At 33.8% G+C, this 288358-nt stretch overlaps 1 protein-coding gene across 1 annotated transcript; it reads left to right on the top strand.

Annotated features, from left to right (window-relative positions):
* Positions 1 to 50132: 50132 nt before the first annotated feature.
* Positions 50133 to 252420, top strand: FSTL5 (follistatin like 5; the record flags this gene model as incomplete). The annotated part of the gene is made up of 9 exons (XM_045088262.1): positions 50133 to 50253; positions 92629 to 92790; positions 97618 to 97752; positions 135710 to 135736; positions 145822 to 145940; positions 167735 to 167884; positions 180136 to 180243; positions 195255 to 195379; positions 249780 to 252420. Coding segments are annotated over 9 exons (1650 nt in total), but the record flags the coding sequence as incomplete, so codon positions are not given.
* Positions 252421 to 288358: the final 35938 nt, after the last annotated feature.

The following is a 288358-nucleotide window of genomic DNA, read 5'->3' as shown; positions in this document are numbered from 1 at the left end:
TATAGAGGGCACGGATTGTATGGAGCACTGGGTGTGGTGAAAAAATAATGATACTGTTATGCTGAAAATAAATAAATGAAAAAAAAAGAGTACAGCAGGCTTGAGATAGCATGGTATAGTTAATGGAGTTACATATAAGAGTTAGCAAAGATAATAGATTAATAAAGGGCTTCAAATTATTAATATATTGATAAAGGATTTAAATATATTAAATAAAATCAGGTTTTTGCATTTGATTATAGAGGTTTACATTTATACTTAACAACATATAACACAGTGATGATGATGGATAGATACTTAATATTTACCAAGTATTAAAATGTATCATTTAAAAATATATAATATATTAACTTCTCAACACAAGAGAAACATATTTATACTCATAACCAAGATGATGTTTAAATTGATTTTTAACTGAAGAATTTCAATGATAATTTTGGTTTTCTTCAGTCACCTTGGTCCATATTTACAGATAGAACCAAAATTTAAACAAATAATACATCTATAAAATTTTAAGCAACTTTTCAGTTTCATATCAAAGGAGACTATCAAGTGCCATTTGAAGGATATATAACTAATGCCAGTTGATCTTACAGATCTCCTAAAATACATACCATTCATTTCGCAGTAGACTTTTCATTGCCTTCTAATTATAGTTAACTTCTTCTTAACCTTTTAAATAATGTCCAGCTTGTAAGAGCTATATATTGCTACCTAGTTTATTTTTAAAAAAAACTGATGGGGAATTCTATGGTAGAATTGCTTCACAGCCACCATCAATCATAAGGTTCAAAATAAAAATCTTCTTATATAATTTAAGGCATAATAGGTGAAGATTGTTTAATATAGAAAGGCAACTCATCACTTTAACATTAATTGTTAATTCTTATTTTATTTTTCTTTCCCCTTTTGTGCAAGAAGCAAAAGTTACAGTTTAATGTAAAGAAATAGTATCATCGATAGTTTGGCTATTGTGGACATTGCTGCTATAAACATTCGGGTGCACGTGCCCCTGGGGATAAAAATATATGTTCATAAAAAATAAAAAATTAAAAAAATAAAAAATAAAATAAAATAAAAAGAAATAGTATCATTGATATCTCTGTCTTGTAACAGTATTCATATATGCTATTGATATTATCATTCTGAGTACTCTACGTTTTAGAGAGGGAAATTTAAGGTTATTAGAAGTAATTAGCCAAAAAGAAAAAAAGTTGTAAAATTCAATTTTGTTGTTCCTTCAAGGATTTGTTATTTCATTTCTATTAGCAGGATTTTGGCAGAAGTTGGGATTTTATCATATATTTTATTTCTAACTGTATACATTATTAAAATAAGACAAAAACACTACTAATAAAGAACACTTAAAAAAAACTTTTGTTCATTGAAGGAACTTGATATAGAGGTATGTGAAATCAGTTATATTAGTGAAGCATGTTAATTGGCAATGCTTCTATATTACTGTTTTCCTACTGAAAATAAATTATATTTATAATAGATAACTCCAGTAAACATTCTTAAATTTATATAACCAATGTTCAAATATATTTATGCTGACATTATTGTGATTTATAAGACCTCCTTTTAAGGGGGAAAATGCATTGTGATTCTATAATTTTTGTCTAAAAATAATTAACTAGCTATTGTCCCAAAGATAAATATTAATTCATCCCTTATTTTATTCATTTCTATTCCACTATGGCATAAGTAAGTCTAACTATTTAGCTGGAATGTGATCCTTTGATAACTTACCAATGAATGTTTACAAAGTTAACAAAGATATATGAATTAATAGCAGGGGACATATTATATGGTCTATGATCCTTGAGTTTATAGATTTAAGAGTTATTTTAATTTATGGTAAGAAAAACTGGCAGCAAAAATAAAGACAATCTTCAGTGTATGAGGTGAACAAGGGCAATATAATTTTTAGAGTGAAACAAACTGGGCTAACCCTGATTGCAAGATGTTATGATGTTGTTTCATATTTTGGGTTAGGGTAAACAAGGGGGGGGGCATCTGCCTGATGGTCTAGAGTCAATTGCTTGGGACTATGTGTGTTACAAAGATATGTAATAATGACATATCTTCCAAGACCATCTTGACATATGGGCTAATACTTCCACCTAAAGATTACTCAATTCTCTAGGGTTGTAATTTGTCCATTAACTACTTATTAGGTCACAGACCCTATGAATATGCATGTGAATGCAAATGATTTCTGTTCTATGGAAAAGATAACTCCAAAATAATAATTAACCACTTTGTGTTAAACTTCACAAACTTACATTAGCATGCCTTAAATGATATAGATATCTTCTGTTCCAATGGACTTTAAGCTGTGTTTACCATCTTTCTTGTTCCCTCATTAATGAGATAAAAAATATCTTTGTTTTCTGTTAATTTTATATGTTTTTTGGAATTGTGTTTTAACTCTTTTAAAGTTATAGTTCAACAGTGTTTTAAGCTCCAAGCATCTACGGTTCCTATAGACTCCAGCATGATATTTTGGTAAAATGTGCTATTCATTTCCAGCAAGTTAGCTGAATAAAAGAAGGAGCTATTATTTATGCTATTCAGTGATAAAATTCTGCATTGGAAACAACATTTATTTTTTCTTCTTTGTGGGGTGGGTGGAAAGAATTTAATTGCCTTTGCTGTGTTGAAACATTAGAAACTTTAACATAATCCTTGCCCCAAAAGAGAGATGCACCCATGAAACACTGAAATTACTGCTCTGTCAGTTCCTTGGTAATTGAATGTTGGCAAGGCATGAAATCTCACTAAGTCACAACTTTTTTATTTGTAAAGAAAATAAAAGATCTTCCAGCAACTTACCTTATAGATTTGTGAAAAATTCTATTAAATGAAACATATATCTTTAAATTAACATAAGATAGGTAGTAAAAATTTAATAAGATTAGTTTTCCTTCCTTCACAGGAACATTTACTCCATTCATTCCTTTTGTCCTCACTAAAATTCCCTTGTTCATTCGCTAATAAAATTTTATCCTATTATATCTGAATATTTTATTAAACAAAGAACCAAAAAATCAACATTTGAATAAATTAGAAGTATATATAACACCAATGAATATTTCATAAGACAATGTAATATTCACCTTCTAAATGAAAAACACAAAATTAATTGTCAAGAAAATGTTCTTTTTATTTCAGTCTCTTAATATTACATGTAATGTGTTTTTCTTGACACAAACATAGTGGAATATGCAAGTTATAATCTGGTGAAGAATACCCAAAAGAATACAATTACATTAACAGAAAGATATAACTGGTCATGTAATTTACTTTGAAAATAAATCTTACTAACCTCTAAATGATACCAGTTTTCAAGATTTTGAAACAGTACACACCTATCTCTGAATATACCATTGCAACTATGTTTCCTTGAATCTACTGTCCTCTAAAAAAAACATATAAAAAAAAAAGTTACCTTTGTGCAGTGGATTGGCAATCAGTTAAAATGCATTGTTTTGTTGCAGTTGAAGTTGACCTTGTCTCACACTAAAATAAATCTTATATGAGCCAACTAAAAATTCAATATATTTCTAAATTGGAAGTAGCTTTAAATGAGAGAAATTAAGATACAATAAATCAAGAATAAATTGAAATTTAAAAGGAAATGCCTAAGTTCCCACTTAAATACTATGCTGAAATCTCTTATACAATTTGCTTTAATTACCAAGTTTATTCAGGTAGAAGTTTGATTTGAAACTATACTTCTTAAATGAATAATTAATATAAACTTTTTTTATTATTGAAGTTGTCTAGTCAAAACACTGTGGTAATTGTGTAATCCTAAAAAGGCTATCAGGTACTTTGAATAATACTCATGTCATTAAATAAATAAAACAACAAAGCACCAAGTATCAAATTATTGTTGTGGGTCACATGTGGGTCATTCTATGATTGATAGAAGAAAAAATTATGAATTGTGGACCAAAATATTGATGGGGAAGTTCACACTTTGGCCTTAAAGAATTAAGAGGAACAGAATAATTCTAAATAGCATGCAGTAACTTCAGTTAGAAGGACATTTTATGAAGGCAGATATGGACAAATAATATACAGGAAATTTAGCATCAACCAGCTCCATTGCCATAGTGATTCTTAGTAGAAGATAATAGTGGGGAATTAAATTTTCTTGACTCTAAATCAATACTGAAAAATGCCTGGATCTATCTGATAATATCAATTTGGCCTGTAAGGAATTCATTTGCTTAAGTTTTGCTTATTTGTGTGTTATTGAGCAAATATGTTACAGAAATGTTTGGGAAAGACAAGATGACATTTTGTGTCAAATTCCTATTAATATAACAGGTACAGATTACAAGTGAAGGTCTGTCTCTTTCACAAATACACAAGAAGCTATGTTCTGTCAACAAATCAGGGAACAAGCAGAAACAAAATAGGACTCAAAAGCTTGGGTCCTAGTAACTATTGTGTAGTACTATTAATACTATATAGTACCTAGTACCATTGGTAAAAATAGAAGACTCTTGTGAGTTGGTTTCTTGTTGGAATTAAAATATGGTATATATATAATGTAATTTACCTTGAAAATAAATCTTATTAACCTCTGAATGATACCAGATTTCAAGATTTTGAAGCAGTACACACCTATCTCTGAATATACCATTGCAACAATGTTTCCTTGAATCTACTGTCCTCTAAAAAAAATTTTAAAAAGAATATACACACACACACACACACACACACTTATGTTGACTTTGAAGTCATCCTCTAGAAGATGTTCTATAGGATGTCCTCTAGAAAACATGTGTAGGGGCGCCTGGGTGGCTCAGTCATTACGTGTCTGCCTTCATTCAGCTCAGGTCATGATCCCAGGATCCTGGAATCGAGCCTTCATCGGCCTCTCTGCTTGACAGGAAGCCTGCCTTCCCCTCTCCCACTCCCCCTGCTTGTGTTCCCTCTCTCACTGTGTCTGTCAAATAAATAAAATCTTAAAAAATAGAAAACATGTAGTTTGAAGACACAAGATTTATTGTTCGTATTTATAAAAATTTAACCAAGTGTAAAATGATTCATACGTTCAATCACTGTTACTTGCTGTCTTGGAGATCCTTCAAGTTTCCAGTTACAGTTATGGTTTCGAGATTGCTTTAATTGAGTTTCAGTTTTATCTTAAGAAATCTACTTATTTCATCTCTCATACTTATAGTGAGAAAGGTATCAATATCCCAGTGTTATGACAAGAAAGGCTCAAAGAAGGTAGATAACTTCAAGGGCTGAGTTGAGCTGGAGCTTCCTCAGCTGCTAGGTGTCATAGAAACTGGTTGACAGAACAAGCAAAAATGACAGTAACATGCAAGTCTTTAGTGGCTTAGGGTAAAAATATAAGCAAGAGCCTAAATTAAATAAAATGCCAAGTGTCTCACTGTTCTATTTTTCTCCATGATGTGACACCAGTCAAGGGTCAAATGGATCAGTGCATACATGGTGAATTGCTAGCCAAAATGAAGTAATTGCCTCACTCCCAAGAGAAGCTGAACAAAATGATCCTGCAGTTTTATGGACTTGGGTAGAGGAGGGGAGGGATAGTTAAGGGCTAGGAGTGACAAAGTACTAAATACTGAATCCAGAGTAGAAAAAATATCTTCCAGTCCCTGCCCCACCCTTTTCCCCAAAAAGAGGTCTCAGCAGAGGTGCCTGTCAGAGGTGCTTCTGAGAGAGGTTCCTGATGCAGGTACCTAATGGAGGTGCTTGGGACTAGTAATATAGATAAGAGCATGGCTGGCCAAGTTTTTGACTGTAATTTTCTATAGAGATGGCAGTGCCCGGGCTGTGCTCCAAGTCTGGTGTGGGAAAGACAGCTTTCCCTTGCAAGGTCTGCCAGGCAGAATCTTTGCTACTGCCTGTGGTCAGACCTGAAAGATCATACATTGATTTCTGACCAGGAAACAGACTCCTCAATAACTTGGGCAACCCAAAACTTATACCTTAGCTTGAAAAAAAAAAAATCGATTTTCTTCTACTTAAGATTGCTCTCCTCATCAAAAACATTTTTTGTAAGTTACCTATATAATGATTTCCTATAATATCTTGTAATTTTACTATTCCTTACTAATAAAATATGTTTGGAAATGCTTGCTACAACTTGAGATAGAAAACGGAGCTGGAGTAGAGATGTAGATGGTAGTCTAATAAGCCACTTGAAAATGATGAAAGGAGGAAGGAATTCCTTGTGTGAGACCTATGTTAGACCTCCATAGGCTTCTGCTACCTGGATGTACCCTAAAGAATTACTGATCTATAGAAATAAAACAAACTTAGATTTTACTAATGATTCATTAATATCATGTCTTTCTACTTTGTCTAACACATATTATATATATGTTGCCTTAGCTCCCTCACTATATTCCAAGGTTTTTGCTTATTGACAGTGCTTCTCAGTTAAAATATTGTGTACCATACAATAACCAAAGTGATACCTTCATTGGAAGTTCCCAATAAATACTATTGAGTTGGATATACTAAGCAATCAATAAGATACAGAGCTTTATTGGTCCTTGAGACCAGTGACTTTTTATTTATTTTTTATTTTTTTATTTTTTGGTACATCCAGGTAGCAGGATAACATGGCTGTCCATTAGTAGTCTGAATCTTGACATCTGAAATGAGTAAGTGACAAATTGTAATCGAGGGCTTAAGATTGGCACAGCTAACCTGATAGGAAGTTCAAAGGAATAAATTACTAATTAGAAATGAAGGTTTCAGATTGAGATGCATTATAAAATTAAAACTTAGATTTCATTGGGATTTAATGTTACCCCTAATGGACTAAAGTGATTTCCAATGTCCTTTTTGGCATCACTTGGCACATTAAAAGTAATATGGCTGTCATTCATCTTTGGTTAATCTGAGGAAGTAAAATGATTATACTTTGAAATTATGTTTTATATAGTAATTTTTCTTTAAGCATAATTTAAAAACTGGAGCTGCCAATTGTGTGTTTCCTTTAAGCAGTTTTTATAATTGTGATCATGTTTCTGATTGGAGTGTGACATTTCCACCGTAAGAAATCCTTTAGACTCATCAGGGCCTATTGATATTTTAAGTTCAATTCGTTGTGTTTTTGCAACAACTTCCTAAAACTAAAATATTCTCCATAATTCAAGACATAGAGATTATAGATTTTCAAATCCAATCAGTAAAATAAAAACACGTTAGGGAAATCAACATTTTTGGAGTGCCTATCACATGATAGACACAGTGCTAAAAAAAATTATAGTAAATTGTTTCATTCAATCAGGATATCCAATCATGATATTCAAATTCAGTAAGGAAAGGTGCTCCCCAATTAATGTATGAGAAACTGAGGCTAAGACACTGATTTAACCAAAATCATACAAAGGGGGCTAGAAGTAAAGCCAGAATTAAGAACCAGATTTGGTGCTTGCTTGACAGTGCATAAAACTACATTGGAATGGCATAGAGATTAGCATGTCCCTGGTGTAAGAATGACACACAAATAGAGGAAGCTTTCCACTTAAAAAAAAAAAAAAAAGCCAAATTTGTTGACTCCTAAGTTATATCATTTTGTCTATATACAAATGTTTTGATTCATGCCTAATCTTCCTTGTGTATTACATTTGAATAAAAAATGAGTTATTTTGTTATATGTTGCCATCATAAAAATATTCCAATCTATATCTGTGTAATAGTATTAGTATAAATTCAGAATTTTTATAATAATTTGTATTTCAGATGTGAAATTATGCTTTGTTATCTATAGAATAAAATACTATTACTTTAGTTAATTCCATTTTTATACTCCAGAAACATATTTGATAATGTCCAGTTATCATTTGAAAAATCATCTGATTATATACTATTTATGCCTTAGGTCCTAAAGTAATAGATATAAAAATATGGTAAATTATGAAAAGTTAATTCAATGTAATTAACCATTAAGTTTTCTGAGGGTCAATATTTTACACAGAGTATCTGATAAAAACACATTTCCTAAAATTATTATAAAATACTGCTATTAAAAACTGATAAATATGGAAAAATGGTTAATTTATTAAGACTATGATTTTCATGTGATTAAAGAGAACTTTTTGAAGGCTATCATTTCCATATGATGGGTATTTTATTGTGTTCTCCCATTAATGAAAAATACCGCATGCTATTGACAATCAGAGAGTTAGGACTGCTGTTCTCTTACTCGACTCCAACTGCAGCTGCTGTGATGCGGGCCAAAGAGGCCCCACACAGCTTACATGTTATTCATCACAACACCTGCTTTTCTGCTTTTTCCAGTCCAGACAGCATCAGGCTTCTGCATAAGATTCCAACTAAAATTTTGTATACAGCAAAAATGTCCATAGAACAGACACTGATACAGATTAGAACTAAGAATACTTATTTTAATCTTGCAATAACATCAGTCTTTCTTGTTCTAGATGCTTAAATTACTGCCGAGTATTAGATGACATTTTTTTTTCACAAGCAGTGCAAAGTTTTCTATTGTGAAAGGGAGTTCTACTATAAGCACTTTAATGAGCACACAGAAATTAATTAGCTTACATTGAAGGATGAAAGTTTTTAATGTGCTGTGGTTAAAAAAACAACAGACACCTTAACTATAAAGAACAAACTGATAGTTGCCAGAGATGGGGGAATGGCTGAAATAGGTGATGGGTAGGATTTAAGCAGTATACTTGTGATGACCACTGGGGGTTGTATGGAAGTGTTCAATCACTATATTGTACACTTGAAACTAATATTACACTGGAATTTAATAAAACTAACTGGAATTTAAATAAAAATGTGGGGAAAAAATAAAAAGTATTTTTAAAAAAGGGGAAAGCAATAGAAACCTATTACTATAAATCTGTAGCTCTATTCATAATATAAAGCAACTTTAGTAAGTATCTATATATAAGAATGAAAAAATACATTATAAAATCATCAAATTGGAAGTGCACATAACTGTGTATCCCCTCTAATTATTCTCTGAATTATTATATCAGAAGATATCCTGAATTTCACTCCTTAAAATGAATTACATTATTATAGCTATGGATATACGAAGAGAAAAAGACATGAAGAGAAAAATTAAAATATCAAAATCAAAGTGCTTCTCTCTGGATTTCAGGAAGTCATTTAGGCTTTTAAAACTTTACAAGTAGTCCTATTAATATAAAAAAGTGGGGAGGATAAAATTTAGTGCAGTCAATTATGGAGTAGAGGTCCACACTTCAATTTGGCAGATAGGGGAAACTCAAAATATGAATGGAGTTACTGCTGTTATCCTTTAGTAATTGCTTCAAATGTATTTTCTTAATTAGTAATAACTACCTTATCTTTTATGAGGAAGCATTTATCTTCTCCACTGTCTTTGCCTTATGTAAAATAGCATGTAATCAGTATTGGAAAATTTCACTTTTGTACATTCATCCTTGTAATATTTCTCATCACTTAAAAATTTCTCTTGCAAATTTGATTGCCTAAGAGCTTATGTGAATTTAATTAAAGAGAAATAATAAATTTGTGATGTATAAGCAAGTCCTTGGGAGTTCTACCATGTCAAATATCTCAAATATATTAAATTAAGGCTCTCCAAGCAAAGGATTCAAGATATTCTGGAAAGTCTCCTCTTAGAGGTTCCACTTAATGAGGAAATAGCCTTCATTAAGAGAGGAAGAGAAGAAATAGCCTTCTTTAAGAGAAGAAATAGCCTTCATTAACAGAAATGAAGAGATATTTATAATTGACTTGAAATATATCATGCCAGAAATCAATCTTTTGAGATATGAAATACATTATCATGACTTTATTATTTTCCTTTTTTAAATTTATTTCTTCTTTTGTGAACCATGTCAGACACACACAAATACATGTACTATTAAAAACTAAAATTAAAACTAGTTTAAAGTAAACTCTTACCAAAAATTATACAGGGGTGTCTGGGTGGCTTAGTCGGTTTCTTGGTAAGGGTCCAACTCTTGGTTTCAGCTCAGGTCATGATCTCATGGGTTGTGGGAATGAGTCCTTGTGGAGCTCACCCTCAGCGGGGAGTTGGCTTAAAGATTCTTTCCCTCTGTCACTCCCCCAGCTCATGCTCCCTCTCAAAATAAATAAATAAGTCTTTTTAAAACATTACATAGGAAATTGTTTCATCGTTAACATAATACTTCACTATATTCTGACAGGCAGAGACTTCATTTAACCAATATAAAAACTATAAATAATCTTGAACAATCATAATATATTTTATAAGGAGTTCAGGTACAATAAAAATTTAAATTTTTTGAATGCATGATCATTTGGTGGTCGTTTATTTAATTTAATTCCACAGGAATGTTGAAAGAAAAATGGAGTAATTTGAATGAATGTATGTCTGTAAATTATGAGGATTTTAAAATTAAAAAACAAAATAAAAATTCTCCTTTTAGTCATGGTTTTGTCATTTTTGTTAGTGCAGTTGAGAATGAGGACAACAGTCTTCATTAATATAATTTCTAATTGGATCCAGTATCTTATAAAATAAAACATGGGCCAAGAAGTTGAGAAAATTCCTACGGTCTAGGTTACATTTCAGCTGTAACTTAAGGTACAACTGTGTTTGTGTGTATTTACTTATAATTTTAACTGCCACCACCCCTTGTGATGCTTGATATTTCTGTGAACATATCAGAAAACTCTAGAAATAAAGCTAGGAATGTAACTGAGGCTTTGTGCCTCAAAAATCTATCCATATGTTTAAAAAAGAGCACTTTAAGCGTTGATCTAAACAATATTTCTCATGCTGAAGACATAAATGTCTGAATTACATGTATTTTCACCTGATACTTGAAACTTCATAATTTGGTCCTAACATCAGTGAATACTGGCATGACTCTTTCTTTCTTATCTCTGCTTTTCTTTCTTTCCTTTGACTTCCTGTACCTTTTAGAAACTCCAGTACAATATTGAATGAAAGTGATGATAATGGGAATTTTTCTCTTCTTACCAGTCTCTAAAGGAAGCTTTAAGGCTTTAACCCTTAAATACGATGCTTACTTGAGGCATTTTGAATATCTTTTGGCAGATAAAGGATGTTTATTTTATTCTGAATGTTCTGAAAATGTTACCATTGATGATTTTAGCAAATGTGTTATTTTTTCAGCAGTTATTAGGATGGTCTTATGAATTTTCTTTTTTAATCTTTCACTGTAAGTTGATTTTTATATCTAACAATCTCAATTTCCTGAATAAAGCATCTTTGGCATGACTTATTGTCATCACCAAGATATCCCTTATCAGATTGAGGTAGTTATCTTCTGCTCCTAGTATTCAGAGCATTTTATCATTAATGAGAGTTGAAAATTGTCCAGAAATTTTTTCTTCATTTATTAAGGTGATAATGCTGTTCTGATAATTTAGGAGATTATGTTGTATTAAGGTTTAACTAACTTTTCATTCCTGGAATAAGTACTTGGTCATACTCTATTATTTTTTATATATTATCATTTATATATGTCGCTGCTTTCAAGTACTAATATTTTTTCCATTTTATTTTATTTTATTTCTTTCCAGCATTCATTGTTTATGCACCACACCCAGTCTCCATGCAATATGTGCCTTCCATAATACCCATTACCCCAAATAGTAATATTTTAATAAAAATTATTATGTCTATATTTATGAAAGTCTATCATTTTTCTATTCTAGTAACATTTTTGTCATGCTGTGATAACAAGGTTTTTCTGAGTTCATAATATATATTGAGGTGTGCCTTCTTCTTCTACTTATGGAAGTCTGTGTAAGATTGGTATGTCACTAGTAAAAATATCTAAACTCTGAACATTCTTTGTGGGGGAAGATTTTGATAATAAATACAATTCTTGAGAGACATAGAGTTATTCATATTTTCTATTTTATCTCCTGTTGATTGACTTAATGAGTGATTTTTTAAGCAATTTGTCAAGTATTCTAAATTCCTATTTTTTTAATTTATGGACATAGAGTGTTGTGGACACCTGGGTGGCTCAGTTGATTAAGTGGCTGCCTTCGGCTCAGATCATGATCCTGGTGACCTGGGATAGAGTCCCACATCGGGCTCCTTGCTCGGCTGGGAGCCTGCTTTGCCCTCTGCTTCTGCCTGCGGCTCTGTCTGCCTGTGTTCGCTCTCTCTCTCTCTCTCTGACTAATAAATAAAATCTTAAAAAAAAAAAAAGAGTGTTATGGAAAACATGACTTTATTATAGGGGCACGTGGGTGTCTCAGCCAGTTAAGTATCTGCCTTCAGCTCAGGTCATGATTGCAAGGTCCTGGGATCAAGCCCCAAGTCAGGCTCCCTGTTCAGTAGGGAGCTGGTTCCCCCTCTTCCTCTACCATCCCCCCTCAATGCTTGCTCTCTCTCTTTCTTTATCTCTCTTTCAAATAAAGCAATAAAATCTTTTAAAATGACTTTATTATAACTTTAATGTCTTTACCATCTGTAATAATAGCATCTATTTAATTTAGATATAAGAGGTGTTGTCTTTGATCAATTTTATGAATCTTTTCAAATACTAAATTTTGCTTTGCTAATTTTTCTGTTTTCATTTTATAGTATTGGTTGCTGCTTTTGTCTTTATTTTCCCTTCTATTTAATATGGATTTAATTTGCTTATATATTCTATCTTCTTAAGGTGTGATCTTAGCTAATTTAAGCTAAATTTTTCTTACTTTCCTATATACCATTTAAATATACATGCACCATATTAGCTGCAACCCACATATTTTGAAATCCTATATTTTAATTATCATTTACCTTGAAACATTTTCTAAGTTGTGTTTTTGGTGATACACACACGCACACACACACACACACATATATGTGTATATGTGTAATATATAATGTGGTATATATACTATAATATCATATATGATTTATATTGTATAGATTTATATTTATATATTATATATGATATTTTATATACTATATAAACTTATATATGATATATTTATTACTTATATATTTATTTTCAGCCTGAAGAAACTCTTTTAGCATTTTTTATACAGTAAATAAACTTGTAATTCTCCATTTTGTTTATCTGAACATGTCTCTACTTTTCATCTAGAAAGGCTATTTTTATCAGATATATAATTCTGTGCTCATAATTTTATTTTCACTTCATTTCATAATACAAAGATTCCATTCTATTGTTTTCTGACCTCTTTTTCTTATTTTGTGTTCTTGCTAATAAGAATGAAGTAGTCAATCCCATTATTGTTTACTATATCTAGTATGTTACCTCCCCACCCCCACACCTGCTTTAAACATTTCTTCTTTATCTTTTAATTTCTCAGTTTGACTGTAATGTGCCTGAGTATCATTATTACTTGCTTTACATTTATCAAGTTTCATTTTGTTTAGTTTCTTGGATTCATAAATTGATATTGTCTTGTAAATTTGGGGCCAGTAAATACTTTTTTCTATTCATATTTCCTCTCTTCTTTCTGTTAGTATTAAAATTGCATATGTATTTTTTAAAAAATATTTACTTATTTATTTGAGAGAGAGAGAGAATGAGAGAGAGAGAGAGCATGAGAGGAAGGAGGTCAGCGGGAGAAGCACACTCACTGCAGAGCAGAGAGCCCAATGTGGGACTTGATCCTGGGATTCCAGGATCATAACCTGAGCTGAAGTCAGTCACTTGAACTAAGCCATCCAGGCATCCTAAAATTGCATATATTTTTACAGTTATTTTTTCCACAGGTCTCCAGGACCCTGTTAAATTTTATTTAATGTTTTTTCTGGGAGCATAATTTCTATTTAAATGCATTCAAGTTACTGGAGCTCCCCTAGGGATTATCAATCTGATACTAATTCTTTTGATAACTATTTAATTCTATATGTTGAGTTTTCAGTTCTTATTTTTGTTTTAATTTGGAGTTTTTGTTACAGATATGTGTGCATACACACACATACACACACATATAAGATTGCAGCTGAAATGATTTTTCTTGTCATTCCTTATTTCCTTTTGACTCTTTGATTGTATTTATGATATCTTATGTTAAGTCCTTATTTACTTACTGCATATTTAGGTCATTTAAGTGTCAGTTTTTATTGACAGATTTTTTTTTCCTTGAGTTTGGTCATCTTTTTCTATTTGCCTATCTGGTTAATTTTTCACTGGATAGTGGACAATAAGAAAAATAAGTTATGGACACTATGGATTCTCTTTTTTTTTTTTCCTCTGAAGAGTCCACTCCCCCCCCCCACTCACACACCACAACCTTATAGGCAGTTATGTGAGCAGTCTCAAATTCCAAACTCTCTTGCCTTAGGCAGTAGTGAGAAGTTCAACTCAGTTTCCCCTGCATAAGCATAGTTGAAAATGGAAGTTAAAAGGGACTTAGACATAGGAAGAAACAATTGGCTTGAGAATGCAACTGAAGTATTGGAGACAGGAGATTAAAATAGATATTGTAGCCTTCCAAGTAAATTTAAAAAGTTAAAACTAAGGTTGTAGTAGAGTAGAAAGTGTTATGTTGTTGTTGTTTTAATTTTGTCTGCTCAACATTTCTTTATCTTTGAAGATATCCATCTCCATGACTCATTGTCCATGCCTTTCGATGAAGTTGACTTCATCCTTAGTTCTAGATGGAGCACACATAACTTAGTCTATTCACCAAAACATGCAGTCATCATCAATCCTAGGTTTTGGATGAAATGATCAATCTGTTGAGCTCTTTCTGTCCTGCCCAGATGTATAAAGACATACTACAGAGGTCATATCTTGAGAAATTCTGTTATGGAAGCTATCGTGTGGATAGATAGAGTCAGCTTAAAAATGAAAATATCATATTAAAAACCAGAACAGAGTTACAGAAACAAGAAAATATCATATCTTGATGACATCCATTGCTATCCAGGACCCATTTGTACCCAGAGGTAATTTCCAGGTGTTAACATTGATATTAACAGAATACCTGAAAAAATGGAGGAAGGATAATGCAGTGAAAATGCATGAAAAATATTGTGATCAAAACAATTGAAAACTAAAGTAGAAATTGTCCCTGATTACACATTGTCTTTACTAGGGGTTGAATGCAACTACAAATAGCAGAAAACTAAAAAACCAGTGCCCTAAATAAATAAGGAGGTGTTTATCTTTCATGCGCAGGCTGGGATTTGGAATGATTGATCAGCTATGGCATCAGGAACCAGGCTTCTCCATTTCTCAATCTGTACCTTCCTTTGTGAGAGTTCATGTAGCCATTTTAGGTGAATACAGAAAGAAAGTGGAGGAGGAAATGATAACAAACTTCCTAATATTTCACTTGGATAATTTAATCTTTTGGCTAATTTTTAATTTTTGCTTCTACATCAGATAATGCCATGATAAAAAAGGGCTTGACCTGAACATTGGCATAAGCCAGTAAATAAGGGCTTTTAAACATGCTGGAGATAAAGGAAGACATTTTATTTTTTTTTTTGTTGTTGTTTTTTATTTTTTTAAGATTTTATCAATTTATTTGAGAGAGAGACCACTGGAGAGAGACAGAGGGAGAGAGAGAGAGAGAGAGAAAAAGTGCAAGTGCAAGTGGAGGGCAGAGGGAGAAGCAGGCTTCCCTCTGTACAAGAAGCCCAACATGGGGCTCTATCCCAGGACTCTGGGATCATGACCTGAGCTGAAGGCAGACACTTAACTGACTGAGCCACCCAGGACTCCAAAGGAGGACATTTTAGAAAAGGAATGACAAAAGGAAATATGAGATAGTATAGATAAGAAAACTATTTCCTTTGTGGAAATAAAGGGGAGTTAGTTTGCTTGTTTTCCATTAAGAAAGGCAAAAACAGGGGTGCCTGGTGGCTCAGTGGGTTAAGCCTCTGCCTTTGGCTTTGGTCATGATCCCAGGGTCCCGGGATAGAGCCCTGCATTGGACCCTGCTCAGCATGGAGTCTGTTTCTCCCTCTCTCTCTACCCACCTCTCTACCTACTTGTGATCTTTCTCTAAAATAAAAAAAAATTAAAAATTAAAAAATAAAGAGAAAAATGCAAAATATATGGAGAGGGTCTTAAAAATAATTATATATTAAAAATCACCTCTGGAAGATTTTAATTATGACGGGCTTTATTCTTTCCAAGATCTAATGAATAGCTGGCCTGGAAAAAGTAATCCATGTTTTTAAACAAGCACTCATTGAGATTCTGATATAAGTGATATGCACATTACATTAAAAAAAAGGATTATATTTTAAATAAGAGAGGAGAAAAGATACAAGAGCACTACATCTTCTCCGTAAAGTGGATAAAATTTTTCTATGCCTATTATGATAGTTTCATGAGTGAGGCTTGAGGCTTGAGAAAAATTAAAAAAAAAAAAATTGTGAACACTGTGTTAGGAAATTCACAAGATGAATATAGCTTTGTTTAGATGAGTAGTGACTTAAATTATTCTGGTCCATGTTTATCCAGCCACATGCTACAGTCTAGTGTCCACAACAACAAAAATCAAAATGATTTAGTCTAAGAGCATTGTTGGGCTAAAATAATGCAAACTTAATTTCTTAAATATCAGGTGACCTGTCTTAAGTAAAAAACAAATAAGATGGTTATAACTTCTAAACTTAAACTTGTTTATGTTCATTCGTAATGCATACTTTGCCTTGCAAACTACATAAATTTTAAATAGTAATGAATATGTTACAATGCTCCCTTACATAAACACATATAGCAAAATTGGAATGATACAGTGAAGATTACCAATATCAAGCAGACTCCACACGGAGTGCAGAGCCTGATGTGGGGCTGAATCTCATTACGCTGAGATCAACACCTGAGCTGAAATCAAGAGTCAGTTTCCCAAATGACTGAGCCACCCTGGTGTCCCAATAACAGTTTGTTCTTAATCATGATTTGTGTACTGAGCTAAGACAGTATAGGTCCTTTTCTGACCTTTACTTGATGCATGATCTAGACTGAGATTTGGAGCTCTTTCTTCTTTGTCAAATGAAGATGATGAACTTTCAACATGAAATTAAGTTTGTAAAGTGTTTAGATTGGTTCTTGCCACATTTTCTAATATAAAGTAATAAAATCTGAAGATACAGTTAGTAAAAAAAATGAAAAAAGTAAAAGAAAGAATAGAGAATTTATTGCTCTTTTAAAAGTCAGATTACCAGATTACCATATAAGAATATATGATTGCTGAGTAGTAAATAGAATCCAAACAATTTTAAAAGTTGGCTTAATAAAATAATTTTTACAAAAGAAAGCTAAGTGTGTTACATTTAAAAAATGTATTGCTATGATAGCCTAGTAAAATGTTTATATATACACGATTATGGAAAATGTTGATGATGCTGGAAGTATACTGATAGTGTAAATATAGGTAGAACTGAAGAATGGAGAATATTTGTACCATTTAGTTATAATGCTTATTTGATCTAAGGAGGGTAATTAATCCCATTGTCACTTCTTCCTTTTTTTTTAAGATTTTTTAAAAAAAATATTTATTTGACAGAGAGAGAGAGATATCACAAGTAGGCAGAGAGGCAGAGAGAAAGGAAGGGAAGCAGGCTCCCTGCTGAGCAGAGAGCCCGATGCGGGGCTCAGTCCCAGACCCTGAGATCATGACCTGTGCTGAAGGCAGAGGCTTAATCCACTGAACTACCCAGGCGCCCCCCATTGTCACTTATTCTTAACATTTCTTACTGTGCTACATGGATTGATATGCTTACAATGAAAAAAATTAATAATATTTTATTAGATAACAGAAGTATTGCCTGATTCTTTAAATGTTTCTCATGTGTAAGATTTTGATATTTAAATGAGGCAAAAAAAAAATCAGAATTTTTTACCCTAAATATAATTACATTCTTAAAAAAAAATTGTATGTAGCTTTTTGTCTAAATCTCAAAGGAATACTTGGGTTACTAATTATTCAGGACATTTCTATCCTTTAATTTCACCTGATTGCTTCATCTTTGTTGATTGACTATAGTTTCTATTATTTCAATAAATCTCTCTAATTGAGGTTCCATAAGAGATAGTAACAGACACCTGATTTCAATCCTATATCTCAGTTGAAGTTCTCTTTTACTCCCATATTTTTGAGATTGTCGACATCAGATGATGAAAAGGTGTTGATGAATATGTAGAGATTATGAATACTTAGTCCCTGGGAATAAACTTAGTTTAAACATAGTTTATTGTATAATGGATGGAATATAGAAATGATTTGCTTTCAGAGTATAGATAAAAGGTTTATTAGTGAGAATAGATTGTTGGAATATAATTATAAAGACAATGATTGTGATTACTTGCAATTTACCAGAAACTACATGTGTATGTATCATAAAACATAACATTTTTATTCTTACTGATCAGTGAAGGTAGTTTAAATTGTGAAATGGAACACAAGGGTACAGAAAGGAAACTAAGTCCTTCCTGGGTTCTGATTGCAAAATTCTTGCTCTTGTCACTCTGCCAAATGCCTTCTTTGCTTCTACTTTAATGAATGCCTATTTTGTTATGGATAGTATGCTAGAAGATTTACTGACCTAAACTTATTTAATCAAAATAAATTCAGTTTTACAGCCTTAGTGTAAAGGTGAGAAAACTAAGATTCAAGGAGTTTAACTTTCTCAGGATCATATAATTATTAAACATCAGATCATTTGGTTCATACTAGAACAAGCCTGGGAAGTTTATCAGAACCAATACAGAATAATTAAGCTTTAATATATATAGTAATTTTATTAATTTTATTTTTTATAATTCTAAGACAATTGTTAAATAAGAATTTCAAAATATCACAGGAAAGATAATGCTTATCTGACATAAAATCTACACTGTGATGTTTCCACTTGGGAGTTTAATAAAATGCAACAAGAGTATTTTAAATTGCAATTATTGAATACAAGCCCATACCATTTTTTAAAAAATTTAAGTACTCAGCTATTGTCTTTCTTTAAACATAAGAAGAATTTGGGGCTGGGAGGAGTCAAGATGGCAGAGATGTAGCAGGCTGAGACTACATCAGGTAGCAGGAGATCAGCTAGATAGCTTATCAAACCATTGCAAACACCTACAAATCCAACAGGAGATTGAAGAGAAGAACAGCAATTCTAGAAACAGAAAATTGACCACTTTCTGGAAGGTAGGACCAGCAGAGAATTGAATCCAAAGCGACGGGAAGATAGACTGTGTGGGGAGTGGCCGGCTCCCGGCAAACGGCGGAGAAACAGAGCACAAAATCAGGACTTTTAAAAGTCTGCTCCACTGAGGGACACAGCTCCAGAGGCTAAAACCGGGGTGAAGCCCATGTGGGGCCAGCAGGGTCACAGAAGGATCGGGGGTGTCTGAGTGTTGCAGAGCTCACTGTATTAGACCAGGGAAGCTGGCTACAGAGACAGAGCCAAGGAATGAGATCTCAGCTAGGGGTTACCTTGAACTGGTCACAGGCTGGGTGAGCTTGGAGCACAACCAGAGGCCAGGGAGATGAGAGTGATTGGGCTCTATTCTCTGAGGGTGCACTTAGGAGTGGGGCCTCGAGCTCTTGGCTCCTCCAGACCAGAGACTGGGGGGCTACCATTTTCATTCCCGTCCTCCAGAACTCTACGGAAAGCGTTCAGGGACAAAAGCTCCAGAAAGCGAACCTGAGCAGATTACTTAGCCTGGCCCCTGGTAAGGGTGGTGCAATTTTGCCTCAGGTAAAGACACTTGAGAATCACTACTACAAGCCCTTCCCCCAGAAGACCAACAAGAAATCCAGCCAAGACAAAGTACACCTACCAAGGAGAGCAGCAGAATTCCAGTGGAGGAGAAAGCAAAGAACGGAACTCATGGCTTTCTCCCCAAGATTCTTTAGTCTTGTGGTTAATTTAATTTTTTTTCTTTGCTAATTTTTTAAAAATTTTTACCCTTTTCTTTTTTAACTTTTTTAAACTATTTTATCTAATATATATAAATATATATTTTTTTCTTTTTTATATTTTTTCTTTACTTGTTTTCTTTTTTTAATTTTTTTTTTCCTGAATTTCTTTTTATCCCCTTTCTCCCTCCCACAATTTGGGGTCTCTTCTGATTTGGTTAAAGTGCAATTTCCTGGGGGTGTTTGCCACCCTTCCAGTATTTTATTTGCTCCTTCATATACTTTTATCTGGACAAAATGACAAGGCAGAAAAACTCACCACAAAAAAAGAACAAGAGGCAGTACCAAAGGCTAGGGACCTAATCAATACAGAAATTTGGTAATATGTCAGATCTAGAGTTCAGAATGGCGATTCTCAAGGTTCTAGGTAGGCTCGAAAAAGGCATGGAAGATACTAGAGAAACCCTCTCTGGAGAGATAAAAGCCCTTTCTGGAGAAATAAAAGAACTAAAATTAACCAAGTTGAAATAAAAAAAAAGCTATTAATGAGGTGCAATAAAAAATGGAAGCTCTCACTGCTAGGATAAATGAGGCAGAAGAAAGAATTAGTGATATAGAAGACCAAATGACAGAGAATAAAGAAGCTGAGCAAAAGAGGGACAAACAGCTACTGGACCACGAGGGGAGAATTCGAGAGATAAAGTGACACCATAAGATGAAACAACATTAGAATAATTGGGATTCCAGAAGAAGAAGAAAGAGAGAGGGGAGCAGAAGGTATATTGGAGAAAATTATTGTAGAGAAATTCCCTAATATGGCAAAGGGAACAAGCATCAAAGTCCAGGTAGTGTAGAGAACCCCCCTCAAAATCGACAAGAATAGGTCCACACCCCATCACCTAATAGTAAAATTTACAATTCTTAGCGACAAAGAGAGAATCCTGAAAGAAGACCGGAAAAAGAAGTCTGTAACATACAATGGTAAAAATATTAGATTGGCTGCGGATATACCCACAGAGACCTGACAGGTCAGAAAGAACTGCCATGATATATTCAGAGCATAAGTGAGAAAAACATGCAGCCAAGAATACTATATTCATCTAGTCTACCATTAAAAATAGAAGGAGAGATAAAAAGATTCCAGGACAACAAAAACTGAAAGAATTTGCAAACACCAAACCAGCTCTACAGGAAATATTGAAAGGGTTCCTCTAAACAAAGAAAGACCCTAAAAGTAGTAAATCAGAAAGAAACAGAGACAATATACAGTAAGAGTCACCTTATAGGCAATACAAAGCACTAAATTCATATCTCTCAATAGTTACCCTGAATGTTAATGGGCTAAATGCCCCAATCAAAAGACACAGGGTATCAGAATGGATAAAAAAACAAAACCCATCTATATGTTGCCTACAAGAAACTCATTTTAGATTTGAAGATACCTCCAGATTTGAAGTGAAGGGGTGGAAAACAATTTACTATGCTAATGGACATCAGAAGAAAGCTGGGTAGCAATCCTTATATCAGATCAATTAGATTTTAAGCCAAAGACTTATTATAATAAGAGATGTGGAAGGACACTATATCAAACCCAAAGGGTCTGTCCAACAAGAAGATCTAAAAATTTTAAATATCTATGCCCCTAACATGAGAGCAGCCAACTATATATACCAAATAATAACAAAATCAAAGAAACACATAGACAAGAATGCAATAATAGTAGGGGACTTTAACACTCCCTTCACTGAAATGGACAGATCATCTAAGCAAAAGATCAACAAGGAAATAAAGGCCTTAAATGACACACTGGACCAGATATATTCAGAACATTTCATTCCAAAGCAACAGAATACACATTCTTCTCTAGTGCATATGGAACATTCTCCAGAATAGATTACATCCTGGGTCATAAATCAGGTCTCAACCAGTATCAAAAGATTGGGATCATCCTCTGCATATTTTCAGACCACAATGCTCTGAAGCTAGAACTCAATCACAAGAGGAAATTTGGAAAGAACCCAAATACATGGAGACAAAACAGCATCCTTCTAAAGAATGAATGGGTCAACCAGGACATTAAAGAAGAATTGAAAAAATTCATGAAAACAAAGGATAATGAAAACACAATGGTTCAAAATATGTGGGACACAGCAGAGGCAGTCCTGAGAGGAAAATATATAGCAGTACAAGCCTTTCTCAAGAAACATGAAATCTCAAATAAACAACCTAACCCTACACCTAAAGGAGCTGGAGAAAGAACAAGAAAGAAACCCTAAACCCAGCAGGAGAAGAGAAATGATAAAGATCAGAGCAGTAATCAATAAAATAGAAATAAACAAAATAAATAAATAAATAATAGAACAAATCAATGAAACTAGGAGCTGGTTCTTTGAAAGAATTAATAATATTGATAAACCCCTGGCCAGACTAATCAAAAAGAAAAGAGTAGGACCAAATAAATAAAATCATGAATGAAAGAGGAGAGATTACAACCAACACCAAAGCAATACAAACAATTATAAGAACATACTATGAACAATTCTAAGCTAACAAATTTGACAATCTGGAAGAAATAGATGCATTCCTAGAGACATAAACTACCACAACTGAACCAGGAAGAAATAGAAAACCTGAACACACGCATAACCAGTAAGGAGATTGAAACAGTCATCAAAAATCTCCAAACAAACAAAAGCCCAGGGCCAGAGGGCTTCCCAGGGGAATTCTACCAAACTTTTAAAGAACAATTAATTCCTATTTTCCTGAAACTGTTCCAAAAAATAGAAATGGAAGGAAAACTCCCAAACTCATTTTATGAGGCCAGCATCACCTTGATCCTAAAACCAGACAAGGATCCAGTCAAAAAAGAGAATTATAGACTAATATCCTTAATGAATACAGATGTGAAAATTCTCACAAAAATACTAGACAATAGGATTCAACAGTACATTAAAAGGATTATTCACCACGACCAAGTGGGACTTATTCCAGGGCTGCAAGGTTGGTTCAACAACTGCAAATCAATCAATGTGATACAACACATTAATAAAAGAAATAACAAGAACCATATGATACCCTCAATAAATGCTGAAAAAACATTTGACAAAGTACAGCATCCCTTCCTGATCAAAACTCTTCAAAGTGTAGAGGGCACATACCTTAATATTATCAAAGCCATCCATGAAAAACCCACCACAAATATCATTCTCAGTGGAGAAAAAATGAAACTTCCTCTAAGGTCAGGATATTCTTTTCCTCTAAGTCAGGATATAAATTTTCCTCTAAGGCAGGGATATCCTTTATCACCACTGCTATTCAACAAAGTACTAGAAGTCCTAACCTCAGCAATCAGACAACAAAAAGGAATTAAAGGCATCCAAATCAGCAAAGAAGAAGTCAAATTATCACTCTTCGCAGATGATATGATACTATATGCGGAAAACCCAAAAGACTCCACTCCAAAACTGCTAGAACTTGTACAGGAATTTAATAACGTGTCAGTATATAAAATCAATGCACAGAAATCAGTTGCACAGAAATCAGTTCTCTACACCAACAAGAAGACAGAAGAAAGTGAAATTAAGGAGTCAATCCCATTTACAATTACTCCCAAAACTATAAGATACCTAGGAATAAACCTAACCAAAGAAGCTAAGAATCCATACTCAGAACACTATGAAGTACACATGAAAGAAACTGAGAAAGACACAAAAAAAAAATGGAAAAATGTTCCATGCTCATGGATTGGAAGAATAAATATTGTGAAAATATCTATGCTACCTAAAGCAATCTACACATTTAATGCAATCCCTATCAAAATCCCATCCATTTTTTTTTCAAAGAAATAGAACAAATCATCCTAAAATTTATATAGAACCAGAAAAGACCTCGAATAGCCAAAGGAATATTGAAAAGGAAAGCCAAAGTTGGTGGCATCACAATTCCGAACTTCAAGCTCTATTACAAAGCTGTCATCATCAAGACAGCATGGTACTGGCACAAAAACAGACACATAGATCAATGGAACAGCATAGAGAGCCCAGAAATAGACCCTCAACTCTAGGGTCCACTAATCTTCGACAAAGCAGGAACGAATGTCTAATGGAAAAAAGACAGCGTCTTCAATAAATGGTGTTGGGAAAACTGGACAGCCACATACAGAAAAATGAAATTGGACCATTTCCTTACACCACACATGAAAATAGAATAAAAATGGATGAAAGACCTCAATGTGTGAAAGGAATCCATCAAAATCCTTGAGGAGAACACAGGCAGCAATCTCTTCGACCTCCGCTGCAGCACTTCTTCCTTGGAATATCACCAAAGGCAAGGGAAGCAAGGGCAAAAGTGAACTATTAGGATTTCATCAAGATCAAAAGCTTTTGCACAGCAAAGGAAACAGTTAACAAAACCAAAAGACAACTGATAGAATGGGAGAAGATATTTGCAAATGACATATCAGATAAAGGGCTAGTGTCCAAATCTATAAAGAACTTAGCAAACTCAACACCCAAAGAACAAATAATCCAATCAAGAAATGGACAGAAGACATGAACAGACATTTCTGCAAAGAAGACATCCAGATGGCCAAGAGACACATGAAAAAGTGCTCCATATCACTCCGCATCAGGGAAATACAAATCAAAACCACAATGAGATACCACCTCACACCAGTCAGAATGGCTAAAATTAACAAGTCAGGAAAGATACAAATGTAGTGATCCGAAGGGGCACGTGCACCCACATATTTATAGCAGCAATGTCTACAATAGCCAAACTATGGAAAGAACCTAGATGTCCATCAGCAGATGAATGGATAAAGAATGATATATATATATATATATATACAATGGAATACTGTGCAGCCATCAAAAGAAATGAAATCTTGCCATTTGCGATGACCTGGATGGAACTAGAGGGTATCATGCTTAGTGAAATAAGTCAAGCAGAGAAAGACAAGTATCATATGATCTCCCTGAATAAGGAAGTGGAGATGCAATGTAGGGTGTTATGGGGGTAGGAGAAGAATAAATGAAACAAGATGGGATCGGGAGGGAGACAAACCAGAAGTGACTCTTAATCTCACAAAACAAAGTGAGGGTTGCTGGGGGGAGGAGAGTCAGGACAGGAGGGTGAGGTTATGGACATTGGGGAGGGTATGTGCTATGGAGAATGCTGTGAAGTGTGTAAACCTGGCGATTCACAGACCTGTACCCCTGGGGATAAAAATACATTATATGTTTATAAAAAGATAAGAAGTAAAAAAAGAAAGTTGAAAAAAAAGAATAATTCGGGGATGTAATATATAAGGATTAAATAATAAACAAAATAATTTGATTAGTCAATGATATATGAAGTATAATTGAGCTACATTAATAGTTCATGTTTTGCATATTTTATGTTTGTTTCAATTCAAAGTCTTCACAGAAAACTAATATTTTAAACATGACCTTCAGACTTAATTGTATTTTTTGCATTCTCTATATTTATATTAGTTATATATCTCTATACTTATATTAGTTCGCTGACCAGATATGTTTCAGAAAAGTTAAATGTGAAACAAAATTTGTAATTTATAACTTAAAAGATACTGAGGGAATATATTCTTTAAAGGAGAGCTCAGATGAGTATTTTTGATATGTAAATAAAACCTTTGGCACATGGGGGCATCTGAGTAGCCCCGTAGGTTAGTATCTTCTTTCAGCTTAGGTCATGGTCCCAGAGACCTGGGATCTAAGTCCTAGTCCAGTGGGTCTCCCTACTCAGTGGGGAGGCTGCTTCTCCTTCTGCCTGCTGCTCCCCCTGCTTGTGCTGTCTTTCTCGCTGTCAAATAAATAAATAAAAATCTTTTAAAAAGACCCCACATCTTTTTGCATATGGGTTTACCTATATGTGTTCTTAGACTGGATACTATTTAAAGAAGCCATGAAATTTGTCTTCTGGTCTCTTTGTTTTTCCACTGTGCTCGGTAGTCCTTCTACCCCTGGGTCTTTGTTTTTTATCATCAGTATCATCATCTAGTGAGCACATATATCACCACATTAAGTGTTGGGAGTATTATACTAGATGCTGCATTAGTGAATCATCACATATTAGCTCTGGTTTCCAAGAAAATTTGTGATTATATTTTGAGTTCAACAGATATAATTTCTATCAGGCTTGGTTAAAAGATTTGTTAATACCTTAATTAGCTCCAAGCTTGTTTGAAATTCAGTACTCAATTTTTAAGGTACAATTCTTAAACCATGTAATATTAAAATAACAAGACCCCAATAATACTTACAGTACAGTTGCAGTGTTGTCGACATACTTGTAAGTATATGTTACAAAAGGAATCAATCTTGTAACATGGTGGTTATACTAAGATTCCCGTTTCATAGATGATAATTCTGAGAAAAGAAGAGGTGTGTGATTTGCCTTCATCACGTAATTCTTGCTTTTATTACAAATTCTACTTCAACACCTTTCCCTTTAGCCCCCAGTCCCTACATACTGTTAACCAGCTTCTCAGTTCAGAAGTAGGAATTTCCTCTGAAGCTTTATAGCTTTATATGCCCTCATTGAAGTAATGCCCTAAAAAGATATTGTGTCTTCCCTACTTCTAATCTGCAAGTGAACTACATGACCTTTTATCTTTGTTAAAAGAATCTAGAAAATCGCATCACAAATTTATGTTAATATGCCAGTGGGTGCACTAATGAATATCACAATGGTAGAACATAGTAGTGTGGATTTCAAGTACCAAATTCATTCATCCTGATCACACACTAGTTCTGATGAAGGGCAAATAGAGAAATCTGACTTGTCTAGCCCTATAAAATGCCACTGATTTTATTTTACTTTAAAATAAATCCTTGTTCTTTTATTACTTTGCCATTGCTATATACCGTTTATTATCCTGAAAACGGTAGGTATAAAATATTTTCTCTTAAAAATATGGATACAATATTTCCATTTATTAACTTAAATTACTTTTATGTATATTTTATTGCTTTTATTTTATTCTAAAGTAACATTCTAAAGTAACATTAAACTTTGTTTTTTGATTTTGTATTTATTTTCTTCTCATATTTCCCAACTAAGTGAAGTTCTGCATTAGAAGTTGTTAATTATCTGAGGCCACACAAGGTGAGGAATCTCTTTATTCTCTTGGCTTCCTACACTTTGCTGGCTTTATTTTTACATTTCTGGCTGATCCTCAGTCTTTTTGTTTGCCAACTTGTCCTCTACTAACAACCTTTAGACTTTGGCAGTGCCAGCTTTAATCCCCTTCTCTTGTCTCTAGAAGAACTCATCCAGCCCAAAGTAAGTGCTGTGACATTCACAAAATTAACTTCAGTGTCCCTGGCCTTTGAGGGATTGGAGTTTTAGCATCTTGCTGTTCTTTTTTTTTTTTTTTTTTAACCTTTCTCAAGTCTGGTTCCTTTTCAAGCTTATAGTTGTATTAGTAAGGTATGCCCTCATAGGGAGGCCTTGCATGACCATTTTGTCCAAAGTAATTTTTCCAGCCTAATTTTTCCCTATAATTTTGTGCTCAGAAATTACCTCTTTCATGTGTTTACTGTTTAATTCTTCTCACTGTAATTATGCTTCCTGATAGCCGGTGATTTTTTGGTGAGTCAGTTCGCTTTTATATACATAAGACCTTGAATACTGTATATTGCCTAGTGGGTATTTTATCAATATTAATAATGGATAGAAAAATCCATTTATAAATAAAAACATACAACATATTGCTAACTCCTAGCTAATTTACAATGGAGGCTAGAGTTACTATAACAGTGTTTGTAGTAAGTTATAAATAACTATTTGTTAGATAAACACATACAAGATTAAAGAAGAAATTTTTTTGTTTTTAAAGAGATACAATCCTTGGGGCACCTGGATGGGTCAGTTGGTTGAGCATCTGACTCTTGGTGTTGACTCAGGTCTTGATCTCCTGGGTTGTAAGATTGAGCTCTGTGTTGGACTCTGTGCTCAGTGGGGAGTCTGCTTAAAGATTCTCTCCCTCTACCCTTTCTCCTACTTATGTACACTCTTTTTCTCAAATAAATAAATAAATCCTTAAAAAACAAACAAACAAAAAAGATATACTCCTACCTCATGTAGTCCACACCTTAATGGAAAGGCATACCATGCTACATATTAACTATTAAGACATGTTCAAATGTCCTCAGACTCACGTGAGAGTTGTGGTCTGTGTGCGGGACTTGTCAGTGCCTTCACCAGCCCACTACCTCCTGTGTTGCTCCCAGGGAGGTGGGTGATCAGGACACCTCAGTGCAGAGGTGTGGTGCTGAGCTGTGGCTGCCTGCCTCTCTGGCCACTGAAGAAAAAGTGCCTTCTCCTCACTTCTCCCCCCCCTTCAAACTTCTCCCTCTCCCCAGCTACTAAACCAGGAATACCACACCAGTGCAGAGCAGAAATGGAAAATCACTTCCCTCTGTTTTTCCTTGATGGTTAGGAAATCCACATGCAAACTGAGAATCTAAGAATCCCTCCACTGCTCCTGCCAATGGTAGCTGAGTAGATAGAGCATCCCACTGCATCTTATATTTGTGTCCATTTTCCCAGTGGTATTAGGAGATCACTTCCTCATTCTCTGCCGGGCCAGAGTCATGGTAAATCCCTTCACAATGTCACTACTGTTCTTTGCTTCTTTTATTGTACCCACTGGGCTTCCAGCAGCAGGCACCTGCCTATAGGTAACACCTTCTGAAAAAGAATCAAGCCTACCAGGAAAGGTTGGCTCAAGCCCTGTGCTCTGCTTCTTCCTAGGAGTAGGAAGTTACCTCTTTGAGCCTCAGTTTTCTCATCTGTTTAATGTCGATCGTCTTGCCCATTGCCCAGGAATTTTGTGAGCTTGTGAAAGGTGATCCACATCAGTCACTCACCACTGCCTGGCATGCAGTCTCCTCTATTTATACTCAAACCTGCTTTGCCTGCACCAGGGTTATGTGCCTATGTCTCATTTTCCAGCAGGCATCCCATCTCGTGAGTTTTAAAGACATCTAGGAAAAAGCATTTACCTTCTAGTTTTTAAATGTCACTTCCCCTACCTTGGCTTTACTGGCATCTCAGAATGGGTGTGGTATCTCCAATTGGGCTAGATACCCTTCCTCCATTCTCTCTGTTCTCTCTATAGACTCTGCACTCATAACTTAGAGATGTTTCTGCAGTTTCTTCATCAATGGCTAAAAGCCTACCAAACCCGACCATCATGGCATCTCTGATCCAATGTCTTGTTCTCAGTCAACACTTTGAGTGGTCCACAGCTCTCACTTGGGACACATTATCCCATTGATGCCACACCTGATGCAAGTGGTCTATATTTTCCTTCTAGTCCAATACAAGGCCCTCACTTACAAGATTAGTTATAATGGCTTCATATGTTCTGTGCCAGCAAGGGCAAAAGATATCTCAATTTTCTTGATAAAGTATTAATGATTAAATTACCAAAAAAACCCTTTAGGTGATAAATTAAATAACTGACTGATAATAGGAAGTTATATTTATATATATATATATATTTTTTTCTCTTGATCTCACTCTATCACCTTGGGCAAATTATTCAAATCTTCTGTGTCCATTTATTTCTTAATAGAATAAATATCTGAATTGAGCTATCTTACAAATAATTTTATATACTTTTTTCATAATGTTAAAACTTAATTATTATGGCTTTATGGTCTTATGAATGAGAAAAGAGCCTATAGAAAATAGAAGACAGGCATAGTCAATCTTTTATTATATCTGCACCTGAAATTATCATGCAGAAAATACAACACATGAAAATCTCTGCAGAGAAAGTTCATCCACAACCAAAGTATAAATGAAACAAATTACAGAAGAAAGTGATTTAAGTTAGTAATTCCATATAAATATGAAAGTAAGCTGCCTTATCATTTTCAGAATGAAATTTGTGGCAGAGTCTTCATCTTCAATTTCAACCCCTTATCATTTGATTTTTAATGTAGATTTCCACGGCACGAGCAATGTACTGTCGTACTGTCCCCACTGATATGATCCTCCCCACTCTCTTGGTTAAAACAGGTTTGCACTAGATTTGGGAGATCTGGATTGCATTTACTGACCTCAGCCATGCAATCACCTCACTTTTCTCACATTTAGAGCAAAATTGGGCTGAAACGGGGATAGAATCAGTTTTCTTCTGAGGTCAATAGCACATGTTGGGAAAGGAAAAGAGATACAAGTGATTTTTGATGTTGTACATAATGTACACCTCTAAATCATCTTTATCACTTCTGCCAGCTTAAGCATTCTGTAATAAACTGTAGTTCTATGATTAGAGCATATGTAAGTCTCACACATCCAACAGAGCACTTGACAAATGTGCAACATGATTAACTCTAGAAATATAATCCAAAAGAAGTAAAACCAACATTCAACATTTTTGAGATCGCATATTGTTATCTCTTTGTTATTAGCAAGAAGAGTTTCAATAAGCCAGTGCATTTTTTAATAGGTGTAATACTTAGTGGGCCCAAGTTTACCTATTGAAATAAAAATGTTCTGACACATGTGTGTATTACTCTGATAACATCAACAAAATGATTATTTCAAAGTATAAACTGCAAGATCTGCATTAATCTGAGAAGAGCACATTAGAAAATAATTTTCCATGAGTCTTTAATATTTTTGCATGTCTTCTGAACAGTGGCACTGATGGTTTTTGTTCTTGGCTGTATCTGTAAGGGTATTGGTTTAGTATACGGTCTTTGAAAACAGAAATAGTGTTTACCTCTAGAGTTCAGGTTTGTTTGCTGTCTGCAGCATTGACCCAGGCTGCTCTACCTTGCTCTGGTAAGGCTGAGAAGGCAAGGGAAACTGATGCAAGTGGGAGGCTCATACTGCTTGCTGTACCACCTATAAGAAGGACCTTTGTCTCTGACCCAGGAATCTCATGTCTTCTACCAGCATTCACAAAATTAGAGCAGGCTTACATATTAGCTTGTAAGGAGGAAATAAAAATAGGCCATTCAAGCTCTTGACAGCTTGAACTAATACAATCCTGCAAACTAACTGCATTACATATCAGAATTGAATTTAATTTTGATAACCATCTTTAAATAAAATATTTGCCATGGAATCCAATGAAATCAATAATTTAAGGTTTAAGAATATTTGTTGGTTGTGAAATAAAATAAATTTAAATGACAACACTTGATGATCTATCACTTAATAAAAAATACAGTCAAAGGTAAAATAAACTTGTTTTCAGCATGACATATTTTTAAATGTTATTTATGATAAATAATTTTCCAAATAAAAGTCTGGGAAATTAAAAAAAAAAACAGAAATTACTTTTTTTTTTAATTAATACATTCAAATGCCCATTGCATACTTCCTATATGCCAGACACTGTGGTACATGCTAAAGAAATGCAGTGAACTATGTGCTATCTGCCTTCATAGTTAAGAGATTGATCGTTAAAAGTAGCCACACAAAATTTAAAAGCTAATAGAAAACACACTAAAATTTAAGAATAAAAGTATAGAGTGCTATGACAGATTATAGAAAGGAGAGCTTTTATGTTATCAAATGAGATTTAATGTACTATCTCAAGGATTATATGAAATATTCTGAAAAGTGTATGCCAAGTAATAGGTATGAGGACTGCAGGGTGGAAAGGATCCTGGACTGCTGGAAAGAAAACAAAGAGACTATGGGTAGAGCCTGATGGCAGAAGACAAGACTGGGGAAGCAATCAGATATTCTTTTTTGATATAAAATCTAAAACACTCACATGACATTTTCTAGTAGTGCACCACATGTCTTTTTTCTCCTACAAATGTTAACATGAGGTGTAAAATGTTTTTCTTTTTTAATTTAATTTCATTTTTAAAAGATTTCATTTATTTTTGAGAGAGAGAGAGAGAGAATGTGCACCCACACAAATGGAGAGAGAGAGAGTCTGAAGCAGACTCTTCTCTGAGAACACAGCCAGAAAAGGGGCTCAATCCCATCACCAGGAGACCAAGACCTGAGCCAATACCAAGAGTCTGATGTTTGACTGAGCCACCCAGGTGCCCCTAGATGTCAAACGTTTTTAAAAGAGACATACTAATTATTTGAGATTCATAGTCTCAAATGACTTTTTCCTTCTAGATAATTTTAGAAATGTGTAAAATTTTCCAAATGAGGGAGTGCAGCTTTATTTCCAGTTACTCTTTTCTTTCCAATTGTTCTCTAAATGTGGAACTATCCTGAACAATGAAGCTATCTGACCCTATGTAGCCCAAAGAAAAGAAAAAGAGAAGCAGTTCCTCTGAACAGAATAAAAAATATACAGCTTCACTTAAAAAAGAACGTCAGAACATCTTAAATTTACCTATTGTGTGAAAAATACACTGATGGTTGACGTTGGAATGAACTGTTAGAAATAATTATAGAGTTTTATTCCTTGTTGCTTTAACAACTTTATCTTCCATTTGGAAACCTGCAATGCATGTAAAGTTAGATGTGTCAATATACCAACTGTGAATTCCTTATCATTAAGAGGATCATGGTCTCACATTTTATTGTCATTTACAAAGTGTTTTCCAAAACAACATTTCATTTTCTTCTTATATCTGCTTGTGAGATAAAGTGAGCAAATGTTTTCATTCCCATTCTGCATATTTGCAAAATGAAGATTGGAGAAAAGAAAAAACTTTCTCAATCTTCTTAGAGTCAGTCTGTGACAAAGATGGTTTTCAAATCTGAGTTTTGATTTTTCAAAAAGTTGATGACTTATGTAAATAATTAGAATTGAAATGTTGTGAACAAAAGTAACAACAAGGCTTCTCTAAGAAGCACATATTTGGTGGGAAAAGTATGCATGTGTGGATATCTAATATCCAACAAAGCTGAAGAAAGCAGAAAGAGTAAGTAGAAAGAAAAATAAACATTTCAAGGTGATAAATCATCAAATCATTTAAATTTTGTAAATATCTTTGTTCTACATGAGCATACACTGAATTAGAGAGTTGAAAACTTTTTTTTTTTTTTTTTAAGGTTAGAAGTAGAATAAAGAACCATCTTTATTCAGGTCCTCAATACCAATTTTATGTTTTCCTTTGTGATTAGTTAAAAGGAAATTATCCCTTCCCATAAGACATCTGAAAGGACAGCTAGGTAGTCTTTGTCAGAGATTCAAGGTCACTGATAAAGAGGAGCTACCCAATAAACATTTCTGGAAAAAGTAAATTGTTTTAGAGAAGGTATTTAATGCTCTTCATTTTTTAAGTCTTCTTTATTCTTATCTCAGAAACAGACAGCATTAATATGAAAAAAAAGTCATTGTTTCAAATAGGATCTATATTTTAGCAGTGGTATGTGCAATTAGCAGAACAATACTTCCCATTTTCTCCTAACTTAGCAGAGACAGTTGTACAGTAAGAAAGTCATCATCTAAATGCACACAGAAGAAAACATCAGTAATTAATGTCTCATATACACAATATTTCTTAACTAATCATGAAACCATAAGTCCTTTCCCCAAGTTTTCAGAATGATTCAGAACGTGAGACTGCCCACTTTTGTGCAGCTCTTAATCATTACTACCTCACTGACAGTCATCAAACTTGGTATGTAACTTAATAACAACCTGGGGTTTAGTTCACACATAGTGAAACAGAAAGTCTACCCGGACTTTCTTGAATTATAACCTTTGTATTGTAAAAGGTTTCCAAATGATTTTAATTTGTTCTTTCTTTTTAGAAAGATTTATTTATTTATTTATTTGAGATACAGAGAGGGAGAAAGAACATAAGCAGGGGGAGTGTCAGAGGGAGATGCAGGTTCCCTGCTGACCAGAGAACCTCTCCCTCCCCATGAGGGACTCAATCCCAGGACCCTGGGTTCATGACCTGAGCCAAAGGCAGACACTTAACCAACCAAACCACCCAGATGTCCTCCAAACGATCTTAAAGACATCTTTTATTCAAACCTTGCAAAATTTCTTAAGAACGTTACTATTGTATATTTAATAAATTAATTTAATTTTTCATCAATTATTTAGCACACTCAACATTCATAGATTTTATATTTAAGTTCTTAACTCATCCTAAGTAATTTTAAAGTTCATGGTATATAATATTCTGCATTTTGATTATAATGCAATTTAGATTTAAAATCTCTCATTGCTGATATGAAGAAAAATGTTTTCTAGCTATCGAGAAACCCAAGTGACCACTTCATATAAAAACTCAGTGTAGCTTTTTGGTTATTATTCAGTTTGCCTGTGCAGTAACTCCAGGGAAGTGCTATGAACATAATTTCTTAAGAAAACAGAACAGAATTCTAATAATTAAAATATAATCAAGAGTAAACTTCAGCCAGGGGTAAGAAATTACACTAAGCAGACATTGCTACATGACACATTATTCCAAAATTTAATGAATTAAAATCACCACCATTCAGTATTCCTTTCAAGATTTTTGGTTGGCTTGGAGGTCCTGCTGATCTAGATTGAACTTCACTGACCTTTCTAAATTATCTCACTCCTAAGACATAAACTTGTGCGTAAGCTAAGAACTGCTTAGTCTTGAATGGCCTCAGTTGGGATGCTTAACTCTACTCCATGTGTTTTCTCGCTTTCTTGCAGGCTAATCTCAGTTTCTGCTCTTGTTGATGGCAAGGATCCAAGAGAGAGCAGGACAGGGCATGGAACAAGGCAAGCAGAAATGTACTTTCCTTTCTTCACTGCCTCTGCTTGCATCACATTTGCTAACATCACTTAGCCAGAGGAAATTACACAGCAAAACTCATAGTCAAAAAGGAGAAGACTAGAAAGCTATAGAGCAAAGGACATTGCTTAGAAATGCAATTAATTATAAATGAAACAAGATGGGATTGGGAGGGAGACAAACCATAAGTGGCTCTTAATCTCACAAAACAAACTGAGGGTTGCTGGGGGGAGAGGGTTTGGGAGAAGGGGGTGGGATTATGGACATTGGGGAGGGTATGTGCTTTGGTGAGTGCTGTGAAGTGTGTAAACCTGGCAATTCACAGACCTGTACCCCTGGGGATAAAAATATATGTTTGTAAAAAGTAAAATATTAAAAAGAAAAAGAACAAAAAGAAATGCAATTAATTGAGACCATCAATGAAATCAGTCTACCACAAAAGGGGAATCTTACGTTAACAACAATGTTAAAATGACCCACTTTCTAAGTCATGGAATGATTTTCCACTGAAGAGCAAAGACAATTCAATTTTCTGTTTTGAGGAAGAGTTGCGTGGGTCTCCAACTAGTAAATTTCACTGAAAGGCAAGAACTTAGTGAATGAAATGGGGTCATTCGGTTTTTTACCATAAAATAATGAATACTGTTCGTAGCAGCTTCGTGATATATAATAGGTTATCTTCATTTAGAGGAAAAATGGGAAATATCCAAGAAATCATAGAAAAGAACCTGCTTTGAATGACTGACAACTCTTTACCTCCAAAATAAACTCATCCTTCAATTCTTTTTCAACAAACCTTTATTTAGGGCCTGGAAAGAAAATTATTCTCAATTCAGAGCATTTCAATTAAATAGACATTTACACAAGAGACACATATACGTCAGTAGGGCTGAGTACATGGATTCTATGGAGTGCTATGTACAGGTACTAATAATCAGAAATTAAACTGCAACATGGATAATGTATTTTAAGCATTTTTATTAAAATATAAAAAAATGTTACAGACAAGTGCATAAACCATAAATTTACAGCTTGATGAGTTTTCACAAATTGAAATTAATAATGTTGCTAGCTCTGGGATACATTTGAATTTATTTTTCTGTATGTTATCTCCTCTCTTTCCTTTACTGATGAATGATTAGGATAGAAAGTGTGTGCAGTGCAAAACGTGGTTTGCAGTAGACCAGACAGCTAACTATTTGTTTGCTTAATTTGGCATTTTTCTTGAAAAATTTGATGTACTATTTATTGATCCATTTTCTCTCCTCTCTAATCACCCTTAAATGACAGTTCTGCACTACTATATGTGTAAACATTTCTCCGATGGCAGATGGCATGCTTTGTTAGAGAAGACTAGAAGAACACTAGAGTAGAAGGTTTCTCTTCCAAGTTCTGGTGTGTATTTCTTGGCAGACTCCTGCACTATGTGCAAATTTCTCAGTGCCTAGTCTTCATGAAACTCCTGGCTTAGTCCCTTGGCTCTAAAAGTTGTGATATATAGCAGCTCATGGTAGTTCTCATGAACAGATTGCGCCAGCAACACCATTAAGTGGCTTTTCAGTAGGAGGTTCAAGCAGGGTACCTCCTATGAACATTTTCTCCTGTACAAGCTTTATAGCCTCAGTGAATTTTTCTACTCTCCTATGAGCCATAGACATTCCCACCCTCTACAAAGAGGTCCAGGTGTCAACAATGCAGGAGAGGAGTCTCTTTCTTAGGCTTACTATCTCATCTCTTCAAACAATGGTTGCTCCTATACCAGTTATTCACATATTGTTTAGAGTTCCCTTTATAGCAGATAATCACCCATTACTCTAATTCACTGTTACAACTAGGAATTACTAATTAACATTTCCATGCTCAAATTATTGTGTGGTTTCTGCCTCTTGGCTGGTTTTTGAATCACGTGCTTGCTTCTTCTGGTTCCCAGAGTTCTTTTGATTCAAGACAGATGATCCATGGAAATAATGCTAAGTGGATTTTTGTATAACATTATTTGGTGATTTGGGGGCACCTGGGTGGCTCAATGGGTTAAGCCTCTGCTGGCACAGGTCATGATCTCAGAGTTCTGGGATTGAGCCCCCATTGGTGTCTCTGCTCAGTGGGGAGCCTGCCTCCCACTCTCTCTCTGCCTACTTGTGATCGCTGTCTTTCAAATAAATAATAAAAAAAATCTTATAAAAAACAAGAATAGTTAATAAAAATTATATAAAAAAAAAAAAAAAAAGAATAGTTAGATGGTGCAATACCATGGTGCAAAAAGAAACTTAGAAACTGGACCCACTTTCCACTGGAGCTCAGATCATGTTCTTAGGGTCCTGGGATCTAGCCCCGCATAGGGCTCTCTGCTCAGCAGGGGGCCTGTTTCCCGCTCCCCCTCTGCCTGCCTCTTTGACTACTTGTGATCTCTCTATGTCAAATAAATAAATAAATAAATAAATAAATAAATAAAATCTTTAAAAATATATATTTGGTGATTTAATCCAAGAAACTTAAAATATCTGTCACTGAATATTAAACATAATTTAACTGAATATTAAAATCAACCTCAAACTATATTGGGAATATCATTATCAAAATTGTATTGAAAATAAGAAGTGAATTCTATTGAAAATAATTAGAAATGAATATTACTTAGGTACAAATACCAAGAGATGATTAGTTTTATGATTTAAATAGCATCATTTCTGTTAAGATTGTATGTGTTTTTATTTATTTATTTATTTTTATTTATTTATTTTTTAAAGATTTTATTTATTTACTTGACAGACAGAGATCACAAGTAGGCAGAGAGGCAGGCAGAGAGAGAGAGGAGGAAGCAGGCTCCCTGCTGAGCAGAGAGTCCAATGTGGGGTTTGATCCCAGGACTCTGGGATCATGACCCGAGCCAAAGGCAGAGTCTTTAACCCACTGAGCCACCCAGGTGCCCCTGTATGTGTTTTTATTTATATATGTTCATACAATCAATTGATTGATTGATATTTGCAATGTTATAGATGACTCAGTCGTCCAATTTTTCTTGGCCGGGCAAAGAGAACTTCTTTCATTTTATGTTGGAGAATCCATATTGTTACCTCACTTCTCTGATTTTTCTTAGCCTCTCTGGTAGATCATTCACTCCTCTCCAATATGTATATATATTTTTTTCACCAGATAGTTGATACTTTTACTCTGGTTATACTTGGTCTCATAAATCACAGATGATTTCCATTTCTTAAAGATTATATATATATATATTTTTTTCCCTCCCCCAACAACTTTAGCATTTCTCCTTATCTTTGGTCTTCAGCAGTATCAATATATTTCCAGGTTTTCTTTTTCTTTTCTTCTTCTTTTTTTTTTAATCTGTCATTTTTGGAAAATTCTTGACTATTCATTTGCAAGTATTTTTTTCTTTCCATTCTCCCTCCTTTTTAATTTTTCCCCTATCTAGGATTCCCATTAAACACATTTTATTTTTTCAGTGTTCCAAAATCATTGTTTATGCACCGTACCCATTACACATATTTTAGATATATTGGCCTATATCTCTTGGATGCTTTGTTTTCTCTCTCCATTTTATTTCACTAATTTCTTGTGTGTGTTTCCACTAGTAAAGTCTATTGATCTATATTCAAGTTCACCGAGTCTTTCTTTGGATGTGTCAGGCATACTGATGAGCCTGTCAAAAACACTTCATCTTTGTTATTATGTGTGTGTTTAAATTTATTTCTAGCATGTCCTTTGACACTTTATTGCTGCTATTTCTCTGCTAAAATTACCCATCTATTCACGAATGTCTTCGACTTTTTCCACTAGAGCTGTGACATATTAATCATAGTTATTTTATCCACTATGTGATTTTCCTAACTATAGATTTATATTTGAGATTAGTTCTATTGATTGTTTTGCCTCTCAACAGAAGATCATTTTTCCTTCCAATTTTAGTGTGCCTCATAATTTTTAGCTGAAATCCACATAGTTCTGTGTGTGGTAGAAGAGACCAAGGTAAATAGTATTTATGCCTGGGAATAGGCATGACTCTTTCTCTGCTAGGCCTCCATTGAGGAGCTGACCCACGTTTCAGTTTTCTTGGTTGCAATCATTATCTTCAAGGCGCTACCAGCTTCAAGTCCCTCAACTGGCACTTTTTGATTAGGGTGGGAACTAGACTGATTATCTGAGATAATCTTGATTGTGTTCTGTCCACCATCAGTTTTAGACTTTTCCTGTGAGCTGGTGACTCAGAGAAGCTGTCTCTCTATGCTCTTGTCCCTCCATTAGTGGTATTAAGTTATTGTGTTACGGCTTATTTCCTGGTTGTTGGTATAGCCTAGGTGGTGAGGAGCAAGAAAGAATTTACATATATATATATATATATATGTATATATATACATATATATATATATATATTTTTTTTTTTTTCCCCTCATTCAACCTTAGCTTTAGGCTGTTCATGTGTCTCTGAGTCTTTCAAGTGGAGTTTTCTCAGTGATCCTGCCTGTCCCCAGTGGGAAGGGATCTTTAATTTTCTGGAAGTAGGAGGATTTCTTTCCTTTCTCACTTTCCCAACTAGTAAGTTTTCACTCACTGAAAATGACAGGATTTGCTGCCTTTCTTCAGCAGTTTAAAATTTTATCCCACTGGGGAGAAGACTCCAGGGAAGAATTGTTGATTTTTTTTTTTCTCCTCAGCAGCAGAACTACATTATGTTACACAACTTAGAACTATACTTTGAGAGATGTTTTCCCTGATCTCTACTGCCCCAGTCTTTTTCATGAACAAATAGTGAGGTCCAGAGAGAAGAGGCTCCAAGTGTTTGTGCTCCCAAGGGTCTATACTCAAAATTGTGTATGTTCAACTTTCAGTAATCCATTAAAAATTACTTTTTTTTTTTAAACACTCATTTGTATGGCAGCCTTGTTTTCTTCCAGTGCTGGGGTCTAGGTGGGTGAATGCTTATGCCTTGTCTCTTTCTGGAGGCTCACTCCAGCTTAATCAGATTTTACCCTAGTCAGTTGCCTTTGAAGTCAGCACTCTGATAAGTTCAAGAACACAGGACGATTTTACAGATTCCCCACTTCTTATTGTTTGGATAGATGTGACATTCTTTCCAGTTCTTTATTCTAAGATGGAGCCAGACCTTTGTAATATACATTATTAATTCACTAATTATATCCAAGTCACCAGGATTCCAGGTACTTTTGGGTATTATGTTATTAATATTTTTGATGAAATCAAATAAAAGTTGGTTCTCTTTCAGAACATGCCAGAATATAGTTTAGCATCTAAGTGTTTATTTTTTCCATTAAAATTTTAAGAAGTAAAATTCCAGTCTATTTAAAAGGAATAAGAAGGAGACTTGGAACTTTCTACATACACTTAGGGAAAGCTATATATTTTGAAGTATGTGATTTAAGGTCTAGTAGAATTTTTTATTGAATTGGTTGTCTTATATTTCAATATTACACATACCCAAGAGTGTATACAACTTAAAGCAAAATGATGCGCTAGTAATTATAGACTTAATAACCATTTAAAAAATACAGCATTCACAAGTTTGAAACCCTCCCTATTATAGGTTCTTTCCTATAATAGGTTCCTCACGATTATAGTTTTCTTTTTCTGTAGATATAACGCTTACCATGAGTTATATATTAAGTAGTTCTTTGCTATTTTTTTAAATTGTTTTACCATAAATGTGTGTGTGTGTGTGTGTATATATATATATATGCAATATTGTTTATATGCTTGAATTTTATATAAATTGAGTCATATTGTCATATTGTATTTCATATATATTTGCCATTGTTTTGTCTGTATCCACAAAACATGAAATTTCCCTTTTTTATGATTTTATTTTTTTATTTGAGAGAGTGTGAGCAGGAGAAAGGAGAGGGACAAGCAGACTCTGCACTGGAGCCTGAAGCAGGGCTCAATTCAGGGCTACATCTCAGGATCCCGAGATCATGACCTAAGCTGAAATCAAGTCAGTGGCTTAACTGACTGAACCACCTAGGCACCCCTTTAAAGCATGGACTTACAGAACTTGGACTCTAGAGCCAAATAGCCTAGTTTTGAATACTGTATCATTAACAAAATAGTCTTCATAGATAAGTCACTTCATCTTTTTGACTTCTGTTTCTTTGTGTGTAAAACATAGTATTGCCAAAATATAAAAGAATCAGGGGTGGTTTAATGTTACATGACCCTGAAGTTTTAAAGCACCTACATTTTGAAGGTGCTGCATTTCAGTTTGAATACAAATTATAAATAGAAATTAAATACAAACTTGGATATTTATTACAATAAGAAATCAAAGACAATCTAATATAGTTGTAAATTTTATAGAAACACATAGTATAAACACATCGTAGGGTTGTTTTCAGATCCTTAGAAAGGGCTTGAACAAATGAGGGGCTCTGAAACTTAATCTTTATTAGCTTCATGGAAAATCTGACTCCATATTATGTTAAATCCTTTGAATAGTAGTTCTATGAGAATGATAGGTCTTTTAAATTTATCTTATTACTTATTATATCTTATTATTATCTATATTATATCTTATTAATTATATCAATGGACAATTTTTGTAGGTCTTTTTTTTATTGAAGAATGATTAATATGCACTGGATGTACAACATAGTGATTCAATATTTATATACATTACCAAATCATGACTACAACAGGGCTAGCTACCAGCTATCACCATATGAAGTTGTTATATTACTGACATTTAGCTTATGTTGTGAATTATGTCCTCTTGTTTTATTTATTTTATATATGTGAGGAATATTCCATTGTATATACATACTACAACTTCTTTATTCTTTTCTCTGTTAATAGACATTTAGGTTACTTTCATATCTTGGCAATCATAAATATGCTACAACAAACACAGGGGTGCTTATATCTTTTCAAATTAGTAAGTGTTATTTTCTTCAGTGAAATAAAGTATGATTAATATAATTATTCACACATACATCAAAATAATACTGTTATACATGGCTTTCATAATTTTGGTTTTGGTTTTCTCACCCAAGAATGTAGTTGCTTGACTTTTTGCTTATCAACTTGAAATAATAATTTCAGTCCACACTAGGTTACTTATTTTCTCGTGTATCTTTTTAAATTAACACATGAAATGACTGACTTTAGGGAAAAAAAAGATTTGAAAAATAATGCATTTAACAAATTAAATTTATATTATCAGATTTCATATTTCACTTTTGTATTTATTATTGATAAATATCCAATAGACTAGTGAGAAACTGCCATAGTTCTTAGAAAAATCACACAAATCATGAGACAATAGTACTTCATCAATTTCAATGTGTAGATGTTTTTTTAAATTACTTTTATTGCTATTTTATGAAAATACATTTTATATGCATAAAAAACTAGGAAAATAGCTTACACGACATTACAAAGTAAAAACACACTAGCATAATCAGCATTACAAATTACTATAATGTTAGTATGTATCAAAGCAATGAATATTACATAGAAAATCTCATTTAAAGTATAGTAACACTGGTACCATGCAATTTAGAACTATGGAGAACATTATATGAAATAGGAAAGTAAGTTTTAAATTTCAAAGTTACCATTTTTTAAAGGATGGGATTTTCTTTCAGATTGGAACCAATGCTTGTGGTTAAATACTGGTCTGAATTTCAGTTGTTATGCTCTGGTATAATTATCCCTGATGTGTGCTGTCCTGCATATTCAGGGTGATCAATGCTTGTCATTTATAGGTTGTTAAATCTTTTAATTTTTACTCTTACATAATTGATTATAGACAACATAGTAGCCATAAAATTTTTTGAAATTTTAGAAATGTGCTACAGATTTTCTTTTAAACTACAACTCTCTTCCTTTTTGCTTTGAAAGGATATAAATAATAAATTCAACAAAATAAATGATTTTGACTTTCCAGACATCAGTGCCTTGAGGCAACTTTTTAATTTTGATTTAATAACTGAAGAAATATTTATAGAATGTCTATTGGCAGCAAAATTATAAAGGTATAATGGGGGTCCAGAGTAAGTGCAAGATTTTGTCCCTGAATTCTAAGACTGTATTTTAATGCCATAATTCTCAACCATGACTGTGTATAAAAATTGCACATTTGATTTAAGATTAGAAAAATGGTGAGAAAATGAGAGATTTAAAGATCAGAAGTGCTGAATCAGGATGAGGTAAAGAGCAGGATATATATATATACATATATATACACACACACACACATATAAAATATACAGTGTATATAATTTATATATATATATTCTCAAAATTTATATTAAAAAGAACTCTAAGGAATTTTGAGAATTGGCTAAAATAATGGAGAATTTGGAAAGAGGAGGATGTGTTAAGAGTAGTTCAATTCTGCAGTAGTTCCATTCTGCACTAGACCCCTCACTTTGGTGGTTTCTTAGCCCAGCCTAATTGTACAGACTGGGTAGCATAAAAAACAGAAATTTATTTCTCACAGTTCTGGGACTGAGAAATTAAAGATCAAAGCACTACCATATTAGTGTACTGGTGAGAGCCCTCTTCCTGGTTCTTAGCCAGTGGCTGCTCCCTGTGTCTCAAAATGGTGGAAAGGGTCAGGGATCTATGTTAGGTCACTTTTAAAAGAACACTTATCCCATTCACAAAGGTTCCACTGTCATGATTTACTCACCTCCCAAAGGCCCAATCTCCTTATACCATACTAGGCATATTAGGATTCCAATGTAAGACCTGAGAAGGGAACACAAATATTCAGACCATAGGAGTTGGTAACCCCAAACTTAAAATCAGGGTGTTTCAGTTTTCTTACATATAAAATGGGACTAACAGTAGTGGTTTTGAAAAAGAGTATATAAAGGATGAAATTTGGTAATTTATATATTATTTAGCATAGCACTTGACATATTTAAGGGTAAATATTTATTGGGCTTGATGTTAGTGTAGTGAAAGATCCATGCCTTACTCGAAGTGATGAGAGAATATTAAAGTCTTGTTTATACAGAAACGCTGTCTGAAAAGGTGATTATAAGTTGTATATTGAAAGAAATTGAGACTAGAAGATTTTGCTTCCATTTAGAAGAAAAGGGAAAAAAAAAACATAAGCAAATGTATATATAAACTAGAGGGGGTCACACATATGCTAATTTAGAAAATATTCTAAGTTAAAGCAATTTCATGTTGCAGAATAACACATAGCAATAAGATGCTTTATTTAAACATTCTTAAAGTTATATTCTCTGGTAATTTTCATACCATTAGGCAACCGACTCTTGATTGTAGCAGACAAGGAAGAGTCATGCTTTCTAGGTACCTATGTAGAACAGCACATGGAAAAGTTTATTTCAGATTTTATGGAGATTTTAAAAAGTATTTTTTTGAAAATATACTTCATGAGATCTAATTACAGTTTAGCATACATGAATATAAAAATAATCACAAATGACAAATATGCTTTGAGTTTTTACAATTCCAGTTATTTTTGTCCAGTGAAGGGATTCATTTCTGTTCTGATTTGGTCTCCAAGATTTGCTCTGCTTGTGATGAATCTTTCTCATATGTGCTTGCCCCCCTGCCTGCTTGTTTACTTTATGCATACTAGATATTTTACTATCATATCTTAGGTTATCAGTTGTTACTTTTGGGTCATAATCTTCTGCAAAGTATTTTGTAACTCTGATCAGTATTATTTGATTTCTATAGAAGTTTGACTTTTCCACATTTTATCCTGCTGCATATCAACTGTCTGCTTCAGTGTTAACTAGAATCACAGCTTCAGGTTTATATTTGGCATTTCCATTCTCTAACCAAAGTGCGCTGCCCTAAGAGTGAGCAGTGCTTTTAGTGGCTGCCCACCGTGACGCAGAGAATTTTATTACCCATGTGTGTCACAGAGTGACTCCCCTGTTGAGGTTCAAGTTCTAAATCCTCTCCTATTGTGCAGGTCATGAGGCTTTCCCTGTAGCTTTGCGAAAGCTCTCCCCGACAGCTTTGAAATGTGGTATGATTAATCTCATGTGTTGTCGAAGAATTTTACCTGACAGTTATTAAAGAAATATTATTCTTCAGCTAAATGACTTGAGTGTCAGAGCATACATTATGTTTCTTCCTTCTTTCCTGCCAGTCCTTTTCTTCACCCTCCAGCTTTCTCTTGCTTCCTGCCCCTCTCCTCTTTATTCTCATTCTTCTCTCTCCCTTTATTCCTTTTTCTGTCTCCTTCCGTCTCTTCCTGTCTTGACTCAGAATGCATTTACCTTATTTTCAGGCCCAGGTTCAATATCTTCATAGTAATTTTCTTGATTGCAATCAATCTATATGAGTATTAGTTAGAGGAAAGTTATTTTTAAAAAAATATGAACATGGTGTGAATATAGCTAACGTCAGAAGCATGCAAGGTATATTTTTTGAGCACTGCCATGTGAATACTGGTAAGTCACTAGGTACTCTGATATTTTAAAGATACACGGATATTTATTTATTTAATTATTTATTAATTATTATGTTCAGTTAGCCAACATACAGCATATCATTAGTTTTTGATGTGGTGTTCAATGATTCATTGCTCATCACAGTTACAAATGAGGAAGGGGGTTTCTTGAACAAATGCTGCTGATACAATTAGTTATAGTTTAGAAAAAAATGTAAAGATGAATGCTCAGTTCTTTAAAAGATAAAAAGGAAATGTTGAGAGATTAAAATGCAATTTTATAAACATAAGGAAATAAGAAAGAAATGTTGGAAAATATGTATATTAAATCAGAATAAAAAGGCCTTTCTAATCATGAAGTTGATATAAGGAAAGAAACAATTTTCAAACCAAATTATTCTACACAAAAGATAAAGAATGCATTAAAAAATTAGGGAATGAATGATAGCAAACTCCAAAGTTAAAAGTTGGAAGAAATAATAAACAAGTAATTCTTTAATTCTTTTTTTTTTTTTTAGGATTATTTATTTATTTTAGAGAGAGAGCACATGAGCAAGAGTTGGGGCAGAGGGAGAGGGAATGAGAGAATCTCAAACAGCCTCCCTGCTGATCATGTGGGGTTTGATCTAAAGACCCTGAGATCATGATCTGAGTCTAAATCAAGAGTTGGCCTCTTAACTGATGGAGCCACCAAGGTGCCCCATCAAACAATTCTTAAAAACTAAATCTTAGCAGTAACCACATACATAAAAACCTTTTTACTAGTATTTGTGGTATAAGATGTTGAAAATATGCCAATTACATCTTGAGAAGAGTGAGTTCAACAGCACCCTTATAGTCATCCTCATTTTCTGCTGTTGAGAAAGGAAAGAGACATAGCTGTTGGTTTATTTTATTTTATTTATTTTTTAAAGATTTTTTAAATTTATTTGAGAGAGAGAGAAAAAAAAATAAAAACATGAGTTGAGGGAGAAGAAGGAGAAGCAGACTCCCCAGTAAGCGGGGAGCCCAATGTGGGACTCAATCCCAGGACCCTCTGACCATGACCCAAGCCAAAGGCAGATACTTAACCAACTGAGCTACCCAGGTGGCCCATGGCCGTTGACTTATTTTAAGTGTTATTGTCTTTTGACTTACGTCTCAGATCTTTCAGCTTTCCTTCTTTCTTTTCCATAGGTGCTTTCATTATATTTCTAGCCTTTTTTTCTTCAGACTTAACAGCATAATTGACCTTCTTTGTTTGGGGCTTTTTATCTTGACTTTCTTCTTTGTTTCTCTTTTCCTGTCCTTATCCCTACTTGAGTCTGTGATTGACAAGGAAGGGATCATAATGTAGGGGTTTAAAGCACAGCCTCCGGAGTAAGCCTACCTTGTTTCAAATCCTAGTTCTACTAATTAGGGGCCAAGAGAAACTAAGGAGATTACTTAACATCTTAGTATCTGCTGCTATAACGTGACAGGAATTTCATAGATTCTTTTCAGTAGATTCATAGGTTTGTTATAGGGATCAAATATGTCAATATTCTTGAATTAATTAGAGCAGTATCTGACATATAATCACTATATAAATGAGGATTAAAATACATTTTAAAATATTTTGCATATATATAGCCTGGAGTTCATTTTCTTTCCTTTAAGGCTTAGGACGTTTTGTAATGCCAAAGTGTTTATTCTTTACATACGCATATTTTAGTCATTCTTTCTTTCTTGATTTCTAAATTTTTATACTAAATTAAGATTCTTTTGGCCAAAGTGATATGCGGTTTTATTTTAACACATATCCATTATATGTTTTATATATAAATATATATATATTTTTATATAAATATATATAATATCTAAATATTCTATATATAACTTATTTTCAGTAACAACTTTATTGAAATATCATCTTCATAAATTAACCCCTTTACAAATGTCTAGTTCAGTGGGTCTTAGTATTTTCTGAAAATTGTGCAGCCATAGTGGCTATCAAAGTTTAGAATATTTTCATCGCTCCTAAAAGGACTCCATATTTACTAGCATTCATTTCCTATCACTCCATCCCCTCAGCTCCTGGTAACCATTAATCTATTTTCTATTTCTATGGATTTAGCCATCCCAGACATTCCATATGAATAGACTCATATAATTTGTGCCTTTTTGAGTTTGGTTTCTTTGATTTAGCATAATGTTTTCAACATTCATTCATTCTGTAGTATATATCAGGACTTTTTTCTTGTTTATTGACAAACAATATTCTATTTTATATAGATATATCACTTTGTGTTTATCCATTAATCAATTGATAGGTATTTGAGTTTTTTCACTACTTGGTTAATATGAGTTATGCTACTATGAACGTTCATGTACAAGATTTTTGTTGTTGTTCCTTTGGGTATATGCCTAGGAACCAAATTACTTTAGACATATGAGACTCTATTTAAGGAAGTTTAACTTTTAATTCTGTTCAAGTTTTTAAGTTTTTGAGGAACTGCCAAAACTGTTATTCCAAGTAGATATCCCATTTAATATTCTCATCAGCAATGTTTGAAGGTTTCAACTTTCCCACATCCTCTTCCACAATTGTTACTGTCTTTTTATTTTAGCCATCTTAGTAAGTGTGAAGTGGTATTTCATAATGGTTTTTATTTGCCTTTCCCTAATGACTAATGATGTTGACTTTCCCTATATGTGCCTATTGCCCATTTGTAATTCATTTTTGATAAATATTTACTTAAATTCTTTGTTTATTGTTTTAACAGAATTGCTTGTCCTTTTATTATTCAGCTATATATATATTTTTTTCTTTTTCCTAGATGCAAGTCCTTATAAGGTAAATGATTTGTAAATGTTTTCTCCCATTTTGTTGGAGATCTTTTTACTTTCTTGATAATATCCCTTGGAAGCACAGATTTTTAATTTTGATGAAGGAGAGTTTATTTTTACTCAGTTTCTTATATTTAGTTACTGAAATCTTCACTCAGTTTAGTGATGAGCTAATCATTAAATTATATTTAATTAAATGTGTTGAATCAATTAATCTTCCAGACTTGGCCAAGGTGCTCTCTTTCTGTTTGTGTTATGCACTCAATACTCCCATAGGCAATTACAAGTCTGCCTTAGCCTTCACTTTCTGTCTACGTAGGACCTCAAAGCCAATCAGAGACAAGAGATTAGGGATTCTCTTCCTAATTCGTATATGTTATACACACACACACACACACACACACACCCCTCTTTTGGGCATGCACACAGTCTTGCACATTTTTTATGGCTTTCTAGATTCCCAGAAATACACAGATCTTTTCATATGCCCCTATTGCTATCTCATTTCCACTTTTTTTTTTTTAAGATTTTATTTATTTATCTGACAGAGAGAAATCACAAGTAGACGGAGAGGCAGGCAGAGAGAGAGGAAGGGAAGCAGGCTCCCTGCTGAGCAGAGAGCCCAATGCGGGACTCGATCCCAGGACACTGAGATCATGACCTGAGCCAAAGGCAGCGGCTTAACCCACTGAGCCACCCAGGCGCCCTCATTTCCACTTTTCTTTAAAATTTTTGTTGGTTGGTTGGTTTGATTTGGTTTGGTTTGGTGCACCTATTGTTATCTCCAATCAGTATCTTCAACATAATAATCTGTAATGTTAAACAATTACTGTTGTTTCTTTTCAATAAAGGCCTTAGGGATAGGACTATGTTTATACAGACTATGTTTATACAGACTGAGCTTAAAGTCTTGCTCAAATAAAAAGGAAGTCACAAAAATGGAACTGTTTAGGGGCCTGCTAGATAGGTCAAATGGTGACAGTTCTCCAGGGATGGGAACTTGGAGGAGCTCCAAGCCCTTTTCCCCCCCTCCAGTGTGTGCTACAATGATGGTTTTCATAGCAGGCAAAATTACAAAGCTGATGGTTAAAGGCATCCATACAGCTGTGGAAAGAGGGATGCTATAAATCTCTTTGTTCTTACTGAGATTCAGCAATTTTTTGGAGTAAATGCTCTATAGATTGGTGCAAGCTCTTCTTATCTATTTCCACTGTTCTGAAAAGTTGGTTTTGACAAGTGCTGTTGTGTATTCATTGACTTTATGGAAGAAAAGATTTTCTAGTGTTTGCTGTTCTAGAGGTGCTTCTTGGTTTAATTTTGATCGAATCAGATTTTTCTCCTTTTTTCCAAAATGGTCATACATTTGTCTCCATAGGTTTGGCTATTTTGTTCTAAAATATTGATTGTCCCTGAGGTTTATCAAAAATCACATTCTATCAATTTGACTATAAATGTTTTCATTTTTTCTGGGTAAATATATAATAAAAGGATATAAAATTAAAAAATTACAAAAGTAAAGAATATAATTAGGAGCTATTTATTTTAGCTACAAACAAGAAAAAAGTCATTTTAAAACTTTATTAATTGAAAAGGTATAGCCATCCCCTTTTGTCCTCAGGAGTTATATTCCAAGACCCCAAGGGATGCCTGAAACTATGTATGGTATCAAATCCTATATATATTCTATGTTTTTACTATACACACATACCTATGATAGAATTCAATTTATAAATTAAGCATAGTAAGGGCTTAACAATAATAATAATAAAATAGAAAAATTACAACAATATACTGTAATAAAAGCTATGTGAATGTGTTCTCTTTCAAGATCTCTTACTGTATTGTATGTCATGCTACTTCTTATAATGTTGTGAGATGATAAATTACCTCCATGATGAGATGAAGCAAGGTAAATGATGTAGACTTTGTGATTTAGCATGAAGCTACTATTGACCTCCTGATGATACATCAGAAGATTAATCATCTACTTCCAAATTGCAGTTGACTATGGGTAACTGAAACTGGGGAAAACAGAACCATGGATAAGGGGAGACTGCTGTAACTAAATTAGAAAAAAATGTGGAAATTGAGTTACCTTATATATAAATTCATAATTCAAATAAATACTAAAAAAGCTGCATGTATGAGTAACGTTATACTTTTTTAAAACAAAACATGTCTTGAGAATATGGTAATTATAGGTCTTCTAATTCTATAAGACTAACAATGATTATTTTGATAATTTACAAAACAGTACTTTAATCTATTTACTTTGCTCCTGAATACACTAAAAAAAAAAAAAAAGGTGAATTGTTAAAATACATTTTAAATACAAAGATCTCATTTGATTTCAATTTATTTTATTTCTATAGGACTTTGGAGATGATGGGTCCTTGTATATTACTAAAGTTACCACAACTCACATGGGCAATTACACCTGCTATGCAGATGGCTATGAACAAGTCTTTCAAACTCACATCTTCCAAGTAAATGGTAAGAAATGTGGTGTTGATATTGTTGCTTTATGCTTCACTATGTATTCAAAGAATATCGCAGTTGATTAGGAAGGCAAGTTTTCAATTTCTTTAGTTTGGTAAAGTCTGAGTTTTTGTTGTTGTTGTTGTTGTTGTTTGTTTTGAAACTTATTGTTAATGTAAAATCTTTTTCAATTAAAAAAAAAAAAACAGGTGGTTGGGGATAAATGCCATAAATTTTACCACTATTCTTATTGTAAAATAGTACAGAGTAACTCATTCTAATTTAAAATTAAAACATAAAAAACTTAAATTACTTTCTGAAATTTAAATATCAACAATTAGGCAACATATTAATTTTAGAAATTAAAAAAATAAGCATCTTGAAATTTTAATCAGATTATCTGGCTGATCGTAATGATATTAAAAGACTGCTATTTATGTACAACAAATGTTATACTCTTAATTGTTAATTTAATGGCTGTGAACATTGGCCACGTAGGCTGATATTCTATTTTCCTTAAGATTTTTAATTTATTTTATTTTATTAATTTAATTTAATTTATTCATTTGAGAGAGAAAGAGAGCATGTGGTTGGGGAAGGTGCCGAGGGAGAGAGAAGGAGAAGCTGATTCCTGGTGAACAGGAAGCTGGACTCAGACTTAATCCCAGGACCTGAAGATCATAACATAAGTTAAAAGCAGTTGCTTAACTGAATAAGGTGCCCCTGATACCATTCTTATAATCAGAGGGGTTTTTTCTTTTCCTGACTTAATTCAAATTTTAACTAATTAGTTCAATTGATCACATAGGATTATATGTATGATACATTAATTCATACTGATTCACTTCCATATTGTGTGTGTGTGTGTGTGTGTGTGTGTGTATAACTTTATGATTTACTAAAGGAAACAGAAACTTACTTGGCTTGTTGTAGGAGCAGCAAGATGGCTTATGTGGTTTGGATGAATTAAAAAGGGACTGACAGATATGAGCTTGGTGAGGTAGCCTGGGGTTAGATCACATAGATCCCTGGGGACCTAATTAAAGATTTGTATTACCACCCTAAGTATAATGTGGGAAGCTATCAAATACTTAGTGTACTAAATGGCATATTCTGATTTGTTTTAAAATGACTGGAAGCATTGAGATCTGTTCAAATATTTAATAGTCTAAGGAAGAGATAACAGTGGCTAAAAATGTAATGTTAATGATGAAGAGTAAAAAGTGGTTAAATTTAGTATATTTACTGAAAGTAGATCTGATGATATAACTGAGGAATGGCATGCAAATATAAGACAGAATTAAAAAAAAAAAAAAACTGGGGTGCCTGGGTGGCTCAGTGGGTTAAGCCGCTGCCTTCAGCTCAGGTCATGATCTCAGGGTCCTGGGATCGAATCCCGCATCGGGCTCTCTGCTCAGTGGGGAGCCTGCTTCCTCCTCTCTCTCTCTCTCTGCCTGCCTCTCTGCCTACTTGTGATCTCTGTCTGTCAAATAAAATAAATAAAATCTTAAATAAATAAATAAATAAATAAACCTATTAAATTTGAAACACTTAGATGTATCTTTGTAACATTAACTGAATATAGAAGAAGCACATTTGGAGACTGAGATTTATTTATATATATATATATATATATATATATGTATGTATTTGGACAAATTAACTTCAATATAATTTCTAGATAGAAATCAAGTTTGCAATTTAGTGTGTAAGTATGGAAATCAAAGGAGAGTGACAGCCTAAAGTTGTATATTTAGATAATATCAATGTGTATAAACTGTATTTAAAGCCATAGGTTTGATCTTGATGAGGTCACCTTAGGAATGAGTATAAATATTCATATTGAGGATTGAGCCTTGGAGCTGAGGTTAACAAGTGGAGTAAAGAAGACTTAGAATGAGTACCTTGTCATGGAAAGTGTGTCCTGAGAAATCAATTAAAATGTATTGGAAAAAAGTTTGAGAAGACTGGAGAGCTGACAGTTTGACTTGACTGTTACGGGCACTCAATAGAAGCAGATCTAGGCCTTGGATTCTAATGCAAACCCAGTTGTAACTTACTGATAGGTTAAGGCTTGGAAGCGAACTTTCAAGGACACCAGTGAAGACAGCATACAAGGTACAAAGGAGGTGATGCATGCTACTCCCAGTGGTCTCAGATGTTTGCAGTTGGACTTTGGATACAGCAATTGTACCTGAGGATGCACAATCTTGGTAGGACAGAACAACCTTGTCTGGGGGATGTTCTCTATCTAGATGTGGCATCCTGGGGAAATGGTTGTTTTTGCAAATCTGGTTCTTACCTCCCTCTTTGTTGTAACTGTTTACAGACTAATGGCCTCTTTGACAAAACTAAAGCTCTGAGCTACTTATTTGTTTGTTTTGTGAGAGATTCTCCAGTTTTGTTTGGTTAACAATTAGTTCTGTCTTTTATATTCACTCCCAGTTCTAGTTCTCTTAGTCTAAGGACCAGCTGGTTGAGTTCTTAGTAGTCTGTAGAGTAGTGCATGGTTCATGTTTTAGCAACATCAGAATCACATGAAAAAATTATCAAAAGCGTAGAACTCTGGATTCCACTAACACTTTCTGGAACTTGATTTGAATACAGCACTTTGGCAAGCTTCCTAGGTAATTGTGATGCTTGGTAAAACATGAGAACCATTTCAAGTAACTGTTCTTTAGGCATTTCTGTTCCCCATTCATGTCTGAAGCAGGCTTCTGGCATACCTTAACTCATTTTTAGGCTTCAGCTGGGAAGCCCAGTAAGAAGGTTTTGAGCCAAACTGCAGGCTTTCATGTTGCAAGATGTGCCCTGAACAGCATTGGAGAAACGCACCTTCCCTATTTTACCGCCACCTTGTGAATGAACTGCTTTCTTTCTGACCACAAGGTTTTCCTGAAGATGGATGTGAGAATGTGGGAACCATGAGGTCTCAGCCACAGAGCTATGACCATCGGTCTCAGCATTATGAATTAATTTAGAGGATTTCAGTATAAGCATTGACTGCTGCTGAGATTTAATGTTTTCTCTCTCTAGAAACAGATCCCTGAACCTGGGAGAAAAACCCTTCTCTTTCAATTACCTCCTACTACATTTAATCTGCTCCAAAGTTCTTTGTATAAATGTTTTTATGAAAGCGCGGGGTTTGCAAAGAGGGAAAATGATGACATTACTGCTGAACATCGGTTGAGACTGAACAGAGAGAGAACTGCTGCAGTAGACAGAGAGTGCCGTGGAGTTAAAGCGGGGGGATTTTATAAAAATTGCGGATATGATACTCTTTTACGCTGATGTGAATAATCTGGTAAAGAGGAAATGCAGATCATTTAAGAGGGAAAAAAGGGAGAATTGCAGTAGTCAAGTTTGTAAAAAGTTGATGTAATTAGTACACACATTGAAGGATTGGTCTTTGGAAGATGAATAGTTAATCTGTTGAAACAGGGAGCAAGACAGACTGGGAACAGATGCTCAGGGTGGAAACATGAGGAAATAATCCTCTTTGCATTGCTTGGATTTCTTCAGTGCAGCCAGGAATACCAACTATTGAAAGTGAGGAGTTTGTAAGAGTTGATTTGAGCAGAGGAAGCGAGATAAAATAATTATCTTGCAGATCAGGAGGGTGATAGAAATAACAGCTGATAGTTGGTATGTCAGGCAGATCATTGGGTGTCCTTGAGGTGATAAATATTAGTATGTTTTCCTTCAGTTGTGGTTGGCTGTGCATTTGCAATCATAGAAAGAAGAGATTTGGGTTAAACCAGCATTTTATTTTGTCAAGTGAGTAAGTGGAAGAGAGACAGGAATGAGGAAAATAAACAAGTTTACAAGGGAATTCTTATAATGATGGACCACAGAAGAAGTGGTAAGGTAAGGAAAGGGGTAGGTGAGGAGGACAGTGAGGCCATAAGAAATGTGAAATGAACTAAAATAGCGACTGGTGTTTCCAAGTTGATCAAGTCCTTCTAAAACGGGGTGCTCGAACCAGCGAAATGCAGTTCCTTCACACAAAGCACTTTCTTAAGGCATCTGGTAATTTCTCTTTATAAGAAACACGTTTAATTAGGTCAAGTTTCTACAAAAGAATACATGAACCACTAAGGTTTGATAGGTGTTCAGGGAGCCAGCTGTTCTAAATCTAACTTGCCAGTTCTATTCTTAGCTGAAAAGGAGAAATGAAGGGAAGAATAACATTAATTAATCATTAGTTCACCACAGTAGATCAAAACTCTCTTCTACGGCATCTTTATCAAGAAGGGAAAATAATAAGTGCATTTCAAGGATCATATTTAATATTTAAACGTATTTGAAGAAACCAGAAAGCAAGTAGAAAATGTATTGTATGTGTATCAGTAAGAGATGACCTTTGGGCATGATAACAGAGACCCCAAATAAGGGGGCTTAAAGAAGATACTGTGCTGTGTTTTCTTACATGTAAAAGAAACCCAGATAAGGCACTTCAAAAGGCAACTCCATCATGTCATCATTATCCCTTGCTTCCCCTACCGTGGTGAGAACGTGGTTTCTATTCTCCGTGTCTTCCCATGTTTTCCAAATGGCAGTGGAAATTCCAATTATCATGTTCATATTTCAACAAGGAAAAAGGAAGAAAGAGGGAGGAAAAATAACACCTGTCACGTGAGAGAGCACTTTTGAAATAACTTTAATGGAAGTAACAACAGTAACTTCCAATGACCCTCTCTAAATGCAGAGATTTAAGTATATTTCTTTGGCCTTATTGTTTTGCCATCCACAACAATTAAGGGTTCAATTACTTAAAAGAAGAAATAAATATTGGAGATGTCAGTGGCCATCTTTTGTCACAAAAATGTCTGGTGTACCAAAACTTTTTGCAAAACAGTAGTAGAACAATGACACTTTATAAAATTGCTTAGAAATGGTAGGATTAGCTGTAAAACAGCAGCTGAACAAATGATTTGCTGAACAAGTGATTTCTTTTTTGTGTGTGTGTTTTCCTTTCCTTTGGTTTTGTGATGTTTTATATTTGCAATAATAACTTTAAATGTATATTTTATGTAGAAATAAGTAGAATAAACTTGAGATCACTCAGAATATTATTATATACCAATAACAGAAGAATAGTTAGGAATGAGCTGTGACACTGGAAAAATAAAATGAAAAATGCAAGAAAATGCAAATCAGATTAGCCAAATGACACATTTATAAACCAAATAAATCTCTAAACTGATTTGACTCATTTTTTATACTTCATCCACTTTTCATAAAGGGTTAAAAAAGCCTTTAGAAAATTAAGTTTTCAGAGAAAACTTAACATATTTATCTGGGCAATTTTTCAATTAGTAATAAAAATAAAATATATCATCGATTACCATAAAAAGCTCTGAAAATACCACAAGTTATTGGAATTTGTGAAAGTGTTTTTGAAGTGCAAAGTCTATTTAAATATCCCAGGGTGCAAGCCAAATAAGTCTATCAATAGTCCTGTTTCTTTTCAAACAATGCAAAATTAGATTATTGAAATATGAGAGTGCTTCTGTGTCCTTGTCAGAAGAAACATTATGTATAAATCAAAGGAGCTTGACTCTGCCAGCGGAATTCATTTCATGCTTTTTCTTTTCTTTTTACATAAAGCAAATCGTCTTCAGATCTTCAGCTTATGAATCAGAATGTTTGAAATTTTAAAAGTCATTCAGTGTTTACACTACCCTCTGGGCAGAAAGCTTGTCCATATTCACAATAGACCTATAATGTATGCTGTAATTTCCCTCTCGTTCATATTGTTTAAGACCTTACACATACTATCAAGTGGATTTTTTTTTTTTCCTGCTCATGGCAGAAATATGTGCACAAAATTGCTGGTTTTATAGGATGTCTATATAGAACATCCCATTTTTCTCCTTCGAAGTTTGAAAACATCTAAAAGAAGACACTCGAGCCAGAAGTATACGTATGGAAACATCACCTCCATTACTGACAGAGTTGTTTGAGAAAGTGGCTTAAGTCTGGGCAACAATGGCCTGCTTTGTCTTGCATCATAGACTTGAACTTCCTTCTCCAGTCACAGGCAGCCTTCCCTGCCAAGGTTTCTGTATAGCCAAAATGCAAATGGGAATAAAACCTTGTTGCAAGCAGTAAAATCCAGAAAGCAGGTGGTGAGAGGCCTACCTCCCCCTTCTCACTCTTCCTCCCTGGATAGCAGAGGAAAGATGAGAAAGAAAATCCTTGAAGGTTACTCTGACTCAGAGATTCTCTGTAGCTCTTCAGCAAACAGCATCAGCAACTCATTTTCAAGGCAAATTCTCAGACTTGCACCCACAACTACCGAATCAGAAACTCTGTGCCTGAAGGAGAGTGATCCATGTTTTAACAAACTCTCCTCATGATTCTGACCATGTTTCAGAATCACTGCTCTAGAAATGTTAATCCTGAAAGACCTGAGAAGTGGGATTATGTGTTCCTTCCTCATACCCTCCAACTTTTTTCTCTTAATTTTGACTTGAAACTAAGCTCACAGTGATCTTGGGAAGTGGCTGTCTCTTAAGGGGTAGGATCAGCCATGTATCAAATCAGTCATCCCTCTCAGGAGGTCTGATTGCAGATGTGTTGATGTTGATGTCTTGCTCAAAAGCCTACCTACGCCTTCTCAACTGTGGTGGACATCCCCTGATGGCTTGATGCTTCAGGAATGTGTCCCAAACCACTCTTCTAAGAATTTTATTTGACACAGGAAGCTTTATCAGCTGAACTTGAGGCAGTCTAAATGGGCCAGGGATTTAATGTCTTACACAGACAGTCCTTAACCAGTGAGGGACACAAGTGAGAAAAAGTAAGAATCGCTGTTTCGCCCTCACTCAGAGAGAAGATTCTAAGATACATTCCATATCATTCTTCCTTCCTCCTTTCTTTCTCTCTCTTTCTTTTCCTATTTCTTTCTCTCTTTCTTTCTTTCTTTCTCTCTCTCTCTCTTCTTCCTTCCTTCCTTTCCTTCTCCTCCTTTCTTCCCTCCCCTCTCCTTCCTTCCCCTTTTTTTTCTTCTTTTCTTTATCTTTTCTTTTACTTTTTATTTTTTTCTTTTCTTTCTTTTCTATTTTTCTTGCATCCATCTTACCTTTCTGGTCTCTAGCTTATGCTTTCTGGAATCACATCCCAAATCATAACATGAACCTAAGTTCTTTTCTCAAAGCTGCTTTTGGGGACAGTCACATTTAAGAATGTCCTTACCTTAATAATAAATGTTGTCCTTTGGTAGCTCACCCTGCAAGCTACTGATAGGCACCATATGTTTGCTTCCAGAAGGCTTTGAAATATGACTGAACATTGTATTAATTCATAGACTCTGGAGTCTGAAAATTCTGTCTCTATTATTCCCCATGTTAAATTATGTCCAGTTATACTGTTCGATAGAGCTCTTCAGAGCCTCTGTAATTATATTAAATCTTGACATCAAGACACTACAATTATGTAATAGCAAGTGCATATACATGCTCAAACTTTAATATGTAATCTAATTATTAAATTCCTACCGAGAAATAAAACTTCAAAGATCAAAGTTCCAAAGAAATAAATCCAAAGTAATTAATATACAAAATAAAAGTATACTGCCCTTGCAACATAAAATCTAGAGAAAGTCCAAATGTTTTAATTACAAGTAAAGTTCAAGAATCAAATTCTTCCTCTAGTTCTTATTTTATTTTCTTTTGGTGAGAGAGGTCCTTGAAAAGTTTATGGTTTTGGTATAAATTCAACATCTTTATCTTGGGCTAATTCTCATTAGATTTAAGTGTACCATGTTGCTATTTATTTTCAAATGGCCACGTCTATACTTTATTATTTCCTTGTATTTTCCTTCTGTTGGATTGCATAACTTTTAGAATTCTATTTTATTTTCAGGATGGACTTGTTAGCTATATCTCTTTGCTTAATTTTTTTTTAAGTGTAGCGGTAAGCTATATTTACAATATGCAACTTTATCCTATTACCATGTATCTTCAAATAATATTTTATTACTTCACATTTAAAATAAAAACCTTAAAACAGAAATCTTAGGTCTCTCCCTTTCCATCCTTTCTGATAATACTGTTAAATATTTTATTTCTATGTATGTTACAAACTCTATAACACATTGTTTTATTTCTGCTTTTAGTAAGTAAATATTCTGGGGCAATCAGGTGACTCAGTTGGTTGAGTGTCTGACTCTGGATTACAGCTCAAGGTCATGATCTCAGAGTTGTGGGTTTGAGTCCTGAGTAGGGCTCTGCACTCAGCAGAAGTCTGCTTGAGATGCTCCCTCTCTTTCTGCCCCTCCCTCCCCCACCCATGCACACATAATAAATATATAAATCGTTAAAAGGGGGCACGTGGGTGGCTCAATGGGTTAAAGCCTATGCCTTTGGCTCAGGTCATGATCCCAGAGTCCTGGGATCAAGCCCTGCATTGGACTCTCTGCTCAGCAGGGAGCCTGCTTCCTCCTCTCTCTCTGCCTGCCTCTCTGCCTACTTGTGATCTCTGCCTGACAGATAAATAAATTAAAAAAAAAATCTTTAAGTCTTTAAATATCCTTCAAAGATATTATTTTTTAAAAAGAAGAGACAAACTTTTACTGTTTCTGATCCTCCTCATTCATTTATGTAAATCCAAATTTCTCCATTTTCTTTTAGCTTAACAAACATTTTTTAACAATTTTATCAGTAATTTATTTGTGGAAAGGTATTTTTTAAGAATATTTCTGCTGGATATTGAAATGTAATAATGCAGTTTCTGTTTTCTGTTTTTCTTTCAATATTTTACTGATGTCACATTATATTCTGGTTTGTAGGCTTCAATGCTTTATAAAAGAAAAGTAAGTTATATCTCTTGTCTTTTTTTTTTTTTTTTTTTAATTTTCCTCTCGAAATTTTTTAAGGTTTTCATTTTTCACTAGGTTTCAGCAATTTAATTGTTAATATGTTTTGGTTCTGTTTTCTCTACTTTTATTTATCCTGTAGGGATTATTCAACTTCTTGGAGTCTGGAATATACATTTTTCAGCAAATTTGGAAAAAAAAATGGCCATCAATTTTAAGTAGATTTCTGCTTTCTCTCTCCACTAGGAATTCAAGTACAGCTATGCATGGCTGCTTGACATTTTTCTATAGGCCACTACAATCAGTTTTATTTGTTTCCCTCTTCATGCTTTGTCCTCAGAATACTTCAATTTAGTTTTTACTGCTCTGACTTCAAGGTCACAAATCTGTTTTGCTGCATGTATAATTTGCCATTAAACCCAACCAATGTATTTTAAAGATATATTTCAGATATCATATTTTTCAATTTCAGATTCTGATTGTTTTTTATGAGCTTCATTTCTCTCCTTGATTGTGTTCATGTTTCCCCTTAAATATTTGAATCTATCTATACCAGATATTTTGAAGTTCATTTCATGGTCTTTGAAATTTTATATCTTTGTCTATTGATCAATATTTTTCTTGCATATAAGCCACATCTTCCTTCTCACATCTGTCTTCTGTTGTTGTTGTTTGTTTTTGTTTTAGATGATGGAAATTTGTGAGATTCCTTTTAGAAGTGTTTCTTTGGCATTAGCATATCTGTTAGACCTTTTTTGATGCTTTCTTTCTAACTCAATTTGAGTATTTCTAGAGTAAACCTTACACTAAGGTTTACTTCACTATTTTCCTAGGATGTTGTGTTTCTGGGATCTCTATGAGGTGTTTAATGAAGTTCCTTTAATCTGTTTTTTGTTTTGTTTTGTTTTGTTTTGTTTTTGTTTTTGTTTTCTATTAGGTCTCTCTAGTTGGGAGTCTGATTAATCTAACTCATATGTCACCTATCCTTGAGTAAGCTCTTGAAGTTTTTAAATTTATAGCTCCCTAGTAGTAGTTTTTTCTATAGTCATTGAACTTTGCATGACTTTGTGGTGTTTCATCCTATGGTTCTAGCTGAAGCCCTACTAGAAACCTGATTCAGATTTGTGTAGCTTTTTCTATCACTACATACTTCTGTCCTTTCTGGCACTCTTCCTACAAATTCCAGGTCTCAAGGTTTCCTGAATTCCAAGAAATGAAATGAATTTCCTTTCAGTTTTCCTGAACTCCAGGAAATACTCTTTTATTTGAGCAAGACCCTTCAATTCCTCTGCCTCATATCAACATAAACTAAATGTCTGTAGGCAGAAAACAGGCAATTATAAGCTCAACCCATTTTCTTCATTTTTCTTTTCTTTTCTTTTCTTTTCTTTTCTTTTCCCCCAGGGATCATGATCTTCTGCTGATGGTTTTGCAACATTTGATAATGGTTGTTTCATATTGGCTCTATTTATCTATAGCAAAGGCTTATCTGTTCTACATTTTCTATCATGACTTTGTATCTCATATGAACCATTTTTTTTTCTTTCTCCAAATTTTTATTTCAATTGCAGTTAGTTAACATACAGTATATTATTACCTTCAGGTATAGAATTTAGTGACTCATCACTTACATACAACAGCCAGTGCCCATCACAACAAGTTCCCTCCTTAATACTCATCACTTATTTAACCCATCCCTCCACCCACCTTCCCGATGGTAGCCATCAGGTTGTTCTCTATTGTTAAAAGTCTGTTTTATGCTTTGCCTCTCTCTGTTTTTTTTTTCTTCCTGTGTTCATTTGTTTTGTTTATTAAACTACACATATGAGTGAAATCATGTGATATTTGTCTTTCTCTGACTGACTTATTTTGCTTAGCATAATATACTCTAGCTCCATCCATGTTGTTGCAAATGGCAAGATTTCATTCTTTTTGATAGTTGAGTAATATTCCACTGTGTGTGTGTGTGTGCCACTTCTGTGTGTGTGTGTGTACCCCTTCTTCATCTCTCATCAGTTGATGGACATGAGCATTTGCACTCTTCCCATACTGTGACTATTGTTGATAATGTTGCTATAAACATCAGGGTGCATGTACCCTTTTGAATCTGTATTTTTTAATGCTTTGGGTAAATACCCAGTAGTGCTATTGCTGTATCATAGGATTGTTCTAGTTTTAACTTTTTGATGATACTCCATACTGTTTTCCAGAGTGGCTGCATGAGTTCACATTCCTGCCAACAAGAGTAAGGGGGTTCACAGGAACCATTTTTTTTTTTTTAAGATTTTGTTTATTTATTTATTTGACAGACAGAGATCACAGTAGGCAGAGAGGCAGGCAGAGAGAGAGGAGGAAGCAGGCTCCCAGCCAAGCAGGGAGCCCGATGTGGGGCTCCATCCCAGGACCCTGAGATCATGACCTGAGCCGAAGGCAGAGGCTTAACCCACTGAGCCACCCAGGAGCCCCAGGAACCATTTTTTAAAAGACTGAGAGGTTTTGTTAAAGTCAAGCTTTCTCATGACCCTTATTTGTAAACCTTCTGAAAGTTGGTAGACATGACTGATGCTGACAGCACCAACACTATGTGAAATAAATTTAGAAATTTTGATTAATGCTTGTTTTGTTCTTGATGTCCAGTACTTAATTCTGCTACAAGTAGAGCAGGCACTCAGTAGTACATGAAGAGAGGAGAATGAACAAAAACAACGATAGAAATGACAAAAACAACGGCAACAACAGCAGCAACAGATTGTGTTTTGTCTGTGGTGGAATATGAGTCTTCAATTTCTTAAGGCTAAAGAAATTATTCTTAATTGATCAAAACAACCAAAATAGGTTAATTTTGTGATTACATGAGAAGAAGAGATTGCTATCTGCCAAATAATTTTCTACAGCTTTCTTCAGTGATAGAGGCCCCGTTTCAGCCAGCTTCATGACTACCCCCCTAAAAGTACCTTTCCCAGATGTCTTTGAAGCTAGGTATTGTCCTGTAACAAGGTTTTTGCTAATGGAGTATGCTAATAACTAATGTGCTTAATGTCTGGAGTTTGTTCATTTATTATTTATTTATTTATGATTTTATTTATTTGAGAGAGAGAGTGTGCAAGCAGGGTGAGTAGCAGACAGAGGGAGAAACAGTCTCCCCACTGAGCAGGGATCCCAATGTGGGACTTGATCACAGGATGCTGGTATCATGACCTGAGTCAAAGGCAGGCACTTAACCAACTGAACCACCAAGGTGCCCTAATGTCTGGATTTTAACATATAAGGGAAGTTATGTGCTTTTCTTTCTCTTTTTCTTTGTTTCTGTTTATTGGAATATGGATCTAATAGTGGTAGCTGAGGAGATATGTTGAATTGAGAGAAAGGAAATTATGTTTTAAAGTTAGCAGAAGAAAAAGATAGAAATTTCCTGGGTCTGGAAGGCTTAATATTATCTTCACAAAAGATATTCATATCCTAATCCCTGGAACTCGTGAATGTTACCTAATAGGGCTTTTGAGGAGAGTTACATATGTGGTTAAGCTAAAGAGCTTGAGTTGCAGATATTATCCAGGTAAGTTCTAAATATAAGCACCCCCACACAAATGAAGCAAAAATGTCAAAGAAGGAAATGGGACCTATGAGAACAGAAGGAAGTGGTTGGAGTGATTTGATAAAGGGGTCATAGTCCAAGAAATGCAGGTGGCTTCAAGAACCCAGAAATAACAATGGGATGGATTTTCCCTAAGACTTGAAAATGCCATGCCAGCCATGGCAGCACCTTGACTTTAGTTCCCTAAAATTGTTTTTGAACTTTTAGCCTGTAGAAGTTTAAAAGAATAAATTTTTGTTGCTTTAAGCCACTAACCCTGTGGTAATTGTTTCAGCAACACTGAGTTTTCTAACAAGATCAAGTTACCAAATTAACCTTTCACCATTTCAAGGACTTACATTTAGTTTAAGTAACTGTCTTTGGGTCTCCTTGTTATAACAACATCCACATTATCAAGGGACCATACCATTTTATGACTACGCTAACAGAAGTTACATCTTATTTAAGCCATGACTGTATTGTGGCTCTGTTACATCATTTCAACCAGTATCTTATCTTTATTTATCAAGTTTATTGTCAGTTCTCCTACAGTCAGCTGCAGACTGGTAAAGAAGCTCTCTTTGATGTATTCAGTGATTCAGGAGCCTTCTTTCTATAGGCCACAGTATTATGTAAGACGATGCTACTGCCATGGCCTTGTTACAGTCTATGAACTATTTCTCTGAACTGTTATCCATCCATGAAAGAAAGTATAGAAATTATTAGTAACTTCAAAAATATTTTATAGTAATTGCATATTTCTACACCGTCTAGGTAAAGGATCCTATTACCTGGTAACTATAGCTTTGAATGAAAAAAAAAAAAAAAAAAAACGATCTCCTGAAGAGTTTAAGAATCACTTCCCTTGGGGTGCCTGGGTGGCTCAGTGGGTTAAAGCCTCTGCCTTCGGCTCAGGTCATGATCCCAGGGTTCTCTGCTCAGCGGGGAGCCTGCTTCCTCCAATATCTCTCTCTGCCTGCCTCTCTGCCTACTTGTGATCTCTGTCAAATAAATAAATAAATAAAAATCTTAAAAAAGAAAAGGAAAGAAAAGAAAATAATCACTTCCCTAAAGCCTTGGGATCCTCTAATAGAGCCTCTGCTTTTTTTGTTCCTTTGTTTGTTTCTTGTTTGTTTTTTGTTTGTTGTTTGTCTGTTTGTTTAGCAGATAACAGAAGAGACAACACTTTAAAGATTTTGTAGGAGGTTATAGGGTGGGCCTTGTAGCAGATAGCCCTTTCGCCTACTTACTAGGGTTCACAATTAGTACATTCTGTTGTAAGGAAGTTTGAGGAAGAGAAACTGGCTCTGGGTTCAGAATGAAATAGTAATACTTACAGTGTGCATCTAGCCTGATTTTGTCCTGAGAACACAATGCTTGTAAGCTTTCTGGGAGAAAGACCAAGTGGTGTAGAGTGCCACCTCTTTAAGAAAACATTTAAGACAATCACATCTTCTCTGGGGAATAGGCGTTTTTGGAACCAGTGCCACATGGAATTATTTGTATTGTGAAACCACAACGATTTTACCAAGGCCCCACATTGCTTCAGCTGACATATAGCCTTTAGCTGATTTTGAAACTAAAATTGAGATTAATGTTTCTGAAAACTATGCCTTCAGGGGACTACTGCTGACCTTAACTTCACCATGAGCTCTACACTGTGTCATTTCCTCAGTTTAGAAGGATTGCAGACCTTGTGTAGTATTTATTTCTATTAGATTTTTCCCTGCTCTATTGCTCTCTTTCTCTTTAGTTGTTCCATTATTTATTTCAGAAGTGTTCACCAACTTCATTATCGTCTTAATTTGGACTCTCCCTTGTCCTTCAGCAGGACGGTATGCTAGAAAAAAGTGTCTTCCGTCTTCTTTATTGCTCTCTGCCTTTGGGCCCAAACATTTTGTTCTTGTGTATTTCTTAATTGTTATGCCCCAATAATGGGTCCATGATTAAAAGAGCGAGACCGATATAAAGCAAAGGTCAAGCAAAGCTTTATTTTGTGCCAAGCATCAAGAATCTAACTGAACATTTGGGGACGCACCTCTTATAAGAGAGGGTGATCCTTCTCTATTTCACAGACTAGTCTTTAAGGGCAAAGGCCATGTGGTCGGGCCTGGCCACACACAGGTGACCAATGAGATTGTAACACACACAGGAAACTCCATAGTGATGCTAGATGACCAACTGAATTACAATTTACCCTAGCAGACATTTGAACCAGCCTATTACACCTTGATTAGGATTGGAGCCAAAAAGGCTCCCAAAGGGTGGGGCCCATACTCCTTGATAACCAGGGAGACAGTATGCAACCCCCCCACTGATCAGAGGTCTCCACCTGGCCTGACCCACTCTTGTATCTGGGCTTTGTTACCTTGAGCTGGTTTCCGGGACTTGTTTTTAAGTTAATCCCCTGGGGGAAGGGGAGCTGGGACAATTTAATTTTAATGAAAGCCTCTTGCTAAATAGGTCCTTACATTTATATGTTGTCCTGTGGGATCTTTCACAGGGAGGGATTTGAAAATATTGCATCTGGATCTGCCAAAAACATTCACAGTCCAGACGCATATTATCCACCTTCTCCTTCTTGATTCAAGTAATCCCAGCCAGAGATTCTTCTTCCATTAGAACAGTAACTAACCTGTGTCTGGACATAATCCACCATTATTTTGCCTAGATTCCTTTTAGCATGTTTCCTCTACGCTCTGTTTTCTCTCAGAATCTTTTTTTCCATAGATTTCCTGGTCATGTGCCCTTAGTTGCGGAGGATAGCTCTCTCCATGGCCACCTGCAGTAACTGTTATTTTGAAATACATCCAGGGATGCTATGAGAATCTGATGCTTCTCTTCTGTCCTTCTAATATATATATATATATTTTTTTTTTTTTTCCACAGTCAGTGTAAACACTTGGTAGATATCTGTGAGATATTATTCTCATTGTTGTGTATTCCTAACTTACTATGATCATTCCAATTTTTGAGTATCCCTAATTTCACCTTTATGGGATCAGCTCATGTCCCTACTGTGCTTAAAATCCTATCGTTGCCCCTAGTGTCACTCAGATTAAAAGCCAATCATGTGAATGCCCATCAAAACACTAAATGTTCTGATTTTTATGGTATCTTCCTATTCTGCTACTCTTCCTTTTGCAAACTTCACTCCAGCTGCATTAAATGCTCTTTTTATCTTTAAGTATAGAAAGCATTTTCAGTTGGCTATTCCCTCTGCCTAAGGATACTTTCCAGATCCTCACCAGGCTCAGTTCCAACCTTCTTCAACTCTTCGGTTAAATGTTCCTTTTTTTAATGAAACCTATGCAAACGACACAATTTAAAATTATACCTAGTCCCACCCGCCCACTTGCAGTCACTCTCAACTTTATTTATCGATAGTGCTATTACCCTCTAATAACTTCACACATCCTAACATATTATTTATGCTGTTTTTTCTGTTATATTTTAATATCCTTGAAATAGGGATACGTTCTACAGTCTAGGGTTATAAGAACCAATGTGTCTATTAAACTGGAAGCAATTTTTTCTTTGTTATTAATATATGTTATAACATCTTAGACTTAAGACAAATTACTTATTTCATATGTTCATAGTTCAGTTTTGGTCTTTCTTTACTGGAGGAGATTATTTTTCTGTCTGCTTTTTGATACCCAGAATGAAGCAATGTGCTGATTAAATACATAGGAATGATAAATAAACGTTCCCTTTTGTTTCCTAGTTCAGGTTCCCTTTGAGGAATCATTCTAGTCTGCTTTCTCAGATTTTTCCACTCTCTTCAGCTGTCAGGTGGCAGGGGGTACTACCTATGGTTTTATTAAACAGACAACAAAAACATCTCCTCGGTTTTTAATGATACCCTTTTTAAGAGCTGGCTGTAGGTGACATGTGCGTGTGCATGTGTTGTCTGTGTGTGTGTACATTGGACTTCAAGATTTAATTTTTTTTATGTCAGTCTGCTCTGTCCTCTAAGATGTCCTCCTAAGTAAATCTCTCTTTTCTAGTTTAATCAGTCTTCTTTTCTTTTGTTTTCATTTGGTTCTATTCATGTCCTGATAGAAAATGACAGGATATTTTTAAATGGCTTCAGTTCCTCCTTGACATCCTAAGCAAACCTAATTCTTAGAGACAATGGGGGTATGGAAGTTTAATTTCCAGTTTAGGTTTTTAGTTGGCAGTATTTTCACCAGCAGTTGCTAGTGTATCCAGCACTTGAGATTTATTTCTCTAAAATAAAGATAAGATACTTTTTTATTTTCCATTTGTCTGTTTAAAAATATATATCATCTTTCTTTGGGTCAAGACACACTATAGATCTCTGAAATCTAAAGCCATGATCAGAGTTTATATAATTAAGGAAACCAGAGTTCTTGTGACCACTAGCAGTGGGCTGGTACTTAAGTCCTTGAGAAAGCTCCCCTTTTTGTAACAAAAAGGTAGTTAATGGAATTTGGGTAGTCAATTTAGTATTGCCTACTTAGGTATGCCACTAATAATATAAAGGAGTAACCTGTACTTAGGGCTTTGTAACACTAATGGAAATTAGCTGCCTGTGCATTAGGGAAAAAAAAATAAAACAAAACAACAAAAACCCTTCCTACAGACATGGTTGAGAAACACAGCAAAAGCCACTTACTGATACATAAAAAGGATTTACCTTTACTTTGGCTTTGATTAAAATATCCAACCAAAGTGCACCTGTGTAATTCAAAATTGAATTATGACAGCCTATATAAATAGGGTGACCTGCTTCTTAAGGTCTGTATTTGTTACACACAGTTCTGCCTACATAAACACAGCTATTCATTTATGGGGAAAAAGTCACCCAATGGGATCAAATCTAATTAGCCAGTATTTATTGTTGCTTAGGCCTAAAGCCGCTTGCTAAGTAAGGCTGCAGCATATAGAAACCTACTTTCCTACTCTCTCTCTCTCTCTCTCTCTCTCTAAAATCACCATCAAAGCATGTATTATCTAAGTTACCCACCAGAGCTAGTTCAAAAGCTGTGATTCCTCCTGGTGTTATTATGTCGACAAAACTTTGCTCTATAAATTTGTCAAAGTTTCCTAAAGCATCAGATGTTGAGCATCTAAGAGATGGTAAATATCACCAATTTCTTCCCCTCCTGATCTGATCTTCAGAAACAATTGAGAGAAAGATAGTGAGTTATATAAATGTCAGCATATCATTGTGGAAAACCTGCTTAGAGAATGTGTTTGAGATCTATGACAATTGTTTAATTTCCATAATTTAATATGCTTAATAACTCATAAACATTACTATAGACCTCAGCACAGGGAAACAAAGCTGAGACCTGATTTTCCGCAGAGCAGAACAACACACATCCTCTTTACTGCCAGACCCCAGATGTGAGAAGGAAGAACTGAACCAGCTCAGTTTTTCTTCAAGTGTGCCAAGACGATACTTCCTCCCTCCTCCTACTTGTGGACTTCTGAACATCTTGGGAGAGATATAATCGTCTCCATGAATCAGAGTTACTTGGAGACTTTTGTTAATAGGAGCAAATCTCTCAGGTAGATGACTCATTCTCAGATACTAATGTTTTGTATTCATTCACAATTGACTCAGACCTAAATTTATTCAGCCAGAACTCTTTTAGGGTATAAGTGAATGTATTCATGGACTTTTATGGGTGAATGAATGGACTAAATCTTATTTTTAAATGCTACAAAATTACATTTCTTCATAAAATTATGATTATATCGACAGGCCCATTTAGATTAGCACAACATAGTTTACTTGGCTGGTTTACACCTGCCCATAGAAGTGCTATTTCATAGATGGTTTCTGTGTATACAAGTACTAGGTAATGTTACAAAACACTCATGAGGTGGCCAGCACTTAAAGAACAGTATAATGACTAATTAATGTAATGACACTTGTATAACAAGAGAGTTGAAAGAAGGTTAATGTGATAATGAGGCTTATTTGATCTTAAAGATTTAGCATGAAGAAACTCTCAAGATAGCTTAATTAGATTTTAAGCACCTTTTGCAATTTACATGTGTACTTGTTAATCCATATGTTCTAAAAATAAATTTTACTTCATTTAAATTAATGAATTTGTTCATTCTCTTCCCTTGTACTGTTTTACTGTTATTGGTGATGGTGTTTCCCTGAATTTTGCAGTTGATATATGTATTATTTACATTATTTCTTCCATATTATGTTTAAATTGAAGTTCAATCCAAAATAGTAAGATGTTTTAAATTATGAAATGATAGCTTAGTATAATGCAAGCAGTTATGACCAGTCATGACTGGACCCATTTAACTCCTTTATGTGTCATTTATATACCATATTACATAGTACAATATATCAATATATCAGTAAATATGATTTCATTATTTGATTGTTATTTGATATCTATATCATTTTTAAACTTACCAAATGGAAAGAACATTCTAGAAATTAATTTAACAATGAAACAGGACTCATTTGTATTTGTAGCAGTAATTCAGTTAATTGTAGACTGTCTGATATCTTGGGAAAGTATAAAATTATATTTTCACATTCTGTATTTAGGCTTTGACGAGTTCTGCAAATTAATACCTCTTTATGCTTTTCTTATGAGTAATGGTTGTAATTCATTTACATGATTTTTACTACCCAGTCCTTTTTTTTTTTTTTCAATGCAGTTTACTCTTGTAGCACATTACTTCTTTAAGCCATCAGGGTCTGAGTACAGGCATGGGTGAGCCTCCCATTTTCTCTGACCTCATTCAGATCCATTTGCTAAGGCTCAGTTTGTGTTCCATGCTCATGTGCAGGTAGCCACAAGCATTGCAGCTCCCAGTAATTTCTTTCATCTTAGACATCCCGCATTGCCCCATATATATATATATATATATATATATGCATATGTATACATATGCATATGTATATGTATATGTATACGTACATGTATGCATATATGTATATATGTATATATATATTTTTTTTCATTAGAAGTAATTAGGTTGATTTACATAGCATCTTTCTTTAGGGTCTTGATATATATGGAGCTTTGCAATTAGATATCCAAAGAATGAGGTCCATGTTTCATAAATTCTTTTTTTCTATATGCTGAATTTTGTACTTTGCAGACAGAATACAGTAGACAGTTACATATTGATCTATTTTGCTTGTTGAACTGGAAACCTTTTTTTTAAAGATTTTATTTATTTATCTGAAAGAGAGTGAGATCACATATAGGCAAAGAGGCAGGCAGAGAGAGAGGAGGAAGCAGGCTCCCTGCCAAGCAGAGAGCCTGATATGGGGCTCAATCCCAGGACCCTGGGATCATGACCTGAGCCAAAGGCAGAGTCTTAACCCACTGAGACACTGACGTACCCTGGAAATTTTTTTGTTTATACTAAAATATAATAAACTAAATGGCTGTGGGCTGATAAAAGTTCGCCACTCTACATGTACCATGGTATTTGTATCTCCATATACAGTTGACTGTTGAACAATGTGAAGGTTAGGGGTGCCAACACTCTTACAGTTGAAAATCTGTGTATAGCTTTTGACTCCCCCCAAATTTAACAACCAATAGATTACCATTGACTGCAAACCTTACTGATAACATAAGCCGTTAGTTACATATTTCGCATGTTATATGTTTATATACTACATTCTTACAATAAAGTAGGCTACAGAAAAGAAAATTTTATTAAGAAAACCATAAGGAAGAGAAAATACATTTATAGTACTGTACTGTATTTACCAGAAAAATTTGCATATAAAGGGACCTGCGCAATTCAAATCTGTGATCTTCAAGGATCAGCTCCATAGTAGTCTCATAATGATGAAAGCAGCGTTTGGATTAAACTCACAGTAGATAAGGTCATTAATTAAATGTGTGGTATAAACAAGGACATAGATCCTACCCATGTAGGCTTTTTGAAATTTGGGTGTCAGACAAATCCAAAAAGTTTGTGTAAGTTGCAAAGAAGAACTTTTCCAAAACAAGCCCATGAACACATCCTAGCTTGAGTACATTTTCTTTTAGTAGCAGGATTGCCACTCACTTAGATTAATAATTTTAGATGAGAGCCAAAGAGAAAGCTGTGGTCATACAATAGCACTTTTTCCTCAGAAATCTGCATATACATTTATGGTATTATATTTATGGAGATTATATTAAGAACAAGGAGGTTTCAATTTAGTTGAGATGATGAAGCAAGCATACTTCTAGAAGTTTAATGCCATAAATAATGACTCTATATTGACCACGTGCTAAAAGATGTTGTTGTTACTTGCTAGTTATGATGAATATGATGTTGGTGATAGACAAGATAAGCCAAAAGAAAATGAAAAGACAATATAGATTTGAAGGCTCTGATTATTTTACTGTTCATAAGGCAGCCTGAGAAGTTCTCTTTTGCTTCTGACTCCACATTTCCAGCTAACACTAATTAGTTTAAGTAGCTTTGCCAGAGGTTAAACAAAGAGAATGCTCTAAACTAACATCTAGAATAGTGACTTGAGAGGTTTCATGACAGAATACCGATTATTTTACCAGTCATATAGTTGCACAAGGGATTAACAATAGAAAATAGATAATTTGTGACTATCAGCAGGGCTCTATCACCATTCATAGGTAATATATGCCATCAGATTTTAAAAGTTTCCTCTAAATCACTTTTTAAGACCACTGATCATTTTAAAATAAAAGCAAATAATAAGCAAAACACCCGGGTGCCTGGTTGGCTCAGCGGTTAGCCGCTGCCTTCGGCTCAGGTCATGGTCTCGGGGTCCTGGGATCGAGTCTTGCATCGGGCTCTCTGCTCAGCAGGGAGCCTGCTTCCCTCTCTCTCTTTGCCTGCCTCTCTGCCTACTTGTGATCTCTGTCTGTCAAATAAACAAATAAAATCTTTAAAAAAACAAAAAATAAGCAAAACACCCAATGATGGTACTACTCCCAACAAATTCAACACTCCCTTTTCTCACAAATGCTAAGTCAGAATGTCTTAAAAATAAAAATAAAAATAAAATATTTCTTAGAAAGTATCTGGGAAATTTTATGGGTGATAACAAGCATTTTACAGTAATTATCACAGTTTCAAAAACTCTATTAGTTTTGAAAGTGAATATTTTAAAGTAACACATCAATTGTGTCAATGTAATAATAATTGTTCAGTGAAAGTAAGTCTCCAAAAGGAATACTTCTAGAAAGAATACCAATAATGTGTTATTTGATCAACTGACAGATTTTAGCAAATATTTTAAGATATAGTGCAGAAAACAAAAAAACAAAAAAACGTGGTAAATAGTAGTGCCATCTATTGATAAAACTGAAAACTACAGTTTCCTTTTAAGAAAAACTAAGAATTTATAGGAATATTTTATAGGAATAAAATAATTTATAGGAATATTTCCAAAAAATATATATTCTTTATTGTTGCGATTATTTTAAATTATTATTGTATCACATGAAGTACTGGACTTGTGTTAAAAATAATACTTGTGTGGATGTGTTTATGTGTTTATGTGTTTATGTGTTTATGTGTGTTTATGTATGTCTTTACGTGTGTGCAATTAATAATGTTATACTTCACATAATAAATATTGATTATTGATTTAAGTTTAGTTAGGCTGTTATCCAATTGAATAATAATAAATTTAATCACTGCAGAAAATTAACTTTAATATTATACACTTTTTTCTGCTAAAAAAATTAAGGAATAAATACCTATATGGTGAATGATGAATCATTGTTTCTTTTTTGTTTATTCTAATTTAATATGCAGAAAATACTTTAACACATAAAAATTTGAATACTTACCTTTTAGCATACTACCATGACCATTTTAATATTTATTTTTCTTTTAAATTTTCATTTGATTATATATAATAACAGATTACTGTTTTAAAAAACTTTTAAATTAGATTAGCTATTCTAAATAATTCTAAATTAAACTTTCAATTTTTCTAATTTGTTACAGTACATCTGGATAGAAGAGTCTATGTCCTTTCTGGCCAAATTATCAAAGATGGCACAGAATGGTTTAGGAGAGCTAGTTTTTAAAAAATCTATACTAATTAAGGGACAATACTACAGATAGGAAAGGAGGAGAAGGCAGTGGTAATATCCATTGACCTCTAGGGTTTGATTGGATTTTATGTTGCAGGTGACACATGCCAGAACATTAACAGGTACAGCAGAGAAAGCAATGCATTGACAAGAGCAGAAACAATAAAAACAAACACAGCTTTAATAGGGAGGAACTAAAATGGAGGCTGAAATGAAACCAGGGCCAACTTTGGTGTGCTATTATGGTGATAGAATATAAAGATGTTATCAAGATCCTGTTCATTCATTTATTCACACATATGTAATCTATCTATATTTAGAACTGTAGATTAGATCTATTATATACTATGTTGGATGCTGAGGGCCCAATAGTGAATTAATGATAATTATATTCTTTGAAGTGCTTTCTGTCATTCTCGATGCTATTTCAACTTCTCGTTAAATACAGCACTCGGGTAGTTCAGTTGATTAAGCGACTGCCTTCAGCTCAGGTCATTATCCCAGGGTCAGAGGATCAAGTACCAAATCAGACTCCCTGCTCAGTGGGGAGTCTGCTACTCTCTCTACCCCTCCCCCAGCCATGCTTACTCCTCTCTCTCTTTCTCTCTCCCCCGCTAGGTCTCACTTTCTCTCAAATAAATAAATAAAACTTTTAAAAAACTAAAAAAAAAAATACAAGCTGCCTTCTCCTCAAGTACTTTGATTTTTAATATATCATTAGTGACATTATAAAAAATAGGGAAATATTGTACAAGCAAAATATGAATAGGACTACCAAGTTACAATAACCAAGATGGTGTTATATTGATATTGAATAGACCTATAGATCAATGAAGCAGAACTGTGGGAATTGAAGAGAGGAAAATAGATGTATATTGGAGAAGAATAAGGAAAAATACAAACCTTTGAATGTGACCTGGAATTCACAAGGTTGGCCTGATACCCATGTCAGTTCTCACTGCCTCCAACCTCAATGAGGTGAGAGTATGAGATACTGATCTCTGTTGAACAGAACCAAATGCACACCAAGCCCAGAATTTATCAAGCTGAAGGAAAGCGGAGCAGTTGCAGGCCTGTCTGCTACCCTTCATCACCAACATCTGAGCCCCAGATAAGCAACACTGTGTGGCTACAAGATCACATAAGGACCCTTTCCCAACTTTCAGAATGGCTTTTGGTTTACTTCTGCCCAACAAACCTCAGACAAAATTAAACTAACTGTTATTTAAACAAACAAACAAACAAACAAACAAAAAAACAAAAACAAAACCAAAAAACAATCTCTTATCCACCTACTTTAACTGGAAAAATACAAGAAAGGGAATTCTTGGATATGTAGTTCAGTCTAGCTGCATTGAGACACTTAAGCCAGTAATATTTTATTTAGTTTAGTTTAGTTTAGTTTACTTTACTTTACTTATTATTTTATTTTTAGTTACTTTATTTATTTTAATTTTTCTTCACACAGATGATAATGTACTATACTTACTGTTCTTTTCATTTTTTCTTTTAAGCTGTAATTTATAAAAGATTTTATTTATTTATTTGAGAGAGTGAGACACAGAGAGAGAGAGCACAGTCAGGGGGAATGGGAGGGGGAGAAGCAGGAAGCAGGCTCCCCACTGAACAGAGAGCCTCATGTGGGGCTCGATTCCTGGACCCCAGGATCACAACGTGAGCCAAAGGCAGACACTTAACTGACTGAGCCACCCAGCCTCCCCTAAACTATAATTCTTATATCATAATTCACTCTTTTAAAGTGCACAATTTAGAGTGTGTGTGCTTTTTTTTTTTTTTTCAAATATATTCCTAGAGCTGTTCAACCATCACCCCTATCTAACTCCAGAGCATTTTTACCATCACAAAAAGTAACCCTGTACCAATTAGTGGCCATTTGGCATTTACCCTCTATCCTCTAGCCCCAGGCAATCACTAATCTAATTTCTATTTCTATAGATTTGCCTATTGTGGTACTTTAAAACTACCTTTCCTCCTTCACTGTCTGTCTTGTGGAATTCAGGATCCAGAATCAGACAGGAAGACAATAGCCTGAGAGGCTGTTTACTCAGTTTACACAATTGAATTGCGTAAGGTCAAACTCCTGTAACAAGATAAATCCATATATATATATATATATATATATAGAGAGAGAGAGAGAGATGTATATAAGTATATGTATGTAAGTAGCTATGCATATATAGTTGGATGTAGGTAGCTATGCATGTATGGTTGGATAATATATTGTCTATCATATATATGACAGCATATAATGTATGTATATTATCATAATAGTATATAAATGCAATATCTCTGTCAAAATGCATGAAAAACTGGTAACTTTTGTTAGCTGCTTCCGGAGAGGAGAAACCTAGATAACTGGGAGGTAAGAGCTGGGAGGGAGACTTTTCACAGTATATTCTTTGTATCTTTTGAATTTTCTATCAAGTGAATGTATTGTCTATTTAAAAAATAATGAGGTGGACATTCTGCCCTGGAGGAAGGGGTAGGGAGACCCATCTAGGGGCAGAGAGAGCCACCCTTACCTGCATGCTGTGACTGGAAGCCTAATAAAAATGGGGAATAGTTCCACTGAGCAATACACCCACCACGTCTTCTGACACAAAGGTGGCCACCAGATGTGTGCCTTAGACATGCCTTTTAACTGACTCAAACCCACATAGCTGAGGATATTCTTTACTTCCCACAGGGGCTGCTTCTCACATTTGGAGAGTGACCCCATGACTGTCTTTTCTGTGGTTTTTATTCAATAAAACATTTGATGAACACCTCAAAAATAATGAAGCTAAGAATGAAAGAATAAGGGATGCCTGGGTGGCTCAGTTGGTTGGGCGGCTGCCTTCGGCTCAGGTCATGATCCCAGCGTCCTGGGATCGAGTCCCACATCGGGCTCCTTGCTTGGCGGGGAGCCTGTTTCTCCCTCTGCCTCTGCTGGCACTCTGCCTGCCTGTGCTCACTTGCTCTCTCTCTCTCTCTCTCTCTGGCAAATAAATAAATAAAATCTTAAAAAAAAAGAATGAAAGAATAAGTTAAATTTTACAACTAAAGCATGGATAGAAAAATGGGGAGGAGACTGAAAAAAGAGAAAAAAGGAAAATAAGGAAAAGAAGATGGAATATAAAAGGGAAGAGAAAGAAAAAGAGGAGAAAGTGGTGAGGCAGAAAGCAGGAGAAAACAGAGAGGAGATACAGAAATAGAAATAGGAAGAGGAATAGAATGGGAGCAGGAAGAGAAAGAACAGCACCTGCTAATTTGGAAACATCAATATAGGTGTTTCAGAAAGGATTGGCAAGATGTAAACTTTGAAAGGCAAGTTCAGACTAGACAGTGAAGGACATTTTGTGTTATGTAGTTTTGATATTATTCTAAAAAATGGGGTTAATGTAACAAAGAATTTTGAGTATATTAGATGCAACATCCTACTTTCAATTTAAACATAATTTTAGCTGTGATGTGGAGAATGGGTTTGCACAGGAATATAGGAAAAAACACTTAATAGATTTTATAGCAACAAAGGCTAGAAATAGCAAAGCTTCTAAGTCGACTTAGGGTAGGAAAAGAGAATGCAATTGAGAGAAAATTAGAAGTAAATATGTTGTGGTAAATAATTAGCGGATTGGTTGGGAAGATTACCAAAAAATTAGAGGGGCAGGTTACAGATGGCTCACATTTTTTAAAAAATTTGGAGATATGTGGTGGCAGCACTATTTGCAAATAAACTTGTAAGAAACATGCCATTTTTGAGTTGAACATGACGTTAGCTTGAGACATAAGAAACATTAGTTGTTGGTGACAGCAGCCACCACTAGGACAATGGAAACCGCCCCTCCGCCCCTGGAGAGCCTGTCAAGCACGGATCAGTAGTGAGATATTTCAAAGTGCAATATGAGGGAACCAAAGCTATGGAAATTCAGAGAGTATGAAGAAACCAGAAACAAAGGCTTTCCTGGGAAAGTTAGAATGGCATTATAATGGTTACAATGGCATGACTAATTTTCTTTGAGTTACTCAGGATGGGCTTTTCTTCACTATTGAAATAAATCATGTTTTATTGAAAATAGGTCAATAACATTTTCATTAAACTTTTTATTTTGAGATAACTGTAGATTCTTACGACTTAAGAAAATGATGCAAAACATCCTTTAATCCCTTTCCCCATGTTCTCTGATTGGTAACGTCTTGCAAAACTTGAGTACAGCATAAGAACTAGGATACTGATATTGATACAGTCAAGATACAACACAACTATATCACCACAAGGATCCCTAATGTTGCCTTTTAATAAAACCACTTACTTTTTTCCTGTCTACACTTCCCCTCCCCATTAACAACTGGCAATCACTAATCTGTTCTTGCTTTTTATAATGAGTTATTCTGAGAATGTTATATAAATGTAATTATACAATATATGTCCTTTTGGGATTGGCTTTTTTTCCCCATTGAGCACAATTTTCTGGAGATTCATCTATATTGTTGTAGGTTTCAATAGTTGTTCTTTTTTTTTTAATAGTATTTCATGATGTGAATATGCTAGAGTTTGTTTATTCATTTACCTGTTGAAAGATATTTAGGCTGATTCCAGTTATTTTCTATCACAAATGATACTGCAAAGAGTGTTCATGAAGAGGTTTTTATATGAACACAAATTTTCATTTCTCTGGGATAAATACTCAGAAATTTAATTGCTAAGTCATACGGTAGTTTCATGATTAGATTTTTTTTCTTTTTTTTAAATAAACTGACAGAGTGCTTGTGCCATTGGACATTATCACTAGCAATCCATGATGGATTACGTTTTATTGTATCTTAGCCAACATTTGGTATTATCACTGTTTTTATTTCAGTCATTCTGATATGTGTGGTGAAATCTTATTGTCATATTAATTTGCATTTATGTAATGGCTAATGAAACCAAACATCTTTTCATGTGATTACTTGCCATCTGTATATCATCTCTGATAAAATGTCCTTGTATATCCTTTAACCATTTTCTAATTGAATTCCTTGTTTGTTTGTTTGTTTTTTACTGTTGACTTTTGATGATTATTTAGATATTCTTTTTTTGTATATCTGTTTTGTAAATACTTTGTCCCAAGCTGTAGCTTGTCTTTTTTTTAATTGTTCTTTAATTTATTTTCAGTGTTCCGAATTCATTGTTCACGCACCACACCCAGTGCTTCATACAATAGGTGCCCTCCATAATACTTACCACCAGGCTCACCCAAACTCCCACCCCACACACCCCAAAACCCTAGATTGTTTTTCATGGTTCTCCTTCCCCTCCAATTTTCCCCAACTCCCTTCTCCTCTCCATCTCTCCATGTCCTCCCTGTTATTCCTTATGCGCCACAAATAAGTGAAACCATATGAAAATTGACTCTCTCTTCTTGACCTATTTCACTCAGCATAATCTCTTCCTGTCCTGTCCATGTTGATACAAAAGTTGGGTATTCATCCTTTCTGATGGAGGCATAATACTCTGACGTATATACGGACCACATCTTCTTTATCCATTCATCTGTTGAAGGACATTGGTCATTGCTGCTATGAACATTGGGGTACAGAATGGCCCTTCTTTTCACTACATCTGTATCTTTGGTGTAAATACCCAGTAGAGCAATTGCAGGGTCATAGGAAGCTCTGTTTTTAATTTCTTTCTTTCTTTTTTTTTTTTTAAAGATTTTATTTATTTATTTGACAGAGAGAGATCATAAGTAGGCAGAGAGACAGGCAGAGAGAGAGAGGAGAAAGCGGCTCCCTGCTGAGCAGAGAGCCCGACGCGGGACTCGATCCCAGGACCCTGAAATCGTGACCTGAGCCAAAGGCAGTGGCTTAACCCACTGAGCCACCCAGTCTCCCCTGTTTTTAATTTCTTAAGGAATCTCCACTCTGCTTTCCAAAGTGGCTGTACTAACTTGCCTTCCCACCAACAGTATAATAGGGTTCTGCTTTCTCCAGATCCTCTCCAACACTTGTTGTTTACTGTCTTGCTAATTTTAGCCATTCTAACTGGTGTAAGGTGCTATCTGAATGTGGTTTTGATTTGAATCTCCCTGATGACTAGTGATGATGAACATTTTTTCATGTGTCTGTTTGTCGCTTGTCTCTTAATCCATTTCATGGGATATTTTTTCTCGAGCAAAAGTTTTAAATTTTGTTGTGGTCAATTCATCTTTTTTTTTTTTTAATGAATAGTTCTTTTATGTCAAATCTAAGAATTCTTTGCTGATTCCTAGGTAGTGAAGAATTTTTGCTATGCATTTTCTTAAAGTTTTACAGTTCCGTATTCTGCAGTTTTAAATACACTTTAAGTTAATTTTTGTATACAGTGTGAGATGTGAATCAGTGATAATGCCATGACAGAAGGATAATACATTAACACTAACAAAAGAGAAAATATTACGGGTATGACCTGATAGGTAGCAGGCAAAGGAAGGGATGACAGCATTCTTTCAAATTGGACCATCTCTGCTATAGTTGCAAACCTGCTTCTTCCCTGGACAACTCATAGATTTCTAAATTCTAATCCCTAAATATGCCAGAAAGATAAAAATATTCCTCTTTCCATGATGTGTTTGAGTTAGTGTTTTTGCTGGTCCTGTTTTACTTTTTGAAGGTTTGAGAGTGGATGTGAGGAACAAAAAAGAAATGAAGAAAAAAGAAATTCTAAAACTCTATTTTAGATAGAGGAGATCTTACATCCTGAGTTAGGAGTAGATGTTACTTAATTCTTAGATATGACTTGACAAATAAGATTTTCATAAGACAGTTAAAGATGGGAATTTCATGAAGAATGGAGGAAGAAGAAATAAAAAGGAACTTTACTGGTATAGTATAGGTAAGAAAAAGTCAGAAAAAATGGGGGAACAGCAACAGTGTATAATGCAATTATAAAATTTGATGAAAAATTAAAACAAATTTCATATGTATTACAATTGATATATGTGGTTTGAACTCCTGCTTCAAATTTAATGTTCAGATTAAAAAAATCAACTATGTGATAGTTGCAAGAAAAACCTAAAAAGAAATGACAAAACCATATTGATGATAAAGTGATTAATCAATACATGTGTAAAATAATAAATTAAATGAAATCAATTGTAGTGTACCTATATTTGCTAAAGTTTTATTTATGCTAAACCCATTGGCTAGAATAAAGAAAAATATTTTCCCTTAGTGAAAACATACAAAGGAACCTGTAAGAGTTAAAAACGTCTATGTGCCAAATATATACATTGAAATTTCAACAAGCAAAACATAAAAATCAAAGAATTATTTGATAAAGCTATAATGCTAGTGAGGATTTTAATATATAGTTAGAAAAAAGTTTGACAGATTAAATGAATAAAATCTAAGTGAAAGTAAACAATATTAAAATAACTCAATGAATATGTCTGAGATATACATGTTGTGTTTAGATTATAGGTAGAAAGATGGATGGCTGGATGGATGTAGCATTAGTGATGTCATATACATACTTTTTTCTCATATATATCTGTATCAAATATATATATATATATATATATATATATATATATATATATAATGCTGAAAAGTAGCTAAAATGTAACTGAAAAAATTAACATACCATGATGTACTTAGATACCAAAGGAATCAGCCTATACCTTACAATGCTTACTTTTAAAATACCAACTAATAAAATGGATATTTCCTTTAACATCTAAACAAGCCAGGGCAATTATGTGTTTTTCCAGGACTATAATTCATTATCCATTTCCACCATTATTCAAATTGTTTTGGAGTTTAAACATATAAATATTATAAGATAGACAATTTTTATATATATCTGCAGATGATATGATGGCTTACTTTTGAAACCCAAGAGATTAAATTCTAAAAGCTTTCTTACTAAAAGAAAATTAGGGCTCATAGACACTTTACTTATGAATATATATAAAGAGATTTTCCATTAACAGCAATAAGCAGATGTTAAAAAAGTTAGTAGAAAAGAATTCAGATTCTACTAAAGGACTTCAAAAATAATATAAACAAATGGAATAATATACTACATTCTTAGATTGGGAGATATTCAATATTAAATTAACTGTGCAGCTTCTTTAATTATAAGTTCAATTCAATTTCAACAGGAATTCCAAAAATCTGTTTTCCTTTCTTTTCTCTGTTTCTTTTCTTTCTTCTTTCCTTCCTCCCTACATCTCTCTCTCTCTCTCTTTTTTTTTCATTCTGCTCCCCCTACTTCTCCCATCCCACTTCTTTTAATAAAAGAAGAAATGAGGGAAAAAAACTGATAAAATGGACACTAGTGTGCATGGATTTGTTCTAAGGGACAGTAAAACAATTTAAATCTACACTAACCAAAGAATATTGTACAGATTCTTTAGGTGGGTAAAATACCAAAAAAGAGATGCAATCAGTAAATATGTTAGATAATTTTAAGTCTGAAAATATATGTGCATATATATTATATGTAAAATAAAAATAAACACTTAAATATATGATGAAAATATATTCTTTGTTGAAAAATTATACACATTGTGGTGAAGAAAGGATATCCAATTATTGAGAATATATTGGTTCATTCTTGAATGATATATAAAAAAAATAAGTCACTTAAAGAAAATTATGTTTCTTCACACATTATGTAAAAATGTTTCCCAGAAACCGGATTGTAAACTAGATTGTAATCTAATTAGAAATATAATTGTGTTAAAAGGAAAAATAAATTTAGTGTGTTCATTGTTAAGGAAAATATTTATTTAATATATTGAGGATGGCAGTGTATGTATATTTTTCTCTAGCAAACAATAAATCCAGTAGTAATAAAAGAGATGTTTTATGGGTTACTGTAAATAAAAAATATTCTGTATTGTAATTACTCAAAATATACTAGATAAAATATTTACAATACAACACAAATAAGGGATAAAGGATTATTATACATTTTACCCAAAAAATTGGGTAAAAGCTATGAACAGACCTTTCATGGAAGGAATCAAAATGACTAATGAGTATAGGAAAACATATTCAAGTAGCAAACAATGAAATTCAATTTATTTAAAATAAAGAACCATTTGCCAAATTTAAATGATTAATAATACCCATTTCAGGTGAATTTGTGGCAAATGGACCCTCTCATACCATGGTTAGATTTGGGAGACAGGATTTCTACAAAATGTTAGCATAGTAATCTAACATTCAATTTTAAATGCATGTACTTTTCAATGTAGCAATTTTTCTTTGACTCAGCTAATCTGAAAAATTAAAAGCAACAGTAGTATGTAGGTACAAGAATGATTTTTATATAAGTTGTGTAAAATAGTATGAAATTTGACCTGAATCATTATTAAAATTGATTAATAAATTATCATATACCCTTATGGCAAAAATTATTAATCTATTGAAACAATAAATTTATTTACATATATTGTCCTCAAATATGTCTAAGATGTCTAAAATGAAAAACATCTGAAGTAAGATACAGAGAAGTTCATATTTGAGAAATAAATATGTGCATGTATGTTGCATAAAGATAGAGGTGAAACTTAAAGTACACTGAAAGATTAAAACTGGTCATTTCAAAAGTCTGTGGTGAGAAAGGCAATTAATATTTTATATTCCTCCTCTGTATAATGTGTTTTTAATAATAAATACACAGTATATTAAGATATCAATAACAAAAGAAATTAAAGAGAAACAAATTAGAGCCAACATGAATGAGTAATTTCTATTTTGCTACATTTTAAATGGCTTTTCTACATACATGATCTCTTTCTCTTTCAAAAATCCTTGAAGCAATTATTTCTAATATGCTAATTTTATGACTGACAAAAACAAGACTGAGAAAGCTTAAGAAGTTTCTAACTACAGGTGCTTTACATGCTGAACATGGGCCTCAAACTCTGATCAGTCTGGCTTCATGTGGTTCATGGATTTAGCAGATGAAACAGGGACAGATTCTGCTAATAGATCCTGTATAAAATGAAATTATTAGGTTTTGACCAGAGAGAAAAAAGCCTTGTCACCGCCCATTAAGTAAGGGGATATTCTAAAAATTATCAAATGCATTAAGTCTAAAATAGCATAGTCCTCCTCTGCGGGAGTTAGCAAGTTTTTATGTATGTCATGAAAGGCTTTCTTTTTTACAAATGAAAAAAAAAAAAACAAAATAAAAATCCTAGTCAATTTAAAAATGAAAAATTTAAGCAATTGTTTTAATAAGACATAATCATATATTTTCTCTTTGTTTAATAAGGATTGCACTTAATGTGATTTTTGCATAACTTTTAAGGCTACAGTTTTGTTTGTAGTTTTGTAGCAAAGATTTTTTTGACAGTTGTTGAGTAAAATACAGGTAAAATAATGTTTGCTTAAAACAAAGCTTACTGCCATTTGCAGTGACATGGATGGTACTAGAGGGTATAATGCTAACTAAGTGAAGTACGTCAGAGAAAGACATATCACTCATATGTGGAAGTTAAGAAACAACTGATGAACATAGGGAAAAGGAAGTAGAAATAAAATAGGATAAAAACAGAGAGGGAGACAAGCCATAAGAGACTCTTAACTCTAGGAAACAAACTGAGAGCTGTGGAAGGGAGGTGGGTGGCGGGATGGGGGTAATTGGGTGATGGCGTTAAGGAGAGGAGGAGCTTATTGGGAATTGTTGGGATGAGCACTGGGTGTCATATCCAACGGGATGAATCACTAAATTCTACCCCCAAATTAGTAATACACTATATGTTAACTAACTTGAATTTAAATAAAAACTAACAAACAAACAACAAAATAAAGCTTGCTGCTGTTTTATTCAAGACTGCCTTTTTCAGATGAACTATCTGTACAATTTTAGTAAATTAATATTGTGGTTTAGAATTACATGACTATCTCTAATTATGGTAGATTGCATTTATAATTCCTATCAAAAAGCTCATTCTGAAATTAGGAAATTATATTTATAATCCCCAGTGTGTTAGCACTGTTATAACTATAGATGAATTTAACCTTTTAAACTTACAGATTTTTTTTTTGCCTTTTACATAAAGTAGTTGCAATAAAAAAAAACTGTGAGAAAAAATACTGAATATTTGTAATTATCATCATCTACTCTATTGAAGAGATTTTCACCATTTGCCTAAACAATATTATCATAAATTCATTTCTCTCCATTTCTATCTGCAAGGCATTTTCTATTTTAAAATGCCATCACAGTATTTCATTATAACATTTATTTTTCAAATGAAGGAACAGGCACTGCAAGAGTTGGAGTAAGTCTCCCCAAATCATTCCGTTCCAAGTTGTGACCTAAGATCTACCTCTTGAGTATAGTAATCCTGCCTGATACAAAGTGTTTTATATTCTATGGTCTTACATGTTTTGAAAGTTCTTCTATTTCTTATACAAATGGTGGAAAAATAGAAGTCTAGCTAGACTAAAGCTTTAAGGAAAGTTATGCTTTTTGCTACAGATTTTAATATCACAAAGACATATTTTTCTGTATCTTTTTAAGTTTTAACTAATGCAATTGTTTTCCTTACTCTCCAGTCACAAAAACTGCCTTTTTAAAGGGTATGTGTGTATTAAATGTCCAATGAGCTACAAATGTGATTGAAGAGTTTAAAAGATTGACTTGACCTGTCTAGAATTCTTTTATTGGCAGCTTTGAATAAATCTAGTTATACATTATATTTAGATAGGGCTTATATTTACATCCATTTTTAAACGATTTTATTTATTCATTTGAGAGAGAGAGAGACAAGTAGGCAGAGACAGAGAGAGAGAGAGAGGAAAGCAGATTCCTGCTGAGCAGAGAGCCCGAAGTGGGGCTCAATCCCAGGACCCTGAGATCAGGACCTGAGCTGAAGACAGAGGCTTAACCCACTGAGCCACCCAAATGCCCCTATATTTACATCTTAAAGCAAGTTTGTAAAATGTGTCTTGCTTCCATTTCCCTTTCTCTAGTCCTGGCAGCTATGGCTTACCAATTACAGCTAGTCTATCCCATTGAATCCATATATGGGTTTAGGCCACTTCCAACTTGGATCTCTAAAAAAGTCCATTTCTACTAATCAATTGGTATTGACTAGTGAAAGTACATACATTTGTCATTTCTCCTATTAGGTCTCAGTCATTCTTCATGTAATAGCAAAAATATGATTTCTGGAAATTAAAGTGTGTGAGCTACAACACCTAATATTTCCACTTGCCATTCATTGTTTCTTTTAACCAATTTAATTCTAGGAAGAGTTTCAAACTTTATAAATGGGGAATCTGAGAACTAAAGAAATTAGATATTTTATCCCTTAGAGCATAGAGTGCTAAAAATACATTCAGATTTTCAGGTGTGTATGTGGAGAGGTTACTATAATGTATTTACTGAACATTCCCTGCCTCAAATAATTAATTTGTTATCTTCTGAAAATTTCTTTAAATTAAATATATATTAAATGTAACATCTAAGGAAAAAAAAACAGTAACCATCATGTGCCAGACATTAAATTATTTATTTCATTAGTTCTTTTTTCATAGATTTAGAAAAACAACATTCTGTATTATTACCTTGAATGCTTTGGCTAGATTTTATTTCAGAGAGCATTTCTATAAATGATGGCCTTTGACATTTTTTAAAAATTAAGGATTAAAAGGGCCACTAACTTTAAGGATTGGTAGATTAGATCTAAGTTCATTAAACTAGGATAGACTGCTCTCCCTTTCAAAATAGCTTAAAAAGTTGCGATCTGTTAAAATATTATAGGATAGATAGGAAGACCCAGTAGAAAAATCACAAAAGTTTATGAGCATAAGTATATTTTTGTTAATTTATATTTTGCCTCCAACATTCGTTGCTTCTTCTACATTTTTATGAAGGCTGCTATAATGTGATCAGAGAGTTTTGTAATATTGACAAGAGGCAGTGTGAAAGTCATGAATATAAAAAGACTGCTTTGGGACAAAGTTAAAGAGAAATTGATGGCTTTAATAATGTCAGAGACAAAAGGCATTGGACAAGCTCAGTAGTGTTTAAAATATTTATTAAACTCTGTCTGTAATTTTTCATAGGAAAGTTGCTTTAATGACAAAGGAAGTCATAATACAAACAGAACAATCCAGATGCCGCTGTGAGTCAGCACTACTTCAGAGGCATTTATATTCTTACCCTCAAGCTTTCTTAGAACCTCCTCTAACAGTTGCAGCTGTGTGAATAATTTGTGGAAGAGCAGTGATAGAATCCTTCAAAAGAATACAAGATAATAGTGTTGAGAAAAAAAAAATACCCAAATGTTCAGTTGTTTACATACCAGTGACCTGACAATTCATCTTAAATTCATTTTTGTTTTCAGTTAGATTACAGTCACTGTATTGGGTCAGTGATCTCTGCTTCCTGATTCAAAAATCAGGTTTCCAAAGTACACAGGTTATGCTGTTTTTATACATTCTGGAACAGTGCAGCAATTTCTAAAGAAAGATCACAGAATGAACGTGAAAGAATGAAAAATCAGGGCTTAGTATTATAGATAGCTATTTTTTCATAAAATCATTTCTAATACTAGATTAGAAAGATGATTAGGTTGTATTAAGTAATTCCTACTATTGAGAAAACACTTATTTTTAATACAATGAAGTTATTATAGACCTTTAAGAAATATATCCACCAACTTTAGTACCAAGTTTTATATGTATTAATATTATTCAATACTTTATGGTTTTGAGCTGATAAATCTTCACAACTGATTCCATAAAGACCCCAAAGTTTCCAGGAAGAAAGACCTAGAAAAATACACTAGTTATATTGTATTTTCTTTAGCTGAATTGCTTTTTGATTCTAAACTTAATATTTACTATCAGAACCCCATTTTTTTAATTTAATTTAATTTAATTTAATTTAATTTTATTTTATTTTATTTCTTTTCAGTGTTCCAGAATTCATTGCTTATGCACCACACCCGGGGTCCATGCAATACAGGTCTTCCATAATACCCACCACCAGGCTCACCCAGCCCCACATCCTCCTCCCTTCCAAAACCCTCAATTTGTTTCTCAGGTCCACAGTTTCTCATGGTTTGTGTACCCCTCCAATTTCTCCCAACTCACTTCTTTCCATCTCCCAGTGTCCTCTGTGTTATTCCTTAAGCTCCACAAATAAGTGAAACCATATGATACCTGGCTTTCTCTGCTTGACTTATTTCACTCAGCATAATCAACTCCAGTCCTGTCCATGTTGATACAAAAGTTGGGTATTAATCCTTTCTGATGGAGGCATAATACTCCATAGTGTATATGGACCACATCTTCCTTATCCATTCGTCTGTTGAAGAGTATCTTGGTTCTTTCCACAATTTGGCCACTGTGGCCATTGCTGCTATGGACATTGGGGTACAGATGGCCCTTATTTTCACTACATCAGTATCTTTAGGGCAAATATCCAGTAGTGCAATTGAAGGGTCATAGGGAAGCTCTATTTTTAATTTCTTAAGGAATCTCCACAGTTTTCCAAAGTGGCTGCACCAACTTACGTTCAAACCAACAGTATAATAGGGTTCCACTTTCTCCACATCCTCTCCAACACTTGCTGTTTACTGTATTGTTGATTTTGGCCATTCTAACCGGTGTAAGGTGATATCTCAGTGTGGTTTTGATTTGAATCTCCCTGATGACTAATGATGAACATTTTTTCATGTGTCTGTTAGCCATTTGTATGTCTTCTTTGGAGAAGTGTCTGCAGAACCCCATTTCATTTTAATTTCTATAACTAGTTAAAAAGTATTAGCCTTAAGTATGTATTTTTAGAGCAACTAGTCCTCTGTACACAGTATCTTATTATTTATACTTTATGCTCTAAGAACTATTAGGTAAATTAAATGCAGATTTATTTTATCAGTTTAATACAGTCATATGATGATATTTATCTTACCTGGCTTATGGAAAGAAACAGTTCAGTTTCCTTGAAAAGTTGTAACCGTTTGAGATGAATTATTAATACCTCTCCAAATTTCTATAAATGCACTGATAATTACTTGACCTTCACATTTTAAAATATAATTTTCAAGGACTCAAATATACCTTATATATAATGGCTAAAACACGTAATTCAGATTTTATATTTGGATTTCAAATCAACAAATTCCAGTAGTTATGTGAATGGGAACGTTTATTTTATGGTTGGTACCATATAATACAATTTAGGGTAAGAATCTATTTTTCCAGGGGCACCTGGGTGGCTCAGTGGATTAAGCCGCTGCCTTTGGCTCAGGTCATGATCTCAGGGTCCTGGGATCAAGTCCCGCATCAGGCTCTCTGCTCAACAGGGAGCCTGCTTTCCTTCCTCTCTCTCTGCCTGCCTCTCTGCTTACTTGTGATCTCTCTCTGTCAAATGAATAAATAAAAAAAAAATCTTTAAAAAAAAAAAAGAATCTATTTTTCCAGTGTTTATTTTGGCTAATTTCAAAACCTGAGCTCAATACCCAATCAACATGTTAGTGTATAAAACAGAGCATGTAAGAGATGGAGAGAGAAAGTCATTTACCACAATATGCTACACACAGAAGTTGCTCAATAAATATTTCTATATTATCCTAAAATTCAGAATAAATAGATCACATTTTATATGTTTCTTAAATTTTATTCATAAATAAAATTCACATATTTAAATCCTTTCATATCTGTTCCATTTTAAGTGACAAAAACTTATTTGGTTATATTTTATGGGATGCTATTGAACAATATGCAATAATCACTACTTACATAGATATCATTTGACTTTATTAGATAATATTATATCAAAAAAACTGCTTCAAGAGTAAATTTGTGAGACATTGGATATCTTAGGAAATTTTAAGTACATAGACACTTACGTTTAAATATTACCTTTTTCCTTGAGATATTGGGAGCCTTATTTAAATATTTTCATGGTAGCACATGCAGATTGGATTCTAAATCCAATGTGAAAACGCTTTGATCCTTTTCATCAGTTTCTTTATTCATGCAATAGCAACAGCAAGGAAAGACAAGTTCATAGAGTGCACCTCCTAACTAAAAATGACTGTAACAAATGGCTTGAAATGTTCTCTGGAGGATTATTGACTTTTTAATTCAGGCTGCCATCAATCCTCATTTATATTTCATAATATGTATCCCGGGAAAAATAACCTATTTTAAAATGTGTAGCTTGTCACGGAGGTTAAATAGTTGTTATGCCAATCACTTATCCTTCAATTTTGTGTAAGTTAAGAGATATTTTTCAGACCATCACTTGATACCAATATACGAAGCATATTATATGAGTATTATTATTATTTTTTTAAATATGATAGTGTCTATTTGGGTATAAAAGTTCAATGTGGCAAAAATTATTATTCATTGTTTTCCTTTCAGTTCACATGCAAATGTTTCAATAAAGTAGAAAACAACTAGGAACACAAGAGGAAAATGAATATCTTATTGGAAAAGTTGTCCTTAGGGAACTATTAGTGACAGTATACGTGACCTATATAATATCTACATTTTTAAATATAAATGATGTAGAATCTATTGTTATCATTGAGTTGATTGATGTGCTTCGTTTCAAACTAATTTCAGTATACTTAGGTCATCTCAATGTTTTGCTATTCCAAAGAATGTTGTAAGAAACCTTGGCCCTTGCTTTAGCTATAAGTTTTATGGCAAGATACATTTTCTTCTATTAAATGTTTATTGAGAGAGTAGTTTTCCATTTTGGCACTCTATGTAAGTCTTTTTAAAAAGCTCATCTCCTAACTCCTGAGTTGTTAAGAGATTAGAGATTAGGTCTGAGTATTTGAAAAAATTCTCTTTACTCCAGATCTTATGGTAATGTGGCTTGGCTGGAAATATATTATTCTATCTCTTTAAAAAGTTATTAACTTGAGCCTCCAATATAATAAAATGATACAAAAAAATACTCTGTCCTTTTAGATGTAAATTAAAAGCCTAAATTTGTGCTCTATGTTACTAAGAAAGTATGTGCCAAAATTTTATGAGGACTATTTTTGAAAATATATTTCAAAATACACCTTTTAAGTAGTCATCAAGGTTAAAAAAAAATTAAAGAGCCTGGTTTTACTCCTCTTATTGTTCTGGATGTTTGTGCATACTGCATTTGTTCTGACTTATATTTAGGAGAGGGTGAAAGAATACAGCAAAAATCTAGTGCTTGGAAATTTGGAAGTTTATTACATTTCTGTTTCAGAAACTATTAAAGGCAATTCACAAAACAAAGACCCAGCTTCAATTTGAAAGGATTACTGGGCATTTCCAAGTACCACTTCCTTCCCTTTGTCTCCATGTAAGAGCTGATATGAGTCCAGTTTAGGACCTCTAGTGTATAGCCAGAATGAAAGTGCCAGTAGGATGATCTGCGTATCTGTAGTCCAGTGGTGGCTTCAACTTGTCTCTTGGATTGAATTGCTTTTATAACTTCAGTAGACCTAGAAGGCTGACGTTTATTCATTAGTCAATCTAACTTGTGTATACAATGGCTAGAAAAAACAGTGCTGAAATTAACTTGGGTCTCAAGTTGAGAGCCTAAAGAGAGTCTCAGTCTGATTTTTGATTTTGCATCTTTGACAGGCATTCCATTGGGTGAAAAATAAAAGAAACCAGGCAGTTCAAAGTATATTAATTAACCAAAGAGCAGGATGGTCCTGATGAACATTCCTGTCTGTTGTCTTTTGCTAAGAGAGCTTCAGCAGAAAATTCTTGCACTGAGAACCAGGATGTTTCTCCACATTTACCAAGTCATATTCTTACTAAGGAAAATGCAGAGTACATATGTTCTCATGGTCATTCTAAATAACAAATGCTAAAGTGTGAGTGTGAATAAAATATATGTGTAATGTGTCTGTAATACGCATTCTGTGGAACACTTCTTGCTCTATAGTGCTTTTGTCACTCAACTATGTAAGGGGATATAAAGATTAAATAAGGCAAAACCTCTTCAACCAAGAAACTTACTATACATATTAGCAAACAATAAATTATCCTAAAACTTAGTGGCTTAAACCAACAAACATTTTTTTTAATCTTATGAGATAATAACAGGAAAATAGAGATATGAGGTGATAAGTAGAGAAATAAGACAACTAAGGAATTTGAGAACAGCTTAGCCAGGTGGTCCCTGTATTAGACCTTTTTGAGGTTGCAGTTTCTTTGGAAAATGCATATTTATGTACTTTGGGCATTTTTAAATTGCTTTTTCTGTTAAAGTGCATGAGTTGTATATTTTAGATATTGACCACTGTCAGACAATCTGGTTTACAAATAGTTTCTCCCATTCTGTAGGTTCCCTTTCCATTATGTTGACAGTTCCCTTTGCTATGGAGAGGGAGTGATTTGCCCTTTGTTTCTGGGTTATAACAGCTTAGTATATATTCTGGATACTACTATGTTATCAGATACAATCTGCAAATATTGTTTTAATCTGTGAGTTGTACATATACTTTCATGATAGTGTGTGTCCTTTGATGCACCCCCCAATTTTAATTTTAATGAGGTTCAATTTATTGATCTTTCTTTTGTTGCTTGGGTTTTGGAGTAATAATATCTAAGAAAACATAGTAAAACACAAATTCAGGAAGATTTACCTTTAAGTTTTCTTCTAAGTGTTTTATTATTTTAGCTCCTACATTTAGGTTTTTTACTAATTTTGAGTTAATTTTTATATAAGTTGTGAGGTAGGAGTTCATGTTCATTCTTTTCTATACGGATGTTGTTTCAGCATCAATTCTTGAAAAGACTATTTCTTGGCATTTATTGTAAAATCAATTAATTATAGATTAATAGTTTTTTTCCTGCATTCCCAACTCAATTCTATTTCATAGACTTGAGAGTTTTTTCCTTACGCCAGTATCATATTGTTTTGATTCCTATATATATACTATACACATACTTTATAGTATATTTGGAAATTGAGAGGTATGAGACCTCCAGTGTTACTATTTTTCAAGGTTGTTTTTCGTTATTTCAGGGGTCCCTTGTGATTCTATAGAAATCTGAGGATTAGCGCTTCCATTTCTGCAAAAAGAAAAAAATGCAGTTGGAATTTCTGTAAGGATTACATTGTATTTATAGATCAATTTTATAGAGTATTCCTACTAATTAATTATTTCAATTCATAAACTCATGACTTTTCATTATTTTTTTTAAATATACTTCAACTCATTTTGCCGTGTTCAGTGTGAAAGTCTTGCACCTCCTTGCTGAAATTTATTTCTAAATATTTTATTTTTTGGATGCTTCTCTAAATGAAATTGTTATCCTGATCTTTTATATATGCTATGGTAAGGAAAAGATTTTCATTGTTCCTCATTTTTATATTTATTTATTTATTTACACAATTGAATTCTTTTTTTTTTAAAGATTTTATTTATTTATTTGACAGAGAGAGAGATCACAAGTAGGCAGAGAGGCAGGCAGAGAGAGAGGGGGAAGCAAGTTCCCTGATGAGCAGAGAGCCCAATGCAGGGCTCGATCACAGGACCCTGAGATCATGACCTGAGCTGAAGGCAGAGGCTTAACCCACTGAGCCACCCAGGTGCCCCTACAATTGAATTCTTTAAGTCTTTTTAAATTTCTTATGTTTTTTATAATTGTTCCTTATTTTAATGCTCAAATTTTCTCATATTTGACAAATAAAAGTCCCTTTAGGTTGGCTTCTGTATTTTTTTTAATGTTTCTATCATATTTTGAAAACTTCTCTTATTACCAACTCAGCTTGTATTTTTCCTGGCACAGTCTCAGAGTAACCTGTATGTACTAAAGGTTACTGGTACAGTTAAAGGTAAGTGGTACATTTTTGCAGATGATGATATTTGGAAACTAAGATTATGGAAATACATATCATTAAAATACATAATTAACAATTTCTCATACTGCAATTTTTAGAAAATCAAAGAATATGGCTTACTGATTCATTTTTTTTTCTCCCATTTCTTTTTTAGTCCCTCCAGTAATCCGGGTGTATCCAGAGAGTCAGGCTCGAGAACCTGGGGTAACTGCAAGTCTCAGGTGCCACGCAGAGGGAATACCAAACCCTCAGCTTGGCTGGCTCAAGAATGGAATTGATATAACACCAAAGCTGTCCAAACAACTCACACTTCAAGGTGCTTTTTATTTGCACTTTTTCCTCTTAAATGACTGTTCAGAAATTTTATACTGAAATTTATAACAGAGTTTACATGACTTGAAAAAAAAAAAAGCTAGTTGATGGCAACCAAATGTCATGTATATGAAAAAATCTATATAGTTGTTCTTAAGACATTTTATTTGAAATAGAGTCCATTAGTATTTTTTGTTTTAAATAATAATGACATAATAATTAGTTATGCTATTATTTCAGCAATAAGTAAAATATTATGCATCTTTTAAGTAATTGTTCTATGAATTATAGCAGAAACGCTGAACAGAATAAATGGATTTCTTCATAGAATGCATTTTGAAGGGATCATTTAAATATTTAAATCATACTTTAAAAATGAATCTTAGAGAGTGTCAATAGTATAGAATGCCTTAGTGAATATTTTGTAGCATAAGTTGCAAATGAAGAAAGAAAAAAGTGATACTAAATATGTTTCACACTTACATTGTTTGAAAGGTATTTAATGTTATTATTGAATTTTAACATATAAATATTCAAAGTTTGAATAGTCTAAGATGAGACAGAATTATTATACAGATTATAATAATAATGAATATGTGGTAAGTAGAAAACAAACAAAAAAAACTTTGTAATTCCAAATACCTAAATAATGCAAAAGCAGTTGCATATATGTTGAGTATACCAGTAAGTTTAAAAATGCATAAATCTTAGTTCTACCATCAAGAGTAGAACATGACGAGTCTTTTTATTGGAGTGTCTGTTGTATGACACTATATTCTTTACTGCATGCTTTAAATTCCTTTGATTCATACTACAAGTGAATATATTTTCGTTTTTGCATTATTTGTATAAGCATAGACTTTACTTCTTATTACACTTTAACAGTGAACGTTTTGATAAATGTTTTTAAATAAATCTTTTTGAAATATTAACTATTTTATTTTTGTAAGTCAGAAATGACATATGAAAGTAATTGTGACCTTTAAAACCTAGATTCTACAAATCTCTATATTAGTAGAAGTAAATTCAAGGAATTTACATGTTTACATCTACTGATTACATTTTTAATGTCTATAATCTTAGAAAAGGATTGATCTGATAAACAGTAATTAAAGTGAAGAAAGTCCTAATTAGTTTCTGCCTTTGTCATCTCTTGCCCATTTAATAGCAGTAAACAGTATTAGATGAGCATATTATATCTTTGTTTCTAGGAATACACATAATAGCACATATGAAGGGCTGATTACACTCCAGATTCAATAGTGAAAGGGTGGGGGCCCTTGTAAGGTAGCTATTATCATTTTTTTTTAATGAGAAAATCACTGAAGTTTTGAGAGAATGAAAAATGAAGAGTGGAGAGCACAACCTAAGAGATAAATCTGGGTGCATAGGCATGTGAAATCCCTGTGGCTTTCTGTATGATTACATGTTACCAAATCCTATAGTTTAATTATCCATTTATTCAACAAATGCTTAGTTAACGATTACATGTAAGGTCTAAGTCTAGGCATGGACTGAATACATCAGTGGATGGGATGATATGTTAATGAGAGGAAGTAAAATCCTAGAAAAGCAGAAATGTTTAATTAGAAGGCAAATCATGATAAATAACACAAGGAGACTAAAAATCAACAAAATGCAAGAGAAAAAGGTGATCCTACATAAAAGAAAGCGAAGTATGGGAAAGAGTTCAACAATATTAAATGCACAGAAAGGTCGAGGAAAGCCACTGAAATGTATTCATGGGTCAGGTGATTAGTTTGACCTTTTGACATTTAGGAAAAACTTTATTCATAGTCATCAATTTTCCTTGGTTTAGAAGAGAGGAAGTAAGAAAGTATAAAAATCTCTTCAGATTTTGAAAGGAGGACAAAAGAAAAGGTAGTTGCTCTTGATGGAAAGGATTAGGACAAATGATATTTTTTTTTCTTAGAACATCGAGTGAAGAAATACTAAGAGAGAAAAAATATGTGCAGATAATGGAGGTGGGGAACGATGACTAAATAACTGTAGAAATCATAAAGAAAAGAAAGGACATTTTCTTTGGAAAGAAACAGAGAGCTTCTTTTGAGAAATAAATACATGTGAAGCTGTAGATGGAAATAGGAAGTTGGCTTTACTTGTTTTCTCAGCTTTGACTGGAATATAATTGATAGCATTGTGTAAGTTTAAGGTATAAAATGTGATGATTTAATAAGGATATATACTGAAAAATGATTTGGGTTTACTTGTTAATTACATGTATGCACTTCATGATTTAAAAACAAGGTCACTTGCTTCGGGTGAGAAGGTAGTATTAGGATGGGAAACATCAAACAGAGTAAAGATTTGAAATAAAAACAGAGCAGGAAATGAAAGGCATATACCTGTCAAGGTCAAGTGAAGTGAATACCAAGCATGGAACATCCTGCAAACTGAAAACTGTGAATTTGTAAATTTGCTTATGCAGTTGTCTCTTAATGTACTCAGAAAACTAGATGCAGAGACACTAAGTGCAGAGATACGTCCACTTTTTCTAGTTTTGGCAGTTGGTAAGGTATATGTGTCAGAATGATAAATGGATGAGGAAATTGCTAGTTCTAGCAATAGAGTTGAAAACATCTAGCAATCGCAGATTATGTAGTGAAGGAGGAAGACAGTTGGAGCATGTAGGTTAGGGGGACATACAACAATATTGAGAAAAGAACATTTGAAAAAGGAATAAATTGATTTTGATATTTTAAAAAAATCTAGAGAATTTAGGTTGCTAAGTGTGCAGTTCTTAAGAGAAAGTGTTTTCTTTGGAGAAAGCTATATATCATGCAAAACAAGAAGCTGACACAGGCTTAAAAATAATGTATATTTGGCCCACAGGCCAAATCTGGGAAACGGCCCATTTTGTAAATAAAGCCACTTGGGGGGCTTTGTTTTTGTTTTTGTCTTTAGAACACAGCCACACTCATGTTTTAAAATATTGTTCATAGCTGCTTTCATGCTGCTATGACAGAGGTGAGTAGCGTTAAAGAAACTTTATTGCCTACAAAGCATATCTACCCAGCCTTTAATGGCAAAACAAAACAGAAAAAGCACCCACAACCCTAAACCAAATGGTCAACCTTCTGTTTTGGAGTAGTGATTCTCACCAGTGGATCAGGGAATGGAGGTGAGCAATACCATCTGTAATGTGAGGAAAAAGGTTCAAGTTATCTGAATCATTATTCCTCCCCCAAACACTAACTGCCTCTCCATATCCCATTCAAATCCCTTGAGAGCCACTGGCATTCCCTAGCTCTTTTTCCCATTGGTTTTCTATGTCCTTTTCCCAAACAGGTTTATGGATTATTTCATCACTTATCTGTCTTAAATAGTCATATTACTCTGTCACACATGATGCGTGGTGTTCTTGTGATTGGATAATATGAAACAAACACACACAGAAACAAAGAATGAATGAAAATAAAGTGAAAGAGAGAGAGAGAGAGAAAGAAACCTAAACAAATGAGCACAACGAACACTGAATTTTAGGGTCTGATAGGTGTCTAGCCCTTATGTTTTGAATTGAGTGATTTCCATAAGATCAATCTATGAGTTTCTGATTCTGTTCTGAAAATTATGAATTATTTAGAACAATTAAGATATAAAATATGTTAAGGTACCTTGTATATTTCCAACATATTTCCAACACAGTTGGTGGTTAATTATGCTCTGATTTCTACATTAGGAAATCAGATTTTAGCTTAAGAAGTTATTTTATTAAGAGTTATATTCATAATAGCATTCTTCATAATAACATTGTCTTAATGAGGGGACTTACTATTTTAAAGGTAAAACTACTAAAGTAGATCCATCTAAATGAATTACTATGTTGCCCTTAAGAATATGTATTTTTTAAATAACGTGTGTGTCTTGAATGAAGAACTAGAAAGTAAAAAAAAAAAAAAAAAGTTACCTTACCAAGATTGAAAAATTGAGCTAATTATTCTCTTAATCCTTTGGTTGTATACTGATTGTATCAATTTATGACTGTATATCAGTATACCAAATATCATTATAATATTGTTTATGGATATTTCTGGCAAAAGACTGAAATCTTGCAGACAAATCACATGTTATTACCTTTCTCTCTCTCTTTTTTTAAGATTTTATTTATTTATTTATTTGACAGACAGAGATCACAAGTAGGCAGAAAGGCAGGCAGAGCGAGAGAAAGGGAAGCAGGTTCCGTGCTGAGCAGAGAGCCCGATGAGGGGCTCCATCCCAGGACCCTGGGATCACGACCTAAGCAGAAGGCAGAGGCTTTAACCCACTGAGCTACCCAGGCGCCCTACCTTTCTGTTCTCCTTACTTAATACCTTCCTTACCTTATAATTCCAGATGTATAATACGGTCTCAATAATGTACCTAATAAGTGGCAATTGTACTATATTTCATGATGTAGCTCACTGAATATCTTTATGAAAAGTCTTTTTATCCATATTCTTCTGTGTATGAACCATATTGCTATTATTTTAAAATTTTGTAAAGTGGATTCTGAATACTAAAAATAAATATATAAGTGGAATTATAGTCATCAATATGACATACACATGAAATGCAGGAAATAGGAAATAAAGGTAAAATATGAAGCTTGTGCATTTGACATAGAGTTTTGGGCTCTCAATAGAATGACAACACAGTTTATGAAACACTTGAATGATTTTGGAATAATTTGGCATGCCTCCAAAGCATGGAAGTAGGAAGGAAAACAGTTTAATTACGACAAGCTAAGAGAACTGCTTGACTGTGTAATCGGAAAGCACTGTACCAAAACTGAAATCGTAATTTACAAGTTGCATTTGCCTTCTGTTTTCAGCAAATGGCAGTGAGGTTCATATAAGCAATGTACGCTATGAAGATACAGGAGCATACACTTGTATTGCCAAGAATGAAGCAGGAGTGGATGAAGACATCTCTTCTCTTTTTGTTGAAGATTCTGCTAGAAAGACCCGTATGTATACACCTGCAGTGCACTTACGCACACACGTTGTACTCTACAATTAAGCTTTTTATTTTCTTCAAAAAGCAAAAGCACCAGAAAATTTGGCAAAATGAAGAATGCATTAAAAAAAATTCAAGCATAAGAAATATAAGAATCTTAAAATATTAAAATCAGATTTACGAATTAAACAAGCTTGTGAAATTTTTAATACAACACTAGAATGATTTAATTTCCTTTGCAAGTAGTACACTGTATTTCAGGTCCTGTCTTCCCATTCACACATAGACGAATTTAACTTGCCACAAAATCCCTCTCCCAAACGACATGGGCATTTCAAGGTTCCAAGATACAGCAAAGAGGGATCCTATAGGTTTAATAAATTCATATCTTTCTTTTTCTCTCAGTTGCCTTGCAGTCAGTGGTTCATGAGCCCTAGAGCAGGGCTTCTCTGCAGTAAGCCCTATGGTTACTGCCACTGTAAGACACTCACCATAAGACATCAATCCCTGGGGTGTTTTCTACATTTAGGGCTAGAAGTCCTTTTCCATTGCTGTACATGTTTTCCAGTTATACCATCTAATAAGACAAAAATGTATCATTCTTAAAAAAAGAATTGTTACCTAGTGAAAGAGGTATGGATAGGGTAGGGATGATATAGATGGATTTTTAGTTACAGCTAAATTTCTTGGGCCTCAAAGTTCTCTTATAGCATGTATCAAATGAACGTTCAATGGACATCCCGCAGACACTTACTTTCCTCAGTCTGCGTATGCCATGGTTTGATTGTTTTAGGAGTGGGTCTGGATGTATTTGGCATGACTATTTTCTTTGCTTCTCAGTCTGATTTGTTATATTCACAAGTCTTATTAATCTAATTCGTTGCAAGGGTCCTGATATTTGGAGGACTCTAGTTTGGCTTGCTTATTTCTCTGAACCAAGTTTTTGAAAAAGGGTAAAGCATTGTCTTGGAATCTTATTTCTCTTTAAATCAGTGAGTACATGAAATATTAGTGGATCCCATAGGGAAGAAGGATCTTATCTAACTCCTGACTACCAATATATTTTTGTCTATATTTGGTCTGTCTAGGACAATGATCATTACAAACAAATATTTAAAAAGAAAATTCTTAAGGTAGAAAAACAGAAAAGAAAGATGGATTTAATAACCTGGGTAAGGTCTACCATAATTTTTCTACTCCTTTTATATATTTCTGTTAAATATCTATTTGCAATTTACTTTCTGTTAAAAAATAACTTTAGGTGACAAGTAATTAGATACTTTGGCTTTCTTTGTCCTTTATGATGACATTTGTGACACATTTTAATTTCAACTTTCTATTCTGAATTTCTTTTACTGTTGGTCAAGTAATTTTTTAATATATTTCCTTAGTTACAGGAATAAAATACTTAGCCAGAATTCCTTTAGTGGGTTAATCACTAAGAATTTACCAGCATGTAAATTTGAGGATAATTTTAAGGAAGATTTAAAATAATTTGATTCATACACTTAGTCATATGAATGTTTGTTTAATTGTAAACAGCTTCTGAAATCATGTTTTTATATTATTTTACTTATTACTTTAAGCTTTTAGGTAAAAATAATACATTTTAAAAATTATTTTCATTAGCACATAATATATTATTTGCCCCAGGGTTACAGGTCTGTGAATCATCAGGCTTACACACTTCACAGCACTCACCATAGCACATCCCCTCCCCAGTGTCCATAAGCCAACCACCCTCTCCCAACCCCCCTCCCCCCAGCAACCCTCAGTTTGTTTTGTGAGATTAAAAGTGTCTTATTGTTTGTCCTTCCCGATCCCATCTTGTTTCATTTTTTCCTTCCCTCCCCTCAAACCCCCTGCCCTACCTCTCAAATTCCTCATATCAGAGAGATCATATGATAACTGTATTTTTCTGTTTGACTTATTTTGCTCAGCATAATACCCTCTAGTTCCATCCACATTGTTGCAAATGGCAAGATTTCATTTCTTTTGATGGTTGCATAGTATTCCATTGTATACATATATATGTGTGTGTGTATATATATATATTACACACACATACACACACACACACACTACATCTTCTTTATCCATTTTTAATAATTTTTGAGATTGCATGGTATTAAAATAAGAGATAACATTTTTTCAATTTTAGTAATTCAGGCCTTACAACATCTATATTTATAGAACTTTCAAAGTCATGTTATAGGAAAACAGAAGTAAAAGATTTGGAGGATTTTGTTCGTCTGGATACAAATTATTTGTAGATGTTCCTTATGTATTTAAATTATGTAACATTTTCAAAGAGAAAGGGAGAAAACTAAAGGGTGCTTGGGTGGTTCAGTCAGTTAAGTATCTGCTTTCAGTTCAGATTATGATCCCAGGGTTCTGGGATCACGCCCTGCATAGGTTTCACAGCTCAGTGGGAGTCTCCTTCTCCTTCCTGCTTCTCCCCTCACCCCTGCTCATTATCTCTCTCTTTCTCTCTCAAATAAATAAAATATTAAAAAAATGAGAGAGCAAACTAACAGATTTCATTTTTTAACTGAATTAACTCATTTATTTTGGTAAGAGCACAGCATAAATTCTATCCTCTTAAGTTTTTAAGTACATGACATTTTTTTGTTAACTATAGACACTGGGTTGTGTAACAGATCTCTAGAGCTTGTTCATCTTGTATAACTTGGACTTTATACCCTCTGAACAACTCTTTATTTTTCCCTCCTCCACATCACCTCACAACCACCATTCTATTTTGTTTTATGATATTGACTCTTTTAGACAGTTCACATAAGTATAGTTTCACAGTCTTGGTATTTCTGTGGCTGTCTTGCTTCAATTAGCATGATGTCTTTCAGATCCATTTATGTTCTCATAAATGTTAGGATTTCCTTCTTTTTAAGGTGAAATGATATTCCATTGTATGTATATACAATGTTTTCTTTATCCATTCATTTGTCAATAGATATTTGAGTTGTTTCCATATGTTGGCCATTGTGAATGCTCTTGCAATGAATGTATGAGTACAGATAGCTCTTTGATCATGATTTCTGTCCTTTTGGTTATATTCCCAGAAATTGGGTTATTGGATCATATGATAGCTCCATTGTTATTTCTTGAGGTATCTCTATACTTTTCATAATGACTATACCATTTTCCATTACCACCAACAAGGTGCAAAAGTTCCAATTTCTCCACATTCTTGCCCATACTTTTATCTTTTGTTATAATAATAACCATCCCAACAAATGTGAGATAATATCTCATTGCAGTTTTGATTTGCATTTCTCATGCTCAGTGAAAATGGTTTCTTGCATTCCATAGGTTGACTTTTCACTCTCTTGGTTTTTGTTGACATGAACACACCCATTTTGGAATTATAAGCACATAATTTAAATCTGAATAATACTAAATGAGCAAACTTAGCAGAATATTAGTAGTTACAGAAAAGAAAAAACTGAAATGTAAGAATGTCTGTGTGGTAGCAGACAAGCTTTTCTTGGGATGTCTACTAGTACTCAATAAACTGTCAGAATCCTGTATAACAAAAACAAAACCAAAATCAAATGGAGATCACTTTAGAAAAAGGTGTTGGCTTTTATAACCTACTTCTTAAGGAATGCTCTGGGTTCTCTTCTAGTAATTCCATGGACAAAGACCAATATTGGCTATACAAAAGGCATTTTGGATAGGTAGATATTTTCAAAAAAGCCAAAGGAAACAGTCACAGAGCCACCAGTGATACTTTCATCTTCTTATTTGCACTTATTAAAAAATTATTGACCATTCTGCTTTCGTGAAAAATAAATTCACAGGTCATTTTTCCCTTTCAGTAGTGATGGGATACAACATGCATCCAAAAAAGCAGATTGCTATCACCTTCTCTTCCCTTCCTCTTCTAGCATGAACTTTGCCATTAGACATGAGTTAGAGTCATTGTCCTACCACATAATAGTTCTATGATTTGCAGCTATTACATAACCTCTATGAGCTCTAATTTCTTTATCTGTCATGATATGGTATGAATATTAACTCACTAAGGGGTATCTGTGTAGATATTATAGAGCACTCTCCATAGTGCTAGACATAAAGTAGCTCTTCCTCCACTTCATGCTTATTTTATGAAAGTAATTATTTATTCCTTGCAAGAAACATTAACAAAAGTTATTCTTTAAAAACTCGAGAATCTATTAATTGTTAAAATTAGAGTTTCTAAAATGAATGATATATAGAGACAAATAGAGATTGATACAGATATTAAGATATATGTAGAGATAAAAGGGAGTGAGAAAGAGAGAGAGATGAGTATATATAGACATCTATGCAATTAAATATCCAAATATAAAAATCATTATTTCATTATACATTAAAACAATTTGACTCAAGTGATTAGAGAATACATTTTTCCTTTAATATAGCTATTAAGATATTTTAAATATCTTGTCACCAGAGTCCACTTTTGTCACAGAATGAAAACAAAAGCTAGGGGCACCTAGGTGGCTCAGTGGGTTAAGCCGCTGCCTTCAGCTCGGGTCGTGGTCTCAGGGTCCTGGGATTGAGTCCCGCATTGGGCTCTCTGCTCAGCAGGGAGCTTGCTTCCCTTCCTCTCTCTCTGCCTGCCTCTCTGTCTACTTGTGATCTTTCTATGTTGGATAAATAAATAAAATCTTTAAAAAAAAAAGAAAACAAAACAAAAGCTACACTTTACTTCTCTTTACACTAGTCAGTTTATATTCTTATTACATTTTTTTAAATTTTATTTTATTATTTTTTTCAGTGTTCCAAAATTCATTGTTGAAGCACCACACCCAATATTCCATGCAATATGTGACCTCCATAATACCCACCATCAGGTTCATCCCCCATCCCCCCCAAACCTTCAGATTTTCTCTCAGAGTCCACAGTCTTTCATGGTTTGTCTCCCCTTCCAATTTTCCCCAACTCACTTCTCCTCTTCATCTCCCAATGTCCTCCATGTAATACCTTATGCTCCACAAGTAAGTGAAACCACATGATAATTGACTCTCTCTACTTGACTTATTTCACATAGCACAATCTCTTCCAGTCCCATCCATGTTGATGCAAAAGTTGGGTATTCATCCTTTCTGATGGAGTCATAATGCTCCATTATATATATGGACCATATCTTCTTTATCCATTCATCTGTCGAAGAGCATCTTGGTTCTTTCCACAGTTTGGCCACTGTGGCCATTGCTGTATGAACACTGGGGTACAAATGACCCTTCTTTTCACTACATCAGTATCTTTGGGGTAAATACCCAGTATTGCAATTGCAGGGTCATAGGGAAGCTCTATTTTTAATTTTTTAATGAATCTCTATACTGTTTTCCAAAGTGGCTGCACCAACTTGCATTCCCACCAACAGTATAATAGGGTTCCCCTTTCTCCACATCCTCTCCAACACTTGTCTTGTTGATTTTGGCCATTCTAACTGGTATAAGGTGGTATCTTAATGTGGTTTTGATTTGAATCTCCCTGATGCCTAATGATGATGAACATTTTTTCATGTGTCTGTTAGCCATTTGTATGTCTTCTTTGGAGAAGTGTCTTTTCATGTCTTCTGCCCATTTTTGATGTGATTACCTGTTTTGTGTGTGTTGAGTTTAAGGACTTCTTTATAGATCTTGGATATCAGCCTTTTGTCTGTAGTGTCATTTGAGAATATCTTCTCCCATTCTGTCAGCTGCCTCTTTCTTTTATTGACTATTTCCTTTGCTGTGCCGAAGCTTTTGATCTTGATGAAGTCCCAAAAGTTCATTTTCATTTTGTTTCCTTTGCCATTGGAGAGATAGCTTGAAAGAAGTTGCTATGGCCAATGTTGAAGAGGTTACTGCCTATGTTCTCTAGGATTTTGATAGATTCCTGCCTCACGTTGAAGTCTTTTATCCATTCCGAGTTTATCTTTGTGTATGGTGTAAGAGAATGGTCAAGTGTCATTCTTCTACACATAGCTGTCCAATTTCCCCAGCACCATTTATTGAAGAGACTGAGTTTTTTCCACTAGATATTTTTTCCTGCTTCATCAAAGATTTTTTGACCATAGAGTTGCAGGTCCATATCTGGGATCCTACTCTGTTCCACTGGTCTATGTGTCTGTTTTTGTGCCAGTATCATGCTATCTTGGTGATCACAGCTTTGTAAAAGCTGTAAAAGCTTGAAATCAGGCAACATGATGCTCCCAGTTTTGTTTCTCTTTTTCAACATTTCCTTAGCAATTTGGGGTGCCTTCTTGTTCCACACAAATTTTAGGATTGTTTGTTCCAGCTCTTTGAAAAATGCCGGTGGAATTTAGATCAGGATGGCATTGAAGGTATAGATTGTTCTAGGCAGTATAGACATTTTGACAATGTTTATTCTTCTAATCCATGCTCATGGAATGCTTTTCCATCTTTTTGTATCTTCTTCAATTTCTTTCATGAGTGTTCTGTAATTCCTCAAGTACAGATTCTTTACCTCTTTGGTTAGGTTTATTCCCAGTTATCTTATGGTTCTTGGTGCTATAGTAAATGGAATAAATTCTCTCATTTCCCTTTCTATTTTTTCATTGTTAGTGTATAAGAAAACAACTGATTTCTGTGCATTGATTTCATATCTTGCGACATTACTGAATTGCTATACAAGTTCTAGTAGTTTGGGGGTAGAGTTTTTTGAGCTTTCCATATAAAGTATCATGTCATCTGTGAAGAGAGAGGGTTTGACTTCTTCTTTGCCAGTTTGAATACCTTTTATTCCTTTTTTTTATCTTACTGCTATTGCTAGGACTTCTAGTACTATGTTGAACAACGATGGTGAGAGTGGACATCCTTTTCATGTTCCTTATCTCAAAGGAAAGGCTGTCAGCTTTTCCCCATTGAGGATGATATTTGCTATGGGTTTTTCAGGAATAGATTTTATGAAGTTGAGGAATGTGCCCTCTATCCCTATACTTTGAATCATTTTAATCAGGAATGGATGCTATATCTTGTCAAAAGCATTATCTGCATCAATTGAGAGGACAATGTGGTTCTTTTCTCTTCTCTTACTGATTTGTTCTATCACATTGATTGATTTGCAAATGTTGGACCATCCTTGAATCCCATGGATAAATCCTACCTGGTCATGGTGGATAAACTTTTTTAATCTACTGTTGGATCCTATTAGCTAGGATCTTGTTGAGAATCTTGGCATCCATACTCATTAAAGATATTGGTCTGAAATTCTCCTTATTGGTGGGGTTTGGGTATCAGGGTAATGCTGGCTTCATAAAAAGAGTCTTCAAGTTTTCCTTCTGTTGCTATCTTCTGAACAGGTTCAGTAGAATAGGTATTATTTCTTCTTTGAATGTTCAGTAGAATTCTCCAGGGAATCCGTCAGGTCCTAGGCTCTTGTTTTCTGGGATGTTTTTGGTCACAGCCTCAATATCATTACTAGATATTGGTGTATTCAGGTTGTCAATGTTTTCCTGATTTAGTTTTGAAAGTTTTTAGGTTTCTAGGAATGCATCCATTTCATCTAGGTTGCTTAACTTATTGGCATATAACTGTTGATAATAATTTCTGATGATTGTTTCTATTTCCTTGGTATTAGATGTGATCTCTCCCCTTTCATTCATAATATTATTAATTTAGGTCCTCTCTCTTTTCTTTTGGATTATCTTGGCCAATGATTTATTGATCTTATTGATTCTTTCAAACAAACAAACAAACAAACAAAAAAAACACCTTCTAGTTTCATTGATGTGCTCTACTATATCCCTAGCTTCCATCTCATTGATCTCTGCTCTAATCTTGATTATTTCCTTTCTTGTGTATGGGGTTGGCTTAATTTGTAGTTGATTCTCCAGTTCTTTCAGGTGTAACAAGAGCTGGTATATTCTGTCTTTTTCAATTTTTTTTTTTTTTTTTTTAAGGGAGGCTTGGATAGCTACGTATCTTCCCCTAGGACCACCTTTGCTGTATCCCATAGGTTTTGGGCTAAAGTATCTTCATTATTTTTGGTTTCCATGAATTCTTTAAGTTCTTCTTTGATTTTCTGGTTGACCGAACATTCTTAAGCAGGGTGGTCTTTAGCTTCCAGGTGTTTGAATTCCTTCCAAACTTTTTCTTGTGGTTGAGTTTCAGTTTCAAAGCATCGTGGTCTGAAAATATGCAGGGAATAATCTCAGTCTTTTGGTATTGGTTGAGCCTTTTTTGTGACCCAAAATGTGTTCTCTTCTGGAGAAAGATCCATGTGCATTCAAAGAGGATAAGTATTCTGTTATTTTAACGTGGAGTGTTTTGTTTATATCTATGAGGTCCATCTGGTCCAATGTGTCATTCAATGCACTTGTTTCTTTTTTGATTTTCTGCCTGCATGATCTGTTTTTTACTGAGAGTGAAGTGTTAAGATCCCCTACTATGAATGCATTCATATTGATATGAATATCTTGATTAACAGTTGTTTTTTGTAGTTGCCTGCTCCCATAGTGGGGGCATAAATATTCATAATTTTTAGATATTCTTGGTGGATAGACCCTTCGAGAATGATCTAGTGTCCTTTTTATCTCTGACTACAGTCTTTAGCTTAAAATCTAATTTATCTGATATGAGAATTACTACCCCACTTTCTTTTGAGGCATTCAAGATGCTTCTCTATCCCTTCACTTTCAGTCTGGATGTAGACTTAGGTTCCAAATAGGTCTCTTGTAGACAACATATGGACAGGTCCTGTCATTCTATCCAATCTACAGCCCTGTGCCATTTTATGGGAGTGTTTAGATCATTCACATGGAGAATGATTATTGAAAATTATGTTTTTATTGACAGCACATTGTCCGTGAAGTCCTTGTTTCTATAGATTGTCTGTGTTAATTTCTGTTCCATGACACTCTTGGGTTCTTTCTTCTTTAATAGAACCACCCTTAATATTTCTTGTAGTGCTGGCGTAGTGGTCACTTACTCATTTAAACTTTGCCAGTCTTAGAAGCTCTTTATTTCTCCATCCATTTTGAGTGTCAGCCTTGCTGGATAAAGTATTCTTGGCTGCATGTTCTTCTCATTTAGTGCCCTGAATATATCTTGCCAGAACTTTCTGGCTTGTCAGGTTTCTATGGACAGATCGGATGTTATTCTGATGGACCTTCCTCTGTATGTAAGGAATCTCTTCCCCCTAGCTACTTTTAAGAGCTCTTGTCTAAAATTATTATTCATCAGTTTCACAATAACATGTTTCGAGGTCTTTCTAGATGCATCTATCTTGGGGGGGTGGTGTTTCTGCCCCCAGGACATGAACACTGGTTCCATTCCCCAGACTGGGAAAATTTTCATGGGGAATTTGTTCAACTATTTCTTCTAGTCTTCTTTCTTTCTCCTCTCCATCAGGGATCTCAATAATTCTGACATTGGAATGTTTCATAGAGACATTTATTTCCCTAATTCTACTTTCATGGCTTCTAAGCTGTTTGTTCCAGGCCTCCTCCTGATCCTTTTTTTTTTTTTTTCTATCAGTTTCTCTTTTAGATCAATAATTCTATCTTCTGCCTTGGTGACCCTACCTGTTAGGGAATTTAGATTAGATTGGGACTCATTGATAGCATTTTTTACCTTCTTCCTAGGTGATTTTCACTTCTGCTTTAATTGATTCAATGTTGTCATCAATGGTTTTCTCCAACCTAGCCATTGCCTGGATAATTATTACCCTAAATTCGCTTTCCAAAATACTGTTTATGTCCATATCCAATAGCTCTGATGGAGAGGGCACAGTCACTTAATTTTTCCTTTGTTGGTTGTTCCTCCTCCTAGTAATTTTGGTGAGAGGTGGTTGAGGGGATGTGTAGCTGAATATGTCAACCACGATCCAGGCAAGGTCCACCCTGGAATGCTTCTGAGAAATCGAAGTCGCCATCAAAAAGAAAGAAAAAGAGAGAGAGAGAGAGAAAAACAGAAGACCCAATTAAAATATGCCCTAGAGATAAGATTTATAAGGTATATAAACAAATTGGACAAAAAGAAAAAGACCAACAAAAGTAAATGACAGGAAAAACAAAACAAAACAAAACAGACATCAAACAAACAAACCAAAAAAAAAAAAAAAAAAAAGCCAACATGAACCCCAAGGATGAGATTTATATAATACCAGAACAAAAACAATTACAGAGGAACACTGACTGAAAAATATGGGAAGGTGGTTATAAATCCTGGATGTGGGCAAGGAAGTTTATTTTGATTCTTCCTAGGTGTATCTTGATATCTTTGTTAAAGGACTCAACTTTCCAGAGATAAAAGGAGATTAAAATTGGTTTATATATAGAGGTAATATTGATTAGGGAAAGAGGATTACCTTTAAGCTTATGTATATGTATATTAAAAAAAAATAGAAAAGAAAAAGAGGGATGCCTGGGTAGCTCAGTGGGTTAAGCCTCTGCCTTCAGTTTGGGTTGTGATCCTGGGGTCCTGAGATCAAGCCCCACATTGGGCTCTCTGCTCAGCAGGGAGATCTCCCTCTCTCTCTCTGTCTGCCTCTCTGCCTACTTGTTATCTCTCTCTCTGTCAAATAAATAAATAAAATCTTTGGAAAAGAAAAATAGAGGTATATGTATGAAAGAAGTTCAAGTTTAAAGATTATTATGGAATATGTTGTATTAAACCTCTAGTTGTAATGGTAAGTAGGTTAAAAAAAATAATGAATGAATTAAAAATAGAAGTTGTATCTATGTAATATACCAGTTTTAGGGCAATAACAGGAGCTTAATATATTGTTTTCACCTGATATTGGGGTTTTACAGTTTTATGGGGACCCTCTGGTGGTTGTCCTCTCATTCTTTCAGCTGCCTTTCTGGGCGAGGGGGCTGCTGTATTGTTCTTCACTCAGTTTTGCTTGGGTTGAGTCTTCCTACTCCTTATCAAGGGACTAGGCTCTGTGGAAACTGGTTTTAAGCTTTTGTTCTCTGGAAGTTTTTGTTCTTTGGTAGATTTTTGCAGCTTTTTGGAGGTTTAGTGGAAAACAAATTGCACCCAGAACTCTGTCTCAGAGAGAAGTCTCAGTCTGTTCCCCTTTGAGTTGTCCAGAACACACAGACTCCCCCTCGGCAATCTCTGCTGAGCCGTGCAACCTCCAATAGGCAGTGCACATCCCCAGCTATCACCTCAGGGGGCACCCAAAGCGCCCATCTGTTCCTGCACCCCTGTGCCAAAACCAGGAGTGATAATGGTCCAGGGAACCCACTTCCAGTGGCTGCCTTTGCCAGGACTGCTGTCTGGGTTTGGCGGTGGCCATCCTGGGTCCGTGGCCTTAGGCCCATGACCACCTGATTCCACCAGTTGCCCTTTCAGATATTTTGTTCTTTTTGAGTGCTCTTAACCAGACTCTAAGTCAATGCGGGTCCCTAATCATAGAGCAGTTTCATATTGGGGTATTACTTTCCAATGGGTTGCTTCCGGTGGCTCCCTCCCCCTTCTATTTATCCTTAGCTATCAGTCCAATCATTCCTAGTATGATTTGCCTGTCCACTGGTGTCTTCTGCCCTCATAGAGATCCAGAAGTGTATAATCCTATGTCTGAGGCTGCTTTCATGGGTGTTCAGAGTTTTCTAGATAGATAATTAGCTCACTTTAGGGGATCAGTTGAAACAGGGTCTCCTACTTCTCTGCCATCTTGCCCCTTCTCATCCTCCTATTACATTTTAAAATTCTCCTGTAAAGTTTTCTGTTTTCTGTTTTGAAAGATGCATAGAAGAGACGTATTAAATTCCATATAGACAGCGATAAACATGGGGGGAGACTTACAACTTTTGGACTAAATGACACAACATTCTTACGTTGTTTAGCTACAGCTTCAGAGCAATCATCCATTATTTTCTACATAATAGAGCAGTCAGAGTAGTATCAATCACATTTTTTCCCCTTATACTACATTTCCCAGCAGGATGATATCGTTGAGTGAACAATTCATGCAAAGCATCATGTGCTCAGGAGTTTATGTTTTGCTTGTAACCTAATCTTTGAATTGGAAAACCTTGAGTTACAGTGCCCAACTTTGTCAACAAACCTCATGAAGTTTTCTCAGATGAAAAATTGAACTACAAAAAAAGTGCTTCAGAGTAATCTCATTTACAGGTACATTAGGGATAGGGTTTGAGAACTAAGATTTAATGGGGTGATATACAGGGAGGATTTAAATGTAAAGAAGAGTAAAAATGGGCCATAGGGGATTGTAACACATGATATGAAATATATGAGGGGGTTTTAGGCAGAGGTAAATGTTATTCATTTGAAAACGGCTTGCAAGTGGCATAAGCACTTGATACATTTCCATTCCCAAGCGGAGTTCAATTCCCAGATGATAATAATTCATCTTCAGGATTAAGGTAAATGAAAAGCAGTGTAAGCGTAGGCTGCTATTGAAAGCTTTTAAGCTACTGGCTGCATTAAGCACTGAGCACAGATTATATCACAACTTGCTAGGATTTTATTAAAGGATATGATTAATCTAATTTAATGTAAATATTAGAACAGAATGTCAGAATATATTGAAATAGTATATACAACTTTACTTTTTATCATTGTCACAGTCAGCATTATATTTGGAAATACAAAGCCTTTACAACCATCCTTATTTTAGAATTAACTTCAGTAAATTAATATTAGTTGACAATTATAAAATTAATTATAAAATTTTCTAAAACAATATTTTAAATGTGTTAAGTTCAATGACAAGATTACTTGAATGTACAAGTTATATATAGAATGCTAATGTAAATTAGTAATATTACAAAAATACAATGACTAATTAATAGTACATGGACTTTAGAAATATGGTAAAATGTAGCCATTCTTACCTAAATATTTCAAAAGATAATGTGAATGTTTAAGATGTGTTTGACTATTTTGGAAGTAGAGGAAAGGGACTTTGAGAACTTCTTTGGAGGCTCTAGCAGGGGAGTACAACTACTCCTATACCCTTGACCAAAACAGCCCACCTTGATAAGGTCGTCCTTTTCCACTGAGAGTGCAGCTTGGGAAGGATGCACATGTAGCAGACAGGGAGGAAAGGGACACATGCTTAGCCAGTCAGATCAGCCGAGTCGACCCTGGCAGTCAATTGGGTGACAGAGAGCCAGATTGCCTACACCTGAAACATAATAGTACACTGTATGTTAACTAAGTAGAATTTAAATAAAAACATGTCAAAAAATAAAAAGAAACTGAAAAGAAGTTGAGTAAAGAATCTTAAAATAGATTAAAACATGGTAGTTTATATATAAACAGTTTGAGTACAGTATTGCAAACTTTGAAAATAGGATATATTCTGATAATATAGAAAAATTAATTAACTCTCTAGACTTCATTTACTTCTTATTTTTATTACTTTATTATTATTATTTTTTTAATTTTAAGTAGGCTCCACACCCAGCATAGGGCTTGAACTCAAGACCCTTTGATTAAGAGTCCATGTTGTACTGACTGAGCCAGCCAAGAACTCCTTTACTTCCTATTTTTAAGAATAGAGAATATCTATTTCCAAAAGGCAGTTGAATAGATTTTTTAAAAATATTTATTTATTTGAGAGAGAAAGTGTGTGTGTGTGAGTGGGAAAGAGGCAAAAGGAGAGGGAGAGAGTGAATCCTCAAGTATACTCCCAGGTGAGCCCAGAGCCAATGTAGACTAGTTCCCACGAAACTGAGATCGTGACTTGAGCCAAAATCAAGAGCTGGGTTAGCTGACTGAGCCACCCAGGTGCTCCAGAACAGTTGTATAGATTTAATAAGAATATTTAAGCAGAATCTTATTGATGTTTTCTGAGGCTAGAAAGATAATGTAAGTAGAGGAGCATAGTCTGTAAACCAGTACAGTGAGATAGGTAGAATAATAAGGAATAATAAAAGTCCATAGTTAAAGATAAGGTGTGCCTATGATAACCAGTGTGAAATTTTAACCCTGATAGTTATAAGCTAAGTGCTTGAATCAAAAAGAATCAAATAAAAACAAATATTTCAGGAAGAATGAAATAAATCTATAAGTGAAAAAAATCATTTTTTAAATTTAACATTCACTGAATATTATTCTGCAGAGAAGCTATACTAAAAACATTTAAAACAGAATGAACAATTCATATACCTTTTGAAAAGTCTCCAAGCCTATTTATTTAATATTTGTCACAGACCTTTACGTATCAGTAAACTTAGTGTGAAATAAAATGCACTTAGGATAATCAGACTCATGTCAAGGTTAACTGTGCTTGATAAGCAGTTATTATTTTATGAGCTTTTATTATTTATCATAAATTCTAATATTCATAGTCTCAATTTGCCCAATGACATTGTCACATCCTGTGATATAACTTGTTCCATAAATCTTTTCATCTGTTGACCCAGAACACACTGAAATTATCTGCCTTGTGATTTCCATATCTGAAGGCTGTATTTTTAAAATAAAATCCTTTTCAATGTCATTAAATAGATCTGTCTAACACATTGCTATTCCATTTTTGCACAACAGTAGAGACTTGTTATGTGATCTGAATGTCATCAGATTGACAGGTTTATAACAATCCTAAGGAATCGGGCATCTTTTTTGCCTAGAAAACAAAGTAAGACTCAAAGCTTGTTTAGTTTGATTTATTGTGCACATTTCATCTGCCAGGCATTATATATCTTCATTGGAATATTCTCATCTCATCTCATATTACACAATGCCAATTTGCCTAATTTATTTGATGATAAATTAGGCATGCAATGGGGACATCTTATTTATATTACTTCAGGCATGTAGACTAAATAAGCTTCTAAACAGTGACAGTGCTGTGCATAAAATCTCTATGACACTCTTAGAAAATCTGCATATTAGTATTTTGTTGGTGGTGGTCAGGTAAGAATGTTAGAACTCACTTTCAAATTCTGTAATTCCAGAGGCTTTAAGCTTTGTGATTCCTTCGCAAAATAATTGTGCACTTAATTTCAAAAAGGGTGTTAGAATTATCATCACTCTGTGATTTTCTTAGAATTCTCTGATGTAGGAATTTGGTTGGAAACAGTGTAAATGTGTGAAACATTACTAAAATAAATGTGCCCTTCAAATGCACAGGCTCTGGGGTGAGGGGCTGCAGTGACTTACCTTCTTCAAGTTTTATAAAATCTAATTTATGCCATACATTTTATCAACTGTCTGCAGAACCAGATTACACATTTGTGTGTCTTGTTGTCCTCTGTTTGTCCAGATCTCTGAATTCTGATTATGAGAAGAATATTCTAGGATGAGTGGGTCTGTTTTATTATTGTTCTGCCTCTTTATTTGTTTTACTTTTCAACTTAGTGCATATTTCCATACCTGTGTTACATATGAAATGTAACACTACATACGAAATGTTATTAAAAATGAAAGTCCTTGGTGCACCTGGTGGCTCAGTGGGTTAAAGCCTCTGCCTTCCGTTCAGGTCATGAGCCCCGGGTCCTGGGATCAAGCCCCGCATCAGGCTCTCTGCTTAGCGGGGAGCCTGCTTCCTCCTCTCTACCTGCTGCCTCTCTGCCTACTTGTGATCTCTGTCTGTCAAATAAATAAATAAAATATTTAAAAAACGTATAAATCTTTTTTAAAAAAATAAAAGTCCTTAAAAAAACATTTTCTATTTCATGCAGCAAACTTGTGTGTCAATATGAATATCATTGCCTTATATTGGTCTATCTAATACATATTTTTATACTAAACTCTGCTGTAAACCATAATATTTTTGGGAAAATTCTAGTAATAGTGAAATTTTAATATAAAATAAATTATTAGTGAATAAAATATTTCTGTTTTTATCTCAAACTTTAAAAAAAAATTTTCAAACGTTTTTCAATAGGAAGTCAAAATATTTCTAGAGACATTTTGGATTCAGATGACTGAGAGTACAATAGAATAAACAAAAATAATATATTTCCAATTTAATTATTATAATGAAATTTAACTAAAGACTGCATATATAGAGAGATATATAAACATACTATATGTATTACAACTAATATTATATAAATTACAATTATACTAATGTTAATATCAGAGTGTAATTTTAGGGGTGTATTTCAAAAGCAGAGTAAACGTTGGAGGAAACAGTATGATGATGTTAAAATTAAGAAGTTGTGATCATAAAATTTACTCCCAAGATATTGTCAATACAAATACCCGATAAGAATTTAGTCTCATAGGCAGAAAGATAGACAGATGTTAATGAAACAACCCAAAAGAAAACTAGAGCATAATTTTCAAAAGAGCTTTCAGAGACAAAAAAAATAAATAAATAAAATGGCAATATATATCATGACAAGATGTTACTCCTCATTAGGTGTCAAGGAAAAATATCTTATAACCAGAGAGAAATGTCTTTTTGCATGCACTAGAATACCAAAAGTTAAAACACTGCATAATAACAAGACTTGGTGAGATTTGAAAAAAAAAGGAATCATTATACATTGTTAGTACCACTGCCATCTTTACACCTTTTGGAAAGCACTTTGGCATCATTATCTATTAGAGTTGATTTCACATATAACTTGGGAGCCAGCAATCGTCATGTATTAAAGAAACATTGAATTGCCATTTGTTCAGAAGTCATTTAAGAAGAACCTGCCATGTACTTAATATTTTTGCGACAGTTTGTAATTTCTTTTTTTATCTGCTTTTCAATTCCATCTGTATTTCTATGGCAACTGAACTAAATTTAATTTAAATACTTTTTACAATGGCTGTAATTTAAATGTGTGTGAAACTGGTTACCCTCCCATCAGCATGAATGTCAGTATTACTTCAAACTTAGCTACTCCTTTCTTAATTATCTATGAGGAAATGGACATTTACAAAATTTATAGTGAATAAAATGTTTCATTGTAAGGAGAACAAAGAAATCTATACAGAACAAACTAGGCATATAACCCAGGTATGATAGGATCACAGGCACAGAAACAACAAATTCCAACCAAGTTGCATAGCATAGCCCTTCCTTATTGAGGTGATGATATTTGAGCTGATATTTGGTGGCTACCAGGATACTTCCATAGTTGGACACTTAAAAGTATGTCAAACTCAGAGAACCATCATAAAATACATGGTATGTTTCATGAATTTTGTGTAATGTATCACCATAAAAATGCTTGTTGGGAATTTACAATATACATAGTGAGAACAAATCTTTGGGTAGAACCAAACTAAAGAAGGCCTTGAACTGAATGAAAAAGTCAAATTAAGAGTGACTTACATGCTATGTTCCTTCAAAGGGAGAATTTGTATTCAATATTCAGAGATCATGATAAGCATTTTTTTGCTAGATTTTATTGTTAACATATAGGAGACATTTGACCTTCTTTTTTTTTATTGGGTAGAATTAACCAAAATTCTAATTCCCAGCTTAGTTTATAAGACAAACAAGTTTGTATTTAATCTCAAGACAGAATGTGTATTGTGAAAACTCATTACAGCATGCTGGTGGAACACAATTAATGTGAGCATTTGATGCGAGGTTATCTCCCTTTATCCATCTTTTCAAGAGTATTTGGCATAATAGCATTTCCCCAAAGTAGTGTTACATGGTTCATCAGCCTATTTGAACTTCTACGAAGAAAACCAGTGCAATCATAAAGTATTATTTTTCATAATAAATAATCACATTAAAATAGTCAAGGACTAAAATTATGCCTTAGGCAACTTATGCCTATTAATTTGTAATCATTAAATTACAGCAAAACTGACACTGGAAAGATTCTATTATGATAATAGATAGAAGATAATCTACCATCAGCTTAATGCTTTTGTAGCCCTCTGAGCAATCTGTACTTCACCCTGATATAAATATGGTTGGTAGGATGCTGGCCAGATAAAGAAGTCTGGATATAGCCCAATATGAAAACATTTTATGGGATACGTTAAAAAGTGGTTGTTCTGTTTCTCAATTTATTTTTTGAATATTATTATTTTACCCCAGACTATGTGATTAGCCTTTTATATTTTTAACAAGTGCTTGCTTTATTTTGCCTTTTTAGAGTAAGCTATTATAGAAATTAACTCAATTGGAGACATTTGCAGATATAACATTTTAATGTATCTAATGCTATAAAATTCTTAGCACAGTGTCTAACATATAATGAGGGCTCAGTAAGTATTTGTTTTGATTACAATTATTAATATTATTTGGGATCAATGATTATTAAGCTTAAATTTTTCTTAAATACTGAACAATGGATAAAAATTATGAAAATGTGTAAAAAAATGGGTAAATGTGCTAATGCCATAAACTAGATTTGGGCCCATTCAAGAAAGAGTTCCAAACTAGACATCTCAGATTTATATTTAGTAGCAAAGTACTTTGAAATTCAGATATATTTAGAAATTTCTTACATTTTCATTAACAACTATTTTTTTACTCTTGTATCTTATATGTTCTATCACTTTTTTGTGAAGCTAAATTATGTTTTTGATTCCCATCCTAACATTTTATCCTTAAGTTTGAAAAAATGCTCCTAGGACATGAAATTTCAGAGTTTCATTCAAGTCTGATAATTATCTTTGCTGCTTCTTCTGGGAGAGTATGGGAAGAAAGATAAGTTTCATAGGGAATAGTAGTAACATATATATTAGTGTATATGTATATAATATATAATATATATAATTAGTATATTAGTATATTAGTATAATTATATATTATATATATTAGTATAATTATATTAGTATAGTTTATTAGTATAATGTAATATAATATAATATATTATATTATATATTAGTATAATATATTAGGGAATATTAGTTATTAGGGAATATTAGGGAATTATATTAGGGAATATTAGTATATTAGGGAATATTAAGTATATATAAATATATAATTATATTATATATAATTAATTATTTTTATTATTAAATTAATAATGAAACGAATTTTTACTATTAAGTTAATTAATTAATGAGTATTATATATTTAATTATTAATTATATAGATGACTATATGTTATATATAATTATATATATTTATATATAACTAATATTCCCTAATATATTAATTATACTAATTAGTATTATATATATATATATATATATATGTATATAGCATCCTACAAGTCATGTCTCACCACATTTTATTTTCAAGAGGGAGCAATAATTAAAGGTTATACGTGTGCAGAGTCACTGTGATATATCAGGAGGTTTCAGCTGAGAATTCTTTCACATTTCGGTGCCAACATTCATTCTTACCACAGCCACGGGTGGCTACACTGCTGCTACTTGGCCTAGTTTTGTGTTTTTTTTTTTTCTCTCTCTGTCATTTCTCTGCTGAACATCTTTGACCTCATTCCCTTTTCTCCATGCCAGTGATTGCAGCTGCTAGAGTGTCACTGCAGTCTGTTGTCTGTTCTGCCCTTCTTCTTCAGTGATGACAATGGAAGGAAGAACAGGCAACTGGCATTGTTCTTATTAATATAGAATCTTCATGGGATAGGGGTGGAGATGGGAAAGAAGAGGAGAGAGGAAAGACAGGACTGAAGGAGAACAGACCACTTTATTCCTTTTATGGTTGTCCAGCATTTGTTTCTGTGTTGTAACAGTTGTTAAGCAGTGATCCTGCTCCCCGAGGTAGGAATGATGTTTCAAGTAGAGAAGACAGTGTGTGTTAGAATTATATGGCTGATAATTACAATTCCTAATCTTTCTTTGCAGTGGCAGGGTACATTCTTGCCTCCTTTACTCAGTCTTCATGCTTTAATTTCCCCTTCTCACATAATGGGAAAGAACTGTGGTTCTCAAGCTTCTTTACAGACATTTAAAACAGTAATGACAGTATTTCCATGGAGAAGATATGAGGCTTCTGGAAAATTAAAGATTTAAATAAAATTATGATCAGGGATTTTAATGGAACAATGTAAGAAGCATATCAGCCAATTCAGGGAAAAAATAACTGGGGATGACTGGAGACATTTTTTGGTTTCATTATATTTTCCTCTTTAAATAAATTATTGAACCGATTCTTAGTTTATCACATTAGAGACACGTTTCACTTAGTTCATCTCAATGATATTTTAAAAACACGTGAGTAAAATCCAAGAGTTAGAAGCGTATATACTGAGAATTTTAGGAAAACATAGACTAGTGACAGTACCATGGAGAGCTGAGAACAAAATCAGGAGTTTATGATGTTGTTTTAGGCAGAAGCTGCCATTCCTTTCCCACTAATGCAAGCAAAATCAAGATGATAATTTTTTGAGCAGATACTACATTCACAATTAAGTTAAAGAGAAAGAAAACTATCCCAGAAAGGAAAAAAAAAAAAAAAAAACTTAGAGGGACCTCAGGCTAAAGTTGAATTGGCCAGTGCAAACCAATCTGATTTGATAGGATCACTCTCAATCAACAAAGTGGACATGCAGTGTCCAGTGAACTCATCTTGGAACCCTCAGGATACTTTCTAATTTAAGAGCACAAATGCTTCCATGATTAAACTGAAATTCTTTTATAAAACATGATTAATTTCTAATTTTCCAGTTAACATTTTTACATCAAAATGCTCACTGCATAGCACAGATATCTGGGTTCTCTATCATGAAACTGTAAAAGAACTAAGATATATTTAAAATGCTTTGAGGAAAATGAATTCAGTTATAGAATTAGTCACCCCTTTAATCCCATTACATGAGAACTTTTAAAAAAGATTTTAGTTATTCATTTTGAGAGAGAGAGGAGAGAGAGAGCAAGCATGAGCAGGGGGGAGGGACAGAAGGAGAGGGAGAAGCAGGGTCCTCAGCTGAATAAAGACCCCATTGTGGGGCTGGATCCCATGACCCCCCACAATCATGAACGGGGAGCCAAAGGTAGATGCTTAACTGATTGAGCCATCCAGGCATCCCTTCATGTAACCTTATTGTTATAGAATGGGAATGCAGCAGATTGAGAATATCCATTTTACATTTTTGTAACAGAGTGAAAAGTCTGGTGCTTATTGTGTTTAAAAGCAAATCAAAAGCAATAGGAAATTCACTTTACTCAACACAATGTAAAAGTTTAAGCAATTATAAGAGACAAATTTGAATTTATTTCAGAACTTGTCATTGGTCTGCTAAGGCTTTTAATACCTGATATTTGGAAAAGAATATTTCAAGGACTGTTGGGGAGGGTCCCTTAGATAAATAGGTTAAATACGTGTTCTGCAACTCTGTGTCCACACAAACATTATTTTATTTTTCTTAATTAAAAAGACAAGATGTATAGGCTAATTTGTGCTGCAACTTACTTCATATTTGAGTCACAATATCAAGTTCTTACCTTTGAAGTTATGCTTAGGAAAAATTTATTTCTGTTTTCCAAAAAGATATGTGTCCACATGCATACAAACATATGTGTTGTGTGTGTGCATACATGAGGCTGTCTGAGTATGTGCTAGTCACTGTTCTAAGCAATTTAAAATTTTCATCTCATGGAATTCTCATAAAAGCCTTATACTGTCTAATTCGTCTGTATATTTCATGTAATTTCTTTAGAAATCTGTTCTAAGAAGAAGTTAACCTCTGTTAACTTATGATCAACTTGTTTTATGTCATTTTCTACATGAACACTTCCCAGACAGTATAATGTCCAATTTCTTTTTCCTTTCATCCTGCGACTGCTAGAAATTTCAGGTGACAAGTTTATAGCTGACTACAGCAGTTATTCGTTTGGATGTCTGATGCCTTTTATTTCACTGCTACTAATCTCTTTTATAATATCTTTAAAGCTGAGCAATTTTAACTGAATTAGAAACTACGTGTTTATCCAAAATTCTTAACTATCAAGAGATTTAATTTAACTTGAGATTTATAATTATAATTTGTAATTTCCCTCATAAAATATTTACCTAGCAACCTTTATCTTATTAATAAATCATTTTTTAAAGTAGTCAATTTCCTTCAAAAACTTTGTATCTCTTATTTTACTCTATATTTAAATATAATTCGATTTATATGTTAACATCATATGTAACATAAATATATTAAGTAGTGATATATTTAAAAATTAAAAAGTAAAAAGTAAGTACTGAGAAATTCAGATAATGAGAGAAGTAATGAAAATTATTAGCGGGGTACCAGAGTAGCTCAGCCGGTTAAGCGTATGACTCTAGGTTTTGACTCAGGTCACAGTCTCATGGGTTTTGAGATCTAGCTTGATGTTCAGTGGGGATTCTGCTTGAAGATTGGCTCCCTCTGTCCCTCCCCCCACTCTAGCCCTTGTTCTCTCTCCCTCTTCATAAAACAAATAAATAAATCTTTAAAAATATTAGAAATAATACCCTTTTATAAAAATTAGGCAGCACTGAAATAGCTTTAAATTCTGTTTTTCATTGTTTTCTTTATACAAAATGCTAATTAATATCTAAGTAGGCTTCTATTTTTCTACTTACTGTGTTCTCTCAAATGATAATAAGGAGAATCCTCTGATAGCCCTAATTATAGGTTAAGATATACTTTTAGTAATGTTTTTGTTTGGCAACATTTCTATTAATTTAATTTCTATAGGTATGATTGATTATCTTGAGTTTTACTTAGGATATATGAATATATAACTACATAGCCAAGACCTATTGAGCAATTAATTATGTGTCATGGACTATTTAAAATATTTAATAATCATTTTATTTTGTAATTCTCTAATCAACCATTTGGTGGATTTTCTAGCTGAGGGAGTTGAAGCTAAAGAGGAAGTAACTTTGCTTGTCACCTACTTAAAACCGTAGTATATATGAGCAAGTTAGAAGGCAAAGATTTTCCCGTGTATCTGCAGCTATTCACTACAATTGTTTAATATTGCCACTGTTTATTGTTAATCATGTAAAAATGGCAATCAATCATTCCTGTGAAGAATAATCAAAATCAAGTCACTTTCTGACAGTGGTGGGCTTAGAATTTCTATTAAGAAAAGCTCAGGTGTTGGTAGTGTGCCTGGGAGGATGTTAGCTAGAAAATTTTTCTTGAAGTTATATTTGCTTAGTAAGCAGTCTGTTACATTAACATTCCCTGGTGTCCAAGATGATCCTAATAATCCTCCTCTTTCTGTGATACACACACCCTTGTATTATTTTCCCATGCTGAAATAGATCAGTTTTCTATCACACGTGGAGTAGTGTAGAGGTGAAGGTATATGACTTCTGAAGTCAGGTCAAAAAGGGCACTATGGCTTCAGCCTTGCTGTCATGGGTCACTCATTTGGGGGAAGCTAACTGTCAGTATGTGAGAACATGTCAGCAGCCTTGGGGAGAATCCCATAGGTAAAGAACTGGGGCTTTCTGCCAATAGCCAGCACTAAATTGACAACCTTTTAAGTGAGCCACCTCAGAAGTGGAGCTTCCAGCCCAAGTTAAGCCCTCAGATAACTAGAGCCTCATGAGATACCCAAGTCAGAATGCTTCTAGCCAAGCCACTACCATAAATACCATAACAATTTTTTGAATTTTTAAGCTGCTAAGTCTTGAGATAATGTTTTATGCATCAGGCAATAACTACTGCAAATATTGGCTTACTTGATTTGCTATTGGAAGGAAAGACAGATATTGTATTTTTTAAGTTCATTCATATTCATGTATTTACTTATTTATTTATTTAAGTAATCACTACACTCATTGTGGTGCTCGAATTTCTTGACCCTGAGATCAAGAGTCGCTTGTTCTTCTGACTGAGCCAGCCAGGTTCCTGGAAAGATGGATATGGTTTTTATTTATTTTTTTTGTATTGTGGCTTTAATTTTTTGACAAGGCAAAAGTTCTTACATTGTCTTGGTTTCACTCAGGCTATTTGGTTTCCAGAAGTAGGTTCTCTATTTGGATAAGTATAGGTTATTTTTAAATTGATGTGATTGTTAAACTGGCAATGTGAAGCAGTCTGAGATGTATCCTCATTCAGAACCCAGAAACTGATGTTCCACAGACAACTTCTGACTCTCTCTCTCTTCGTGGAAGAGTCCCTATTGCAATTCTGAGTTATCTTCGTTTTCACAAACCATTAAGGGCCCTGACTCTACGTCATGGTGCCATTTGCTATGCATTCTTACAATTCTGGTTCTCTGTGCTCTCCATTTTTAAACATGATTTCTTGACTCAAATTATCCCTGAAAAGAATCTGATTATCCCATTTCATCAGTTTGTAGAAATTAGGACCACAGATTCCTGGCCAGTTTCCGAGTCACATTCCCTAATGTTAGCTGGACACTCTAGCCTAATCAGCTAATGTTAGACACTAGGTTGGGAATCTTTGTAGTCAGAGGGGAGAATCATCTTCAATCAGTGCCCAACAAATGACAGTTTTATTTGAAAGTGGCTTTGAATTTGGCACATGGCAGGCAATGTACTTGACATATCTTATATAGCTTTCCATCCTAAAAATAGTCCATTTTAAATGTCTCATTTCATTCTCCATATGCACATTCAAAGAAATTTCAGCTACCATAATACTAACCATACATTTTTTAGATACATTAAATTTTTATTTACATTTTCTTTTAACATTGCCCTTTTCCATTTGCCTTCTGAAGTTAAGTCAACTTCTTAAATCCAAAAGGAGAAGCAGTGAATAAGACATCTAACTAAAATGTTATCCTTACATAAATGCAGTTTATAAAAAAAAAAAGTTTTCCACTAGTGAAAACCTTACACTTTCAAAGACAAGGACAAGAAAAACTTATTTAATTGCAAAGCCAACCAGTTTCCATGTGAGTGAGTAAAATACCTGTTCAGTACTATAGCATGTTGCTAGGTATTTAATCATCTTTTGCTGTTACTTATATAACATTCAACTCTTCACATATATTTTCACATACAGATAGCATATTTAACATGAGATCCATCACTTTGAATGTAATCACAAGTCCCTAATATATAAAATAAGGCACTTTATTTAAAAGGGCATTCATAGAAGATTCTGTTACTAGTATCCAGACATCTGTTTCTTTGAACCACATTTTCATTATAAGGCATATGTTATCTTCAGAAAAATTTTATATTTCAATTAAGTTATGAATAAATATTAAATTATGGGGTATCTGCAATTTTGAGGGGTTTGTTGTCCAATTAAAAATAAAAGATTTCAGAACAGAAATTTCATTTATGCTGTAATAAGGGCATAATAATAGGATTCAATAAGTACAGAAAAAAAAAACAGCTTCTTTAGCTCAGACTAGGTTTTACAGGATAGCTACAGATTTAAAAAAAAAAAAATAATAAGCTGGTTTAAAGGAGGATTAGAGGGGAATTAAGTGAAGACTTCTGGTAAGGGTATTACTGTCAGATTTAACATATGGGTAAACATGAAGAAATTCAAAATGTCTTGATGTTAGGAGTGTGAGTTTAAAATGACACAGGCATGTCATAAAAGACTGTATGTGCTATACTAAGGACTTTGAGAATATATACTCACACACACAAATATGCATTATGTTTTTAAGTAAATAAGTGGTGTGAGTAAGTCAGCATTCATTATAGATAGCAGTTTTTATTATGTGAAATATAGATCAATATTATAAAGTTATTCTAATATAAGTAGTTGTTAAAAAAAAAATAGACCTGGGTGGTTCAGTCAGTTAAATGTCTGCCCTTTGGATCATGTCATGATCCCAGAGTCCTGGGATCAAGCACTTGTATCAGGTTCCCTACTCAAGAGAGAGTCTACTTCTCCCTCTGCCCCTCCTTCCATTCATGCTCTTTTCTCTCTCTCATCCTCTCTCTCAAATAAATAAAATCTTTAAAATGTATATACATATAGAAAAGTAATATCCCAATAGAAATAATGGGTTAAAGGCATTAAAAAACAAGAAAATTTTCTTTCAATATTTGCAAAAATAATATAACATAATCAAACTACCATATATTATATATAACACATATTATAATGTTTATATATTAATGTTTGGTAATATTATGCACATGTGCATGCATACACATACATACAGTTTTAGTCTACCTTGAGCATGGAGGAGTGAATACTTGCACTCAATGTTTGTGGTGCTGATAACAATGTTTGGCAGTTAACTTGAACATGTGCCAGTGGCTTTAACCATTCCTACACCTCCTGTAGGAATATATAGCAATGAAATTACTACACTGAATGATGGTCATCACAGTTAAAACACATCCATGCACACATACACACACATTTGTTTGTCAATGAATATGTATATATCCATACATCATATAGATGTGTATATGACTGAAAAGTCAATGGTGCTTACTGAATCTTATAACTTATACTAGCTTCTGGCAATAGGTATTAAGTTTGGATTGATTAATAATGAACAGTAATATTTTTTGAAGGAAGAAAACCATATGAAGGAATAGTGTATATTGATTTAAACTGTATATTGAAGACCAAAGTAGAGATACAATAAATGAATATGCAGGATTAAAATTATTTTTACATGCTGTATATTCATAGTATCAAAAATACCTCCATTTACATGTACACTTATATAAAAATTAGAAAAATAATAAGACATCTAAGGAAAAGAGGCTTGGTTATTATACCTATGTAATTGAATTCAAACTATTTTTTACACTTAATGTGCATTCCAACTTTATTCTATAAAAATGGAATATGTTCGGGGCGCCTGGGTGGCTCAGTGGGTTAAGCCACTGCCTTCGGCACAGGTCATGATCTCAGGGTCTTGGGATCGAGTCCCACGTCGGGCTCTCTGCTCAGCGGGGAGCCTGCTTCCTCCTCTCTCTCTCTCTGCCTGCCTCTCTGCCTACTTGTGATCTCTCTGTCAAATAAATAAATAAAATCTTAAAAAAAATGGAATATGTTCTAAATATACAATAACAATACATGCTATTTTTAAATTACATAATTGCAGAATAAATTCTCTTTATAACATTCACTCTTTTGATTTAAAAATATAAAGCTTTCCATATAGAATATTTTTAGTGAATGTTACACTAGATTTACTGTATTTTTACATGAATCATTGAAATTTTATTTAAATTCCAGTTAATTAACATACAGTGTAATATTCCAGATATAGAATTTACTCATTCATTGACACATTATGCTTTGGGGTATTGTAAATAAGATTTATTGCATTTTCTAATTATTTTTTTTATGATTTTATTTATTTATTTGACAGACAGAGATCACAAGTAGGCAGAGAGGCAGGCAGAGAGAGAGAGAGAGAGAGGGAAGCAGGCTTCCTGCGGAGCAGGGAGCCAGATGCGGGGCTCGATCCCAGGACCCTGAGATCATGACCCGAGCCGAAGGCAGCAGCCCAAACCACTGAGCCACCCAGGCCAGGCGCCCCAACATTTTCTAATTCTTACATAAGAATAGATTTGAGAGGGGCGTTTGGGTGGCTCAGTGGATTAAGCCGCTGCCTTCGGCTCAGGTCATGATCTCAGAGTCCTGGGATCGAGTCCACATTGGGCTCTCTGCTTGGCGGAGAGCCTGCTTCCCTCTCTCTCTCCCTCTCTGGCTGCCTCTCCGTCTACTTGTGATTTCTCTCTGTCAAATTAATAAATAATAAAAAAAAAATCTTTAAAAAAAAAAAAAAGAATAGATTTGAGAGTATTTATCTTGTGTCTTGTTACCAAATTGAACTATTTAACTAATCTTATGTGTACTTTTTATGTAATCTTTTGACAGATTTTATCTTCAAATTTTGGTTATTTTCTAATTTGGACTACTTATATGATTTATATTTATTTCTTGACTTAGCAAATTGTCTAGTTCATAAAAAATCAATTCCCAATGACAATTTCAATCCACTCTTTTGGCTCTTAATTTATTATTCTAATATTTGTTAAATTTTCATTAATATAAAGTATGCCTCTAGTCTTTTTTTTTAAGTACAGATAATATCAGGTTGGTTTTATTGTATTTACATTCTCCTTTTTATTTTTATTTTATCAAAGTATAACTAATATACAATGTTATATTAGTTTCAGGTGTATAACATGTTGATTTTGTAATTCTATACATTAATAAATGTTCCCTCACCATAAAACATTATTGTAAAATTATTCACTATATTCCCTATGTTGTAGTTTTCATCTCCATGACTTATTTATTTTATAACCATAAGCTTGTACCATTTAATCATATTTGTTTATTCCACCTATCCTCCTCCCCTTCCTTCTAGCAACCACCAGTTTATTTTCTGTATTCATGAGTCTGTTTTGTTTTGTTTGCTTGTTCATTTGCTTTTTAGATTCAATATATAAGTGAAATCATGTGGTATTTGTCTTTCTTTGTCTGATTTGACAGCAAAATATCCCCTACTTATAGTTTGCTCAGTCACTAAGAGTATTTAGATTATACTTAGTAATAGGCAACACATCTTATCATATTACAATTGTTTAGTTAAATTACATTGCTTTTTCTCACTTGATATACCAGTAAAGTGCATTAAGTTAATTAAATTTCTTAACTAAATTCTTACCAATACATTCCTTCATTCCAAAGGGATTCCTGTCTATGATCAACCTTTAATACCCTGATGAATTTTGTTTGCATTTTATCTTTAATTTTTGTCACTAGTAAAATTTTTCTATAATTCCCTTTGATTTGCTACTATGATTAGTTATTGGCGTTGCTTTTGCTGATTTTATAAAATAAATAGAAGTGTTTCCATAGCCTAAACATATTTAACAGAACTGGAACTGTACAAAACTTAAAAGTTAGTAAATATTCATTACAAAATCTCAGACCCTGAGAGGATATTGGAAAAAAAATATTTTTTAAAAATATTTCAATCAGGGATTTTCCAAGATGGTAGAGGAGTAGGAGATTTTAGTTTTGTCGGGTCCCAGGAATTCAGCTGGATAGCTATCAAATCATTCTGAACACCTGTGAACTCAACTGGAGATGGAAGAAAAGAATTGTTGTAATTATATGAATAGAAAAGCAGCCACTTTCTTCAAGAATGACAAGATGGAAAAACTCACCTCAGAAAAGATGAGACTGCCAGGGACTTAGTCAATATGGAAACAAGATTTCAGAACTAGAGCTCAGATCATAATTATAAAGATACTACCTGGCATTGAAAAAAACATAGAAGACACTAAAGAATCCCTTTCTGGATAAATGAAAGAACCCAAATCTAATCAAGTCAAAATTAAAAAGGCTATTAATGAAATACAATAAAAAATGAAGGATCTAATTGTTAGGATAAATGAGGCAGAAGAGAGAATTAGTAATATAGAAGGGAAAATAATGACGAATGAAGAATCTGAGGAAACAAAAAGAGATAAATAAATCCTGGATCATGAGGGGAGAATTTGAGAGATAAGTGATACCATAAAGTGAAACAATATTAGAATAATTGGGGTCCCAGAAGAAAAGGAAAGAGAGAGGCAGAAGGTATACTGGAGCAACATATAGTTGAGAATTTCCCTAATCTGGGGAAGGAAACAGACATTCAAGTCCAGAGGGAGGGAACTCCTGCAAAATTACTAAAAATAAGTCAACACTTCAACACATAATAGGGAAACTTGCAAATTTTGGAGACAAAGGGAAAACTCTGAAAGAAGCTCAGGACAAGAGGTCCATAACTGACAAGGATAGAAACATTAGACTGGCAGAAGGCCTATCTACAGAGACCTGGCAGGGCAGAAAGGACTGGCATGATATTTTCAGGGTGCTACATGACAAAAAATATGCAACCAAGAATACTTTATTCAGCAAAGCTGTTATTTATTCAAAATAGAAAGAGAGATGAAAAGCTTCCAGGAAAAACAGAAACTAAAAGAATTTGTGATCAGATACCTAGCCTGGCAAGAAATAGTAAAGCAAAGAAAGACTCCCCCTCCAAAAAAGACTGGAAAGCAACAGAAATAGTATACAGAAACAGTGACTTTACAGGTAATACAATGGAACTAAATTCATACCTTTCAATAGTTACTCTGAAAGTAAATGAGCTAATTGCCTCAATCAAAAGACACAAGTATCAGAATGGATTAAAAAAGCAAGATCCATGGATATGTTGTCTGCAAGAGACTTGTTTTGGAACCAAAGACACCTCTAGTTTGAGATTGAGGGGGTGAGAAATAATTTATCATGTTAAAAAGCTCCAAAAGAAAGCTGGGGTGGCCATCCTTATATCAGACAAATTAGATTTTAAGACAAAGATTGTAGTATGGGATGAAGAGAGATACTCTATCATATATAAAGGGTTTATCCAACAAGATCTAATAATTATAAATATTTATGCCCCTAATACGGGTGCAATGAATTTTATGAGCCAATTAATAACCAAATAAAAAATAAAAACCAACAATAATAATACATTAATAATAGGGGACTTTAACACCCACTCACTGCAATGGACAGATAATCTAACACTGGACTAGATGGACTTCAGATGTATATAGAGCATTCCATCTTAAAACAACAGAATACACATTTTTCTTGAGATCACATGGAACATTCTCCAGCATAGATCACATACTAGATTCCAAATCATGTCTCAACTGGTATCAAAAGATTGAGATTATTCCCTGTATATTTTCAGACCACTGTGCTTTGAAACAACAACTTAATCAGAAAAGGAAATTTGGAAGAAACTTGAATACTTGGAGATTAAAGAGCATCCTACTGAAGAATGAATGGGTCAACCAGGAAATTAAAGAAGAATTTAAAATTTCATGGAAACAAATGAAAATGAAAACACAACTATTCATAATCTTTGGGATGAAGAAAGAAACTTGAATACTTGGAGGTTAAAGAGCATCCTACTGAAGAATGAATGGGTCAACCAGGAAATTAAAGAAGATTTTAAAATTTCATGGAAACAATTGAAAATGAAAAAACAACTATTCATAATCTTTGGGATGTAGCAAAAGCAGTCCTAAGAGGGAAGTACATAGCAATATAAGCCTTTCTCAAGAAATATAAAAGGTCTCAAATACACAAACTAACTTTATACCTAAATGAACTAGAGAAAGAACAGCAAAGAAAGTCTAAACCAAGCAGGAGAAGAGAAATAATAAATGTTAGAGCAGAAATCAATGAAACAGAAATAAAAAATCAGAAGAACAGAACAATGAAGCTAGAAACTGATTCTTGGAAAGAATTAATAAGATTCTTTATTAGTGTATTAGAATCTTAATAAGATTCTTTATAGTGGCTTATTAAAGCCACTAGCCAGACTTATCAAAAAGAAACAAAACCCAAATTAACAAATTTGTGAATGATAGAGATCTTGACCAACACCAAGGAAATACAAACAATCTTAAGAACATAATATGAGCAAATATATGCCAACAAATTAGGCAATCTTGAAAAAATGGATACATTCCTAGAAACTTATAAACTTATAAACTACCAAAACTCAGAAATAGAAATAGAAAACCTGAACAGACCCATAATCATCAGGGAAATTGAAGCAGTCATCAAAAATCTCCCAACAAACAAGACCCCAGATGGGGCTGGATGGCTTCGTAAGGGAATTCTACCAAACATTTAGAGAACTGATAGCTATTCTTATGAAGGTGTATCAAAAAATAGAAATGCAAGGAAAACTTACAAACTCATTCTATGAGGCCAACATTCCTTTGATCCCCAAACCAGCCAAAGACCAGAACAAAAAGGAAAATTGCAGACCCTTATCCCTGATGAACATAATGCAAAAATGCTCACCAAGATACTACCTAATAGTTACAACGGTACATTAAAAGGATTATTCACCACAACCAGGTGGGATTTGTTCTTGGGTTGCAAGGGTTGTTCAACATCAACAAATCAATGTGATACACTATAGTAATAAAGAACAGTTAAGAACCTTATGATCCTCTCAATAGATGCAGGAAAAACATTTCACAAAGTACAACATCCTTTCTTGATTAAAACTCTTCAGTTTAGGGATAGAGGGAACATATGTCAGTATCATAAAGGTCATCTATGAAAAGCCTACAGCAAATATTATTCTTAATGAGGAAAAACTGAGAGGTTTTTCCCTACGGAGAGGGATGTCCACTCTTACCACTCTTTTTCAACAGTACTAGAAGTCATAGCCTCAATAATCAGACAACAACAAGAAGAAGTCATCCAAATCAACAAAGAAGAAATAAAAATCCACTCTTCAGAGATGACGTGATACTCTATGTGGAAAACCCAAGATACTCCACCTTAAAATTGCAAGAACTCATTCAATAATTCACCAAGGTGGTAGGATATAAAATCAATGCACCGAAATCAGTCGAATTTCTATACACTGATGATGAGGCAGAAGAAAGAAAAATTGAGGAGTTGATCCCATTTATGATCGCACCAAAACCTCTAAGATACTAAGAAATAAACCTAATCAAGGAGGCAAAGGTACTCTACTCACAAAATTATAGAATGCTCCTGAAAGGAATTGTGGAAGACAAAGAGAAATGGAAAAATTTTCCATGCTCATAGATTGGAAGAACAAATATTGTGAAAAGTTCCATGTTACCTAGAGCAATCTATATATTCAAAGCAATCCTTGTCAAAATACCATCAGCTTTTCTCACAGAGCTGGAACAAATAATCCTAAAATTTGTATGGAACCAGAAAAGACCTTGGATAGCTAAAGGAACACTGAAAAAGAAAATCAAAGCTGGTGACATCACAATCCCAGATTTCAAGCTCTATTACAAAGCTGTAATCATCAAGACAGTATGGTACTGGTACAAAAACACATTAATCAATGGAACAGAATAGAGAGCCCAAAGTGGACCCTCAATGCTATGGTCAAGTAATCTTTGACAAAGCAGGAAAGAATATCCAATAGAAAAAAGACAGTCTCTTCAACAGATTGTCCTGGGAAAATTGGACAGCCACTTGCAGAAAAAATGAAACTACACCATTTTCTTACACCATACACAAAATGGACTCAAAATGGATTAAAGAACTAAATGTGAGACAGAAATCCATCAAAACTGTAAAGGAAAAGACAGGCTGCAACCTCTGTGACCTCAGCTTCAACAAATTCTTACTAGGCATGTTTCTAAAGGCAAGGGAAATAAAGGCAAAAATGAACTATTGGAACTTCATCAAGACAAAAACTTTTGCATAGCAAAGGAAACAGTCGACAAAACCAAAAGACATTTGACAGAATGGGAGAAGATATTTGCAAGTGACATATCAAATAAAGGACTGGTATCCATAATCTCTGAAGAACTTATCAAAGTCAACATCCAAAGAACAAATAATCCCATCAAGAATGGGCAGAAGGCCTGAACAGACATTTTTCCAAAGAATACATACAAACGAACAGACACACGAAAAAATGCCATCACTTGGTATCAGGGAAATGCAAACCCAGATTACAATGAGATACCGCCTTACACCAAACAGAATAACCAAAATTAAGAAGACAAGAGGCAACAAGTGTTGGTGAGAATGCAGAGAAAAGGGAACGCTTTTATGCTATTGGTACGAATGCAAGCTGATATAACACTCTGGAAAACATTATGGAGGTTCCTCAAAAAGTTGAAAATAGAGGGACGCCTGGGTGGCTCAGTTGGTTAAGCGGCTGCCTTCAGCTCAGGTCATGATCCCAGTGTCCTGGGATCAAGTCTCACATCGGGCTCCTTGCTCGGCAGGGAACCTGCTTCTCTCTCTCTCTCTCTCTCTCTACCTGCTGCTCTGTCTGCCTGTGCTAGCGCTCTCTCTCTCTCTGACAAATAAATAAATAAAATCTTAAAAAGAAATGTTAAAAATAAAGCTACCCTATGACCTAGCAATTGCGCTACTAGGTATTTATCCCAAAAGATAAAAATGTAGGGATCTGGAAGGACACCTGCACCCCAATGCTTATTGCAGCTATGTTAACAATAGCCATACTGTGGAAAAAAATAGAGATGTCCATCGACAGATGAATGGATAAAGAAGATGTGGTATGTATAGACAATGGGATATTAATCAGCCATCAAAAAAGAAATATTTCTTTTTGCAACAACATGGATGGAACTAGAGGGTATGATGCTAGAGAAAAAAATCAGTCATAGAAAGACAATTATATGATCTCACTCATATGTGGAATTTAAGAGACAAGACAGGGTCATAAGGGAAGGGAGGAAGAAATAAAACAACACACATCAGAGGAAGACGAACCATAAGAGACTCTTAATCATAGGGGAAAAAACTGTTGCTGGAGGGGAGGGCAGTGGAGGGATAGGGTAACTGGTGATGGACATTAAGGACAGCACATAATATAATGAGCACTGGGTATTATATAAGACTGATAAATCACTAAACTCTAGCTCTGAAACTAATAATATACTATATGCTAATTAACTGAATTTATATTAAAAACATGTTTCAATCAGTACCATGGTTATTTTTATTCATTTTTTCTTCATTTCAGTTTGGATATTTATATTTCTTTGAATTTTTTTGAGTGAAATCCAGATTACAAAGTTTATTAGTGAAAATTCCACATTAAAGTGATGAATCACTAAATTCTACTCCAGAAACTAATATTATACTATATGTTAAATAACTATAATTTAATTTTTTAAAATGTTTTATTTATTTATTTGACAAAGATTACAAGTAGGCAGAGAGGCAGGCAGAGAGAGGGGGAAGCAGGCTCCCTTCTGAGCAGAAAGTCTGATTCTGGTCTCAATCCCAGGACCCTGAGATCATGACCTGAGCGGAAGGCAGAGGCTTAATGCAATGAGCCATGCAGGAGCCCTTAAATAACTGTAAATTAAATAAAAACTTAAAAATACAAAAAAGCCTACATTAATTTAAAATCATAGCTATCATCACTCCTTCTATCTTCCTTGTCTCTCCATTTCTTTCCCTTTTTTCTTCCTCCTGGTTTTGGTTCCACTTCTGCTTTCTCTCTATCATTTTTTCCTCTTTCTATTTTGTTCAATAATGCATCAGTCAAGTCTCTTTTTTATCTCTTGGCCAAAACTCTTTAGGTCCACATATTGAATATTCATTTTTGTTGTCTTATATGAATCATAATCATATTTTATTATTTAGTTATTTTTAAAGATTTTATTTATTTATTTTAGGCAGAGAGTGTCAGAGAGAGAGAGAGAGAGAAAGAGATTAGTGAGGAAGTGAAGAGGGAGAGGGAGAGACTCTTAAGCAGACTCTGCACAGAGTGTGGAGCCTAATGTGTGGTTCCATCTCACAACTCCGAGATCAGAGCCAAAACCAAGAATTGGACATTAACGTACTGCACCAACCAGGTACCCCATATTTGATTTAAAAAATTAATTTGTGGAAGAATTTTGTGTGTTTAAACACATTTCATGGATTTTCATATTTACTTTATTGTCTGAAAATGTTTAAAATATACTGATTAGAATATACCTACAAAATAAAGACTTTTCATTTTCTAGTTTACCTTGTGACCACTCTTGAAAATTTTTCCAGAAAATCTGAAAAACACTTATGTTTTTATAGTTCAACATTCTGTTTGTATAGTACAATACTCATTATGAACCTACTAATTCAGTCTTAATAATTATATTATTTAAACTTAGTCTTTTTTCTTTTATTTTTCAAATACTGAGAGTGACAAGGTAACAAAATAAAATATGATTGTGGATTTATCAATTTTGTAACCAGTTCTAATAGTTTTGCTTCATATTTTAATATGATGGTTTTAGTTTATATAATATTAATTTCAATATGAAGTGCTTTGAATTTTACTTTGTTTGATGTCAATATCACAAACTATGTATTTTTTGCTACTTTCCCATAAATGATTGCCTATCTTGAAAATATCTCTGTCCTTAACTCCTTTAAACTAGCAGGGCTTTGGTATACCACTAAGGATTGTGCAGGCTTTTTCTTCTCTCTAGAAACCTATCTTTACAATTCTCACTTGGTTCACTCTAATTCATCTTGCATCCTTCACCTTTGGTACTTCTCTATGTTTAATTCACCTGCTAAAAGCATTCCTAGTACTGTTCCTCTCTTTTATAACCCATTAAATGTGTAATTTAAAAATTTTTCTCTGTCGTGTGGTGAATAATATTTTTTTTCCTCAATTAGAATATAAACTTTATTAACAGAGAGAATGGACCTACATAATCTGTGTATTGTATCACTGAATGCAATGTCTGACACATGGTAGATCACTCAATCAGTACTCCCTAAGCAAATGAATGAAGATATGAGGAAACATATATTTGTTGCATTTCTTTTTTTTTTTTTTTAATAAAACAGAAAACAAAGAAAAAAAAAAAAGAGAGAGAGAGAGAGAGAAAGAAGTCATGACCCAACCTTTCCTGAACCTACAGAGGAAAATTTACTTTCTTCTGCATTGTGTAAAAAAGACTTTCTTAATCTGCTCATGGAAAAATTCTCTGACCCCATCTTCTATCAGTTTTGCTCTCAGACATACTCAATTACTTAAATTTCTCTGAATATAGTAGTTCCCCCTCAGGCGGAGAATATGTTCCAAGACGCCCAGTGGATGCATGAAACTATTTATGTACTACACTCCATATATGCTGTTTTTTTTCTTATACATACATACCTATGATAAATTTTATTTTATAAATTAGGCACCATAAAATATTGACCATAATAACTAATAAAAATAATTATAATAATATGCTATAATAAAAGTTATGTGAATATACTCTCTCTCATTGTACTGTACTTACCTTTATTCTTGTGATGATGTGAGATGATAAAATGCTCCTGTGATGAGATGAAGTGAATGACATAGGCACTTACATTCTGATGAAACTTTAGGAACAGGATCATCTACTTCCAGACTGAGGTTAACTGCTGATAACTGAGGTCTGTGTCCTTTCCTTGCAAATAGGATCTATCATTTTCATATTCATTTCAAGAACACTGTAGACAACAAGAACAGCACCACAAAATGTTTTGAAGGGATGAATGTCACTTTACAAAAAAAAAATTTTTTTAAATGTTTAACAGGTTTTGAAACTGGATACATGGGCCTTCAGCCTCCATCTAGGAACTTTGGACTATAGACTTGGCTCTGCTTCATTCATCAGGGGTTCAGTTAAAAAAAAAATGATTGTGCTTTAATATGGTTAAAATATTCAGGGTATACTTAGATGAGCTTTTGTATCAGTTACACTTTCTTTTTTTTTTTTTTTTTAAAGATTTTACTTATTTATTTGACAGACAGAGATTACAAGTAGGTGGAGAGGCAGGCAGAGAGAGAGAGAGGAGGAAGCCGGCTCCCCATGGAGCAGAGAGCCCGATGCAGGGCTTGATCCCAGGACCCTGGGATCATGACCTGAGCCGAAGGCAGAGGCTTTAAACCACTGAGCCACCCAGGTGCCCCTCAGTTACACTTTCTCTTGATATATTATTTTGCTTTGAAAACAGAATTTGGGTGAATTTGAATTAGTAATGGAGGCAGACACTTCTCTGAGAATATTTCTAATTGGTATTTTTTACTTTATTTCTATCTCAATATTTTAACTCTATTGATTTAATCTCTATGTAGTATTTAATATACCCATTGTCCAGAATCAATTTAATAGGAATCATTATTGTGCATTGAACTACACAAGATATATTTAGATGTTTCATTGTCTGGTTTAAAAAATGAAAACATATATTACTTAAAAATAAGTTATGTCTGTGTTCAAAATCCTTTATTTAAACAAATCTTCTTGCTCAGGAATATTGCATATTGTATAAGAATATTACATATTGTGATTACTGAGAATTTAAAGTTCTTTTTAGTTAACAACTTTTAACTATACTGTCTTAAATAAATAGTTTTAACTACTAGTGTTTGTTCTAAAGATGTATTTTAATAACATAAACTAAATATCCCATTCTTTCCAGTGATGCATAAAATGTTCTTTATTAACAAAAACCTTTATTCCTAATAATTGACAATTTTAAGAAATGAAAAGAGCATTATTAGCTAGTACCAGAATTTTGCTGTTTCAAAGTAGTCTGTTGAATTCACCATCACCACTTTTATGTACATGTTCTATCCTAGAGATTGTGACCTCTTTAATACTTATTTATATTATTATGCAATTGAAGCTCTATTTACTCACTTTTCTTTCTCTCCTTTTCCTTTAACATGCTGCAGTAGCTAACATATTATGGAGAGAAGAAGGTACTAAATTCCATTATTTTTCTATTGTGATTATTTTGCCTAATTTTAGTGGATTTGTTGAATATCAGTTTTAATAATCATCTTATTAATTTTTATGTTGACTCAATATTTTTGTTTGATTGTAAATTGATATTCCTTTTTAAACCTGATACCATTAGATATATTTACTACCTTTTTATCAGTTTGATTTATTATTGATGTATAATCAGTAAAGTACATTATAATATATTGAAATGTTTTTAAGAATTTAAAATTAAGTCAAAGAAATAAAAGCAAACTTAAACATAACTTCCATAATAGACCTTGATTTAGATTAGGGGAAAAAAAAACTTTAAAAATCATTGCCTTATCAAGGGAACTTAATAAATTATTTAAGAAAATGGGTTGTAAACTTGAAGGACTTAGTTTCAAATCTAGTCTCCACCACCATATACTATAACTAAGGCCTCTTTATGTCTCAATTTGGTTATCTTAAAAATAAGGATAGTCGTTAATACTCAGTAGGGCTGCTACCAGTTCCTTAAATATAGACTACATTCTATAAACAGTATCCACTTCCATTTATTATAATTATTATTTTTCTTATTTGTAAAGACAGGGGAGGATGTGTTTCACCAGGCACTCACATACTTTAGATAAATTTTTAGAAGTAAAATGTAATAAGTCACCATTACTGTTCTGGTAAGCAGGGATCAAAATATTGCCTCATAATCCATCCTAGATAAACTTTTTCTTCCCTGATTACAGTTTCCCATATCAACTGGAGTCACTGCCACCTGTGAGGGTCCTGTCTCATAAGCTTCAAGTAATTTGAGAATTGAGGCATCCCAGTTTTGTTCTCAATGATGAGGCACACTACCATTTCTCCCCTTGGTATCGGTTGCTTCTGAAATCCTTTGTATAGGCTTCTTCAAAGTCTGGTTTACTAAAGACGTTCTGATATGACTGTGCTTTCTCATTTTATTATTTTTTTAAAGATTTTATTTATTTATTTTACAGATAGAGATCACTAGTAGGCAGAGAGGCAGGCAGAGAGAGAGGAAGGGAAGCAGTCTCCCTGCAGAGCAGAGAGCCCGATGCGGGGCTCAATCCCAGGACCCTGGGATCATGACCCAAGCCAAAAGGAGAGGCTTTAACCCATTGAGCCACCCCAGTGCTATGCCTTCTCATTTTAGTCCACCTAGATATTTCACATTTGAACGTACAGATGTAGTCATTGCAAAACTAGCATTAATATAGCTGTTAAACAACATTTCTTTACACTCTCTTCCCTCTTCAGATCAAACAAATATATCTCTGTTCATTTTAAAAATTGATTTTTCATGCTATTGTAATGGGAGGAACAAAAACCCAAGTAATCAGAGACCAGGTAGCACAGATCTGGCTTTGCTGGCTAATTGTTGATAAAAATTAGATACGTTGTTTTACTTCTCTGAGCCAGAATTTTCTAATACATTGCTTAAAATGCAGCTGGCACTCTCCTTATAAAATTGTGATATGCAAATGTCCTTAAAGCATGTAAAACAATGCTTTCTTGTAATTTGACTAATAATAACTATGAACATTATTGTACAAGTTTAATATGTAATAATAATATTATATTATTCAGGCTATCTTTAAAAATATGAGATCTCCAGATTAATTAGAATCACCCTGAGATTCATTACATGAAACCATTTTTATCTATTTAATATTTTATTTTGTTAGTTTTTTCAACATGTGTACTCTCGATAATTATTCTTTATCATCTCCATTAATTAATGATTTGCTTACTCTCCATAACTTTGTTTGACAGAGAATATGTCCTTGAGAAATAATCATTATTTAGTATTTTTTGTAGATAAGTTTAAGACATATATAATGAATGTCTTTGGGTAAAGTTTTTAAATCTTTTATTTCATGTGCAATTATCATCAGAGTCCTTTGTTGTTTCTTAGAATAAACAAGATTTAACATAATATACTTGAGAAAACAATATGCCTGATTTAGATTCATAGGCATCTGTAAATTATTTTTTTTACAATGCCACACTTATTGGTGAGGCATTACAATTAGAAATGACTACATATAATAATAGTAATGGTAGCCAGAGATAATAGAGCTGCTTGAGGAATCACTAAATCTTAACAGTGTATACAATTATTTCATAAAAAGTAATTAAACTAATAGCTAACTAGGGTTTCCAAAAATTTTTTACCTTTACTTTTTTTTTTTAAAGACTGAATAATAACAAGGATGAACTGCATAATTCCAAGATCTACTTTTATCTCTGCCATAATAACGTTTTCTGTTTGCATGCTTCACTCTTAACCATGTCCAAGAGAAATTTATCCCAGCATGGCATCCCAATCTCAGACATTCTAAGATAAATCTTGGAAATAGAGTTAAAAATTACAAACCTCTTATAATGCCATTGTATTTATATGCAAGTATTAAAACCATAAAATTCTGTTTAACTGAAAAATTATTTTTTAAACATGAGCATTAGAATCTATCTAGCTTAGCCAGGATTTTGTAATCTAAATTGATGTTACTGAATTTAATATGTATTATCTTAGGAATCATATGGATTTTTAAGCTTGAAACACAGCGTCCTCTACTTCTCTGGGTTCTTCCAGTTCTTTTCTAGTCATCATTGTGGTTTGCAGGCGTGTGGAAAGACATTGTTAAGAAAGGAAACATGTCACTTATTTATTGGCAAATATTTTAAAGAGCTTTTAAATGTAAAGCACTTTGAAAATACTGGAATTATAAAGATAGGAATATCTTCCTTAAAGAAAATTTTGATTTAGTAAGTTAAAATCTTAATCATTCTTACTGATAACTAATTTTACTAAAGAGTTGAAAATACACATTAAAAGATCCACTATTTGATTTCCTTCTACAATATTTTTTTAATCTTGTAATAAAATATAATCTAACAAAATACTCTTAAAGTTTATTTAGTGGACAACAGTTAAGGAATATACTATATGGTCTAACTCAATCACACATGTTTTGATTTAGAAAAACACCAAATTAAAGAACTTTAAGCCATTTTACTCACTGATGAATTAATCTTAACTTTTAAATATGCTAAATTCAGTTCCAAGGAGAGATGTAAGATGGTTCACTATATAGCATAACATTTCCTAAATTTGTTATAACATGGAATTATTTTGATGAATATCTTTAGGATCAATATTGAATAAAGACTATTTTGGGAAAAACTGGATGGTTATGACTAATGATTCGAAAGCCAAAAAAAAAAAATTCTGTGTTTATAAAAATTGAATGCCCCTTCTATTCTTTGTAAATATTTACAAATCTATTCACGTGAAAATATAGAAATGATTGAGGTAAACATTATATTAGTCAGGCTCATTTACACTTACCAATACAAAATGCAAGTAGAAATGGCAGGGAAATCTTAAAACAAGACGTACATATTAAACCATAATCTGATTAACTTCGTGATCTATAATTTCATCAAAGTGGGGGAAAGGGGATATGGCAAGCAGGTCATCTTTTAACTTCTTCATCCTGAAATTATTCACATTTCATTGGCCAGACTATTCTACATTGCAAGGGAGGTTAGGACTAATATATAGCAGCTTTGTGAGTTCCATAAGTTTCTCATAAACTTATTTTTAGAGAAAAATAATGCTGAAGTTCTCGGGACCAGATTACTGTCTCACAGTAATATTGATGAGTTATTTAAAATAAAAAAAGAAATTTTCAGAGCGTAGGCTTCTGAATGCATCAAACTTAGAAAGTTATAGCATTCTGGAGAGGTAGAGACCATGACTTCTAATGGTCAGTGTATGATGCCAATTAAATTGTAATCAAGTTCTCAGTATTTTCATTAGCCGGTCTGCCCTCATTGCTTTAAATAATAACATCAACCTAACATTTTTAGTTTTCTATATCCTTCCATTAAAACAATTTTCAAATCAAAATTGTGATCTGGCAAGAGATACAGATTTGCAGGTATGTGTATATATACATGCACATAAATATGTATATATACATGCTAGATCTATAGATGCATACATACATACACACACATATGAATACATATATAATTTTATATATGATTCCATCTAACATTAATTATATAGCACAAATATTATGTTATAACCTTTGCTAAATTTGTTAAATTTGTTAATTATTTATTTATTTATTAATGGATTTATTTATTAATTTATTTATTTGTTAAATGTGAAATTAACAATGCAGATCTGCATTCAGCTTTTTCAGCATATCTTTGGAAGTTCAGGAAATGGTATATTGACTCAAAAGGACTGGTTTTCGGTAATATCACTCTGACCAGGCAAATAGTACCCAATTTCTGGATTAATAGTGGCTAGTAAAGAGCTTGAGACAACCATTCACTTTCTAGCAAGAATGAAATAGTAAGTTTTATTTTAGTTGAACATAATGTAAAGATCTTATTGAGGTGCAGTGGAATGATGTTACTTTGTGTGTAAAGAAGTTTTTGTTCTAAAGATAAAGATACAAAACATGGGGATATTCACTAACCAACAATATTTCCTCTGCTAAATTATTCAAGATGAGAAACGCAATATGGATTGTTTATCTACTTTTGCCTACAGTTTTCTTTAGCTAGAAAAAGAGATTTTTTTTCCAGATTTCACAAAAAAAGTGAGTTTCGATCCCTTAAAAGTGAAAAGAATAAAATCAACTAATAAAGGACTTTATAAGACTAAAATTTATTGAATTATCTTCAATTGATTACCAAATCACTGCATCATATGATTATACTTTGCTCTTGACCACAACTTAAATCTTAAATCAATAGCAATTTAGATCAGAGGAAGACAAACATCACCACAAAATATATTATTAACTTTCTTTTGTTACTGTTGTCCATCCAGTAATCAGAAATTATCCGACTTTCATCACTAATACAAATTATTTAATATATGTGCTAAATAGAAGATATAACATCATTGTATTATCACAATATGCTGTTATTTATGAACAACTATGCTAAAGGATTGAGACAGACGTGTGCATTACATACATTTTTCTCAGAGCATTTCACATATTTAAAAGTGCAGTATTGATTAGAAAATCCTCTGGGAAATATTTCCCTTTTATAAGACTGCAAGTAATTCTTGCTTGCGTCCTTTCTCTGTAGAGAAAGAAAAACAAAGCAAAAAGAAAGCTTACAAGAAACAAACAAATTATGGATCACTTTCTGGAGCCACTATACTCCATTAGATTAACAATCGACCCAGAAAAGACAAAGTACGTGTGTCTGTCTTCACCGGTGATGAAAAAAGAAACTAGAGGCAGCACATATTGCTGATTCTTACTGTGATGAGAGTGGTGAAGCTTTTAACTGAAGCCAGGAACTTTTTTAATATCCTGGCAATACAATGCATGAATGAGGAGAGAACTGTGATCGAAACCTACATGGTTATTAAACTTTTTGGAACTCAGAACCCCTCTGCATTCTTCAAAATTACTGAGAACTTAAAGATCTTGTTTATTTGTTTGTTTATTTGTTTACGTATATTTACCATAATCAAAATAAAAGTAAAAAAATTACAGATATTTATTAATTTATTGAAAATAACCATAATAAATTAATTTATAAGTACCCATAAATAGCACAGTTTTAAAGCTATATATATATTTTTTTAATTAATTTTTTATTTTTTATAAACATATATTTTTATCCCCAGGGGTACAGGTCTGTGAATCACCAGGTTTACACACTTCACAGCACTCACCAAAGCACATACCCTCCCCAATGTCCATAATCCCACCCCTTTCTCCCAAACCCCCTCCCCCCAGCAACCCTCAGTTTGTTTTGTGAGATTAAGAGTCACTTATGGTTTATATATATTTTTTAAATGAAGAGATTCACATTGTTTTGTATTTTGAAAATATTTTTGATGTCTGATTGAGTAGAAGATGCTGGATGCCTATATATGCTTATTCAATGAATTATTGTGATATCACTCATTACATCATATGTCATGTAGCCTGTCAAAGGTACACTCTACATTTGGAAGAATCTAATTTGTAAGAATGAGAAAGAAAAATGCAAATGACATCTTAATATTATTACAAAAATTGTTTTGATTTTGCAGACTCTCTGAAAGGATCAACTATGAGAATTGCCTACTAGAATATGAAACTGATCTTTTTTTAAATTTTTTTTTATAAACATGAAGTTGATCTTTTAGCAGGCTCATGGATTCATAGAATTTGAAATGTGGCAATAGAAAACTGAATCATAGAAAAAAAAGATCATAGAAAACTGAAATGTAGCAATATATATCACAGTATAGATTTGAGGAAAACGTGGAAACAGAAACCAAAATCTGGTTATATACTATTACACCATTTTTTTCTACTAATGTTTAAAAGAAAAAATAATGTCAGTCATAAAAATAGTGACAGTACCATTTTTTGAAAATTGTACTATGTGCTGGTCACTCTGCTAAATGTTTTACTTTCTCCATCAAATTTGATTCTTACAATAGCTGTATGATATAAGTATAATTATTATCTCCAAACTTTTGATGGGGAAATTATGATATAGACTGAATAACTTTCCCATGGTACAACACAGTTCTAGAGCCATGATTGGCCTCTGAGCTGTACGAACCCAGAGAATGGAGTTTATCTCTCTGTAACATTCTCCCATTAAAAAAAGAAGAAAAAAGTTCAGACATGGGAATGTAACAGTTATAGTGAGCATACACAAAGACATTATTATTTTGTTTGTAAGTAAAGTTAATGAATCCTCCAAATGAAAATCTACATGTGTCTTTAATTTTCAACATTTTCATTATCAGGTAATTTATATTATTCTGTGCCCAGTGTAATTATCTTATATGGCAGTAAATTTAAAAAGAAGCACTTCTGTAGCATATATTCAGATCATAAATGCATGCTCCTAAAACCCACAGAAAACATGATTTAAAAAATCTCTCTAGCCAAGGGGTACCTGTATGGCTCAGTCAGTTAAGTATCTGCCTTTGGTTGATCCCAGGGTTCCAACATCCAGGCCCCCCTATGGGCTCCCTGCTCAGAGGGGAGCCTACTTCTCCCTCTGCCCTTTCCCTTCCCCTGTTCATGCTTGTTTTTTCTCTATTTCTCAAAAGAATAAATAAAATCTTAAAAAAAAAAAACAACTCCCTAGCCCCCCCCCAAAAAAGAAAGTGTAAACATGTGTCTTGTGGTAGAGAGAGGAGGAACTCATGGATGGACATAAAATTTTAATTCATAGCACATTGACTAAAAAATAGTTACTTATTTTAAAATTATTATTTTACCTAATATATTTATACATGGTATTTTGTTGACATTACTATTCATCAACATTGAAAAACTATATTTTCACTGAAAAAAATGAGGTTCAAAAACAAAGTAAACCTTACATAATGAAATCTGTATTTCTTCAATAACCTGTAATCTGGAAAGTAGTTCATGCTTTGTAAAAATGCTGAATGTGTAACTCATATAAAAAGTAAGAAAATAGACCAGATTTGAACAAGTGATTTGGATGAATTAAATGTTTTTTAGAGGAAAATACAGCTCAGAAATTTCATCAGTGAAACCATGCAGTGGAATCCCACTGACTGTAGTTTGTACATATTATGGTAAATAACATAATGAAAGTACCCATTTGAATAAGGGCAGAAATATTTCACCAGACTGCAAACAGTCTGGACTTAGAGTATTTGTCAGGTTCAAACACATTCGAATTCCTAATTGGGGAGCAAAATTTTGCAGCAGCTGAAGGGAGGGAGAGTCATGTTCACTAAAAATTTTAGGAGTGTTGTAATAATCATCAAACATAGCGCATAACTGGCACAGCTGAAAACTAGCACCACATTGAGACCTGGTCATGTTCCCAAATTTCAACAACCAATAATGTTAAATTGAGAGTCATTGACATGTAGCACATGTGAGTCCTATGTTAATGTTGACATGGAAGCTTGGCGATTCTTATCACTTTGAATAAAAACTGACATTTTAAAAGTTTTATCCTTTGGGCATAGAACTTATATTCCTTGATGCATAATTATGATAATTAATAAGAGCTGGCAACTACTAAATTTATTTATTTATTTATTTTTAAACATTTTATTTATTTATTCGACAGAGAGATCACAACTAGGCAGAGAGGCAGGCAGAGAGGGAGGGAGAAGCAGGCTCCCTGCTGATCAGCGAGCCTGATGTGGAGCTCTATCCCAGGACCCTGAGATCATGACCTGAGCCAAAGGCAGAGGCTTCCAGAGCCACCCAGGCACCCCCTAAATTTATTTTTTGAAAAATATGACTTGAATTTGTTTTTGCCACTTCTATTATTCAGGAATATTCCATCATAATGTAGTGTTCCCTGGAACTATAGTATGTAATTAACTGATAAAGATTGCCTATTTTAAGCTATGAGTACTATAGAATATTTATAAAACAATAAGATGTGTCAAAACAATCTGGAGTCACTTAAAATGCATAAGCGTATTAGATGGAAATAATTTCATGTGCTAAAAGAAAATTATAACCACTATGTATAAACATCAACAAAGTCATAATTATGCTTAAATACATTTCCCTCTAAATCATAAATATAGAAGGATATATGACTCAATGGACAAAATTGGAGACTTTTGTATTAAATAGGTACATATTTAATAAGAATAAATATGGTTTAAATTGAATAATCAAATATTTTTATGAATCAGTACACCTCTATCATGGTCCTCAGGGTTGACTTAATAAACCTTGCAGGTATTATCAATCAAAATGAAAATGATAATTGGGGAATCTTTTTTATTTAAGTAAATTCTTTCTTTTTATTGATATTTTCAGAATCTAAACCTTTTAAGCAGCAATGGTTTGGCTCTTCAAACTACCAAGATTCGAATACCATTACTTATCTTTTAAAGAACACATGCCATCATTCAATTGTGTATACTATAGTTAGACTGAACAAATATGATTGTACAAACCAATAGAGCTGGGCAAAGGGTCAAGTGAAGATCAGAAAAGGAAGGCACTGGATGCACTTAGGTCTGGCCATGTTGGAACAAAGCAGAACCAGAAGAGACATAGAAAACAGGTGGAATATATGAAGATACCCATGTGCAGGCATCAGTTAACACCAATTGCATTCCAGGTGTCAAATTTGTACCATCCTGCACCCATTACATGTGGCTTGAAAAAGTAAGTGAGATGAATTTCTAAGATACCATACACCCAAATCTGTAGTGTGAACAAAATTAGAAGTATGATTTAAATAGTTCATTCATATTTTTCTAAGACTGTAAATTAATTCAAGTTTTAAAGTATAGAAATGGATCCTAAACTTTGTTGGTATAAAACTAAAATATAAGACCTCTATGTAGGATTATATTTACAAAAGCTATTTTGGAAAATATATATTCTTCAAAATCTGGAGGACTTGGTCTTTTTGTTTTTAACAGTCTTTTTGTAAACTATATTTATACAAAGAGTGAAATTCTATTTTTCCTAAGGAACTCAAATAAAAATATACAATAAATAAGGGCGCCTGGGTGGCTCAGTGGGTTAATGCCTCTGCCTTCAGCTCAGGTCATGATCCCAGCGTCCTGAGATCGAGCCCCACATTGGGCTGTCTGCTCAGCATAGAGCCTGCTTCCTCCTTTCTCTCTGCCTGCCTCTCTGCCTACTTGTGATCTTTGTCTGTTAAATAAATAAAATCTTTAAAAATATATACAGTAAATATAATTCTTCAAAAATATTTTTATTCCTTAGTCAACACTTAAATTAAGTGGGGGAAGGTCTCAGACATAATTTATGTATCAGAGAGTTTATTATTTTCATTTTTATCTGAAATATTTATTGAATTATATTAAAGAAATCACTGAATTGCAGATTAGGGAGAATAAAGTAGAATATCTGCATAATATCAGAAAGTTGCTTTGGTGTACGGTAAAGGCTTCATATGGTTTGCTTTATTAACATTACACAACTTTACAAATCGATCTCCTGCTGGTATTATGAGGAACACTGAGTTTGGGTTGTAAAGATTTCTGATAATTTTATTTTGAACTTTTGAATGTGTTTTTATTCCTAAGGTCTGGGAATTGGAAACATGTTCTATGTTTTTTATGAAGATGGAATCAAAGTGATACAACCCATAGAATGTGAATTTCAGAGACACATTAAGCCTAGTGAAAAGCTCCTTGGATTTCAGGCAAGTATTTAAAAACTTCCTTTGCAGTTTTATGGGGCAGTTTTTGTTAAGTAGAATTACATTTCAGAAACACAAGGAAATCCATGCATATATGAGATGCTCGGGGAGGAGAATATTAAAACTGGTATAAGGGCTGTTATTCTATGCAAGTTTAATATTTGAGGAAGAAAAGTGGTATGTTGTGGATTCCTAATTACTTGTTCTAATTAAAGTAAAGACAATAGAAGTGAAATATGTAGGATGAACACAGTGTAGTAAGTTTACCTACTCCTTAATTTAGGATGTTTTACATTTTGGTAGGCAATGGTTACTTTAACAAAATGAAAGAAAATAGAATGCAAATAATCTGATGGGAAGTTGGAGGTCTGTTAGTTGCTTTATAAAGATAGATTTCTTTTTATTTTTCATCTCATTTTTATGAGGTATCAATGAAATGAATACTTTAGATTTATATACAAAACATTAGTTTATTTATTTATTTATGTGTATCTTACCGATCCAGAAAGATTTTTTTTTTCTCTAAAATATTGGTACAGGATTCAGAAAATAAAATATTTAACAAAATGGGTATTGATTATATAGATTATATAGAGACTGTATTTTAATAAGATAATAATAAATTATAATTATTTTTATATTATCATAACTGTAAGTATCTCTCCACATAAACATATATACATCAAAATATGTAATATTAAATCATCTGTGTTATTCATGTGTTCCCATACACATTTGGACATGCACCAAACACCCAATATAAGATAAGATATTGGTAGACCTCATCATGGACCCTCTCTTGATACTCATTTTTAAGGTTGGTATGGCCATGAGATATGAATAAAATAAATATTTAATGTCATTATTTAGATTTACTACTTTGAAGTCCTATTTTCAACCTAGCCACTGTTGTTTTATATTGATAGACACAACAATTTATACCTTAAATCTATGCCCTAAAATAAGAAGAAAAAAAGTATATGGGTGAAATAAGATAGTCCAGCTACCCTCCAGATATTTTATAGCAAAAAAACCTCTTACTTGAAATAAAAGAAATAATTTAACTTAATATGTCTATGATTGTTTAAAAGAAATGAAACCATTCTGGGGTGCATGGGTGGCCCAGTCAGCTAAGCATCCAACTCTTGTTTTTTGTAGTCATGATCTCATGGGTCATGAGATGGAGCCCCATGCTGGGCTCTTCACTAAACAGGAAGTCTGCTTGAAGGCCCTCTGCCCCTCCCAACACTGATGTATGCTCATTTGCTCTCTCTCACTGTCTCTTAAATAAATAAACAAATCTTTAAGATAAAATAAAATAAAATAATAAAAACAAATGAAACCATTTTAATTTAAAATATTTGTTATAATATAAATTGCTGAATGGAATTATTGTTATTTTTGCTAAGTTATGGTTTAATAAGTCAGATAATATTTTAAATTGCACATGTAATTTTGTTTTGTCTTATAATCATATAACTGAGACCATCTTGAATAAAGTACCTATGTGTATGTAAATAAATAAATGTATATGAAAATATAAATATTTGCTTGTGATAAAGCAAATCATACAATTTTATACCACATTCCTATTTTCATAAAAGCATTATGGATGAAAAATCTGGGCTAATTCACAAATTTAGGAAATGTAGCATCAAAATGATTTGAATCAAAGTGAAACAATTTTGTAGGAGAATATATCTCTGAGTCTTACAGGACCAGCAGTTTTGTAGCTGACACAGATGTGTTGGTCATATCACAGAGCTTGAAACTTCAGTTACTAACTAATAAGATAATCTGTGAAACCCGTACTTTTCATAACAAAACTTCATGAATTTGATTTGAAATTTTAAAGACAAAGAATTTTCTTCCAGAGTACTGGAATTAAACCATTAACCAGTACTCTGGAATTAAACCATTAACCAGTACTCTGCAATTCCAGAGTTGTTATTTGTAATAACAAATGTAATGTAATTTGATTCAATGCAAATGTTGAAGAATGTCCTTTTTCAGAACATTTCTTGATGGCTTTCATTGAGTTAATTTAACTATTTGGAATCTAAAGCTAAAAAAACAAGAAAAACTCGATGTGACACTGTGATATGTCTAGACAATAGGGATGTCCTGAATTCCTCTTTCTTTAAAGCTTTTGAATATATAGGCTTCTCCTAAAACAACTAAAGTAGAAATTATGTATATCTATCTATTAGTTAGATAGGATTAGGTATATCTATTTATCTCTATATATCTGGCTATATATAGTGAGAAATTACATACATACATATATACATTATATATGATTTTCTGTAAAAATTAAAAATTGAAGAAGTGAAAACCAAACCAACAACAACAGTCTTCACTCATTTCCTTCAACCTGCGAACCCCTTATCAGCAAGCATACATCAACAGTGTATCAAAGCCAGGATAGTTACGAAGAACTAATTTATTGCATCCGATTTTCCAAATCACAGCCTATGGAAATCTTATATTCATGCTACATATGAGTTTATGCTAAGAATGCATAATGCAAAAATGAAAGAGAATATGTTAGCTTACCTATATTATATAAAATAAAAATTTACAAAAAAGTTAATATTCTAATGGAAGAATAAGCAAAAAGAGTAAGAAACATCAGATTTGTACTTTTGAGAACAAATATCAATGTTTTCTTTTTTAATTTTTTTAAAGACTGATTTATTTATTTGAGAGAGAGAGAGACAACATGAATGGTGAGAGGGGCAGAGGTAGAGGGAGAGCATCTTCAAGCAGACTCCCCACTGAGGGCAGAGTTCAACATGAGTCTGAATCTCATGACACTAAGATCATGACCTGAGCCAAAATCAAAAGTTGGCCCCTTAACTGACTGAGCTAACCAGGTGCCGCAAATGTATGTTCTTTAAGTTATGGCCTTTCTGTTGCCTTGGATGTTGAAATTGCAAGATAAATTCATTTCAGCTGACCAATATATATTTTTAAAGCATTAGGAATAATATTGAAAATTGTGACTTAACTAAAAGTATGTTCTGCTTATAACTGTTAAATGCAGACTATAGAGACATTCTATGAATACCAACAAAGAAAGATATTTCCCATGTAACTAACATAGTCCATATATATATGAAATAAAGACTACAGCAAGTAAACTTTTATTTCATGTTGCTCCATTATTTTTTATTCCTAGATAATTATTTCTTATGTGAAGCTATTTTATTTTCTGTTTAAACACAAGAGAGATGTCAATTTCAGAGTGTGTAAGCTATCTGGTGTTATATTTCTAGATTTACATTTCTAATTATAAAATAATGTCCTGAGGAAATTTTTGAGTATTATGTAAAAAGAAAACTTTTCTCCAGAGAAACAGAACCAATAGAATTAATATCTGTATATATATCTGTCACTATCTTTATCCCCATCTCCATCTATCTCTATCTCTGTCTCTATCTCTGTTTGATGTATTACAAGAAATTGTCTCAGGTGATGGTGGGTGGGGTGGCAAGTCTGAAACCCCTAGGGGAGAACAGCCACCAGGAAATTCAGGTAAGAGTGGATGCTATAGTCTGGAGTCTGAAATCCACAGATGAGGCAAATAGACCGGAAATTCAGACACAAACTCATATTGAAGCCTTGAGTTAGCAATCTGTAGGCAGACTGGAAACAAGCAGATTTCTCTGTGGAAATCTTTAGGAAGAATTCCTTTGTCTTTGGGAAAACTCATTCTTAAATATTAAGGCCTTTAATCTATTAGAAGAGGCCCACTCATATTACGGAAGATGATCTGTTTTGTAAAGAACAATTGTGTTAATCACCTCTAAACAACCTCATAGCAACATCTTGACTGTTGCTTGCCCAAACAACAGAACACCGATAGCCTAGCCATAGCCTAGTTAATACATAAAGTTAACTGTCACATCTTACTATGCCTATCGCTTTTGGTCATGGGCCTATTTAATTCATGTTTGTATTCCCAACATGTTGCGTACAGTGCCTTACTCATGGCAGATAGTCAAACGTTTGTTAAATGAATTTAATGAAAATTCCATTGCTTAGAGCCTTCATTCTTCTATGCATTCTCGAAGTTTAAACACATATATGTCTAATTTCTTCCTCACCTTAATATTATTCTTTACTTTACAATTCCATAAAACAGTGTTCTTCTTATGTGTTTGTGAAAATTGTTCCATAGAATAATTTACTAATAAATTGTTCAGGGTAAATATAACCTTATGCGTCTATTTAATTCAGGATCACATAGTCAAAATGTACTGTGCAAATACACTGTATAAGATAGTTGGGAGTTCTATTACAGGAAAAAAAAACTACTTCCTTGTGATTTAGAAAATAAATCTCTTTTACGAGAGTAGCAGAAATGAGTCTATTGAAATTATTTTTCCCATGAAATGATTAAACATGAATATAATATTTTTCAAAGTCATTGTTGATATTAAGAAAATAGCAATGCAATTTCCAATATAATTCATTAGTTAGTAACATTTAGATAAAAACTGAAATACTTAGAATATAGAATTTTCCATCAAACCTCCAGAAGATGCTATTTGCTTGCTTTAAATAAAAATTCAATTTTTGTGCAATGTCAGATTACATCGGGTTTCAGCTTTTGATAGTGAGTTGGCGAGGATTCATGCAACATGATTTAGTTATATTTGAATCAGTTTTTTTTTCTTTTTTGTTATATACCCTTACTAGATAAGACTCTTGCTATATTTATCCTAGTTGTACACATGATTTCATCTTGTCCACTACAGTATGAACTTCAAGCACATAGAATTCTCTCCCACACTTATGAACTCAGAAGGCAAACTGAAAAGGGTTGAAAAAATGTTTAAATTATAGACTCAGGATGACAGGATTTTCCAAGATGACTCTTTTCTGCTCCTCTAGTTTTCACCTATTTCATCATCTTTAACTACTATTCTCTTATTTTTTTAATATATTTTAATTCCATTCCTTCTGTGTTTGCTTATTAGAGCTCTAGCTGTTGTTCTTCACGTATACTACAGTGCTCTTTATTTTTTCATGGGTACTAGAAGAGCTTAAATGACAATCCCATATATCTTATCATGCACAGGTCTTATATTTGGAGACATGAAAGTTTTATTACTAGTTTTAATGGTGATTTCAATGGTGCTGAACAGCAGGGGAATGTACTTTCTATAGGAAGTCTGATGTGAATCACCTCTAAAATGTCTTTTTTCTAGGTTTGGAATTCCCACATATGAAAATTACTTTTATAAATAAATACTACTAGAACTCTATTAGAATGGAATTCGTCCTTAGGAACAGATTATGTACAGTGTTCAGAATACTTAGATATCAAGAAATTGAAGCTGAAATTAGAAATAGGCAAACACAACAATGCATATTTCTTTCTCTCTTGGTGCTCTCCCTTACCTCAAGCACTACAGCTTTCTGGGCATTCAGCCATTCCCTTACTTATCCTTCCACATTTCCCTTTTCAGCATTTCATTCTGTTTCTTATCCAATTACCATTTCTCCAAACTCTGTCCACAAAAATATTGGTTAAAACCCCAGTCCCTTTAGGGGCACCTGGGTGGCTCAGTGGGTTAAGCCTCTGCCTTCAACTCAGGTCATGATCTCAGGGTCCTGGGATTGAGCTCTGCATCAGACTCTGCTCAGCGGGGAGTCAGCTTCTCCCTGCCCCATTGCCTACTTGTGATCTCAGTCTCTCTCTCTCTAATAAATAAATAAAATCTTAAAACAAAACAAAACAAACAAACAAAAACCAGTCCCTTTAAATGACACAGACCATTTCCTCATGAAGCCACTGAACAAGCTTTTGAATTCAATGCCTACCATACGTTTCAGAGAGGAGTGTTTCCCCACTTACTCTTTTCTCAATGGGCCTCTATTCTAGCAAGGCTTATCTTAAAAAGAGTTTAGAATGATAAAGATTTAAGCTTTTGTCCCTTAGTGGTTGCAGTGATGTCCTGCAAAGAACTTCCTAAAGAGTAATGTAAACTACCTTGTTTCTCAGTAGATTAGTCAGTGGGTGTTGAGAGAAATAAAATTTATGACATCGGTCTTTGAAGTCCTAAGCTTGAAGAGGCCTTAAGATTGTGGATTAAAAATCTAGTGTTTTAAAATTCTTACATTATGGGGTGCCTGGATGGCTCAGTGGGTTAAGCCTCTGCCTTCGGCTCAGGTCATGGTCTCAGGGTCCTGGGATAGAGCCCCTGCGTCAGGCTCTCTGCTCAGCAGGGAGCCTTCTTTCCCTTTCTCTCTCTCTGCCAGCCTCTCTGCCTACTTGTGATCTCTCCCTGTCAAATAAATAAATAAAAGCATAAATAAATAAATAAATAAACGAAATTCTTACATTGTGCTTCTTATAGTCTATAAGTATGTAAGGCTGACGTTGGGAGAACAACAATGGGAAACATGTGAATTGTGCAACAGTTGTGTTAATGGATTTAAGTAACAGGGGATTTTATATAAGAAAGTAGATTAAGTCCTCTTCAGGAATTATTAATGAGAACCAGCCAAGTAATTTAGATAATTATTAACAGAATGCTGCATATGTCTTAGGTCATCTTTTGTCATTTTGAAACATTTTTTTTTTTAAATGAGAAATAAGGACTCACTATCACATACAAGTACATTCTATGCACTTCAGAAAGAAGTAAGTTCATAGTAATTTAGAATTTTCAATGTAAATTTCTTCAGGATAAAATTGAAGTTTAATTTATAAAAATTATTCATTCAGACATCCTTACACATGAAAACTTTTTACTTGAAATTTATAAAATCACATCAATTTGTCTTATATAAATCTTAAACTATAGTTCTGGTCTAAGATTTAGTTTTACTCACAACAAACGTACTGGTTCCTTTTTCCAAAGTAATAGATTTGCATGATATAATAATGCAAAAGTGCATAATAAAAAGTACTAGTTTCTCTCTTCGTGTCTCTCTATTCCCAGTCCCACTGTATGCAATTAATTACATTACATTTATTACTTTACATTTATTTACTTTAAAGATTATGCTCAATAGTGATAGCTCTTGAATTATATTTTCCATTGGTGTTTCCTTATGGATGATAATTCTGCTTATGCATTTCCTAACTTTTCCTCTTTCTAAATATTTTGACAATTATGTAATAATTTTAATGGTTTGAGAATTAGATTTATAGTTTTAATGATTTATTTAAATCTTTGTCTTTGTTTTTCTTGAAATTTTCTAAAATTTTTATGTAACTTTAATTTTCCAAGCTGTTGCTTGATTTCTTATTGTTTGTATTTTTTCATATTATTTCTTATTGCTTGTATTTTATATTTCATAGATAGTAGTCAAAACTGCAATTTAACACCAATGGCTGGTCATTTCTTTAATATCATTTTCATATTTCAGATAGTCTTAAATCTCAGTTTGCACAATTTAAGAGGTGGTGTAAAAAGAAAAACAACAGCAAATTAATTCCCTCAAGTGTACCTTATTAACTGTTTGAATTGCTTTAAAAAAAAGTATTGCTGAAAGAACTTAAAATGAACAGTTTTGTATTTTTCCATATACTTCTCATATAATGATCTTATATGTTTCTCAGATGAAAACTGGAGATACAACTATATAACAAGAATAAAAAGATAAGAAAACTTAAACTTCAAAATTATTATCTCTTAACTATTTAAGATAGTAATGCATTACCCAGTAAAACTCCTTTTTTTTGTATTTTAGTAATTTGTCTTTAAAATTTTATGTAAACAGTTTAAGAGGACACACAGTAAATTAGAGACAAAACCTAAAGTTCATCTTGGATTTTCCAAACAACACAGAAATCTTTCCATTCCCTCTTGAAATCTCATCGGTGCAGTGCTAAAGAAAATGAAACAGAAGCCATATCCAGTGGCAGAACTACCAGCAGTCTAAGCTGCCCCAAATCACCACCAAAGTGTTTCTTATTTCAGAAACTGGATCCATTTACTACTCTATCTTCAGTGTTCTTTCTTCCATCTCGAAAAAGACCCTAAGGGCCACTTCTACCTCACCTCGATTTTGAGATGAAAAATTTACTCCCTATGATGAGAGCCGAAGAAAATGAGCTTAACATATTTAAAAAGCTATTATACTAATATCATTTTCATTGAAGAATAGTAACTTTTAATAAGAAAGTTACAGGGATAAAAGGTGAAGCACAGGGAATACAGTCAATGGTATTGGAAGAGTGTTGTAGGTGACGGATGGTAGCTACGCCTGAGGTGAACACAGCATAATGTAGAAAAATGTCAAGTCACTGCACTGTGCACCTGATGCTAGTGTAATATTGTGTATCCACTGGACTTCATTTAAAAAGAACTGTTTAATGTGTAATGTTCAGCATATACTTATCTAGTAATGTAATTTCTTAAAAATATATTTTATTACTGATATCTTACTTATGAAATTATTTGGAAAACTTAAAGGTAGAATAAAATAATAGCAGATCTGCTTAAATAATCCATATACATTTTAGGGGATTTGCATTGAACTAAATTACAGAAGCATTTTTGGTGAATTCTCAATATAGTTTTCATGTTATTACTCAAGAATATTTCTGAAACTGATAGTGTGGCAGAACTCCTATCTAATTCATAGTAAGAAAGAGACAATACAAAATACAATTCTGTGGGTAATATAATAAGTAAAGATTTAGTTTCAAAAAGAAAAGACAAAGAAAATGTACCTTTAGCTTGTATTTTCTTACTTATAATGAAGGTAGTTATTTTTTAACATAAAATTTATTCTAAACATTTGCAAAATATGCTTTAAAATGAGTCTGTTTTCATGGCTTTTATTTAACTGATACAAACATGATAAAATACATAGGTGTATAAATTATTTGGTCAGTATTTTTTCACTGTAGTAAGATATAGACTATAAAGTCATTTTCAATAAAAATTAAACAGTAAATAATATAAATCATATTAAAGTAATTTTAATAGTTTTTTTTAATTTAATTTTTATTTTTTATTTTTTAATTTCTAATTATTTTTAATAATTTTTAAAAGAATACTCACCTAAAAGGTGAAGTGTAATGTTATTCAGTATAGATATTCTGATGTGGAGAAAATTTATATGTGTGTTAGAATAAAGCTTCAAAATAGAAATGCATATAGTTATCCTATGAACAGCTTTATACTTTGAGAAGATAAATCTATCACCCTTCAGAATAATTCGTTTCAGTAAATAGTAATCTTGCAAAAATTATTATGCCTGTCTTCCACATAAGGCACTTATGTGCTGGACAATATGGAAAGATGGAAGAACTCAATCAAAATGACATGTCACCATCTGCATTGTGAGATTATGTACTACAGAAAAAAGCTCAATTCCTAAATGATATTATACAGTGTTTAACCAAATGTAGATACTCCCACAACTGTAAAATTAACTCAATTTATGCTTTTAGGGTCAACCTGCTTAAATAGTTACAAGATAAAATAAGGTATTCACAGGAAGAGATTACATATGCATTTTTTAAAAGGTAATCAATAAAACCTGTGTTGCTCCTCAACTAACATCTCCAAAAAGAAAAATTAGTAAAATGCGCATTATCAAATCTCACACATTGCTACTAAAAAAAAAAAAAAAGAGAGAGAGAGAGAGAGAGATGACCATTTAAAGAAGGAAAAGACATGTTATATTGTTTTTGATATTATCTCATTACAACTGTTCAATCCTTTTCCTTAAAAAAAAAAAGTTTAACTCTTTATACTATGGACTTATAATGATTATAAATGATTTAATTTACTCCATTTTAATATAAGAATTTCAAAGCATCAAAGTAAATTAATCCAAAGAGATTCACTTACAATGTTTTCTAAAAGCAAGCAATTGTATTTGAATAGATTTCATTTCTCTTTGCTCTGATCATATTACTTATAGCAATTGCAGATTTCAAAATAAATAATACCTATGAAGTGGATAATCAGTAAGGCAAAGGAAATGAGCTCCGCAAGTTGGACTGAAGTTAAAAAACTCAAGTTCAGTTTTGGGAGTCGTGTTTTAAAGCCACATTAACAAATTATCATTAACATTTGAAGGACTTTTATGTAAAATTTATGATAAAATGTATTGTTTCAAGAACAAGAACCATATGATACTCTCAAAAGATGCTGAAAAAGCATTTGACAAAGTACAGCATCCTTTTCTGATCAAAACTCTTCAAAATGTAGGGATAGAAGGTACATACCTCAATATCATCAAAGCCACCTATGAAAAACCCACCACTAATATCATTCTCAATGGAGAAAAACCGAGAGCTTTTCTTCTAAGGTCAGGAACAATGCAGGGATGTCCATTATCACAACTGCTATTCAACATAGTACTAGAAGTCCTAGCCTCAGCAATCAGACAACAAAAAGAAATTAAAGGCATCCAAATCGGCAAAGAAGTCAAACTATCACTCTTTGCAGATGATTTGATACTATATGTGAAAAACCCAAAAGACTCCACTCCAAAACTGCTAGAACTTGCACAAGAATTCAGTAAAGTGTCAGGATATAAAATCAATGCACAGAAATCAGTTGCATTTCTTTACACCAACAACAAGACAGAAGAAAGAGAAATTAAGGAGTCAATCCCATTTACAATTGCACCCCAAACCAGCAGATACCTAGGAATAAACCTTACCAAAGAGGCTAAGAATCTATACTCAAAAAACTATAAAGTACTCATGATAGAAATTGAGGAAGACACAAAAAAATGGAAAAATGTTCCATGCTCATGGATTGGAAGAACAGATATCGTGAAAATGTCTAATCTACCTAAAGCAATCTATGCATTTAATGCAATCCCTATCAAAATCCCATCCGTTTTTTCCAAAGAAATGGAACAAATAATCCTACATTTATATGGAGCCAGTAAAAGACCTCAAATAGCCAGAGGAATATTGAAAAAGAAAGCCAAAGTTGGTGGCATCACAACTCCAGACTTCAAGCTCTATTACAAAGCTGTCATCATCCAGACAGTATGGTACTGGCATTAAAAAAAAAAAAAGACACATAGATCAATGGAACAGAATAGAGAGCCCAGAAATAGACCCTCAACTCTATTGTCAACTAATCTTTGACAAAGCACTAAATAATGTCCAGTGGGAAAAAGACAGTCTCTTCCACAAATGTTATTGGGAAAATTGGACAGCCACATGCAGAAAAATGAAACTGGACCATTTCCTTACACCACACACAAAAATGGACTCAAAATGGATGAAGGATCTCAATGTGAGAAAGGAATCCATCCAAATCCTTGAGGAGAACAGAGGCAGCAACCTCTTCAACCTCAGCCGCAGCAACTTCTTCCTAGGAACATCACCAAAAGCAAAGAAAGTAAGGGCAAAAATGAACTATTGGGACTTCATCAAGATCAAAAGCTTTTGTACAGCAAAGAAAACAGTTAACAAAACCAAAAGACAACTGACAGAATGGGAGAAGATATTTGCAAACGACATATCAGATAAAGGACTAGTGTCCAGAATCTATAAAGAACTTAGCAAACCCCCCCACCCAAAGAACAAATAATCCAATCAAGAATTCGGAAGAATACATGAACAGACATTTCTGCAAAGAAGACATTCAGATGGCCAACAGACACATGAAAAATGCTCCACATCACTCAGCATCAGGGAAATACATAATGAGATACCACCTCACACCAGTCAGAATGGCTAAAATTAACAAGTCAGGGAATGACAGATGCTGGCAAGGATGTGGAGAAAGGGGAACCATCCTACACTTTTGGTGGGAATGCAAGCTGATGCAGCCACTCTGGAAAACAGCATGGAGGTTTCTCAAAAAGTTGAAAATCGAGCTACCCTATGACCCAGCAATTGCACTACTTGGTATTTACCCTAAAGTAGTGTTTACTCCATAAACATAGTGATCTGAAGGGGCACGTGCAACCGAGTGTTTATAGCAGCAATGTCCACCATAGCCAAACTATGGAAAGAACCTAAATGTCCATCAACAATGGGTAAAGAAGAGGTGGTATATATATACAATGGAATACTATGCACCATCAAAAGAAATGAAATCTTCCATTTGTGATGATGTGGATGGAACTAGAGGGTATTATGCTTAGCTAAATAAGTCAATCAGAGAAAGACAACTATCATATGATCTCCCTGATATGAGGAAGTGGAGATGCAACGTGGGGGATTTGGGGGCGTAGGGAAAGAATAAATGAAACAAGATGGGATCAGGAGAGAGACAAATCATAAGATACTCTTAATCTCACAAAACAAACCGAGGGTTACCGGGGGAAGGGGGTTAGGGAGAGGGTGGTGGGGTTATGGACATTGGGGAGGGTTGTGCTATGGTGAGTGCTGTGAAGTGTGTAAACCTGGTGATTCACAGACCTTTATCCCTGGGGCTAACAATACATTATATGGTAATAAATTTTAAAAATTTAAAAAATGTGTTGTTTCAAACAGAACCAAATTGAATGATGGGAAGCTATTAGGGAGAGATTTATGCTCTTTAGTCAAAATGAAATAGTCTACCTTACAAAAAAGTCTTCCTCTTCTTGAAGTTAAAACAACAACAACAACAAGACTAGGTATCCAGCCATCCGAAAAATTGTACAAGGGAATGTGTACATTTGGCATTTAAAGAAATGCTTAATTGATCTTTTTATTGACGAGTCTTCTAATCAATAGTTGCAAGGGACCACTTGAACACGTATTTTTTGCTGCTACTTAAAGAAACTAGAGTATAGAACATATTAGAAAGAAAAAAGCCCCATATTCCCATGATATTCATTAGTATTAATAATGATGTCATGCTTATGAATTTTTCATTATTTTAAAGAATTGTTTACATACTATAGCTCAGCTTGTTTGCTCTCATCCATTCTTTCTGTCTCTTTTTCCTTTTCTTTTCTCTCTTTTTTTTTCTTTTCTTTTCTTTTTTCTTTCTGGTCAGTTAACCTCATGTGTTATTTGATAAGGAAAAAAATTTTTAATCTTATTGTTTTTCCCTCTACATAACCACCTTACTAATTGTGTTTTGTAAAACAAAGTCAGGAAAGATGATTATTACTTTTATACAAATCAAATCTTCATTATGTTGGGGATCAAAATTAAACACAACTAATTCTTTAGTTTCAGCTATCCCCACTATTTAAGTTATCCACCATCAACCAAATTGGTCCATATAATTTATACTTTCTGATATCTACCATAATTGTCCAATTGTTTTAGTGCCTGATATTAGCTTTTAATACCAACACTTTTTGTCAAACACTATTTACTGGTTTTTCAACATAACTTTATACCTTTGGTTTTGATATTTAATTTGGCCTTTCCATTATTCAAATTCATGCCTTTCCCAACAGACATTAAGTTCCTGCCCCAGGGATTCTCTGTGTCTATTGGCCCCTGGATCAACCCTGAGATAGGATTTCAACTCCTTTACAAGAACCAAGAGAACCAAGACACAAACCGTCTAGTCCTACATTTATAAAAGTTCTACAGTTTTCTTCTTTTATATTCTGTAGACATTTGAAATTTAACACTCTTAAACTTTATTTTTTAACTGCTATTCTTATCTAACATAATATTTTTATAAAGTGGGTAAAATGTTTTCCATTTAAGCAAAATAGAAGTAATTCAGAGAGCTTGTTTTTGTTTCCTTTTTTGAAAACAGCTGACAAAACCCTATTTTTTAAAAGATGTTTTTTGTTTATTTGACAGACATAGATCACAAGTAGGTAGAGAGGCAGGCAGAGAGAGAGGGGGAGGCAGGCTCTCTGCCTAGCAGATAGCCCGATGCGGAGCTCCATCCCAGGACCCTGGAATCATGACCTGAGCCTGAGCCGAAGACAGAGGCTTTAACCCACTGAGGCACCCAGGTGCCCCCCAAATCCTATTTCAATCTCTTCAGTTTCTAGGCAAAATGAGAAAGGTCAAGTGATTTGCTCAGTGTCACAGAACTACCAAATGATAGAGGGGGAAAACATTCTCTTTAATTCTCTCGATGCAACAATTATTCCATACTTCAAGTACCTCTCTGAAACTCTTAATTTTTCACAGTGAAATATTCTCCAAAACATTATGGAAAATTTTAAAAAATTGTGAAAATATGTAGGCTATTATAGTTTTACGAAATATAGTCCTTAGAAAATTTTGTGTATGAAAATAACAGGTATGGAACACCTGGGTGGCTCAGTAGCTTACACGTCTGCCTTCAGCTCAGGTCATGGTCTTGGGATCATAGGATTGAGCCCTGCATGCATCTCCCTGCAGGCCAGGGGATAGGGGAGCATCTGATTCTCCCTCTTCCCCTGCCCCTCCACCCTGCTCATGCTCTCTCTCTCTCTCTCAAATAAATAAATAAATAAATAAACAAAATATTTAAGAAAAGGATATAACAAGTAACATCATTGATCACTTGAACTTCTCAAACATGATTTTATTTAATGTGCATAATAATCTTGTGTGATAGGTAATATTGTAATACCATTATAGTAAATGAGGATCAAAAGGAGTATTTACACAGCTAATATGAATGTAAACCTGGACATGACGTCTTGGTCTGGTTGACTTCAAGGACTATTTTCATAACCTCTCTAATACACTGTCCCTAAAAAAACTGGTTCTCAATTTATGACAGTGTAATGTTCTCAACTCCATTTTTATTATAACACTGAAAGACATAAATATAATCTTCTTATGTTAAAATAATTGAAAGTTTCTGTAAGGTTTTCTTTGTACTTTTGATATCCTAGAATCAAAATCATGCTGTATGATGGTTTTCTAAAATAGGCCAAATTAAGACAAATCACCTCTTACATTTCTATGACTACCTATGCTTGGACTTATATGAGCTAGACTGTTTATATACTTTAATATATGAAATGGCAGATAGAATTATATAGATTAATATATGTAATTTTAGAAAAAAATCCAGTTGTATTGTTCAGGTATAACCAGTAATCTCAATTAAAAATTGATGAAAGTATTTAAACTTCAGGTCTTTCTTTTTTAAAAAATGTTCCACCTGGGAGATAACCACTAATATTAAATTAATAATACATTATTGTAAAATCTCATTTTTTTAAAATATTGTAAAACCTGTTTTACAGGTTTCAGCAGAGTATACTGTTTTTGGTGTATTAAAAAAAGCTTAACCTTGACCACATTAATTTCCAGATGGCTATGAAAAATATCCTAGGAATCCCAACCTAGACATTCCGTACAGTACAAAAGAACCTTTGTTTCATTTGTCTTGATTCATGATAACCTGAATGAAATCTCATTGAGAATAATTATTTGTGTTCTATTGATTAAGTGAACACTATTTTTTAAAGAGTTTCATTATTTATTTTTCTATATATCTCAGTTGACTCAGATTATGACAGTTTGGATTTTAAAAAGAGAGAGAGACAGAGAAGAAAGCTCAAAATCAGTTGTTTCTTAAACTATTTGCAGGAGAAGAATCACTTTGGTTTTTGTTCAACCTATTTTTTTTTTTTAAACCAGTAAGTATTTTTCATTCCAAGAAACCTTCCAGGCAATTTTGAAACCACCCAAACTGATCTAAATCCTGTTCATAAAGATAAGCTTACTGATCATAGGAGCACATGGCTATTTTGGCAATGTCAAATTACTATAAAAGGTTCTAAATGTTTATTTTCAATTTCTATATTATTCTCAGCTTGGTAACAAATGGTATGCCAACTGGCAGCTGTTCGCACACAACATTTTGAATTGTGCTGTTCTAAAATTCAGTTTTTCAATCATTCTGAATGACATGGCATGACTGAGAAGTATACACTTTTGACTTTTTTTTCTACAATAAGTGACATTTAAACAAGTATTTACTGAGGAAATATTGTATCTTTACTAGGGTGTTTGGAAAAATGTAAAAATATAGGAAGAGCAAAGGCTAACATTTTAACTGAGGATGATAGTACAGGGTTATATGCCAAGTTTTGTGGCACAAAATGTAAATATAATAGAAGTTTAGGCAAGAAGAAAATCAGGAAGACCAAAAGTCACATAGGTATTGGAAATATGATGGCCAAATGTAGATTGAAAATAATTTGATTAATAAAATGTGTGGTATGCTCTTTACTGTCTGTGGAAAATCATTTGCTTTTATGAAATTTTGATGTGAATATTCTAGCAAGAACAGACTATTTGTTAGAAAATAATGAAAATCATGTTATACATTTTGAATAACATTTTTACAATTTCTTTCTCTTTCTTTCTTTCTTTCTTTCTTTCTTTCTTTCTTTCTTTCTTTTTTTTCTTCCACAACGTCCCTCTACTCCTACTCTACGTCCTACTCTACGTCCACTCTCAGTTACTGCCAAAGAAAGGAACTATTATGACAGTCTTAAGAACATGACTGGTAAAGAAGCAGAAAAATTTATCAATGCAGAACTACTAAAATCAAATTATTTTCAATAATTAGTGACCAGATCAGTAAGGCAACCAGGTCTACAATATAACTAATAATTTTCAAACTTAAATGCGACGTATTGATCAGAATATCAAACTGTCTTTCTCTCATTCTTTGACAATATACATGTCCAGTAGTTCAGTACCTACCTACCTAGGAGTGTCTATCTACCACCGTTGGGTGAATCCACATGCTGCCAAAATCAATGCCTAAACTGGATGAATACATGTTAGATCACCTTATTTGTTACATATTTATTTCTTCCTTTTTAAATAATACTAATGCCAGCTTATTTTATTCAAGTTCTATGTAATACTCACTGTATTTGTAATTCAAATTATGCAAAAGATCAGATGTTTACTTTTCTGTTTAACTTTAGAGAACTCTAATCTATTTGTATTTAATTACCTAGCCTTTTTAGTGCTTTTGTTTCCTGTGCTCCTAAGCCTGGCATTCCTTAGACTATTGTTTACTTATAAACAAGATATTTTATATACCAACCATACTTATTTTCTGTATATAGCCTTATACATGATTATTACTATTAATTTTACTCTGTTATTTTATCAATCGATAGTCTTTTATTTTATGGAATCGTTTAGTTTGTTTTTTTTTTTCAATAAAGTTCCCTAATATAAACCAAACCTTATATATCTTTACATAGATAATGCCTGTTTATATTATCTGTGTATTCTCTCCCTTTCTGTCATCTCTCTATTCTCTACCTATAATTTATTTGCATGTGCTCATGTGTATCTATGTGTACTGCACCTTTTTTTTCTATTCAGTTTTTAATTACCTTTAATATAGTATACTTTTTTTACTTTGTTTATTTCAAATTGTTCATTTAACAGATTTTTTTCTATGAAAAGACTGATAGAGGAAGGAAAGCCTGGTGACTGACAAGTCACAGATTAATCTCTTTGTATCATTTGATCGTGATTACAACCAGGCAGTAAGAGTGAATGTACTTTGGACTCACCTGGGTGGCTCAGTTGGTTAAGTGTCTGACTCTTGATTTTGGCTCAGGGCATGTTTTCAGGGTTGTGAGCTTGAGCCCTGCCTTGGGGTTTGTGCTGGACATGGAAAGCTTAAGATTCTCTCCCTCACTCTCCCACTGCCTCTCTCCAACCCCTCTCAAAATCAAATCAATAAATAAAAATGAATGCACTCTAAGAGGAATTTAATGTAAAGGAAATAGAATAGAAAACCAAAGTCTGAGGCTTACCTTTCCTGAATCATAATTAAGGAACATAACATAAAGAAGCCACTATGACAGAATTTCACTAATAGAATTTAAATGATAACTAGGATAGGGAACTATTCAAGAATGAGATCAACAACATTTTATTCTGCAAAGGTTCAGATAGTAAATATCTTAAGCTTTGCGGTCCACAGGATCTTTATCTGCCATTATAGCATGAAAATGGTCATAGACAATATTTAAGTCAATGGATTTGGCTTTGTTCCAATAAACCTTTATGTAAATTTGAATTGAATTCCATATAATTGTTACATGTCACAGAGTAGTAGTCCTTTGATTTTTGTTCCCACCATTAAGAAATGCAAAAAACGTTCTCAGTTTTTGGGCCATGTACCAGAAAAGGCAATGGTATGAATTTGGCCTGGGACCATTGTTTGCTGATTTTTACCTTGCAAAAATGAAAGAATATTTTAGGAAGAATAAATGTCTGAATAGCTAAATTCATCAGAAACTATAAGCAACGTGAGAGCAGGCATTCTTGTGTATTCATAGTTTTATTTCCAAATATAATTTTCCCACTATCTTTCACATAGAAAGTACTCAATAAGTGCTTCCCAACAAGAAGTAAAGACTAATGATTGGAAATTCTGAGGCCACTGGTGATCTCTCCTGTTTTGAAAGAGAGAGGATGATGAAAGCTATTTGAAGTATGAACAATTTAGACTGAAAGGTCAGGAAATGGAGGTAAATTTCTAGACAGCTTGTTTAGTGTCTGAAGAGAATTGGATGATTGGAAGGGAAAGAAGATAAATCCAAGTAATGTTTTGTTATTCTTTCTTCTTAAATTGCAAGGGAATGTTGACATTGGATGTGACTGCAATGACAAATTAAATACAGAACAGATCTTTCTGAAGGCAAAGGACAGTGGACAAATCTATGATTGGAGAGAAGGTTGAGAGGAGGGGATAATGATAGAAACTTACTGAGTTGGATGCAAGGAAAATGGAGGTGCTTGTGACAAATAACATTTGTCCCCGACATGAATGACAGAATATGTGCTGAAAGAGAGACTATGGGGAAGAAGAGGACAGAGAGATGGGTATTTGGAGATTTGAGGGAAATGCATTTTTTTTAAAAGATTTTATTTATTTCTTTATTTGGAGGAGAGAGAGAGAGAGATTGAATGAGGGGAAGGGCAAAGGGAGAGAATCTTCTCAAGCAAACTCCCCACTAAGTTGAGTCCAACTTGGAGCTCAGTCCCCCCACCTGGAGATCATGACTTGAGCTGAAACCAAGAGCTGGAGGCTCAATGGACTGAGCCACCCAAGCATCCTGGGAAATGTGTTTTTAATAGTAAATCAATACAATAAATAAAAATGGCAAAGTCCTATAGAAGATGAATGCATACATCCACCTAACTGACCTACTTATTTTTAACAATCAGGTATCATCAGCATTGTTTTAAATGTTAAATCCAAATTAATATCATCACTAGAAACATCTTGTTTGCCTTTAAAATTTTGGAAAGAGATAATGTATACACAGGATGTAATTAAATATGGAAATTACTTAAAGGGAGATAGATAATTTCTAACTGTGAACTAGAATTTTCTTTTTCTTATTGACTCTTACCCTTATTAGTTTTAATATCTTATTCATTCCTTTTACTCTAAATTGTGGTACACATTTCTATAAAAAGTGATTTAATTAAACTTCTTGATATAATTCCTCACAATTTTCCTCATCAGTATGTATTATCTTAATTTTATTTTGCATATTTGGTTTTTTTGAGCTCATCTTTTATCTCATTAAATGCCTAATGCATGTGAAAAATATTCCTCTAAAATCCCCATCCATAGAAGTAAATATTAATCTATGTGATCTGAAAAAATAAAAGTGCCGTTGTAAAATGGAACCTAATAGACTATAATCAGACATAATGGCATAAAGTGAAGCAAAGAAAACTCAGGGTGGCTGTCAGGAAACTTTTAATGGCTTTGTAAAAATGATTGTGAGGCTGATCAGGGACATCTTACAGAGACAGCATACAAATAGGAAATAATTCCCAGCAGAGCAGTTTATTTTACTGTTGAATAGTTTTGTAGCAAACAAAGGGGTGGAAATTGCTCCTGTTCAGCAGTTGTTTCGCTGACAGTTATGTGTCAGGTCACTCACACTTCCTATTATTTTGGCAGATTTTGTTGGTAGCTTTTACACAACAGCAAAGAATTTATAAACAATTTCCCTGTGTTCAGAGCCTTTCATCAACGTTAGATCCCACTTTTTTTTCCCCCCACATATTCATGCCTCTGAAGTACATATTTTATATTGTGCTGGATTCTCACAAATTAGGCTCTTGCCAAAGATATTTAATATACTTCTGAAGCAATATGTTTGGTATAGAAAGTAATGTTTCAGTGAATTGATGAGTGAAACTGTTTTGTGCATGTGCTGAGGACAGAGTTCAGGTTTGTGAGCCTGCTTGAGGGTGCTGTGGACATGATTCAGGATGACCCCACTGGTAATCATTTTAAAATGATAGTAGTACATCCCATGTAATGGAGTTAATTCTCTACCTCCAGAACTACCAGAATCATGCATTAGATGTTTAGTTTTTAATTTGTTTGGTTATGTTCTGGAAGCCTGGGAATAACATGTACTGTTTAAAGGAAGACCCTATCATATGTTCCGGGTGTTTTGACAGTGCATGGCAACTTCTGGATTGAATCTTAAAAATCAGTGGACACTCCAGATTCTCCCTGAATCATATCTGAAATTTGGAGAACGAAAACAGCAGACCACACGTTGAGCTCTCATTTCAAAGTGCTCTGGTTTTTATATTATTTTCTAAACTTTAAGCAAAGAGAAAAACCACCTACTATGTTTGTGCTCCTTCCAAAGGTGTTATTATGGTATATCCATTTTAATTACTATATGTAAAATGTGATTTGCTGTCAGTATTATCTTTAAAAGAAATGCTTAGTGGGGTTGATTATGTAAGCTTTGTTAATTGTAACTCGTGATTATTAAATACAAATGGTGAATGGAATCTCTGCTGAAAAGAAATGTTTTTATTTGAATTAGAGAAGGAGAGTGTTCTAATTTAACAGTTACTAACTAGAATATACAAATCAATAAATTAGATATTAGTAATCAGTGATCATACCTAAATCATAAGACAAATGAAACACTAGAATCATTACACACATATTTTATGTTTAGATCAACAAATCTTTCTTCTTAGTGGTTTTCTAACTATAGGTAAAGTGAGAAAATTACAAAACAAAAAGATCAGTGAATAAAAGAAAAACCTGAAAGAAAAATAATGGGCTAAATGACATTTCTTCCATTTGTGATGTGTCTACCAGCACAGATCACTGGGCCTATACATCCCTTCAACATTCACTTATTAACAAAATTCTGGATAGGAGGGAATAGAAGTTTTTATGTGTGTGTGTGTGTTTTGTTTTTGTCTTTGTCTCATTTATGGCAGTCCAGCACAAACAATATAATATTCAACCAGAAAACAGTTATGGGTGAAGGAGTAGAATAATAATATGCTTGGACATATTAAAAGATTTTGTAAAATTTGACCTTGATATAAATTGAAAAATAAAATAAGCCTTCTTAATAACTAACTTTTTATAATTTTTCGAAGCTTCTGATTCTCCACAGATTAGAAAGCTTTCAATCACTTCTGGTAGATTTGGTAGCTTTTGAAAAGATCAAGGACAGGGCATGGGGCCAGCCGCTGATGTGATAACCTCTAAATATACTCCAGTGTGACATTTAATGTCTGGTAAAGAAGCTTGAGATTGGAGGATTTGAGAGAAAACTTTGAATTTATTATCTATTTCTGAAGTTACTGAGTTATGAACAAGATAGTAACATATGAAGAGGCTATATCCTATTAGAAATAAGTAATTAAGAGCCTGATGAAATTTATATCAAAGAGTTATTTCCATTGATTTATATTTAAGGGGATTGTTTAATTTAGTACACACACTATCTATGTGTGTATATATATATATATACACACACACACATATATATGTGTATATATATATATAATTTTGATGTTGAAAGTAATAAAGCATCAAATATTAATTTTGCTTCTAATATGCCATACCCATCTTGATTTAAAATACTCACTTTTTCCCCTGTTTTCTAAATTATAGGATGAAGTCTGTCCCAAAGCTAAAGAAGATGAAGTTCAGAGGTGTGTGTGGGCCTCAGCTGTTAATGTCAAAGACAAGTTCATTTATGTTGCACAGCCAACTCTGGACAGAGTCCTCATTGTTGATGTGCAGTCCCAAAAAGTTGTTCAGGTATGAGCGATCCCTACATTTGAAGGTGATTTTTTAAAAATTATTTATTTTTTTGCAATTCTTTACCAGGTAACTTGTACACTGCCATCTGACTGTCATTGATAATTTGTTTTATTACTTGGATAACTGGATAATGTATGCATTTTCTGAAAACTTTCCTCTTAGTCTGTTGCTTGAGTTTAATGATTTAAAAATGATTTTTCTTATTTTCAACAATTAGATTCCATAAACACATCATAATAGTAACATGATTAGTTCCACAAAAATCAACCTCAGATTTATTTTTTCTGTTAGAGCCAGGAAAGTTCCAGTCAGACACCAATTAAGGTATTCCTATTCCTAGTTACCATTCCAGAAACAGTATTATTTCTTCCTTACTTGATTCTTCACAAAAGCCAAGATAATAGTAGACTGTTAGATAATAATAATTTAGTAGGTTTTACTATAGTAGTAAAACAAGGAATATGTATATAGGTCAATGACAGAGAAAAAAAAAGTAAACATTGTCATGGTAATGGTTATAGAAAAAAATTCTGGTTTGAGTCTCCAAATGTTTCATTTCCAGTTCTTTCCAAAGTTGTTTAACTTTGGCAGTCTATTTGTACTCCATTGCACAACAGCCAGGGATGGTATGGGGTTTGCTTCTAGGTGACCTGGCTATAGTAACTGGGCCCTTGACTCTTACTACAATCTCTTGCTTCTCAGATCAGAGGAAACAAATTTAAAACAGCTTTATTAGATATGCATAATCCACTAAATGGGATTAATAATTGTAAATATCTCATAAAATTGTATTTAGAATTAACTTCATGCATATAAAACATTTATAGCAAAAAAAATTATAGCAGATCTTGGCATATAGAAGTGATTTACATCTACTTACTATCAAGTTTCTGAGAGACACTAGAAACTAACCATTTCTTATATTTGTCCTTATATTTTTCATTTATATTGGTTTGAAATCAAATATTGAAGTAACTCCTCTAATGATTCCTAACTAGAACTACAAAAAGGGGCAATAAGTTCAAAGTTAGGGCTTTTCATTCTAAGAGTCCTTCATAGCTTCACATGATATCATCCAATCATCCATCTATCTATCCATCCACTCTTTGTATACTTATTAATTGCCTACTATGGATATGTTTGGTATGGCAAATAAAGGAGTGAAAGTGTTTCTACCAAAAAACTCTGTTATCTCTGGTTTTACAAATTTACAGTGGATATTTAGTCTAATGGTTAAATTTCTAATAAGAGAGTGACTGGTATAATCATGAGGAAAATGATCAGTAACTGTTCTACTAGAAAACTTCTCTAAGGCCTCTAGGGTTGCATGGTTTACATATATATCCAGTCTGATGGTTCAGTATCCACCTTGAGAATATATATTTTTCTGTGTATTTCACCTCTTTTGTCTGAGACTACTGGATTTTGACCAAGTTAATTTGATCTTGATTTCAGCTATAACATAGGCGATCAAATTATAGGCATTCAGTTTCGGATTATTTAGACTCTATAGCCAGCAGGTTAAAATTAGAAGTATGTTTCAGAAATAATCAAATTGGTCTTTAAATTTTGTTTTCAAACTAGAAATCTATTCTAATTATGTATTACCTACTAGATACTCAAAAGCGAGAAAAACTAATATTATTTATCTTCATATCCTTTCCATCTTCAGACAACAGTATAAAATTTTAAATTAATTTAAAAATTAAAATTAATAGAAAATATTGATAATGAAATGTAAAAGTCACATAAATTATATTATTTTTTGATTTGCCTCTAATTGCTATGAAATACCATGGAATGTAACCCTAATGCTAAAATATTTTTAAAAATCATGTTTATGATATAATCATTATGGAGTATTTTTAAACAAAATCTAACATTACTTTTTTATAGGCTAGAAAATTGGGCCTCAGTCCAAATAAGTTCTTCTTATGATCTTATTATTAAAATAATAATGATGTTTTATTACTCCTTCTACTCCTTAACTATTCATAGATAATCATAATGTATATTTATGCTACCACAAATAAACATTGACTGATTTTAAATATTACATCAGTGGAAATATATAGCATTCACTTTTTGTATCTGTCTACTTTGCTCTACATTATAATCATAAGATCATTTTGTTTAAATGTAGGTGTAGTGTGATTCTTTCTTTGCTGGAGATAAATCAATTACAGTTAATTATTTGTTGATTCTCATTTGAAAATTCACCTAAATTTATTTAAAAGCATAAAATCAATACTCATGGGGCTTTTGTGGTCATGCAAGGACATGAACAGAATGGTTAAAAATTTGTCACCCAACACACACGTTTCTAGCTGAAATTGAATAAGAAGAGACTCTGCATTCTTGTGTCAGTTTTTATACTGTAAACAAGTGTCCTTTTCATGGACTTTTTAGTACTATGTGTTTTGAATTTTTGTGCTTTTGTTGGCAACTCTGTTGCTTAAAATGACTCCTAAGCACAGTGTTGAAATGCCTGTGCAAGAAAGCTGTGATGTAAGTAATGGTAAGTTTCATTCAGCCCTGAGTCCTAGTGTTATTTGGCTACAAGTTCAATGTTAATTAATGAACAATATATATTAAATAAAGTGTCTTTGAACAGAAACATATATGAAACAAAGTTATCTATTGATCAGTTGATAAAAATCTTGAGACCAGAGGCTCAAAGGAACCTAAGTATGTATTTCCCCTAGGAGCAATGGGTCAGTATTCAGAAACTCAGCATTAGCGATTACTTTATAGAATCAGCTACTACTGATAAATAATAGTCTATAAAGGAAGTTGCAAGAAATAGTAATGAAAGTTACTTCATACCGATTCTCTGGCACAATGTTAAGCTAATTATTAGTAACACCCATATAAATGCAAAATATTAATATCAATATCAAGTAATATTGATAATCATGATTAAATATGTTGAATCCAGATAAGACTGTGTGTTAGGGAATTTTGCTCCTTAATGAAAAAAAACGTAATAGATTAATTTAACCAGATAATTTTAGAACTTAGCTGAAGAAAAGGAGAATAATCTGAATGTAAGAAGGAAAGTATAAGGATACGTATATAGAAACACAAAGGAATTAATGTATAAAGGTAAAAATTAAGTTATTGAAAAAACTAAAAATTAAAATTCTTAAAATCTAGTAGAACAATCAAAAGGAAGCTGGGAATTTTTTGCAAAAAATGACAAGTCATGATTAACACTATTAGAATTGAGTAAAAGTATATAACCACACTCCTAGAGTAAAAGAAACTAAGAAAGTATTAAGGTAAAAAACTATGGTATTGAATTTTTTTTTAAAGATTTTATTTATCTATTTGACAGACAGAGATCACAAGTAGGCAGAGAGGCAGGCAGAGAGAGAGGGGGAGGCAGTCTTCCTGCAAGCAGGGAGCCAATGCGGGGCTTGATCCCAGGACTCTGGGATCATGACCTGAGCTGAAGGCAGAGGCTTTAACCCCCTGAGCCACCCAGGTGCCCCTATGGTATTGAATTTTAAAAGCAAAATGGGAAAGAACAAATTAAAGGGAAAAGATGTTAATATCATGTAACCAAAATAGGAATAAAAAAGGAATCTTGATTTGAGAGTTCTAAAATAAAACAACAACAAAAAAATATTCTGCCCCAGATGGGTTTAGAGGTGAAAGCTGACATGGTACTGATTTCCTGCTTTACTCACTCCACCTGTTCTGGCTAGAGCCTCTGTATATTCTCAGATTTTCTATTACCAAAGACAAATCTAAAGCTTCTCTCCATGCATCTTGCCCCACACCACCATTTATCAGCCTATTGTCTCACTTCCTATGGCCTCCTTCTATTTGGAGAACAGTGCAAACCAAGAATAACGTACCAGATTTGTTCCTATTGTCAGAAAAATGTGAGAACTTAAACCATGGCACAAAAAGACAGAGTGTCATGGGGTTACTTGCACAGCTCTGGCTAGATGTGTGATGGAGTTGAATATTATGCTTCTCTCAATAAAAAGAAATGGTTTTGAATAATAGGGGCTACTGAATACCTTACTGGAAAAAAGGGAAGTGAAAGTGCAGCTGCAGCGATTTGGGACATTCTGCAACAATCTGTTCTGTAGAAATGCAGAGATCACCATTGTTTATAAAATGAAAATTTCCATACTGGGTAGAATCAGTTTCCTGTTCTTACTGATAGGAATACTAGTTCTTGAAATCTATTACTGACTGTAAATATCAACCTAAAATTTTAGATCTATACCACAAAAGATTGTCTTTTTAAAAAACTAAAATTTTCTGGGCTTTACTTTGTCTAAGTTTTCACTTTCAAAGCCATGTTATAATTTCAGTTTGTGAGCTCTTTAGATAATGAGTTCCATGTGTCTACTTACCTGCTGGGTGAAAAAACACTGCCTTATATTTGTCTTAACATAACTTAGAATCTGTGAATTTCAGTCCTCAAAAGTACATGCTTGAAGGTGAATTATAAATATCCTAGTGGTTCTATTTTCATACACTAAAATACCTCATTTCTTAGAATTGTAAATTCCCTCAAGGCTTTCCCAATTTAAAAACAGCATTATAGATTTTGCAGATTTAGACATTGAACCCTCTGTTTTATAAATTAACAATCCAAGAAGTTCAAGTCTTAAAACTATTTAAAGAAAGAGCATTTCTAGCTACTTAAAAGACTATATTGAAACAACAACAACTTTGTGATTTAAAGCTGTACTTATTGGGGTGCCTGGGTGGTTCAGTGGGTTAAGCCTCTGCCTTTGGCTCAGGTCATGGTCTCAGGGTCCTGCCGTTGAGCCCTGTATGGAGCCCCGTATTGGGTCAACAGGGAGCCTGTCTCCCCCTCTCTCTCTGCCCGCCTCCCTGCCTACTTTTGATCTCTCTATCAAATAAATAAATAAAATCTTTTAAAAAATGAATACAGCTATATTTATCTGCAAGGACAGAGCACACTCAAAGTCAACTGCCAAGTACAAAGTTAATTTTATAAAAAGTTAAACATTCTTTCTCAACTTGACCACTTTTCTCAACTGAGGCTAAGTTTAAGTCAATCTTTTTTGCATCCAAGTAAGTTATACTTCCTGATTGTGTGCTATAGGCATTTATTTCTTTCTTTCAAACCTGAGTGTATTATACAGAAACAGCTAAGAATATTAACTATAACAGAAATTTAGTTAACCTTCTCCCAAACATGATAGTAAATGCCATGGAATTTTCTCTGGTGTAGATACAGAAAAGGAACAAAACAATGAAGTTCAAAATCAATCTTGAAGAAAAAGAAAAGAAAAGAGACAAAAAAGAACACTACTATTATTTAACTTTGATCTTTCAAGCTTTATTTTTCAATCTAATTAAAGTAGATCCCTAGTGTTTTATACCGACCTTATCTAAGAAATCATATTTCTTACTACTTATTTTTCATGCAAATACATGCAAAACAATACATGCGAAAGACTGTGTGGATTGGCAGTAAATGTGCATTGAGGGTTAAAAATTTAAAGATTTGGAACAGCTTTGTTACATTTTATTATTAAAATGACAAATATTTTCTTGAAATCTTGACAATATTTTAGAAAATTCATGATAAAATATTACCATTAGACTACATTTGTTTTCAGTGGATGCAACGATATCATTTTTATATTTTCATCTGCAGCTTAAAATATAAAAGGTCACAATGTTTTAATGGAATCGTTAAGATTGCTATCGCTTTAGCCATCAAATGCGTATTGCCTTTCTTACTGTGGAATTTTTGTCAGAGTGGCAGGCAGGTGATATTTGGCTGTATTAAAGACTGACTAGTAAACAACTGACCTCATTTTGTCTTCTATGGAGTAAAATCGGGTTCTGCTTGGATGCCAAAGTGGCTTGTGACACCTTGGGAGTATTCTTAAGTGTCAGGAGCAGTCTCCTCCAGCCATTAGCACATTATCTTGAGAATCGACATCATTAGTTTAAATTAGGTTCACTTAATTAGCCAGCTGGTACTCTCCTTGTCAGGCTGATAAACAAGATGTGCTTCACTGTTCCTTCTTGTTAAGACCAAACCCCAAGTTTTGTTTATCTTTGTTGCTATTATCAGTATAGATGTTTATAGATTATCAGTACCAGATGCAACTGGTCCATGGTCATTATAGTGTATAGTTTAAATTTTTCTATTTGTCTCATCTTCTCAAGAAACACTGATAAATTTGTTTAATACTGGGTAGTTGGGGATTATGAAGGAGTTAATATTTGTGGATTGACAAAAAGAAAAAAAAAACCCTTACAATATATGTAAATTATATGCTCAAGCAATGTTTTAAAATATTAAATAAAAACATTTTATTGATCTCTTTATAATGCTACAAATAAGACCTTTTTTATTATTACATTATATAGTGTATTTTAAGGAAGGAATAGAAGAAGTTAATTCAACATGACAATATAACACTCCAAAAATGGTTCTTATATAGAAGTTAAGAAATGCATTTTCAGACCTGAATATGTAGATCACTATTATTTATTAATTATAATAACACATTGTAATTTGAAAGATATTTCTTAAAGCGTTTAAAAGATCAATTCATTTTTGAAAGTAAGAATGTGGCTTAATTATCCGAATATCATCAGGCCAAGCAAATCCCACTGTGTACAGAAAACCATAGTGTTTATGATACTGGAGAGAAATTTCCAACCTATAGTATCAGAATCTTTAATTTAAACAAATCTTATGGAGTCATTCGATAGATCCAAACTGATTCTGTTTGTTCTATTATGGCTGGAATTTGAATCACCTGCTACAAATAAATCTCATTTCCATAGGCTTCTCAAGGCAAATTCTGAAAACAAGTTTCCTAACAAAGTAATATCAGTAGTTAAATACAAATCTATGCAAAGTAATAGATGAGCAATCTATATAGGTTAATTCTGGGGTGGAAGATAAATATATATGGAATATATATATATATTTATATAAATATATATATATTTATATAAATATATATAAATATATATATATATTCCATATATATAATCCCATATTCTTGAATGTTGTTATTCAATTTATATCATTTCTTCTCGATAAATGGTTGGTGGCTGTAGGGAAAAACAAAACAAGACAAAACAAAACAAAAAACTATATACACTAGTGGTCTCCAAAATGGAATGAAAGATGCTGTCTTGTGAGAAAGAAATACTAGGATGTCATTAATATGTGTTTTTATCTTTAAAAAATCATGTAACACTTTATAATCTCTTAATATATGGACCCACATGGTAATCCTACATTAACTGTATGTTGAATGCTGATGTAATGCTCGATGGACAGGAGGGCACCTGAAGACGAAAGTAGGAGTTTTACAATAAGAGGGGATCAATATTGGTACTTTACTTCACTTTTATCTTTACAAAGGAGATAACAGTACTGCATACCTCAACACAAAAGTTGTTACAAAGATTAAATTAAAATAATTTTTATTTGTAAAACATTAAAAAAAAACTTCTCTGTTCATAAGCATGGTACAGAGTATAATTGTCTTTCTTAAATAAAATAATAATGATGTTCTTAATAATAATAAGTTTTGGAACACTGTTTAATTTTGCAACTTGCTTTTCCCAGTCATGTATATTTAAAGTCCCATTAGTTGTCTGTTGCATACTGCTATTTAAAAGGTATTGTTCTAAGTGCGTAGGTTGTATTATTGACTTAAACAAGCAGGGAAAAAAGCTGCTTTCTTGGAACCTAGAATCCATTAGATGAAGATAGACAATGAAAAATAGGTATACTAAACATGCAAATTATAATATGTGGTCAGATGGTAAGTGCTTTAGAAAAGGTAAAACAGTGATGTAAGACCAGGTGGAATTAGGAAAACTAAGGATGAGAAGATGTGTACCAAGCAAAGGCTGGTTACAGCATTAAGCAGGGTATCAGACTGGCCTCACTGGGAGCAGGAGCTCTGAGCAGTGAACAAGTTGAGGAAGCAGACACTGGGCTGTCTAGGGGAAGACCGTTCAAGGGAAAAGCCCTCCGAAAAGCAGAAGTGTGGCTGGCATGCTGGATGAGCAGCAGGGGGCCCAGAGCCCCTCCCCTGGAGTGGCAGGTGAAGGGATCAGAGAAAGAAGACAGAAGGGGCAAGTCAGCCAGGGTGTGGTAATCATTCGAAGGACCTCTGTCTTTACTCTGAGGGAAATGAGAAGACGCTGTAATGCTTTGAGAAGATTAGTATTATGATCTGTCTAATGCTTACCAAAAAATAAAAATCATTTTAACAAATCTGTTGAGAAAGGTGGTGAGTATATAAAAAGTTAAAAGTTAGAAACCATGTGATGAGAGTTGAGAGGATAGAGGCTCTGTTCTTGATGGTATCAGGTAAGGTACTGCCGAGGTCAGTATTTAGAGGGCAGATAGAACTCGGTTTCCTGAGAATGTGAGGCATGGGAGAGAGAGGGCGGTCAAGGATAAGAGAATCTTTACAATGCCTTTCTTAAAATGTGGAGAAATACTTAAACTACTTATAACACAGAGACAGGATTAATTGTGGCAAGAAATATAATATTTTAGGTATCAAATATAGTGCCTTTCTCTTTTACAAAAGCTAATGGCTTTTAAGCTTACTCATCATTTAAAGTCATTTCCAGAGTGTACTAGCAGGTATTTTGTGAAATCCAATACGTGCAATTTATTCCTTTCAAAAGTTGACAATATAAGTAGGAAAATATCTGTTTTTTGGCTGAAGATTGGTATGGCAAGATTATCCTGAAGATGGTTGTTTGGAAATATTTCTGTCTTTGTTACATGATCTTGTGTCTGAAAACTATGTTAATGTTCCCTCAGTAAAAGGTGTTATATCTCCACACTTGAAAAGTTGTAAACAGATTTTTTTTTTCCCTAAGAGTTAAACATTTTCCAAATAAAGTATGTCAGATGTATTTTTCTTCATTTTTGATCTGCATATCTTTTTTCAGTTCTGGTGAACTATTATAACCCCAAACCAAAATATATTGAATTTAATACCAAACCTCTGAAATGCTGAGAGACAAAAATGTTCAAACGTTTTGGAGATCACTGAGCAGATATTTTTCAAAATCGGACACTGTTTTGAAATTTGATATATTTCTCTTTCAAATACGTATATCTTAATTATTTGAAAGCAGTTGTTCATGGACTGCTTTTTGACATCTCCTGAAACATATTCTCATCAGTTAACTTTAAAAAATAATCTCTGTCTTCCCATTTATAAAAATATTCATACTTAAAAGCTCAATCAAAGCATCACCTCCTCCCCTTATCCTTCCAGGTTTGTACTTTTTCCTCTGCATTTTCCTGGCATTTGGTCCTTATTTTTATTTTGTGACTAGGCATCTAGCTATTTTAAGTTCTTCCACCCTCTAGCCTCTAATTCTTTAAGGAATTAGAGACTGTGTTTATTTACTTTCTAAATCTCAGATTCTTCATTTGCTAAATAAAGGTGCTGCATCTCCAAACTTTAAAACACTATGAGGCTATTGTCGTGAAATACCTCTAGTTCAATTAGCTTTTCTGACAGTAATAGTAGTATTTCCATGGTGCACCACAGAAAATCTTAGTAACTTCCTGAGGTATTGTTATTTTATGTTATTTTAATTTTTTTTATGTTATTTTACTTTTTTTTTTTCACTTAAGTGAGGACCCTAAAATTCACAGTCTGCTTCAGAATTCATGCTCTTAAGCATAGTGTATTCTTTGGGGCGCCTGGGTGGCTCAGTGGGTTAAAGCCTCTGCCTTCGGCTCAGGTCATGATTCCCAGGGTCCTGAGATCAAGCCCCGCACTGGGCTCTCTGCACAGCAGGGAGCCTGCTTTACCCTCTCTCTCTGCCTGCCTCTTTGCCTACTTGTGACCTCTGTCTGTCAAATAAATAAATAAAATCTTAAAACAAACAAACAAACCTGGTCTATTCCGCCATTCATTGGTTCTCAGCTGGGTCTGTACTGCTTATACAGATGATACTGCATATATTTGGGCCCTTGGATTCCTTCCACTTTCCAAAAAAGAAAAAGTCCAAAGAATATTTCTTATATATGAGGGAACAATAGGAGGGCAATGTATGCACGCAGTGTTGGGAATTAAACTAACAACTAGGAAGGATGCCAGTTCATATTCAGAGAGGTTGCACATTGGGGATAAACAGATCATCCAATCTCAGCTCTGCTGATCACCCGCTGGATGACTCCTGGTAAGGCTGTTTCCATTTTTTGCCCTGCTTTATGTGGATATTAACTTAATCATGGACTGTGGTATGCCCTAGAAGTTAATACTTAGGAGAGGAACCAGAAAAAGAAAAGAACCTTATGAGAGCTGGCAAGTTGGAAATTTTCATTTAAATTTTTCCTTAATATTTAAAGTTATCTAAAGCTCTTTGCTCTTTGTGTAACTGACTCTTAACAATTGAATAACAGTGAGGTCTTTGTTACTATTGCTTTTGTTGTTGAACTATTTTATCTTTAACATTGTAAAAACCTAGAGATTATTTCTTTTTAAGCTGCATGCAAAATAGGGTAACTTATAATCATGTACAGATCAAGTTTTACATATAAAAGGGAAAATATGAAAAATCAAAGGAATCTTATTGCTTTGTTATTAGTGTAATAATTAATTATGGCACTTTTGCTATATACACATTGAAATTATCAATGAATACATGAAGAATTTAAATGAAACATCTGGCATTCACTGGATTACAATTAACAAAACACCAGACTATTTCTTAAGCAATAAAGCTATTTAATTATCCCAAATAACTTTGTCTAGAGACAGTTACTCTAGGTTTGTGCAGCAACTCAAGGCTGTTATGGAGAATTCATTCTCCTTTCATTTTTCTCCTGCCAAATCCTCAAAGTGTTGTGTGGCTTTTCCTTCTTAAGCTTATTGTTTCAGGCCTCAAAATGACTTTGGAAATGAAGGCTTAATCTTGTTACATGATAGCGTTCAAAGCAGGAAAAAAGAGAAACTGTGGCACAGTATCATTGTCAAAAATGATATCGTTCATTGTGTTAATCCTTATCATGTATAACTGAGTCTAGGTCATGTGACCACTGGAGCCACTAGAGAGGCTGGGAAACTTGGCATTTGTGAAAGGGGAATAGGCTTAAATCTCTGGTGCTTGCCAAGTGAGCTGCCTTCCCTGAGAAAGTTGTTGGCTACAAGATTCCAAAACAACATAATGGCTCTATTAGCCAGGAAGAAAGTCAGGGAAGACATTAATACAGAAATGTTTAAGTAGGCATTTTCAGAAATTAAATAATCAATTCAGTAATCTAAGAGTATTGAGAATTTTAAATAGATAAAATCCTGGGCAAGTCTTTTAAAAATAAATACTTTAGTACGACTAAGTTGCCAACATTTAGCTAAAATATGAACCTTCACATGTTCAACCACAAATGTACTTTACCTTTAACCCACTGAGAAGAGGATTGCATTATGAACTAGGACTTGGGAAATTCTCTAAGGCTATTCACCAGAGCTTCTTTAGAAAGAAATGCTTTCAATATTGAATAAAGGTAGTGATATTCAATACAATTTATTTCATGTTATAAAATTAGAAAAATATACATAAAGAACTACCACGGGAAATTACTTTAAAAAGGTATTAGCTTGAAATATAAATAACTTGAAATTAAGGTAAGCGAAATAACTTCCTGGCAGCAATTTGTTTTCTGGAAGTTTTGTTTTAAGTAAATGCTAAATATTATAAACGGTAGCAGAAAAACACATTTACCATATCAAGGATGGCTGAAAAATGCATTTATTTCTTTCCGTGATTTTAGATTTCTCGTTAAGGAAATTAAATTAGGTAATCTGTCATTAGGGTTATCACTGTATATCAGACTTAGGCATTTTAGCACTATAGATGGCCAAATCCCATGCCCAGCATTAGAATAAAAAAACAACCTAATAGTATAAACATAGTTCTTACCTGTGTTCAACAATTGAATAAAATATGGATATATATCATTTATATATCTTAAGTTCCTAAATAGCTTCTCCACAGACACCCAATTTGCATAGGTAATAAAGGAACATAACACTATATAAAATTGTGCATAAACACACTGGGTAAAGTATCATATTTCCAAATTAGAAAAATCAAGGTTTAGAAAAATCAGAAAATTGGCAACATAAATTTTTAAATTGGTATCTAAACTCTTGTGTTCTTTCATAATGTCTGGCATAGTTTTAAACTAATATTTCAGTCTGAAACATTTTTTTTTCAACTCCCGTTTATTACAGGCAGTAAGCACAGACCCTGTACCAGTTAAATTACACTATGACAAATCACATGATCAGGTCTGGGTGCTGAGCTGGGGAACCATGGAAAAGATTTCCCCAACACTGCAGGTAAGCACATTTCAGTATATTTGAAAAAACCGTGGTATTTAAACCTTTAGCTATCTCATTGGATATTTATAACTATTCGAGAGTGATCTTCATCTAAAGACTGTACTTTAATCACTTCTAGATCTGCACAGAAAAGGGTGAAGAAGTTAATACACAAGTACTTGTTTGAATGGAAAATATTGCATGTCATTCTTATCAAAGTTTAAACTATATGCAAGCAGAAAAACCAATGACTGGAAAACTGATGCCATTAGTGAAAAATAGTCATAATTTGTCTTTCAACAATTACCTGCCTCCCTTCAGTTTTCATGAGAATTTTCTTGTTTCCATCTCTTTTTTCTGAAATGGGGCATGTGAGCTAGAGACTAAGAGAGTTAGATAGTCTCAAGGCAGATCTCTATTTTTCTCCAGACAGGTAGTATGATCTTATCTGAGAACAGACTCATTTCTAATTGGGGAATAAGCGGTATAATCTTTGTGGAATTTGCTTATGTTTTATGTTTTAAAGTTGTTTATATAGAACTTGACAGAGGAAAAATTATATATTTTGACAATATCTCTTTGGCACAGTTTCAATTGTTGGAGTTAAAAGTTTAACAGAAAACTGAGAGGGAATGAGAAGGAACATTTGTCCCTGAAAATGTTTTATCTATATCTCAGACTACTTTGTGATTATAGCATGGCTGTGAACATTCCACTTATTACAAATCATTAAACTTTGGTTGGTTTTCATTAAGTCAATTGAGTGCCATGTTTTTTATTTTAATCCATTGTCACTACCAATACCTTAAAAGTTTTTGAAAGATTTTTAGTTTTGCAATATTTAACTTAAAAAAGACAGTACTATGAAAATCTTTTAAGAGAGCTATTGGAATGAAGATTCCTATTATATTTCATTAGAAATATGTGTCATTTGAAACATCTAACATATAATAGTATTCCAGTTATCTATTGTGGCAAATCAAATCACCCTAAAATTTGATGTGTTAAACAGAATTAAAGAATGACTTACTACCCATACTTTTGTGCTTCAGCAATCTGGGCAGTTTGTGGGCATAATTGGGGAACACTCAGATGGCCACACTCATCTTATTACAGTAGCTGGGTAGTTCAAAATAGCCTCACCCCCACGTCCATTATGTAATAGTGGTGAATAGCTGAATGGCTTAGGTCTACTGCATGTGCCTGGTATCCTTTAGACTGGTATGTCAGCATGGTGGTTCCAGGGTATAAGAGAGTGGAAGTTGTGAGGCTAATTAAGATGTAGGCATTAGAGTTCTTATCAAGTCACTTCCACCACAACTTATTTTTGTTGTTGTTTGTTTCATTTTTTAACTTTTTTTTTAAATGTTCAGTTAGCCATTGTATAGTACATCATTACTTTTTGATGTAGTGTTCCATGATTTATTAGTTACATATAACATCCAGTGCTCATCATAGCACGTCCCCTCCTTAATACCCATCACCTTGTTACCCCCTCCCTCTACCCTTCTTCTCTCTGAAATCCTCAGATTATTTCCTGGGGTCCATAGTCCCCCATGGTTCTTTTCCCTCTCTGATTTCTCCCTCTTCAGATTTCCCTCCCTTTCCCTATGGTTCTCTGTGCTACTAGTTATGTTCCACATATGAGTGAGACCATATGATAATTATCTTTCTCTGCTTGACTTAACTTCACTTTAAAAAATCCCCTCCAGTTCCATCCATGTTGACACAAATAGTGGGTATTCATCTTTTCTGGTGATTGAGTAATATTCCAGTGCATATATGTACCACATCTTCTTTATCCATTCATCTGCTGAAGGGCATCTCAGCTCCTTCCACAGGTTGGCTCTTGTAGACAGGGCTGCTATGAACATTGGGGTACATCTGCCCCTTCTTATCACTTCATCTGTAACATTGGGGTAAATACCTAGTAGTGTAATTGCTGGGTCATAGGGTAGCTCTATTCTTAACATCTTGAGGAACTTCCTACTCTTTTCCAAAGTGGCTGCACCAGCTTGCATTCTCACCAACAGTGTAAGAAGATTCCTCTTTCTCCACATCCTCACCAACATTTTTTGTTTCCTGTTTGTTAATTTTTTGTTGTTATTGTTAATTTTTGCCATTCTCACTGGCATAATGTGGTATCTCATTGTGGTTTTGATTTGTATTTCCCTGAAGGCTAGTGATGTTGAGCATTTTTTTGTGTGTTTCTGTTAGACATTTGTCTTCTTTGGAGAAGTGTCTGTTCATGTCTTCTGCCCATTTTTTAACTGATTATTTGTTTTTTTTGAATGTTGAATTTGAGAAGTTTTTTATAGATCTTGGATACCAGCCTTTTATCTGTAATGTCATTTGCAAATATCCTCTCCCATTCCATGGGCTACCTCTTAGTTTTGTTGACTGTTTCCTTTGCTGTGCAGAAACTTTTATCTTGATGAAGTCCCAAAAGCTTGTTTTTGCTTTTGTTTCACTTGCCTTTGGAAACGTGTCTTGAAAGAAGTTACTGTGGCCAACGTCGAAGAGGTTACTGCTTATGTTCTCCTCTAAGATTTTGATGGATTCTTGTCTCACACTGAGGTCTTTCATTCATTTAGAGTTTATCTTTGTATATGGTGTAAGAGAATGGTCCAATTTCATTTTTCTGCATGTGGCTACCCAATTTTCCCAGCACCACTTATTGAAGAGACTTTTCCATTGCATATATATATATTTTTTTTTCCTGATTTGTTAAAGATTAGTTGACCATAGAGTTGGGGGTCCATTTATGGAGTTTCTATTCTGTTCCATTGGTCTATGTGTCTGTTTTTGTGCCAATACCACCACAACTTCTTGATCAAAGCAAGTCACACTGACTGCCTAGTATCAAGAGGGTGAAGTAACAAAGCTCTTCTTTTGATGGAAAGAATATAGTCTTCATCTATCATCACAATATGGTAATATTGTCTAGTTATTTGATACTTTGTACTTAAATCCTGACAACATAGAACAGGTCAATATCTATGATTTTTTTTAAAAATTCACTTATGAGTTATATTTAATGCTATTACCTTTAAAATAAACACAGCTTATAAAAGTTAATATATGTATATATGTATATATATTTTTTTCTTTTAAAGCTGTATGAATTTTCAATATAGCATATTCTTTGGAACTGAATCCTTCTCCTCCCCTTTGGTACTTGCTACTTTGATAGATTAATAGCTTTCTCAGTGTTGCAAACCTTCCATAAAGCACTTTAGGCAAACTCCTTTAATATAATACAGAAAGGGAGAAAAAGTCTTTGAAAAGGTGTTAAGTAACTTTCCACACATTATTCAGCCATTTAAAAATGGGTTCTTTTTCTTTGAAAGTCCAATAAAACTATGCTTTTAAGATTTAATGAATTTTTAAAATATTTGTTGAGTAGAGGGAAAGGTGAGTCTCACGCCTGAAAATAAAATGTAAGAATTGAGATGTAAATAATGTAAATGTGGGGGAGGAGTCAAGATGGCGGAGAAGTAGAAAGCTGAGACTGCTTCAGCTAGCCGGAGATCAGCTAGATAGCTTATCTAAAGATTGCAAACACCTGAAAATCCATCGGCAGATTGAAGAGAAGAAGAACAGCAATTCTGGAAACAGAAAAACAACCACTTTCTGAAAGGTAGGACTGGCGGAGAAGTGAATCCAAAGCGACGGGAAGATAGACCCCGGGGGGAGGGGCCGGCTCCCAGCAAGCGGCGGAGCAACCGCGCACAAAATCAGGACTTTTAAAAGTCTGTTCCGCTGAGGGACATCGCTCCAGAGGCTAAACCGGGGCGAAGCCCACGCGGGGTCAGCGTGGCCTCAGGTCCCGCAGGGTCACAGAAGGATCGGGGGTGTCTGAGTGTCGCAGAGCTTGCGGGTATTGGAACGGGAAAGCCGGCTACAGAGACAGAGCTGACAGTAAGCTCGCAGCTCCGTGTTACCTTGAACCGGTCGCAGGCTCGGTGAGCTCGGAGCGCGGCCGGAGGTCAGGCAGACGGGAGTAACTGGGCGCTGTTCTCTGAGGGCGCACTGAGGAGTGGGGCCCTGGGCTCTCGGCTCCTCCGGGCCGGAGACCAGGAGGCCGCCATTTGTATTCCCGTCCTCTGGAACTCTACGGAAAGCGCTCAGGGAACAAAAGCTCCTGAAAGCAAACCCGAGTGGATTACTCACCCCCGCCCCAGGTAAGGGCGGTGTAATTCCGCCTGGGGCAAAGACACTTGAGAATCACTACAACAAGCCCCTCCCCCAGAAGATCAACAAGAAATCCAGCCGAGACCAAGTTCACCTACCAAGGAGTGCGGTTTCAATACCAAGGAGAGCAGCAGAATTCCAGAGGAGGAGAAAGCCAAGCACGGAACTCATGGCTTTTTTCCTGTGATTTTTTTTAGTCTTGCAGTTAATTTAATTTTTTCTTTTTCATTTTTTTTTTTCTCGCCTTCGGGTAAAATTTTTTTTAACTGTTACCTTTTTCTTTTTTAACGATTTTTTACTAGTTTATCTAATATATATATATTTTTTTTACATTTTTCTTAGGTGTTTTCTTTTTTAAAAAATTATTTTCTTTTCTTTTCTTTTTTTTTTCTTTTTCTTTTCTTTTTGTTTTTTTTTTTTTCTTTCTTCCTTTTTGAACCTCTTTTATCCCCTTTCTCCCCACTCACGATTTTGGATCTCTTCTAATTTGGTTAAAGCATATTTTCCTGGGGTTGTTGCCACCCTTTTAGTATTTTACTTGCCCCTTCATTTACTCTTATCTGGACAAAATGACAAGGCGGAAAAATTCAACACAAAAAAAAGAACAAGAGGCAGTACCGAGGGCTAGGGACCTAATCAATACAGACATCGGTAATATGTCAGATCTAGAGTTCAGAATGACAATTCTCAAGGTTCTAGCCGGGCTCGAAAAAGGCATGGAAGATATTAGAGAAACCCTCTCGAGAGATATAAAAGCCCTTTCTGGAGAAATAAAAGAACTAAAATCTAACCAAGGTGAAATCAAAAAAGCTATTAATGAGGTGCAATCAAAAATGGAGGCTCTAACTGCTAGGATAAATGAGGCAGAAGAAAGAATTAGTGATATAGAAGACCAAATGACAGAGAATAAAGAAGCTGAGCAAAAGAGGGACAAACAGCTACTGGACCACGAGGGGAGAATTCGAGAGATAAGTGACACCATAAGACGAAACAACATTAGAATAATTGGGATTCCAGTAGAAGAAGAAAGTGAGAGGGGAGCAGAAGGTATACTGGAGAGAATTATTGGGGAGAATTTCCCCAATATGGCAAAGGGAACGAGCATCAAAATTCAGGAGGTTCAGAGAAGGCCCCTCAAAATCAATAAGAATAGGCCCACACCCCGTCACCTAATAGTAAAATTTACAAGTCTCAGTGACAAAGAGAAAATCCTGAAAGCAGCCCGGGAAAAGAAGTCTGTAACATACAATGGTAAAAATACTAGATTGGCAGCTGACTTATCCACAGAGACCTGGCAGGCCAGAAAGAGCTGGCATGATATTTTCAGAGCACTAAACGAGAAAAACATGCAGCCCAGAATACTATATCCAGCTAGGCTATCATTGAAAATAGAAGGAGAGATTAAAAGCTTCCAGGACAAACAACAACTGAAAGAATTTGCAAATACCAAACCAGCTCTACAGGAAATATTGAAAGGGGTCCTCTAAGCAAAGAGAGAGCCTACAAGTGGTAGATCAGAAAGGAACAGAGACCATATACAGTAACAGTCACCTTACAGGCAATACAATGGCACTAAATTCATATCTCTCAATAGTTACCCCTGAATGTGAATGGGCTAAATGCCCCTGTCAAAAGACACAGGGTATCAGAATGGATAAAAAAAAACAAAACCCATCTATATGTTGCCTCCAAGAAACACATTTTAAGCCCGAAGACACCTCCAGATTTAAAGTGAGGGGGTGGAAAAGAATTTTACCATGCTAATGGACATCAGAAGAAAGCAGGAGTGGCAATCCTTATATCAGATCAATTAGATTTTAAGCCAAAGACTATAATAAGAGATGAGGAAGGACACTATATCATACTCAAAGGGTCTGTCCAACAAGAAGATTTAACAATTTTAAATATCTATGCCCCCAATGTGGGAGCAGCCAACTCTATAAACCAATTAATAACAAAATCAAAGAAACACATCAACAATAATACAATAATAGTAGGGGACTTTAACACTCCCCTCACTGAAATGGACAGGTCATCCAAGCAAAAGATCAGCAAGGAAATAAAGGCCATAAATGACACACTGGACCAGATGGACATCACAGATATATTCAGAATATTTCATCCCAAAGCAACAGAATACACATTCTTCTCTAGTGCACATGGAACATTCTCCAGAATAGATCACATCCTCGGTCCTAAATCAGGACTCAACCGGTATCAAAAGATTGGGATCATTCCCTGCATATTTTCAGACCACAATGCTCTAAAGCTAGAACTCAACCACAAAAGGAAGTTTGGAAAGAACCCAAATACATGGAGACTAAACAGTATCCTTCTAAAGAATGAATGGGTCAACCGGGAAATTAAAGAAGAATTGAAAAAAATCATGGAAACAAATGATAATGAAAATACAACGGTTCAAAATCTGTGGGACACAACAAAGGCAGTCCTGAGAGGAAAATATATAGTGGTACAAGCCTTTCTCAAGTAACAAGAAAGATCTCAGGTACACAACCTAACCCTACACCTAAAGGAGCTGGAGAAAGAACAAGAAAGAAACCCTAAGCCCAGCAGGAGAAGAGAAATCATAAAGATCAGAGCAGAAATCAATGAAATAGAAACCAAAAAAACAATAGAACAAATCAACGAAACTAGGAGCTGGTTCTTTGAAAGAATTAATAAAATTGATAAACCCCTGGCCCGACTTATCAAAAAGAAAAGAGAAAGGACCCAAATAAATAAAATCATGAATGAAAGAGGAGAGATCACAACTAACACCAAAGAAATACAAACTATTATAAGAACATACTATGAGCAACTCTACGGCAATAAATTTGACAATCTGGAAGAAATGGATGCATTCCTAGAAACATATAAACTACCACAACTGAACCAGGAAGAAATAGAAAGCCTGAACAGACCCATAACCAGTAAGGAGATTGAAACAGTCATTAAAAATCTCCAAACAAACAAAAGCCCAGGGCCAGACGGCTTCCCGGGGGGAATTCTACCAAACATTTAAAGAAGAACTAATTCCTATTCTCCTGAAACTGTTCCAAAAAATAGAAATGGAAGGAAAACTTCCAAACTCATTTTATGAGGCCAGCATCACCTTGATCCCAAAACCAGACAAGGATCCCACCAAAAAAGAGAGCTATAGACCGATATCCTTGATGAACACAGATGCGAAAATACTCAACAAAATACTAGCCAATAGGATTCAACAGTACATTAAAAAGATCATTCACCACGACCAAGTGGGATTTATTCCAGGGCTGCAAGGTTGGTTCAACATCCGCAAATCAGTCAATGTGATACAACACATCAATAAAAGAAAGAACAAGAACCATATGATACTCTCAATAGATGCTGAAAAAGCATTTGACAAAGTACAACATCCCTTCCTGATCAAAACTCTTCAAAGTGTAGGGATAGAGGGCACATACCTCAATATCATCAAAGCCATCTATGAAAAACCCACCGCAAATATCATTCTCAATGGAGAAAAACTGAAAGCTTTTCCGCTAAGGTCAGGAACACGGCAGGGATGTCCATTATCACCACTGCTATTCAACATCGTACTAGAGGTCCTAGCCTCAGCAATCAGACAACAAAAGGAAATTAAAGGCATCCAAATCGGCAAAGAAGAAGTCAAATTATCACTCTTCGCAGATGATATGATACTATATGTGGAAAACCCAAAAGACTCCACTCCAAAACTGCTAGAACTTATAAAGGAATTCAGTAAAGTGTCAGGATATAAAATCAATGCACAGAAATCAGTTGCATTTCTCTACACCAACAGCAAGACAGAAGAAAGAGATATTAAGGAGTCAATCCCATTTACAATTGCATCCAAAACCATAAGATACCTAGGAATAAACCTAACCAAAGAGACACAGAATCTATACTCAGAAAACTATAAAGTACTCATGAAAGAAATTGAGGAAGACACAAAGAAATGGAAAAATGTTCCATGCTCCTGGATTGGAAGAATAAATATTGAGAAAATGTCTATGCTACCTAAAGCAATCTACACATTTAATGCAATTCCTATCAAAGTACCATCCATCTTTTTCAAAGAAATGGAACAAATAATTCTAAAATTTTTATGGAACCAGAAAAGACCTCGAATAGCCAAAGGGATATTGAAAAAGAAAGCCAACGTTGGTGGCATCACAATTCCGGACTTCAAGCTCTATTACAAAGCTGTCATCATCAAGACAGCATGGTACTGGCACAAAAACAGACACATAGATCAATGGAACAGAATAGAGCGCCCAGAAATAGACCCTCAAATCTATGGTCAACTAATCTTCGACAAAGCAGGAAAGAATGTCCAATGGAAAAAAGACAGCCTTTTCAATAAATGGTGCTTGGAAAATTGGACAGCCACATGCAGAAAAATGAAATTGGACCATTTCCTTACACCACACACAAAAATAGACTCAAAATGGATGAAGGACCTCAATGTACGAAAGGAATCCATCAAAATCCTTGAGGAGAACACGGGCAGCAACCTCTTCGACCTCTGCCGCAGCAACATCTTCCTAGGAACAATGCAAAAGGCAAGGGAAGCAAGGGAAAAAATGAACTACTGGGATTTCATCAAGATCAAAAGCTTTTGCACAGCAAAGGAAACAGTTAACAAAATCAAAAGACAACTGACAGAATGGGAGAAGATATTTGCAAACGACATATCAGATAAAGGACTAGTGTCCAGAATCTATAAAGAACTTAGCAAACTCAACACCCAAAGAACAAATAATCCAATCAAGAAATGGGCAGAAGACATGAACAGACATTTCTGCAAAGAAGACATCCAGATGGCGAACAGACACATGAAAAAGTCCTCCATATCACTCGGCATCAGGGAAATACAAATCAAAACCACAATGAGATATCACCTCACACCAGTCAGAATGGCTAAAATCAACAAGTCAGGAAATGACAGATGCTGGCGAGGATGCGGAGAAAGGGGAACCCTCCTACACTGTTGGTGGGAATGCAAGCTGGTGCAGCCACTCTGGAAAACAGCATGGAGGTTCCTCAAAATGTTGAAAATAGAACTGCCCTATGACCCAGCAATTGCACTATTGGGTATTTACCCTAAAGATACAAACGTAGTGATCCAAAGGGGCACGTGTACTCGAATGTTTATAGCAGCAATGTCCACAATAGCCAAACTATGGAAAGAACCTAGATGTCCATCAACAGATGAATGGATCAAGAAGATGTGGTATATATACACAATGGAATACTATGCAGCCATCAAAAGAAATGAAATCTTGCCATTTGCAACAACATGGATGGAAGTAGAGCGTATCATGCTTAGCGAAATAAGTCAAGCAGAGAAAGACAACTATCATATGATCTCCCTGATATGAGGAAGTGGTGATGCAACATGGAGGCTTAAGTGGGTAGAAGAAGAATAAATGAAACAAGATGGGATTTGGAGGGAGACAAACCATAAGTGACTCTTAATCTCACAAAACAAACTGAGGGTTGCCGGGGGGAGGGGGTTTGGGAGAAGGGGGTGGGATTATGGACATTGGGGAGGGTATGTGATTTGGTGAGTGCTGTGAAGTGTGTAAACCTGGTGATTCACAGACCTGTACCCCTGGGGATAAAAATATATGTTTATAAAAAATAAAAAATTAAAAAAAAAAAAAAGATAGCAAAGAAGTTTGCAAGTAAATACAAATGATCATAGTAAAATAGATACATTTCAAAAGTTCTTATCATTGTGTCTCACAATTTAAGCCTAGAGAGTCTTCATACTAAACGAAGTAGCAGACATATAATCTAAATGTAATTGAATAAGTGAGTACTAGATTATAAGCCAATTTTCATCAATTAACTGTGTTAGGCATCTGTGTTGTAACTCTTGACAAGTAAAAAGCTTTCAATTTTTGACACATTTGTTTCATTTTCAGCATCTAAAAGGAAAAAAATGCCATAGTTAAATATATATTTAAACTTTATTTTACTAACTTGAAATATTACATTCCCAAAGAGGGGGGGAAAGAAGTACTTTTCAGGTCTCTTCATATTCAGTTTATATTGTAAACTGTCATGTTAAAATATTCTGTTGGAAAATCTCAACCATTCTGAATTGATAGAAGTAGCCAAAAATTTTGTGCCAATTTTGTTATGGACAGTTTTGTATATGGATAATTATTCCCTAGAGTCATAAGTGAATATAAAAGATAAAATTATGGTTAAGAGTAATGTTCACTTGTAAAATTTTACTACAGGAAACAGATAAGAAAAATGACAGTTTCTTGTGGGTTTTTTTCTGGCCCTGTATGTGGAATGACATAAAAAATATATATATATTTTTTCTGAAACCATTTGAAATACTGGTAAATTCAGCTAATCTGTCAAGTCCCTTAAAAAGATAAAATTTGAGTCCAGTCATTTATTTTGATAAAAATTTCAGCATGGAAATTTATAGTTCATAAGATTTATAATACCTTATAATCTATTCCATCTTAGAATTATTTAGGCAGTTCTCATGGGTTGATTTTGGTGTGACAAATAAAAGTGTTTTAAGGAAATTAAAAAAAAATAATGTAAATGTAAAATAAAATGTAAGAATTGAGAAGTACTCTTAAAATAGTACATATAGTAAGATTTATTTGCATAAAGTAACATTTATACACAAATGCATATGCATATATATGTGACAGATTAGATAAGATAATATGTAGATAGACAGACTGACAGGAAACACATGGTCTCTGGATCAGAGAACAGACCATTTCTTATTTAGGATCATGCTAGTGTTTATGCTCCAGCCTCCATCCTAAGGGTGATGTGGTGACAGACTAATGTTACCCTGTATGAATAGCACATTTGCACTAACAGGAGAAGAAACCTGAAATTACATGTCTCAGAGTTTTTGTTTGTTTGTTTGTTTGTTTGTTTTTAAGACTGTTGGCATATCAATCTATCCTCTCATGACAGATAGAGATTGTTATACTCTATACTTATATAAATAATAATATATTGTTATACTCTGGAATGCAAATTTTACCCGATAAGTATGCTAGAATGTCAGTAAGGCTCAAGGAAATTAAGTCTCTACTTCTCTCAGGTGCAATACCCCACCTTCATCTTCCAAGGCATTTTTGCTATGCCATCATCCTTTCTCCAACTTTGCCAGAGCTCTTTGCTTAGAAAGACCTGACTCAGCAGAAATATCAGAATATTCAGGATGATTGTCTTCCAACAAGATTCTCAGGAAACATTTGCAAAAGGAAATGGAATTTAAGATTTGTTTGACAAGAGAAACAGACTTTCCTTTGTTGAGATCAAAATCACCAAACCAAAACATGGGCAAAATCCCATTTTTGCCCAAGTGTCCTTGTGCTATGTTAAAAGATCAGACTAGGACTAGAGACATTGATGCTAGGTTGTGATGAGTAGTTAGGCAGTAAATTTTTGCCCTAATGTAGTATATAATAGTGGCCACTGAAACCTATCAAGGATCAAAAGTCCTATGTATACTTCTACTTTGTGTTTTTTTTTTTTCTAAGATTTTTATTCATTTATTTGACAGAGATCACAGGTGGGCAGAGAGGCAGGCAGAGAGAGAGGAGGTAGCCGACTCCCTGCTGAGCAGAGAGCCCGATGTGGGACTTGATTTCAGGACGCTGGGATCATGACCTGAGCCGAAGGCAGAGGCTTTAACCCACTGAGCAACCCAGGCGCCCCCTACTTTGTGTTTTCATTTTGACTATAATCCAATCTATAAATCTTTGTCAATTATGGAGCAAAATATATTATTTTCTGTGATAATAATAATTAATTAATAAAAACCCATAAACTGTCATGGTAGGTGTATAAGACAGTGATTTTCCAATTAGTGTTCTCTGATGAATTCTCAAAGATTTATCACAGTTATTTTTTTCCTTTTTAAAAGGCATTTATGCCTTATGAAAATTTAAGATATGCTATTCTAAAAGTCATGTGACTCTCATCTACACAGTTTTATAATCCGTATGTAATGTCTTTTCAAATGCACAAAATTAGAGAAGAAATGTCCCCAGGAAACAACTTGGAATAAATTCTTTACACCTTGTTGTTGGCGAGGATGTAGGCCCCAGCCAGATGGGGTGACAGTGGGATGTGGCAGCTGTAGGTTTGTGGAAGACGTCACATATGGAGGAACCAGCAGCAGGATACAATTAGGAATAAACCAAGGATTGTCGTAAGATTGGACCTGTTGATTAAGGTGCATCATAGATCAACCTGTGCATCCTTGCTGTTAGTCAGCTCAGTCCTTAATCTGGCAGTCCACTACATCTTGTTCACCTGCAGCAGTGAGAAGGACCTAGAACCATCAGGGAACAAAGTCCAGACTGAGAAGAACTATGGAAATGGCATTGCATCTTTTACAACCTAGGACTGTGCCAAACCCAAAGAGATGCTCAGATGCTTACTATACCTTCACTGGCATAAAATATTTTTGCATCAGTAAGGTTGGGATACATTATAGTGTTGTTTGAATATTCAGTTATGTGATGCCTGTAGACTACCGAGAACACATAATTGGCATGTAACAAGCTCTTAGTAAATATTATTATTGCTGTTGTCAGTTTGAGTATTAATTTTGAATACATGTACATGCATTTCAGAGCTAAGCACCCCTATACAAACTAAGGGGAAGAAAATTTGAGGAATCCCTTTTCCATTACTTCTGTTGACCTTTATTAAAATCTTACAGACATGAATGGCTAAAATCCACTGAAAATGTCCTCACTGACATTCCTTAATGAAATGGGTATGGTATCTTTCAAGCTCTTTTTAAAAGACTTTGGTTCTCTCTTCCTCTGGGCACACGATAGGCTCCTTTTGGTTGGGAGGAGCCATATGATTAGTTCTGGCAAATGTGGTCGGTTGTCAGTGGAAATAGTCAACGTAGTTGGCTGCTCGTTCAGCATGGGATACTAAGTGAAACAGTGGATACCCCACCAAAACCCTCCGAGAAATTCATGGGTGTGAGATGAAGTCTTCAAGCCTCTAAGACTTTAGTATTTTTTTTCTATTTTTTTTTTTTAACCAAAACGTAACTGAGCCTATCCAGTTATAATCCTAATAAGCTATTTTCATTGAAAAGGCAATTTCCAGAGGGAACTCAATGAAAGCATACTCACATGAGTGAAGAAAAATTAGCTATTCAGAAAAAAAAAAAAAATCAAAGTGCTACTTACTTCTGTCATAAAAACCAAAAACTGTGTTTTGAGGGAGGAAAGTAATTACCTTAAGAACGTGAGTCAATTATTTAGGAAGTTTAATTTGGTGGCCATATATAGAAAGGACTTAAAAGGGGAGAAATAAAGACAGAATGCGTTTTAAAAGGCTAACACAGAACAATGGTTGACGAGCAGAAACAATAGGAAAACAAATGGAGAGGTATGAAAAATCTGAAGAAAGAACTGATAGAATTTGGTGCATAATGGGATACAAGGAATAAAAGAATTTAAATGTAGTGATCTTCTCTTTAATGGACTATAAAGGTTTTATTTATTTTTATTATTATTTTTTAAGATTTTATTTATTTATTTGTCAGAGGGAGGGAGATCACAAGTAGAGAGGCAGGCAAAGAGAGAGGAAAGCAGGCTCCCCACTCAGCAGAGAGCCCAAGGCAGGGGTTTGATCCCAGGACCCTGAGATTGTGACCTGAGCTGAAGGCAAAGGCTTAACCCACTGAGCCACCCCAGCATCCTGGATTATAAAGATTTTAAAAACCAATTAATGATGTCTAAGAAGAAGAAATGTCTTTGATTAGAACTTACTTAAATCTGGGGCACCTGGAAGATTCAGTTTGGTTAAACATCCAACTCCTGGTTTTTGGCTCAGGTCAGGATCACTGAGTTGGAACCCATGTTGGGCTTCATGCTCAGCAGGGAGCCGGCTCAAGATTGTCTCTCTCCCCCTTTCCTCCTCCCCACTTCTCCCTCTCTCTTCTCTAAACAAATTTAAAAAAATAATAATAATAAATAATAAGTTACAGAACTTTGTTACTTTCAATTTATAAGAAGAAAAAATATTATAATTTAATCTATTTTAAAGTTGCTAAGAACTAAAATGATTTCATATGATTTGTTTCGGAGTTTTCAGTTTTGTTCCCAGCTGTGGTCTATATTAGGAGGAATTTTTTTTTGGTTTTGTTTTGTTTTTCTGTTACACTTCCACAAAGCTGAAGAAAGAAAGAAAAACCTGTAATACTTGCTTTTATTTACCCCATTCTCCTATTACACATTACTGTATTCAATATACTATCATCAACTCCACAAAGCTGAAGAAAGAAAGAAAAACATGTAATACTTGCTTTTATTTACCCCATTCTCCTATTACACATTACCGTATTCAATATACTATCATCAACTCCACAAAGCTGAAGAAAGAAAGAATGGAAGGGAGGAAGGGAAGAAAGGAGGGAGGGAAAGAGAGGAGCAAGCAAGAAAGAGATGCAAGCAACCAATAATCTCATTCATATCATATGTACGGTTGCTTTATTTTTCTCATTATAGCAAGGTTAATGCTTTTATAATACCGAAGTTGTTTCTACCTATTTTATAATTTAGGCAGAAATTATTCAAGACAAATCATTCTCTATTTTTTATTTCTTTAGAAAAACACATTTCTAGGTTGAAAATAAGCAAACAATTACAAAAATCCAATTTCCTTAATGATATACTAGTTTTGAGAGGGCAATAAAGAGTCTCTGAAACAATTCCTGATATGTTTCATCTCTAGACAAAATTAATGCTGGTACTATTAAGGGAATGCACTGGCAATGTCTAACTGTAATATGCTCTGTTTAGGTAATAACGCTGGCCAGCGGGAATGTGCCACACCATACTATTCACACCCAGCCTGTGGGAAAGCAGTTTGACCGAGTGGATGATTTTTTTATTCCTACTACAACACTCATCATCACCCACATAAGGTAAATTCTAAATGAGTGATCAACTTTTAGATTTCTTTCTGGTTTTGATAGGAAGCGAGGGGAAGTCATAAAAAACAAAACACATTTCTGTTATACATGGATACACACATAATTGCACATGATTTACCTTGTCTCATCTGCTTGATGAACTTTCATCAACTTTAGTAATGAATTTCCTGTTCTGTATTTCTTTTTATGCCTCAAAAAGGAGTGAATTTTAAACAATCAGTTGCTTTTTAAAAATCAATTTTATAGTTAATATTTTTGCAAATAGCCATTGGAGTTTTCTTATTAAGCTTTTGTAAAATGCTGATATTCGAACTTGGCATGATGAAAGAAACACTTTCATAGAAATCCATTCAAATATTATAATGACATTCTTTAATCATTTTCCTCTTATAGAAATGAGCATAAAAATGTATTGGAAGCATATAGTAAATTGAAATGAAATGTTTGAGGCCTACACTTTGAAGAAACATGGTGTGTTCTACCCTTGAATGTATTTATAAGAGGTGAAAAGATAATTACTTCTAATGACATTATTCCAAAGTGCCATGGAAGGGTTTAAATACTTGACAGAGAGAGACAGAATATGTCATAATTTTAAGTACTATATATTTTGATAATTTACTGAAAAACTTTTAAAGTATCACCTAGCAATGTTAGTGAATTTGAACCAAACTATCATTTTGTTGTGTTTCTCAAGTAAATTATATTGAGAGAGAACTGTTCCAGATGTTATATGACTCATTATTTGATTCTTACATATATATATATTTCTCTTGTATTAAATTGGAAATTACCTTATCTAAGAGTTAGAGTTATAAGAATTCTCAAACTTACAAAAGTAAAAAAGGGAGTTTAATAAATCAGAATTGTGTTCATCTTCAGACACTACATAGAAACTGTCATTTGCATAGCCAAGTATGTTTTCAAAGAGGTTAGTATATTTTTCAAGCAAATAACCATTATTTTCAGAATGTCTATTATGTGCTCAACAATAATAGATATGTGATTAAAAAACATAATGTCCTGTTATAATTATTACATGTTTTATGGAAAATAAGTGGAACTTTTTGAAAATGCAGCATATTTTTAAAGTATTGTATTGAAATAATAATTTTTACATCTGACTGTAAGTGCTATAATAGTACAGACACAAAAGAAATTAGAATATGAACGAAAAATGGGACCGCTTGAGATAGTATGAAAAAAATACATTTTTATTTGGAAATGAGTGTTATAATTAATTCCTTTGTTATTTTCAAGTTGCTGATAAATTATTATCATCAATAATTTACTGTGTAACACTTGCTTTCTATTTATCCTATTCTTCTATTACACATTACTGTATTCAATAGACTATTATCAACTTCACTTTTTTTTTTTTTCCCCTGAATGCACTAGTAACAGAATTATTTGGGGCAAATTTCCTGGTCTACAATACTAATAGGGTTAATAGTGTATAGTTCGGTCTGTTTCTTTTCCCCTGCAACCAGTAAATTATATCATTGTGGTAAAACAGCTACCAGGTCAAGAGTTTAACTTTCTTTAAATGCAGCAAGCGCTATGTGTAATTCTGGGTTTGTATTTATAATTGATATACAAAATTATATTGCATGATTATAGAATTGCTATATATGCAGTCAGAACATAATATCTTCTTAGGGTTGAAATGATTATAGCTAGAGTTGGAGCTAATAATTAGAAGAACATCTAAATAATGGGAACACATATAAGGCAAACTTTTATTTTAGTTATTTCTTTATATTATGAGAAACACTGAAAAGTATGCTTGAGGATATTTTTAAACATCATTTTCCTTTTAGGGATGGATAGGCAGGGTTGTTTTGCCATACTTGTAAAATATAATAAATTAAATTATAGCAAGCCTACTTGCATAGCTTCCATATACAGTCCCATTTTCATGAATGTGAATGATGGTCAAATATTCTACTGCATTTCAAAGTAATTATTCCTATTACTAAGTGAAGAGTGAGAGTAAAAATTAGCATGCATTTTCAAAGTCAAAACATTAAATATAAATTATTTTTAATATAATGAGAATTTTTTTCTACATCAGGAAAATCTGAGGGACAGATACAGTCTTTTCTCCTACCAATCTCATGTAACATATTTTTCTAACCAAATCTAGCATGTGTTTAAATATGTGTTGCAGAGATTGATCTTTTTTGTAACTTGAGTTTTTCAGAATTTGAGACTATTTTCTGATGCTGGGCTTGGTATATATTTCCAGGCCAGGCAGAAGGTCTGACACATAATACGTGTTTAATTAATATGAGTTTCCTTCCTCTGACCCCTCATCACATTAATCTACTTTTCTCTCAGATTGCTACACTCTCGTTTCAAATAATTTATATCTCAAATGTCTGAAAAGATCCTGGACAAGTGTCAGGATTTTATACCCTAAGTGCCTAAAAATTGGTAGGCTCTTAATTCATGTTTCTCACAGGAATGGAAATAAAGAAGTGCTATGCTATTTCCTAAGCCAGACTATGACTAAGACTGAGAGAATTACATAGCATTAAGGGAACTGTATTTCTTTTGTACTGAATTTCCCAGCATCTAACACGGTATCAGAGATGCAACAAGTACTGTATTAAGTGCACATGAATTATGTGGAAACAGTAAATACAAACAATAAGTACTTACATCTCCGGTCAGATCAAAGTCTGAAGGTCCCAGCAACAACATTCGCCATTGGCTGTTGTGAATTTAACCAGTTTACTTCATTTCTTTCTGAGGACTGGAATGAAATAATGTTTAAATATTAAGTTGCAGGGGCCTGGGTGGCTCATTCAGTTAAGCAGCTGCCTTCAGCTCAGATCATGATCCCAGGATCCTGGGATCGAGTCCCAGCTTGGGCTCCCTGCTGAGAAGGGTGTCTGCTTTTCCCTTCATCTCTGCCCCTCCCCCTGCTTGTACTCTTTCTCTTTCTCTGTCAAATAAATAAATAAAATCTTCAAAAAAAACTCAAAAAAATTTTAAGTTGCCCATAATCATGATATAGATACTATTCATAATCCACACTGTAGCAGGGGTTTCTCTGTGAATAGTGACAATTTTGCTAAAGGTTTGTATTTTCCCTGCTTAACTTCTCATTTTTTTCTACATTTTTCTCCCTTTTCAATGTCTAAAATTCTCAGGTTTGTTTAGTCTGTAAAGTAAATCGAGACTGAGGAATTTAAGAGAAACAAAATTATTTTATCCATCTATGTTAAAAAACAAGCTTGTAGCTTAAAAAATAACCAAAATTCACAAAATTTAGAAAGTTGTTCACTTTTTGAAACAGCTTAAAATTTTCAGCATTTAAAAAATTTTTGGATCTTAATTTATGTCCCTCATTTTTAATTGAAATATAGTTGACATTTGATACTATATTAATTTCAATTGTACAACATAGTGATTTGACAATTCTATACGTTTTGCAATGTTTGCCATGGTAAGTATAGTTACCGCCTGTTACCATACCTAAATATCACAATATGTTTGACTATATTTCCTGTTAGTACTTCTTAATCCCCTTCACCTATTTCACCCATCCCCCTCTTTGTCCCCTCCCTTGCAACCACATTTACTCTTTGTATTTATGATTCTGTTTGTTCATTTTGTTTTGCTTTTTAGATTCCACATATAAGTGAAATCATTCGATATTTGTCCTTGTTTGACCTATTTCACTTAGCAAGTTAGCCTCTAGGTCCATTCATGTTGTCATAAAAGACTTCATTTGTTTTAATGGTTGAGTAATATTCCATTATATGGAATGATTGTGTGTGTGTTTGTGTGTGTACATGTGTTTCATATCTTTTTTATCCATTTTGAATGACCTGAGAAAGTTTAATTTGGGAAAACTCATTTATATCTAAAAAATATCTGGACTGATTCTATGCACTCATTCAGTTCCTCAGTGATCTCCTTCCCATTCCTTGAGAGACCCAGTCCAGACCACATGCAGTTAATCCTATTTTTAAGTATACATGTTGCCTAAGTGAGCACACATACAGTTATTCCCATTTTATCCTATGGAATGGCACTTTAATAGTAAAAAGAATCCCGTTTTGGTTTTATGTATTCCTTCCTTCTCCATAGGAATCAGAAGAGTACCTGAGCCCTAGGCTGAGGATATACCAGATACACTGATGCCATACTTCCTTTGATCTAAATCAAAATGGTCTTTAAACGATTGAGTTCTGGTTACTGGACTCAGCTATAGCTTGTGTCCGTGCCTTACACTCTCTTGAATATGCATGCTTACCAGGGGATAATAACTCTAAACTAGCATGCAGCCATTCTTTAAGATACAGATATGTGAGCCCCAACTGTGAAGTCACATTGGTTTAATGAAACTAGACTTCCTGGAAGATAAGAGAAGATTTATTACAATCCTGTCTCCCCAAAGTTCCAACTACCTACTCAGCTTCTGAAAGGGACTGACTAAATACTTATTGACTAAAAGTTTGTTTTTAAAAGTTTATTAAAATTCTAACATATGTATTTTTAATATTGAGTGTGAGTTGCTTAATATCTACTTCTCCAATTGTTTAGGGAAAACTTAAATTACTTGATATTTAGCTAATAACACAGATGATAATCTGATGTTTATTGAAATATATTGATTTAAATCACTCTATAATTATGTTTTCTTTTTTGTTTTTAAAGAGTAAAGAAATCATACCTTATATTCTGTTAATTTTCATAAAAACAGATCCATTGAATATTTAATAAGTGATGTACTTTTCATATTAGTAATTCATAGCACATTTCAGTTAACTGGCAACATATATTAACTAGATACTCATTTTTCAGGCTTGTAGTTAATAAAGAATTTTCTTTAAAAAGCTTAAACTCCACTAAGTAATTAATTAATCATAAATCATAGTTCTAAATTTGAAGAGATTATGCGGTGAAAAAGAATGTGTTTTGTAATGACATGAGAAATATAAATTTCTTATATGAGGAATTTCAATTTGCATTTTTATCTTTTTCTATATACAAATATATCCAGAAAGGAAAAATTGAAAGAGACTATTAAAAATGAAAATGCATGTATAATTCTCAGAAGAATCAGTTATGTCTATTTAATGTATAAAAATTGAAATAATAATTCATTTTCTTTTTTAATCACAAGTGTTCTACAAATGTAAAGGAAAATGTTTCATTATTGTACTCATAACTTGTATCCAAAATGCTAAGTTATTATAATATCATTACATGCAAATAGATATGTGAAAGACATAGTTCTACTACTCTGAACGTTTTTTATGATATGGATAATGCATGTGGGATTTAGTAATTTTTGCGTCAGTTTTTTAATTAGCTAGATATTAAAAAGTAATTTCAAAGCAATTTATTTTTTTTCCAGAAAAATTGTTGTATCGTAATGGTTGTATTATCTTCAAAGCAACTAAATCTCATAAAGAATGGACATTTACATAATTGATTGTGTTTCATTTTTGTACTATTCTGAAGAGAAAAATTTAAATGCCAATTTCTTATTGTGATATATGTAAAGATTACAACTTACTGTGCAAATGCTACTATAATTAGCAGAGGAAATGAAAACCACAGGTTTGGCAGTGATTTATTGCATTATTGCGTGTTTATTTTTAAAATATTCCCTTGTGTGAGTTTAGAGGGGTGAGGAGAATTGAGAAAATGAGAGGAGAAGCTAGTGAGATGAAAGATATTCAAGCAGTGAATGGCAAAGTATTTCCATGGGACTCTCCCCGAAAATACTACAATAATTTTTCTAAATAATTATTTATTTTCGGTAGTGGGGTGATGAAAGTGGGACCTACTTAAGGGCCAGAGTGGTGAGAGCAAGGAAACTTGATAAAGCTTAGTGGAAGAGATGGAGAAGGCCAGAAAGTACAAGGTATGACAAATGCAAGAATTAGCATAAGTATTTCTGTCTTGTCACATCATGAATGTCGTGTCATGTCTTGTCATGAATAAAATTAGTGGAAAGATAAGGAAGGGGGGAACAACTAGATATTTTTACCTACATTACAAAGGCACAGCTAATACTCAGTTTCATTAGGGCTCTAAGTAATTATTTAAATTTTCACTGACCAAAATAATACCTTTGATACAATTTTAATCCACTGAGCCACCCAGGTGCCCCCCTTGATACAATTTTAAATAGATAAAATACATGAAGAAAAATTGTGTTTTATAGCCTGATCCTTGTAACATCTACAAATCATTTGTCTTGCATTTCCTGTCCTCTCTGAAGTTGACTGCAACTACAGACAAATTTAATCCTATCCAGTTCACCTGGCACAGAGGAAACTTTTAGTAAAAAAAAGAAGGAAGTTATTTCTGATTTATGTGTTACTTCAGGAGTAGTGTTGAGATAGAAAGGGAAGATAACAATTTCAATGATGCTATTTGAGATTCTTCAAAAGGCTTGTCTACACTTGACATCACCTCCAACACCAGCATTTGGATTTAAACTACTCTTGTTACTTTGGGTTATGTTTCTCTAGAAATCTACCTTGAAAGTACTCTTAGTTCTTGACAGGAAAATGGGGGGGCAGTTTGGAAATTCGACATTTTTCTTATTGGCATTTTTATTTATGGGTTGATTGGTTGATTATATAGTCTCTTAACATTAATGTTTGAACTTGGGAGGATGTATGTGTGTGTGTGTGTGTGTGTGTGTGTGTGTGTGTATTTATTTCAATCTATGATTACATGATAAGTAATAAGATGAATAGAGTATATATAATAGAGAACTTGAAAGCAACAAGTATTTACATAAAAACTGACAATGCCAGTTCCAACATTTTTCTCCTCCTCTGGACTTGACCTACTAAACAAAACAAACAGACAAACAATATTCCAAAAGTTTCCTTGTAACACTCATCCCTTCCCTACCACATACCTTAAAATGATGTCAGTGTCAAATAATTATCTCAAATTGGGTAATTCAGGGATTTCATGGAAAGTGGACCTCAGTGTTACTTTTCAGCTTTGGTGGGCTGGAAAGGCAGTTTTAAGACCCTCAAAAGTCAAATGAGTGAGAAGAATGTAATGTAAAAGGGTTGCAGACAAATGTGGAATAAGGGGCTCAGGGCTTATCCTGTTCCAGATGAGTCATAACTCCTCCCCGCCCAACGGCTATGGCTCCACTCTAAAGGATGAAGAAAGCTGAAATAACAAGTAGCGGGCACCATTCTAGGAGTCTGGAGAGAAGTCTATAGCGCTCCTTTTCTGTTATAAATTACAGTAAGGAAATGATTAAGAAGGGATTGGGTTTGATTTATGTTTCCTTGAAGCTTCTCCAAGGGAAAAATAAACATTCTGTGAAAGTGAAAGTTAAAGTAAAGTATATCATTCTTCCTCATATTTTATCAAATCTGTTAAAGCAAAATTATATATATGGCTAGCCATTTATCAAGACAACCCTACACGTGTGACTTGATTCATGGACAGGCCAGGTATATGGAGATACAATGTCAGCAGCAAAATTGCCTGGGTAACTGAAATCCTGGCACATCAGAAATTGAAAATATCAGTTGTTCAATCCTTTATAGGAAAAATATAAACTAAAGATGATAAGCAATCATCAAAATTGTTTCAAAAATGGTTCTTAGATAAAGATCTCACAAAATCACAGTTCAGTGGTTTTGTTTTGTTTTGTTTTGTTTTGTTTGTTACTCCATTCAAACTTATATGCTAATTTCTCCCACAAAGAAATAAACTAACAAACTATGAAGATTCTAAATAAACCAGGAATGGGAGCTCTCTCTGTCTGTATTCTCACATATAGTGAATACCTGAAACATTTATGAATTCTGAAATTATGATCTCCTCCCCCAGAGTCTCTGAGGTTTTTCATTGCCCTCTCCACAGCACACAAACACAAACTCTAGATTGTCAGGACCTGCAATATCTTGGGACCCTTACATTTCCATAGCCTAGTGCACTATTGAAAAACAGAAGACATCCATAAGTTGCTTATTAAACAGAGTACATATGTATATGTTTGTGAGTGGGTATGCAATACAAATACATATCATGTTGGTAAACTTTCCAACCTTTTTATATGGGTGCACAGTTTCTTCTACATAAGCTCTTGATAACTTGTTTCATCTTACTTTTAAAGAAGCAAACACACTTATTTTTTCTTTAAGATTTTATTTTTTTATTGACAGAGAGATAGAGAGCACAAGTAGGCAGAGTGGCAGGCAGAGGGAGAGGGAGAACCAGTCTCTCTGCTGAGTAGGGAGCATGACGTGGGGCTCAATCCCAGGATCCCAGGATCATGACCTGAGCCGTAGGTGGCTGCTTAGCCAACTATGCCACACAGATGCCCCTAAACATACTAATTTTTAAAGAAGTAAACATGGGGCACCTGGGTGGCTCAGTCGTTGGACATCTGCCTTCAGCTCAGGTCCTGGGATCCAGCTCTGCATTGGGCTCTTTGCTTAGCAGGAAACATTCCTCTCCCACTCCCCCTGCTTGTGTTCCCTCTCTTCCCTGTGTCTCTCTGTCAAATAAATGAATAAACTCTTAAGAAGAAGAAGAAGAGAAGAAGAAGAAGAAGAAGAAGAAGAAGAAGAATAAGAAGAAGAAGAAGAAGAAGAAGGAGGAGGAGGAGGAGGAGGAGGAGGAGGAGGAGGAGGAGGAAAAGAAGTAGTAAACACACCCTTCAATTTGGATCTGTAATGTTATTCTCCTTTTTCATTTTGGTTACGGGATTTGCTTTTTTATTTTCCACTTTCTTAAGCATATTTGTGTAGCTAACACATTGAGTATAAAATGCTTAGACAGAAAACCATTGAGCGCTTATAGCCAAGTGTTGCGTGTGTATGTGCCTCTCTCTCTGTGTGTGTGTGTGTGTGTGTGTGTGTTCAGTTTGTTAATTTCATTATTTCTTGAGTTAGAGAATACTGTCTGCTTCCATGCTTGGTCTCTGCCCTACATTAATAGGTCTCTGCACTAAGTACTGTAAAAAAAAAAAAAAGAAAAGAATCAAGAATCTAGTGTCCAAGAAGGCCAACTCCTCTTTTGGCAGAATATACACTTAGCCAGATTAGTAGGTCATATTAGCTATGTAATATATATATATATATATTTTATTGTATGGATAAATGAGGTTGGATTTAAAGAGCAAACTATATTTAAAATATGAGGATCTCATTATTTTTTAAAAAGGCAAAGTTTTGTACAGGTGTTATTAGTAGACTCCAAGCTTTAAGATTTAATAAAACCCCTAAGTAGATTCATTCTACAACATTTTTTATTGAAGAAATCAATGGAGCACTAATAATGTGTAATTTAGAAACACTCTGCATTGCAAATCTGCCTCTTGAGTTTTATTATGCAAAGAAAAATAGCTCTTGCTTCTCTCAAGAGGTCCTTATGCTAACTCATCAAGGTGTTCAGTAAAACATAGGGCTGTCCATTTGACAAGACCCAGGATTCTTAGGAGGCAGGTGTGAGATATACATAGCAAATTTGTATGGTCTTTTTTTTTTTTCTTTGTCACATATGATTTTAAGTTTTGCTGGAATTGTAAATCAAACTTATTTTACCTTAAATGAGTAAATGATATGGTTGTATAGATTACTTTGCTTTTTTGCTTGGTAGTAAAAACAAACTCAGATAACAATTAAGGTTAAGAAAGAAAAATAACAAAATTTAAAATACAATACAATATATCAAAGATGGCCAAAACTCATCCTGAGAACCTAACTAATTTCTTATGTGAATTTAATATGTGTACTACATGGCCTATTTCGTACATATGTTTAATAGATTATAGTATTTTGAATCAAGTGTATAAGACATTAACTAGTTCTCATAAAATGTGTATACAAAAGAATAATGTATATTGGGTTTTCTAATTCTTTCTATCTGAAGTGGCTTTGTTAGTATTCTGTTAAAAGTTGATATATTTTATCATAGTATCTTATTTTATGAATTCATTAGTTTTTTGATGAAATATTTTATTAAAATGCTAAAACTTAACATACACATATCATAACTTTAACAAAAACTCTTTTTTGAATGAAAGACTCCTACTGCAGTTCAATAGAGCAATATAGTTGAAAATAAATAATTTTATCCTTGAATATTGTGTAAAGTCAATAGAACTGTGGTCAATAGAACATTTTTTTGAAATTTTCTGTGAATGTGACTAAATCCATATATATATGTATTTATATATATACACATACACACACATTACTTCTCAATTTTAATTAATTATAAAAACTTCTCTTAAATGTAAAATTAGTGGTAGTAGTGGGAGGTGTCTTTAGATGGACAACATGGTGGCACTGATACTTTATTTACAATGATTTAAGACTATAAAAATATTCGTTGTGAATCCACACAAGTTCATATTTTATAGCATTTTTTAAAAGATTTTATTTATTTATTTAGAGGCAGAGAGAGAGAGAGGGAGAGAAAGAACTCTTACTTAAGTAAGTGGGGGGAGTGCCAGAGTGGAGGGAGGGGCAGAGGGGTGAGAGAGCAAGAGAAGCCCAAGACATGGCTCAATCTCACACCCTGAGATCATGCCCTGAACCAAAATCAAGTCAGATGCTTAACCAACGGAGCCACCCATGTGCTCCTGTGCCATTCTAATTTAGTTGTAAATCTATGGATTTGGCCTCACTATGGCTATCCATGTAAGAGAAAGGTATTGGTTATTGTAAGCCAATCAAATATATTTACACAAATGCATTCCTTTTTTTTTTCATTTAAATTAACAATCACTTGTTCTGTAGCAGTGCTTTATCTCTTGCTTCTCCTTGTGAAAAAGAAATCCTGCAGGAAAATTTCAGGTTTTGAAATTCCTTGGTTTTAAAGATTTGGTTCAAGCAAAAATGAAGTACATGACAGGATGTCAGAGAGCCTTTAAAAGGTACTGTAACAGAAAAACCCACCAAATTAGTAGATATATGGAGAAACTACCTATTAGGTCTCATCTATCATCTATTATGTGTGGAAATACTCAACATAACTACCTGAGTAGATTAAGAACATTAGGCAACAAATATCAAACTGCCAGGGTTTTATTCTTTGGTGTATACACTAGCACCTTGTAGGATACATAAAACTTACAGAATTGATTAAAATAGACAGCTTCAGGGGAGATCAAAATGACAGCTGCCTGTCATTTTTTAAACTGCTACCTGGGTTAGTTATGGTTAAAATCTCTGTATTGGTTTAGACTGAGATTAGCTGAATTTTTCTATACTATAGAAAATTTTCCTTTCTTACCTTCCCATTTTTCTGTTATTTGGGAGGTGGATAATGAATCTTTATAGATTTTTTTTCCTGTATTCACAACTGATTTTCAAGGAAAACAGTATGAAATTACAGTAATTCATTTGTTGGTCATAATGTAGAAGCTTATTTTTATGCTTATGTAATTTGAACGCATAAATGTAGTTTTTAGTTCTTTGAAACAAAAGGAAATCAGGGTTTGCATGTGCTATGAAAGTAGTGCTGATTTATATAAGTAAGCCAAGAAAATCCTAAAATAACCTAGATTTTCCTCTCATAATGTAAATCAGGATTATTCATCAATTTTGAGTGATAGAAAACATTTTTTGTGTTTTTTAATTAAAGTATACAGTGTTTAAATTCTGCTTCAAAACTTAGCTGTACAAATATAAAGTAATAGAATATTTGGAACATCTGTAGAATATTTATTAAAAAGCTTGAAAAACTAATTTAATTAATATGTGAAAATAATTTGAAAATAGTTTATTAGTTTATATAAGAAGGTTTTGTTAAGAAACACTTTTAATAGATCATAGGTACACATATCTTTATGTTGACTAAATGTGCTTTCCTGATTCTTTATATACAGCCTTAATTTTGTTTGGTAATTTTTGACATCAAAACCCCTACTTCCATCTGAATTATTATTTGCATTGGGATATAACAGAATCTAGTTCAAAGAGATTGTTGGATACAAATGATTTTTTAAAAATAGACTTAAAGTGGAATAGAAATTATTTAGTAATAGTTCTTTTAGATATACTTTTAACAACTTAGTACTTTTTGTTTTGTGAATTAAGAGATATACTTCCTGGCTATCATTATAAGAGGCCTTATGAAAAGAGGGGTCACATTAACCTGTTACATTTTTCATTTACTGAATCCAGTCTGTGCCCTGTCACCATCAAAGATATATTAATAATCTTTTCGATACTTTTACCACTTAATTAACTTCAGCTTGCTCCATTTGCCATCTTCAACAATTTTTTTTAAAGATTTTATTTATTTTATTTGACAGAGAGAGAGAGAGATCACAAGTAGGCAGAGAGGCAGGCAGAGACAGAGGGGGAAGCAGGCTCCCTGCTAAGCAGAGCGCCCGATGTGGGGCTCGATCCCAGGACACTGAGATCATGACCTGAGCCGAAGGCAGCAGCTTAATCCACTCAGCCACCCAGGCGCCCCATCTTCAACAATTTTTAAATGCATGAAAACACTTTTGAACAACCGTATGTGGGTTTACAGAAAGCAGGTAAATTATATTTATGCTTCCAATTCATGAAGTTGTTATTAAAATTTCAAATTCATCAGAAAAACATTGTTCTTTATTGTATTTATATAAGTGAAACACACACAATAACATTACATTTAATTGTAAGTTGTTAATGTAAATAATTTAAAGAGAATCACTCTTTAAGTTATGACAGACTTATAATGATTTCCTAAAAGTTATGCATAGGAATAAATCACAAATTTGAATTTTAGCAGGAAGTAAAGGAATGTAAATGTTAAGGAGAAGAGAACTAGGTATATGAGAAAATTATTAGAAATACAGGAAATACACTACCACTTATTCATATTATAGTCCCTATAATTTTATTTTAATATGGAAACAAAACCTGATTTTCTAAAGTCAGAGATTACTGTATCATTTACATACCCTCCAGTTTTATTCCTTGGTTACAGTTTTTGTTCTTATTACTATGGTTGTTATATAATATGTTAAGAGTAATGAGGAAACATTGAGCACTTACTCTATGCCAGAAAGTGGGCTCAGAGTTTTTATGCACTGACTCATTTAGAACTAGCAGCTATGTAAATTTTTATCCCTATTCTACATATGGTGAATCACTTAACTAATAAGTATTGGAACAAGCTATAAACTCCATACTGTCTAAGTTTAGTTTCTTAGCACTTAATACATTTTAGTGTTCAAGTCCTTTTATCACTTTTAGGGTAAAACCTAATGACTGATATCCTCTACAAATTATCTCACACTTACCTTTAACACATTCTCTCTCTCACTTTTCTGTTATCTCTGCTACAACAGAACTCGCCTCCTCACAACAAACCTACACCATATTTTCTCACCTACAGTTTTGCACTGTAAAGAAAAAAAAATTAAAATATTTATTACTGTTTTTAAGTTAAAGTTAAGCCACACCTAAGCCACTTTCTAAGTGTGTGATTTGCAGACACCCTAGGGCCCAGCCAGTGTGAACCTGAGTAGCTCCTATACTTCCCTGTTTCCACTTAATTTATGCTAATTTCTTGGCCAAACTCAAGTGCATTCTGTGTCATGCAACTTTTTCTATTGCTTTGTCATTTATAATAACACTCTCCTTAGAATTCACTTCTTGTTAAGGCATGAACCAATTGTTATTTTATTTCATTCATTCATTCAATACAGTTGAACTGTTCGCATAATAGATGCTATTCTAGATTCTAATAGGAGCATGAGTACAGATTTTTGTCCTACTTTCCTATAGTATATTGTACAGTTTATTAAAAAAATAAAAAATACATGATTTTTTTAGAATTTATTTATTTATTTGAGAGTGAGAGGAGTACAAAAGTGGGGAGAGGCAGGGGAAGAGGGAGGGAGTCTCAAGCAGACTCCAGTCTGAGCGTGAAGCCCGACACAAGGCTGGATCCTGCAACCCTGAGATCATGATCAAAGTCAAGTGTTGGGTGCTTAACCAACTGGGCCACCTTTTAGGAACTGGTTTTGGAATGGTAAGAATATAGTTTCAAATTCAGATGCTACCACTTACTACAATGTGATTTTAAGTAGATTAAACTTTTTAAAGGATATTTTCAAAAATTGTCTGCTAAGGATATGTGTTTCATCCAGAAATATTGCTTGTTTCAAGTAATGGTTTATCTTTAATTTACTGGAATGATTTTGTTACCTTATTCCTCTCCCAAGCTCCCACCCCGTCACCTACAGCTTTACAAAATTTATGTCCCTACTCAGGTGAATTGACATCTATTTTTAAAATACTTGTGTTCTTTCTTTTTTTCTTCCTTAGAGCAGTGTGACCCTCTGTTGAAGTATATAATGTAAATGAAATAAATGCCATAATACCCAGGTTAATTAAATGGAGATGGGTGGGGATGTGGAAGGAGAAAGCCTGACCCACTCACCTTCACTTTCATTTCTTCCCTGACTCTGTATGCAGACTCCAAACTCTATCAAGGCAAATTATTTTCAATTGTCTGCTAGAGGTTCATCCTTCCCTCTTCTTAGGCCTGTGTCTTTTGCCTGCCTTGCTTCACTTACTAACCAAAGAGGAAGAGCACCAGAGAAAGGCATAGACAAGTACGTTCCCAAATTCTCTCTGGCCCCAATAATTAGTGTAGACATGGTGTATTACCCCTTCTGAACTCGCATGTTATAATGAACACTTTTTCTGGGACTTTCCGGAAAGAGACTTTGGTTTTGTGTGTAGACTGGTCTAGGAGATATAGAGCTTAGGGCAGTTACTTTCATACCATGTGAAGCCTAGACCTGAAAACCATATAGTAGATGGCAGAGCCAAAGCACTAAGAAGAAAATATGATCTATATTACATTACTGTAGACCAAATTTCAGCTATACTTGAGCTGGTTCTAGAATTCCATCTGTATGAAATCCCATATTTTTGTGGTTTAAAAAGTCTGGATTGCATATCCTATTATTTACAGATGAAAGAGTCTAAGAGCAGGTTTTCTTATGTCTAAAATACATATATTACCCACTTCACACTCTTTTGAGTTGATTGCAGGAGCTTCTGCAATTCCTGGCACACAAAATGTGATTAACAAATGCTATTTTCCTATTCCCTTGGGTTGATGAATTTCTTATCACAGTATAGTTGTTATAACCCTAGCAGTTATACTAATTAGTGCTCAATAAATATTTGTTAAAAAATAGTGTATTTAGAGGGGCCTGGGTGGCTCAGTCAGCTAAGCATTTACTTGACTCTTGGTTTCAGCTCAGGTCATGATATTAGGGTCATATGATCCAGCTCTTTGTGGGGCTCCATGCTCAGGACAGAGTCTGCTTGAGACTCTGTCACCTTTTCTCAGCCCTTCCCTCCCTATAAATAAATAAATCAATAAATAGATCTTTAAAAAATGTAACACACTTAGTAATGTTTCTCTGTCTAGCATGGTGATTCTGCATAAAAGAAAAAAAGGGCCATGAGTCAAGTTCCAGTTTGTATCTTACTAAAAACTTCTCCATGGCTTTAGTGCTATGGAGACAGGGAGTTGTTGTTTATCAACCACTTGTGTAACACCTTAAGAAGATGACTCAGTTTGAAGATATTTGGACAACTAAGGCAACTCAAGAGTAATGCTAAAACTATAGGGTTTCATCTTTAGAGGTTTCCTCAGGGTCCCTTAAATTACAAGTTATAGGAAAGGCCATTGTTTTTCAGTCTGGATATCTATATCTATAGTTTGCACAAATCCACATTTTCTCTAAGTGTTAAGAAGAGAAATTTCTCTAGGACTTTCTCAAAGGGAAGCTTGTTATTTCTTTTAGAATTTGAGTGAAACTTGTGATTTAACAAAACCTGAACTCCAGGAATATTACAATTCTTCTAAGGTTTAGAGAATCTATTTTTCCCCTCTCTTGGGTAGATTTCATTATAAATCTCCTAGAATGTTTGTTTGAAATTTATGTCTTTTATGAGATTCTGAAAATATTCTAGAGATGTTTACTCAGTGATTTTTTTTTTTTTCTGGTTCAAAGTACTGTGTATTGGAGTGGATATTTTGGTAGGTGTCTCAGTTTTAATTTAACATCAGCCTAGTTTATAACAGGGGCAACTAGGTGGCTCAGTCATTAAGCATCTGTCTTGGGTTCAGGTCATGATCCCAGGGTCCTGGGATTGAACCCTGTGTGGGGTTCCTTGCTCAGCCAGAAGCCTGCTTCTCCCTCTCCCACTCGCCCTGCTTGTGTTCTATGTCTCACTGTTACTCTCTGTCAAATAAAAAAAAAAAATCTTTAAAAACCCTGATTCATAACAATACTGAATAATTGGTAAGTTTTATAAGTAAGTTAGAACCCTACCTACCCCATGGCTAATATATCTCCAAAGAGTGTAGTTCATTTCTTAAAATTGAATTTATCAAATTGTAACACTACAAAGAAGAATATCATCTGAGGTTGACGTTCAGTATATTTACTGTATTATATTTTCAGTATATTTCAGTATATTTACTGTATTATATTTACTATACAGTATATTTTCAGTATTGAGTATATACTCATAGTATATTATGAGTATTATAAAGCTCAGGAAGCTTTGGGTTGTTGTTCATTTTAATTTAGATTTTTAGTATTGGTGTTCTAGAGAAAGCAATTCATACTCTTCTGGAAACAAGATATAGGAAGAAGTTCAAAACCAAGTATAGTTTTGGTTTTTTGGCAATCATGAGGACTAATGATTCATATAACTCCTTTGGAGAGCTGTATTGAGTAGCTCATCTCTGGAGAGAAATATTTCAATAATCCTGTAATAAAGATGACATGGAAGAATTCTGAATAAATACCTGTTAAATGAAATACTGGAGAATTTTTTTTTTTCTTTGTCAAAGCAACCAAATGATAAGCCTGTAGGCTTATTACCTGAAGAGCATCAAGCAGGTAAATGTTTGAACACTCAGATTTATTACTTAGTTTACTAGGAATATCAGTGATATTCAAACAAATTAATAAAGAATCACTCACAGTTATTTCTATTATGTCCAGTATGTGCCACTGTAACGTCAGTCCTATGTATAGTTCATTTAGACCTTTTGAAGTAAAACATCATTAGTGGCTGAAATCAGAGCCATGACAGAGTCCTTCATTTTCAGAAGGACAAACGGAAAAATGTGGTAAAAACAAGAACCTCTAAAATAAAAAAAATCATGGAGAGGTACTCAATGGCAGGTCCAGAGGCACATCAGTATTTTATACAGAATGAACAAACCACTGACATAGTAGATGTTCATTAGAAAACTCAGAACAGTATGAGGAAAACAGGACAAAACCCCAGTCTGTTTGAAAATGAGGTTGTCAGAGACTTTCTGTAGGTACAGAGGGAAAGAAAATAAAACACTTCATCAACAAGTCCACATATGTGATTACTCTCATTGTGTTAGCTGCAGTAAATAGATGATAGATGACAGGTAGATAGACAGACAGACAGAAAGGCAGATAGATAGATGATAGAGTGGAGCAAAGGTCTGTACATCAATGAATCCCTTACATGTTCAGTGATGGCATGTTTATTTTCAGTGCCCCCTAGGAGCATCATGTCTATTCTTTTTTTCTGCTCAAGAAAAGAAAAATAAATAAAATCAAAAGTAGCCCTGTCATTGTGAAGTGAATTGCAAAGTCATCTTATTTTCTCCACAACTCTAATAGCAGATATTTTATTGTTCAACATTATCTATTTCTGTCAGGACCTATAGCTTCTGAAAATGGCAATAATCTATCTCCAATCACTTATAGAAAATATGCCAAACTGTAGTATCAATAAATGCTTTTCTCAGTGCCAGCTCATTTTGGCCATTACTTGGAGAACTTTTCTGATAATCTGTAGATGCACTAAAGGGTATCTTGATAACTTTTACATGCACAACTTAATTTTTGACTAATACCAATTTAAAAGAATCATTTGGTTTCAAATCACTCTGTATGTACATGTATTTTACACATGCACGTATGTGTGTGTATTAAATAATCAGGGTTTGCATTAACGAAGTGGATACCAGGTTGTCATGCATTCCAATTGGCTGGTGCCCATGACCTATCAGATGTCAGATATTTTTAATATCCCTTCAGAAATAACCGATGTTTATCGAATGCTTAATCTGTGAAAGGAGTGTTTTATCTTGTGCACATTTTAGCCTATTATTAATCAGAACAACCACACTAATACAATTTCATGCATTAAGAAAACACTCATGGAGAACGTAAATGGCTTACTCAACATCACGCAAGTTATTGCATGATGGAGCTGGGACACAAACCTGCATAGTCTGGTTAGAGCATTGCGTTTGAGTGTTCTTAAACACTCTCCTCCTGAGGGGCCCTGAGTGATCCACTCCCCCAACACACATACACACACACTTAACCTTAACTTAAAATGTCTCCTTTTGTTTGTTTGTTTGTTTTGTGGAGAGATTTTGCACAGTCTACTATTCAGTCAGATATATTTCTGAAATTTGTTTTATGGGATGCTTTTTGAGAGACGTTCATTAATGCACAAACAGTGGCATACCATGTTAAAAGACACTGAATCAATGAAATTATATTGATTTGAATGTGTGCTTTCTAATAATTGGGTAGGGCTATGTTTTGGTGTTTTCAGTGCTTAAAAATGACTTCCAATTGAAAGAAAGCAAGCTCATTCCTTATTTTAATCATCATCTATGAGCTTTCTGTATAGCTGCCAGTTATATACTGGCAATACTGTTAAATACTCTAAAAATAGTCTTTGTACTCACTACCCAAATAGTGCTGGGATAAAATTTAGAAAGAATAAAATATATACTTCAATTTCAAGTATGAGAGACAGGAATTACTATAAAATAGATTTTCATTTCTGATTTATTATATCGGGGTAGAGTGCTTTTCTCTTCCAAAAACATTCCTTCATACAAGATAATTAAATACTCTGTAAACATATTTAAGCATCTGGAATATCATAATTCATTACATTAAAGTCATCAATTTAATTTTACTTTTGATCCCTTGTCCAGTAATGATATACCTTAATGCAATTCAGTTATCTTTTGTTCATTTAAATTTATGAATTGTAGAGCTGGAAAATAATTCCTGTTGTTCTTTAGACTTTTATAAATATTCCCTGCCATGGGACATTGGAAAAATGCCATTCTGTAGCCATATAAAATGATAATTGGGCAGTCTATTTTTTTAAATCATCAGCAAGACATAAAGGGTAATTAAAAAGCAACATACGAAAGATTTTAGATAAAATCCTTTTCTTGAATGTATATTCATTTTTACCATCAATGCATCTAGTACAATAAGCTGTTCACTCATTTCTAAGTAGCAGTTGTTATTTTCTCCCAGTACATTGTGGACATAAAAGAAAAAGGGGAAAAAAAAAAAACCCAACAACCTAAGTATAGTCTCTGGCCCACTTAAAGATAAATGTGAAAAACCTCAAATGGACAGATGGGGCTCATCGGCAGAGAATCACTTCAGATGCCTCAACATTATCTTATTTTTATAGATTGCTATTTGAGTTAAATTTCCTTACTTCCACAGACTGTTAAAAGCATTTTTCTTCACCTTCCTTGCCTTTAATGAAACTCCATTCTCCTTCTTGTAGGCTATTTTTGCACACATGCCTGAGTATTCTTATTCTAAACAGACTTGAAGTGTGTGAGGCTGAGAGGTGGGAGTTGTTTGCCTCTCCCATTTTTGCCCACAGGGTCATCTACAGACAACTGGTCCTTCATTACCATGAGAAAAATACCTGTGATCCCCTGTAGAAATATATAATCCTTCATCTCAGCTGAATCACTTCCACTTCTTATTGCTACCTAACAACATCTAAACCACCCTTTAACAACAATTACTGTTTAAAAACCTCAGTGGGGTACCTTCGTCTCCATGCCCTTTCCAGCCATGTGACTTCTGCATCTGTGTGGACTACTCACCCACCATACTTCACAATTCCACAAGATCAACCAGTGCTATTGATTCTATCTCCAAAATATAATCTAATTTGTCTAATAATTGTTCCTACAGCACCTATTAATCTGTTATGCCCCAATAATGGGTCCGTGATTAAAGGAGCGAGACGGATACAAAGCGAAGGTCAAGGAAAGCTTTTTTTCGCACCAAGCATCAAGAATCTAACCGAATGTTTGGGGCCGCACCTCTTACAAGAGAGGGCGACCCTTCTCTGTTTCACAGACTAGCTTTTAAAGGCAAAGGCCATGCGGTCGGGCCTGGCCATGCACAGGTGGCCAATAAGATTGTAACACACACAGGAAACTCCACAGTGATGCTGGGTGACCAATTGAGTTACAATTTACCCTAGTAGACATTTGAACCAGCCTATTACGCCTTGATTGGGATTGGCGCCCAAAAGGCGGGGCCCATACTCCTTGGTTACCGGGGAGACAATATGCATCCCTCAACTGATCAGATGTCTCCACCTGGCCTGACCCACCTTTGTATATGGGCTTTGTTACCTGAAGCTGGTTCCCGGGACTTGTCTCCAAGTAAATCCCCTGGGGGAAGGGGAGCAGGGACAGTTTCTAAATAGGTCCTTACAATATCTTTACAAGAAATACCAGAATATTTTTCATGGGATTAAAGACATCTTTAATCTTTAATTTTTCAATTTTTCTTCATCCTCACCATCAGCTACTTCCTAATATTTATCTTGGGCTTCAGACAAACTATTCCCAGTGTCTCTGTTGTGTCAGTCTCACCGATGCTGCAATGTGTCGACACTTCATCCCGTCTATGGAAACAACTGTAGCCCTGGATAATTCTAATGGAATTATATGCAAATTTCTAGGATGGCAAAACTCATTTTTTCAAAAAGTATTTGTTTACATAGTTGTCTTCCCTATGAGAATAAGTGAGAATAAGGTCCCTAATAACAGAATCATAATAATCATTGTATTTTTATACCTAACCCATACCTCATTGCCTGGCACATAAATGCTCAGTAAAGGAATGATTAAATATAATTAGTAGAAGCTACTTGTACAGACTTCAAAAAATTCCCTCTGCAAACTTGAAATTACTTGGGGAAAGAGTCCTTGTCTCTATCTTTAAAAAAGCTAGTAATTCTTATTAATCTTAGTGAAGGAATTATCCCAATTTTTTGATTGGTTTAATCTGACCATCTGCAGATAAATGTAGGCATAGGTGGAAAAGTTTGATACAGAAATCATTAAGAATATGTTTTCATCACGTTCTTCATAACCTTGTAAAATAGTTTAATATATAAATATAGTTTAAGGCATAATGGTAAGTGCTATCATGGAAGTAGTGCCAAGACATCTCTAATAGAAGTGAAGGACACAATCATTGCAGAAAGGTCAGAAAGTTGGCAGTAGCAATGATGCATACAGTTGGTTTTAAAGAAATAAAGAAAGCAAAGCTTGGGACATGAAAATGCTAGCACATAGCTTGCACAGAAAATAAACATCAGCTCGCTCCTTTAGTAAACACTTAGGAATGTTTGTTTATTAGATCAGGCAAGGGTGTGGCAATAGCCAAAAATCCACCAAAGAGTTGGAAGAATCTAGGAAGATATATAGATCCCTTGAGAACTGAAGGAATAAACAGAATGGAGTTGTCTAGATCTTTATTCTATCTTCAGGGTTTTTGGCAGGCCCCTCCTCTTATGGAGACTGGTGGGCTGGTAAAATTACTCCCCCAACTGAAAGCATTCTGTTGTATCTTCTGGAAGAAGTGCTAACCAATCGAGACATGTTCTTAAATTTTTAACTTCATTAAAAAATGAGTGCCCTTTTGCTTGTGTCAAATAGAGAATATCTATCAACCATTGTTACTCTGAGACAGCTATGAAAAGTTGATAGCTTGTCATACTGAACAAGGGGAAAAAACAGGAAATTTATTGCGGGTAGAGGAAATACCATGTTAATTTAAAAAAAAATAACAATAGCATGCTTACTTTTATAATCAGAAAAAAATACACTTAAAAACCTGTTTTGATTCCTTTGGGGACATCCCAAAGGAATCTGTATGGTAGAAGCATAAAGTGTGACATTCATTGACCAATTTGAATAGCTTTTTTGAGAGTTGCCAAGGAGCAGTCTAGTTTTGACTGTTTACTATGAGGACTAAACATCTAGTGTAATAATAATTTATTACTTCTGTTGAAATTTTGTCACATTCATGATATAGCTTATTGTAATGGGACATTATTTTTACATATCCTCTATATGTATGTACCTTATTCTGGATCTTTTGTAAAGCAGACACCAAGCAGAAATGTGTTGTTCCTGTCTGACCCTGAGTGAAGAAGAATGAAAAGAAAGGAAGTGAGGGGCACCTGGGTGGCTCAGTTAGTTAAGTGTTGATTAGTTAAGCTTGATTACAGGACCCTGAGCCAAAAAACCTTCAGCTCACCGTCCTAGTAGGGAGTCTGCTTCTTCCACTTCCCCCTGCTCCGGCTGTCTCCATCACTCTCTCTCTCAAATTAAATAAATGAAATCTTATTTAAAAAAAAATGAGTCTGGGTGAAACATCCTAGACTCCCAGAGTCTGCAGAAGATTGAACAGTGCTGTTGGAAGTTCTAGAGCCAAAATCCCCATTCAGAGAAGCCTCTCCTCTAGTAGAAATGGGTCTGCTGCTTTCCTATTAGTACTACCCTCCAACACTGGCTCAGAGCAGCATGTGGAAAACATGGTTAGGTCACAAATACAGCTATAGATTTCCAAGCACAGCCGCTGAGACCCTTAGTCAATTAGAGTCCCTACAGGAGAAGAACTGATGATCTTATTTTCATGGCTGGCACAGCATGGGACATGGATCCTACAGAAATCAATAGTCAGCAAGGGCTTAATAAAATTAGTTAAATTAAGCTAAATTAAAAGTAACAATAAAAATGAGGGGACTATCTTTCTCAGGAAGCATATTGAAATCTAGGTAAAATTTTAAAGTTAACTTCTACTATTGAATATTTAGTATCCAATTTAGGAGTTTCTTAATTTCTAGCTAATCTCTATTTTATATATTTATAATATCTTGATATTAGCAATGCTTGGTTTTCTTTCATAGTAATACATTATTTGTATTTTAATCTCAACAATAGATGTAGACTTTTAAATCTATTTTCTCAAACTTTGACATGATTTATACTTAACATGATCTTTGCTAGAGAATATAAATCCTTTCAAAAACCATTTTATGAAGAGTTCATAAACTGAATTCAACTGAGATAGTTGGCAAATATTTTAAGTGTGGTTAGAGATCATTAAGTAACTAGTAAATTTTATGTAAATTATTTTCAAGTCACTCATAGCTAGAGATCAGAGAAAGAATGGTTGTTTTACTCCTCTTGATAAATAAAATAAATATTTACCTTCTTATATTGAAAGACTTATGCCCTCAAGCTTGGAAAGGAAAAGGGACATGTAATGAAAGGAAACTTGGAATAATTCCTATGAAAAATGCCCACCTCCATATACCTGCCTACAAGGTTCTGTCTTTTGTTTAAAATTCACATCACATTGTGTCTTTTAGCTTTGAGGATTTTTTTCCAGATGTTTCAGTACCATTCTGTAGCTACATCTATATTGTTCTGTCCATTTTCTGTTTCTCAAAGCTGATATGATTACAGCTACTGTAGCACTTATAATATCATATTTTATATCACAGAATTGTATCTTTGCCTTCTAGAAATTAAACTTCTAGAGTTTAATAGAATTTGTTAAACTGTTCACTTATTGTAGTACCTAATAGATAATGGTTGTTAAATATTATTTGGGTATATTATTTGGGTAGAATTACTATATATGTATGTTAATCAAATGTATTAAATTTAATATCTACATATAGTAAAAATATGTAGCTACAAAAATGTTTATGTTACACAAGACAAATAATATTCAAATAGTATACACTGAGATACTACCTAGAAGGTGGTAAATTTTTTTTCTTAAATATCTTTTTTTGGCACTTTCTGTTGGTTTAAAATTTTCAATCACTACTAAATAATTAATCTTTATTTTTCTTTTTGCGTTAACTTAAATATATATCTATTATATTATTATATTATATATCTATATTACATCTATATATCTATCTATCTCTATCTCTTTTTTTTTTTTTTTTTTTACCTTATAAGCTCTACTCATGATCATCTCCCTCCTGAGAGGGGAATACAATAGAATTTAAGAACATAGGCTCTAATCCAAGCTCTTCAGTAACTAAGCTGTGTAACTTCAGGTATATCCTTTAATTTCAGTGGGTTTCAAGATTTTCATCTGTGAAATGAAGGGATTGAACCAGATCATGTTTAAAGTTCCTTCAGTTCTAAAGCAAACTCAAAGTCTTAAGATTGCCTCAGACCAGAACATCTGGCTCTCTGCTATTCTTCTCTCTAATGCCTTGTGATATTATATAAGAATTACAAAGTATTAATCATTCTTTGGAGGCCAAACAATCTTTGGAATAGGAACTTCCTGGGCAATTAATACCTATTAAAATCTAATACATAATTATTCAAAAATCAGTGATATCTATAGCACAGCAGAACTCACCATATTGTCAAATACAGTCTTAACTACAAATAAATTCTAGCTCAATTCAACTTATTCCTGTCACATTCCACACACCCCAGAATATTTGGATTGGTATTTTACATACCTTAATGTAGTTAATATCTAATTATGGAAAACATGAACAAGATAACAACATTCCATGATATAAAAATGGTTTTCTTTCCTAGCTATAGTTTCTCTCTAACTTCAGTGTCTGCCTCTAAAAAACTTCCAAAATTATATAATATTTTTGTCTTTTTAAATTTCTTAAAATTAAAGTTCATTTGCAGAGTGTATCTGTGGCAAATGAACTTAATTTCCAATCTCTATACTTAGAGACTGGATATTTACAAAATCTTATCACCATACTGAGTCCTAGATAAAAAGAAAACAAGAAAGAAGGAAGATTTCATATATGTAATATATGAAAAAAGAGATAGAATGGGAAAACAATACAATACAAAGGAAAATCAATTTTTTTTTAATTTTAGATACGAGGTATAAACTTTCTTTAAATAAATGACAATGCAAATCTTCTAAAGACACTACTTAGGAAATTTTCTCCCTGCCCCTCAAAAATGAAAAACTTATGCGGGATAGACTATATGCCTTCAGGACATTATATTATTAACTGCCATCCCCTATTTCCCAGTAAATAGTCAGTAAATATTTTGATTACATTAACACCCTATTTCCAATGACAAAATAATTATATTAAAGCAACTTTAAGAATTACTCTTACTGCATGGATAATCTGGGCAATGTTTCAACTTCAACATGAACATTATCTCCTCTCTACCTTCCATCTGATGATAAACCATAAGAAGTACTAGAAAAGATCAAACCCTGTCCACTGCCTCAGATCACCTTCAGATTGACTCTGGTTCAATTACTGATATGTCCATGCTCAGGACGAAGGCATCATATTTGGAAATGAGGGAAATTTCATCTTTGCCTCTACCTGTCCAGTTATCCCAATGATAGGAAGCTCATTTCAGTGATGTATTAGTCTTGGTAAATTCAAGCTAGTAGTGGGACATCCGGGTGGTTCAGTCAACTGAGCATCCAATTCTTGGTTTCAGTTCAGCTTATGGTCTCAGGGTCCTGGGATTGAGCCTTGTATTGGGCTCCATGCTTCATTGGGAGTCTGCTTGAGGAGCGTCTCTCTCTCTTTCCATCTTCCTCTGCCACTCGCCTACTCTCTTTCTCTCTCTTTTCCTAAAATAAATAAATCTTCAAAAGAAATTCAAGCTAATAATGAATGAAAAAAAAATATAGTAGAAAGAATACTGGTACTTCAAAAACAGTAGATATAACAATCCAAACATACAAGGCCAACAAAAGCATTATTCATGGAGGATTATTCATGTTACAGAAAGACTCAGTTAATTGTTTCTTTTTTTTAATATTTTACTTATTTAACAGAGATCACAAGTAGGCAGAGAGGCAGGCAGAAAGAGAGGGGGAAGCATGCTTCCTGCTGAGCAGAGAGCCTGACGTGGGGCTTGATCCAAGGACTCTGAGATCATGACCTGAGCCTAAGGCAGAGGCTTAACCCACTGAGCCCCAACTGTTTCTTAAGGTAGATAGCATTTCTGCGATAAATTATGATATATATTTTACCGAATATTATTCTTTACATAATTTTTCTGGAGAATATTTTCATGAAGTATTTAAAGAAAGAACATAATATTTTATTTCATTCTGCAATCAAAGCTAAACTCTATTTATTTATTTATTTATTACTAGCCAGACATGATCTTGGAAAGTACTTTCCATATGAGGGAAGTGGTGATTGTCCCATATGCCTTTGAAATCTGTTTTGTGTAAAGAAATAGAGTTTTGAGCCTCATCAATTTTTAAACACAAAGAAGTACTTGACATACTGTAGTGAAAAAAAGTTATAGTCCCTCATTATTAATTCACAGATCAGCTGTTCAAGCAAAATTGTTTCTGAATTTATAGCAAACTAAAAGAAGCATAAAAATTATTTCTTCCTTGTGGTCTCCATAAACAGCTTTAACAGTGACTAGGTAATAAGTGCAATATAAATGCCTTTCCAAATAGATAAGTGAAGCTGTGATCAGATTGTAATCTGCTGCAAATGTATTTTTAGGCTATAGGTCCTTTCCAAGCGAACACTATGCCTTCTTTCGTAGTCTCCTTTTCAAAGAGAGAAGTGTGTCACATTACAGTTGGATTTATTTTTGAAAAATAAAATATATTCCCTAGGGCACTTTGAAGGGTAGTATTTAGGCATCCTGCCAGGAATGCTCAAATTGCTTCTTTTATTCATTTGTTTGTTTTTTGGTTACAAAGTCAGCCAGGGGAAATCAAGGGAACACAGTATAGGCATTCCTAAGGCCCAGTCTAGATGCTCATTTTTCCTCAGCTGTGCTGCTATCTCACACTTTTACGTTAGCCCCCTTGGATTCCTAACTTCACTTTCTGTGGGATACCTCCAAACCTAATTAATTTCTGGATTAACCCAGACAATCTAAATGAGAAAATTAGTTCTGGACTCTTAATAAAATTCTCATTAACTCAGGGGGTAAAACTAGTTTTCCTGTTCAGAAACTCAGGTGCTCCTTAGAGCAGCAATCATAGTAATAGTGGACCGTCTTCACTGTTTTGTGCCAGGCAGTCTAACACGTACTTTACGTATAATATTTAGTACTCTCAGTAACCCTTCAAACGAGGAATTTGTAGGTATTAATAGGATGACATGCAGAAATCATATAATGCCAACCCAAAAGCTGCCTGCTGAGCAGAATCTTACTAAGAAGTTCTTGGGATTTGACCACAGAATTCCGGGTTTAGACTCTACTTGCAAGGCCTAGAGACTCTTAGAAGTATCCGGGGATGACCAAAATCTTGTCAACTAAGAGATTAGAATGTAAATTTACTGACAATAATTATAGTAGGGTATATTTGTGGAAAGATCATAGAATTAAAAAATAAATAGTGAGGAAACAATCAAGCCAAGTATTTTAGATAGAGGTATCTGAGTGCAAAGTTATTGAACAGAAATCCTGTGGCATGCTTGAGGAACAGCATGGAGACCTCTACAGTTCCAGAGGTAGGAAATTAGTTTGGAGAAGTACTGCCAGTTTCATATTACTCTGAGTGTGATAGAAGCCATTACAAATTTTGATTGAAGATTAGATGGAATCTAATTTTCCCTGAGAAAGTGTGTGGTTGTGGAGATTATTTTCTAAGAGGACAGGTGTATAGCTAATGTAAAAGTCCAAATCCAAGGGCAGAACCTTCAGAACAGTTAACACTCAAGGACATGGTACTAAGAATTGACCAATATTCAAGAAATCTCTTTCCTTTAAGAGTATTAGACAAACCATAAGTGACTCTTAATCTCACAAAACAAACTGAGGGTTGCTGGAGGGAGGGGGTTTGGGAGAAGGGGGTGGGATTATGGACATTGGGGAGGGTATGTGCTTTGGTGAGTGCTGTGAAGTGTGTAAACCTGGTGATTCACAGACCTGTACCCCTGGGGATAAAAATATATGTTTATAAAAAATAAAAAATTATTAATACATAGTAAAAAAAAAAAAGAGTATTTTCTTTTTTGTTTCCTGCTGTTTTCTCTGTTTTTCCAACTGCATTTTTTTTAAAGATTTTATTTACTTATTTATTTGACAGACAGAGATCACAGGTAGGCAGAGAGGCAGGCAGAGAGAGGGGGAAGTAGGCTCCCTACTGAGCAGAGAGCCCGATGTGGGGCTCGATCCCAGGACCCTGAGATTATGACCTGAGCTGAAGGCAGAGGCTTAGCCCACTGAGCCACCCAGGCACCCCTCCAAGTGCATTTTTATAAACTTTTAGATTTGGGGGCACCTGGGTGTCTCAGTCAATTAATTATCTAACTCTTGATATTGCCTCAGGTCATGATCCCAGGTACTGGAATGGAGCCCTATATGGGCTCCCTACTCAGTGGGGATTCTGCTTCTTCCTCTACCTTTGCTCCTTCCCCTACTTGTACTCCCTCTATCTCTCTCTCAAATAAATAAATAACATGTTTTAAGAATAAAAAAAAATCTAGTAAAGTATGCCATATAAAATGGATATTTTATAGTTAGAAAATTATTTTGTTTCATATGTATAGATAAATATATATGATTGAGACAGAAGAAAAGAGGAGGCTGAATAAAAAAGTAAAGAGGCCATAAAGTATAAAAAATATGTTTAGTGTTAGAACAGGAATATGTCTTTAATGCCATTGGTAACAAGCATCAACTAATGTTCTTCAGCCTACTCGTCTTTTGAGGGATTATGTGTATACTGTAGATTATCCTGGAAGCTCTACATGAAGTAGATTGAAATGTGATAGAGAACATGTTTGAGAGACATTTAGAAAGCTATCACAGGAATAATGCACGAGATGATGAATATATTTTATGTAAAGCTCTGGGTTAGAGACTAACAGTACACACATCTGGTAGTCCAAGACTTCCCTCTCAGGGAACTTAAAAACAGAATGAAATAGATGACTCTGCTTTACTCTTCAGTTTTGTGATGCAAAGTAGCTTATGCTTTCTGTTTTAGACTATGCTGCTTATTTTGTCCCCTGTTTTCGAAATGTGTTCTCCTCCTCCTTCATTGGAACACAAGTTTCCAACATTTATTTTATTTCCTCCAGTAAGGCATTCAAAATCTCCATCAGTCTGTATAAATTGCTCATTTTTTAATGTAATTTTGTGTCTAATTATAACACTTAATACATTATATTAATTTGTGTACTCATTTAAACAGAGACTCATGTCTCCGTTTAAATATTCATTGAACAAACATATATGGGAGTAAGTGTGTGCAAGATACAATTTTGTTTGTGTTACATGAATTTATTCAGTCCTCACAAAACCCTTATAAATAGATGTCATTTCTAGTCCTGTCTAAAACTAGATTGCTGAGGGCTACACAGTCATATGGGATTTGAAGCTAGAAAGCTTAGTGTCCAGGTCCAAATTTTTAATCCTAGACTCTACACTCCTCAGGAACAGTAACTTTTCCATCTTCTGTGATGTATTTCTAGTACCCAAATCACTTTCTGTATGGAACATCATGAGAAGAGTGGGTCAAAAAGTTGGGAAGGGGCCTGGGTGGCTCAGTCAGTTAGGTGTCCAACTCCTAATCACAGCTCAGGTCTTGATCTCAGGGTCATGAGTTCAAGCCCTGTGTTGGGTTCCACACTGGGCATTGGAGCCTATTTAAAAAAAAAATAAAGTTGAAAAATAATGTAACATATTAGACAAATTAGTAACTATAAACTAGCTGGAGTAAAAGATGGCATTATTAAAAATTAGTAGGAAACATGGCACACATTACTTTCTGTGGGGCTGAATTGTTCTGACTATAAGAGAGAGAGAAAAGTTCACTCATTATGTATGACCATAAAGAGTTGTGGATTTTTGAACAAAATTTGCTAGAGTTAAAATTAAAAAAAAAAATAAAAAAAAAAATAAATAAATAAATAAAAAACCCAAATAAAAAAAAAATAAAAAATAAAAAAAATAAAATCGGTATTAATATTTAAAAAAAAAAAAAAAAACAAACAAACCAGTTAAATATCAACTAGATAATTAGGCTACTGTTGAAATTTAAAATAGCAATATTTATGTTTGTTAAAATTGACTTTATATAAAGAGATGCTGTCCAATGCACAGATTTTAGTATAATGTATTGAATATTGAAATTAAGCATGAGATTCCTTCAGGAAATGGGCAATTTATAAAGCCCAGAAAGGCCAACAATGTTGGGTATGGTTTTATGCAGAATATTTTTTAAAACTTACATAAATTAATTTAGAAGTGTTGATGAATCCACACTTTGTATGTAACTGAAGCTATGACATGATGAGAGAACAAGAAATTATTTCAATCATATTTAAAATAAAATGACCAAATAATTCGGGAGCAAAATCTTCAGTAGAAATGAACAGAAAAGGCTTGTGTGAAATATAACAACTTAAACATTGTTAGTTGCACCTGTAGATCAAAAGAGTTAAAAGGTGGGTCACTGACTCCATTAATTCTCTAAACCAAATTGTTTATTCTATAATCAGCCTTGAAAACTGGACAATATACTTAATCTTTCATAGTCATCAGAAGAAAAGAGCTGGATTCAATGACCCTATCCTCAAATAAACATTTTACATTTTTCTCTTAGGGGAATAGTAATATAATTATACATTATACTAGATCATTGTACTTTAGGGAAAATCATTTATTATTCCATATATTAATGCTGATGGATTGGAATTGAAATCTCATCAATAAATAAAGATATATAATCAGGCTTAATGTAAACATAAGCTCATATGTTTGAATGTGATAAACAGAAATATTTCTCCATATGGCGTTTCTAAGTATCTGAGCACTAAGTTCTCTGAATAAAGAAGTGATCTGTGCAGGCCATCCATCACTCACCCACCCATTGTAGACATAAATTAAAGAATAACATCAAAGCAAATTAGCAACTGTTGCTTTGAAATGCTAGTTAACTCTCATAAAGCAACATGTATCTTTTTGAGTAGGTAAAAGGTGAGGAATTATTTTAAAACCAAAACAGCTAAGTGAACCTCAAAAGAATGTAAGCAGAGAAGAAAACTTGCCGAGGGAAAAAAAAGATCAGAGCTCTTAAATATGTTTATCTTCCCTATTCAGGGTAATGATCTAAATTCTTGAAAAGAAACTGGTGACTTAGTTTTGCATTATTTGTAATTTTAATATATGTTCTCGATATTTTTCAATTATCGTTAATGATAATAGCTGTAATTACTAAGTTCCTACAATATATCAGACTTTCTACATGTATTTTCTCTAATATTCACTGGTTTGCATTATTGGAATATTTAACAAAGAGAAGAACCAAAGCTGAAATAAAGTAACTTATTCAAAATTACACAAGAAAAATACTCAAATTCATGTGACTCCAAAACATACCTTTTTACTATATAATCATGAGGAACTTGAACTGGAATATTGTTCCACATTAGAACTCATACCAATATTTAAAGGAAGGAAATAATAAGTCTGAATTATTTTTCAGTCTTATTTTCAATCTTATTTTTCAATATTTATTTTTCCACATGCAGAAAAAAATGTTCAGTTAATACTCTTCTGGGATTGCTGGTGTGGTGTTATTATGGTCTTATTTTATTTGTTCTCTGAATCTTTTCTTGCTTTTTTTGCTTACCTCCCTCTCACATCATTTTTCTCCTTTTTTTAAGGAGTTTAAGTAATAAATCTTAGACAACTATCTAGGTTTTCTTTCGATAAAAAATATAAGGTATGAAAAGATTTAAGATACCTGACTGATATTCCCATGGTAAGTAAATGACTCCTTTTCACTAAATACTAAAATATCTCAAAGGTTATAGAAGCATGGTTTACTCAGAGAATCTATAAATGCAAACATTAAATGTATTGTTTTTTTACTTCTTTCAGGTGAATAAGCTAAATTACATAGGTATTGTTGTTTTCTTCTGTTTCTGTATCTAACGACTATTATGGTCTTTTATAGGATGCTTCTGTTTTTATTGTTTGCTTCCTCTGACCAGTAACTAAAATTCAGAATAGTACCAGGGTGTGACAAAACGGCTATTTGATTCAAATGTGCCATAAATCAGGGATAGCATTGTTTGATACCATCAATGTTGTCCTGAGTTAGGCTGAGTCAGCAATTCCTACTCCTCTTTTGCTATTGGTTTTAGCCTAGCCATCAATTAACATTTAGATTTAGATTATTTTTGAACTTTGGAGGTGAAATTCACATTACACAAAATTAAACATTTCAATATGTACAATTCGTAGTATTAGTATATTCAGAATGCTGTGCCACCATCACCTCCAGTTTAAAAAATTCCAATTTTTTTTCATTGTCTCTAAAGGAGAACCTGTACCTATGAAGCAATCATTTCCCATTCCCCCTTGCCTCAGTCGTTAAAAACCACTAATATACATTCTGTCTGTTGTATGTACCTTTTTGTATTACCTATAAATGGAATATATTTCATACTGATTGTATCATTGATTATGGAACATTTTGTATCTATATATCTATATCTATATCTATATCTATAAATATCTATAGATATCTATATCTATATATCAATATATATTGTTTCTTTAGCATAGATTAATATTTTCCAGGTTCATCCACATTTTGGTTGAATATCCCATTATATGAATATATTTTGTTTATCCATTTATTTGTTCATGGACATGAGTTACTGCTACATTTTGGGTACTGAGAATAGTGCTGCTATGTATACTTTTGTACAGTTTTTGTTTGAATACCTATCTATAGTTTTGGAGGGATATATATCTAGAAATAGAATTCCTGGATCCTGTGATAATTCCATGTTTAACTTTTTGAGAAATCGCCAGACTGTTTTCTTCAGTGTTGCACCATCTTACATTCCCACCAGGAAGGCATGAGCTCCAATTTTTCCACATCCTCATCAACATTTGTTATTATTCATCTCTTTGATGGTAGCCATCCTAATGAGTATTAAATGGTATTTCATTGCGGGTTGATTTGCAATTCTAATGTCTAATGATATTGAACACATTTTAGTGTTTTTTTGTCATTTGTATATCTTCATTGGAGAAATTTCTGTTAAAGTCTTTTGTCCATTTTTTAATTGGGTTGTTTGTCTTTTTTGCTCTTAAATTCTCGGAGTTCTGTATTTATTCTGGATATTAGACAACATCAGATATATGATTCACAAAAATTTTCTCTCATACTGTGGGAGGTCTTTTCTCTTTTTAATGGTATCTTGATGGTGGTAGGTGATACACAATTTTTTTTTTTTAGGATTTTATTTATTTATTTGACAGAGACTGCAAGTAGGCAGAGAGGCAGGTGGGGGGAGGAGGGGAAGCAGGCTCCCAGCTGAGCAGAAAGCCCCATGCGGGGGTTCTATCCCAGGACCCTGGAATCATGACCTGAGCCAAAGGCAGAGGCTTTAACCCACTGAGCCAGCCAGGTGCCCCCAATACACAAAATCTTTTATATTGATATAGTCCAAATTATCTTTTATTTTTTCTCTTTTTAGTTGTACTTTTGAGGTCATATCCAAGAATATCTCACTATATCTGAGATCATGAAGAATTATACCTGTTACCTTCTAAGGCTTTTATACTTACAGATCTTACTTATTTCTTTATTTCATTTTTATTTTACTTTTTAAATTATTTTTTTATTTTTATTATTATTTTGTTATTTATTTATTTATTTTATATATTTTTAAAATTTATTTTATTTTTATATGGCATGAGGAAGGGAACCAACTTCATTCTTTTGCAAGTGGATATGAATTTTTCACAGCACTATTTGTTGAAGAGACTATCCTACCCAATTGAATAGTCTTAGTATCATTGAAAAAAGTAAATTTAACCACAGAAGTATTGCATAGTTTTTGACTCACAATACTCTTCTATTGGCTACAACTTTATCCTTACTCTTCTATTGGCTACAACTTTATTCACAGTAGTGAATAAAGTAGGTATTTAGTACGTTTTGAAATCAGGAAATCTAAGTCTGACATTTTTGTTCTTCTCTTGCAAGGTTAATTGCCTATTTTGGAAACCTTGCAATTTCACATGAATTTTAGGTTTGCCTCTTCCATTCCTGCAAAAAAAAGGCTACTGGGATTTTGCTGGGGATTACACTGAATCTCTGGATCACTTTGAGGAGTACTGCCATTTTAGCAATATGATGTATTTTAGGCTATGTACAAAAATGACTTTCCACTTATTTAATCTTCTATAAAGTCTGTGAGTAACGCTTTGTGGTTTTCAATGTGAAAGTCTTTCAGTGTTGAAACTCTTATTCTTAGGCATTTTATTATTATTATTATGCAATTGTAAATAAAAACAATTAATTCCATTTTCAGATTGTTTATTGCTAGCATATAGAATACAACAGAGTGTTGAATGTTGATCTTGTATCCACAATTTTGCTGAAATTATTAGTATTGATAATGTGTGTGTGTACGTGAGTGTATTGTTTAGGAATTTTTTACATATAATATCAAGGCATCTTTGAATTAAGATAGCTTTACTTCTTTTCCAATTCGAATGTGTTTCTTTCTTTCTTTCTTTTTTTTTTTTTTTAAGACCACCTTATTGTTCTGGCTTGAAAATCCAATATAATGTTGAATAAAAGTGATGAAAGTAGACACCCTTGGGGCATTTGGCTGGTTCCTTAGTTAAGCCTCCAGTTCTTGGTTTTGGCTCAGGTCATGATCTCATGGGTAGTGAGATTGAGCCACAGGTTGGACTCCAGGCTCAGTGGGTAGTCTGCTTAAAGATTCTCTCCTTTTGGCCCTCCCAGCTCTTTCTCTCTCTCAAATAAAATAAACCTTTAAAAAGTAGGCATTCTTGTTTTATCCAGGATCTTAGAGGGAAGGTTTTGGTGGCAATTGGCATGATGTTAGCTTTAGGTTTTTCATAAACATCCTTTATCAAATTAAAAAGATTTCTTTTTCTTACTAACTATCTAAGTGTTTTTATTAGGAAAGAGTGTTAGATTTTATGAAGTGGTTTTTTTTTTCTGTATCAATTTTAATGACCATGACCCTCTTTATTCCATGAAAGTAGACAATTATATTGAATGAGTTTTTCATAACAAACTACCCTTTCAGTCTTAAGATTAATTCGCTGGCTCATGGTATATAATCCTTTTACTATGCTTGTAGATTTGGTTTGGTAGTATTTCATTCAGAATTTTTCCATCTACACTTAAAGAGATACATTGCTTTGTAATTTTCTTCTTTCCCTTCCTCCCTCCTTCCCTTCCCCTTCCTTCCTCCCTTCCTTCCTTCCTTCCTTCCTCCTTTCTCTCTCTCTCTATTTCTTTCTTTCCTTTCTACTTTCTCCTTTCTTTCATATTTTGACCTCAGTACCAGGGTAATGATGATCTTTAATATGAAAGGCCTTTTAATATGCCTTGATGATGGAAGAAGTCCACTACTTTTGTGGAAGATCTTTAGGAACACTGGTATTAATGTTTCCTCAAATATTTAGTAGAATTTACCAATGAAGCCTTTTGGCCCTGGACTTTTCTTTCTTGGAAGGCTTTTAATTACTGATTCAGTCTCTTCTCTAGTTATATGTCTGTTTTGATTTTCTGTTTTTCCTTAAGTGAGTTTTGGAAGCTGGTGTTTTTTAGGAATTTATCCATATTATCTAATTTATCTATGTTATCTAATTTGTTGACCTATAATTGTTCATAGTATCCTTTTTAATTATTTTTAGTTCTGTAAGATCAGTAGTACCATCCCACTTTCATTATTGATTTAGAATCTGATTATTTTCTTTTTTTCAGTTTACTAAAATATTTGTCACTTTTTATACTTATACTTTTCAAAGAATCAACATTTTTTGTTAAATATTATTTTGTTGAACAATAAAAATTATTTTCATCTTCTCTATATCTTCACCTCTCATTGTTATTTACTTCTGTTGGTTTTAGATTTGGTTTGTTCTTTCCTTTTTAGTTCTTAAAGTGCAAAGTTTGGTGATCATTTTGAAATCTTTCTTCTGAAATTAAAAAAAAAAATTGGTAAGATACCAGTAAAAAAGTGCAAGAAAATAACCACTTTTGATACATTTCAGTATCAGTAAACTAGATCATATCTTCTACAATAATTAGTAGGTCTTTAAATTTTTAAAAACTTCCTCAAATTTATTGACTTCTCAATATTTCTTCTTGCTTTTCATACAAAAATAAATTGTGTAAGTTCTGTGAAAACAGCAAGAAAAATTTTCTTCTTATAAAGCTCAAAAACTAGGAAGTTCTTTAGAAAGAATTAATAATACTTTTTATGATGTTGAGGTGTTTAGAGGATTCAATATTTTGATTGTCATTTATATTTGTTAATTATTAATACTCCTGGGAAGTACAAATCATGATTTTGATTTGGTACCTAAGATAGCATATTGAATGGTGTAAGTGGGATTTGATTTTACATCATCAGAGGTCGCTAAAGGAGGTATTGACCATTACGAAGCAAATATCAGATTAGGCTCAGTCCAAGAATCTAACATAGAAGGGGGAGTACGCAGTGTACCCAAAACCAAAACAAGGAGAAAAAGGAGGCTAGGAATAGAGCCAAAGAGAACTCCAACTTCTTTCTTCACAGAAACAAATCTTGCTAAATCTATCACTCTAAAAAAAGGAGTTAAATAATCCATAGATGCTAGGAACACATTCAGAAAAAAACAAACACAATGTGACATTGTTCCCAAACGTATTGCTCAGTTCCTAATATTTTAAGTGGTATAAAGTAAAGCTCAGCGATGTGGATTCTTCAAGGGAAAAGTCAGTGTAAGGGCCAAATAATTATATTATTAGTAATACAAATTGTTCGTGATAATTCAGGCTGTTGTTTAAAACAATAACTTTCATGTGAAATGCTTCTAAAATACATTATTTTGCCCAAAATGTCCTAACTTTTTTGTTTTTGTTTTTTTGAAATATTGTGTTATTTTTGCATTGAGTGTGTGTGTGTGAGTGTTTCACTTTCCCTTCTATCAGGCTGTCTTCATGAATGTTAGCTTTACCCAGCTCCTTTCAGTAACAGCTCCTTTGTGCTTTTTACCTACTCTTAATTGACTGATGTTTATACAGAGATATGAAAAAGTCACTTTTGAAAATCTGATGACTGAAAAGTAAGAGAAAATCAAAGTTATAATAAATTGAAATAAAATCTAGTAAAATTAGAAAAATACATGGCATACATGTCATTATTGAACTATAAATTAATTGGCATTAGTTAAGTTTTCTAAAAAGGCAACAACCATCCAATTTCCATCCAAGTGAAATATTACCATTTGTTCATTATTATAAACATTCTAGTTATATGTACATTGCCTCCTGCATAGGAATTTCATGACTTAAAACACTGATATTCTTAAAACTAATTTATTCTTGTAGTATTCTGGGAGGTAACTGGCATAATCACCATTGTACAAACAGAAATAAAACCAATGATATTATAGTTTTGGTGCAGACTTATAGGCACACTTTGGTTTTTCTATTCTTACCTTCTTCCTCATAAAACTTCACTACATGTTTTTCTATAACAACATCGTGCCAATTAAAAGAAGTCATCAGGGAAAGACTACTAAAGTTAGTAAGATTAAATTTTCAAGCAAAATTGATGAAGGAGTTATACAAATTCAACTACTTCAGACTTGTTTTTCTTTACTTTTCTAGTATGTATGCTTGGTTCAATCTCTGAAATAAATATGTCTTTCAGAGATTTGCAATAAAATCACATTCGATTTTAAATTCTGATATTTGGTCACCAAATTGCATATAATAGACTTAAACTGGAAAACCTTCCAGTATTACTGAAATGAGAGTTAAGATAATTATCAAAGGTACTATTTTGAATTTAGAAGTTGTAAAAAATATATAGTTATCCCATGTTGAATGTAAAAGTAGATTTTCAAAGACAGAGTAGTTTAGAGAAATATAAAAAATAACTTCTAATTAACATTGTGGAATGATGTCTTCAGAGAACACTTTCCTGTTTCCAATTTTTCCATTCAGTTATATTTTGCTGTATCTTCTGTTAAGATCACAACTGCAAGCATTTTTTCCAGACAAACTTTTAGTTTCATTCTAGCATGCAAATTCTTTGTTAAAATTATACATCATAACATCTCCCATTGATCTTCTAATACTCAGCTACTGTGTCATTATTATACTATGAATTTATTGTTCCATTATCTCCTTGTGTGATTCAGTACAGGTATTCTTTGCATTTGCACAATTTTTCATTAAATTTAACGTCAAAGCATACTCTGGTATTTTCAGAATTTGTTTCAGTATGTCTGTATTTCTTTGCAGATTAAGTCTTTACATAGATGAATTTTTAGTGAAGCATGAAGCACAGTCTGTTTATATATTTATTATTTTAATCCCAGTGTACTTGACAGTGTTATATTAATTTTAAGTGTACACTATAGTGATCCAACAGTTCCATATATTACCCAGCACTCATCAAGATTAGTGTATTCTTTTTTTTTTTAAAGATTTTATTTATTTATTTGACAGAGAAAGATCACAAGTAGGCAGAGAGGCAGACAGAGAGAGAGAAGGGGGGAAGCAGGCTCCCTGACAAGCAGAGAGCCCGATGCAGGACTCGATCCCAGGACCCTGAGATCATGACCTGAGCCGAAGGCAGAGGCTTAACCCACTGAGCCACCCAGGCACCCTCTTTTTTTTTTTTTTTAAAGATTTTATTTATTTGACCGAGAGAAATCACAAGTGGGACAAGTAGGCAGAGAGACAGGCAGAGAGAGAGGAAGGGAAGCAGGCCCCCTGCTGAGCAGAGAGCCCGATGTGGAACTCAATCCCAGGACCCTGAGATCATGACCTGAGCTGAAGGCAGTGGCTTAACCCACTGAGTCACCCAGGCGCCCCATGATTAGTGTACTCTTAATCTCCATCACCTATATCACCCATCCCCCACACCCCTCCCCTCTGATAACCTCCGTTTGTTCTCTTCAGTTAAGAATCCATTTTTTGGTTTATCTCTCTCTCTCTCTTTTTTAATTTGTTCATTTGTTTTGTTTCTTAAATTCCACATACAAATGAAATCATATTGTATTTGTCTTTCTCTGACTTTGCTTAACATTACACTCTCTAGATCTGTTCATGTTCTTGCAAATAGCAAGACTTCATTATTTTTTTTTTATGTCTGAATCATATTCCATTGTACCTATATACCACATCTTCTTTATCCATTCATCTATTGATGGATACTTGGGGTGCTTCCATAGTTTGGTTATCGTAAATAATGCTTCAATAAACATAATAATTCACATAGCTATTCAAATTCATGTTTTTTGTTTTTTTAATATTCTTTGGGTAAATACCCAGTAGTGCAATTATTAAACTGTAGAGTAGTTGTTTTTAACTTTGTGAGGAACCTCCATAATGTCTTCCAAAGTGGCTGCCTCAGTTTGTATTCTTACCAACAGTGTAAGAGGAATCCTTTTTTTTCTACATCCTTATCAATACATCTCCACATCCTTATCTATACAACTATTCATTGAGATTTTAACCATTCTGAGAGGTGTGAGGTGATATTTCACTGTAGTTTTGATTCACATTTCCCTGATAATGACAATTGATGTTGAACATCTTTTCATGTGTCTGTTGGCTTTCTGGATGTCTTCCTTGGAGAGATGTTTGTTCATGTCTTCTGCCCATTTTTAATTGGATTATTTGGGTTTTTTTGCTGTTGAGTTGTGTAAGTTCTTTATATGTTTCTGATCTTAACCTTTTACCAGATATGTCACTTAGATATATCTTGTCCCGTTCAACAGGTTGTCATTTAGTTTTGTTGGTTACTTCCTTTGTTGTACAGATCTTTTTATTTTGATGTAGTCCCCAAAATTTAGTTTTGCTTGTGTTTCTCTTGTCTCAAGAGATGTATCTAGAAAGAAGTTGCTATGGCCAATGTCAGATATATTACTGTTTGTGCTCTCTTCTAGGATTTCTATAGTTTCAGGTCTCACATTTAGGTCTTTAGTGCATTTTGTGTTTATTTCTGTGTATGGTATAAGAAAGTGGTCCAGTTTCATTCTTTTGTATGTAGCTTCCCAAAACCATTTGTTGAAGAGACTGTCTTTTTCCCCATTGAATATTCTTGCTTCTTTTGTTGAAAATTAGTTAACTATATATAATGGTGAGTTTGAGGTCTGTACTTTGTTTAGACACCTAGTAAATGTATATTCAAGAATGAAATAAGGAGCAATTATCATGAGGATGTCCTGAGCTTTTTATCTAGACTTCATAAATAGTGTTTTATTTCTATTAATATGTAGAAATAAAAAATATACTTGTCATTACAAAAAATCACTATGTTTCATTTACCAAAGATTGCAAACTTAAGTTTCAGTCTCCAAACTTGACCAAAGTCAAACTTTGGGTGTGTTATCTTCAGTGCATGCATGACCTTTGTTTATTTTATTTTTAATGGTTTAATCATATCATTCACATAATATTGTGCTCTTTTCATATAACTTTACTGAATAGACATTAATTATAAATTAGGTTTTTTTTTATTAATTAAATTTATTTATTTTCAGCATAACAGTATTCATTATTTTTGCACCACACCCAGTGCTCCATGCAATCTGTGCCCTCTATAATACCCACCACCTGGTACCCCAACCTCCCACCCCCCCACCACTTCATTCCCCTCAGATTGTTTTTCAGAGTCCATAGTCTCTCATGGTTCACCTCCCCTTCCAATTTCCCCCAAATCCCTTCTTCTCTCCAACTTCCCATGTCCTCCATGATATTTGTTATGCTCCACAAGTAAGTGAAACCATATGATAATTGACTCTCTGCTTGGTATTGCCAACATGCGTATTCTATTATATCATGTCTGCATCACCATTTAATATTCACTTATGTATGGGCTCTTGGGTTCTTTATACATCTTTACTGCTATACATAATAATATTATGAATATATTTATACATATAATTTTATTCACATTTATTATTATACTCTCAAGATAGTTAATTGGAAAATGAATTACTGCTAAAAGGGTAGAAATATGTGAAAGAACCTTGATTCTAATTACTAATTATTTTCTATATGCAAGTTACAGTGTTATTAACAAATTTAGTGCCAATTTCATGGAATACTTTAACATTATGTGTTCCTAATTTACTAAATGAACATGATGTATCACTGTTCTAATTTTTTTTAGTAGAAAAATAATGGGACTGCATGTTTTCTGTATTATTTTGATACATACATGCTGTATTAAAACCATAAAGAAGTTAATATAGTAATATGTACAAATCTCCTTATAGCAAATCTCCTATAAGTACTCAGCACTTTTCTTTTTAGAAGACTAGACATATTGTTGTGTAACCTCCTAGTCCATTTCTTCTAGCAATTACATATAAACGCATTAAATATAGAGTATTCTTTTAAATCTGGTATGTACTTCTTTAAACATTAACTATTTTGGAGATACCAGTAGGTCATTACTAATAACCTATCATTTTTATAGCTGTACTATGAGATTGCATTTGGCAGATGCTTCATAGTATATTTAAGTATTCCTTTATTGTTTGACATTTAAATTATTTCTAAATTTCCTATTGTAACCAGTGCTGGAGTGAATATCCTTGTGCATGGTACTTTGTGGTCATTTATGAGCATTTATTAAGAGGAGATACGGAGAGGCATCATTGCTTCATTAAAGCAGAGTCATATTTTAATTTTAAGAGGTAATATCAAATTATTCTCTAAAAAGCCCAAGGTAACTATGCTTCCACCAGTAGTATGTGAGAGAACATATTTGATCACATCCTTATCAGTGCTGGGTTTAAACACACTTTGTCACTGTAGATAATGTAGACTGCTAAAAATAAATATCACATTCTTTTTTGTTTTAACTTAATTCACCTAATTCTTTATGAAGTTTTGAAATTTTGATGTTAAAGGGCCATTAATTCTCCCCTCATGTGAGGAATAGCTATTTGGTGACTATTTTTTCTTTTTAATATTTTGCTTTTTCTTATTTTAGTAATTTCTTATACAGTCAGAATATTGACTTTTTCTGTTATATTTACTCATTTTATAGTTTGCATTAACCATTGTTTGTTTATTTAAAAAATGTAGTCACTTTTATCAAGCTTCACTTCTAGACTTCTAGAATATGGGATCTTGCTTAAAAAAGTATCATCTTCTTCAATATTTAAATATCTGATGCTTTTAATGCTGTTATAATACTGCTGTTTAATACTGATCTGTTGTTATTATTAGTTTATCATAATTTCAACCCTTTCATCTCTCTAGATACTACTTTGTGTAAAAAATGAGTTATATATACATTTTTCTGACACAGCTGATTATCTCAAAGTATTATATAGCTTATATTTTCTCTACAGATTTCAATAACAATCTTTATTATATTTTTAACTTTCATATATCATATGAGTCTGCTTCTGAAATTTTTATTCTATTCCACCAATATTTTTATGTACTGCTGAAACACCACTGGATCAAGGCCAGTATCGAAATGTGTATTTTGTTTTATTTTACTTTTTGAGATGTGTATTTTAAAAATAAGAGGAATGTACTAGCCACTGCAATGAAAAATATGAAGACAAGTAGGTTAGAAATTGCAAAAGGGAGGTAAATTATTCATCTCTAAAAATGCTATAATTGAATATAAGTAACACTAGAATACCAGCTAAAAACCTATTAGGAAAATGGAATAATCCAAATGTTAAGGGGCACAAAAACAATATTCAGATATTAATAACTTTATAAATAAAAACACACAGAAGATATAATGGAAAAAAAGAATCCATTAATATTAACAAGCAAAAGGTAAAATATCTATGAATATATCTAAGAACAAATCAATTTTTCTTGGTAAAGCAATTTGATTATAAGAATCAAATAAGTAAAAATATATATCATATTATTTTTAAAATATTATAACCTGGTTAGTATGTAAATGTAATAAACCCTCTCAAATATATCAGCATTTCAAAATTAGATAAGCTGATTCTAAAATGTGAGATAAAAGTACTAATCATGTTCTAACTTGATAAACTGATTGAAAAGTTTATGGAACATCACACAAACTCAACAATAGCCAATAAATTTTGAGGAAAAAAATTGTTAGGTTCATTCTCCTGGATATTTATACATATTATATAGGTTCAATGAATAAGATAGTGCAACATGTATCTGTGATGAAAGAAATAGAACAACGGACATAGACTAAATTCCAAGTGACATTCCAAGTTAGTAGAAAGTGATGCACTATCCAATAAAATAGGAGATAAAAGATATCTATCTTAAGAATAATTTTTAAAAAGGGGGGGTGACTTGGGTGTCTTAGTCGGTCAAGCGTCTACCATGAGCTCAGGTCATGATCCCAGGGTCCTGGGATGGAGCCTCAAATCTGGCTCTTGGCTCAGCGGGAACCTGCTTCTCCCTCTCCTTCTATCCCTCCCCCTATTGTGCTCTCTTGCCTGCTCTCTCTCTCTCAAATAAATAAATAAAATAATTTTTAAAAATAGTTAAAAAAAAAAACAGTTGAACCATTACCTTATATGATAGATTGTTATACTAATGCGTGTCAATGTCTGTGGGTAGTTCCCTTGCACTCTGACCACGGGCATGTGATTTCTTTATGTCCATGCAACATAAGCAAACATGAATCAAGCAGAGACTTGACAAAAGCTTTCCCTATTAGAACTTGGCAGTCACCTATAAAAGAAATCTTGTGAGCATCCCTGAGGAGAGAAAACCACATGGAGAGAGGAAGGCTCACCCATCCCAGGCTTCCTTGTTGACTTCAGCCACCAACCAAGCCCCAGTTTAATGAGGCCACATGAGTACACATATTAAGGAAGCTGATTAAGTAAAATATGGCAGATCATACAATTGATTTCTGATGAATGACTATAAGTAGTACAGTAAAAATGCACAGAGCAACATGAATATATCTTTTAAAAATGTAGTGTGAAAGAAAAAAAAGACACAATATGAGATACATATCATATAACTGTCATTTGTATAAAGGAAAAATGCAAACAAGCAAACAGAAATCCTCCCCCTTCACTTACTCTTGCATACCTGAGAACACACACAAATTAATAAAAGTAAAAAAAAATTACTAAATCCAGATGTTTTTAAAGATATATTACAAACCCTTACTCTGTTAAGTAACAATTACTCAAGCAACTTTGCTCTTACCTGAAAAAAAAAAAAATGCAGAAGCAATGGGAAAATAATAAAACAATCACTGGTATTAATCATGTGCATAACTTTTACCACATGATTTCTAACTTAGTTTTGCTAATTTAACAAAATACCACAGACTGGGTGGTTTAAACAACAGAAGTTTCTTTCTCACAGCTTTAGGGGCTGGGATGTCAGGAATCAGAGTGCCAACATGTTTGGATTCTGGTGAGAGTCCTCTTCCTGGATTAAGGCAGCCTGATTGCTGCCTTAAGCTGTGTCTCTCATGGCAGAGAGAGAGAAAGAGAGAGAGAGAGATCATATCTTCATGTCTCTTCTATCAAGGGCACCAGTTCCATTGAGAAGGGCTCTACCCTCATGACTTAATTCCCTCCCCAAATTTCCACCTCCAAATAACATCACTTTGGGAATTAGACCTTCAACATAAGAATTTGAGGTGTGGGGGAGACATAATTCATAGATTCCCACCCCACCCCATAGATTCTCACTCCTAATCACTCAAAATTCATATCTTTCTCACATGAAAAAAAATACATTTATTTTTATTTTTTTTATTTAAAAAATTTTTTTAAAGATTTTATTTATTTATCAGAGAGAGATGGGGGGAGAGATAAAGCACAGGCAGACAGAATGGCAGGCAGAGGCAGAGGGAGAAGCAGGCTCCCTGCCGAGCAAGGAGCCCGATGTGGGACTCGATCCCAGGAGGCTGGGATCATGACCTGAGCCAAAGGCAGCTGCTTAACCAACTGAGCCACCCAGGCGTCCCAATACATTTATTTTATCCTAGAGTCCCAAAGGTCTTTTTTTTTTTTTAAGATTTTTTTTTCTTATTTATTTGACAGAGATCACAAGTAGGCAGGGAAGCAGACAGAGAGAGAGGAAGAAGCAGGCTCCCTGCTGAGCAGAGAGCCTGATGTGGGGCTCAATCCCAAGACACCGGGATCTTGACCTGAGCCAGGCACCCCCAGGAGGTCTTAACTAGTTCCAGCATCAATTCTAAAGTTGAACATCCAAAATCTTATCTAAATGTCATCTAAAGTGGATATGGGAAAGACTCAGGTCTGATTCACACTGAGGCAAAATTCCTTTCTAGCTGTGATCCTATGAAATCAAATAGATTATGTGCTTCCAAAATAAAATGGTGGGGCAGGCAGAAGATAGACATCCTACTCCAAAAGGGAGCAGTAGGAGAGGAAAAAGTAATTATAAGTCCGAAATAAGTCTAAAATCTGGCAAAGCAACCTCGATGAGATTTTAAGGCTTGAGAATAATTCTCTGACTTGATGTTCTGATTTCCAGCCCCACTGCAGTTGTGGTCTTGCCCCTAGAGCTCTGCATGGTGATGGTTTTATTTCCAAGGCTCTGGGTGATGTCTTGGCCCTTTTCAAACTGAGACAGCAGCCCTAATAATCACTGAATCACCTTAGAATCATGTTTCCTTTATCTTGAAGAAGAATGCACATTCGTATAGATATAGAGCTGTGTGGTCTTGTCCTATAAAATTCAAGAAGTCCAGCAGACTTCCCTCAGTCCATTCTGTTTCTGTCTCCTCCAATTCAAACTGGCAGTCCCCCTGCTGGGTGGCTGATTAGTTCTGTGGTTCACAACATGCTAATATCCTTATCAAACGGCTGGTCTTCTACACTGGTAATGTTCTTTTCTGAGTATGCATTCCCTCCCTTCTTTTATTGGTATTATAGACAGGCTAAGATCTCTCCAAATCTTTATGTTCTGGTTCCTTTTGCGTAACAATTCCTCCTTCTATCTATTTCTTTCTGCTTCCATTTTACTAAAAGCAATCAGGAAGAACCAAATCACTTCATCGACCCTTTCCTTTTAAATCTCAGCTAAACATCCAATTTCATCATTCTCACGTTCTACTTTCCACAAAACACCAGAAATAACACAGTTTAACTAAATCCTCTGTTGCTTTATAGTAAGGATATGTCTTTCCTCCAGTTTCTAATAACATATCCCCCATTGACATCTAAGACCTCATCAGAATGCCCTTTACCAGCCACATTTCTACAATCTGTTTATGATTATTTATGTACTCTCTAAGAAGATAAAGACTTCCTTTCCAGCTCTCTCCTTTCATTTCTGAGCTCTCACCAAGATCACTTTTAGTGACCCCAGCCCAATAATATTGAGTTTTTCTAACATGCACCTCAAAACGCCTCCAGCCCTTATGCCTTATCTGGATCCAAAGCCTCCTCCACACTTTCAGAAACCTGTTGTAACAGCAACTCATTTCTGGTACCAATGATGTTTTAGTCAGTTCAGGCTGCTTTAACAAAATATCACAGACAGGATGGCTTAAACAACAGAAATGTGTTTATTACAGTTCTGGAGGCTAGAAAGTCAGAGATCAGGATGTCAAACTGTTTAGATTGTGGAGAGACCCTTCCTTCTAGTTTGCAGAATGCCATCATCTTACTCTGTCCTCACATGGCAGAGAGAGAGAGAGAGAGAGATCATCTCTCTTATGTCTCTTCTTTTAAGGACACTAATCTAATCCATGAAGGCTCACCTCCATAACCTAATTTCTTTCCAAAGGCCCCACCTCCAAATGCCATTACAGTGGGATTTGAACTTCAACATATGAATCTGTTGGGGGCTTGAGGGGGTGGGGATACAAACATTTAGTACATAGCAATTATTAAAAACATTTTACCAGTAACTAAAGGTAAGAGACATTTTCTGAAACTTTATAGGAAGTAAGAAAATGCTATCATTTTAGGGGGGAAAATAAATCAAGAATGCTTTCTTGCAGCTTGGAAAGTTACACAATTTTCCTTTATCCATTGTCACGTGATCCCATTTAGGAACTAAACATATATGCCACAATCATCACTCCATATAACTCTGTATCTTCACTGGAATTGAGTTTTTCAAGACTTTTTGGCCAAGGAAATCTGTGGTTGCTATTTTGCATTTCTATTCCCACCCTTCTCCACCTTGCTTTCTCTCCCAGAAGGCTGGCTAATAGGGTTTCTGGTTGGTTGGGCCAATGAAAAGCCTGACTGGAGATTGCACAAAGAAGGAACATGAGACCAGAGTGTAGAATACCCCCTACCTTCCTACTCTCTATCCCCTCACTCCCCACCATGTGTGCTGTTTTGTAGGTGACCAGCTGTTTCTTTAGATCACAGGTAACAAAACACCACAAGACACATCTCTCCACATAACTCCCTCTTACCCAGATAGAGCAATGACAACAGCTTCATTGTGACTCTCCACATATTATTGCACTATCCCTTGTGACCAGTTTCTATTTCACTGTAAACAGTCTCTTTATCATACCCTCCTTGATTTATTCTAATTGAAATTTATTCCTTTCCTTCTGGGATCCAGACTAATATAAACTCTCTCTTCAGTTAAAGCGTAGCTTAACTGAAATGTAAATTAGTAGCTGAAACAGAGATGTAGCTACACCCATCCTTCCTCTCATCTTTGAAGAGGCTCCCTAAACACCTTTTGAAAGTCAGGGCATCCAATTATAAGCACTCCTCTGCTTGACTATAATTACCTTAAGGATAGGAGCCATGTATTTCCTTCCCATTTCCTTCATAAGGTTTTACAAAGTGTGTTGAACATAGCAGCTTGTGAATAATACTGAATTGGGTCACGTGGTATCTGGAACCCAACTCATGACAGACCTAGTTCTTTACTGAATTTTTTTTTCACCCATCATTTCTGTTTGCCAGGTATGCAATGGCCACTTTGGTAGGTTTTTGGTTTTTTGTTTGTTTTGTTTTTGTTTTCACAGATTTTGCTCTTGCCTTTGTTTTACCTTCCTTTTGTATTTCCACCTCTGCACTCACAAATTATTTCCCATTCTTCTATTTACTATATCCACTTCTACAATGTCATCCCTGTTCCATTGCCAATTCCTGCATAAAACATGCCCGGATTAGAAAAATGGGTACAATCCATGAGGCTCCTATTTTCAGATTTTCATGTGCTTTTCCAAAACCAGGTCAGAAGAGCAAGCAATCTTATAAAATGCTATCTGAAAACATAGTTGTCAGTTTTCTTTCTTTCTTTCTTTCTTTCTTTCTTTCTTTCTTTCTTTCTTTCTTTTCTTTTCTTTTCTTTCCCCCTAAGCTCTTAAGTTCTTCAGAAAGAGGTGGAAGACTTCGGTTGTTGAAATATGGTCTGTAGTATATACGGTGTGCACGGAATTCTTAATAAATATATTTTTAAAATTTTTTAATGTCCTGGCCACTAGAAGTGATATACCTTTAGGTACTGTATTAATTCTGTTGAGCCATTACACATCCTGGATATACTATAATTAAATTATGCATTTATGTTTCAATTTGGCCTACAGATCCAAACAATATGATACCAGAGAAGGAGGAAAATAGGCAATTTAGTATTCAGAAACACAGTCTACTTTTTAAAGAAAAGATTTCTAAAACTGAAAGTAGGGAAAGTAACGTTAAAATCTTTAACATAGAATTTCTATAATATACTTATTAAAGGCAGGTAGGAGGCATCCTGTGGCTTATTTTAGCTTTTCAACCTATGTTTTGAGAACAGAGATCTTCAAAGTAGTATGATCTCTCAAATACATCTAAGCATTAGGTCTATTCAGAAACTGTCCTTGCTCTGGTTGTAAATCTTCAGTAAATGTGTCAATTCTATTTCTCTGTGCCTCCCATCTCCCGAATATGAATGTGACCACTGTTTATGAACAGGTATGTTTTACTGAGCTATTTATGTGAAGTTCAGATAAAAACTAAATCCTCTGGTACTTGTGTGGGAACAGCATTCAATCTTTTCTTACAAGGGTCAGTCTGGGATAATAGAAAACAACTAAATATAAAGGAATTCATAAACTAGTGAATGATGGCTCATGTCAGATTTATGCTTTGCGTCCATGAAAACTCTCTTTCAGCTGTAACATAATGGAAGATGTCATTTCAACAGCACATTGCATGTGTGAGTTTATATTTTAATTATGTGGAGAAGAGGCTATAATTTCAGTTTCTTTTCTCTTAAATATCTCTTACCTTCCAATTGGAAAAACGTGCTAACTATAATCCAGTTAGAAAAACAGGGTCTTAATAATCTTGCTCATTATTCTTATGAAATACTAAGTACTAGATCATAAGTTTTAGATGTAGATTTTCACAAGTAAAATCCTATCACAAGTAATTCCTAGGCCTGTTGAAGTATTCTGTCCTGGAATTTCATATTTTCTACTATTAAGATGTCAGAAAAGTTTTGGACAATGCTTTTGTTTGAGGTGTGGATTGCAGCAGTGTTTTTTTATTACAGGATAGAGTGTCTGAGTAATCCCATGTTCAGACACCTTCAATATACAGGGATATAGCTCAGTGGTAGAGCATTTGATGGCACGTACACCCAGTCTTGCATTTACCACTTCCCATTTGTGTCCACTGATATACATAGAAGTGCTTGTTTTAAAATGTAAGGAGGTTTAGAAGATGGGGTATGAGGAAAGAGGTCATGTACGGATGTTCAGGAACACTTCTCAGCTGGTAGTATGGGGGTTGATCTCAGTGGGTAAATAGTGAAAGTCGGCAGTAAAGAGAGTTGTTCAGGTGAGACTCTATGAGGACTCTGGGGAAAGACAACACTATATTAAGACTCAAGAGATTAAAAAAAAATTGTTATTGCGCAAATGTTATGAGATTCTTTCACACCAAACTTTGGAGTATTAACACTGTTGGCACTGATCATGGCAAATTAATACAGGTTATTAATTGCCATTATGGGATTCTTTCAGTAGCATCTGCGAAAGCAGAATCAGGGTAGAATAACATGGTAGATGCTATGGAGTGACAATAACTGGGAAATTGCTCTGAAAGTTTCTCTGTGACCAGACCCATTTAGGAACTGAGCAAGAGATATGGGGAAATCAGTCATTAATCAGATTCAAGGAGTGCACGTGGTCTTGTGGGATGTGGTCTTCGAGGAGCTCTTTAATAGACTCCATAGTATTTCAGTCATGCTTCTCTCTAAATACCTGTTCTTTTCCCCTCTCTGCCAAATAACTTCTTTTACAAATCTCTTGAATTGCCATGATATACTCTGATTGCAATTCTCCATGTCGTTAGATATCCATGTCTGTCTCAAAATTTCCTCTTACTCTAAGTGAAAATTCTTGAGCAAGACAGGTATCTATTTCAAATCCCATTCTCTGTGCCGAGGTCAAAATCACCCAGCACACCATGCTCACTGCTTCATGCCCTCAGTGAGAACTGATGCAGCACCTCTAAAGAAGATGGAGTGAGCTAGACTGCCTTCCTTCTTAAAAATGTGAGAGATTTGTAATTGGGTAAAGGGTGTACTAGCCATAGAACCTGTTGTCAGTAGTGAGAGCAAGAATAAAAATGTGGATTTCTATTACAAGTGTGATATCTGCTGAATTTGCAAGGAGAAAAATCCTGCCACATTGGAGTAGCACAATGTGCTTATTTAAAGAAAAAAAAAAAAAAACTGGGAATACTGGCTATACAGAAAAACTGATAATTTGTTTCTGTTCTTCCCATTTATGAATTGTAATAATCTGTAGTCCCATAGGAAATATCATATTGGGTTCATAAGGGGAAAATTATGTTACTTAATGTATAAAGCATAGGCAAGTTCTGTTTATTGATAATGTACGGTTTGCCTGGTAACACACATTTAACTTCTATACTTCAAGCAAGGTAATACTTTTGTCCTTTTTTTTTCTAACGAAGGAATTTAAACTCAGGGAGTTCAAGGACTTTACATAAGGTCAGCTACCTATTATATCGAAAAACTGGAACACGAAACTAAATCACCCTGGGTTGAAAATTTTTATTGCTTCCAAAATAAGAAGTTCCCTTGTATGATTCACTTCAGGACCTTGCCTTAAAGTACAAAAGCAGTAATTAAATTGAACTTTTTAAAATCTTTATAATAAATTAGATTGATTACACTTCAGAAAAATAAAATAATTTGTAAATGAAAAACATTGCCCTGATTCTCCTCAAGTTCAGCAAAAAATCCACACAATGCCGTTACCGAGGGGGTCACACTTTCCTAGCTTTATCCATTTCCTAGTAAAAGCAGTCATTCCAAGAGTAAGTTTTAACTCTCATTTCTTACAGTCTGCAACTTCCTATACATATTCTGGCAAATATTAGACAAACTATATTAGGCTTAGTCTGGGGCAGGGTTTTATTATACTAAGCAGGCATGGAAGTTGAGAACCTCGTAAATATTAATCATAGACTAATGAACAGTGGGAGATTTTTGAATATCAATCTGTACTAGGGGGAAATTTTGAATTAGAGACATCACTTCCTACCCAATAAATCAGTAGTGAAAAATTGAAGGCATTCTCGTGCATCTGCTTATGTAGCTAGATTTCTAGTCCTAAAGGAACATGCATCATGGACGCCAAAATAGATGTGATTTTATCGCCCCACATGGAGGTTTTGCATTTTTAACTGGACCTTCTCTTAAAATTTTAATTACCTTCAAAAGAAGCTGGGTTGTATCACAGAAAACTTGAGTGCATTCTTCAGTATTAGAGTTAAAATAGTTCAAGAGTAGTTAAAGCTTGTCACATTCTTCTTCATTAGCATTCACAAACCATTGCCCAAAGGGACTGAAAGACTCAAGGTTAAAAGAGGAGCTGAAATGCCAAAACTTGATTGGCTTGTTGCTTTTATTAAATGCGCATATTACTTCTTTTGTCTCTGGGAACAGGTACAATGCATAACATAAAAGAAAGACAGTATTTTCCATCATTTTTCAAAATCTCATAAATCATACAGATACAATCATATACATACTTCTGTATCCTTAATGATTGTCCATTAATGGAAAAATATCCCTTTACAGTAATCAGAGTTAATTATTTATTAAGACAAGTATGAGAATGGATAGTGATATCTAGGATTTTATGATATTTTTGAGGTTGACAAAAAATCATGGGACGCAGTTTTTGGTTTGAGGGTTTTGTTTTTGTTTTTGTTTTTGTTTTATTCTCTAATATTCAGGTAGTATTTAAAACCTGTGCTAAGCATTAATATTTTAATAGAAACATGTGGAAGTGATTTTTAATAGTACAAATTCTTCTTCATACCATTATAATCAAATGAAAATGTTATCCTAAATAGGTATGATGGAAGTTGTGACACAAACACAGTTATTAAGGACACAGGAAAAGAGAAAGATCGAGGAAATGAGCCAGAAATGGTGAATGTCATTCTGAAATACACCAGAAATATTATTTTCAAAGTGATTACTTTATTCCATCTCCTGTAAATAGAAAAAGCAATAATCACTAAGTTAAATGATAGTATAGTAAGATGCTATAATTAAACATTGATCACTAAGTTTTCTGTTTTTATTACTAAAATTCCCAGAGTCATTGAGAGCAGGGAGAGTTACGTTGATCTGATATATTCCCAGTGCCTCATATTCAGTAGTTGTTCGATAAAAATTTTTAAAAAAAATTTAAAGGAGTAAGTGTACATGGTAGTTTTTCTTTTGTATGGATGTTGTAATCTCTCTAAAGACAACAAATAGTTTTTTCACAAATGTTTAAATTAGCTAAAATTGTAATATGGAGTTTCCCAACTATATGTAATATAATAACATAGAAGTGGTTACATCTTTACATCTATTTCAGTAAAATTTCTACGGATGCACTTGTCGCCTTCCACAATTACAGCACAAAGACTGATTTTTTGAGAACATTCATCTTATCCTTTCTATAATATTGAAGATGCGTTTATTTGAGGGGCTTGCCATATGCTTATATTTGAAATTTTAAGGAGTTGTTACCCTGAGTTCATTATATTTATGTATTATGTGTAGAAGTGGTTATTTTTACATAAATAAAATTTTGTGTGAGGATTAGCATATCAAAAATGAATTGCACAGGTGAAAATAATTACCTTTAGAGTTTCTGTTTTACTGTGCCACAAGTCATCTTATGTTTAATTTTTTTTCATTTATGAGCACATTCATTATAACAATAGACCCCCCCCCGTTTTTTTATGGAGTCTTTAAAAATACTAGTATGTGTTTTCATCGATATTATTAAGGGAAACAAAAGTAAGTGTCCTTCAAAATTTTATTGGCCAGTATCCATTTTGGATATAATTTTCTATACTACTTTCCATCTCATTTTATCTTATTTAACTTTTTTTTTTCTAAGAACCCACTGGTGTTATAGGTCATAGTTACAAAATATATTTATATTTGTCACAAGGACTTAAAATAATTTGCAGCTAGAATTCAGGACAAATGCTTTGAAAAGCACAGAAATAATTAAAGAGACTATCAAAACAAATAAGAAATATTTATTTTTAAGTAACTTTAACAGAAAAAGCATAAATCTTTAAGGTTCATTCTTGTTCAATATATGATAACAAATATAATGCAGGTATATTACTAAAAATGATAATATAAGTATAACAAGGTTGAAAAATGTAACCTGTGTTTAAAACTTAAAATAAAAGAGTGTTAAAATCATAAAAGTAGTTAATCAAGGCAATCTTAAAATCTAACAAATAGAAGTTTAATAGTTCTATACCAAAAACAACAACAACAACAAAAACAAAACAAAAAAACCCTCAGAAAATGAGAAAGATGTGGATAATTGTCTAAGTAATAATGAGTGTCAGACTTTTCAGATGGTCTTTGGACAAAATAAGAAGTAAATGAAGCGAGTATAATAGATATATATTCAAGTCTTTTATTGTTGACTTTAATAGCAGTAAACCAGTCTTATTCAATATCAGAAGGATTAGAGACTCACAAAATAATGTTTACCTTTTTATGTATGGTAAAAGTAAAATCTGTTGTTCCAATTAACTTGATATATTGCTTTTAATTATTTTGTTTTCTACACCATGAGTTACAATTGTTTGGCTATAATGAAAAAATGACCTAGAGAAAGGAGGTGAAAGGAACACAATTTAAAGTTTAATTCTAACACGATGGTGACTCAAATTGCTGCATAGCCTGACAATTAATGCCTAGACTAGTGATGACCCTTTCTACCTGCCCACATTGCATATTTATACGGGAACCACTCTGTAGTTTTCTGTCTAACTTTGGTTTTCGTCTTTTCAGGTTTGGATTTATTCTTCATAAAGATGAAGCTGCACTACAAAAAATTGATCTTGAAACCATGTCATACATCAAGACAATTAACTTGATGGACTATAAGTGCATTCCTCAGTCATTGGCGTATACACATTTGGGAGGATACTACTTTATTGGCTGCAAACCTGACAGCACTGGGGCAATACCACCACAGCTTATGGTGGATGGTGTAACCGACTCAGTCATTGGATTCAATAGTGATGTGACAGGCACTCCCTATGTCTCTCCAGATGGGCACTATCTTGTCAGCATTAATGATGTGAAAGGTCTTGTAAGGGTCCAGTACATTACCATCAGAGGAGAAATACAAGAGGCTTTTGATATTCACACAAATCTGCACATATCTGATCTGGCATTTCAGCCATCCTTTACTGAAGCCCACCAATACAACATTTATGGTAGTTCAAGCACACAGACTGATGTGCTCTTTGTTGAGCTCTCCTCTGGGAAGGTTAAGATGATAAAGAGTCTTAAAGAACCACTCAAGGCAGAAGAATGGCCTTGGAACCAGAAGAACAGGCAAATCCAGGACAGTGGCTTATTTGGTCAATACCTGATGACACCTTCCAAGGACTCTCTTTTTATACTAGATGGACGACTCAATAAGTTAAACTGTGAGATTACTGAAGTTGAGAAAGGAAATACAGTCATTTGGGTTGGAGATGCCTAGGAGCCCTGTTAGATAACTATTGAATAAAGAGTTTTCCAGTGCATTGCACTTAATCCATTGTTTAAATTTATAGCTTAACTTTACAAGATGATACCCTAGTCAAGCATAAGTTACTTGGTTGGCCAAATAAAATAGATTTTTTTTTTTTGCAAAGATACACACAATTAGTACTATTGGTTGATTAGAAATACTTAAAACACATTAAGAACTACATTAATCACAGGAATCAAATCTACAATAACATTTTAAGCTAATAAAATAGAAATTTAAATACATAAAAATAACTGCAGGGAATTTCAGATGACTTTAAGCACTATTTCATTTTGGGGGTGGCTTATCTCTTATTCTTTCCTTTGTCTTTTGGTATGCTTAAAACTAGAAATAAAAAGGTATTGTGGAACCTTAAAATTCTTCAAAATATTCTGTCCCATCCACTGTTTATAATCTTTTGTGCCTTGAAGGGAATGTCACAAGAGGAAAAGATAGGTTAAATGCTGCATTCCGAACACCCCCATAACTATAAATCTTTTGTCATTAAAAGAGAAAAGTTTAACATTTATTGCACTAAATCCTGTCTTTGACACTATTTTAAACCTCAGCAAAATATCATTTGAAGGCATAAGTTGGCCTTAGGTTGTATACAGGTAACAAACTCTATTTGATACTTAACTGTATGGTCTGCAGCATGCTATGGAAAATGGGGAGGAAGGGAGGAAAAATAATTCTGGAAAAATGTTTGCAATGTATTCTCTACTCATTTTGCTTTTAATCATTGGAGTACACTGTATTTTAATGCAAGTTTGTCTCAGATGTCAACTGCTTACAAATGTTTATTATTAGCAGAATATGTTTCTTTCTTTTAGTCTAGTCCAGTGTTGAAACAGCAGGAACTTTCAGTTTTAAAAAAGAAGTATCATTTGTGTCTGCTGAAAGTAAACCACATATAGGGAAATTAACACCAGGGAGAAAATACTAGCTAGAGAATTGATAAGTATTAGTGGTTTAGGAGAATTAGTAGTGGAAATTGAGAGTAAGGGATAACTCCACAGTGGTGAGTAAAGAGATAATTTACTCTTGCATTGGCAATTTAAACATAACACATGAAGGAACTTCATTTCTTAAGAATCTTCCTAAATGAGTTCTGCTCAACTCCTGAATAATCCTTAAATGACCCTCTCATTAACTGCGCATATAGATTGAAACCTAACTAATTCTCTTATTTGAGACACTATATAGAAATAAAAATGATTGCTTCTTCTTCTTCTTCTTCTTCTTTTTATTTTTTTTTTTGAAGGGCAAATAAAAGGCTAGCAGAACTGAATTAAAACTAGAGAGTTGGTTTATTGAAATAAGCAGATAATTATCTTGGCTTAAAGTAATAGCTTACATGTTTGGAGAATCTTTTTACTTTTTTTTTTTTAATTGTTGCTAAAAATGCTAATGGGTTGTTGAAATGACCTCCGTTTACTGAAGGTAATCCAATAAGGTCTTTTTTAAATACAAATTTTACTCAAATTTAAATTGTATAAAACTGCTTAGAAACCTGAAATTTTATAGTGTGTGTAATATCTTATGTATATATAGCATCCTGAGCTGTGTGATACAGTAGATTTCTTCTTAGCCTAAGAAAACATTATAAGAGGTAGATTTAATAAACTACCAGCTTATGTTTCTACTTACCTGCTTTCCTTTTTAGCAATTTTCTCCCTTGTGAACATGAACCATATAAAGTGTCTAATGATTTAATATAAGTCCATCTCATACATTCTTCTTTGGTAGCTTATACCATGTGGATGCTCTGTCTGTAGACATTGCTTGATAAAAAGAGAATAAACCTCTTAAATTTTAACCCTTGAGAGTCCAATGTTTTAATGTGCATATCGATATTTTGTTTTGTTTCCCAGTGCTTCCAACATAGTCTGATGTTCTGCATTATTTTTAAAGTTGATTTGATGGGGTAGAGGGCAAGTAAAGTGAGATCAATCAAGGAAAGGCGTTTGTTTTGTCTTTTTATATAAAATATAAATTGTGTTGCAAATAATGATCTCATCAAAAATGTAAGTATGTGTAAAAACTGAAGAAAAAAACAGGATAGGGGCATCTGGTTGGCTCAGTTGGTTGAGGATCTGACCAGCTCAGGTCATGATCTCAGGGCCCTGGGTTTGAGCCCAGCATAGGGCTCCATATCCATGGGGAGTCTTCTCTCTCTCTCCCTCTGCCCCTTTCTCTTCCTCTCCCTTACTTGTACTCTTTCTTTCTCTCTCTCTGTCTTAAATAAATAAAATCTTAAAAAAAAAAAAAGGAAAAACCAGGATAAAATTATGAGGTGACTGCAAACAAACAAACAAAAACAAAACTCTAACATCAAATAGTAGATTTGTAATAAGCAGGGGCAAAGTGAAGCAATAGCGATTCAGGGCATGGGAATGAGAAAGGTGGGAAATCGAGAATGAAAATAGATGTGAGAGTTCTTGAGGGAGAACTTCGACCTTGACCAAGAAGAAATAAAAGTTTTATGTAAAGGAGGTGATATAGATAAGGCAAGAAAATAGGTTACAATATGATTATGGAGGGAAGGAGGTGAAGAATGCAAAAAGTAAATAAATAAATAGATAGATAGATAGATAAAAAAAGGATTTGGATATAATCGAGGTAATAAGGACTCAGTGATTTTTAAAAAGAGAAATGGCAGTGGAAACAACACTTTTAAAGTGCATTATTTTGAAATAGAATGAAGATTTGAAGAAAAGGGAAATTGGGGGCAGAGCCACTGCAACAAGGTGGGTTTATGGTTTTTAATACAATTAAATTGAAAGTATATATTATGAACCAAGGCATATTAAGGAACCAGACATGAAATGCAACTGAATAAGTATTAGACATAATAAAAAGAGACAAACATGAGCAGTCTCATATATGACATCATTGATAAACACAGGAAAGAGAAACAGATTGGGGTCAGAGAATAAGGATTTTAGATAATATTTTAAGTGAAAATATTAGACAATGGAATATATTCCCAAAGAAGTGCCATCACGCATAACAAACCAACTGTATTGTCTAATTATATCTATGAAAAGTTGAAACACTTTAAAAAATGCAATGTAGATCTTATCACCTTTCAGATCCTCACCCAAAAATTCTTCACAGGGTTTTCTTTTGAGAAAGAAGTTAGTTTGCCTGGATTTTACATTTGTTAGTGAAGATTTTCTAGGATGAAACAGTATGTTTAGTCATATCTGACAATTTATCATATTATGTAAATTTTAAAGTGAGAAAAATTTTAAGAATACTGCTATGATCAAAATCAATACAAGATGAAAATGGACGACCCAACATTACAACCTTAAAAAGTCACCAGGGTTACTTCTAATATCACTTGTTCATATATCTACCATTTATGTGTTCCTGTATGAATGGAAATAGAGAACAAAAGCAGCACCTTATCAAAAGCCTATCTTTACTTTCTTTCCAAAAACACACTAATATCATTTACCTCTCCTGGGAAATTTCATAATGGAAATGTATTCTGAAAGTCATTCTATAAAAGTTCTTGTCTGTATTCTTAAGTTGTGGTAACTTTTCCCATCTTCACAGAATACTAAATCTTAACCAGACCATATGAGCATATTCTTTATTTGTTTGTTTGCATTTAATAAATTACCTAGTCCTATTAGTAATTGGAAAAACACTTAGCCTTTTAGTAATATTCATCAGCAAAATATACGTGTCCCTGTGGTATTTAATGAGTACACTATAGCTATTTTACAGTGATTTACAGCTACACTTGATGAATTAGAAAAGTTTTAATTGTTCTTTTTTACTTGAGTTTAGTAATGATAAAATTCTCAATGTTTGGAGATTCATGTTTAGGTACATAATTAAATTTTGTACGTAGTATCATTTGGCTGAAATTGAGAAAGGACGTACTAAAACACAAAATATATTCTGTTTTAGTGTTTGATTAATGTTTTGAAGACTGTCTGCAAATACACATTTAACCACTTAGAATCCAGATTGTTTTAGTGTCAAAAGAATATACTATTACTTCCATTAAAAATGTCTGTTGTTCATGTGTATACCTACTACATAATGGTGCAATTTTTATACTTCCATTTTTCATTTCCAAAGAAAATCACAATGTTCTTTTAAACCTGGATCTAAATACTTGTTCAGTGCTATGAGGTTCAAGTGAAAAGTCTCATGATAATCAGGATAGGGACTCAACATACATGAAATTATGTAACTTTTTGAAATTATCACTGAATTACTTTAGTGTGCTTCAGCTTACCCACCTACTTTCAAATCAGTTTTGCTCAGTTCTTTACTATGGTCAGAACTATTAGCAAGGAGTAGCATAGCATTCAACATTTGAGCTTGTAAATAAAATATTATTCATGACTTTCTCTAGAACAATAAACATCCTTTGGATACATTAATTTTTTTGAAGGAAATATAAATTGAGCTAAAATAAATATACAGATATAAAGTATTATATTAACATATAGCATATTAATTTTGCATAATTAAAAAAATTGTTGACAAAAATATATGATTTCATTTTGTTTATTTTGGTGCAACTATTCCATGTGCCATGCAGTTTTACAAGCTGCAGCAATTAGACACCTCACTGGATGTGTGTGTGTGTGCGTGTGTGTGTGTGTGTTCATTAAGACTATGAAAAACTGGAAGCATATCTGGAAATATTAGAGAATTAAATTTAAATATCCAGACATATCCCATTAGTATTGTAGAATGTCTGTTAGATCTAGAATGACATGGTTGATTGTCAAAGTATTTAAAAGTATAAACTACACAGAAGTAAGGAATATCAAAGAAACAAAATAATAATGAGACTTGATTCTGGAGATTCTATTAGATCAAGTAAATTAAGAATATATATATATAGGATTTGAATAATGTAATATTAATATTTAACAAATGAATCTGTGTGTATACACCCTCACACACACATACACACACATATATACATTTATATACAAATATATACATCACGTCCTTGATTTTTTGAAACTACTAGTACATTATAAAATCAATTAAAAGCATACATTTAATAAAGAAAATATTTTTCATTCTTTTTTATGGTCAAGTAATATTCCATTGTGTGTGTGTATGTGTGTGTGTACACACACCACTTCTTCTTTATCCATTCTTCAGTTGATGGACACTTGGACTGTTTTCATAATTTGGCTACTGTAGATAATGCTAACCAGAAACAGCAAGGTGTATGTAACTCTTTGAATTAATATATGAATTAATATTTTTGTGTTCTTTGGGTGACTACCTAATGGTACAATTGCTGGATTATAGGGTAGTTCTATTTTTCACTTTATGAGGAACCTTCATAATACTCTTTGCAAGAGTAGCTGCACCAGTTTGCATTCCCACCAACAACACAAAAGGATTCCCCTTTCTCCACATCCTCATCAACACCTTGTTGTTTCTTGTGTTGTTAATTTGAGCTATTCTGACAGACATGAGGTGATACCTCATTGCAGTTTTGATTTGTATTTTCCTAATGATCACTAATGTTGAACATCTTTTCACTTGTCTGTTAGCCATTTGTATGTCTTCTTTTGAAAATGGCTATTTGTGTCTTCTGCCCATTATTTAATTGGATAAGCTAGAGAGTATTATACTAAGTAAAATAAGTCAGTCAGAGACAAATACCACATGATGTCATTCAGGTGTTGAATTTAAGAAATATAAAAAGAGTAAAGGGAAAAGAGAGAAAGAAACCAAGGCATTGACTCTTAATGATAGAGAACAAACTGGTGGTTACCAGAGGGGAAGTAGGTAGGGGATGAGTTAAAGGGTAGTGATTAAGGAGTGCACTTGTAATGAGCACTAGGTGTTGTATGTGTTGAGGTACTATATTGTACACCTGAAATTAGTATGACACTGTATGTTAACTAACTTGAATTTAAATAAAAACTTGAAAAAAAAAAAGAAAATAGTGCAGAAAACATCCTCAATCCATTTGGAAAAAACTGAGAAATAGCCAAATTTTGCCATCACTTAAGAGGTTATAAGTATCTAAATAAATAAGGATAGACATTTTACAAGTATTCAAAAACAACACTAAAGAAAAAATCAAATTGAGATACATACAATCTGGATTCTCTATATAATAATAAAAATGAAAACAATATACTTCAAAAATAATGTGAAGATTTTGATATTGCTTAAAAAGTACAAATAGGCAAAGAAAGTCATTGCCACTCTACTAAAAAGGAAAAGTTGGACAAGTCAACATTATTATAATTTCACCTAAACATCTAGATTATAGATCTAGAGTTGCAAGTTCACCAAGTTATCTAATATCCAATGAGGAACAAAGAACTACCTAGCTCTTGGCATGCACAGGATAAAGAGGTGGCCACCATAAAAGTAGAAATAGTTGCTCCCTACTCTTCGAGTGACACTCTAGCTTTATGAGCAAGGCAATGGATGGAAGATGTTAGCCTCTGTTCCTCTAAACTGACTTCTCCGGTCCTGGAACTTTCTTAAAATTGTCTACATGGAACTTCATGATGTAACATCCAGTTAGCTCTCTGATCAATTGATCACCCCCTTAGAACTTTCTCCCACAATCATTCATCTGCAGTCATATAGCTTCCTTTCTTTTCTTTTGAAAGACTACTCCTGACATGGCAGTTTATAGATGTTGTTTCTTCCATCTATGATATACGGTCTCCAGATATTCTCCTGAATTGTTTATTTACTTTCTTCAGATAGATGTTTACTAGTGAGATTTGCTGACTCTCCTATTTAAAATTTGAAATCATCCTCCAAAATATGCTCATCTACCTTTGTTGATATGCATTTTCATTATGTATTAGTACCTAACATGCTATAAAATTTATTGTGTATTTATTTATTATCTGTATAACCCCATTCAACTCATACACATGATACAACCAAATGAGAGCAAGGACTTTGTCTGTCTTGTTTAAATCATATCCAGAAAAGGGCTTGGAATGTGGTAGGTATGTATTAGGCAGCCAATAAACATATGTGAGACAATTGAATTGTTGTTTTAATTGAACTCAAAATATTTTTGGTCTCTATAGAATATGTGTTTAACTTTTTGAGAATCTCAAATAATTATGTTAAAATGCATGCCTTGAATGTTATTAAACTGGGATAATTAACTATAGCAACATTCAGGCAGGTGTTTTATATTTAATATTCTTTAATTCTCTAAAGTATTAGAGCTAATAGATATATAATGAACATTTGGATAGATGATGTATTTTAAACATTTGCCATCTCAAATGTAATTGCTTATGTAAACATGATGTTTGTTATGTTAAAGATTAGTCCCTTTCAGGTATTATTAAACTCTAAATTAATATATATCATCTTTTAGTTATTTATAGAGGCAGATTGTTCTTTATATATTAACCTTGCCACAAGAGGCATGCTTACATAAAGGATTCTGCATCTATGGTATCTAAAAGAAATATCAGTGTATTTGTGGATGATTATATTTCTGTTTCAGGATTAATTTATGGGATGTCTGGATGGCTCAGTCGTTTAAGTGTCTGCATTCACCTTAGGACATGATCTCAAGGTCCTGGGTGTGGGTTCATGTGGGTTCTCTTCTCAGTGGGAAGTCTGCTTCTCCTTCACACTCTCCTTCTGTGTGTCTCCCTCTCTCTCTATTTCTCAAATAAATAAAATCTTAAAAAAATACTAACTTATAAAATCAAAAGTACACCACTCCTTGTTGAAAGCAAATTCAATTTTATTTAAATTTTATTGTTTGATGAATTTATACTTTCTGTAATATCCAACCTGATACAACTTGCCTCTAATTGCACTTACTCATGTGTTGTGCATAAAACTAATATTTCCTTCCATTGTTAGCTCAATGTTTATTTTTGCTAATATTATTAGTTATGATTAATTGAACTGAGTAGTACCATCCAGAAAGATCATACTAATTAAAGGAAATTATAATTAAAAATAAGTAAATGTACATATTATATTTGAAATGCTAAACTATGTTATTTATAAATTGTATTTTTGAATTCTCTTAGACTATTCTCAGACAGAATTAAAGAGAATTTAGGACAAAGAAATTAAACCATTATTATATTATATTATATTATATTTATCTAAATTATATTTGTTTTTATTATATTTATTTAAATGTAATATTTATCTAAATATAATATTATTATAAATTAGTTAACCTTTTATTTTTATTTTTTTTTTTTTTTTAGATTTTGTTTATTTATTTGAGAGAGAGACAGTGAGAGAGAGCATGAGCGAGGAGGTCAGAGAGCGAAGCAGACTCCCCATGGAGCTGGGAGCCTGATGCGGGACTCGATCCCGGGACTCCGGGATCATGACCTGAGCCGAAGGCAGTCGTCCAACCAACTGAGCCACCCAGGCGTCCCAAATTAGTTAACCTTTTAAAACCAAGCCAAGATGTTTAATAGTCTGAGTCTAAAAGAAATTCATATACTTCAGAGGATTATGGAAGATGCATATATTCATATATTCAGTAAGGTATGAGGGAAAGTCAGCTACAGACGTAAGGTAAACAAATTTAATTTCAGAAGTTAATAATCTTATATTATAAAAGTTTTTAAAATAGCATTACTAGTAATGGTGTAAGATATTAAATTGATTCATAAAAGGTCCAGGTTACAATATAAAATGTACTGCCATGTTGTTTGTATTAAGCCTGTAATCACAGAGGTACTGGAGAAGAGTCTTTTTATCAGAAAAAAATTATTTAAATTAAAAGTAGTTTCTTGTTTACTACTGGCTGAGACTAAACACTTGACCCTGTGGGACGAAGTTACTATATGACTTAAATTGTGCATTATGAAATTGATATTACTTAACATGTTGAACCAAAAACTGGATATTCATATTACCCCACTCATAGGGCAGAAAAATCTATGCGAGTCTAGGCAAATTGAAAACCCTGGTTTTGCTTGACTTTGTCTGAACTTACTTGCAAGTTAGAGTTTCAGGAAAATTGAGGGAATTCAAAAAGACCAAAAACTACAATACCAGCCTAGTGTCAACCCGGGAAAATTGAGTCACTGTTCTCACTCCCAATTCCAGAGCAGTAACCAGATATTTTGCACAGGAGAAGCAGGCCATAAGAATAGATAATTCCAAAATTATCCTCAGAAGAACTGACAATTTTGGAAAGAGAATGTGATGAATTGAGCTTGGAGACCTCTCTTACAAACAAAAATTTGGATTATAAGCAACTAAGTGGAGCTAAGGTACATTGTATGCCAGCTAATTTATGAGAAAGAATTAGAGTTTCCTGAAAAAATTAAATCAAAAGTACAATATGATCCAGCAATTCCACTTCTGGATATTAATCAAAGAAAATGAAATCACCGTCTCAAAGAGATTGTTCACTGCAGCATTATTTACAGCAGACAAGGTATGGAAAATACTTAAATGTCCATTAGTGGATGAATAGATGAAGAAACTCTGATACACACACACAATGGAATAATAGGAATATTACTGGATCACAAAAAAGGAGGAAATACTGTTATTTGTGACAACGTGGATGGATTGTGTTATGCTAAGTGAAATAAATCAGAGAAAAACCCTATGTGATTTCACATTTATGTAGAATCCAAAAAAAAAGCTGAACTCATAGAACCAGAATATATAGTTATTGCCAGGGACTTGAGGTGGAGGAATGGGGGAAAATGGGGAGATGTTGATCAAAGAATACAAACTTCTAGTTATGAGTGAATAAATTCCAGGTTCTAATGTACAGTAAGGTGACTATAGTTAATAATCCTGTATTGTATACCTGAACATCCTATGAGAGTAGATCTTAAATGTTCCCACCATAACAGCAACAACAAAAAATCATAATTATAAAAGGTGTGGGGTGTGCTAACTAATCATATGGTAATAAATATTTTATACACCTTAAACTTACACAATGTATTATGTCAATTATATCTCAATAAAGTTACAACAACAAACAAACAAGATATAAACATGACCAGTAAGCCCATGAAAATCTACTGACTATCATCAGCTACCAGAGAAATACCATTAAAAACCAGACTGAGGTCTCCTGGTCGTTCTTGCTGGCGAGAGCGACAGATAAAGGATTACATATGAAACATAATGCTGTAAAAATTAAAAAAATAGGACAAAGTATTTGGGGCCTATGACTAGGAAAAATATCTCACACTTAACACCAAAATCATGATCCATAAAAGGAAGAATTGATAAACAAACCATTGAAACTTAAATTTTCTCTGTTAAAAACTCTATGATGAAAAAATAATTTACTGGGAAAAAATATTTACAAATACTAAATCTTACAAAGGGCTCATATACATATTATGTAAAGAATTCTTAAAACTCTATGTTAGTAAAACAAACAATGCCATTAGAAAATGAGGAGAATCATGTGAACAGATATTTCACAGAGGGGATAAATGGATGATAAATAAGTATATGGAAAGATGTTCCATATCATTAGTCTTTACAAAAATACAAATGAAAATCATAATATTACTACATAGCCATCAGAATGGCTAAATTAAAAAATAGCAATAACCCCCAGTGCTGGTGAAGATGTGTTGATGCTGGTAATTCATACACTGCTGGCTTGAATGTAAAGTGGAAGAGTAATCCAAGACAAGAGTTTGGCAGTTTCTTTTAGAACTAAAAAGTTCTTCATAAATTATCCAAGAATTGCAGTGTTCAGCCTTTATTCCAGAGATATATGTAGAAACTTGTACATAATCACACAAAAAAGAAAACTTCTTTAATGTTCTTCAATGGGTGAACAATTCAACAAACTGTGGAACTTCCATATCATGGAGTATTCCTTAGCAATAAAAAGGATCTAACTATTGATATACACAAGAACCTGAATGACCTTCAGGAAAATTATGCTGAGTGGAGAAAGGCAATCATAAAACAACATATATAATGTGATTTTGTTTATATATAAACATTTATTAAATGATATAATTATATAGATAGGGATGAAGTTTGATTGTCATGGTGGGGAGTGGGATAAAATAAACTTGGCTATAACATAAGGGAATTGTGTGATGGTGTAGTTAAGTATCCTCAAGGATGGTGGTTACACTAAGCTACACATGGGTAAAATTGCATAGAGCTGCACACATATGCACATACACATACACATTACTGCTGAAATCTGTATAAACTGCACTTTGAATCAAGGTAATTTCCTGGCTTTGATATTTTACTATAGTTAAAATTGGTAGAGCCTGGATAGAGAATACACAGGACTTTACTGTGTATGTTTTTGAAATTTCCTGTGAATCTGTAATTCTTTCAAAGTTAAGTATTTTTAAAAGTTGAATTTTTAGGGGCACCTGCGTCGCTCAGTCTGTTAAGCATCTGTTTTCGGCTCAGGTCATGATCCCAGGGTCCTGGGGTGGAGCCTTGCATCTGGCTCACTGCTCAGCAGAGAGCCTGCTTCTCCCTTTCCCTCTGCTGTATCCCCTGCTTCTGTGCTTTCTCTCTCTCTCTCCCTCTGTCAGATAAATAAATAAAATCTTAAAGAAAAAAGTTGAATTTTTACTGAAATAGTGTACTAAATTTATATGATTGTCAATCTTTAAGGATGTAGTAAATAAACTATATTTGCTGGTTACAAAAACTTTGGTTTATAATCCAGTCCCACAAATTCTTATTTTGTGCTGTATCTGTGGGAGTAAGTGTCACTATGATGTATCACTATGTTCCTAAGGAGATAGAAACAAAAACAGGAAGTTGCTGTGCTATTTATATTATTTTTAAACCATATTTTTAAATAAAATTCTGTGTAGGAAGTCAAATATGTTAAGTAGAAGGAACTTATAGAAATATTTAATTTGATATGAGCTGTATCCATCCGCAAACATAATCTTTCCATCTATACCATCCTAAAGAACATTCTGTGCTAATGGAAAAATTCTATACTATCACTGTCCAATATATAGCCACTAGCCATCTATGGTAGGTAGTATAACTGAGGAACAAAATTTTTAATTTAATTAAATTAACTGAGGGTTTTAGAAAGGAGGGTAGTGTGGGATGGGATGGGTATTAAGGGGGGTACATATTGCATGGAGCACTGGGAGTAATAAGCAAACAATGAATCATGGAACACTACATCAAAAACCAAAGATGTACTATTCAGTGACTAACAAGCTGTATTAAAAATAAATAAATAAATAAATAAAATATTTTAAAAATTCTTTAAAATTAAAAAAAAAATTAAATTTTAAAGTTCAGTTTCAGCTGCATGTGACTAGTGCCTACCATATTTGATAGAACCAGCCCTTCACAATTCTAGTTTTTAAAAATATGGGGGAAACAATCCTTTTATTTATTTATTTATTTATTTTTAAGATTTTTTAAAAAATAACATATAATGCTTTATTTTTTTCAGGAGTGAGTCATCAGTCTTACACAATTCAGAGTGCTCACCATAGCACATATGTATATACCACAAAGCACATATCCTTTTAATGTAGTACATAATATATATATGTTGCTTCTAATTTACAGTATTTTTCCTACTACTTATCTATGTAATCCTTATTGGGCCATAATCTCTTTGGAATTTTTTATCTATCTTTGAAATGAAAAAATTAGACCACTAAGCTCCCTTGTTTGCTTATCTATCTCACATCCTGCTTTTTCTGTTTTATTTAAAATATTGATGTCTGCCTGTATGGCCTGGTATATTATTTCCCCCAGTCTCAGTTGGCTCATATAAATAACACTTTTCAATACAAATCAGACTATAGCCCAAGGGATGAGAGTACAAGTCTCTCTCATCATATGGAAGCTGAGCTGTTAGAAGTGGTGCTTCTCTCAACCAGCTGAATCACAGAGGTGTAAATGTGCTTTCTCTCACTGAGCCACCATCTTCTGAGAGGCTGAAAGGCTGACAGGCAGTGGGTGGCAACAAGCTGTCTGACAAGACAGATTTGCAGTGCATACCTCAAGTGATACGATTATAGAAGAGAAAACATTAAAAAAAATCAAATTAGTGTCAGTGCTGTGGTTCTTTCAAGCTAGAGGAGGAATTGCCTGAAGTTACCTGTTTTACAGGAGATTTAACAAGTAACAACACCGGCAATCTTGGCTTGCAAAGATTAGGACAGGCTTTATTTGATCTGGCAGGACGTCTGCTTACTGAGAAAGTTCTTTGGGATTTAGTTCAATTAAATTAATAAATGCATGCTGCCTCTGAATCAGATTCTGTGTGTTACCAGGGAACAAAGATAAATGAGATACTATCACCATCCCTAGAAGTTTTCAATCCAGTGAGGAATAAACAAACAAATAAAATAAATATTTTGAGATTGATTTGGCAGCTTTTTAACTTTATCAGTGCAATCATTTGCGTTTGTGTTTTGCAGCACTGCTAGTTTGGGCAGCTTGCTAACAAGGTGCTATATGAGCATGAGGTTATCATGTTTATATAATAACATAACCCTCCCCCCCAATATTTACCAAATGGTAAATATTTACTCTAGGGACAAATGGACATTGTCTATATTAGAAGCCTGACTTTTTACCAGAAGAATTCACTGTGTCCTTAGCTACATAAACCTTCTAATTTTCAAATGCTGCTTTTTTGTGCTGCTTTGGTTTTTTGTTCATCCATATATGAAATATTTATCAAGTACCAACTATGACTAGGTTCTGCTCTAGGTGCTAGCTGTACAGGAACAAAAAAGGCAAAGACTTTCTTCCTTCCTTCCTTCCTTCCTTCTTTCCTTTTTTCCTTCCATCCTTCCTTTTCTTTTTTCTTTTTCTTTCTTAGAGAGAGAGAGAAGTAGTGCACACCTGTGTGAGGGTGGGGAAGAGGGGCAGAAGGAGAGAGAGAATCTTAAGCAGCCTCCACATCCAGCATGAAGACTGTCATGGGGCTCTATCCCATGACCCTGAGATCATGACCAAAACCCAAATCAAAAGTTGGACGCTTAACTGAGACACACAGATGCCCTCTACAAAAGACAAAGACTTTTCCTGAAGGGGGTTTGTATAGTGGGGGTGAAGCAGGGAATTAGGAGGATAAAACTCTTCTCTTTGAGTTCTTGCCCCATGTCCGGTGGCTTCAATTCCTACTTCTATTTTCTATGTATTATTATATATCCCTTTCCAGATGATTCTATCATTTCTCCATTTTTTCACTGTAGCTTTCAGTGTACAGGAGTCCTGAGAAAAGCATATAAGTCAGAAACACACCTATACACAAACAAACTGACTCAGTTAAAACACAGAAGATGCATGAAGGTTCATAAAACTAACCTGGAAAATTTAATCCACAGCAACCAATGCCCTTTTTATCAAGTTTGGCACACTATCCACACTGCATCTTAGAGGCAATGGATATCTTCTAAGTACAAATGTCCTACCCTAGTTCAAGAAAGTCATTAAACAACAGTATGACTTTCGACCCTACACTGAATTTCAAAAAGTCACAGCATAAATGAGTCATTATAAATAATGTGATCAGATATGATAGATTAAAAAATTTTATGTTTAACAATTTACTTAAATAGGTTGAGTGCTAAATATAGGCCATGTGATTGCCTAACAGATTGTTAGCCACTTTCAGAGCCATTTGAGTGTGATCTTGTTCTAACTCTATAGCTCTGAGTTCAAGAACACACTTAGACAGGGTTTTATTCACTTCAGAATCTACAGATGGCAAATGAAGAGTGTATTCAAGCCTGTAGTCAAATGGGACACAACACCTCCCTGATACTCATGAGCTATGTAGTGTGTTTCAGATCTTGCTATGTACTACAGTAGCTGTCTACCCTTGTATGTATAAGGCTGAGTTTTCATGGCCCATTTGAGCATCCTGGAGATATAATGTGCCTCTCCCTCATATTATTATTTTGCCAAACAGATGAGGATTTTTAAGTTTTAAGAACTTTATACCACTATCACTTATGAAAAATGGTACTTCTTTCTGTCACATATTCTGACTGCACCGATTTAAGTGTAGTTTAAATGATTTGCCATGGAAACCGTAAACTGCTAGAGTAAATCTCAGTGGAAAGATCCCAGGGTGATAAAGGGAGTGGAGTTTGGTAAGAACATATGATGCTTGATTGATTGGATGTATCCCCTGTGACTCAGACACTAAGATATATGATGGCAAGTAGAATTATCAGTGGATTATAATGATTTATCTCTTAGAGGTCTGCCTCATTAGATTACATTAGAATTTTTAAAAGAAAAAAAAATATTGCATTTCCCTAGTTATTGTTAACTGCTCCATAGAAGATTGAGATGATGGGATTTGGACAAATACCATGGAGGAGACTCCTGAGCTCTGTGGATTATGCCATTAGTTCTAAACATGGACACTAGAGGCTGGCTGTAACCTTAGACAGCTATGTGACTGTAGTGGTGAACAAGTCAAAAATGAAAGAGGAAGTTAAAAATGTCTAGTATGACATTTGTCTAGTATGTCTAGTAGACACAGCATAGACAGTGAGGTGGGAATTGTAACCAAATGTTAAAACCTTGCTGATGTATGGAATGCAAAGTAGTGAGAAATCTGAAACAGTATTGGCTCTAAGAAAGACCTTAGGGAATATGATTTCTAACAAAAGTGGTATATGTAAAATATTAGGGTATAAGAATAATGGCAAATTCTTACATAGCTCTATATAGGCACTCTATTATATGCTTTAAGTATTTTAACTGTTTTAATGCTCATGACAACTCTGTGAAGTAGGTACTATTAAAACTCGCTTTACTGAGGAAAACAAAGTACAGTAAGATTAAGTAACTTGGGCAAAGTCATGCAGCTAATAAAAGGTAGAGCTAGACTATTAATCCATGGTGTTTGTCTCCAAAGTCCATGCTTTTAATCACTGGGGTAGTGGAAGCTCGGCTACATGCAGGACAATGGCATGCTGTTATTGATCATGTTCATGCTAGCTTTTCCCAGTCTTATAAAACACAGTCAGGAAGAGTTTGCATTGACTTGGGAAAATACTCAATACACTCTTAATGTGTTATCATAGCAATAGGTGAGTTCTACTTTAATGGTATTAATTCTGCATGAAGAAGTATAATCTGTCATGGCAGATCTTGATAATCACCACCTGTGCCCTAATAAATTGTATTGATGATATAATGCACATGTATTGATGATATAATGCACTGCATGTGCACTACACAATTGGGGACTGAACCTTGCTCCTCACCCATGCTTGTGAGTTCTCTGTGTGTGGGCACTAGCCAGTGTGCATTAGGACTGGCCAAGAGTCTCAACGCTCCCAGCCTGGGCTTGAAAGTCTCAGTGTGGTTTATCTCTGGTTTATCACAGTCCTGGCAAAGACAGCCACTAGAAGCAGGGTCCCTGGACCAATATTGCTTGTGATTTTAGTGGCACGCGGTGCAGGGACAAATGGGGGTGTTTCGTGACACGTGAGACAGTGGCTGAGGGTGAGCACTGCCTGTGGGAGGTTGCATGGCTCAGTGAAGTTTGAAAAAGGGGAGTATGTGTGTTCTGGACCACCAAGACGGGAGCAGATTGAGGCCTCTCTCTAAGACGGTGGTCTGGGTGCAGTTTGCTTTCCACTAAACCTCTGTAAAGCTGCAAAAAGTCACCAAAGAACAAAAACCTCCAGAGAACAAAAGCCTGAAAAACCAGCTTCAACAGAGCCCAGCCCCTTAAGAGGGAGCAGGCCACTCAACCCAAGCAAGACTGACTGAAAAACAATGTGGCAGTCCCCTCCCCCCAAAATTGTTTCAGCTGAAACAATGAGAGGACAACCACCACAGGGTTCACAAAAAACTGTAAAACCCCAGTATCAGGAGAAAAGAAAACATTAAGCTCCCGGTATTGTCCTAAAACCCATATATTTCATAGATACAACTCTTATTTTTAATTTGTTCCCACTATTCTCATTCTTTTTATTTTTTTAAACCTCTTTACAATTATAAGAGGTTCAATACAACAAATTCCATAATAACCTTTTAACTTGACCTTTTTTCACACATATATATGTGTTTTTCTTTTGCTTTTCTATTTTTTAATATACATATAGGTATAAGCTTCACGATAATCCTCTTTCCCTAATCAATACTACCCCATATATAAACCAGTTTTAATCTCCCTTTATCTTTGGAAAGTTGAGTCCCTTAACAAAGATATCAAGATACACCCAGGCAGAATGAAAATAACCTTCCTCCCCACATTTAAGATTTAAAATCACCCTCCCATCTTTTATTTTTTTTTAATGATTTTGTTTATTTATTTGACAGAGAGAGATGACAAGTAGGCAGAGAGGCAGACAGTGAGAGAGAGGGAAGCAGGCTCTCTGCTGAGCAGAGAACCCGATGCGGGACTCGATCCCAGGACTCTGAGATCATGACCTGAGCTGAAGGCTGTGGCTTAACCCACTGAGCCACCCAGGTGTCCCGCCTCCCATCTTTTTATTCTGTCAGTGTTTCTTTGTATTTGTTTTTGTTCTGGTATTATATAAATCTTATCCTTGGGGTTCATTTTGGCCAGGTTCTTTTTTTTTTTTTTCTTGTCATTTACTTTTGTTGGTCTTTTCATTTGTCTGTTTTTGTTTGTATATTGTATAAATCTTACCTTTGTGGCCCAATCTGGCTGGGTCTTCTCTCTCTGTCTCTCTCCCTCTTTTTTTTTTCCTGTCTCTCTCTTTTTCTCTATATTTTCTTTTTTCTTTCATTTTGGTGGTTACATTCGATTCCTCAGACGAATTCCAGGGTACACTTTGTCTGAATCACATTTGATATATTCAGCTACACACCCCCTCAACAATCTCTCACCAAAATGACTAGGAAGAGGAACAATGAAAAATTCAGAGACTGTGCCCTCTCCATCAGAGCTATTGGATATGGACATAAACAGTATGTCAGAAAGGGAATTCAGGATAACAATTATCCAGGCAATGGCTAGGTTGGAGAAAACCATTAATGACAACATGGACTCAATGAAGGCAGAAGTGAAAGCTGCCCAGGAAGAATGTAAAAATGCTATAAATGAGTTCCAATCTAATCTAAATTCTCTAACAGCTAGGATAAATGAAGCAGAAGATAGATTAGTGATCTAGAGGATAAACTGATAGAGAAAAAGGATCAGGGGGAGGCCTGCAGCAAACAGTTTAGAAGCGATGAAAGCAGAATTAGGGAAATAAATGAAACCATGAAATATTCCAAAATTAGAATTATTGGGATCCCTGAGGGGGAGGAGAAAGAAAGAAGACTAGAAGATACAGTTGATCAAATTCTCCATGGAAATTTTCCCAATCTGGGGAATGGAACCAGTGTTCATGTCCTTGAGGCAGAAAGATCTCCCCCCAAGATCATAAAATCTAGAAAAACCTCGATAAACCTCATTGTGAAGCTGACAAATCATAATTTTAGACAGGAGCTCTTGAAAGCAGCTAGGGGGAAGAGATTCCTTGCCTATAGAGAAAGATCCATTAGAATAATGTCAGACCTATCCACAGAACACTAGTAAGACTAAAAAGGGTTGGAAAGACATATTCAGGGCACTAAATGAGAATAACATGCAGCCAAGAATACTTTATTCAACAAGGCTGACATTCAAAATGGATGGTGAGATAAAGAGCTTCCAAGACCGGCAAGGTTTAAAAGATTATGTGACCATCAAGATGGCACTACAAGAAATATTAAGCAAGGTTCTATAAAAGAAGAAAGAACCCAAGAATGTCATAGGACAGAAATTTACAGAGACAATCTATAGAAACAAGGACTTCAAAGGCAACATATGTCAAAAAAACGTACCTTTCAATGATCACTCTCAATGTGAATGGCTTAAAAGCTCCCATAAAATGGCAGAAGGTTGCAGATTGGGTAAAATGACAAGCCCTGTCCATATGTTGTCTACAGGAGACCCATTTTGAACCTAGGATACATCCAGACTGAAAGTGAAGGGATGGAGAAACATCTTTCATGCCAATGGGCCTCAAAAGAAAGCTGGGGGAGTGATTCTTAGATAAATTAGATTTTAAACTAAAGACTGTAGTCAGAGATAAAGAAGGACACTACATCATTCTTAAAGGGTCTATCCACCAAGAAGATCTATTGTAAATATTTATGTCCCCAAAACAGGGGCAGCCAACCACATAAGACAACTGTTAATCAAGGTAAAAAGTCATATTGATATGAATACATTAATAGTAGGGGATCTTAACATGCCACTCTCAGTAATAGACTGATTATCCAAGCAGAAAATCAATAAATAAAAGCATTTAATGACACATTGGACCAGTTGGACCTCATATATACAGAACATTCCATCCTAAAACAATACTCATTTTCTCAAGTGCACATGGAACTTTTTCTCAGAATAAATCACATACTGGGTCACAAATCAGGACTCAACCAAACCAAAAGATTGAGATTATTCCCTGCATATTCTCAGACCACAATGTTTTAAAACTGTTACTCAATCATAAGAAAAAGTTTGGAAGGAATTCAAAACTTGGAAGCTAAAGACCACCTTGTTTAAGAATGCTCGGGTCAACTAGGAAATCAAAGAAGAATGAAATAATTCATGGAAACCAATGAAAATGAAGAGACTTCGGTCCAAAACCTAAGAGATACAGCAAAGGCAGTCCTTAAGGGGGAAATGCATAGCCATCCAACCGTCCCTCAAAAAAAAAAAAAAAAAAAATTGAAAAATCCAGAATACATCAGCTCTCTTTACACCTTTTTACACCTTAAAGAACTGGAGCGACAACAACAAATTAAGCCAACCTCACATACAAGAAGGGAAATAATCAAGATTAGAGCAAAGATCAATGAGATAGAAACTAGGGATTCAGTAGAACACATCAATGAAACTAGAAGCTTTTTTTTTTTTTAATGAATCAATAAGATCAATAAACCACTGGCCAAACTAATCCAAAAGAAAAGAGAGAAGACTCAAATTAATAAAATTATGAATGAAGAGGGAGAGATCATGACTAATACCAAGGAAATAGAAACAATCATCAGAAATTATTATCAATAGTTATATGTCAATAAGTTAAGCAACGTAGATGAAATGGATGCATTCCTAGAAACCTACAAACTTCCAAAACTGAATCAGGACTTCCAAAACTGAATTGACAACCTGAATAAACCAATATTTAGTAATGAAATTGAGGCAGTGATCAAAAACCTCCCAAAAAATAAGATCCCAGGACCTGACAGATTTCCTTAAGAATTCTACCAAACATTAAAAGAAGAAATAATACCTATTTTCCTGAAGCTGTTTCAAAAAATAGAAACAGAAGGAAAACTTCCAGACTCTTTATGAGGCCAGCATTACCCTGACCCCCAAACCAGGCAAAGACACCACCAAAATGGAGCATTTCTGACCAATATCCCTGATGAATATGGATGCTGAGATTCTCAACAAAATCCTAGTTAATAGGATTAAACAGTACATTAAAAAGATTATCCACCATGACCAGGTGGGATTTACCCATGGCATGCAAAGGTGGATAAATTAATCAATGTGATAGAAGAAATCACTAAGAGAAAAGAGAAGAACCACATGGTCCTCTCAACTGATGGAGAAAAAACATTTGACAGGATACAGCATCTGTTCCTAATTAATACCCTTCAAAGTACAGGGATACAGGGAACATTCCTCAACTTCATAAAATCTATGAAAAACCCACAGCAAATATCATCCTCAATGGGGAAAAAATGACAGCCTTCCCTTTGAGATCAGGCATACAACAAGAATGGCCACTTTCCCCACTCTTGTTCAATGTAGTATTAGAAGCCCAAGCAACGGCAATTATACAACAAAGAGACATAAAAGGTATTCAAATTGGCAATGAAGAAGTCAAACTCTCCCTCTTCACAGATGACATGATACTTTATATGGGAAACCCAAAAGACTCCACCCCCAAACTACTAAAACTCATGCAGCAATTCAGGAATGTGGCAGGATACAAAATTGATGTACAGAAATAAGTTGCTTTCTTACACACTAACAATGAAAATATAGAAAGAGAAATTAGAGAACTGATTCCATTTACCATAGCACCAAGAACCATAAGCTACCTGGGTATAAAGCTAACCAACAAGGTAAAGGATTTGTTACTCAAAGAACTGCAGAACAGTCATGAAAGAAATTGAAGAAGACAGGAAAAGATGGGAGAGGATTCCATGAGCATGGATTGGAAGAAAAAACATTGTCAAAATGTCTATACTGCCTAAAGCCATCTATACTTTCAATGCTATCCCAATCAAAATTCCACCAGCATTTTTCAAACAGCTGTAACAAACAATCCTAAAATTTGTGTGGAACCAGAAGAGACCCCAAATTGCTAAGGAAATGTTGAAAAAGAGAAACAAACCCTGGGGGTATCATGTTGCCTGATTTCAAGCTTTACTACAAATCTGTGATCACCAAGGCAGCATGGTACTGCCATAAAAACAGATGCATAGACCAGTGGAACAGAGTAGATAGCCCAGATACGGACTCTCAACTTTATGGTCAAATAATCTTCGACAAAGCAGGAAATATATCCAGTGTGTGGGGTGGGGTGGGGGGAAATCTCTTCAATAAATGGTGCTAGAAAAACTAGACAGCTATATGTAGAGGAATGACACTTGTCCATTCTCTTACACCATACACAAAGATAAACGTGAAATGAATAAAAGACCTCAAGGTGAGGCAGGAATCTATCAAAATCATAAAGGAGAACATAGGCAGTAACCTCTTCAACATTAGCCACAGCAACTTCTTTCAAGCTATGTCTCCAAAGACAAAGGAAACAAGATGAAAATGAACTTTTGGGACTTCATCAAGATCAAAAGCTTCTGTACAGCAAAGGAAACAGTCGAGAAAACATTGAGGCATCTGACAGAATGAGAGAAGATATTTGCAAATGACATTACAGACAAATGCTGATATCCAAGATCTATAAAGTTAGAATGGCCCAAATTAACTAGACAGTAAACAATATGTGTCAAAGAGGATGTGGAGAAAGGGGGACACTCTTACACTGTTGGTGGGGATGCCAGTTGGTACAGTCACTTTGGAAACAGTGTGAAGATTACTTAAGAAATCAAAAAGAGAGCTACTCTATGATCCTGCAATTACACTATTGGGTATTTACCCCAAAGATACAGATGTAGAGAAAAGAAGAGCTATCTGTACCCTGATGTTCATAGCAGCAATGACTACAGTCACCAAACTGTGGAAAGAACCAAGATGCTCTTCAACAGACAAATGGATAAGGAAGATGTTGTCCATATATACTATGGAGTATTATGCATCCATCGGAAAGGATGAATATCCAACTTTTGTATCAGCCTGGATGGGACTGGAAGAGATTATGCTGAGTGAAATAAGTCAATCAGAGAAAGTCAAGTATCATGTGGTTTCACTTACTTGTGTAGCATAAGGAATAACACAGAGGACATTGGCAGATAGAGAGGAGAATTGAGTTGAGGGAAGTTGGAGGGGGAGAAAAACCATGAGAGACTGTGGACTCTGAAAAACAAGCTGAGGGTTTTGGAAGGGAGGGAAGTGGGGGGTTGGTTGAGCCTGATGGTGGGTATTATGGAGGGCACATACTGCATGGAGCACTGGGTGTGGTGCATAAATAATGAATTCTGGAACACTGAAAATAAAATAAAATAAACTGAAAAAAGAGAGAGAGAGAGAGAGAAGGGAAAAGAAAAATTGCATGCAATAATATACAAAAGAGCCCAGGAGGAATCCAAAATTTCCAAGTAAGTGTGGTGGATGCCTTCTCGGCCCAAAACATCCTTTATCCTCCCTCATGTCTGTGTTCTGGGAGAATGACCCAGATGGATTCAATCACTGGACTCCCCAGTCCTCAGGTATTCACCATGGGAACCAGAATACCATACAGAAGACAGGAAACAAAAATGAATCAAACAATACAGTATAGGTTAACTAAATAGAATTAAAAAAAAAAAAAAGAAGAAGAAAAGGAATCCAAAGCCCAAATAAGCAAACAAAAAACCCAGGATACTTGTTTTTCTGGCTCCCTATCTACCACGATAGTGTCAAAGGACATGGCTTGAGTCAGAAAGACTTCTCCATTCAGCTCTTTGTTTCCAGTCACTGCTCCCCCACCTTGCCACTCATGCCCAGTGGGGTCTCCCTGATGGCACTATTTTTGGAGTAGGACACCATCCTTTCTTGCTTTTTCTAATTCATTCCCACACCTTTCGATGTGCAAACTTTCTTCTAATTGTAACATGATGATCTGTTTCTTTCAGGGCCCTGACTTACACAGAAAAAAATTAGAAAAGGCCTAAAGAAAGTAGAAACTCAAGATGAGAGTTTAGTTTGGTTTTTCTCATTTCAATGAGACTAATAGGACTTAAAAATATATATATTTATTTATTTGAGAGAGAGCAGAGAGCACAAGCAGGAAGAAGGGGAGAGGGTAATGAGAGGTGCAGAGGGAGAGGGAGAAGCAGACTCCGCACTGAGCAGGGAGCCTGACTTTGGGCTTTGTCCCAGGACCCTGAGATCATGATCTAAGCCAAAGACAGATTCTTAACTGACTGAGCCACCCAGGCACCCTGAGTTTAATAGGACTCTTGAATGGTACTGAACAACTCCATAAAAATAGTTGGTTTTATTATCAGCGAGTGTTTTTAGACACATTATCAAATACAATAGAAGTTTCAAGAAAAAAGATCCTATTTATCTCACTTTGGTTCACAATTAAGCTGTATTACTAAATCACTGATATGTTGATTAGAGAAGCATATTACAATAAACCTACTTAATTTTTTCTTTTTTTCTTAATAATGCTATTCCTTCCTTCCTTCATTAGCAAGAATTGTTGGGAGCTCTGAGTCTTCCCTTTGAGTCTGTCCTACTTTGCTCAAGATCTTTCTCTCTCCAGTTCTAGAGGTTAATGACCTAATATTTTGATAATTGACTCTGATAAACTTAGTCATAAAATGAGGACATCCAGGGCACCTGAGTGGCTCAGTTGGTTAAGTGACTGCCTTCAGCTCAGGTCATGATCCCAGGGTCATGGGATCGAGTCCTACATCCAGCTCCCTGCTCAGTGTGGAGCCTGCTTCACCCCCTCTCTCTGCTGCTACTCCCCCTGCTTGTGCTCTCCCTCTTGCTCTCTGTCAAATAAATAAATAAAATCTTAAAAAAACAAAAGGACATCCAAAAGCCCCCTAATTCTAAAAATAGTAACTTTTTAAAGCCCTTATATAGGGAGTTGAATTTGCTCACCTAAACATCTCAAATTTTAATCCCTGGAATTTATAAATGTTAACTGATTTGGAAAAGTGTCCTTATACAAATAAGTTAAGAATATTGAGTTGGGGAAATAGCTCTGGATTGTCTCAATAGGCCCTAAATGTCATCACAGTGTTCTAATAAAACAGAAGTAGGTTTCACACAGAGGATACAATGAAGGTGATGTGAGAATAAAGTCAGAGATATGGCCACAAACCCAGGAATGCTGGGGCAGCATCAGAAGACAGAAAAGAAATAACTTGTACCATAGAGCTCCCAGAAAGAATGTGGAACTACCAGACCTATCTACCTAAAGACTTCCAGTTTTCTGAACTGAGAGAATAAACTGCTGTTTTAAACCACCAGATTCATGGTTGTTTACTAAAGCAGCCATGGGAAACGGATACACCCTATGTGTTAAGTACCATTCTGTGCACTGTTCGTGAATAAAATAAGGTACTTACAAAAACTCTAAAAAGTATATGCTATTGTTAGGGCCCTTTTACAGATAAAGAAACAAAGATACAGAGAAGGTAAGCTGCTCAAAGTCACACTGATGGTAAGTAACAGAGATGGGATATGAATTCAAGGAGTTTGGTTTCAGAGGACTCACTCAACCACTGCATGATGTTGTGACTCACAAAAGATTCAGTCTTTTTTATTTTTATTTTTTTAAAGATTTTATTTATTTATTTGACAGGCAGAGAGAGAGGAGGAAGCAGGCTCCCTGCTGAGCAGAGAGCCTGATGTGGGGCTTGATCCCAGGACCCTGAGATTATGACCTGAGCCAAAGGCAGAGGCTTTAACCCACTGAGCCAACCACCCCAAGATTTATTTTTTTTAACCATCAATGAAAACAGTGGAAAAACACCATCTTGGGTATTGTGAAACAGGTTTTCATATGTTTGTTACTCTGGCAATGTCATTTAACTATGAACTGTAAAGTGAGAATAGACTGTCCAGTCTTCTCCCATTTATTTCTCTCCTTATACATAAGATTCTGCTTGTTATTACTTCTCTCACACATTTTTATTTTATTTATTTTTTTTTAAAGATTTTATTTATTTATTTATTTGACAGAGAGAAATCACAAGTAGACGGAGAGGCAGGCAGAGAGAGAGAGGGAAGCAGGCTCCCTGCTGAGCAGAGAGCCCGATGCGGGACTCGATCCCAGGACCCTGAGATCATGACCTGAGCCGAAGGCAGCGGCTTAACCCACTGAGCCACCCAGGCGCCCCTCTCACACATTTTTAGATATCAGTCTTTTGAATATTTATTTCATTTGGTACTTGCATTTATTCATTCCTTACTTTGGATAAATAAAGTAAGGAAAAACTTTTTCCAAAAATGGCATTTGATCTCCTGATCTCCCAAACCAAAGAATCAGAATTTCATAATAGCAAAAGCCACCACTGACATAAATACAACATTTTTATGAGATTTTTCAACAAAATAAATATTAATAAATTTTTGTAAATATTTTCTAACTGAAGTAAATATGTTGATTAAAATGCCATGAAGTTAGCCATTTTAAAAGCTCTTAAAGAAAGAGAAAATCGTACAAACTTTGTTTTTATGACAACTGATATAACATCAGATTGAGTAAAAGATGTTGTGAACAATCACACTGTAAACTGCTAAGGCCTACATAAATAAAAATTCTTTTCCTTTACATTTTCTTTTCTTTAACATTAGCAGTTTTCTACCCCACCAGGATTTCGAGCCCCCCAAATTTCAGGACAATTAGACAAGTACGTGATTGGAAATTGAAAGACCCCTCAGCATTTTGTTTTTGCTTTTGTTTTTGTTTTCTTTTTCTGCTTTTGGTAAGGTTAAATATATATATATATATAAGTGGAGAAGGGAAAGATACTCTTTTTTGGGGGGAGGAAGATAGTTTAAGTAAATTTTTCTTATGTGCTCTTAATAATAATATCATTATAGTAACATATTTCAGAATTTTAATGTAGATTTAACAAATAAGAAGCAAATTGTTTTGAGTTATTTTAAAATCCCATTTACTAATATAACAAACCCTACTTATTTTAAATCAAGTGAAATCTCACTTCTTTGTAAGTAGACTATGTTTATCTTTCTTCATAGCTTTTCCTGTTTGATATATGTCATCATTTTGTCAGCATTTAAATATTCCCATGCTTTAAGCTTTTTTCTTTTATTAATATTAAGTTAATATGAACAAATACTTCCCTCAGGAAGGCTGAGAAAATCAGTGTACTCAAATATTTTAAGTAATACTTGGTGTTCTTACATTTCTTTTAGCTACACCAAACTATATAATTGCTTTTGCTGAATTTTCTGTCCCTAACTTTCTAAATTTCTGCTTTGAATAGTGTTTGGAGAAAGCTTGAGTAAAACTTTGAAATAAGATTGAGATGTTCATAAAGTAAGGCAACACTTCCTAATATTTTAAGATCGATCATGGATGTTCTTTTTTAAAATTTATTTTGGCAATATTTCTTGTACAGATTTATATCATTTTTTTTTTTACCATTAAAATCTAGTAATATATAGCTGGAACTATTTTCATTATACCTTTGTTTTCTGTTTCCGACTTAGCATAATAACATATTAGTTTTGCAAATAATAATGAAATCTACACATTTCATTTACTCATTTATTCCACATTTATTTATTGGCTATTACATCCATAGCACTGAACTTGTTAACATTCAGGGAGCATAGCAATAAATTAGAGCCTCTGCTTTCTAGTAGTTGGGAAATAAGAGACACATTTAATACTAAGAAACAATATCCTGAGTGCTATAATAGCTATGTAAACAAATTCTGCCAGGGACATAGAAGGGATAGTGATTAAAGGCCTTATAATTGAATAGTACCCTGTAGATTTCTTGGCACCATCACATGCACTGGTTTATTTAATCCTTACAACAATTCAATGAGGTAGTTAATGCAGATATTATTTTTAATACTTAACAAGGGAAGAAAATGTTAAGTGTCCAAAGCATTGAGATTCCAATGGAAATAGCTGGAATCTCATAATAAAAGATTTATTTCTGCTTTTACATTACCTATTTTTTTTATCTTTGAAATATCTAAATTTAAAACCACAGAATGCTAGTCTTATTTCAATTTAAAATAGTGAGTAGTAAAATATATTAAGCCTTGCTAGATGGATACCTACGAATAACAACAAAAAGGATGTAAGGCAACCATTCAATCCAGGAAGTATCAGAAAGCACCAAGTGCATAGCATTGTGAAAACTGCCTTGTGTAATTTTGAGAAGAAAAAAATGAACATGAGATATTCAGAATGATAATTAGAAAAAATCATTTCTGAATAGCTTCAACATGTGCCTGCCTGAAGGCAAGAAGCTAGATCAGATAGTCTCCCAGGATCCTGTTTTCCTTTCTCTCTAGAACCTAAGTCAAGCTCTGTAAGAATCTTTGGCATCAGGTACATAAATTCTTTAAGCCACATGGGTGCTGTTTTGAACATTTTACATGCACTGCAAGTGCTAATGGTCCTCTCTAAGTGCCTAATTCACTCTCAGGCAGGGACTTGAGTGCACAGAAGAATAAAATTACGCAGTTGGCTAAAATCTTTTAGATTCATTTTCACTAATGGAGTGACAGTATGTAAAAGCAAAAAAAAAAAAAAAGAGAGAGAAAGAAAGAAGGAAACTAAAAGAAATATGTACAAAATAATGATAAAAATGAAAGGAGTAAATTATATTAACAAAAAGTTTGCAATTTGTATTGTGGCCTAGAGTTTTTAAAAGTGGCGATGAAATAGTAAAAGTAAATGATTTTTATGACAAGGAAGGGATGTATATTAAAAGCTTGCATTTACTTTTACAGTTATTTTACAAATATCAACTCATTTAAGGGAAAGGAATTTATAATCCATCAAAAGAAAGAAAAAAAAAGCTTTAAATAAATCATATCGAACTATAAGAGAAACATCTTAACATAAAGGATAAATATTTTTATCCCCAGGGGTACAGGTCTGTGAATCACCAGGTTTACACACTTCACAGCACTCACCAAATCACATACCTTCCCCAATGTCCATAATCCCACCCCCTTCTCCCAAAACCCCTCCCCCCGGCAACCCTCAGTTTGTTTTGTGAGATTAAGAGTCACTTATGGTTTGTCTCCCTCCCAATCCCATCTTGTTTCATTTATTCTTCTACCCACTTAAGCCTCCATGTTGCATCACCACTTCCTCATATCAGGGAGATCATATGATAGTTGTCTTTCTCTGCTTGACTTATTTCGCTAAGCATGATACGCTCTAGTTCCATCCATGTTGTTGCAAATGGCAAGATTTCATTTCTTTTGATGGCTGCATAGTATTCCATTGTGTATATATACCACATCTTCTTGATCCATTCATCTGTTGATGGACATCTAGGTTCTTTCCATAGTTTGGCTATTGTGGACATTGCTGCTATAAACATTCGGGTGCATGTGTCCCTTTGGATCACTACATTTGTATCTTTAGGGTAAATACCCAATAGTGCAATTGCTGGGTCATAGGGCAGTTCTATTTTCAACATTTTGAGGAACCTCCATGCTGTTTTCCAGAGTGGCTGCACCAGCTTGCATTCCCACCAACAGTGTAGGAGGGTTCCCCTTTCTCCGCATAAAGGATAAATATTAAAGATTAAAAATGAATACTGTTTTTCTGAAAATAAATAAATTAATTTTTAAAAAGATTAAAATTAATAAATTTGAGGAGACATAGGGAGCATGGGAATGGTTTAAAAAGGGATTTTGAAAGAAATTTTTAATTTGAGTCTTATGAATGAAACTTTTAAGATGAAAGAGGGTCAAAAGAGTATAATAGTGTTTGACACTCAAATAACTAGATCTGAACCCATAGGATATATGAAGCATGATCTCTAGAATTGAAGATGGAGGATAAGGATGTTTCTATCTTGATCACAGATATACATCAAGTGCCTCAGGTATATTACAAAGGGGACTGTGACAAGAACTCTAGATCTTCAGTATTTCAAATGCAACAACCTAAAGCAATGATGTTCTGTTCATTCACAAACGAAGTGTTAAGAAAAAAGAAGCTAATTATGTACAACATCACTGAAGCCCACTAGTGTACACTAGTCAAGACATTTTCTTGCTATCTTTCTGAAGCTGGTGTGTGCTACAAACTACACTTCCCAGCTGCCCTATTAAAGCCAGTGAGTATACAAAAACAACAGGAGACAACCTATGTTTGCCTGGCCTAGGTAGCCAAAGTGCCTGGTATTCCTGAACTTCAAAGTAACAATTAGATAACAATCAGAAGGACAGTTATTGGCAGGGTACAGCACAGATAATAAAGCATACCTCCAATTTTCCTGTGAAAAATACCTATTTACTTATCCTGGAGCTTTAGCTTGAGAAACAGACTCCAGGTTTTGCACACATCAATAGGCTATTGAAGAGTTCCCAGGGAATATAAGAAGAGAGACACCATTCTTTTGCACCCAATTGGCCTTGCTACAACTTGATAAGAACTTCCAGTAAAAGGCTTATCTGGAGTTCTTATTTTTGCCTAGGGAATATCTCCAAATTGAGAGATCTAGATCTCTAACCCTAGAGATCTAGGGTTAACAAGTGGGTCCTCATAGTATTGTATATTTTGAATGCTTTAAAAGCTGCTGTCTAAGAGTCTGGCTTCCAATCAGCCTGAAGCTTCATACAAAATGAGATTCTTCACGTTGGAACAAAGACACGTCTTAAAACACCCTCAACAATGAAGACATATCAAGAATAAATCAGGTTGTTTAGACAAACACAAAGGTTTGAGAGAAAAATGGTGAAATAAGACAAGGGTGAATGAGAAATTTCATCACCAAATAAGGTCTCTCCTTCAAGACTCAAGGATAGCTGTTTTGTGTAATACATAAAAACAAACATAAAAAGTCAATGTAAAATGAAGAAAAAGAAAAATATATTCCAAATGAAAGAATAATACAAAATCTCAGAAAAAGACCTTACTATGATGAAGGTAAACAAACTACATCATTTAAATAAATAAAGGAAGAAAGTAATCCATGGTCATGAAGATGCTCACCAATCTCAGAAGAAGAATGGATGGATACAATGAAAACTTCAATAGTGAGTTGGAAAATATAAGAAAGTACCACTGAAAAATATAAAAACTGAACTAAAAAATACACTGGAAGGGTTCACCAGCAGACTGGATGAAACAGAAGAATGGGTCAATGAGCTGGAAGACAAAGGATTTGGGACATACCCAGAGCACCAAAAAGAAAAGAGAAGGAAAGAAAAAAAAATAGATGAAGATAATTTAAGAGACCTGAGAAAACATCAAACAGAATAACTTCTGTATTTATAAGGCTCCCAAGAGGAGAAAAGAGAGAAAAGTACAGAGAACTTACTTGAAGAATAATGGCTGAAAACTTTCATAAAGGTATAGAAAGAACAGGTGTCCAAATTCAGAATGCATGAAGAGTCACAGAAAATAAACTCAAAGAGAGTGACACCAAGATATGTTATGATTAAAACATGAGAAGTTAAAAATAAAAAAAGAATCTTAAAACCAGCAAGAGAAAGGTAACTTGTCATGTTTAAGAAAAATTCGATAAGTCTGTAAGGAGATTTTTTAGCAATAACTTTGTAGGCCAGAAGGGAGTGGCATGACATATTTAGGATGCTGAGCAGGGGGAAAAAAAAAAAAAACAAGAACTACCCATCAATAATACTCTATCTGGTCACAACAGAAAGAGAGATAAATAGTTTTCCAGATAAGAAAAAGTCCAATCATCCACACTAACCAAGCCTTACAAGAAATGTTAAAGGAATTTGTTTAAGCTGAAAAGAAATGACACTGTTTAAAAACAAGAAAGAATATGAATGTGAAAATATCCCTTGAAAAAGTAAACATATAAAGGTGGTAGGTATAAGCTAATATGAAGATTAAAAGATAAAAGTAGTAAAATAGGGTATATAGTCAATAATATTATAATAATGTTGTATGGTGATAAGCACTAAACAATGTGCAGAATTGTTGAATCGATATGTGGTGCATTTGAAACTGATATAACATTTCACATAAATTATACTTTAATAAAAAAGTAGTAAGATAAACTAAAACCATAATAATTAAAATACATAAAATATAAAGGAGTAAAATGAGGGGTACCTGGGTGGCTCAGTTGGTTAAGACTGTTGATTTAGTTCAGGTCATGATCTCAGAGTCATGAGATTGAGCCCTGTGTCAGGCTGTCTGCTGGTTATGGAACGTGTTTGAGATTCTTTCTCTTTCCCTCTCCCTCTATGTCCTCCTTCATGTTCTCTCTCTCTTTTTCTTAAAAAAAAAGAAAAAAAGTAAATTTTGCATTAAAAACAAAATGGGAGGGTAAGTAAAAATGTGAAGTTTTGCAATGTTTTTAAATTTAAGTTTCTATCAACATAAAATAGACTGTTATGTATATACAATGTTATACATGAACTTCACAGTAATCACAAAACAAAAACTTATAGCAAACACAAAAAGGGATCTAAACATAACACCAAAGAAAAACATTATAACACAAAGAAAGAAAAATAAAAAAGAAACAGAATAACTACAAAAACAGCCAGAAAACAATGAACAAAATGATAGTAAGTACATACCTATCAATAACTACTTCAAATGTAAATCGACTATATTCTCTAATCAAAAGACATAAGACTGAATCAGGAAGAAATATAAAATCTGAGTAGACTGAATACTAATAAGGAGGTTGTATAAGTCTCAAAAACCTCCTAAAAAAACAAAAGTCCTTGACCCAAAACCTTCACCAGTGAATCTACAAAACATTGAAAAAAGATTTAATATCTATCCTTCTCAAACTCTTTCAAAAAACTGGAGAGAAGGGAACACTTCCAAACTCATTTTATGAGAGCAGCATTATTTAATACCAAAACAGGACAAAGGCAGTATGAAAATAAAAGCAAAAAATCATAGCTCAATATCCTTGATAAACACAGATATAAATATTTTGTTGAATGTGTAGATTGCTTTGGGTAGCATAGACATTTTAACAGTATTAATTATTCTAATCCATGAGCACAGAATATCTTTCCATTTATTAGGCTTTTCTTCAACTTCTTTTTTAATATCTTATACTTTCCAGTGTAGAGTCTTTTTCCTCATCGGTTAAATTTATTCCTAAATATTTTATTATTTTGACACAATTGTAAGTGCAATTGCTCTCTTGGTTTCTCTTTCTGATAGTTCATGATTAGTGTATAGAAACAAAACAGATTTTTGTATATTAATTTCATATCCTGAAGCTTTATTAAATTCATTTGCCAGTTCTAGCTAACAATTTTTGGGTGAAGTCTTTAGGATTGGCAAAATATTATCAAATATTAGCAAATCAAATTCAGCAATAGATTCAAAGGATCATACACCATGATCAAGTGGGATTTATTTCATGAATGCAAGGATGGCTCAGTATCCACAAATTAATCAATGTGATACACCATGTTAACAAAATGAAAGATAAAAATTGCATGATTATTTCAAAAGATGCAGAAAAAGCATTTGACAAAAAGCAACATCTGCTTATAAAAACTCTCAACACAGTGGGTTCAGAGGGAAGGTACTTCAACATAATAAAAGCCATATATGACAAACTGATAGCTAATATCATGCTCAGATCAGGAACAAGACAAGAGTGCTCATTCTTGCCATTTTTATACATTGAAAATGATAGCCAAAGCAATCAGATAAGAAAAATAAATAAAAGGCATCCCAATTCACAGACCTGTACCCCTGGGGATAAAAATATATGTTTATAAAAAATAAAAAATTAAAAAAAAAAAAAAAAAAAAAAAAAAAAAAAAAAGGCATCCCAATTATAAAGAAAAAAGCAAAACTGTCACCATTTGCAGTTGACTTGATAATATACAGAAAATCCTAAAGACTTCACCCAAAAATTGTTAGCTAGAACTGGCAAATGAATTTAATAAAGCTTCAGGATATGAAATTAATATACAAAAATCTGTTTTGTTTCTATACACTAATCATGAACTATTAGAAAGAGAAACCAAGAGAGCAATTGCACTTACAATTGTGTCAAAATAATAAAATATTTAGGAATAAATTTAACCGATGAGGAAAAAGACTCTACACTGGAAAGTATAAGATATTAAAGAAAGAAGTTGAAGAAAAGCCTAATAAATGGAAAGATATTCTGTGCTCATGGATTAGAATAATTAATACTGTTAAAATGTCTATGCTACCCAAAGCAATCTACACATTCAATGCAATCCCTATCAAAATTTTAATGGCAGTTTTTCACAGAACTAGAACAAAGTATCCCTAAAGTTTGTATTGAACCACAAAAGACCCTAAATATCCAAAACAATCTTGAAAAATAAAAACAAAGTCCTATATATTCCCAGATTCCAAGATATTCTCCAATGATATAGTAATCAAAAAAGGATGGTATTGGCATAAAAACAGAAATATAAATAAATGGAACAGAAAGCAGAGCTCAGAAATAAACCTGCCCATATAGGGTTAATTAATATATGACAAAAGAGGCAAGAATATACAGTGAGGAATGTATAGTCTTTTCACTAAATCATGTTGGGAAAACTGGACAGCCACCTGTAAAAGACTGAAACTGGAAAACCATACTATACCACACACAAAAATATTAACTTTCAATTTATTAAAGCCAGAACTTAAATTATAACTGTTCTAAAAATATATATATATATATGTACACATATATATATGTGTGTGTATGTATGTGTGTATATATATATATGTATTCATATATACATGTATATATGTATATATATATATGTGGTAAACTCTTTCCCATTAATCTTAGTGGGAAAAAATCTTAGATTTGCTATTTTAGTTGTTGTTTTTGTTTGTTTGTTTATTTGTTTTGTATCTGACTCCAAAGACAAGGACAAAAAAGCAAAATAAGTAAATGGGACTACAACATATTAAAAGCTTCTACACAGCAAATAAATTAAGTAAATAAATAACTAAATAAATAAAACAATCTACTGAATGGGATAAGATATTTGCAAATGAGATATTCATTAAGGGGTAAATATTCAAAATATATAAAGAATTCATAAAACTCAATCACAACAAAAATGAAAATAGAAAATATGATTAAAAAATTGGCAGAAGATCTGAATGGGCATTTTCCCTAAGAAGACATATTGATGGTCAAAAGGCACAGGAAAAGATGTTCAACATCACTAATTGTCAGGGAAATTCACATCAAAACCACAGTAAGATATCACCTTACACCTGTCACAACAATCTATTATGCAAAAGATAAAAAAATAACAACTTTTTATAAGGATGTTGAGTAAAGGAAACCCTGGTACACTGTTTTTTGGGAATGTGAGTAGGTTCAGACACTGTGGAAAACAGTATTATAATTCCTCAAAAAGTGAAAAAAAAAAAAAAAACCTACCATAAGATCCAGCAATTCTACTTTTGGGTAGCTATCCAAAGAAAATGAATACACTAATTTGAAAAGATATGTGCACTTCTGTATTCATTGAAGCATCATTTCATATGGAAACAGCCTAAATGTTCATGATAGATAGATAAAGATGATGTGATGCATATATACACACAATGGATATTGCTCAGCCATTAAAAAGAGTATAATGTTGCATTTGCAACAATGTGGACGGACTTTCAAGGTATTACATTATATGAAATGAGTAAAAAAAAGGCAAATATTTTATAAATTCAGTTATATGTGGAATAAAAAAAAAAAAACAAAGAAAACCAAGGCTCATAACTACAGGGAATAGATTGGTAGTTGCTAGTCAGATGAGGGTTGGAGTACAAAATGGGTGAAAGGGATCAGAAAGTACAAATTCTAGTTATAAAATAAATAAGCCCTGGGGATGCAATGTACAGTGGGAGGAATATAATTAGTAAAATCATATTAACTTTGTATGGTGACATATAGTATCTAGATTAAGGGAGATGATCATGTCACGATGCATACAAATGTAAAATCACTTTGTTGTACATCTGAAATTAATATATTGTATATTAATTATATTTCAATAAAAAGAAGCTAATTATATACAAATGTTTTAATATAAATAGTGAAAATCAAAAAATAGATAAATTATTTATTACAAATATTTCAAGAGAAAGGAAAATTATGAAATCTGCATAATAGTGAATAATTATTATATGAATGTTCTGAGCTCTCAGGAAAGAATTACCATTGATAGTATAAAATACATTAAAACTTAATCTTTAAGGAAAAATAACATATATTCTGTATATATATTTGGGATTCATTAAGAAAAAAACATAAAGAAAAAATCCCTGTTTTTGTGAGGCTCCCAGTTCAGCAGAGAATGACATTCAATAATAAAGATAATCACTAAATGATATCTTATGGTTAGAAGATGATATGTTCCATTAAAGAAAAATAGAGCAGATAAAGACACCACTTAGAAAGAGAACTATAGGCCAATATCCCTGATGAAAATAGATATAAAAATTATCAATAAAATATTAGCAAACTGAATTCAGTAATAAAAAATAATTTACCACAATCAAGTGGGATTTATTCCTGGATTACAAGTGTGGTCCAATATTAGCAAATCAATCAATGTGATACATCACATTAATCAAAGAAGGGATAAGAACTATATGATCATTTCAATGGAGCAGAAAACTCAACACCCAAAAAATGAATGATCCAATCAAAAATGGGCAGAAGACATAGAAATTTCTCCAAATAAGAGATTCAGATGGCCAACAGACACATGAAAAGATGTTCAACATCACTGGATCATCAGGGAAATGCAAGTCAAAACTACAATGAGATATCACCTCACACCTCTCAGAATGGCTCAAATCAACAACACAAGAAACAACATGTATTGGTGAGAATGTGGAGAAAGGAGGACTCTCTTGCACTGTTGATGGGAATGCAACCTGGTGCACTCTTGAAAACTGGGTAGAGGTTCCTCAAAAAGTTAAAAATAGAGATACCCCAGGTCCAGCAATTCCACTACTATTTACCTAAAGAAAACAAAAATACTGGTCTGAAGGGAAACATGCACCTGGATGATTTAACAACATTATCTAATATGCATAATAGCCAAATTATGAAAACATCCCAGGTATTCATCAACTGATAGTCATGTTTGTGTGTAAATATACATACACACAAACAAAACATACAATGGAATATTATTCAGCTACAAAAAAAAGAATGTAATCTTGCCATTTCCAACAACTTGGTTAGAGATAGAGAATATTATATGAAGTCAGTCAGAGAAAGACAAATACCATGTGATTTCATTCATGTGGAATTTAAGAAACAACACAAATGAGCAAAAGTAGGGTGAGAAAGAAAGAGACAAATCAAGAAACAGACTCTTAACTATAGAAAACAAGCTGATGGTCACCAGAAGGGAGGTGAGTGGGAAGATGGGTGAAATAGGTGATGGGGATGAAGGAGGGGCACTTTGTTGTAATGAGAATCATGTGTATGGAAGAGGTCATACTAATATTACACTGTATGTTAACTAAGTAGAATTTAAATGAAAACTTAACAAAAATAGAACAGAGTAAGGAGGGTGGCGAATCTAGGGTTCGGGTATAAAAGTGGTTGCTTATTGAGCAGGCAGAGTTGACTTTGCAAAGAAAGTGGGATTTTGAGCAATGACTTGAAAGAGATAAAATCTTCTGGCAAATTAATGTCTTCCAAAACTTTATGTCAAGCAAAGAGGATAGATAGAACTAGTTTCTAACATAGGCATTACTTAGTAGATTAAGAATGAATAAGGAGTCTCTGACTGGAGTCAAAGAGATAATAGGATAAAAATTCAGAAAGCTAAAAAAAGGTCTGTTTTAGTTTGGCCAGCCATAACAAAATAGCACTGACTGGGTTGCTTAAATGACAGAAATTTATTTTCTCACAGTTTCATGGGCTGAAAGTCCAATAACAGGGTGCTAGCACTGTTGAGTTCTGATGAGTGATGTCTTCCTGGGTTTCAAATGACCACCTTCTGTCTGTGTCTTAACATGGCAGAAGGAAAAAGAATGAATTTTCTGACATCTCTTCTTATAGGGGTACTAATCTCATTATAAGAACCCCACTCTCATGATGTCATCCAAACCCAACAATTTTTCAAAAGCCTCATTTTCAAATATCATCACACTGTAGTAGAGGGAATCAATATATAAATTGTGGGAAGATACAATTCAGCCCACAGCAGGATCAGATTTTACAACATTTTCTAGGTCATGGTTAGGTCTTTGGCTTTTACTTTGAATGAAATGGAGAATCATTGCTTGGCTTGGGCCAGAGAAGAAGAATCAGGTCTCATTTTACAGGACCTATGCAACATCTGTTTTCTTTTCTTTTTTGTTTTGTTTTGTTTTGTTTTTCTTTTATATGTTATATTAGTCACCATACAGTACATCATTAGTTTTTGATGTAGTGTTCCATGATTCACTATTTGCATATAACACACAGAGTTCAATACAACATGTGCCCTCCTTAATACCCATCACTGGGCTACACCATTCCCTCATGCCCCATCCCTCTGAAAAACTCAGATTGGTTCCTGGAG

The sequence above is a fragment of the Mustela putorius genome, unplaced genomic scaffold, assembly GCF_011764305.1.
Source record: "Mustela putorius furo isolate JIRA1106 unplaced genomic scaffold, ASM1176430v1.1 tig00000056_pilon_pilon_pilon, whole genome shotgun sequence".
NCBI classification, from domain to species: Eukaryota; Metazoa; Chordata; class Mammalia; order Carnivora; family Mustelidae; genus Mustela; species Mustela putorius.
Note: the sequence above shows the minus strand (reverse complement) of the source record. Positions and strands in the feature narration are given on the sequence as shown.